A 246,222-nucleotide genomic window follows, 5' to 3' on the forward strand; every position below is an offset into this window, starting at 1 on the left:
CCTTATTGAGGTGTAGTTGACATACACTTATGTGACAAACTGCCCATCCTTAAAGTGTACCATTTGGTAAGTTTTGACATGTATATACTTGCAATCACTCTTGCGAATGTGTTCAGCATCTCCAAGAGTTGCCTCCTGACCCTGTGTAACTCCTTCAGCTTGTTGACGTTGTGAGTTGTAATGATTGATTTTAGAATATTAAGTAAGTACCTTGTCACACACGTGCCCTTCGGTGCACACTTGAGCTCAGCGAATTTCTCCTACTAGCAACCAAAGGTTTGGAACAAATTTCCTCTGGTTCTGGAGATCTGATTACAGCGTCTCTGCCTTGCTTTGCATTTCAAAGTTTAGTTAATCTTGTGGGAAAGTTCTGGGTGACATCTTTAAGAAAGGGGAGACATCCTTAAACTGTTGGTGATTTGGCTGTGTGTCCAGGAGTGCCCTGGGTGCTGGGTGTTGAGCCTCGATGACCAGCCACAGACTGTTGGGGAGATAGCCCAGTGGTATTCGAGTAACAGAGGTCTTTCTTATCATTTCCTTTTCTACCCAGTATGAGAAACTTTTTCACACGTGGGCCTTTGTGTTTTAAATCAAGCCTACATGGACCTGGTAAATTGAAATTATTCTAGGGAAGAAGGACCACGCATGAATCCAGAGAGGGAGACAGCTTGGATGCTTTGTAATCTCTGACCATCTACCGAATCTTAAGAGTCTTCAGAAATCTCTGATCTTATCCAGCTGTTTTCTTTCTTTAATAATTTATTCAATAAACATAATCCAGGACCTGCCATGAACCAAGGCTCTCCTAGGCCCCTGTTTCCATTTCCAAGGGTTGTCCAAATTGCTAGGCTAAAATCAAGTTCATGTTCGAAAGGGAGTTAACCTAGATTGGAACGGTTGAAAATCGTCTCCCAGTGTTTGCGTTATGATGCCTATGTCAACATGGTTCTCTGCAGGGACAAGCGCGTATTATAATCACGTTGCCTTCTCATGTAGCAATTCGGGTATTTTTTTTAGTGTTTCTGCTTACCTCCTGGGTCCTGGGATTCTGAGATTTGCTCTTATGGTGCCAAACACACACAGGCATGGGTCCAAGTATCCACACTCATGGCTCTCCAGGCGGCAGTCTCCTGCCTGAGCTGGGCCAAGTCTTAGCGGAGGGGCCACGTGCCGGGGCCAACCTGTTGTCTGGCTGTTTTGTGGCTGTTGTCACCAGATGTAGTCACCCTGATCAGCCTGCAGGTTGCTTCTGGGTGTACTGAGTTCCCAAAGGCCACCTCCCACACACCACTGTCAGCTGAACGTGTTCATATAACTCCTGGATCTATCTTGGAATTCATTTTAGCACGTGTTAAGAATCTGTGTTTGTTAGCTATTGATGCGTAACAATAACCCTAAATTTAGTGACTTCAAAGTAAATTATGATTTATATTCTCTTGGGTTTTGTGGCTCATGGCTTCAGCCAGGACACCGTGGGGATGGCCTGTCTCCGCTCAGGGTGGGTCGGGTGGACTCTAAGGTTGAAATCACCTGAAGGTTAGGTAGAGGCTGGGAGATCTGCTTCTAAAGTGGTTCACGCACCTGGCTCGTTAGCTGGTTCTGGTGTGTTGGTTTCTTTTTCAGGAGGGACACGTAGGCTTTTCCACAGGGCTGTGTAAGTATCCTTGTACTGTGGCTACTGGTTTCTACCAAAGTAGATGATGATGATGATGATGATGATGATGATGATGATGATGATGATGATGAGAGAGAGAGAGAGAGAGAGAGAGAGGGAGAGAGAAACTGTGTTCTTTTAATGTTTTAACTCCAGAAATCACAAAGCATCCATGCCGATACATCCTATTTATTAGAAGCAAGTCCGTGAGCGCAGCACACTTTCTAAGCAGGGAAATCAGGTTCTACTTATGGAAAGGGGGGAGGGTCATAATTAGCAAGTATGTTTTAAAAACCATCAAGTCTATAGACAGCTGTCTTAACACCACACACTGAATACTCTAGCCTTACTATGTCCGTTGGGGCCATCACCGTTTGCCTTTACCGAAATCAAATATAAATTTGGGTTGGTTCTCTGCTTCAGCCTGTTCTTGCATTCAGTTGTAGCCTAGTTTATAAGACCAGCTCCTTTCCCTGAGAGAAAAAAAAACAAGAACTGGGAGAGAAAGAGGGCTCTGGAGTACTGAAGGGCAATGCTGAGCTTGGAGAAACCTGGAAGAGAAGGGCAAGGTGTGTTGCAGAATGGCAGGAAATATATTTTCTTAATTGTCCTGAAGGGAGAGGTGTTGGTTGGTTGGGATGGAGCTTCGAGCTCATGCCTAGCACTCTGGGCCTTGTCCTGCTCGTTCAGAAGCATGGGAGCCGCAAGCGCCTCTTTGTCAGACAGACGGTGTCCCTAGCGCCCTGCAGAAGGGACAGGAAGATAGAGCTGTCTTCTCAACAACAGGGATTAGGAAAGCCATGGACTCTCGGCTCCAAGGCAGGCCAAGACCTCAGGGGGACACTCTTTAGGGAGGGGGTTGATTCAAGATGTTAGGGAAGACTAGGCTACCTGATAGAACAAGTACTAGGTTGACTCAAACCTCACTGCGCGGAGAGTTGTAACTTGGACTTGATCTGCGATTTCACCACACGGGCCTTATTGGGTGAGCAGGAATTTCCAGAGCGTGGCTATTCCCAGAGTCGGGCAGGAATGGCCTTGGAGGCTAGGGCACCCTTCACGGGGGGAGCAGACCCTGCCAGCACCCTGGAAGTGGAGAGCCGCCTGCAGACCCCACAGAAAGAGGTTGGTTGGCACAAGGGGATTCGGATGCTGGCTGAGCAGCTGCATTTCAGGCTGGGCTCCAGGCTCAACAGGGAAAGGGTGAAATAAAAATCACAAAAAGCAGGGCTTTGGAGCGCAGAGCGACGGCCGCTTGCATTTCACCGGCTCTGGTTCGGGACGGCAGGGCCGAGGTCGGACGCCCCCTGCTGGACGGCATGTGACAGGCCGTGCGCTGCCTCGGAGGACGGACGGGCGGCTCTGGAGCCAAGCGCAGGTAGTCCAGCGGGAGGGTGTCATGTGGAATCCCCCCTCCTACCCTCTCCCCTCTCCTCGCCAGCCTCCCCGGCAATGCCTAGTGATTTTTAGAGCATGGGGCCTTCTTCCACCTACAAGCGGATCAAGAGTGCGCACGGCTCTAGGCGCCGGCACCTGCCCATCACCAGCTCAAGGGGGCCCTGAGTCGGGGGATTGAAGAGGGTCACGTTTGGCCTGAGTGCCTGCAGTCCTCTTTATGCTGCCCAGTCTGTGCTGCTTTAGGGACTGCTTGCTTTCCATCACGACAGTAGCGATGGTCATGATGGTGGCCAGCAGCATCCCAGCATGACCGCCGGGCGCGAGGTATCCAACGGAGGCATGTAACCGACCTGCTGGGGTCAGTTCCGGCGACGCGGTGGGAAAGGTCACTGCCCACCAGATGGGAGCCGTTCACAAAAAGCGGGTAGACAAGGTGAAAAGTTGGGGAGCTATGTCAACCGTGAGCCCAAGAGATTGTCTGGATCCAGAGCCAACCAAGGTGAGCTGCCCTCACGTCGTATTCAGACCTGGCTGCCACCTAGGGCGTAGTAGGTCTGCTGGTTTGTGTGGTTTTTCATCCCCCACCCCCATCCACCGCCTGGAACCCTGACCCCTCCATCTGCGAAATGGGTTCGAGATCCGCCCTGCCAAAAAAAATTAAGAAAAGGCAATTTGTGCGTGCTGCCATAAAATGAGATGATAGGGCCCTGGCTGCTGTGGCTCAGGGGATTGAGCGCCGGCCTGCGAGCCAAGTGTTGCTGGTTCGATTCCCAGTCAGGGCACATGACTAGGTTGCAGGTCAGGTCCTCAGTTGGGGGCGCGTGAGAGGCAACCACACAGTGATGTTTCTCTCCCTCTCTTTCTCCTTTCCCCTCTCTTTAAAAATAAATAAATAAATAAATAAATAAATAAATAAATAAATAATAAAATTGTTTTAAAAATTTAAAAAGAAAGATGATAGCAAAGAGGGATTTCTTTTTAAAGCGCTTTTTATTGTGGGAAAACACAGATAACACAAAATGTGCCATTTTAACCACTTTTAAGTGCACAGTTCAATGGCATTAGGTAAACTCACATCTTTGTGCAGCGATCGCCACAATCTGTCTTCAGAACCATTTCGCCTTCCCAAACTGAAATTCTGTCCCCATGAAACACTCACTCCCCACCCCCTCCCCCAGCTTCTAGTAATCGCCCTTCTACCCTCTGTCTCTATGAATTTAACTTCTCCAGATACTTCATATAAGAGAAAGCGTTCAGTATTTGTCTTTTTGTGAGTGACTTATTTCACTTAGCATAGTGTCTTCAGATATATATCCGGAAGTGGGATTGCTGGATCAGGTGGTAGCTTCATGCTGTGTTGCCTAGTGGCTGTAGCATTTCACATATTCTCTGTAAGAGGGCACAAGGGTTCCATTTTCTCCTCCCCCTCGCCGACACTTGTTACTTCTTGTCTTTTTGATGCTTGCCATCCTAACAGGGGTGAGGTGGTTTCTCATTGTGCTTTTGATTTGCATTTCTGTGATGATTAGTGGTTGAGCACCTTTTCATGTACCTGTCAACCATTCATATACCTTCTTTAAAAAAAAGTCTATTCAGGTTCTTTGCCCCATTTTAAACTAGATGATTTGTGTGCATGTGTATGTGTGTGTGTTCTATTGAGTTATGGGAGTTCCTTATATGTCTTGGATATTCACCACTTATCGGATACATAGATTGAAAATATTTTCTCCCACTCAGTAGGTTGCCTTTTGATTTTGTTAACTGTTTCTTTTGCTGTGCAGAAGCTTTTACATTTGATGTCGTCCCACTTGTTCATGCTTCTTTGTGGCTTGTGCTTTTGGTGTTTTATCCAAAAAAATCATTGTCAAGGCCAATGTCAAGGGCTTTTTTTTGCCTGTTTTCTCTTCTAGGAGTTTTACAGTTTCAGGTCTCACGTTTGAGACTTGAATCCTTCTCGAGTTGATGTATTTTTTGAGAGTGGTGTAAGATAGGGGTCCGGTTTTATTATTTTGCATGTTGGACATCCAGTTTTCTCACGATCATTTCTGAAGCGACTATCTTTTCCCTTTGAGTATTTGTTGACTATCTTGTCAAATATTAGTTGACCATATAGGCTTATTTCTGGGCTCTCAATTCTGTTCCATTGGTCTGTGTCTATTTTCATGTCCCACCCTACTGTTCTGACCACTATAGCTTTGTAGTACAGTTTGAAATCAGAAAGTGTGATGCTTCCTTCTTTGTTTTTCTTTCTCAAGATTGCTTTGGCTATTTGGGTTTCTTTTGTGGGTCAATATGAATTTTAGGGTTTTTTTTTTTTATTTCTGTGAAAAAAACCCAATGAAACAGTGATAGGGATTGCATTGAATCAATAGACCTCTTTGAGAGGGAAGTTGAAACTTTTAATGGTGGCCAATGAATACAGTGGTGAGACTCCAAGAGAATTCAGACTCTTCTGGGCCAGATTAAGACTTCTACTTAGAGGGCCTGTTTCTTAGCCCCACATGCCCTCTTTTATGTTCTTCATTCTATTGTTGAAACTGAAAGTCTGCAACCTACATGCCCTGACTCCATTACTTTTTCTTAGACTTTCCATTAGGTCTTGTCAGGAGAACAGATGGCAAGGGATGGAGATAAGGGTCCAGGGCAGCAGGTGTTGGAAGTGGCTTGTGTGACAGAGGGCATGGGGTCCTGGTCAAGGCCACCTCTCTGATAGATCCAGACCAACTATATAATGGCTGCAGTAGTGCAGCGACAAGGCACAAGTTCCTGGGGCTAAAATGCACCACAGGGACAGGGGCGACATATAATCACTGAACTTACTCTTTCAGCCCTTCCCAGCCTTTATATTCAGTTGTCTATTCTCTGTGTTAAATTCCCTCTGCTGGAGGTCATTCCAAGGGTGGGCAAAAGGAGGTTAAATTACCAGCCATCATTACCTAAAAGATAAATCATAAGTAAGGATATGAAATAATGACCATAATAAGACAAATAATATACATAAATAATACAATAATAAATAAATAAATAATTATACAAGAATAAACTCTGTTTCTCGTGTTTACAGCTGTGAACCTACTCCCCTCCCCTCAGTAAAATGGTATCAGTTATCCTGGCTGGACCCTGATGCAGCAAGCATCCTTTCCTGCAATTTAATATAAAAAGAACATGACACCTTAAAAATGTTTGGTTTGTCTCTTTTCAGACTTCTCTCTATGATTTTTATCATAGAGATTACTTAATATTGTGTGCTCACCTAAGTATTATCACTTAATATTCATTATTTTGTAACTCGATTTTTAAAAACATTGACCACTAGACTTTGAGGTCTCCCCATGTTGTTATAAATATGAGATGACTACCTTCCCTTTTAATTGATGCCTGGTGTTCTGTTAGCTGTTTATCTAATGATGGACATTCCGGTCTTTGCGATTTTTTTGCTCTGAATAGTGTGCTGTGGTGACCATTCTTGTACATGCGCCAGTGGTAGCAAACCAGAGGGGGGATTACAGAGTTGCTGGGTGTGCGCATTTTAAATTTTACTACACTTCGCCCAATTGCTCTTCTGAGTGGCTGTGCCAACTTATACTCCTGCCCATGTACAGAGGAGTGTCCGCTCTAAGTTTTGATATTTCTGAGCTCTTTATTTGCACTGTCTAGGGGATGAAATGATATCTCGCTGTTGCTTTAGTTTGCATATCCCTGCGGGCTAATGCATCTGTTAGGCTGACTCCCACAGCAGGAGGAACCATTCTTGGGAGGCGGTGTGGCTGCTACTCCCCGGCTTTCGGTGGCAGGCCTTCCAGGCGGCTCTTTTGCCAGCAATTGTGCACCAAAAAGCTTATCATGATTTCTTGGGCCACCAGAAGGTGCTGCTGAGCCTTCAGTGGGCTGAGAGGCTGCCGTCTAGAGGGAGGAAGGAAGCCACGAGCCTGGCCATGAGCAGGAGGTGTGCTGAGGTTTCCAGGAGCCGCAGGTGCCCGAGTGGAGGGTAGAAAAGGCTTCCATCAGCCACAACGCAGGGACACACACAGCAGCTAGTCTGCAGTAGTGAGGGTGGTGGGCTTTAACGAGAACCAGTGACGTGGCCCACTCCCTGGGTTAATTAAACATCATGGCAGCTGGACAGTGTTCACCCCTTGATGCCTTCTGATATGTAATTCTGGGATGAATTCTGAGAGCCCACAAGCAGAGTTCGGTGGGAGTGGTGTGACTTCTCTGCTTTGAGAAAATGGAAAACAAGCAGGCCAGCGAAGGGAGGGGGAGAGATCCCAGAACAGTCACGCTTTGATTAATTTTTTTTTTTTACAAGATGGTCCTCAGGAAGCTAAAGGAATGAGCTTTCCTGAAGACCTCAGTAATAGTCCGCTGGGGGGAAAAACTGAACTCATTCTGATACTGGAAGACTTGGGTTCCAGTTCAGACTTTGCCACTTTGTACCCCCGCTCTGTAACCAGTAAAACTCGGCTAATATTCCTTCCCGCCTGCCTTCAACCTGGTGAGCAGCTCCGGGCTGGAAGTCAGGACCACAAACTCTAGCTCTTGCTCTAATGGTGACTTGCTGGGTGACGTAAGAAGCTCCTTATGCGCTCCCTCGGTTTCTCAGACTGTAGGACGGTGTGATCACGCCTGTTCCACCGGCTTCTGTGAGGATCAAGACTACAGGAGGTGTGAAGGGTTTGGATAAATACTGTCGCACTGGATGTCGCCATCAATCAGGTGCAAACACAGGTGCGCAGGGATGTCCGGCTCCAAACAACCAAAACTAGTTTTACTTTAGATGCAGAGAATATGCTTTTATGGGTGAAACGGCTGGCCAGGACGATTTCCGTCCTTCTTATGCAGCTAGGCAGCAGGGTCAGAGGATTTCCGAATTGAGGGGAAGCTCTGAAGATTGGGCCGCCCGCTGTTCTCCAAAGGTGTCCTCCCGGGTCCTCCGGGATCGCGCGCCACCTGGTGTTCAGTACCCGCCTCTGCCCAGAAACCACGTGTAAGAAAGTGCTTACAACCTAACTACGCACCCTGGTTTTGACCCGTCCTACCCAATAGGGGAGAGGAAGGCGGGGCAGGGGAAAGCAAGAGCCCAATCATCTCCTGAGCTTCGAGGAGAAGGCGGGGCTTGAGGTTTACCACGTTGGGTTTGTCCGCAGCGCTAATTACTTTTTCCAGAGGCAGGAGGGTTTCACTCCGGCTGGCGCCGCCGCCTCGCGCGCTCCTGCTCCGCCGCGACTGTCCGGGGGGCCGCTCCTCCCAAGTACCATGTGTGACGGCGCCCTGCTGCCTCCTCTCGTCCTGCCCTTGCTGCTGCTGCTGGTTTGGGGACTGGACCCAGGCACAGGTAGCGCTCCCTCTCCCGCCGTCCTTCGCCGGTGCCTCTCGCGACCACCTTGCTCCTGCCCTCCGGAGGCATCCTCAGCCTGCCCGCGCAGCCCGGCTCCGACGGCGGACGGCTGCCAGCGCCCGGGGCCGAGGAGGCGCAGGCCGCAGCCGCGGGACGGGGCTCCGAGCCGGGCGGCCGCCCGGGAGAGCTTCCCCGGGTGGTCCGGCCCGGGCGGAGGCGCTGGTGCGCTCTGAGGTGCCGGCGCGAGGGAAGGGACGAGAGCGCCCGCTCGGGGCCGCGTTGTCCCGGAGCTGGCGCGGCGTGCCCGGCGCTGGACCCGCGCGCGGCTGGCGGCCGGCGGCCGGCGGGAGGGCGGGCGGCCGGGCGGGCCCCGCTGCGCTGACGCGTCTCCTCTCTCCCCTCAGCTGTCGGCGACGCTGCGGCCGACGTGGAAGTGGTGCTCCCGCGGCGGGTGCGCCCCGACGCCCTGCACCTGCTGCAGCTGCCCGGCTTCCCCGGGCCCCGGAGGCGGCGGCGGCCCCGCGCGCCCCCCGAGCGCCCCCCGCCCGGCGAGCGCGCCCTGCTGCTGCACCTGCCGGCCTTCGGGCGCGACCTCTACCTGCAGCTGCGCCGCGACCTGCGCTTCCTGTCCCGCGGCTTCGAGGTGGAGGAGGCAGGCGCGTCCGGCCGCCGCGGACGGCCCGCTGAGCTGTGCTTCTACTCGGGCAGTGTGCTCGGCCACCCGGGCTCCCTGGTCTCCATCAGCACCTGCGGCGCCGCCGGCGGCCTGGTACTGCCCGCGCCCCCTCCGGGTCTGCCCGTCGGTCTGTCGCGGCGCGGGGGTGGTGCCCGCGGAGGGCTGGGGTGCGAGGGAGGGCACCTCGGTGGGAACTTCAGCCTTTAGTGGTGCTCCACCCACACCTGCCCCGGGCTGAGAGGCGCACGTCGCCCGGTTGTATCTGCGTCCGCACAGGGGTGTATGTGTGCATGCCTTGGGAGCACCTGTGTGTGTGCATCTCAGCTCTTCTTGGGTGTGGGGATGGGGTGGTGGGCATTCACCTTCCTTCATCCTTCTGAGCCCTTCTGTACCTCGAAAAGGATGTTTGAAGGGCTCCCCTGACCGGCCGCTAACCTACTCTAATTAGCGGAACGGTGAGAACCAGGAGGGGGGGGGTGTTCATGTCCTCGTTCCCTTACACTACATGTAGGCATTTGTGTGGCACCCAAGGAGTGCTTACTTTGGTGATAAGACTCTCCCTGTCCCCAGAAGCTCCCTTGCTGTGGCATAGCTCTTCCTCTGTCCCCAAGACCCTGCCTCGCTGCATTTGAGGCACGTGTGGCAGGTGCTCCAAGGGCCAGGGGAAGGTATTGTGCACCTCTGCCCTGCCTGTACTCACAGTGATCACTTGGATGCATTGATGCCCAGCCAAATGCTTCTCAACTGCCCCATGGTGCCCCGAGGAGCCCACATGGCTAGCAGATGGGCTGCCCCCAGCAAAGCCTCATATAGGCTCAGGGCATGAAACACACAGTTGCTGCTCTATCAGCTGTCAGGACCGGCTGCTGGGGAAGCAGTTTCTGGTATTCTTCTGTGCCTGTCCTTCCCAGGCCCAAGAATCTGCTTCCCCGACTCCACCTCATCTGGTTGCACCATCTAGAGTTCCCCAGCTCTTACCCAAATAGGCTGCAACTGGTCTCCTGGAATCTGCAACAAAGCCAGAAAGCCTGGGGGTGCAGGTGTTTATGGGAGACTCCCGCTTTCTTCTGAGCAATGTAGGGGACCCTGGGGGTAATGTCCTGGGACTGGCCTTCACCAGCGTCCCTTTCAGGACTTGTCTGCGTCCTGATCAGAATGTAGTCTACTTTTGCTCAGCTGGGAAGAATTGTTTTTCTTCGGTTAAACGAGGATAACGGACCGTGGAGGGGCAGAGCATGCGGGCTGTGGGCAAAGAGGTGTAAGTCGGAGTGTGGAAGGCTCAGTTCACTGTAGGACACGGGTCAAGGCTGTCTCATGTTCTGGGAGGGACTGGAAGGCCCACATCATTTCTGCTGTTTTTGCCAAAGTGTTTAAAGTCTAGGTCACATCACTGTACTGTACATGGAAACATCTGAATCCCATTTGCTGCGGTTTAGTGAGTTTCTGTAGAGGTCAGAGTTTATACTTCTTGGTGTAAAGTTTCCAGCGAGCAGCTATCTGTGAGGGAGCCGGAGGTGGAAATCTGGATAACATTGATTTAAATCCCCACAGAGCGAGTGCTGGGCCCACTCACAGATGGCATGTGAGCAGGGAGGGTTCACTTCAGTCCTCCAGGCTCTGGGGACCGTCCTTCCCTTTGGCGCCATGTGGGGGCGCTGTGCTTTAGATAAAGGAACGCGGCCAAGAGGCTGAGGTTCAGCGGTGCCAGCTGCGGGTGGACCTCTAAGACTGGAGATTCTAAATTCCTGCTGGAGCAGACACTTCTGTTGTTTAGTCTGCCTGGTTCATCCCGTTCGTGGGGGCTGGATGTTGGACCCTTCTTCCCGAGCACGCTGGCTGAAAGCAGGAGCGAGGAGACAGCCTGGTGACTCGGAGGAGGCCTCTTAGTTGCGAGGTGGTCCCGGAGCGCACAGAGAAAAGAAGGAACGGGAAAGTAGACCAACCAAGTTTGCGTCGCGGGTCACGCTGCTTTCGTTGCGGTCCTCAGATGTGCCTGAGACAGCTCAGGTGGGTGGGCGTCTGTCAGTCACTCTTGACCACGGTGGAAGCGTTGTGAGCCGGACATGGGGGGCGGGGGCGTGCATGTGTGTGGCGTGTGTCAGGACAGGCTTGGCTGCAAGGCATGAGAGACAGACCATGTCCTGTAGATCATTTCTGGTGGCCACAGACGGCGGCATCGCCAAGCCCCCTTGTAGCTAGAGAATCAAGCAGTGCAAACTGAGTCTGTAAAAGGCCAAGTAGTAACTATTTCAGGCTTTGCGGGCCGTATGATCTCTGTTGCCACTACTCAACACCTCCCTTTTAGGGAGACAGCCGCCACAGACGGTAAATAAACGGATGGACATGGCTGTGTTCAATAAAACTTTATTCCGATGTTGAGTACCTGTTAAATCCTGCCACATCGAACATCCCCACGATGACTCCGTGGAGAGTTTTGGGGGCAGGGGCAGGGGCACGCAGGCTCTGCTCCCTGTTGCAATGACTCTGCTGTGCTGTCTGGCTCCAGAGATGTTTTAAGGAGGTGCCTGATTAGAATACATCCTTACTTCATTGTTTAGGGGCTTGCAGAGTAAATCTCCTACCCCATTTGTCCACCACCCACCGCGTTTGCCCATGGGCACCGGCGTGGGCCCGTGGCGTTTCCTCTCTCTGTCTTATTTTGGAAATCTAGACAAGCTGCACTCTTTGGATCTACAGAGACCACAGGCTGACGTATTGTTTTCTGTTTATGCTGCTTCCTTTTATTTACATTTCAGGGAGTCCTCAGATCTCACGTAAGGTTTTGGAAGAGTGTTTGTAACTGTATAATTTCAAAGCAGTGACGTCTGGGCCTGCGAGGAAGGTATTTCCTGCCCCAAATAATTTACGTAAGTCTGGACCAGCCGCCTGCTGTGAATAGGACCCGATCGCGGAACGCCAGCAGAACTGGAATCAGGTTAAACTTCTCCCGAGTTGGCAGTGGAGATGGGACGCCAAGGAGCAGAATGAGTGGCAGTCTAACACGGCTGCGCTGCTTGTCTGAAGCGGTTGAATGAAGGGACTGTTTTCCACCGCAGAGGAGGGGAGGCCCTGCCAGCGGCTTTGGTCAGCTGAGCAGTGGCTATTCTGCCTTAGATGAATACCAACAAACTCTGGGGAGTTCACACATCTGGATTTGTCTGCCCCTTTTTGGCCAAGGCTGTGCCCACCAGGGTCATGCTGTTGGGACCAGACCAGACCCCTAGGAGCTCCAGGCTGCGGGAGGTTAAGAAGCTGTGCCCATTTTGCAGGCCACCCCCAGAGGGGCAGAGAGAAGGTCAGGGATGCTTCTAGCATGCCTTCCCAGGCGTCACAGCCACAGCCCATGGGATGCCTGCTTAGAGGCCCCTCATCCAGGTCGGCCACTGGGGTCGACCTGATGGCCCAGCCCACCCAGCTCTGGCCAGTCACTCCGACAGCAGCGCAGGCATTTGGGTAGCCTAGTGTTGCTCTTTCATTCATGGTTCTGATCGCGCTTCCTCCCGGGGCACTTGGAGCTTTTACAGATGCTCGCTCTGGTTCCACGGGGGAGCGTGGTCCAAATGAGAATAGCAGGGAGCTGAGGCCAGCCAGTGCGTGCGCAGGCAGCTCAGACTGGGAGAGTTGGGGGACCCCGTTCTCCAGAGGATAGCCTGCACTGACATGACTCCTGTGCTGAAGGGGCAGGTCTGGGATGCTGCCACCTGTCCTTTTAGAAGAGAGTTTCTAGACTCTTGATTGATTCTAAAATGGACTGCTTTTTAAATGCCACATCACTCGATCACATACAGCAGAGCAGGAATTAGTCTTGGCAAAAATTATGTGGTGTGAAGACTCCTTGGAAGGGAGCAAATAGACCAAACTACATGGTCCTACATCATCATATTGATACAGGGGTCGGGAAGGTGCCTAGTACGACTCATCAATGAATATTACTTATCAAGTGCAGCATAAATAAATGTATTTGGAAAATGCAAAGCGCAGTTGTAAAGCTTTGTAAGAAGAAACAATTGAGTGGAGTTCAGAGAAAGTAAGGAGGCGAAGGACATTGTGAACTTTGGCGGCGTGGAGGAGCACAGGGGAAGAACTTGGATCAGAGAAGTCTAAGGCGTCCAACCTTGTCTGGAAAGATGTTCACACGGCCTCACGGTGACATTCTGTCATGCTGCCCGTGACCGTCACCTAGGATACGTAATGAGATTTCCTCATTTGAACTTTTGCTTCTTTGGCAACATGTTTTTTTTTTGAAAAGAAGTTCAAGATGGGATGACGAACCGAAGACGTCTTAGACTGATTGCATTCTTGGAGCTTATTTCCTGCACTCGGAAAGGCTGCAGCTGCCTGACCTTGGATGTGCCCGACGGGAGACGTTTTTGCAGCCAGCGCGTTGGAGGGAACCGTTCAGAGCCACCGGTTAGCCGTTCCCTGTGCACGCGTCTGCACACAGATGCCGTCACGCTCTCCTTCTTTAGGAAATGAGACTGTACGGCTGTGCGGGGCTGCTTGGAACCTCCCCATCTGCAGCCATACAGGGGCGGGAAGGGGATGAATAACATCGGCCTTGCATGGCTGTTGATAGCACGAAACAGAGGAAGTCTGTGACATCAGGAAGTGAGAGCTGGCATGTTAAGGCATTGAAAACACATCTCTTGCCTCACAGGTCGTTCCTAGACTTGCCAGGTATAAATCAGCCAATCAGTCAGCACTGTTGACTGAATGACTAGATCGTTGTCACACACCTGCTGTGTGTAGGACACTCTGGCAGGCTCCCATCAAGCCTCAAAGAGAAATAAGTGCAGGCCCTGTCTCGGGGTGGTGGGGGAAGTCCAGATTTGCACAGGAATGACGGCACAGTGGAGCCTGCAGGGTGGCTGGGGGTGGGAGAAGGACTGGAGCTGAAGGGAGTGGGTCTTGGCTTCTAGGAGGGAGGGTGATGGCAAAGGCAGCATGACCGGGTCCTTCCTGAGAGAAGGGCCCATGCACTGGCTGTGGGCTAGCGGTAGGAGGTGATTTTGTTAGGACAGGGTGGGAGTGAACGGAATGGACAGGTGTGTGGATTAGGTGAGGTGGGGCCAGGGTGCCAGCCTCAGGCTTTGAGAATTTACCCTGGAGCCGTGGTTCTCAGCCTGGCACTGGCCTCAAGGGTCCCTGGAGGATTTGTTACGCAGTGGCTGGGCCTCACTGCGGTCTGAGAGCTAGAGTTTCTGGCAGGTTCCCAGGTGCTGCGTTGTGAGGGTCACTGGCCTAGAGGCAATGGAGAGCCTTTCTGGCTATTGACTGGGGAGTCTCTGGTGATAGCATTGGGGGGAGGTGTCTGGACAAGACCTTCTAAAGCAAAGCTCCCCCTAGGAGCTAGACCGTGTCGTGTGTTAGCAGGATTTCTCACCAAGGTGAGATTCTCCGTCTATTGCACTTCGTTAGGACTACCTGCTAACTGGCCTTGTACACGCAGCTTGTAAATGCAAACTCTAGGCTGCATGAATGACCACTGGCTTGAAAGTGCCAGCCCCGAGGGGGCCTTTGGCCTCCGCACTCTGCGCATTTCAGGAAGTCAGGCCCCCTTGTTAGAGCTGAGAACCTCCTGCAGGGCTCACGGGGCTCCTCCGGCTGAGCCCACTTCTTTAGTCTCTCCAAAGTATTGGGGTGAACACAGTCAAGTTGTAACTTCAGGGGAGAGGGTGAAGGCTGCGCTTGCCTGCAGGCCACACAGTGACACTTTACGAGTTTTATTTGGGCAGTAAAATCTCTGAGTTGTTGTTGGCAGACGTTCTAATGAATGGGAAACCTTGACATCTGCTTCAAGCAGTAAGCACGGTCTCACCCCGTGTCTGAGGACTGAAGGTTGTAGGCGATCTTTTTGGGTGATCTGATTTACTTTCACAGAGGCTTGGTATCGATGCATCCTTTTGGAAGGTGGGGGCGGGGTCTGTGTCATTTGGCTTGAGTGAGTTCTGTGCTCAAGGCTGGAGGAATCTCTCTGTGTTGTGCTGGACGGCAGCGTCACCATCCCATGGGGACCTGTGAGAGGGGCACGTGCTGGGTGGATCTCCCCCAGGACTTCCAGGTGGTTTTGATGCACACGGGGGTTTGAAGACCACTGGGTTAGTATGTTGTGGCTTTTAGGAGCTTGGTGGGAGAAAGAGAGAAGAAAGGATGTTTGTAACAGCCTAGGACTGATCCACCCGACCTACTGAATCTGCTAGCAAAAGCTGCCCTGACCATTGACCCGCAGTGGGGGCATTGACATGGAGCCAGTGTGCAAACATCGGCCCTCCCCCAGCCCTTCGGTTCCTTGTGGGGGGTGTACCTTGTCCTGTTCACCCCTAATCAGAAGGGGAAGCAGCAGCAGGGATGCTGGGGAAGGAGCATTGGCTCCAAGCGAGGGGAATAGTTCTCTGCATCGTGTGCACATATATATATTTTAGAATCAGTATTCATTCTATTAAAGAGGCCAATTAAAAATCCTAGTTCTTCAATTGTTCATCCAATGGACAAATCACATTCTAGCTGTCATTTAGCAACTTTTTGCAATCCTTTGTAAGGGGGATTTGGATAATATCTGGCCCCCATTTGCAAGTTTGGTGATTAACAACTTTTAACCCCTTCAAACTGTTTAGAAATTCAACATATTCAACTTCATTTTCAAGCTCTTTGTTTGATTATAGAACATACCCTTTGCAAGTACTTAAATGATTCTTATAAACCTATTAAGGTCATCTTATAAACATGGGGAACCTTTTTGTAAGTCCTCTGATACATTGTACTGCTGCTTATACACCTAGGAAGGGTTTAAAATCACTAGTCTAAATCAACGATGCCCTTTAAATTAGAATTACAGGTCTAACCCATTGGATACTTTGCCAGCTTCTCTAAAATGCTACCAGTTCTGGGAAAACATGCACACATCCCTTATCACAAAGCTAGTGATCATACAGGTCTGACTGGGTCCATCCTGTATGTAATTCTAAGTATTAGAATTATTATATAACTAATACCTCCCAGGGAGCTGTCCATTTGCTCATTAGGGATATAATTGCCATTTGATCCCAACATGTTTGGGGTTGCCTCTTCAGTCAGACTTCTAGGGGATGACTTTAAAATTATTGTAAAAATCAAGTGTGTTTTTATTAATAAATACATCTTTGAAAGCAAACCTGGGACATGGGTGCTGTTGCTTAGATCACTGTACCCCTCCATGCCTCGTGCCCCCCTCCCCAGCTTCAACTGCTGGTGGGATGCTTCAAGCCACACAGAAGCTCCTCCTTGGGCTCGGTACCTGCAAAGAAAAAGCCCAGATGTGGGAGCCAGGTGGCCTCGCTGCCCTTGGGCTGCTGGGGTTGTGGGCGTGTGTACGTGAAGGTGACCGGCAACCCATCTTCCTTTCTCTGGGCAGGTCGGCCTCATCCAGCTTGGGCAAGAGCAGGTGCTCATCCAGCCCCTCAACAGCTCCCAGGGCTCGCTCAGCGGACGCGAACACCTGGTCAGGCGCAAATGGTCCCTGACAGCCAGCCCCGCCGCCGAGGCCCAGGGACCTGGGCAGCTCTGCCAGGTGCTAACAGGTGAGTCTGGAGAACGGCACGGCCGACTCCCCGCGCACGCCCACTCGGCACGATGGCACGTCCCCAGACCACCCCCACTGGTATGTCCCCAAGTGCACCAGAGTCCCATGAGCACGAATTTCACCTCTCCCTGTGTTTTGAAAGCTGTTTCTTCATTCCTGTTGGGTCCCTTCTTCTTCCTACGTGGGTGAGTGTCAGCATTTCACATGTAGCAGACATTTGAAAAGAAGGCACTCCTGGAAGGAACCCAGGATCTCATTAATGCAGTGTCTCCATTTCATGGAACAAGAGCAAGTGGAGGCCCGAAAACCTCAATGGCTTATTGTTGTCAGGCCCCAGCTTGGGGCAGAGCTGGGGTGAGAATTCCTCCCCTCGGCACCCTGGCCAGAGCTCGGTTTTCTAAGACAGCGGTCCTTCGTCCTGGCTACGCGAATTAGTCTCCCTGGGGTCCCACGAAGCAGTGGTTCTCACAGTGTGGAGCCTAGAAACCTGTTCTCAGTACGCTGCCCCCACCCAACCATCAGAAACTATGGGGACAGGTGCAGCGCTCAGTCCCTTCCCAGGCTGTCCTGGCCAATTTGATCATGCTCATGTGTGAGAACCACGGCTTTGCCGTGCACTGACCTGTCCCCCGCTGTCCTGATCGGAGGGATCTGGGGTGGGACTTGGGTGTCAGTGTTTGTAAAGCTGATTCTAATTAATAGGCATCTTGGGGTAAGAACCCCAGTTCTTACATCCCGTGCCTGGAGGTGAGCAGGCTGTGGATTACCTGTTAGGTGTTTAGGAACATTTCACGGTGCTTTGTCACTCGCAGACTGCCTGTGTGTGTCCCCTGATGAAGAGGGACACCTTGCTGCTCGCAGGTGGTGTTTCCTGCCTGGAGACACGGCTGACCCTGGGGAGTGGCGCTTTTGTAGCTTCAGGATGTATCTTCGTATAAGAATAGAGCACGTCTGTGTCTCCGTGTAGTGTTGCAGAACTGTAGCCATAAATCATGGATGTGGCGCGCTTTTTGAACAGTTTTGCTATTTAAAAACTAGCCTTCGCAGCTCGGCTCAGCGATTTGGTGCAGTCCCGAACCTGTCCAGGTAGTCGCCCTCTGGAGCCTAGTCTGCATGCGTCAGGGAGGCGCGAGAGGAGGTTTTGCTGGATGGAGGCCTCTCTGCAACTCCTGGAGAGCTCCACGCGGTAACCGCAGAGGGCTTGCCACCGCCGCCTCGCCTGAGGGGCTTCCTCTGTCCCTTCCCGCACCCTGACAAAAACAGGGAGGATAGACCGTGGCATGAATTACCAGTAGCTAAAAAGTACCAGGAAACCCAAGGGCACGTATGTTTTAACCTCGTTCCCCCTCCAGTCCGGCCAGCGCCCATGAGCTGCTGGTCACTGGCCAGAAATCCCAGGATGCGCGCGGGCGATGTCATGGAGTGTCTGTCTGGTCGCCGGCTGCCCTCCTCATGAGGGCCGCGATGGCAGAGACTGCCGACATGTGCTTGTGTGTGCATTTCCGTCCCCGGGGTTCGCCTCAAGGCATCCTTTCCATTTAGATTATTTAGCCTGTAATGAAGGGAATGAAATTAGAACACAACACGGTGGGGTAGGGTGTGATGGAAACAGCACCAGAGATGAATTTCGGATGTTGCTCAGAAAGTGACCTCCCCTGCCCTGCCCCCAAGGGTCACCTCTCTGCGCGTTGCTGAGCGGGAGAAGCAGCGTTTTTAAGGTGGTGCCAGCTCTGCTCTGGATAGGAACAGAGACACGGGAGAACGGTGTGTATTTTGCTTCTTGTCCTTCTTATTGTACATAAGGAACTTCGTGAACTTGGTCGCTGTGTTGAGGACAGGGCATCTCCTAATAGGTTTAGCCAATAAGCATCAAACATTGGGAGTTTAGAAGGGGGGAAAACTAATTCACTGGGACACCAGCAAAAGACATTATTTTTTAAATTCCCACCCGAGGACCTTTTCTCATTACTTTTAGAGAGAGGAAGGGTGGGGGGAAGAGAGACAGACAGACAGACATTGATGGGTAAGAGAAACATCAATTAGTTACCTTCTTGTCCACGACCAGTGATCAAACCCACCTCCTGGGTCTGTGCCCTGACCAGGAATTGAACCCATGAGCTTTTGGTCTAAAGGGATGGAACTCCAAACAACTGAGCCACACCGGCCAGGACACAAAAGACATTTTGGAAGTTTCTTGGCAAGATGAATCAGAGTAATCCAAGCTTTCCCATGGGGACATGTTCTTTGTGGCTAAACATGGTGGCCATAGTTGTCACCGTACCTTGTCTTTAAGCTTGTGTTACCCCAACCTGGACATGGCTTGGGAGTAGCCAGCTGGCCCATGCCAGCGAGGGGGGGGCCTGAGAACTCTTCCTCCTCCATGAAGCACTCGATTAACCTGCGAGTTGGGCCAGGTAAGCCGCCATACTCTCTAGGGGTTAGAGGTACCAACACAGGAAAGGGCACCTGGGGGGAGCCGCTGCCGTCTCTTGGGTACAACTGAGCGCGCGTTTCTAGCAGCCTGTGGGGCAGCCGGACAGGGGACGGGCTGATCCTATTTCTGTTATAGCTCCTTATTTTTAGGGCCTTATAAACTGATTCATAAAATATCACTCCAGTTTGGAAGGTTGGAACTTGGCATGAAAATATGGAGTCTGTGTGAGTCTTTTTCTTTTTTTTTTTCTTTTTCTTTTGGTGAGAGCATGAGTTTTTGAAGGTTTTTTGGCCACTCTCAACAACTAAAATGGCACTTGGGGTATTTTGAAAGGTTTTTTGATGCTTAAGTGGTTATTTTTACTTTCAAACTTTTTGTCTGTCTTCTGTGGTGTTTTAAGTTTCTCCTTTTAGATTCCGTGTAGAACCTTCCCCTAGCATCTCTAGTAAGAGTTTGAATCTCTGTCTCCTCCTCCTCCACCGTGGCAGACGTGACAGGCGATGGTAGAGGTGGAGGGGAAGATAATAAAACGAATTTGCCATGAGGCACTTTCAAAACGGACTCCTCCACGTTCTGAGTGGCGGAGGTCTTGTTAGCATGCATCCCACAAAGGCACCCACGAAGCATCGTTGTCTACTTGGTCGTTCAAGTTCTGTTATGATTGGTTTTCAAAGTAATTGCAGTCATTCTGTAATATTGCCTGATTCTTTTGTAGCATTAAAAAAGTTCATTGTAGTCAGTTTTTAGCAGAAACCATGGCTCTTCAGAAATTGCATATAGCCAATTTATGCAAGAATTTGCCTATGAAATCATATATGTGTACATAGACATATGCTCTGTAGTAAGTAACTGGTTGCGGCTTGTGCTTTGCATCGGTGAAGATTCATTTGGTTGGAAATGACAGAAATGGGACTGGCTTGAACACTAATGACCTTACTGCTTTGGGATCACGGAACTGAGGCTGGGGCTCAGGTGAGGCTTGTCCAGGCTGGCTTCTCAGCAGCTCTTTCTCTTTGTGACACCTCTGTCCTCTGCTGGCTCCTCTCTGGTGGTGAGGAAGAGGCTGCCAGGCCACGGAGGTCAACTGTGTTTAATCAGGAGTTGAGGTGGCCTGAATGGCAGTTTTAATTTCTTTCTGCTCATCACTGCTTTGTCTCCGTGTCTGGAGGCAGGATCTGAAGGGCTCAGGTCTATGGAGCTCCCACCTGCTTTTTATTCTGGTCCCCACTTTCTGCAAGCTGGCACACACTTGGTAAAAACCTGGTGGAGTGGATTCAGAGGGCCTTTCATCCGGGTCTAACCCATCAGTACAGCCCACGTGGTTGATAAGACGTGGGCTGGCTCCTTCTAACTTCCATACAATTTCCCATCAGAGCCCAGGTGGCTTCTTACTCCCCTGCCCCCAGGGGTAAAACTGGCTGCTGCGTTTAGCTCACCGAGAAAAAGCTCCGTTCCTCTGGAATTTGGTTCCTCTAAACTTCTTGGAGATCTCAGCTTTCCAATGGATTAAACAAAAAAAAGATCTCGTGGTTTATTCAATTTGTCTTGTTTTGGTGGTAATGATGGTCTTTCATGAACTTCTACATCTTAACTGAGAGTGAAACCCTAAAACATTTGAGTCTCTCCATGTTAATATATTAAGTGTTTATTCACGTATATAAATCATTAACTTAAAAGTAGACACCAATATTTTAAGGATAATGATTCTAGGAGGAAGAAGGGTCACACTAGTGCTATTTCTTGTCTCCCTCTATTGCAACCCAGAAGAGCCCCCTGATATCTCAGCCTAGGTGGCTGGCACAACAGACATGCATTTCTTCACAGTTCTAGGGGCTGGAAGTCGAAGATCAAGGTGTTGGGAGTCTAAGATCAAGATGCTGGAAGTCTAAGATCAAGATGCTGGAAGTCTAAGATCAAGATATTGGAAGTCCAAGATCAAGATGTTGGTAGTCCAAGATCAAGATGTTGGAAGTCCAAGACCAAGGTGTTGGCAGGGTTGGCAGGATTGATTTCTTCCGATGCCTCTCTCCTTGGCTTGTAGAAGGCCACCTTCTCTTTATCTGTCTCATCTCGTTCTTGTGTGAACACCAGTCAGATTGGACTATGGCCCACTCTCATGACCTCATTGTCCTTTGATTAGCGCAGTAGATAGCTTCTCTCCAAACGCATCCCATTCAGAGGTTCTGCTGATGGAGTATACAGCTCAGCCCATAACAACCTCTGTCTTCTCATCAGTAGCATTGAGATGATGATGCTGGTCTTGTCTGCTCCTCATGGTTCCTGGTGAGGAACCCCCATATACGACTGATGTCGCCCCTTCCAGCTGCATTGGGTCAGGAGGACGTATTGATGAGAACACTCACAAATGCTGAAAAGGTAAAAAGAACAAACTTAGAAGAAATTAGAAGCAAGTCCTATAAAGGGACTCTTTCTAGAAGAACAGATGTCCTCGTTGGCTGGTCATGTATTTGGTTGTTGCTTGATCATGTCAAAGAAGCTGTACAACTTTAGACATGTAAGAAAGGACTGAGTCACCCTGAGTGTCTGTTCCATCATTGGCACCTGAGTAAACATCATCTCCCTCTTGGAGATTCTGCGGGTTTTAAATGAGAGAGTGCACACTTGTCACTGAGCAGCTAACAAATATTGGCTGCTGTTGCAGCTGCTGTGGTTATAATCATTGTTATTTGTACATCCGTTCTTCGTTATCAGGGGACCCCCTTTAGTGTCCTTGTTCTGTGTTAATTGGGAAAGAAAGAGGAACCCTAACTATAGAAGCCTGACCCGCGAGTTGAAGTCTCTCACTGCTATTCTTGAGTCCGTCATTCTTGCCTCTCGAGTAAATCCGTAATGAAATCAGGGAATCGGAGTGTTTCTAGACCACAGTTTACTCTTGAGGTCACGTGTTTACCTTTTCCCTCTCATTTCTGTTTATTTAGTCATCCAGTATTCACTGACTCTCTAGAGCAGTGGTTCTCAACCTCCCTAATGCCGTGACCCTTTAATACAGCTCCTCATGCTGTGGTGACCCCCAACCGTAAAATTATTTTCATTGCTACTTCGTAACTGTAATTTTGCTACTGTTATGAATCGTCATGTAAATATCTGATATGCAGGATGTATTTTCGTTGTTACAAATTGAACGTAATTAAAGCATAGTGATGAGTCACAAAAACAACATGTAATTATATATGTGTTTTCCGAGGGTCTTAGGTGACCCCTGTGAAAGGGTCGTTCAACCCCCAAAGGGGTCGCGACCCACAGGTTGAGAACCACTGCTCTGGACACTGGGCACGCTGGGGTGGGCAGGAAGCTCAAGGTTTGTGGGGGGCAGGAGATGGTGAAGAAGTAAACAACTTAGCAGGTATAAATTATTTTTACTTATGAAATATTTAAAACAGGCTCCCTCCCTCCAAAAAAAAAAAAAAAAAAAAAGAAAAAAAAATCACCCACCACATACAAAACAAAACGATCATTGGAAGTTACATACCCAACGTTCAGGCTTAACCCACGTTAAGATCTGCTTCAGGACGCTTTTCTTTTTCGAGAGACATGGACCTTTATGGGTAGGACTGAGTATCCTCCCACCCCATCCCCCCTCCTCCCTCCCCCTTACTCCCCAGAAGAAACCTCCATCCTGAGGTGGGCATGAATCCTTCCTACCCGTGATTTTAAACTATTACGACATTTGTGTTACATAGACGTAAACTGTATATCGTATAGGTTTTTATGTTTCAAAATTTACATAAGTGGTTCCGTACCGTGCAGCTTTTGCATTTATCACAATAATGTTTTCCAGGTTTATCCATGTTAATACATGCAAATCCAGCCCATTAATTTTCATTGTAGAGATCTGTTTGTTTTATTAATCTTTTCAAAGCACTCGCTTTGGTTTTATTGTTCTTTTCTACCATTTTTGATGTTTCATTTCTTCCTTTAATTTCCATTTTTATATTTCCTATTCCATTTTTTCTTTTTAATATTCTCTAGATTTGGTCGTATTGCTTTTTCCCTAACTTGTTCAGTACAATACTTAGCTCACTACACTCTACTTTTTCTTCATTTTAGTGTATCTCTTTAAGGTTATACAGTGGTCCCTCTCTATATTGCGGTTCACTTATTGCGGCCTCACTGTATGACGGGATTTTAAAAAATATTATATTTAATTATTGGTCGTGGATTTTTCACTATATCGCGGGATTTTGTGGTACTGTACACGTATGTTGTTAAAGTGACGTAGGTTTAAGAGTGCAGAATATGTTTAAGAACATAAGTAGTGCTTATAAAAGTGTGGAAAAGGTTAATAAGGGACTGGGAAAGATTAATAAGGGACTGGGAACGGTTTATAAGTGTGTGGGAAGGGTTTATAAAGCCTTAAAATGTATATAAATACTAAAATAAAGGTAAGGTTCCTACTTCGTGGATTTTCACCCATCGCAGGGCGTCTAGAACGTAATACCCGCGACACGTGAGGGAAGACTGTACATTTTTCTGTAAGCACGCCTCAAACTGCATTCAAACTTGGATGTGTGATATTTCCAGTATCCAGGTCTACATATTCCCCAATTTCCAAAATCGTTTTTCCTAGACAGGCCGCCGTACACCACAGTAGTGAAGAATTTACATACAGGCCTGCCTGTTGGGACCAAGCTCCTGACGTCACCGCCTTCTGCCCCGAGTGACCCTTTTGTGCCTTGGTTTCTTTATTTGTAAAAATAGCGATGATGGCATATGCTTGACAGAATTATTAAGATGCTTATATAAGTGAACACACGGAGAGCACTTACAACAGCGCGCGGCACCAAATATTGTACAGGGAGTCCTCACTTAACGTCGTCGATGGTTCTGCTACTTTAAGCAAAATGATGTATGACGCAACCCACGTCACCACACGCTACTGGACACTAAGTTTCTGCGGTATTTCATCAGCGTCATCACCAAAGGATCGTGTTGGATGACAGGGTGTTATTCAAGGATGTGCTCTGTATTGTTAACCTATTATTATTCTACTTAGAAACGATTTGGTTTGTATAAATTTTTATCACATGGGCTTCTTCCATCTTTCACAACTTTCTGGGTATAGGAATGCGGAGACTATGGCCTACGTGGGGTTCCCATCGGTTCGTTATGTTTGAATAGTTTCAGCATCTCTGCTGAGATTTCCTGTCGGTTTCGTTCATTGAACAGCCTGTGGCTCTTCAGTCTTCCTGTCGGAGGGAAAGCCTCCCTGACTAGGTCTGCCGCAGCCCCCTGTGCTGTTCTTTCCCTCCAAGCACTGACTCTCCCGCCCAGCCCCCCGAATCTTCCTGCGTGGGCTCACTGTGCGTAGGAACTGCCCGCTACAGCAGCGGCAGAAGTCGGGGTGACCGGGGATGCTCCAGGGAGGGCGCTGACAAAGAATCCTGGATTCTGCAGGCGAGGAGCCCCTGGGTGGGTTGATAGGGACCCCTGACCATCTAACGATGTTAACGATTTAAGAAAGCTTGTCACGATCTGAACAGTCCTGTATATTCAGTTGCCCCCAATTCTTCCTGCATCAACTATTAAATCTGTGCTGTATCCTTCCCTTCCCTCCTCTGTCCTTCCTTCCTTTCAAAAATGTAGTCATTCAGCAAACGTAGCCTGAGAACTCCACAGGAGGCTTGGTGAGGGCCATCGGGAAGGGACGCCGTCTTACCTGGGGGGACCCACCTGTGCTCTTGTGGTCCCCCCCCCTCACCCCCGTCTCTGTTGTCTGAGCTGATCACCGGAGACTCGGAAACAACGGATAAGCCAGGCTGTGGGCAGCGTTTGAATGAGTCTGCATGTAAATATTCATTATAGTTTGTATTATAGTTTGTGTGCCTTTAAGCTTTCAGAAACTTGGCATGGGTGCCTGTGTGTGTCTTCTTTAAATTGGCCTGAGTATATTTTAGTTTTAGGTCGCTATTTAAACCCGTAGTAGGTCCCTCTCAAAGGCAGTAATGTAGTTGCTGCTGACTGAGGCCCCTGGGCCTCCTGCTGTGAACCAGCAAGTAAGTCCCAACCAGAGAGTAAGCCCCAGCCCTCACGACGCTGACATTCCAGTGGGCTGTCGCTGACACTTGGATTGGAAGCTGATTGACAGTCTCGTTCAGGACGTGCCCTATGGAAGAACGTCCCCAGTGACCACGTCACCCTTCCTCCTCTGACAGTCTAGGGGACATGCAGGTTGGAATGTCTTTCGAATTCCCAGTGGTGCTTGTGAGGGAGGAGAGAAAGGTGGGTGAGGACCAGGCCACCTGATTGACAGCCAGGACTTTGCATCATGAAGGAGGGGTGTCCGCACACGGATGGGGTGTTCCGAGTGGCACGTTATTCCCGGAGTCGGGGCTCGGTGCCAGGGTGGGGGTCCTGCCTCCCACGCTGCCTGCGCACCTGCTGCTTTCCCTTCCCCTCTGGGACCGGATGCCTCAGTGGGATGGAGGCGTCCGCTCAGCTCCCGCCCGGCTCGTGCCTTCGGAGCATTTCCCAGGGGTGCCACCAGCAGGGACCCCGCTGTCTGTGCCCCGGCCGCAAACGCCAGCCCTTTCTCGGGTGCCGCTGTGGTCACCGCTGTTCCTTCTCCACCTCCCTGCCTTGGATCCTTCTGCGTCTCCACCCTGAAGCAGTCCCCCACTCGCTGTCTCAAGCCCCCCATCTTCCCCTGTGTGGAATCGTCACGTGCTCCCGTCCCTTCGTGTTTCTGAACCAGATCATTGTCTGACCCGATCTCCTCACCCAGTTCTGCCCAGTCCCCCAGACTCAAAATGGGCTATGTGCTCTCTCTTCCTGGTGCCCTTTACTTGTTTCCCCCCATATTTTTTGTTAGCTTCTTATTGCAAAGAGCTTTGGTTTGCTCATTACCCAAATTCATCAGTTGTTAACATTTCCCCCCACTTGCTCTTTGGTTGGCTTTCTCCCTCTCCCCGATCTTCTCCCTCCCACCTTCTTTTTTTTTTCTTTTAATAATTTATTTACTTGTTTGTTGTTTTGTTTATTTATTTAGCTTTAGAGAGAGGGGAAAGGAGGAGGAGAGGGAGAGAAACATCACTGTGTGGTTGCCTCTCACTCGAGCCCCCAACTGGGGACCTGGCGTGCAACCTCGTCACGTGCCCTGACTGGGAATCGAACCAGCGACACTTGGCTCGCAGGCTGACGCTCAATCCACTGAGCCACAGCAGCCAGGGCTTCCCTCTCACCTTCTTCATCCTCCCCCCACTGCTCCCCACCACTCGCGCTATTTTTTTCTGAACCCCCCGAGAGTCATTTGCAGACATTGTATTCCTTGACCTGACTACTTTTATTTATACTTCCTCAGGGCCCTTACGAACCTTTAGTTATTTATCAAACGCAGGACATGAACCATGGGCGCAGTACTGTTATCTGAGATGTCATTTGCACCCAAATTCTGTCTGTGGTCCCAGTGATGTCTTTCACAGTTTTGTCTGCTCGATGCAGAAGCCAGTCAGGAATCACACTGCAAAGCCCTGGCATGCCATTGCTCTCCTTAGACGTATTACCATGCTTTATGACGTAAATAGATTTCCTGATATTACCCCAACCTTGAACTCCTGGTGTAAATCTCATTTGATTGTAATGTAGTCTTTCCTTAAAGGGATATTACATGCTATTTGCTAATGTTTTAGGTAGGCTTTTTGTACTTGTAATCATACATCAGGTTGCTCTATAATTTTCTCTTTTTTGGGTGTGGGCTATCACTCTTAGTGCTCTGGAACAATTTATGAATTTTTGAGGTCGTCTGGTCTGTGAAGGTTTGGTAAATCCCCTTTGGGACCATCTCAGCCTGGTATTTTTTTGTAACCTATTTTTATAACTTTCTTTGTTCTTCTCTAAAAATTGGCCTGTTTGAGTTTTTTATTGCCAATGGGATCAATTTTGGTAAATTATATATTCCTAATAAATTCCATCTAGGTTTTCAAATTGAAGTACATAGTGTAGTGTTTCCCCCTTACTTGATATGCTAAATAATAATTACTTAATGTGGTTCAAACTAGATTGCAAATGCCTGGGCCGTTGGTATATTATAGGTATACCTTAGCTCATGGAACTATATTGAATGACCTTTTTGTGTCTTTTTACTGCTCTTGAAATCCGTCTTGTTTTGAGGGTCAACTTAGATGCCACCTCTTCCAGGAAGTCCACCCCGATCACCTCATTTAGTTTTCTAGATCCTCGAGGTGCTTTGTCTGCATTCTGAATATCACACATATCTCTATCTGCTATCTGTTGTCTTAGTCATATCTAATATACTCTGGCTGGAAGGCAAGACTCATCTATTATTTTTCTATGGCCGTTGTAAGAAATGACCACAAACTTAGTAGCTTTAAGCAACAAAAATGTATTCCCTTACAGTTCTGCAAGTGAGCAGTTTGTAATCAGTTGCACTGGGCTAATGTCAAGATATCAGCAGGCCTTCCTTCCTTCCAGAGGCTCCAGGGGAGAATCCACTTCCTTGACTATTCCAGCTTCTAGAGCCCACCTCTTGGTTCTTGACCTCTCCCTTCACCTCTCAGGCGAGGAAAGGGCCGTGGAGGCTGCATGCCTCACTACGACAGTTCCCTCTGTAGTCCGATCTTTCTCCCCCGCTCCCTCCCTCCCTCATATAAGAACATGTGTGACTATATTAGGCCCAACTGGATTATCCAGGATAATCCCCCCACTTTAGCATCCCGAACTTAATCACGTCTGCAAAAGCCCTTTTATTATGTAAGTTAACATAGTCACACGTTCAGGGGATTAGGACCTGGACGTCATTGGAGGGCCATTATTCAGCCTATCGCATTCATAAATCTACTTCTTGGGCATCGTATTTCATCAGTGTTTCTCCCATAACCCCGAGCATCACAGTCACAGTCACTGTATAATGATCCCGTGTTTTTCCCCTTTCCGTTGCCTTTTGGACGTACTCCCTGTGAGAACCCAGTAAAACTGGTCCAGGGCAAGCACAATGCTGCTCTAGTCATGTATTCCCAGTACTTGATTGAGAAAGAAAATCTAAAACTCACGCGTGGAGACGAGAAGGAAAAGGACACCGGGCTGTGTGTGTGTGTGTGTGTGTGTGTGTGTGTGTGTGTCTGAATGCCTTTTCCCACTGCCGTTCCCCCAAGCGGAGGAATTGCAAGACAAGTGTGCTGTCTTTTCCCAGTTCTCCTGGGCTCTTATGCAACACACACTCTCCCCACTTGAGTAACTCAAAGCAGAGCCGGCCTCCAGCTTAAATAGGAAAATCTGCCTCGCGCTGCAGACGGATCAAGAATGCACAGTTTATTATTTAAAGCGCACGCTGGCTTGGGACTGTCCAGGTGGCTCAAGGAAGCTCCTGGCAGCCGGTCTGTCCCCGAGGCCGGGGGAGGGGCTGTGGTCCCCAGAAGGCACGGGCGGGTGGCCGCGGTGCTGACTTGGTGCTCCAGGGGCGGCCGCGGCAGTGCTGGGGCGGCCCCTGCCAGTTCCCGCAGCAGTGTCTGATTTTTGAATCAGCAGCGTTGTGCTCCTGCACGGGGAGCGGGGGGGGGGGAGCTGGGGAGAATGTGTGACTGAGCTCGGGAGCACGCCCGGCTTCCCTCCCAGCAGGAGGACCCAGGCCAGAAAGTCGGACGCAGAGCAAGGGAAGGGGAACAGACACCCTGTTTGGAGGGACTGGTCCTCTACAGAAGTGACTTGAGGGTTGCATTTTGTTTCTTCCCTCTGCAGAAAGGTCTGGCTTTCTCAATCCACTCATTTCTCATGGAAAAGCCCAGCAAAAAAAAAAAAAAAAAAAAAAAGAGTCTCATCAGGACATCTGCTGCCCAGTTTTCTTGGGCGTTCTCCAGCGGCGAATGCAGTGGCTTCATTTTGCAGAGCCTCCTTCCAGAGCAGCGGGCAATTTCTTGTGCACGACCAGACAGGGAATTCGCTCGCTGGGACGGGTGTTGGGTTGCACACGCTGCCTCCGGGCTGAAGGGGTATGGACCTTTCTCAAGCCATTAGCAAGTCATAGATCAAATTCCCTGTCGCTGGGTTTGGGCAGAGCTGGACCCTGAACCGTAGGGAAAAAGCCCCGTCAAGCTGGGAGTGTGCCCGCCTAGCGGAGCAGGAAGTATCAGGCAGCACTGGTGGGTGGTCAGCTGTGACAGTGGCAGGGAGTGGAACCGGGGACCAGTTGTGAAAGGCCAGAGCCTCCAGGTGGGGGACATGAGAGACTGCCCACATCTGCCATGGGTGTTGGTGCTATCGCCGTGCTCGGGGGCGCTTGGGGACCCCCGGAGCGTGGGGGTGGGGGAAGGAACTTTTCTCCTCTCCAAGGAGACCGGCGTTACTTAGCGGCAGAGCTTACAAGCCAGGGCCCGTGCGTGGCCTTCTGGGCCCTCGCAAAGATAACAAGCACGCTTTATGTCAATATTTAAAAAAGTACAACTTTCTCCGGGAAGATCAACTGCAAGCCGTCCTTGCCCAGGCCTGCTGCTGCTCCTCTGACTCTTCTCTGGGGGATCGCTGGTTTCCCTCTGCCGTCTCTTCTCCTGTGTGGGGCCGGCCGTGGGCAGGGGGACAGCCGAGCTTTCGGGCATCACGCTGGCTCTGTACTGGAGGGCATCACCTCAGTCACGTCTGGAGGGTTGGTTTCCTTTTGTGAAGCAGTTAAATCATTTTTTTTTTTTTTTTTTGGTGGAGAGTGTTCGGGGCCGCTTTGGGGCTGAGGCCCTCCATTAATTTCTGTCAGGGGCCTCGTTGGCTTGCCTCTGTGTTTGCAAAACTGCCTCCTTGAGTATAAATATGCGTTTCTTGGCGGGGAGGCTGTCCCGGCTGTCCCAACACTGTGAGCGTCTGCCCCGAGATCTACCTTGCTCTCCCTGCCTGACGCCCTTCCCCAGGGCGGGTCTGTGGGTCCCTACACATCCCACAGGGAGACAGAGATTTTTTCATGTGGAAGTCTGCGAAGGAATAGCACAGTTATTTTTTTAACCTCACTGGAGGACATTCCTTCACTGCTTTTTTTTTTTTTTTTTTGGAGAGGAAGGGAGAGAGGAAAAGGGAGAGGAAGATCAATGTGAGGGAGAAACGTCGATTGGTTGCTTCCTGTATGCACCCGGACCAGGGCTCAACCTGCAGCCTGGGTGTGTGCCATGATTGGGAATCGAACCCGTGACCTTTTGGTGCATGGGACGATGCTCCAACCCACTGAGCCACGTGGTCAGGGCAACGCAGTTATTCTTTTCTCCAGCTTTAAATGACACAGACCACCTTATGAAGCATTCAGGAAGTCCATTGGAGAGCCTGTCTGAAGATGCTCCCAGTGCCTTTCCTGTCCCTCTGTGTCCAGGTCCCCCCGGGAGGCCAGGTCCTCCCAGGACAGCGCAGGGGGTCGGAGCCCATGGGGAAGAGTTCCCAGGAACGACCGACCCACACAGGCTCTGGGCTTGCTGACCCAGGGTGTGCTGGGCTGAGGCCGAGGGCTCTGGGCCTGAATGCTGTTGATCCTCAGGGGATTTGCAGGTTAGGCCATTGCAGAGGAAGGGACAGGCCGTGTTTGTTCCCGTGTGCACCGTCAGCATGCCTGGCACCTCCCAGGGCTGGAAGTCCCACCGCTGGAGGCGTGTGGCGAGGGCTGCATGGTGGCCAGCATAGGGGGTGCAGAGCCTGAGCTTGAGGCCTGGCCCCGAAGCACATGTCCTGTGTGACCCCGACTGGGCGTAGCGCCTCTGGACTGCTGTGTCCTCATGAGATTGTTGTGAAGGTTTCGTCCCGGGCTGACCACCAGCCTGGTCACTGGCCAAGGCCATGAGCAGCATTGGAAGGAGGGAAATGAATGGGAGTATGTAATCAGAAACACAGCTTTCTTTGGGACATCCATGTTACAATAAATCACAGTGTTCCCCAGCAAAATGCCCCACTGCTAGTCGGGGCTAGATTTGGGGACACAGTGACTTAGGGAGGAACAAGAACAAGGATTCATGGCCCTGGGCCCAGTGGGGCTTCCTGCCTTATCCGACCCGGCATCCAGTGTCTAAGGTGCAAGCCCACATAAATGACCCTTGTCCCTGTGTCCCCTGGGGTGGCCTTTCCTATCACCTGGTTAGGCTCCCCATGGATCGTCCAGCAGAGAAAGCACGTGGGAAGGGAAGCCCGAGCAAACTTGGCCGGCCAGCCAGGGAGTCTGTTTTCCTTTCCCATGGCTTTTATTTATTTTATTTTTTTCCACGACTCCAACGCTGACAGGACAGACTCCTTGTGGGATTCCAGGTTCAACTGTGTTCAAGAGGAGCTCCTTGGAGTTCTGATAGACCAGGAACTACCTAAAGAGGGAACGCATTTAGCAACAGCAAAGAAAGAAGGAAAACCGGTGAAGCTGCAGGGAGACTATAACTCTCATCACCGCCCGTGTGAGTGCCCTGGGCGTTGTCTTTAGGTGGCCGGTGACCGATCATGGCACTTGGCCACTCCCTGTGTCTTTGGGGTTCAGAGACACAGCACTGTCATTCTCTGCTTTCCCCTCCCACTGGTCTGTGACAAGCATCTCTGGCAGCCTAGGCTCCAGGCAACAGAACATCATTTCTGGATGCCAAAGAAAATAAAATGCTTCATAATAACGTTCTGACAAGGTTCTTCTCTAAAACGTTTTGTGGAGTGTGTGTGTGTGTGAGAGAGAGAGTTAGTTGTCTTTGTGTGTGTGCGTGTGTGTGTGTGGGGAAGCGGAGAATGTTCTCTTCCAGCGGTGTAATGTTTTCGGTAATAGGTGTCACTGAAAAGTTGTTTAAAAAGTGCGATTTCTGCCAAGCACACCAGATTTTAAATTAAGTACATGAGCTTACCATTTTAAGGAAATTTGGAGGGAATCCCGTAAAGGGGAGAAGTTTCTGGCAGGAGATGTACCAGCTTCTCAGAATGGACTTTTGGGTGGCTCCTTTTTTTTTTTTTTCATAAAAACGCATAATTGTTTGTCTACATCAGACCTCTGATTTTGGGGGCTCTCAGTGAGGCAGCACTTCTCTGGTGGGCACCACTGTTTCTCAGGTGAGGCCAGAGTACATGTGCACGGCTGGGGGCCAGGCTTCACCCGGAGCCTGGGAGGCAGCCCCGTGAGCAGAGGGTCCGTGAGAGCTCACACCGGTGTGCTGTCCACAGGACACGCGTGCTAGCCACCGGACACGGAGGGCGTCAGCCACACACCTGGCACCGCGCCAGGCACATCACACCCATTCAGTCATTTTATCCTTTCTGAAATGCTCAGCTGTTCCCGTTGACATGGGGCCCACATCAGCTGAATAAACACGAAAGAGCATTTAGGGACCAGAGGCAGGAGGGGGCCCTGCATTGATCTGGCCTCTCTCTATCTCAAACTAAGCCAAAAAAAAAAAAAAAAAAAAGAATTTATTGGTCCATGGGAGAAGTCTTTCAGGTAATGGAGCTTTAGTCACGGTGGGACCCGGCATCTTTGGTGGTGTGGTTAGACTTCCTGGCTTTCTCTTGCCATCTTTTGCCGCTGTTTCCCTCTGTGTTAACTTCATTCTCAGGCAGGACTTTTTTTGACAGAAGCAGAACTGACCCCTGGAAGCTGTAACATAGGGACTCAGGAACTCTGTGACATCAGACTTCTTAAAATGACTCGTATGGCCTTGCCTGGGTCACGGGCCCACCCACGGACCAGTCGTGCCATCTCAACAGTAGAGTTCTCCCACTGTTCTGTCCATGTAACATGGTCAGCATGCAGCGGGTAGGGTGGTCCCAGGTGGTGGGGTCCTTCTCTTGTTAGGATGGGGCAAAGCTACACTTGCTCCCTTAGGTGGCATAGGTCATCTCCGTCTCCACCCCACCCCTGGGTGGCCTTTGCCCAGGGGTGTCTATAAGATGCTGCTAAGTCTCTGACACTGTCCCCTCTTAGCCTTCTTCTCCATTCTGAGAGCGGTGGCAGAAGGAAGTCATGTGCAAGGTGGGGGCAGCACTTAGGTGAGATGCCTCTCCAAGAGGGATGCTTTGGACCTGTGTTCTTGTAGGATGCCCAGGTGTGTAAGTCCCGGCTGCCTCAGGTAATACAGGTAGGTGTTTTCATAGCACAGCAGGGCATATGAATTTTTACAATACTGAGCTCAGCGGGAAAGAAACTGAACAAATGATTGCGTTGTTGTCAGTATCCGTTACTATTGCTGTGTAACAAATACCCCCAAGCTTGGTGGCTTGAAACTGCCACGGATTCTGTGGGCCAGGAACTTAGACAGGGCCTGGAGGAATTAGCTTGTCTCTGCTCCAGACCCGTAAGAGTATATACTGTATACTACATGACTGCATACATATAAAACTTTTAAAAATGCACACCAATCAAGTGACAGAAAGCAGATCTGTGCTTCCAAAGGAAGGAAAATGCAGGGAGGGACAGAGGACAGGTTACCAAGAGGCACAAGGAAACTTGATGGATATGTTGAGTACAGTATTCAACTTCATTCATTTCTCAAAGCTATTTTGAGATTCATCCATGTTCTTGTATGTATCATTAGTGCATTCCTTCTTACTGCTGAGTAGTATCCCGTTGCCTAAATAATCCAGTCTGTTTATCTGTTTGCCTATTGGTTGACATTTGAGTTTCCAGTTTTTGGCTATAACAAGTAAAGCTACTATGAATATTTGTGTACAAGTCTTTTTATGGACCTTGTAAAACAAATTTGTGGATAAATGTTGACTGGCTGAAACATAAACTGTGTGTTTACCTTTTTAAGTGTGTTTACCTTTTTAAGAAAGTGCCGAACTGTGTTACAAAGTGCCTTTGTTTTCCTATTCTAGATCCCGTGAATTTCCCTATGAATTTTAGGATCTGCTTTTCAATTCCTGTAAAGAAACCAGGTGGCGTTTTGCTAGGGGTTGCAAAGAATCGGTAGATCAGTTTGGGTAGCTTTGCCCTCTTAGTGATTTTGGAGCTTCTGGTCCATGAACGTGGGTGCTTTTACATTGATCTAGGTTTTCTTTAGTTTCTTTCAACAGTGTTTGCAATTTTCAGAGTACAAGATTTTCACTTCTATTTCTGTAAGCATTTTATTCTTTCTGGTGCAGTTGTAAATGGAATTGCTTCTTTATCTCATTGGTGGCTTGTTCATTGTTACTCTAGAAACACAGTTGGTCTTGTTTATTGATCTTGCATCCTTCAATCATGCTGATCTCATTTATTAATTCAACTGGTTCATAGTGGATTCCCTAGGGGGGATTTATGTATTAAGTCATGCCATCTGTGAATAGATTTACTTCTTCCTTTCCAATTGGGATGCCTTTTATTTCTTTTTCTTGCCCAATGGCCCTGGCTGGATCACAGTGTTGAATAGCAATGGCAAGAGAGGACGTCCCTTTTTTGCTCCTGACCTTAGGAAGCAGGCATTCAGTCTTTAACCATGCAGGATGATGTTAGTTGTTTGTTTTTTGTAGAAACTGTTTTCAGGTTGAGGACATTTCATTTCATTATTCTTAGTTTGTCAAGTGTTTTTTTTTTTTTTTTAATCAAGAAGAACTGTTAGTTTTGTCAAATGTCTTGCTAATAGGAGTGGTTGACCGGTTTTTCTTTCAGCACGTTGAGTGTGTCATCCCACTGTCTCTGGCCTTTATTGTTTCTGATAAGAAGTCCGCTGTTTATCTTATTTGTTAGAGTTCTTTTATGTATGGAACCCAATAGTCTATAGTATGTACTCTTACCAGTCTGGCTCCTTTACATGTGATGAGTCATGTTCCTCTGGCTACTTTCAAGATTTTGTTTTTCTTCCACTTCCAGCGTTTGCCCTGTGATATGTCTGGGTGTGGCTCTCTTACTGTGTTTATTATACTTGGAGTTTGTTAAGCTGCTTAGATGTGCAGATTTATGATTTTCATTATACTTGGGACATTTTCAGCCATTATTTAAAAAAGAATTTTTAAAAAAATTCTTTCCCTCTTCTACTTCAGATATTCCCATTACATGTATGTTAGTATGTTTAGTGGTGCCCCACATTTCTCTGAGTCTATTAATTGTTCCCCTGTTCTTCAGATTGCATAGTCTCTGTCAATCTATTATTAAGTTCATTGATTCTTTCTTCTAGTTGAAATCTATTTTTTAGCCCTTGTAGTGAAGTTTTCTTTTTGGTTATTGTACTTTTCTAATCCTGAGTTTTAATTTGGTTCTTTTAAAATATTTTTATCTACTTATTGATCTTCTCTTTTTGATAAGACATTGTCATTGTAGCTTTGTTTACTTCTTTAAGCTTTGTTTCCTTAATTCTTTCAATTTTTTCTTTTTTTTGGCTACTTTGAAGTCTTTGCCTGTTAAATACGACATCTGGGCTTTCTCACAGGCAGTTTCTATTGCCTGCATTTTTTCCCTGGGCATGGACCACATTTTCTCATTTCTCTCCATGTCTCCTAATATTTTGTTGAAAACTGGACTTTTGAGTTAATACTTGTAGGAATCCCCATCTCCCATTCAAGGATTCTTTTTACTATTGTTTGCTTGTTTATTTCTTTAGTGACTCAGACAATTTTTTTAATCCTCGCCTAAAGATATGTTTATTGATTTTTAAGGGGGGAGGGTAGGAAGAAGGGAGAGAGAGAGAGAGAGAGAGAGAGAGAGAGAGAGAGAGAGACATCAGTTGGTTGTCTCTTGCATGTGCCTTGACTGGGGATCAAACCTGCAACCTTCGGTGTGTAGAACACCACTCCAACCAACTGAGCCACCCAGCCAGGGCTGGACTCTTTTAATGATGTCTTTTTCCTCCTTGCAGTGTGAAGCCTTTAGTGTTGCTCCTCAGAAGGAGCAGCACTGGGCATGTATACAGTCACCCTGGGGTGACGGTGGTTTAAGTAGAGCTGGCGTTAACTGTCTTTTCCCTTATCTCTCTGTTGAGCTGTCTGCCTCATTTGGTGTCACATCCAGCTGCGAGGCTCCCCTGCTTGCCGGGACATACATTGTTCCACAGTGTGACCCAACTAAATTCAATTAGCGTGGTTTTTGTGACATGCCTTTGAGATATGTTCTAACCGCACGGTGCCCTCCTTAGCTGTCTTTTTTCCTGATAGTCTAGGTGATCTGACTGGCTTACCGTTGAGCTTCTTGCTTTTAATTAAGAGGAGCTGCCAGCCTCCTATTTGTTTCCCCTAAATCCCCATTGTTTTCCGGAGTGGCCTTAGGCTTGAACTTTCCCGCACGTGTTCCACAGAAACCTAGTTCTTTGGCAGAGAGCATAAGAGCTCTTTGTTCCTATGGGCTGTGTCTGTGCCCCGGGGAAGTCCTCCCAGCCACAGTAGGGGGCAACAGGCAGGGTCATTAGTCTCTGGTCTTTATAGCGGGCCTCTCCTGGCCTGGATCATCTGCCCTGTGAGCAGGCCAACCTGAGGATAATTGGTGGCCCAGGGCTTTCCTGGGCTAGAGCCTCCTTCCTCTGAGTGAGGGCTGGGTGAAAGGAGGGGGCCTCAGGTTTTTGGGGGTCCTCATCAGGAGTTTACATTCCCCGACTTGAACTTGGAGAGGATGAGAAATGCTGGTGGCCCACCCCTCCTGGTGAAGCACACATTCTTTGATTGGCAGCCACAGGAGAGGGTAGACCTGTCTTCTTGGTCATATGCTGCTGGAGTGGGGCTTCATCAGGCTGAGCTGGGATGGGAGGGAGCCATGGCTCTTGCTCTTCCTACCATGCTTTAGTAGATTTTCTCGAATGACTGTTTCTTCATTTGCTATATGCCCTTAGGAAAATTTCCAGAGGCCTTCAATGGTTGTGATTTTTAGTCATTTTCACCACTGAGTTCCTCACATTCTCATCCAGAAGTAGAACTTAAATAGCTGTCTCTAGCAGCTGATAGACTGAAAGAGGAACGTGGGAAGGTTAGAAACCATAATTGTCAGAAAATTGACTCTTCTAGGCTGGGGCAGGAACTCTAAGTGTCAGAAATCCAAGATTAGCGGTGGTTTGGTCATGAGGCTGATGATCCAGTGCAGGCAGCATTGAAGCAAACTTTCTGGAAGTACAATCTGTGATCCAAGATTCCTTGAAGATTTCTCAAAGCAGGGAAAGCCAACTGTTGGCCATGAGAAGGAGTGCGGGCTTTTACTACTGATACCCTGAAACGGTGCATTGTAGGAGGAAAACTCACTGGTATTGTCCCCTGACCTCTAGATTTCCCCGGCTGGACTCTCCGCCTCTCTCAGGCAGCGCCCAGGCGAAGAGCGGGCTGACCAGTGGTGGGACCAGGGACACGCGTGGTGGGTTGCTGCAGCTGCTGGTGCCCTGCCCTAGGCTCCTGCTGGGGACGTGTAGGCAGGCATGATTGCAGATCAAAGGCATAGCAGCACCGATCCCAGACCTTTGTGCAGATTGGCGACTCTCTGTGGTCACCACAGGTCAGACTACCACTGGGAGTGATCAGGGCTCCATGGTGGCAGAATTTGTCCTGGAAGATTGGTTGCTGGGCCGGTCTGCTCTTAAAGGCTTCTAGAGCAGAAAATCAGTGTAGTGGGGGCGGGTTTCCAGGTGTGTATGTTATTCGAATCAAATCAGACAATGAAATTGACTGTGTACCTCATGCAGGGGTTGTCCTCTTGCAGCAGGACAGCTCCGGGGCCCCTTGGTGTGAGCCAGTCTTAAGCAGTGGGTAGTGCCAGGATCCTAGAGGGATGTGCAATAAATACATGTGTAAGGGACCTGGAGGCGGGGGAGGCGGGACATGATGGGCTACCCTGTCCCTAAAAGACAGGATGGAGCAGCACCGTAAAAAGAAAGCATGGGCTGCTGGAACTGCCCTGACGAGGCACTGGGGCATCTCAGCCCCCAGCACCTTGTCAGCATCTGGAACTGCCCTGCGGGAGTGTTCCCCTCCCAGGAGCTGATTGCTAAGGCCGGTGGGCACATGGCTCATTGGGCCTCTTGTAGAGGCTCTGCAGAGCCCAGGACTGTCCGAATGAGTCTGCTACAGGCGTCCGCGCAGTGACAGCAGGTTACAGTAAATCCCCCAGGAGGGGATGACACGTTGGATTCGGAGGCCGTGGCAACGCTCTCGTGTTCATCTCGGGAGGACGAGGGCGTGAAGGGCATGATGCAGCATGCCTGCAGCACAGCCTCGAGTTTAACCCTGTACCTGGCAAGCGTCCTTCCCGCTGAAACCCACGTGATGATGGCAAAAGACAAATGCATGTGTAGAAAAATCGAGGAACTAGGCAGTCTGTTGCCAGAACTGGTGAGGACATATAACTAACCATCGAGGACAGGGGGCCTGGAGTGATAAGGGCAGTCAGTGGCCTTTTGAGAGTGACCAAATTCTGCCCATCTTAAATAGGGCAAGAAGGAATATGTTCCCACCTCCACGTGCTTATCCTTGGCTCTGAGATTCAGAGCATTTATGATCCATAGGAAACTGGTCACCTGTCCCACTTGGTTTGGCAGCGGCCATTGTCTTATAGCCATTCCACAGCCAAGTCCGGGGCAGCCCCGTGGCAGCTGGTATTGCCCTGTGGACAGAAGGAGGCCCGGTGATCCAGATTCAAGGGTTTCATCAGCTTAGAATGTATTTGTGCCCGTCCCTGTGGAGGTAAGGTCCCAGCACAGCCTGGGAGAGCTGAGCACCTGCCCACTAGTGGTAGGTGTCAGACGGGATGGGCACTTGTGCCAGCAGGGGACACCCATTCACTCCAGGTCTTGGTGCTGCTTTAGGCAGACCGCTCCTCATTGGACCTGAGTACATAGAGAAAACCCCCCCCGAGGTCCAGAGGGAAAGAATGTGCCGAGAAAGAACATACCTTTGAAAAGGGTCTATTGCAGGAACCAGAGTAAAGTTTTAGGAACCTGCCCTCCTAAATGGGATGCAGGAGGATTGGGCTAAGGACTCCAGGGTAAGATATTAAACAGGAAGCTTAACATCAAAGGGGTCTGGTGAGGTAAGGAAAGCTCATAAAGCGAGCTGGCTTGAGTGGAACTGAAATCCAAACAGGACACAGTCCCCGGCCCAGGTGACATCACAGCTGGGTTCGTGATATGGAGAAGAACTGCGAGATGCCTCCTTAGGAGGCAACCGAAAGGAAGAAGAGAGTGGTGGAGAGTAAAATGATGGGAATGGGTTATAGAAAATAGAAATCTAATTTAAGAACCTCTGGAGAAGGAACCCTCCTCCCCGCCGCCCCTCGTTAGACTAGGGGCATTGATCAAAGATTTATAATGAATGAAGACTTTCCAGAACATTAAAAAAAAATTCTCAGTTTACACGATAAAAGGCTTACTGTGTTCTGGTCAAAATGAATACACAGAGACCCGCAGTTATTTATCCTGGCAAAATGTGTGACTTACAGGGGTAATGAAAAAAAAAAGTGATACTAGAATGCAAGCAGACAAAACAGGTTACTTAAAAGAAATGAAAACCTGGCAGGTCTCAGGGTTGTCTGCGATACTCAGGCCCAGAAGACAGTGGCCCCAGGCCGCAGCGTTGCGGTGAGAAAGGGTTGTGCTCTAAGACTCGGACACTGAGGCAGATTGTTCCAGTGTGATGGCAACAGAAAGGGGTTCTCAAACATGGAAGAGCTGGGAAACTGGACCCCTACTTGTCTTTCTTCCGGGTAGAATTTCTTTAAGACCTACTTACAGTGGGCTCTGAGCTGATGCACAATTGCGAAGTTAGATTTGGGGGCATTGTAATATAAAGAGTTGATCATTGAAGCTGGCCTAACATAGAGTTAATTTAAGCTCAACTGATGCAACTCTAGTGTCAGCCGTGGAATGCAGTCATTCAAAAATCAAGGGAAGGTCAAAGGCCTAAATGTAAGAGCTGAAACCATCACACTCTTAGAAGAAAATACAAGTATACGTCTTTGTGACCTTGGCTTCGGCAATGATTCTTCGCAGATGACACCAGAAATGCAAAAACCAAAACCATAAATAAAACCAAATAGATTGGGCTTCATCAAAATGCAGCCGTTCCGTGCATGTAGTTTTTGGGTTAAAGTAACAAAATAGAAAAGTTTGAGGTCCTAGTCCGCAGAACGGCCTGCCCTCCTCGCGCAGGTGAAGGAATTTCTGAGCCGTCTGAGGTTTCCCGTACTTCCTTGTTAGCGATGAAAGACCATCTGTCAAAAAGAAACAATACCCCGTGTCCCCACAGGGGATTCCAGGTGCAGGAGACAGTGGATTTCTTTTCAGGCTTTTGTTTGTCCTGTCTTGCTCTGGTTGAAACACCAGCACCAATTAATTTCTTCCCCCAAGCTGTGTGTGTGGGGAATGTCCCCCGCGCCCCCCTTCCATCAGTTTAGAGGCTCCAACTGTGACGCTCCAAGTAGGCTAGACTGATCATTCAGCAACAGACTTACCTGGGAAGGGGCGGTGAAAACTGACTGATAATTCCAAGCATTTGCATATATTATTTTTTCCTCTTTGTCAAATGCATCTTGATGCACCTCGGGAATGGTCCCCATTCGCCAGAACTACTAGAGTACTCACTTAACCAGGGTCCCCACTTCCATGCTAGGTCCTGGGATCTGTCCTGCCCACAGCAGCCAGGGTGACCCATTCAAAACACAAGCCCTAGGTGGCTTCCCACGGCCCCTGGGATAAAGAAGGAAACCCTCAACATATTCCACGTGACCCTCCAGGGTGACCCCTGCCTGTGGCTCAAAGCTCATTGTCAACCACACTCTCTCTTGCTCTTGCCTTCCTGCAGTTTCCAGACCAGGCCATGCTTCCTGCATCCCTGAGGCCTGTGCACATGTAGCTCCCACTGCTGCCCATCTCGGCCCTATGGGGCACTTCCTCACGGAACCCAGTCTTAATGGGAGCCCCGCCTTTCTATCCACACACGACATTACCAAGTCTTCCTTGCAAGTCTTTCTTCCCTTTATAAATCCGTCTGTTTGTTTGGTTCCTGTCTAGCGCTTCTAGATGGTCACCTGCCGTGTGGCAGTGCCTACAGCAGCAAGTAGTTCTCGGTCAGTCTTTGTGGACTCAGGGAATATCTTTCCACTTCACCCGCAGGCAGCGGTGTCTGGGGGCTTGGTTCCCACGTGGCTCTGACCATGGGAGGAGAGGTCAGGTGGGGCCGGCCTGGCTTTGCTGCCCCGGTCCTGCTGCGTCCAGAGCTCTCACCTCCTGCCTAGTGCAGGCGCGAATTTTGGGCTTCAAAGGGTTGATCAGTTCTTCATTTGGGATCTTAATCAGAAAAAAAAAGGAAGAAAGAAAGAAAGAAAAAGCCCTTATTTTTCACCTTTCTTTGTAAGGAATTTACATGCAAAAGATGCCATTTATAAAAATGACTTGGCCTTGGGGGAAGTTATTTAAAGAATTCATCCTTGGAGAGCAAAAGTCTTTTTTTTCCCCCCTTTTTCTGAAAAAATGAAATAGAAGGCCATTATTTTTCAAGGATGTTGGCTTGATGCAGCTGCCGAAAAGTTCACCTGGCTGGGAGCTCTTCTGTACATGTGGAACTGTCCTTTCCAGCTGAAAGGGTTGTTTTCCTGTAAACGGACCCTTTACTTTGGCTGAAGAAAAAACAGTAATCAGAAAATAATTTTGGAGGGCCTGAGAATTTTGCTGGAAAGCGTGGTGTTTGTAAGGCCTCGTGCGCGCGCGCAGACTTTAAAACCTGGAAACCCAGTGCTGGCTCACTGGTCATTCATGTTTCTTCCCCGGCACTGACTCAGGATCTGTGAGACACTGTCCCCAGGCTCTAGGCTGTGGCAGCAGCAGGCCGTTGAGGCATCTGTGGCATGCATCAATGCCTGCATTTCCTCCGTGGGGCTCCCTATTGATTGGTTTTTTTCAATGGGGACTTAGGACTCAGGCCAGCGTTCCAGTCTGTGGCATTGTTCTGCAGTGTGGAAGTGTATTGCCAATAGCTTAATATTTCCCTGGGGAAAAAGACACATCCTTAGTCCCAGAACTGGCAGAAATCTTTGAGGCTTGAAAGAAATACAGCGAGTAGTTGAAGGACTGATCCTCTCGTTTTAAGCTCAATCAGCTTGTGTCTAGCCAGAAGCCCTGAAACCATGCTAGGTGTTTTTAACAGAGGGGATTGGTTACATCATCATCAGAGTTGGCCTGAGCAAAAGGGGGAGCTGAGGTATCCCAGGACACAGCTGTCCCCCGAGGGGCTGGGTAGAATAAAGAAAGAGGCGCAATTCCAGGGCCAGGGAGCTTGGGGCAGAGGTCTGTGGGGCTGGGGCTTGGACCTTTGGGGGGGCATCAGACCTCCAAGGGTTGCAGCCAGGGTGGTGTCTCTGGGGATGAATCCCTGAGGGGGGGTGGAGTTGGGGAGGTTGGGCTAGGAGACCCTCAAGAGCCAGTGGCTGGAGCCATAGTTGTCCAGGTCGGCTGGAATAGTGCCACCCGGAGCTGAAAACACAAGGACCCCCTTTTCCCCATCTCCTGCTTTCCGATCTCTCTCTCTAGGGCTCCCTGTGGGCAGAGCTGAACAGGAAGCCTGCTGGTAAGGGAGTCTGGGAAATGTAGTTCATAGGCTCCCAGCCTCCAGAGCCCCGTGCAGAAGATGGGGCTGGGGGACAGAGGCCAATAACCAGTGCCCGGGAGATGGAGACCTTGGTGTTCAGTGGCACCTTGTGGGAAGAACATCAAGATCAGGCCCAGGTGACTATCTGGAGTTCCCAATTCCCAGCCTGAAGGTATTTTCATTACACCCAAGGCTGTTTTTTTATTTAAGGACAGTTAATGGCAAAAGAGTGGGGAACTTGGACATGCAGTTGAAACCACGCATTTACTGCTTTTCCTGCGGTGGCAGCGGTGGCTTTGGTGCCCTAAAGAAGGGTTTAATGTGGCTACAGGGGGTCTTCCCCCCAAGGAGATGGACTCACTGTCTGTAATGAAAAACATTTGATTTTCATTCCTGCACCTGATGTGAAAGATCAGTAATGTTGTGTGGTTTAAGTAGCTGATTTCATGTACAGTCATGTTTCCTGTTCTATCATGTCCCTGATGATTAAAATAGTCCCCCTCGGGAATGTTGGCCGGTCTGTTGGGATGTTGAGCAAGCATTACAGGCGACTCCCCCACGCCTCTTGAAAATGCTATTTTTATATAATTTGATGTTGCACGGTTGAGGATGGTCTTGGAGAAATTCTCTCATGCCCTCTGCCCAGTAAGAAAGGTCAAGAGCAACAGGCTGGATGGCAAGAGCCTAGGCAAGAGGTTCTGGGTAGGTGGGTAGCATGCCTTCTCAGGATTCTGTAGGATTTATACAAGCATCCAAGTTCACTATTTGGATCTGGGATCATGCAAAGTTTAAAAATTAGTATTTAGGCCCTCATAGTTAACAGCAATGATAGTAGTGTAATGACAAGGATGGATGACTAGTAGAATAATTGGGGTGTGTGGTTATGTACTTGACCCCGTGTTAGTATTGTCTCTTAGTTATTCGCCACGTCTCCACCTTACGTGAGTGGAATAATTATCGCCTTGTTCTATAGACAAAGAGACGCGCCACAGTCACCGTGGAAGTCCATGGGTGGATTCTAACCAAAGCCAAGCTTCTCCCAGCTAGCTTTGCTGCCTCCTTTGGTGGAGGAAGTGACTTGTGAGAATTTAAGGTCAGGACATTTATGTGAAATTCCCTAAAAATTAATCTAGTAAAGTTTTTTTTTTTTTTTTTTAATTCATTCAACAAAGGGTGATTCTTGAGTCCCTCCTAGACACCAGGCAGAGCTAGGCGCTGTGGTGGGTCCTGAGGCTGATGTCTGGGTTTCTAAGCTCCCAGACTATGAGCCCAGAGGGCAAGTATAGACCCGTGTTAGACTACAAAGCAGACAGTAGTATCTGTGGAGTTTGGGGAAGACCTGGGGAGCAGGGGATTTGGGGGATACTCCAAGCCCCCCGAGGTTGGCTGACTGGATCTCCCACCAGCAATGGTCCCCCCAGGGGGCGCGGGGGGTGTCCCAGGCACTTGGAGTGGACCCAGAGATCCAGTCTCGGCTAAGTGAACTCTGAGAGGCTTTGCCATTCCCACAGTGACTTCTGATTTGTAGGTTTCTAGGTTTGAGTTGGTGTTGAGGTGGCACGGGCAGAAAAGAGAAAACCCATCCACGTGTCCAGCAAGCCCAGAACAGTAGATCCACAGACCCTTGGTGCCTTTGGTTCCTATATACGTAAGCGGAATTCATGATCACATTTGCCATAAAATATTGAAAATGCTGCCTGGTGCATCACCGAGTGGGCCCTGTATGAAGTCTTAGTTGGCATTTTTATTGTGGAAGCTGGCGTTAAGAAACTACTGTCCCTCCCCAAGGAATGTTATTTTTCCTCCTGTGGGAGAAGAGGGACAAAATGACAGTTGAGCATGTTTACCTTTAAGGAAAAATTGTCCCCAACTTCAAAAAACTCAGAAGCAAATTCTAAGGGACACGGACAGGGTTAGACTGCTGGGGCTGGAACCCCAGTCCGCTGGGCCTGTGGACTTGAGCAAGGTGTTCACAAGTTTCTTTGTGTCTCAGTCTGTGCATCTGTGGGCGTGGATGACAATGGTCATGACTCCTGGGCCCCTAGGAGGGGCGATCAGCATGTGGGCAGCTCATCGTAAGGGCTCTGTGTGCCTGACTTGGGGTACGACCACAGTGATTTTTTTAAAAAGATTTTATTTCTATTTATTTATAGAGAGGAAAGGAGGGAGAAAGAGAGGGAGAGAAACATCACTGTGTGGTTGCCTCTCGCACGCCCCATCTAGGGCCCTGGTGCACAACCCAGGCATGTGCCCTGACTGGGAACCGAACCAGTGACCTTGCAGTTCTCAGGCTGGCGCTTAATCCACTGAGCCACACCAGCCAGGGCGACCACGGTGATTTTTACCACCAGAGCGGCTGTGCTGACATTCTGTTTTGTCTATTTGTGTTCTATTTTCTTTGTTTTTAAATTTCACCTTCTGTCTAGTTTTATTGCAATCCATGTATTTTGGGAGTAAGTCGCTTCACATCTTTTATGCTAAGAAGTAAACCAAGTTGGTGCTTAGCATCCTTCCTCGCTCTGAGTGAATGAATGAACGTATGAATGAATGAAGTAAATACATAACGTAGGAAGAACGTCACTAAAATGTGAATGGTAGGTGATGTGCCGCAGGGAGGCTGGGTCGACTGCATGGACATTGGGACAGATGGCGCTAAAAATGGACATAATAACTCTCCAATGAAAGAGCTGCCCTCCCCTTCCCACGTGGACCCCCAGATTGTGTGCCGTTCCCGTCAGCCTCTGCTGCTGGTTGAGTGGCTTCCATCTGCATCCCTGTGGTCGTCATGCAGCTGCCAGGAGAGCCTGAGGTGGGCTCAGATGAATAACGACAGCTGCCAATCGGAGTGAGAACTAACAGGGAATTGGTTTATCCAAAGAGCCAGCGCAGAGGGTTGTCCACACTTTTCCTTATAACCCTTTCCTGCGCTGAGGGAAGGACACCCGGCATCGTGGCCTGGATGTGTGTGGCATGCAACCTTTTTCTGCTTATATATATATTTTAAATAATGCTTTTGTGCCTGTGAACGTTTCTCAGTGTTTATTGATGACTCTTGGGATAGTGGCTGGAATGCCAGCCTCCCGGGGCCTGTCCTGTCTGTGTCCCCCACTTCTGCTTCCTGGGTCCCAGTTATCAGCAGAGGGGGTGGCCATTGCAGAAAGGCCTGCTGGTTCTGTGTCATTGACGAGAGGCACCTTCCGACCCCCAACCCCCGGCCACTGGGCCCGGCTTCCCCTCCCGCCACTGGCTGTGTGCTGTTCTCCTCGTTCCTGTGAAGGGACCCGCTTTCTCTCCTGGGATGTTCAGTCCCACCGGCCTCCTCCGCTGGGAGGGTGGGTGCCTTCTGGACGCCTGGCCTGCTGAGCGCTCCCACGTCCGCCCCTGGGATGGTAGTGCTCCAGCCACCTCCTGGTCCATGGAGACTGACCGTCCTCTGGGGCTGAGGCTCAGCAGAGGACTGTTCTCTGTCTGGTTTCGGAAATCACGATGCCAAGGCCGGCCCCCGTGTCCTTGTTTTCTAGAAAAGAAGAAGCCGAGGAAGGGGCGGCCCTCTCAGGACTGGCGCGAGCGGAGGAACGCCATCCGGCTCACCACCGAGCACACCGTGGAGACCCTGGTGGTGGCCGACGCTGACATGGTGCAGTACCACGGGGCGGAGGCCGCCCAGAGGTTCATCCTCACCGTCATGAACATGGTGAGTCCGCCCCGGGGGGCGCTGTCTCCTCTTGGCTGAGTGCTCGGGATGTGGCGCTGTCTTCTCCTCAGGGAAGAAGCAGGGTCGGGGGCTGGCGGCCGAGGCAGCCTGGTGCTTCCTGGGCTGTGGGACCGTTGGCAGGCTGATGGGCGTCCCCACAGCAGAGGCCTGCCCGCCGTCTGGCCGCGGTGTGGAGCGTCACTGCCGGGGTCGCTCCGCGAATGCGCCCTGCGGGCCTCTCCTTCCCAAAAGCCTTCCGAGCTCCTTGCTGTGCGCGGGGCCCCTCCTGCAGGGTTCAGACTGGACGGAGCCCTGTCTTTGCTTGAAGGGGCCCCGTCTGGGAGCAGGAATTGAGATCAAACTTGAATGTAAAGCTGGGCTTGCCGTGTGCAGTGAGGAGGCCCGGCAGGAAGTGGGAAGGAAACGGAGGCTTGCGGGGAGTGACAGGGCCAGGGTGCAGAACCAGTGAGTACATGGCAGTGTGACGGCCCACACCCAGGGCTGAAGACCCTGTCCCACCTTGTTCAAGGTGACAGGGGGGCCTGGGGTCTGTCATTTCTCTCCACCTCTACCCCGACTGACCACCGCTATTGCTGGCCTTGACAACTGCAGGAGCTGCCTCACTGACCTTCTCTCTTCGATCCCTCCCCTTGTTGCAAAATGGCCAGCAAGAGGGGCATTCAACAGATTAAGGACTTTGTCACCCGCTCTGTGGCTTCCATCGTGACTCGTGGGGAATCCATTCTTTTGATTGGCCCTCTGAGGCCACAGGACCGTGGTCCCCCTGCTTTTTCTGGGCCCCTTTTGCTTTTCCTCCTCAGTACTGGCTCCTTCTGTTCAAGCCACCGTTTCTCAGGCACATCAAGCTCCTCTTCGACTCATGGTCTCTCCAAGAATGCTCTTCTTCCCACTCCGCATGGAGCTAGCTGCTCTGGTTTTTGGGGTCCCTCAAGAGGGATGTTCTTGCTGACCCCTCAGGAAAACCCAGCTGGTTTCCTTGATCCGAGCAATCTGCTTTTTACTTGCTGGTCCTGATATTAATTTATAATTCCATATCTGTTTGCTTTGTAAAACCCAGCTGGTTGTAGAATTTTATGTGCTATTGAATTTTAAGCTGGCATAAATTGAAATTAGAGTGTAATAGCTTTAGGATGCTGAATGTGATCCCCATAGTAACCACAAAGAAAATGGCTATTTAATACACACAGAAGGAAATGGGAAGGGAATGAAAAAGTTTCATTATTTAAAAAAAATCAACTAAACACAAAAAAAATCAGTAATGCAGGAATGAGAGACAAAAAACAAAAAACAACAAACAATTTACAGAGTACATAGAAAACAAATAGCAAAATGCAGAATTAAGTTCCCTCCTATCAGTAATTGCCTTAAATGTAAGTGGATTAAACTCTCTCCTCAAAAGACAGATTGGCAGAATGGATTCCAAACCAACAAACAAGCAAATATGACCCACGGATACGCTGCCTAGAGAGACTCACTTCAGATCCGAAGACACAAATAACTCGGAAGCAAAAGGATGGAAAAATATAACCCGTGTAAGTAGTAACCATGAGAGAACAGGAGTGGCTTGACTAATACCAAACAAAATAGGCTTTAATAATAAAAAAGGTTATGAGACAAAGAAGAATATTGTAGAATAATGAAAGGTTCAATGCAGCGAAAGATGTAACAGTTATAAATATTTACACACCTAATAACAGACCATCAAAATATAGGAAGCAGAAGTTGATAGAACTGAAGGGACAAATATACTGTCACTATGATACTAGAGCCCTCACCGTCACCTCTGTAGTGGACAGGACAGCTGGACAGGAGGGAAGCCAGGAGCTGGAGGACTTGAAGGACACAGTAAGCCAACTAGATCTAACAGACATACAGAACACTCTGCCCAGCGACAACAAACTGTCCCTTCTTTTCTAGTGAACACGGTAGCAGGGTATATATATACCATGTTCGGCCACAAATTAACTTTCAGCAGATTTAAAAGATATGCAGAGTATCCTCTCTGACCACAGCAGGGTTAAGGGAGAAATCAGCAACAGAAAGAAAACCGGGAAATGCACAGATATGTGGCAATGAAGCCACGCACTCTGAAACAGCCAGCGGGTCAAGGGCTAAGTCACAGGGAAAATGGGGAAATGCATCGTGATGAATAAAAATGAAAACACAACACCCAGAAACAGATGGGACGGAGCAAAAGCAGCGCGCAGAGGGAAATGTGTAGCCATAAACGCTTCCATTAAAAAAGAGGAAAATACCTGGCTGCTATGGCTCAGTGGATTGAGCATCGACCTGCGAGCCAAGTGTCGCTGGTTCGATTCCCAGTCAGGGCACATGACTAGGGTGCACGTCAGGTCCCCTGTTGGGGGTGTGAGTGAGAGGCAACCACACAGTGATGTTTCTCTCCCTCTCTTTCTCCTTCCCCCTCTCTCTACAAATAAATAAACAAACAAATAAATAATTTTTAAAAAAGATAGCATAGTTATTTATAAAAAATAAAAATAAAAAAAGAGGAAAGACTTCAGATCAACAATCTAACTTTACAACTTAAGGACTTGGAAGAACAAACTGAACTCAGAGCTAGCAGAAGGAAGGAAATAAAGGTTACCGCTGAGATAAAAAGAAACAAAGAAGAGAAAAATAATAGCAAACCCCCAACCACATTTTTCTGTGCGGAAACAGAGAAATCCATCCTAGAATTTTCATGGGATCTCAAGGGACCCTGAATAGCCAAGAAAAATCTTGAGAAAGAACAAAATTGGAAGACTCACGGTTTTTTATTTCAAAATTTGCTACAAAGCTGTAGTAACCAAAACAGTGTGGTGCCGTCATTAAGACAAATATATAGATCAGTGGAATAGAACAGAGATCCCAGAAATAAACCCTGACATCCATGGTCAAGTGATTTTCTACAAGGGTGCCAAGACCACTCAATGGGGAAGTGACGGTCTTTTCAACAAATGGCGCTGGAAAAACTGAATCTCCGCATGCAGAAGAATGAAGTTGGACCCTTGCCCAACACCATATACAAAAATTAACTCAAAATAGATCAAAGGTCTAAACATAGGAGCTAAAACTATAAAACTCTTAGAAGAAAAAATAGGGTCCGCTTCATGACATCGGATTTGGCAATGGCTTCTTGGATATGACACACACAACAAAAATAGAAATAGACAAATGGGAATTGGTCAGATTGAAAAACTTCTGTGCATAAAAGGCCACAACCAGCAGAGTAAAGGGGGAGAAAAAATAGAGAACTCCTAAAACTCAAGAGCAAAAGAAAAACTGATTTAAAAATGGACTTGGATAGCCAACCCCCCCCCCAAGAAGATATACAAATGGCCAATAATGTTTAATGTTACTTATCATGGGGGAAGTGCAAATCAAAACCACAGCATGATATCACTTATGCCCATTAGGATACTAGTGTTTGAAAAAAAAATAAGTAAATAAAATAACAAGTGTGCAAATTTTATAAACTGCTACAAATATCCAGGTACATGCAAGTGACCGAAGCATTCAGGGGTACACCATCCACCAAGGAGCCAGCTTGTTGGGGGGGCATCTGGAGTTTGGGATGCTGAGAAAGAGGTGGTTCCTGGTGGGTGATGGGGAAAGTAGGGGTTGGGTGAGGGGTGCCCGGCATGGGGAGTCGGCTTCCCCGCAGGTGCATGGGGTAGTGGCTGCAGGCATTTACGCGGGACAGTGCCATGCACTGATATGTGTTTCAAAAGATTCCCCTGCCCGGCTCTTATCTAGGGAAGTGGAGCCCTGTTCTGGGCTCCATGCACCCAGCAAACCACTCACCTGCCCAGACCCGTGGAGAGGGAATAGCCTCCCAGTGGGCAGCGAGCCACAGAGGGGTGCTGTGGCCCCCGTCTTTCGATGATTTTCCAAATGTTCTGGAGTGTCTCTTTCCACACATAGCCTGATTTTCCTTTTGTTGGGGGTGGGGCGCAGTTGACACAGGAGCAGGGATAGTTTAAAGGACCAACTGTGGACGGGGACAGGTGGTGCTGACATGACAGGCCTGGGTCTGGGCAGCCCAGCTGGAAAATGGGGCCCCAGGACAGAGCTGTGGTTGTTTCTAGCTTCCTTAACAACCAGGGTGGAGCGAAACCCTGAGACGTTCCAGGCAAGTCCTGTGTGGAGGGAACATGACATCAGTTTTACTCAATTACCATGCAGAACAGACAGGCAGCCTCTCTCTGGTGACCAGAGAAGGCGGAGCGGTGTTGGAGCAGCCTGCACGGGAAGCCGCTGGGGGGCTTGTTAAATGCAGGTGGCCGGGCCCACCCCCAGGGTCTCCGATTGGATGGACCTGGCGTGGGCTCCAGGACGTGCATTTCTAAAGACCCAGGCGATGTTGGGGCTGCTGCTCCAGGGACCCGCTGAGAGCCACTGTGCTAGGGAACACCTCCCGTCCTGTGTGGGGGTCTGAATGGACTCCCTGTGTGGTTCCAGAGTGGCACTGCCATCTCTGTGTGCCCCTGGGGAGGCCCTGAGCCACACAGGGAGGCGGAGCTCTTGTGAAACCCCTCTGGGCCTGTGAACAGCCTCTCCCCTGGTGGTCTTGTCCCCTGCGCCTTCTCTGCTCCCTGTCTGCCCCTCCCTGGCCATGTCCCCAAGTCGCCCGGCCAGGAGAGCCGCAGTGTGCTGCTGGCAGCGGGTCTGCCCAGCTCGGCCCCCAGGCTGCCAAGGGAATGTGACAACTCCAGCCAGGGCTCTGAACACCTGCCAGGGCGCAGCCAGAGCTGGATGCCGGAGACCGAATTTCCAGACGATGGGCCCCGCTGCTGCTGCCCAGCCAGGTGTCTCCCTGCACATCAGGTGGCCGCTGCCTCCCATACTTCTCCTGAGTGTGAATTTCCATGGGAAACGTCAAGCGTCAGGGAGACTTAGGGACGTGGCTTTGTGTGCTGTGGCTCTGGGCCGATTCTCGCCTGGCTGACCTGGCTCGATGCTGGGCTGCCCGGGAGGTCCCGCTCGGCGTCGGCCCCGCGCTCTGCTGCGCTCTGTGGGAACGCGGTCCAGCTCCCATCAGGCAAGGAGGCGCCGGAGCTGCGGCCAGGCTCCCGCACCTGCTCTTCGGGACGTGGGCACCCCCATTACACGTCAGAGGGGAAATGCCTTGCCACAGGCTATGCACACCGCTGTTGAGAGCATGACATTTTATTCCCCCCAAATTGATTAAAACATTTAAATTTTGTAACACACACCTAAAATTTACCCTCTTACTCCCTTTGAAGCGTACAGTTCCATATTGTTACGTGTATTCTCATTGTTATGCCAGAAATCCATCTTTAGAACTCGGTCATCTTGCAAAACATACTGCACCCATTAAAGAGCAGCTCTCTGTCTTTCCTCCCTCCCAGCCCCTGGAGCATGAAGCTGATTCTCCCCATTCATCCCACTTTTAAAAAAAATTTTTATTTTCGGTGCATTTGCTCCAGGGGAACTACTGAGCCTTTCAGGGGGTGGGTGCATGGAGCATGCAGAACCGTTACCAGTCCAGCATGCAAGGGGCATCTGCTGCTATAGTTCGCCGTTCTGGGGACTTGCATCCTTCTACGTAGGTTCTTCATACTTCTTTTCTGAGGCATGTCAGAATGCCACTGAGAATTGCCCTTCTGCATTCTTTGCTGAAATCTGCCATATTCTTTAATGTCTCTGGCCCAGGTCGACGTGACACTCAGCGTTTAGAGGGCAGCGAAACCACATGCAACTCCAGTGCTCTCCCTCCTAAACTTCAGGGTTTCATTCTTCTTAATGTTCGTGTTTTGAATTGAGGTTTTCCAGTCTGGGCCCAGTCCTGATGCTGAATATTTCTGCAAAAATTTGAATTTCAGCCATTGGGTGGTTCTCCAAATATCAAAACAAGGGAAAAGTTCTGTAGGGATTTTTTTTTTTTTCCCCCTTCTTCACCCAGGTTTGGGGGTAGGTGATTAAGACATGACTTCAGAATTGGCCCAGTGTAAAAAAATGACTGCTATTTTGTTACGGAGGAAAGGAAATTTGGGGGAGAGAAAAGTAACAACAGAGTAACGGAATGTGTTCTATTTTTCCTTGTGGGAAAGAGTATTAGATTACACTTTTTTGGAAAAAAAAAATAGCTTCAAAGAGTAAAATCAAGCCGTGACACAGCTGATTCCTTTGTCACACAGACGCTCCCCTGCTGGTGCGCCTGCTTCCGACCTTTGTGCGCCAGACGCTGCGTCCGGTGTCACTTGGCCCGTCGGAGCTGTGGCCACCCTGTCTGCTGCGGTCATTATTTTCTGTTGCTGCAACGCGCTGACGAACATCAGCGCCGACTGGAAGAAGTTTTAATGCCCCTTCTGGAATATGTCCTCCCTCTAAGTTCCGTCGACCGGAAAAATAGAAGTAGACTATTCAAAACAAAGTGAAATAAGTCAGAGAAAAACAAATAGTGTATGATAGCACTTCTATGTGGAATCTAAAAACCCCGAAGTCAAAGTCATGGACACAGAGAACAGATGGGCAGTTCCCCGGGGCGGGGGTGGGTGGGGGGGCACGGGGAATTGGGCAACAAATTACAAACTTCAGCTATAAAGTAAGACCTGAGGATGTAACGTAGCGCACCGTGACTATAGTTAATGATACTGTAACACGTATTTGCAAGGGACTCACAGAGTCGATCTTAAAACCTCTCATCACACAGAAAAAGAATTTGTAACTGTGTGCGGTGCTGGGTGATAACTTATTGTGGGAAATGTCTCACAATCCATATATGGCAAGTCTTCGTGTTGGACACTTAGAACTAATACAGTGTTTTAAGTCACTTGTATCTCCTAAAACTGAAAAACAACCCCACAGGACATAATGCAACAAATAAATACATTTCTAAGGTTCCCAGTCCCATTCCTACTCTCCCTAATACCATCAGCTTCATCATTTCCCCCCGCTGACCCCCCATCCATGTCCCCGCCTCCCACACCTCCTGCTTTTTGCATATTATGGAAAAGAAACTCAGGAGGGTCATACCTCCCTGGGAACCCTCAACTTCAATATATTTTTCCCTAACCATTCAGTTATTTGAGATTTCCTCTCTCTCTTTCCTTTGAAACACTTTCCTTCGGCTTCTTGATATTGAAGTCCTTTTAATAAAGTTACACCAGCAAGAAGTGCAACATTAAGAGGGACGTACTTTTTCTGTTACTGTATCTTTATCTCAGTGATAAACTTTGGTTACAATGAGGACTTCAGGGAACGTGGTCTTTTTGGCTGGACCAGCCTGGATTTGAACTGGGGTCATCCCTGACTGGCTGTGGGGCCTGAGCAGGTGACTTTATCTCCATGAGACATGGTGCTGGAAGTCCTCACTGTGTTTTGGGCTGCAGGTGACTCAGGCTGGCACACGGCAGATGGTCCCTTCCCTTCGTGAGGGTCGCCTTCAACCTCCTTCATGAAAGCCTGGGGTCATCTAGCATCTCTTCTTTTTTTTCAAAGTAACCTGTTCTGTCCATTATGTTTAATGTCTGATTTCCAGCTTAGCTTTGTGTGTACACGTATGCATGCAAACATGTGTGATTCCAGAGCTTTCTATCATATGCATATTTCTTTGGGGGAATTCAAATTTACGGGAGGTTTTTGGTCTCAGAAGGCATTTTTAATAAAATCTGGATTATATTTTTCACATATATTATTTTTGCTTTAATAAGACTTTACCGATGAACGCTGAAACTTGAATTTCATGTAATTAGCCCTTTTTTAGATTTATTTATTTTTTACTGGAGGAGCACAACTATTTTTTAAACATTATTTTTTAATTAATAGAATTTTTAGTGAATAGAATTTATATTTTATGATTTATTTATACGTAAATGAATCACATTTACGTATAAATAAATCCCTGTTTTGTTCATTTGTATTTTATGTTTTAGATTTATAGAAAAATTGAACACATAGTGAGTTCTTATACAGTTTCACCTACTATTAAAATCTTCTGTTAGTATCTTTGTTATAACTAATGGATCTTATTGATACATTATTAATTAAAGTCCATAGTTTTTTCAGCTCCCCGTGGTTTTTACCTACAACCTCTTCTGTGTTCCAGGAATCCCATCTAGGATACTATCATATTTTTAAACGTTTTCATATTTACATCTTTATTTCTTTTCTTTTCTCTTGGTAGGTGTACAATATGTTTCAGCACCAGAGCCTCGGAATTAAAGTTAACGTTCAAGTCACCAAGCTTGTCCTGCTGCGGCAGCGTCCCGTAAGTCCCCACTGGCGCCCTGCCCACAGGGCTTAACTGGTCTTGAACTTCCTAGTCGCCATTGGCTGCTGAGGAGCAGCCCGGGGGGCGGTCTGTCTTACCCGCCTTCCCTGGCTGCACAGATGGCAACAGTGGGCCCTGGGCCGGGGACTGGGACGTCTGGTGACGGGAGGGCAGGTCCCATTACTGGAGTCATAGGGTGCACGCAGCCTGCTCAGAATCTCGAGGGGGCCCCAAGCAGTGGGCTACGGGCCTCCCTCCTTCACCGGCACGTCTCTTCTGGAGCTCCACCTGAGTTTCAGCACAAATTCGGGTTCACGGTAGCCTCGTTTTCTTGTCTTTGGATGGAGTGTATTCCCACGGGACAGTGTTACCTGCAGAGTCCAGCAATGAACTTGACAATGAAGGACCAATGCTCTTCTTGGGTCCATTATGTTCAGTTTGCTCAAAAGAAGAACACTTTTTTTCCCATAATATAGTTCCATTTGGACTTGTAAATAGACCCGATGGCCTCAGTCTGGGTCTCAGCATCTACCTACCGGCGTTAGGTTTGTGTCTGGGGAAGCGTGTCATTGAATGATGACACAGAGAGCAGCTGTCTGCTCTCCACACTGTAGTCTGAGCATAAAGCCTGCCTTCCCTTGGCCTTTGCTTCTCTAAGTGCCCCACCCCCCCCCCAATTTCTTTTAGGCCAAGTTGTCCATTGGGCACCATGGGGAGCGGTCCCTGGAGAGCTTCTGTCACTGGCAGAATGAGGAGTATGGGGGTGCACGGTACCTCGGCAACAATCAGGTCCCTGGAGGGAAGGATGACACGCCCCCCGTGGACGCCGCTGTGTTCGTGACCAGGTAAAGTCGGCCCCTGGAAACGCGTGAGAACACCGGTTCCCCTTGGACAGGAGGGAGGGCCGCTGGCTAGGCGTTCAGGCTTGGCAGTCAGACCCGTGCGGGCCCCGGTTTCCCCGTCAGTGCAAAGGGGAGAAATGATAGATAGTACCTGCCTCTGAGGTGTGAGGGTTCAGTGAGCAAGGACACAGGACGTGTTAGCCTGTGGCTATTATCATTCATTTCAAAGGACTGAAATCGCAGAGTGTAGGAACTTCCCAGAAAACCCAGGACTCATAATAGCTCAAATGTGGCCGCCACCCAAGTGTCCATCAGTGGACGAGTAGATAAACAAAATGTGGGCGTGCAGACCAGGAAATGTTACTCTGCCTTAAAAAGGAAGGAAAGCCCCGGCTGGTGTGGCTCAGTGGACTGAATGCCGGCCTGCAAACCAAAGGGTCACCGGTTCGGTCCCCAGTCAGGGCACGTGTCTGGGTTGTGGGTTGAGTCCCCAGTTGGGGGCGTGCGAGAGGCAACCACACATGTTTCTCCCCTCTCTGTCTTTCTCTTTTCTCCCTTTCTAAAAATAAATAAATAAAATCTTTTTTTTTTTTTTTTTTAAAAACGAAGATAGTACTGACACTTGCTCCACCATGGATGAACCTTGAGGACATGGTGCTGAGGGAAAGGAACCAGTCACAAAAGGTCATCCTGTGTGATTGCATTTATATGACAGGCCTGGAGTGGTCACACACATAGGGACAGAAAGTGCATTGCTGGTGGCCAGGGGCTGGGGGCAGGACGGGGTGCACAGCTGTGTTGTGGATAGAGGCTCAGTCCTGCAGGAAGAGAAGCATTCTGGGCACTGGGTGCACTGGACGCTGTGGAACCGCGCGCTTAAAAATGGTTAGCGTGGGCAGTGCTGCGTTACATGTGTTCTACCCCAATGGAAAAAAGCTTTACAATGACCTTTTCTAAGTAAGCATGTTGCTGCGAGTACTGCGGTGCCTGGCGGTCAGGAAAGCAGGGTCTCTCCAGCCGCAGGTGGGATCCGTTCGTGCCAAGGCCTCCTGGGCCGCTCTGTTACCGACAGCCAGCCCAGGAGCCTGCGTTTTCCTGCTCCGTGGAGCGCTGCCCCCTCATGAGCTACCTGAGCAAACCTGATTTCCCTTCCCTGCTTCTGAGGAGCCTCTGTACCGACCGGGCTAGTGCCCGTCCCAGCCTGGGCGTCCTCGCAGACGTTACACGGAAGACCTCCCACAGCATGGGGGAGGCAGCGTCGGAGCAGGGGCTGCAAGCCAACTTGGCCGAGAAGCATTGTTTAATAATTAGAGCTTGAGAGCTGCAATTCCCTGGGCTGGGATAATAATGGGCTGACGTTTTCACGCGGAAACTGGGTGTGAGGCAGCTGCCGGGCTGGAGAAGCCGGTCCTTCTTCCCAGAGCGATCCAAGCTGAGGGCCTCAGGGGCCGGCCTTCCTGTCCTGGGAGAGACACTGGCCCGTGCGAGGGTTTCTTTTTGTTTGCTTTCCTCCCCCGGCACCCTCCGGGCCATGTCTGGGCCTGAGCGCGTGTTCTGTATGCCCACCAGCCCCGCAGATGGCCAGTGCGGAGATGTGAACAGGACACCAGGTCCAGCCTGGGCTTCTGGGCCAGGAGGGGCAGAAGCAGGGTTTCCAACAGCTGCAGCCACGCCTGGGGCTGGAAAGGACTTCTGCGTGGACTGGGACCGCGGGGACTCCAACACCCCACCCGGCTCTGCCTTTGACTCTGTATCTCCCTCAGGAACCCAGGAAGTGGGACTTCCCCCAAACCCAGTTCTGTGCCCTTGGGAGACTCCAGGAGCAAACACACAGGGCCGGCCCGGGGCACAACCCGGGGGGTCGCCTCCAGCCCAGCTGCTTGCCAACCTTCCCCCTAACTCCACCCCGCGCCCCCTGAACAGCCTGCCTTAGGCCCTTCTGACCAAGGGGGCCTCTTGCAGGCTGCACTCATGATGAGGGCTCAGTGCCTACCTGTGGACCACGTTGTACTTCTTACCAGCTTTCCAGACATGAAGGAGAGACGAGGCCACCTCACCAGGGAGCATACAGGGTGCATTGAAAGTGGTCTGGAAACATATGTCAGCTATTCAATAAAGGGGCCAGTATTTGTTAAGACCCAGCTATATACCAGGCAATAGGCCATGCCCAGGACTGGCTCTGTATCTTGCGGGCCTCAGCGCAGAATGAAAGCGTGGGACCTCCACGTTCAAAAATGACTAAGAAGTTCAAGATGGCGGTGGCAGACCATTAAGCCAGGTTGGGGGAGGTCACAGCCATGAAGTCGGCCTGCCCGGTGGACCCACACCGTCATCTTTTTCTTGGGGAGCAAATGATGGCCTCTGAGTGGACCCAGAAACCGGAGACCTACGTCAAGACCTTCTTTTTAGGTGTCCATTCCCTAAATGAACGGCGCAGCCTACACGTGGGGGTCGTCATGCGTCTGCTCGAGGAGATGGAGGGGAAGCTGCCCTGCAGGCCAATGGCTTCCTTTTTACTTTCTGAGAAAGGACCCTGAACAGGATTGGGGGGGCGAAGATGCAAATGGTGGCCAACTCGTTCAAGCCAGGCCTCCCACCCAGCTTCCCAGGAGCCCATGCCCCTCCTCCCACTTCCTCCGGAGGAGCAGCAGGTGGCAGCGCAGCACCCGTCCCTCACCTGCGACCAGCTGCTCGCCTTCAGTGCGGCCAGGGCTGGGAGCGCAGGGCCCCGTCCGCCCGCAGGGTGGGTTTATAACACGGCATGGCGGGGGCGTTCTGTCTGTCGGACCTATGGCCGTGCTCCTTTTGTCCCCTGCCCGGGCGAGGCAGTGGGACACGGCTTTCAGCCCATCCAGTTGCTCACTCTGGGAGACAGTGAACAAGGTCCAAGGTCTCGGGCCAGCTTGGCCTGTGTGTGCGCGTGCGCACATGTGTGCATGTATGTGTGCGCACGTGTGCATGTGTGCACGCGTGTGTGTGCATGCGCGTTCGTGTGTGTGTGTTGGAGCTTGTGTGAGGCCTCTGAAACATTCAAATAGGGTGTCAAGTCAGGAATGTTGGGTTTGGGGTTAGATAACAGACCAGTGAATGCATTTTTCTCCCTAATTTTGTTTTGCTTTCTCTCTGTCTCTGCTTCTTCCTCGCCACCCCCTTCCCTGTTACTGGTCTTCTACAAGGTCATCCTGGCCAGAAAAATCAAGCCCCGAGGCTTCCTTTTCCATCTCCTTATGGCTATTCCTGTGGAGGTTCCTTTGGTTCTGAAGTGGGTTAGGAAGGAGTGCGGGTTCTCAAAGGCTTTCTTTTTCCCTCTGTTACAATAGTTTAAAAATTGACTACCAGAAATATATATTTGTCATGGAAAAGTGAGAAACTTGAAGTAAGCAAAACCTCTGGGAGCTGCTGATAGGCTCTGCCCTGACTCCTCCCCCGCCGTGTCCCCACCCAGTTTTCGGACGTCACCCTCTAAGCTGTCACACAGGGCCCGGCCGCTGGCTCTGCCCTCCCCTCCGCTTTGTAGGCCCCCCAGGAACCCCCATAGGACCACGTTGGCCTGAGGCGGTGGGCCCGGACCAGGGGGTCTGTCCATGAGAACCTCAGACGCAATCTGCCCAGCCTACAGAGGTGGCACCTGTGGGGGCTGAGTGGGCGGGAGGAACCCTCCACAGCCCTCAGGTGAGCCTGAAGCAAAGCCAGGGCCGGGAGCAGGCCGCCTCTGAGCCCCGCGCCGTGCTGGGATGGCCAGTGCAGGCTACCATTCGGGGTCAAATACAACAGAACGCGCTGCGGATTTGAGTGGGGGGAGGAGAGGCGCCTCTAAACACGTGAGTCACTGTGCCCCGTGTGAGCGGTGGCTCTGGGAACGGTCTCTGACAGAGAGAAGGCACTGGGGACGGGAATGAGTGACAGCGTGGCCCAGCCAGGACCTGCCACTCTCTCTTCCAAGTTTGCTCCGTGCCAGCCTTGCCAGGCTGGCCCTCTCTTCCATCCCAAAAGATTTTTAAGAAGAGAAATGAGAATATGTGGTTTCAGAGCACCGCTTGTTAAACCTGAAGCTGCGCTTGGGTGTGTTCAGAGAATTGCGGATGAGTAGAGGCTTCCTGCTGGGCCCCCACAGGCCCCCACGGGAAGGTGAGCCTGGGGCCCGCCCGGCCGCTGCTTGCCTCACCTGGTCCCTGGGGGGGTGCTGCCGTCTGGTCAGCTCCAGACTGTGGGAGCTTGTGGGAGGCATCGTGGGAAGGCTCTGGTTTGGGGAAAGAAGGGCCCGGAGCCCTCCCATCACCAGTGAGCGGCCAGAGGCCAGAATGAGTCCCTGGTACCTGCAGAATGGAGGCTGGACCGGGCTTTGACCATCTCTGCTCTTGTTTGTCCTCAGCCACATACCTGGGGGACCCTGGGGGAGCTTTAAAGAAAATAATGTTTAGAAATGACTTTCGCGTGTGTCTTCCCCTTCCAGAATCTAAAACCAGTCCATGGAGAGTAGCTGGAAGAGTCACTATAGGTTGATGATAGTGACTAGTAATTGTTTCTGATCCATGACTTGGCAGACGTCTTCTTCCAAAGCATTTTCAGCTGTTGGAAGGCGTCCCTCCAGCAACTGCGTGTTACGTGTGGAAGAGTTTAGCTATAAAAGGAGGGTCTTGTGTGGGGTAACGAGGCACTCCGTGGGGAAACGTGGATGGGTTTCCCTGGGCAGATGCTGCTGGTCGGTCGTCCTCATCGTAACCCGTTAAAACTAAAGCCACAGCGTTGCCACAAGCAGAACGACGCATCAAGATCAATTGGCAGCGTTTTCTTCTCCTGTTCTTGGGGATTCGGCATATACCTGACGATTTTTCTTTTTTCTTTTTAGGACAGATTTCTGCGTACACAAAGATGAACCATGTGACACCGTCGGTAAGTTTCGGGTTAGAATAATAATCTAAGGGGCTGATAGGTGCCTTTTAAGGATCTCTTCATTTTCTGTTGCCTCCTTTCTCGTCAATTGATTCTTTGACTTCATTCTGCTTATTTTTCCTGAGAAGTTATGAGGTTGTTTATGGCAGAAAACATCTAGACAAAGAGTTAATGAGGAGGCTGGGAAATGTGACACAAGGGGAGGACCCACCAAGCTACCCCGAGGCGACTGCAGGTGGGGGCACCTTTGGTTCTGAGCCTCTTGGCCGCCAGGGCAGGAGGGGGACCCCGCTGACTTTGTGATGGTCACGAGGCAGAAGCTCACTGGTGCATTCTCATGCGCATGGATGGTTTCTCCCCAGTGTCCCAGGAGAAGTGGGACTGGGACTGTGAGACCGGCCTCCAGCAGCCTGGGCACCAGGTTCCTTGCTTTCTGGTCCAATAGTAACACCGACTGCAGGAAAAGCACCTTTTTCTCCTTCCCCTTCTCTTCCTTCCCTCCCTCCTCCTTCTCCCGCTTCCCCTCCCCTTGCCACTGCCTCTCTGTCCCCTCCCCAGTTAGGTCCGGCTTGCTCTTGACTGCTCATAGGTTTCCAGTTGCAGCCTTTCTCTGAGCGTGACAATAGACTGCTTGGGTAACAGGGGACATGAAGAGGGTGTCTGGTTCTGTCTGCCATAGCCCAAACCTTTCTTCCCCAAGGGGTCAAAATACTGCGCCCCCAAGAGCGAAATTCTGAATCTGATGTGCTTAGTATTGTAGGAAAATGGAGGGAATACAACCTAGGACTGGAAAATGTATACGACTGTGGAATTCCAATGTTCACAGCCTGTGCCTCCCACAGAGTCCGAGCCTTCTCTCTGGCTCTGTCACGACAAGCTGGCAACTGCGGGTCCATCTTCCTGATCCCTAAAATGATCACTTTGGATGAGATGACTTATCAGGCCCTTCGGCATCTGGCATAGTGACGGCTAACAGCTATGTCACAGTTCAGAGTTCACAAAATGATGCTTTATATGTTGTACTTCCTCAATCCTCTAAACATATCTGAGAGCTGGGGGTCAGAAACCAGCCAACCAACATGGGCTTCCTCTTTGGGGGCTGCCTCTGTAACACAGGGACAAGACAAATGCTGTGTGACAGGGGCCTGGTCGGGGGTCCGCTGACACACGTCTCAGTCTGGCTGGGGCTGGGGATGACTAGTTTACTTTGAGCTCTGTCCACTGACAGAGCTGCCAAGGCAGGGGCCACCCAGAGGAGTCCTGCTTCTTCCCAGTGGCCACCAGGCTTCTGCTCAGGCGGGGCCTCTGCTCCACACAACCCCAGCTCACCCCCATCTGTCCCATGGAGGTACCGATCCCCCAGAGCCTTCAGAAGACTCTGCACTGCACAGAGCAGAGCTTGGCTTTACCCGTGTGTTGTGTCCTTTAGCTCCCGTCGCGGAACTTGAAAGGCTTAGTCGCCACTGTCAATTGAATGAATGAATGAGTGAATGAATGGTTGAGTGAATGAAGGAGTGAATGAATGAATGTGTGAATGAATGGTTAAGTGAATGAATGAGTGAAGGAGTGAGTGAGTGAGTGTGAATGAGCAAGTGAATGAGTAGATGAACGAGTGAACGAATGAAGTAGTGAATGAACGAGTGAGTGAGTGAATGAGTGAAGGAATGAATGAGTGAAGGAGTGAGTGAGTGAATGAGCAAGTGAATGAGTAGATGAACGAGTGAATGAATGAAGTAGTGAATGAACGAGCAAGAGAGTGAATGAGTGAAGGAATGAATGATTGAGTGAATGAGTGACTGAGTGAACAAGTTAATGAAGATGAAGGAACTCCGGTGTTTTGAACAACAGGCATCTGCTACCTTGTTTTTCTTCATGTGATTCAGAGCTGGCTTTTCTTTTATTTTCTTTTGAATATTATAACTTCCTTCTCTGCCCTTAGTTGCAACGATATAGTGTATTTCAGCTGACGGAAGAATCTCTCCCCGAGTCCCATGTCTCCCCCTGAGAATTTCCTGGAGTCCTGTTTCACCGTGTGGCTGTTTGCACCTTCCAGTTCTCAAACTGCCGCAGGTTCCTATTTGTACCACATGCGGCTCCTTTCCCTTTTCCCATGGTATTCCAGGGTTTGATGCCATGAAAATGATTAGTATGTTTTTTTTTAAATTTTTTTGGAAAAGCCAATTCCACTTCATGCTTCCTCGTTGCTGTTCCCCCTGCTCGTCTCTTGTTTGGTTTCATAACATTCCGATATGTTTCTCTATTGTCTTCTGTCTCCCGGACCCCATGGTTACAAAGTCAAACAAGACCAAACAGCTGCGCATGGGCAGTGGTGGGAGCGCCAGGGGAACGGCCGGCATGGCCCGCTCCTGTCCACCTTGGCTGAGCTGCTGAGGACATGGAAGGGTTCCCAGAGAGACAGGGCGAGGGGACCGGGGGGAGCCCCTTGGGCTGGCCTTATGAGCTGGTCGCAGCCTTGCTTTTGCCATAGAGCTCCGACTGCCAAGATAAACATACGTTTTGAGATCAAGTGCAAACCCCAAGGGGTGTTCGTCTTGGAAAAAGAAATCAAGACACGTTGGGCCAAGAAGTCCTTCTCTTCCACACCCAGATCTGCACAGCCTGCATGCGAATGTGAGAGGGGCTGGAGAACGCAGGGACCGTGGCGGGGCCACCGAGGAGGCAGGCCGTGGCGCAGACGCAAGGGCTCCAGAAGCCCCCAGCTCTGCTCCTCACCGCGTATGACCTTGGGCTTGTTACTGCTGCCTCCCGTCTGCGGCATTGTGGTAGGAGCTCCGCGTGCCCACGATGGTGTCAGGATTAAGTAGGCGGACAAATAAATGTAAAGCGTTTGGCACCGCGCCTGGCCGCCTTGGGAAATGGTGGCTGTGATTTTTATTAGCTCCTTCTAGAAGCTGGCCAGCTGCTGCGTGGTCCTAGTTTCAGAAGGGACCTGATGCTCCTAATCCACTGGCAATTCTTGCCCACTCTGCCTTCAAAATGCAGTTGACCCTTGAACAACACTGGGTGCGGTTAGGGTGCTGAACCCCGTCGCACCATTGAAAGTCGGAGTATAACTTTTGACCTTGGGTACCGGACTCCGAAGATGCTCAAGTCCCTTATCTAAAGTGGCATAAATCAGCACGCCCTCTGCATCTGTGGATTCCCAACTGCAGGTCGAAAATGCTAGGGCCAACTGTGTATTCATGGAAACAAATGCTCCTTAAAGTGGCCACGTAGCCCACCGGCGTGATGTTCAAAGGTCAGCTCTGTATTCTTAATCAGGCCCTTTTTACCCACACCTGCAATTCCCCTTATAGTCCAGCCTCTGGTACCCTCACCTGCTGGTCCCCTGGCCTCACAGGGGCCTTCGGGACAGCTCCTTCTTACATGGCTTTTAAAGCATCAGTACCTTTCCTGCTCAGATCTTCCAATGGCTTCGGAGATGATCCACAGAGCTGCAGGCCCCCAGAGTCTGTGCCCACGGCTCTCCTAGTGACCTCACCCCTTGGGGCTCACTCACCTGTCGTGGGCCTAGCACGCCCCGCCTGACATCTCTTTGTCTCCTCTCTCCGGTCCTTCAGGTCTCTGTTCAAATAGCATTTTCTCAGAGAGGCAGAGGTGGCCTCTCCACTCCCCTCCGAGTCATCAGTACCCAACACGACATGGCTGGACTGTCAGCCTCTGCCACGTGAAGGCACTTCTTGGTCTTCACCTCCCCCATTGGACTCCCAGCACTAGCGCGTGCCAGGTACTTGATGAATGCCTATTGTATGAATGAGTGAATGAATGAATGAAAACAGATCTTTGAACAAGACGTTTGTAGTGGTGTTTGGAGAGATTTATGGCCGAGGTCCCACCACTAGGGAGTTTTCAGTTCCATTTGTGACGCCAGCGTGCCCTCTTAAAAATAGATGACCTGGATGACTTTGCAATGTCTTCTGTACTTTTTAACACAATTTCATTTGTGCAGTGGGTAAGGGAGCTTCGATTCAACCTGCTTTGCTGAATATTTAGACACCCTGCTTTTAAGAAACAATATTAGGCAGTGGCTTTGAAGGTGACACCGGAAGTGGCCTTTCCACCTGCGCGACCTCAGGCAATTGAATGGCTATGCGCTGCCTCAAATGTAGATACTAACATGGGAATCAAACGGCGTCTGCGCATAGGACCGCTGTGAAGATGGAATGGGACAGAGCCAGGCATGCTGTCCTGCAGAGACTGGAAGCCTGTTCTGTGTCCCCTGTATCAGGTGACTTGCTCAGGAACAGAGCAAGAGGAAGGACCCAGGCCAGTGACTCTGAGCTCCGACATTACCCAGTGTTTCCCAGAACAAGGAGGGAGGGGTACAGGCTATGTGGCATCTGTGCTCACCAGCTGGTTGATTCAGAGAACAGTGGGCTTATTGGGAGACCATGTCAACTCTGCCCCTGACTTGATGTTGGTCTAAGAATACCAGAGTCTTTGTTTCAAGTCTGGCACCACTTCCGTCACCCCCAGGACTTGAACATCACCCCTGCCTTTGAGGGGAATGACCTGGGTTGGAGCTGGGGAGGGGGCTTCATAGCCAAGCCTCCCTCCCTGACTGCCCTGTTAACAGGGGTCCCACCTAGAGAGACTGGCCTTCTATGCTAGTTTGGGGGCTGTGCTGGCTCAGTCGGGAAAGTTTTGTCTTCTGAGATTTGTAACAAAATTTGGAACTGCCTTCTGGCCTGGTGGCTCCAGCCCAACCTGACTTTTCTGCCTATTTTATTCTGACCATAAATTTCTTCATTACTTCAGCTGAGGGAGAACAAGTCTTGACTCTTAAGACAATCCGGGTGGTGTGTGTGTGTGTGTGTCTATGAAGCTCTCCTTGATTCGTTTTTGTTAATCTCTTAAATTCTAGAGGAAGTAACATGTATAAGTAAAACAAAGGTTCAGGTATTAGACATGAAGACTGAGAAAGGAGAACAGCAGCAAACATTTTTTCTGTGTCTATGCTCAGCCCAATTTGGGCTCAAAAGAAAAAATAAAGAGGAATGACTACACACCCTTGAAGTCTCCGGGGGATTACTGTAAGATTACATAATACCGCCAGAGATGAATCGAAGGCCAGAAAATGTGCACTCAAAGGAAGGAGCACACAAAAGAAGTCCCTTTTGGATCATAAGATTCAGCAAGTTCAGGAAAACCCGGCGCCTGACCAGCCCAGCAAATGATCCAAACACCTGCTGCCCTGAGAAAGCCAAGGGCATGCTGGGAAATTACTCATGGTGTGACCTCTGCTCTGGGGAAGGCCACTTAATCCCAACTAAGAGATCAGCTGGTGAAACATGTAGAAAAATATAACCCGATTGCAGATGGTCCATGGAGGAGAAAGCAAGGTCTCCTGCCAGTAATTGCCAGGTCCACGTCCCCGGTCCCTTCCAGGCCAGGAGAGGAGGGGCGCCGGTCATTCCTAGGAGCAAGCGATCACCATCCGTGCAGTTCCAGTGGCTGGCCGATGAAGTCAGGAGCCACAGCACACTGGGAAACGTCTTTAATGCAATGGAAAGTACCAGAGAGTTAGAGGTAGGGGTCATTGCCAAGAGGCATTACACTGAAGCCTACATTAAACTTTTCATGGGATTGTCTGATGATAAGTAATTGCGCCTTTGGGATTTCACTGTCTTTGGTAAATGGCACGAGTTCAGAATTTAAAGCAACATGGGCCGTAACATAACACAGCTCTGGAAGTAATGAAGCATGCCATCGCTAGATACGGAGCAACTTCCCTGAGCCCGATGGAACTATTTATCTTGAAGGCTGCTTTGGATTCTGTCTCCCCCAGGATGTGTGGGCTCTGCATCTGAGCTCCGAAGGGAAGGGTTTCCAACTGCTAATTCCTCTTGGTGCCAACAGAGTTCTCGGCGCCAGGAGGGAAGGGAGGCTGCCTTCCAAGACTTACCTTGTGCATCCTGCCTCCTCCTCCCTGCAGACCATTCTTGTCCCCTGGCTGCTGGGCATCAAAGCGATGGCCTCCTGATTGGGTCCCCAGGCAGAGTTGGAACACCTGTGTCTGGTGGTGTTCAGTGAAAACAAGGGGCTTTACTTCTGCTAAAATCTTTTCCCGTGTCTACATGTGTGTGTGTGCATGTGTAGTTTTAAGATGTTTTGTAATTGCCTCTCTTCCAGGTGTTATTGTTACCCGTGAGATACCTTCACTTAAACTCCAGTACTTCCTAAGCTTCTACTGAATGGCCAAACAGGACAGAAATGTGACATATCAGAGTCTTCTGTGCTAACTTAGTGGCCAGAACTGATATAGACACTAACAAGGTGCCTCTAGCCCTGCCTGGTGTGACTCAGTTGGTAGGAGTGTCGTCCTGTAACTGAGAGGCTGTGGGTTCGATCCCTACTCCAACCTGTACCAGAGGCAACCAATTGGTGCTTCTCTCTCATATTGATGTTTTCCTCTCCCTTCCTCTGTCTCTAAAAGCAATTAAAAACAAAGTCCTTGGGTGAGGATTTAAAAAAGAAGCAGCAGAAGAAGGTGCCTCTGGACATGAGACCCCCTGTCTTTGGAGGCTTCTTGGCCAGGATGCTGTTACTGTGTTCAGACCGTTCTGACGCAACCAGGTTTCCTTCACATTCAGCCTCCTGCTCTGCCATTGTCGGCCCTCAAGTGCATCTTGCTGGTGGGTTTGGAATTGACCCCTGTGTGTGTCCCTGGCCCAGACTCCTTCTCCAGCTCTGTACCGATAGCTGGAGGGCATTACCAGAATCTGCTACGGCTTAGGGACCCTCAGCCCCGGCACTCGGCGGACAGGTCGTAAGAACGTAGGGACCACCGTGAGGGAATCAGTGAGAACACACGCTGCTGATGCGTTTCTGCTCCTCTTCAAACGCTCCTGAGGGCTTTTCTTAGTTAATGCTGCCCGGTTCTCCTTAAACGCCCAACTTTGGTTATGCTTGTGCTGGCTCAATCGGGAAGCTTCTAGAAAGAACTTGAGCGTGGGCTGGGCGGTTGGAGGCAGGCACAGGGTGAGTTGAAGGCCTTGGCATTGACTGACGCACCTGCCAGCCTGTCTGCCTTTGTCTGGTGAAGGAGGCCAACGTGGTCATGTTTTCTCTAAGTTGGTTACTTCTGGTGACTTTGTACTGTAGTCTCCCACTGGCTGGGTGGCCACCACGAGCCTCTCATCCCAGCCCTGTAGGCACCTGCGCACTGGAAGCCAGAACGTCCCCACGTCAAGTCAGTGTTCCTGACAGCTCTTCGGCGGAACACCTTTGCATTCGCTCAGGTGGAGGGAGCTTCGTGCCTGGCTCTCCAAAGGCGCTGCTGGTATGGGGACCCAGCACCATCAGTGGCCTGTGTGGCCTCTGAGTGGCTGCCTCTGGGACAGCTCTGTGTGGTCAACACAGAGTGGACTGTCTGGACAGCAGACCAGGAGGTCAGTGCTCGTTCACTTTAGCAGGGCCAGCCTCTCTGTGCGTCTCAATCCAGCAAGTGTTAGGTCACAAATACTAGGCTGCCTCATGTGACATTTTTATTTTTGTAGGTCAAGGCCATTGACTCTAGGCAATTTCAGATGGTTCAACCTCATACAGTTGACCCTTGACCAATGTGGGGTTCAGGAGTACCAACATCCCTTGCAGTTGCAAGTCTGCATAAAATTTTTGACTCCCTCAAAACTCAATACAGGGTGGGCAAAAGTAGGTTTACGATTATCCATGTGGAAACGAATATAATGATTAATAAGTAATAAGACGAGTAAACTGTGTTTCACGTACTCATGACTATAAACCTACTTTTGCCCAGCCCCTGGTGTGCTTAGAGGTTCGGTTTCAAATCGCCGTGCTGATACTCAAATCCCGACCCGACTCAATCCCTTATATAAAACGGTGTGGAGTCATGCGTACTGTGGACACCCCACCCCGCCTCTGGATTCCCAGCCATGAAAGAGTCCTGCTTTCAATCTGAGGTCGGTCGAATCTGTGGATGCAAAACCTTGTGATATGGAGGGTCGGCTGTGTAGTTCCTGGAAAAGATCTGTGTATAAGTGGGTCCATGCAGTTCAAACCCATGATGGGCAAAGGGCCAACTGTGTTTCTTGGTATCAGTCACTGTGTGAGGTCAGAGCAACCAATGTATCGCGGGTCACTCTCCATATTTACATGTCCTCAGGCTGCACCCCTGCATATACCTCCCCCTGCTTGCCTCATGCCTACAGGGAGAAACCCCAACTTGAATGCTCCCCAAGACCTTTTATCGGCTAATCCTCACCCATCTTCCCAGACTTGTCGTTTGCCGAAAGCCTTCTGCTCTTTCCTCTCCATGTTCTGAGTTTCTGGGGTTCAGCTCCCCCCTTTCTCTGACTGGTTCTGGCTTATCTTTGCAGATGTAGCTCCAAGGACTCTGTCCTCCTCTGTCTTGGCACCTTCCTGCTGGGCTGACAGCCTCTCCTGCCCTGAGGAGCCCCTGGGGCACAGCGGCCATTCGGCTTATTTCTGAACCTGCTATGAAGCTGTTAAAGTCCCTTCTGTCCCCATTTGGGTCCTCATGTGGGCCATGCCCTGGCCCCTGATTGTTTTAATGAGACCACATGCATTTCCTGCCATGACAGAGGAATAATTCTTTCCTTTTCTCCCCAACCATTAAAAAAGGGTTTTGTTTTAAAGGCCCCAGTGTAAAGTCTTTGCTCTGCCTCTCCGAAGGCTTTTGCTGAGATGGTTAACTGCGGCTCCAACAATGGAACCATAGTGACTGCCTGCTTTGAGGCAAAGGGAAGAACATTGATTTCTTGTGGAATTCAGGCTGTAAAGGACATTTTCCCCGTGGCCATGAAGTTGGTGTTAGGTTTTCCTTACGAGAGAGTAAAAGGAAGACTTGGTTCCAACAAGGCCACCTGGTAGCCCCATACCCCAGCTGGGGCCTGGAAATTCCAGGTACCCTGGATCCAAGCGGAGCTTTGGTGGTGACGTTTGCGGGATTCTTGAAGCCGCCTGCCCAGCTTCGCCGCCCCCTTCACTGTTCCCCCCAAACCTCGACAAAGAGCGGAAGTGTGGAGAGCCCTGGGGTTGTGCCCTGGGGCCCTCTTCTTGGAAAGTCTGTGCCCGAGGCAGCTGGCGCCAAAGAGCTTTCTGTGTCATTCTATGGCTGCTTCAAAAAAATGGGAGCCCAAGCGGAGGTGAAGGCAGATCAGAGGGGACCCCGGGGACACAGTGCCCTTTCCCAGCCTTTGCACTTGGGGTAAAGAGCGGGGACATTGGAAGGAAGGCCACGTTTTTTGCCTCTTCACAATGGCGAGTGTTTCCTCTCTCAGATCAGATCCCTTTGAGTCCCCACCTTGGACTTGGTGAGCACTGAGAAATTCGTGGCCCAGTAACCAGTTCTGCATCTCAACCAGCTCTTCTGCCCTTCTCACCCTCTGCGGCAGAGGGAGGAATTGCCACCCACGGGGACCTCCTGCATGGGGGCAGCCCCTCTCAGGTGGACACCCGCACGGTGGGCGTGTCTGCGCTCTGTCATTGCTGAGTAGAACCCGAGGGCTGTGGTCAGAGTAGACATCCTGCCTACGCGGGTGCTTGGGACAGAAGTCCCCGTCATCCTCATGGCTGTCCTCATTTGGGGCTGCTGCCTGCCCCCTTGGCCCTGTTTCTGAGCTGTTGGGAAGGCATGGTCCAACTGCTGGCCCCGTGAGAACACCTCAGGGCCAGCACAGGTGGCCAGCACCGGGAAATGTGGTCGCGGGCCCATGCAGAACCACAGACTGGTTACCTAGGGACTGCATCTGGCCTCACAGAGGTTCTGTTTAGTTTTTATTATTAGTTTTACAAAATTCACCAAAAAAAAAAAAAATCCCCAAAACAAACCAGTTTGCTTTCCCTTCCTTGACTCTTGCTTTGGCTTTTCTGGGTAGATCTGGCAACATCCCTGGATGGCAACAATCAGATGGCAGTGGTGCTGCCTCCTTTTGACATTACCTTATTTGTCACAGTCCCCACCATGCCCTATTGTCTTTCTTCCTTCTTGTGTATTTGAAAGGAAACTCAAATATTCCTTTAAGCCCATCTTTATTAAAAAGTGAGGAAATGAAAATAGCGTAAGAAGACTTGAGTGTTTCAAGGGGAAAATGTGGAAGAGTAGATTTCTTCATAGAAACCACAGAAAGCACCCCTTTATGATTAAAATGCCACCAAAGCATGTCTGCATTGAAAGAACTCAATTCAAAAGACCGTTAGATGGGAGCCTGTCTCACCTGTCAGATACCTGCCTGGTCTTCACTGGCGTGTGAGTGTGTGGCCATTTCTTAGTGGCAGCCACATGGGCACCGTGGACAGAATGGTTCTCATTGTGCAGGATTCTCTGGTGTGCTTCTGAGCCTTCGTCCTCCCTGGCCTCTGCCCAGGGGTGACCATCAGTCATTGTAGCCTAGTAATATTCCTGAATATTCCCTAGGTGGACAAACGCTGTCCTCCAGGACTTGCCCCCTAGAAGGGGCAGAACATGGATGCCTGTGCTCGAGGCTGGCCGTGGGCAGTAGCGGTGAGGCCCCAGCCATGTGCTTGGCGTGGGAGGGCTCGGAGGCTGCCCAGGTGCGCGCGTCGCCCGAGCCCCGTGCCCTCCTGGCTCGGCGCCGCAGCCCGCCCGGCCTGCCTCCCCCTGCGGCAGGGCTCCGGGCTTCTCAGGAGAGCCAGCAGAACAAAGCCACGCTTGTTCTTATCACACCTTTCTGTTCAGACGTGCCCCGATCCCTTTGATCTGAGGGAGCTGGCAGGAGCGCCTGGCCTGTCTGCCAGCGCGGCATTCAGAGCGACCCAAAGCCGGACGGATGCCCAGACTTCAGCAGAGAACTGTCTGCCCAGCGGGGCACCTCCTCAGGGGCTACCTGCCCTTTCCTTCCTTCCGGCGTCTCTGTTGGCACCGATGCCCCCGTTTACATGGTTCCATGGGGACGAAGCTGCAGTCGCTCCCAGGAAAAGGCTGCAGAGTACACTGTCGGGCTGGTTTAAGTGGTGAGATCCAACGGCCATCAAACACGGTGCAGGCTAATGTGCAAATCTGTTTGATAAGAGAGTTTGGGGCACGCACATCCCCGCTTGGCCACAGCCGGAGTAAAGGCGGCAATGGAGCCCATGTGGTGGGCCAAGCACGTCTCCGAGGCTCTCAGGCGGCGCCTGCACTATGCTTCTTTTGGACCCCGAGGCCCCGGCAAAGGTGCCGGCTCGAGGCTGAAGGGTCTGTGGGCCAGGCCAGCACCGAGCCCCCAAGTAAACAGTGGGGCCCGATTTCCGCCGCAGGAGCGGACCGAAGTCTGGACGGTGTCACACCGGCTTTCAGACCGTCCCGCAAACCTGCAGAGAGTCCTGCTTTGCAGCTCTTTTAGAATCAAATTCCTGAAGAACTTGGACGGCCTGAGAGCAAAAGGAGGTTTGAACCTGTACGGGGTCTTTAGCAAATAGTTCTGACTGACCCGGTATAGGACTGGCTTTAAAAAAGTGAGAATTGATATATTATATTAAAGGGGGAGAGGTAAGTGCGTTGGAACGTCTGTTTTCTGAGAACAGTCCTTCCCTTATCTCAGAAGGACAATAAGAAGCATAGGAGAGGAACATGGAATGGCTGATCATTCCAAAAGACTTGATTCATGAAGCGTTTGTACGAATAATTACAGACTACCATCTTATGTGACTATTTGTGCTGTTCATTGCAATAGCCAAATGTTTTTTATTTTCCCTCCTTTCAACACACACACACACACACACTCACATCAATGAGAGAGAGAAACATCAATCAGTCGCCTCCTGTATGTACCCTGACCAGGGGTCAAACCTGTGACCTTTTGGTGCATGGGGTGATGCTCCAACCCACTAAGCCACCCAGCCAGGGCCCTTTGCCCATATTTAAATCAGCTTATTTTCTTTTTATTATTGAGTTGTAAGAATTCTTTATATACTCTAAATAAAACTCTCTAATACGATAATAGTAATTCGCAAATATTTTCTGGAAGCGTGGGGTTGTCTTTCCACGTACTCGCGGTAACAGTTTTTAACTAACGTGAAGTCCAGCTGATCAATCCTCCCTTGTCGCTTGTACTTCTGGTGTCATACCTGAGAAATCATTGCCTAACCCAAGGCCACAAAGGTTGACTCCTCTTTTCTTCTACGCATTGAATCATTTTAGCTCATATATTTGGGTCTGTGATCCACTTTGAGTTAATTTTTATGTGTGGCATGAGGTAGGGTGTCTAAATTCATTTTCTTGCACATGGGTATCTAGTTGGTCCAGCATCATTTATTGAAAAAAATGACTATTTCCCCATTGAGGGGTCTTGGCCTCTGCAGGTGTTGGGAGGAGGCATCCAGGGGGTATCTTGGAGACAGCAGGAAGGTTTCTGGGCAGGTACCAGCATCCGAAAAGGGTGTTTCTTGCATCTGTCTTTGCAGTGAGTCAGTCCAGCGTCCAGGTTGAAGTGGGGTCCGGGGAGGGTGGCCAGAGCAGGAGTGAGGAAACACAGCATTGTCCCCAACACTGTTCAGGGCACACGATGGCTCTGGCTGCCCAGCTCCATCCTTGACCCCAGCACTTCCGAAGAGAGTGTCCCCTGCGACCACCAAAGATGTACCTTCCAAGCCCCCGTTGTGGTTACCCTTGCCTTCAGCTTCCCAAATGTCACGTTAATACAAGCACTCAGAGACTCGGCAGCTGAAGTTGCCACTTAATTGTGGAATCGTTATGTGACTCTTGGCAGAGTTTTTTTTGCTTGACAAATACTTTTTGTTAAACTTCTTAAACTTTGGACTTGGTTGAAATAACTGTAGTGATAGGTAATATTTGTCCAGGGTTTACTCTGTGAAAAGCACTTTACTGACATTGTTCATTTAATCCTCCACCCCGTGTGGTAGGCATTAGTCTCCTCTTACAAATGAGAGGTTCTGTCATTGCTGCAGTCACCCAGGTGGCAGGTGGCAGAGCAGGATTCAGACACAGACCTGAGTCCAGAGCCTGCCCTACTCCCCACCCCCAGGATCTGCTGGCCCAAGGAGAAATCCCCCCTGGTTTACACCCCGCAGAACGGCCAAGGCAGCCAAGTCTACATTGGAATCAGCGGCTTCTGAGTCAGCTCTGCTTGAAGAATTCCAATCCTGGTCCTCCTGGAGCGATTCAGGAAGCACCCTTGACTTACCCCATGTAACTCCAAACGTGAGCCCAATTCTCCGAGGAAGGGGTCTCTCGTGGAGATCACTGGCCATTGCGTCGGTGCTGCGTGTGCCTCTGGTGTCTGGGTCTTTGAGCAGGAGAATGGAGGGACACCAGACGCCCCTCTCAGGGAGCTCCATTTGTCCTCAGCTCTAGAGCAGCTCAGGAACCTTGTGGAACATCCTCCTTACGCCTGGGGAGAGACCTAGCCTCCTTGGTCACTCTCACCAAATCAGCCAAAAGTCTCTGGCTATGAGAAGTCTTTTTTTAAAAAAAAATCCTCACCCCAGGATATGTTTTTATTGAATTGAGAGAGAGAGAGAGAAACATGAATCTGTTGCCTCCTGTACACACCCTGACTGGGGATCGAACCCACATCTGTCTGGTGTACGGGCTGATGCTCCAACCAACTGCGCCTCCCGGCCAGGGCGAGAAGTCTTTTTGCAGCTGCTCAAGCAAAGTCAGTGATGACCAGTGTGGGTCCCCTAGAGTCCTTCCCGTTCTCGCTGGTTACGTAAAGACTCCAGGTGGAGTCATCTCTGCTGGAGGAGCTCAGAGGATGAAGGAGGAGAGCCACTCTTAACCCAAAGTTAAGGCTAGGAGTTAGAATCTCGCTCTCATAAAGAGGGACCGTCCCTGGGCTGGCGTTATCAAAGGAATGCCAGCTATTTGGGCCCGAATCCACTTGGTAGATGTGCCAGACGAGATCCAGACACGAAATCTAAAAAAAGAGTCCAGGAAAAGAGTCAGTTCCTCTCATGAGCAACTAACCCTCCCCGTCAACATCTTGCTTTGCTTTGGGAATTTGCCCCATGGCCTTCTTCGCGCACTTACCAGTCCATCTGCCTTATTATGGCCCCTGCGTTCCAAATACCACCGTGGGAGCTGTCTGCTCAGCACAGTGCAGGGGTCAGCAGACAGCAGTTGGCATTCTTGGGTCACTATGTTTTCGAATGGAAGATCTTATATTGAGAGGGTTGGAATTAATATTTATTTCATGATAGTGAATGGAGGTGCAAAGATCCATGGGACGATACAATGGCATGGGGTCATTCTCTCTGCCTAAGAGCCAGTTACGTTCGTGGGGCGGTAATGAACTTGTCATGAGACAGTGTTACCGCAGACCTTCACTTCTCCTTGTCCTTGTTCCAGCAGCGACAATCTAGGCCCATCTCAGAGCAAGGCCATAGTGGATTTGGAATTGGGGTGACGAGTTAATGGAGGTAATCCAGGTGCCATTAAGAAACAGTAGCCCTGGCCAGTGTGGCTCCATTGGCCGGAGCATTGCCCCATCACTGAAAGGTTGTGGGTTCTAATCCTGGTTGTGGCACATACCTGGGTTGCGGGTTTGGTCCCTGGTCTCAAGCGCACACAAGAGGCAACTGGTCAATGCTTCTCTTTCTCTTCTTCTTTCTCTAAAAGCAATGAAAAAAAATCTCGCTGGGTAAGGATTTTAAAAAGAAGAAAAAAGAAACAATTTTAGCATGCTATGTTGGTGGCGGGCTGGGCAGGTGCACCTAGAACATTCCGTGGTTTCTAGTTCTAGTTCAGGGCAGCAGTGTGGTTAAGAAATGGCTAAAAAAAAAAGTCTGTGTCATTTCATACTCTCTCAGAAGATAGTCTTTGCAGGCAGGTCCTGTTTAGAGGGACTCTCCCTGCCTTTTTTCTAGCTTTTGTCGGGTGGTTGACATCAGACCAAGAATGAGAACGATTTAGGGGAAAACTAAGGTCTGCTCTCTTCCCTTGCCGGCGGGCACTGGTGAGGGGCGTCCTCAGCGCGCGTGGGTTGTGGGCAGGGACAAAGTGGGAGGGCTCAGTGGGCCCTCGACTGGAAGCTGCCAAAAGGGATGTTGACATCAGTTGTCTGAACAGCAATGCCAAGCTGTCGATGTCCTTCACATGGAGAGCAAAACCAAACAAACGGCATTTCTATCCTGGCTTTACTCTGACGAACCCCGAACCAATCCGTTGTTTTAGAAATACTCATTTGCAGAAAACAAAGACAGCTTGCTACTGACACCAGGGCGTACTCTCCTGCATGACGTCCACCTTCATTCAATTTGCAGATCCCAATTAAAAAAAAAAACAAAAAAACAAAGCTCTAGGATACACTAAAGGTCCCACAGTCACTTGCAGCCCCAGGCGGTGGGGGACAGTGGGGGCCTTGTCAAATAGAGTGATTTCCTTTTAAAGGACATATGTGTGTGTGTGTGTGTGTGTGTGTGCATTAACACTCAGGAGTATATATTTGTAAATCACAACATGTGTATGTGCATATCCCTTAGCTGTTTTATTTTTCATTTATATATTCTTTACAGCAATGTCCAATATAATACTTGATGCAGTCCTTAATTCCGGGGGCTTTCTGGATCAAGTGCATGCATCCAACTGACAGACTCCACTGTCCCCCTATTTGCATCTCTGTGGCTGCTCTCTTCGAAGTCACGCTGTTGGCGGATGATGGCAGCGAGACCCTTCCTCGTTTATTCCCCGAGTCAGTTAGCTGAGATCTGGCACGTTCTATAAAATGTCATTGGTTATCACCTTCTGAGGAATGCGTGGCTGGTCCCAAGGGCTGGAGGATCATGTTCCCCGGATCTTCTGGTCTGACTCGGCCAGGCAGAAAGGATTTCTTCTCCCCGCGCCCCCCCCACCCCCCGCTGGGTAACGTCCTTGATTATATTCTGGGATTCCTGTGCTCGGTGTTTTTGGACTTGTCCATGGTTATGGAACTCCTTTGGAAATTTGATGAAAGCTGTAAACCTTTTATGCAAGAAGCACACACATAGAGGGCACATTTTGCACAGTTTCCAGGGTTAAAGACATCTGTGTTAGAGTCTTGTTAGTTTATATTTTAATAGAAAACTCCCCGGACAGTAGTTGGCAGACTTCTTGTACACTTGCTGGAACGCTGTTATGCTCAGATCCGGCGGTGCATCTGTCCCCTGCCCTGAGGACAGAGGTCCCCCTGCCTCAGCGGCGGTGAGGGGGGCCCGCAGGCACACCGCCTGCTTCCGCACGTTCTCCTTCCTGGTTGCAGCAGGAACCTGGGGCAGTGCCTTCACCCTCTTGGTATCTGTAAACGAAGGTGATAAAATAGCATCTATTCAGAGGGCAGTAGCTATGTGTGCAGGTGTGTGTGGACACTGGATGCATGCACACGCTTGTGCACACATGTGTGTTGGTGCACATCTGTGTGTGTCTCTGGCTGCAGATACTCCTGACAACAGGGCCAAGGGCAGGTACCGCATGGCTGTCCCCAGGGCATAACCACTCCTCAACGCCTGCACACCTTTCAGCTCCTCTAGACGAGCCAGATTTCCCCTAAAAGGGCTTTTATACCAGCTGATCCTCTCTTTAGCAGCTTCTAACGGTCTTTCATCCCAAGAGCCTTGCAAAGTTTCATCAGCATGAAGCGGGTGAACTGCTCCTTTCTAATGATTTTGTTTTCCACTTTTCTGATTACCCGCATGGTAAAGCGTCTTTTAAACCTTAGTTTTCTCAGAGGAATTGGAGCTAACTTTGTCACGTCTGTCATTTGTCTTTAACTTTGTTCCCGAAGGCTTTGGTTGTGCACACGTTTCCAGTGGGCAGTGAGCTACAGAGCTCAGTCTTTCCTGCTATGATTCCTGCTTCCTAGGTCTTGTTTAAAAAAATTTTTTTTTTACTATTCTAAAATTATAATGACATTCTTCTACTTTTTTTTTTTCTGAGAGATGCAAAGTTTTGTTTCCACACTTGTTCATTTAATCTAGTAAGAGTCTTTTTTTATGTGTATGGTTTGAGGTAGGGCATTTAATTCATTCATTTCTGGGAGGGTGCCCCATTGTCAGGGCCATTGATTGACTAGTCTATCATTTCCTACTTCCCAGATATTTTTTTAAAGACACAGGAAATGTGGATGTTATGTAAACTTCCAAATTTTTTTTTTAAGTTTTATGATTTTATTTATTTTTAGAGGGGGAAGGGAGGAAGAAAGAGAGGGAGAGAAACATCAATGGGTTGCCTCTCATATGTGCCCTGACCAGGGACCAAACCTACAGCCCAGGCATGTGGCCGGACTGGGAATTGAACCAGTGACCTTTCAGTTCGCAGGACGATGCCCAGCCCACTGAGCCACACCAGCCAGGGCATCCCTAATTTTTTACTGCTGGCGAGTGGTTAACATTTTTATTCACATACTGAGTGGTCCAAACAAAACACGTCTGCCGTCCACGTTCTTCTTGTGACAACCAGCTTGCAGCCTCTGGCCCAAGACCCAAGACCAAACCCCAGCTCTATCACTGGCTGTTTGACCTTGGGCCGGTTACTGGCTTCTTAGTGTCTTTGTTTCCTCATCAGGACCTGGGGAGAAGAGTATTTGACTCAGCAGGTGGTCATAAGTCGCAGATGAGAAAATGGACGGAACTCTTTATTTAGCCCAGGGCTTCGTGCTCCCGCGGTTTGGTAAATGCGCGTGTTCACCCTCATAGTTCACGCCTCCCTCTCTCACTCACCCTCTTACGCAGCAGAGGGTGGTGTTTTGTGATTAAGTCGGCAGCACTGGGGACCGTCACCGACACGGTGTGACGTGGAGATCTATGAAACTGTTTCACAGATGCAACGTGTTTGTTCTCCGCCTCCGACGTTTTAAAGACAAACACAGGCATTCCCATGTCTTCTGTCGTCTGGGACAAGGTCGCTGCTGTGATGTGAACATGTGTGTCCCCTCAGACTCGTATGTTGAAATCTGATCCCCAGTGTAATGTGCTTAATCACGAGGGGGGAGCCCTTTGGGTGGAATTAGTGCCCTTCTGAAGGCAACGCCAGAGAGTCCCCAGCCTCCTCTGCCCTATGAGGATGCAACAAGGAGACTGACACCCAGAGGAGGGCCTCACCCAGCCTCGCTGGCACCTTATCTCCGAATTCCAGCCTCTAGAACGGCAAGCGATACGTTTCTATTGCTGATAAGCACCCCCCGACCCAGCCCCCCGTCTGAGCTCACAGGGACGGAGACTCTCCCTAGGTAATGAACAGTGGAATGACTTCACCCCAAAGGCACACCACCCACTTCCTGTCGAGTCCCAGCAACAGCAACAGCTCAGAGGCCGGGCGCCGTCCCCAGCACCCGCCCCTCCTGCCCCAGGGTTGCCGGTGCCTTTCCCCAGGCTTGGTGCCCGCCTGACTCCACAGGGCTGTTCTCAACAACATTGCTCCCTAAGGGGCTAGCTTTTGTTGTGTCTGCGTTTACATGAGCTGGAATGTCCCTCCTCTTGCATCCTGTCAGCAGGGGCGGAGCCCCACCCAGGAGGGAGGACTTGTCCACAGGTTGACATTAGCTCAGGAATGCTGAGCCAACATGCCCACGGTTGGGATTGCTTCTCTAGCAGGGAGGCTGTTGTGTCCTGCCAGGGGACTCTTTATGGACTTTGACTCAGGAGCTGGTCCGTACCCAGAGCTGCCCCGGGGCCCAGTCCGACCTCCACGGACCCCTATGCACAGCCCCAGAGCCAGACCCATCCTAGGGGGCCCTAGAGCCAAGCACAGATAAAAAGGACCCCCCAGTCCTGCTCTTGACCCTCACCCTGGGTCTCCCTTACATTCTCCATCTCATCCCCAAGAGGATGGTTTTGCTCAGCTAAGCACTAAGCAAGAAATATGGTTTCTTAATTATTCTGATGTGAAAGCTTTTCTTTTGCTTTGCGAAGTTGGCAAATATTTCTGCGCGCGGCCTTGTATTTTATTCTTCCTGTAGAAACAGAGCTACTAGTACGAGAGGGAGTGAGGCTGTGACTCAAGGGTGTCTCAGGCAGCGTTCCAGAACATTCCATTGCCAGGGTCCTTGGAATACAGTGCAGGTGAATTATAGAAGCAGCTCCCGTGGTCCAAGAAGTGCAGGGGATGCAGGTCAAGTCTGATGCTGCAGGTAAATGGGCCATTGAGACCGCTCTGGCTAACCAATACTGCTCTGAATAATTGACTGACTAATACCACTAGGACTTCATGTCGGCATGACCCTGAATATTCTTACGACAAGCTCTTTATTTCTCTCCTGCTGTCCTGGCGCCATTTGTTGAAAAGATTCTTGTTTTATGCAAATACCACACTGCTTTGATTCCTCCAGCTTCGCGTCAGTCTCAAAATCGCACATGGGAGCCCTTCAGCGATCAGACTTGGGCGCTCTTGCCTTCCGACTCAGTCCGTTGACTGCTGTATTTAACCTTGAGTGAGCTGCCCCATTTGTCATTTCATCGGGGTACTGCCCGGTACATCGGCATGAGGCACCGGCGTTTTGGAATGGTAGCGGCAGCCTTGGCAACGCTCTCGTTCAAGGACGGCACGGAGGCTTCTCCCTGAGCCGTTGCCTGCACGCTCTGTCCGTGGTGTAGGGATGGAGGCCTTGGCTGATGCGTCTTCCTTCCACTGGGACTGATTACTCACTGGTGCTCCTGGGAGACGGTGGCCCTGAGCAGGGACAGAAAGCCAGGTCCAGATCAAGAAGACAGTGCTTCTAAGTCCCAAGTAGTGAGCCCCCGCCACTCTGGCCACCTCTCCTGCCAGAGCCTTGCAGTCAATGTTCTTTCCCGATTCGTTAGAAGCCGTGCCTGTCCGTCTGCCTATTTGGGGCTCTGTTTCCTCTGTGTAGAACCCTTAAGGGTCAGTGACCCAGGGTGCAGGTGATGGTCTCTGGGGACCACGGACCTCAGAGAGAGCCTATGGAGGCAGCAACTCTGCAGAGGAGAACGGACCTCCATTCGTCAAATAGTTAAGATTAATACAGAGTTAGGAAGTAGAAGCAGCACTGGAATGAAACGGGATTTCCCTATGGTAACTGATGGGGGCTTCAATGTGCCTGTGAACAGGACATGATTTTTTAGGGCACAGTTGTATTTCACCACTCATGGATTCTGCATGGGTGACCTTGCCCACGCGCGGAAATTTATTTCTAACTCCAAAATCGGTGCCCACGGTGCTTTCAGGATCATTTGCAGACACGGGCAGAGAGGACAGAGTCACCCGACAAGCATGTTCTCAGATGAGGTTGAACAAGGCAACACTCTGCCCGGTTTCAGCTCTCATGTTCTCTCTGGGACCCCGTTTTTGCTTTGTTTGACAATTTTGACGTTTAGAATGGCCTCCAAGGATGATGCTGAAGTGCTGTCTGGTATTCCAAAGCACAGAAAGGCTGCACAATGCCTTGTGGGAAAAGACGTGTGCTAGATAAGCTTCCTTCTGGCAGGAGCTGCAGTGTCGTTTGTCATGAGTTCAGTGTTAATCAGCGACATATCAAATGACATGTCTTTAAACAGAAACACACGTAACACAAGGTTGTGTGTCGATCAGTTGATAGTTGATGAGAACATGACTTGTAGGAACCTAACCCTGTATTTCTTTTAGGAGCCATGGTCCTGTATTTGTGAATTTAGGGTTCATGGTGGCTTTTAAAAATCTTAACTACCATGAATAATGAGACTTGACTGTAGTGATTTCTCATTTGTTACACCCTACGTGCGACCTAAGGCGTTTGCTTTTAAATGTGATTCACAAATTTAAATCCCACCTCCACCCACTTAGTGACATTTACAAGAGCGAAAGGACTTGCAAATGAGCCTGAAGTGGGACTTAACCTCAACATCTCAACCAGTGAATAGACGTACTTGACATTGCTTTCTTGACATTGGCACATGGTGCCCCAGTGATAACCGTGATGGTGTTGGTCCCTTAAGCAGTTGGTGGAAGAACCTTGAGCCTGAGAAGGTCCGAGAAACATGCAGCAAGGCCAACAGCTGCAAACTGTTTACACATGACTATTCGCTGGACAAACCAGAGTTTATCCTGTTGTGTGTTGTTTACTTCTTAAATCTAGACTCGTGTGGTCAAGTCTGAGTTGAAGAATTATGTGCTTACACCATGCCGTGTTCTATTGCAAAAGAAAATAATTAAACCTCCTTACCCGATCTCCTCACCAAAATCATGCTCCTCCCGTGAAACAGAAGAGAAAGGGGAAGGGAGAGTGTGCATAATGAGCTGACATGGCCGGAGGACAGGTCGCACGGCTCTGGGATACGTGACCTGCATCGGAAGAACTCCTTCCAGCCCTCATTTCTGTCCTCGGCATTTCAGATTTCAAAAAGGTGTTTTGCTTCCTGCATCCATGCCAGGCGTGTCGCAGAAATGGACGTAGCTTGAGCACACACTCAGTTGTGTTGACTGTGAACTTCCTCATACTGGAATCAACATCCAGAGGATTTGCTTTTTGTTTTTCTTTTTTCTTTTCTTTTTTTGTTTGGTCTCCCTCCTCTGCCTCTGCTCTATGTGTCCTAGGATGAATGAAACATAACCGATAACTCTACTTTTCATAGCCAGTACACACTCATTATGTTAGGTTTAAGCGAAACAAAAGAAAGAAGAAAAAGGAGAAAACTAAAAGGATCTATATATAATGACTTCACCACGGCTTAGAGGTAACTGCTGTTACTATTGCTGCGCCTTTCCCGTGAGTGTTTTTAGCTTCAGGGTTAAGGACATTTGGACTTAACCATGCGGAACCTGTATTCTATCCCACCCACATCTCTGTATAAACACACATTAAGATTTAGGGAAATCTTCTAAGTCCTCCAAGATGATTCATTGTTGTCGGTGATCAGCACTTTGGTGAGGGAGGCCCAGGGCTTGCCTGGAGGAGCACGGGGGAGGGAGCAGGAGAGCCCCATGTTTACATCGAGCCTGGGCCTGGTTACTGGGCCTCCACCTTCCTGTCTGTAAAACGGGGCCATGATACCTGCCAATAAGGGAGGGTCAAGCCTGAAGTCCATGCTTGTCTGTGGATAGGACCCTAATACACACCAGTTGTCTTCCTCCTTCCCGTGCATTCCAAGGACCTCTGCAAGCATGTGCAGTGGATGTTTTTAACATTTCAAAAAATGAGTTCTACTATGACTTCTTCCATGGAGGATTATCAGTCACGAGAGATGAAGACTAAGACATCCTCGCTGTCCGTGTGGGAAGTCCCACCACCTGGGTCCACAGGCTAAGCACCGATGGTCAGAGAACTTGAGTTTGCAGATTTCACTTTCTCATAAAAGAAATCAATGTAGAGAAAACTGACATTTTCTCTTTTCTTGACAAGCTCCGGAATGGAGGTTGCGTGGGCGTTTGCAGGTTAGTGCCTTTGCGGCCGGAGGTGATGGGGTCTCTCTGGGCCTCCAGCTCGCCGTCCCGTCCAGACGGCTGTTCCTTTCCAGGAAACGGGGAATAGTGGTGGCCTTTGTTTCCCGCCGAAGCTCCTGGTTTCATCGCCGTCTCTGCCCTGCAGCTTTTACTTTTACAACAACCTGGGATTTTCTCCAGACTTTGTTGTGGGAGTTCTACGCATTTCCACACCATCGCTCATAAATGCCCTGGGCTTCTGTGTGCTCCCGTGTCTGGGGCCCCTTCCTGTTTCTTTTCTTCACTTTGCCTGGCTTGGCTTTATAACCAGGTTGTTCACGATCGGAGTAAATCATTAAAAAAGCACTGGACCTTAATCCACCGTTGTGTGAGAGCATTTTTTGTAAATACACTGATCCTTTGTTTCTAGCTTTCAAAAAGTCATCTGTGCCTTGGAAAAATTAAAATGCAATTATTGGAAGGCTCTTTGCGTAGCTGTTTCCCGAGCATTGCCTGTTACCTAATCAGAGTGGAAACTCGGAACTGCCTGCCCTGGGCGCTGAGTGCGGCTGAGGCCGGGGACATGTTTGTGTGGCATTTAACGTCTGCTGGGTCAGCTGATGCGCTCGAGACGGCAGGCTCAGCACTGCTGGCCTCAGATGTCCCCTCTGCCCCCTCCCCAGACGACTTCTGGGCGTGCTCATCAAATTGTTTGCAATTGATTTGTTGGCGCAGGAGCCCTGGCCTGGGCTTGGGAGGGTGCTGCTGCTGTGTGTGTGCGTGTGTGTGCGTGTGTGTGTGTGTGCATGCATGTGTGCATGTGTGTGTGTGTGTGCACACTTGCCCACGCATACCAGCAGGGCTGTGTGGGAGCATTCCACTGACTGACTGCTGGACTTTTTGCAACAGCCCACAAAGCATTTTTTAAACAAAACCAGAAAGATGACCTTGAAGGCACCAAGAAGCCCAGTCGCGTCCTTTCGGGTTGTCGTATCTCTGCTCCCAGCTGTCTGCCTGGCTGGGTCGGGGTGTCCACATGCAAAATCGCCTCTCAAGGCCAAGAAAACATTGTTTTCCCTTTCTTCAGAGAAGTTCTTCACCCTTGGCGGAGTGCCTTGCTGGCTTCTAAATGAAAATAGACGCTGTGTGGTGCCCAGTGTGAGCGGGGTCCCCAAGTCGTGTCTTCACGGTGCACTTGCGAGCTCCGTCTGCGCCTGTGAGAGGGGACAAGGTGGAAGGAGTGCCTGTGAGTGGCTGAGGTCCAGCCCTGTTTGAAATTGATGTCAGCAAAGAGGATGTTGGTTTAGCTCTTCGGGAGCAGGGAGGAAGGTTCCTTTTAATTAATTCATCCCGCCGTCCATCCTGTGCTCCTCTGCCAATTCCTTCCCTCCACAACTCCCATGCCTGCGAGGTCACCTTCAGGTCCTAATACACCAGGTGCATGTTAGTGAAAGTGGCGCTCGGACCAGGGCCGCGTGCCGCTTGGCCCCTCCGCGGCACGGGGCTGGGCTGGTAGCGCCCGGCTAACCACGGGGCAGGAGAGCCCTGCCTGCTGCACATGCCCTGTGGCCTCACAGCGGGAGAAGCACTGAGTCTCCCCAGGTGTGTGACCTGCCACCCCCCTCTGCCACCACCGGCTCATTCCTTTCCCAGGCTGTATTGACAAGTCTGCTGCCACCACAGTGGGAGCACAGATGCTTCCCGTCCTCATGATTCCCAGCCCCGGGTGGGGTCGGGGTCCGTGGGCTCCTGCTCGGGTTGAGACAAGTCCCCGGGGTACCTGGGTGGTGAGGGGCGTCCATCCCGCGTGCAGAGATAACAGAAGCCGAGAGGAACGTGGAGCTCTGCCATGGGCGGTGTCAGTGGAGACGTGGCCGGCGCACGGCTGACTGCCCGGCATTCCTCAGACGTGTCCCACCGGGCCAAGGCCCCTGTGTCGCTGACACCCGTCCCTCTGCCAGACGAGCCTGTCTCCCCTGGAATAGTCCCATGTGTCCTGCAGAGGCGAGCAGCCTTCCAGCCTCTGTGCTCAGCCCTGGCTTTCACACCAACCCCCTGCGTCTGCGTTCCTCCTGCCTGCGCCGGTTCACTTTTCCTGTCTCAGGAGGGTCCCCAGGCCCAGTCACATGTGTGCTGAGATGGGTGAGTGGGGCCACAGGTCCATCCTCAGTAATGACTTCCAGGCCCTCGCTCGGCAGCCCGCTCTCCCTCCCTCTGGGTCCTGGTTTCGTTCCGTCTCTCCCAAAACAATTTTGGGAACTTTTTACACAGCCTTTCCCTGGCCTGCTCCCCGTCGTCAGCCCCAGCCTGGACCCAGGCTCGTACCCCAACGGCATTGACCATTCCAGGGCCAAGACGGGTGAGGGGAAGGACGTGCCCAGGGTACGGAATGTAAGGAGGCACGCCCTTCCTCTGGGGGACATGCAAGGTCAGGGTCAGCTCTGGAGAGGGAGCCCCTCCTTAAACTTGGCACGTGGCCGCGTGGCCTTGCTGACCTCCCCTGGTCCCAGCCCCAGACCTGAAGGTAGACAGCATCCCAGCAGCGGGTGCCAGTCCATGTGATTTTGAGACAAAGTTACCTTTCCTCTCTGAATCTCAGTTTCCCCTCTGTTACTGCCCACTGCAGGTGATGAGGACCAAATCAGATAATATGCGTAAACCGCTCAGCCTATTGCCTGACGCACGTTAAACGTCTGATAGATGTTTGTTGGGGTCATTATTACTACCGAGCTAATACAGAAGCACCACGCGCCAGGCGGTGTCTCTGTTGGCTCCAGAATGGCAGGTCCGGCCTGGGCTCTTTGGGCTCTCAGTTGGCCCCTCGCCGGACAGTGCCTGATGCGTGACCGTGTGCACCTTCCTGGCGAGGTCGGGGCCCCCGTGTTCTGAAGAGGATGTGTTTTGTGTCTCTGCTGCAGGAATTGCTTACTTAGGAGGCGTGTGCAGCGCTAAGAGGAAATGTGTGCTGGCCGAAGACAATGGTCTCAATTTGGCCTTTACCATCGCCCACGAGCTGGGCCACAAGTAAGTGTTGGACTCCGCGCTGCTGTGCCCGCTTCCCTGCCTTTCTGAGTACGTACGTTTGCGTTTTCTCAGCTCTAAATCGGCGCTGCGGTGGGCCTCTGCTTCTTCCCCGCGGGGACCCGGGGCCGGCGAGCCTGGGCCCCAGCCCTTCAGAGGACCCGAGAGGTCACTGGACAGACAGACTCCGAGAGCTGAAATGTGAACTTGCTCTTCAGGGCTGTCTGAAAGCTGATGCTAGAGGACACTGTCTTTTCGTTGCATTTCCTTTCCTGGATCAGCCTGGTCTTGGACGCGATCTCTGCACACCATTTGCATCATGAGATTTATAGACCGTCATACTGTTGACATCCTTTTTATTTCCCCCAGCCGGTACCCATGCCCACATTTGTGAAGGTAGAATGGCAGTGTCTTAGCTTTAAGGGACTAACAGCCGCTGCCTCTGCACATGGAAAGTCTTCCCTTCGGGAGCAGATAACCATAGACCCTCAGAGCCCAAAGGGGGAAGACTCCGAGGCAGCCTCCTGGCTTTTCAGATGAGGAAACACAGGGTCAGAGGGGTCGCGCGCCTGCCCAAGGCTGAGGTCCCCTGCAGGAAGTCTCAGGGGGCAGAAAGCCAGCTGATTCTAAAAGTGTGGCCCTTTCTGCTAGAGCAGGCCGTCTGTTTTACATTTCTCTGAAGGGAAAAATGGTGACCCGGCTGCTTACAAACTTAAAAAAGAATAGGTAAATAGCATGCAAAACAATGGGAAAATTTATTTTGACTTGACCAGAACAAAATTAAAAGTAAATATAGTTCTTGGGGGGAAATACACACACACACACACACACACACACATATATATGTGTGTATATATATATATATATATACACACACACACATATATATATGATAAAGTTTTTCTATTGACCTAATAGATCCCTCTGCAAGAGTAAAACCAGAGTGTATGGAAAACAAAGATTTCCTTCTGCAGTAGTCATATCTATGGCTTTACTTGTTTTGTTCTGGGGGCTTGCTTTGGTTATCGGGTCGCGTTTTAATTTTTCTCACTCCCGGAGGCATACAGGTAAATGACATCTCCGTACCTGCTGGTTATCATGAGATGGGTACAGTGAGTGACAATGACCTTACGTGTATGTCCTGGGACTAAGGAGGAAAAACAGGCCATTGACCAAAAAAAAGAAGATGAACTGTTGTCTCGCTACACAGCGATAGAATTTTTAAAAAATTGTTGCTAGCACTTTGCCCATACTCTCTTGCCTAGACTACCAGAAAATAATTTGAAAAGGAATTATAATCGAATTAGTATTCTTATCTCTGATTTGTTCAAACCACCCCTGTACCCAAGAGTGGGTGCTCAGAGGAAGGCATGTACCGATACGGCTTTGGCAAACATCGTCTCCCTGCCCAGTGGCGCACCCAGTGCATCATAGTTCCCCGGAATGGGCTTCCGAACGGCTGTGAATGTGCAGTTGTCAAAACCTTTCCCAGCATGCAGCTCGTCGGGGCCCTTTGAATCGGTGCATGAATGGCATTGTCCCCTGGCGGCATTCAGCCCCAGGGCGCAGGCGCAGGCAGGAGTGCTGTTTGCACCCGTGTGTGAGCTCACGCGTGCTGCACAGAGGCCTTTTCTCTGTGGACATTAGGAACACAGAGGGGCATTTTCTGCCCGATGACCTGTGCTATTGTGCGGGATCAAAGGCTGGCGTCCTAGACCAGGAGGGCTGCAAAGATGAATGGTTAGATTCAGTCAGACTGTAGCCGCCTTTAGCTACGGTCTGTTTAGGATTTCTTACAGGACCCTTTATAGCTTGCTGTTGAACTCTAATTACCTACAAAAACAAACACCTTATTGTTAATCAAAGCCAATAAATCCCCGCTAGCGGTCGGCCCTGCCCCTCGCTGGGCGATTACAGTTTTCCCAGGGAAGTCTGTCGGGTCTGATTATTCACAAGCCTCGGGAAGGAGATCTCCCAGGGATGAAGTCACGTTCTCTCCATCCCGGATCTCTCTGGGCCGCTGGGCTCAGGTCAGCAAGCGAGGCTGTGCAGAGGCTCGGGAGGGTCTATCTAGGCTGGCCTTCACTCCCAGGGAAACCGCTGGCCCGGCTGCTGCACAGACACGCACCTTGGGAGCTGTTCTGTATTTTGACACGGAGTGGAACCGTTTATGTCCACCTTCCTTAAGTATGTATGAATGAGGACAGGAAGAGATGGTGTTCTCAGTGGGCCTGAGACGCCGGTCCATGCTTGCCGAGAATATTTCTTGGTGAAAGTTTTAGAAAATGGAAACGAGTATCCTTCTGTGTACCCGTAGGAAGTCCCCAGGGGCCCACCCCTTGGTCCCTAACCTTTAACATGGATAAAGTGCCACATCGCTTTGAAAGCTGGGTGTGTGTGCCTTTGCACAGGGGCATGCGTAGGTGCGGCCCTTCGGTTGCTTATCCTGTGTTTCTCATACGAGGATCAGTGCTTGCTGTTACCTTAGATCCGCATGTCAGGAGAAAAGTTCCCTCTCCATGTGCAGGACACATTGCATTAATCAGGCAATGGGCGCTGCATAAATTAACAATATTTTCTTTCCACTCTGGCTGTCAGGAAACACAAAGCTCAGTTTCAGGTTCATGTGCAGCAGTTGACTCATCCGAGTCCTGGAATGGTATTTTTCTCCCTCTTTCTAGTGTCTTTCTTTGTATACATGGTTTTGTTTTAAATCTCGTCGTCTGAAAATAATTTATTTGGTTCTGTACACTGGCTCCAATCCAGTTTGCAATCAAATCGGTTCTGAATTGTAAATTAAATGACAAGTGCTTGCCTGGTAATGTCAATGATGCTGCGCAGGGTGTGAATTAGTCACGTCCTCATTTATTAAGTACCTGCTGTATTAGCTGCTGGGCCTCATGCTATTGAATCAGCCCTGTCAGTAGGTATTATTAACCTTTGCTTTATAGATTAGAAAACTAGTATTACTTTAAAACAATTTCTACTTTCTACCTAAAATGATTTGAAATCACTCATATGATAATAAACCCATCCAACAGGGCCATTAAAATCAGGATCCAAATGACATGAGATCGGTAATGAAGAAGAGGGCTTCTATCTATCCCCCAAACCGGGGGATTAACACTTGCAGTTTGTTGCCTGTGCAGGCAGAAAGGATGCTCAATGGCATGGCACAGCTGGCAGAAGAAAGCAAATGTGTCATCATGAGGGGTTTCTAGGGGACTTGAGTTCATGGGTGAGATTGACAGCCTTCTGATGATTGGCAGCCTTCTGATGATGATTGGCAGCCTTCTGATGATGATTGGCAGCCTTCTGATGATTGGCAGCCTTCTGGTGATGATTGGCAGCCTTCTGATGATGATTGACAGCCTTCTCATGATTGGCAGCCTTCTCATGATTGACAGCAGTCTGATAATTACCCTTCTTTAAAGTAGGGCAAAAACCATTCCAGCCCCAGCTTAAGACAGGGACTGAAGGATGTGCGGTTCCTGGTGGGGATCTTGGGTGGGCACCTGGGAGGGGTTGCTCTGTGTTTCTGCCTGTAGGAGGGGTTGGCTCCCAGCAGCATCCGTCTGGTAATGGCTTTGAGGTTTCCATGTCCTTGGTTGCTGTCTTGCCCATGAAAGCCTGGCAGATAGGCAGCCACGCATTGCCTGGGGCTTACCTACTGGGTAGAAGCGTGGTCGTGTGTGAGTCTGAGCAGGCAGCTGTCCCCCTGTCTTGTCACGATAGCCCAACTGCAAGGGCAGGTGTTTTCACCTGCACCCTCCTGTGCCTTTCTTCGCCCTCGGCGACCTTGACAACGGGGTAGCTCCTTAGCGTGAGAAGAAGGCTGTGATGTCCCTCATGCTTTTGAGACTCAACCGATTGGTCGTGGGAAGGACCATCTCTGGAGAAGGTGAAAAGCCCAGGTCCATGCCAGCTGCCCCCAAGAAAAGGCAAAAACCAAATCAAACTGTGCCCTCACTGATCAAGAAGAGGGTTGTAGTGACTTTGGTGAAATATTAAAATGACTGGGTACAATACATCTGTTGGAATTTTGGAATACATGGGTTGCTATGATTTGGAAGTTATGGTGTCAAAGAGAGGAAGTGAGTCGTTCTGTGACAGCTGATGAGGATGCCTTTTGTTTGGGGGCAGGGGCTAAGTCCAATAAGGAGTCCCTGGATTGGCAGGAGCCCCTGGTACAGTTGGGGGCCAGTGGGGCACAGGCCTGACTCTCAGCCGCGCGTTGGCAGCCCAGGGACACCCAGAGCGCCAAGCACGGCGTGTGCTTCTCAGTCCGGTGAGACAGGGAGCTCTCGGGAAATGTCAGAATCCTGGGCTTTCTAGGTGGGATGATGAGACAGGGGAGGCCACCCACTCAGAAAAAAATAAAAGAGGGCGTATTTCTATGTGTAGGAACAAAGAGCCTTCTCTGGCAGAAAATGACTCTCGGCTTCTGTTGGATTTAGGAGGCTCAGAGATAAGCCTGAGCCGGATCGATGCCTGTCTTGACAGTCAGTCCAAACCACAGGATCCCTGGGGCCCCAGTAAGTCTCCAAAAGGCCCCCCAGACAGGCCTGAAGAAGCCCTGCCCCGTATCTGGGCTCTTGCCACCTGTACTTGGGGTGCACATTTTCCCCATCTGCTCTTCCTGGGGTTTTCCCTGACTTCCATCGGCCCTTTCTTGGGCCTTGCCATTCTGGAACTACCTCTCCTTGGGTCGGCCGGCTCTGGCTGCAGCCTCTGAAAAATTGCTCTTTCCCAGGAAGCTTTGTAGCCTGATATAACTTGGGGTGCATGGCAGCCAGGCAGTGCTGTCCAAGGGGAGCACCTGAGGCATTTAAAAGTGCCGGGGGCCAAGCCTCACCCTCACTCAATCAGATCATGCCCTTGGGGGGTGGGTGAGCTTAGAAAGGCTCTCCTGGGGAGGCCGCTACTGCCAGGTGGCAGACCCACTGACCTGTGACATCTCCGGGGCTTCCGTGTTGATTTCTGGCCTCATCCGCCTTCTTGCTTCCATTTCTTGCCCATCATCCCGTCCCTCTAGGCCTCTCGCAGGGTTGAGCCCCAACAGGGCTGGATATGGTCTGGCTCTCCTGGCTCTCACTCACCTCTTTCCCTTGGTCACCCTGAATTCCAGCCCTTGCCACCTACCTAAGGCCGTGTCCCACTCACAGCCTGCAAAGCAAGGGAAGAAATGTGAAACCATCCTGGAAGTCGTCCCCTCAGGCAGGCCTAGTCCTGTCACCTCTTGTCTGATGTCTCCCAGGAGTCTTCCCTGAGGGCACAGAACAAAGCTAAAGTGGCCTGTGATGGGATGGATGTGACAGGTGGCAGGGGCAGGACAGAGGCAGCGCACAGCTGGGTTCTCAGACCTGCACAAATGGTCACAGCCCCTCAAACTGTGTCCCCCAGTTTGGAAGCACTGTCCTGGCTGGCGTTACTGGGCAGAGGTCAGATGCACGAGCGGAGCAGGGACTTTATCCTGCGGGGACAGAGGGCATGGGGATGCCGCCACCTGCCCTGAAGTTACAAGCAGCATCCACAGTCCCCGGCAGGTCCAGTAAGGATGCGATCAAAAGCTGGCTCCTGGCACCTTGGATGTTTCCGCCTAGAATGCGACACTGCAGATAGGAGTTCAGGGCAGGGGCCGTCGGGAGGGTGTCCCATGGATGCGTGCCTGGGGACCCGCTCTCCTGGTGTGCAGCGCGGAACATGGACCCCGTCGTGGCTGACGGGCAGAGGGTGGATGAGTGTCTGGGAAGCCGAGGGAGAGAGGGAGGGGAAAAGCCATTCTGGGGGAAATGTTCTCATCACTGCAGTCGACACAATTCAAACGGAAAGGGATTGTCTCGATCCCAGGACGGGAAGCAAGGAAAGCCATTATCCAGATGTGTGAAGGGGGGAAATGCTTGTCTGTGATGTGGGTGAAGACTGAGCCGGGGGAGATGCGTCCGGAACGCAGGCCAGATGTGCGCAGGAAGCCGCCGCTCCGGCCTGCGCCCTTTGCCCGGTGCTCAGCCCGGGAGGCGCAGCACGCGCCTCCCATGGGCTGGCGTTATAAGGAAGGCTCAGCGGAGAGAGGGTTTCTGGAAACGCGACTGTTTGGAAGTCCTGGGAGGAGGGTGTGTTCTGGCTGGAACCAGGGCAGTTGTTGGGTCACAGATGTCAGTCTTTCTGGAGGACCAGAAAGAGGGGGCACCTTCCTCCAGGAGGTCTGCAGGGGCTGGTTCTGGAGCCGCAAGTCCCGTGCTGGGTTCCCAGGTGGGCTCCTCCCTGGCTCCCTGGGTCTTGTCTTTTTTGTTACTCAGCTCCCCCAGCCTTCAGGCAGCCAGGCTGCAGGGCGCTCTGGTCTCGCGCTGAGGTGCTCAGAGCGATTCCTGAGTGGGCGTCTGGCCCCGGGACCCAAGCCTGCGTGTGAGCGTCCTCGGAGCGCGGCTGTCTTACCCAGACTCCAGAACCGCACCAAACCTTCAGGCCTCATTTCCTGTTATCATCGTTCTTTAAAATGTGTTGCTGAAAATTGCAGGGTCTCTCACGCTGCTTTACAAGTCCGGTCCCGTCTGCCCCACCTTCGGCCCCTGCCACATCGCTCCTCCTCACGTCTTGGCTGAGTTGCACAGACTCTGGCGGCAGCAGATGAGGCACCTGGGGATCTGCCAGGCCAGCCTGTACCCGGCGTGGCTCTCAGCCCCACGCTCTCCCCTGACCACGGGCTTCACAGCAGCCCCTCCTTTCCCTCCCCTTCTCCCCGGCCCCACACGCAAGCAAAAGCAGAACTTCCTCTGCCCCTCCCAGACCGGTGATTTTTGAATGGGAAGTGCGGTGTCCACAACATCGGTCACCTTGTAACCGATGGCCCTACTTCAGTGGCCTTTCTGCCCTAAGCAGGAATTTCTCACTGCCCGGAATGAACAGGAATTACAGGGAAATGACCATGATTTCCTCTGGAGTGTTATCCCGGACATGGAGTCAGAGGTGAGGCGAGAACACTTCTTGTCGCCTGGCAAGCCCAGAGTCGCTGTCCTGAAAAGAACCTTGACCACCGCCTGTCCAGCTCTGCCCAGGCCCGGCGAACACCAGCAGAAGGAAGACCATTCAAAGCTCTTCAGCAGGCAGGCGGCTGTGGTCCCGTCTGCATTCTGGTTAGTCCGGCGGCCAAGCTGCTAGTGGGTGGACATTATCTCCGTGATGGGAAACCCAGCCAGATCTAGGGTGTCCACCGCCTCCGGAGCATTTACAAAGCTGAGCTTGTGTTTTATTTGCATCAAATCGTCAGGTGACTTGTCTTACCTAAAACAAAATGGGCCTCGGTGGTATTGGAAGAGACAGGCCGCAAGTTGACTTTGGCTGAAGAACCAAATTCTGAAACCCCCTTAGAACCTCCTTCCTTTATAGACTGTTCCAAGAAGGAGGTGAGAGCCAGGGTTCTCATGAGCTTGCTGGGGGTTCTGGAGCTTTACCTCAGGGATTTACTCCTGGTTCTCAGATCTGGAAGGGACGTCAAAGTCAGCTTAGCCTCATCTTGCAGATGGCGAGTCAGCCTCTTAAGTGGCTGAGTGGAGACGCAGACCAGAGCCACGGGCCGGGGTGCAGGGTCCTTTACGCAAGTGAGCCAAGCTTGTGCCTGGGCCGATCCCTCCCCAGACGCTCTCCTGGTAATTGGATTTGCTCACCTTTACTTGGAAAGACACCTGCTGCTTACCTGGTATTCTGTTATGGACTGAATGTGTGTGTCCCCTCAAAATTCATAGGTTGGAATCTTGCCCCCATCTGGGATAGTATTTGAAGGTGGGTCAGAGGGAGGCAATTCGCTGATGAGGGTGGAGCCCTTGTGAATGGGATTAGTGCCCTTACAAGAAGAGATGGTAGAACCAGCGCTCTTTACACCGTGTGAGGATACAGTCTTTCGGCATCCCAGAAAGGGGCCCTCACAAGACCCGACCGTTCTGGCACCCTGCTCTTGAACTTCTGATTTCTAGCACTGTGAGAAATACGTTTCCGTTGTTGATAAGCCAGCCTGTTTATGGTGTTTTATAATAGCAGCCTGAGCTGGCTAAGACACATCCCCATTCTTCTCTCAAGGTATTTGGTTTCCTGCCCGAAATCCTTGTTCATCTCCTGCCCGCTGCTGATGGGGAATTTTAAACCAAAAGCCGGAGGCCCTGCACATCCCCTGAGACCCTGGGAAGTCTGCCACCAGCCGTCAGTGGCACGTTCTAGGGAGGAGCCCTCCTCGTCGCTGTCCGTGCTCAGGCCCAGAGAGCATGCTCTGACATTGCATGAAGGGGGGTTTTGCCAATCGGCAGCGGCAGGCAGCACCAGCAGGATGGCTGGACAGGTCTGGAGGAGCCACAAAATCAGACACTCTTCCTGACTTCAGAACAGGCTGCGTCATGGCCAGGGGCCCGAGTGAGGATCTGGCTCTTAGAAAAAAATATACGTAATAGATGAATACAGACCAAGGGAGGTTGTAAGTCTCTTAGCAAGTCACCGGACGTGTTACAAAGGCATTATCTTACTAATCAGAACCACGCTTCTGTGGCCATGCGAAGAGGCCGGCGTTCAGTAAGCCGGGTGATTCGCCAGGGCTCGCGTGTGATGATGATCAGGAGCAGAGAGAGGAGCAGGAGGCGGGCTGGTGTGCTTCGCGCTGAGCCAGGGAAAAACGTGGTGTCACCGTGGTCCTGGGAAGTGCTGGCGCCGTGTGGCAGGGTGGGCAGCCAGTGGGAGCCACGCGGCCCTGTGACGCTGGGGTGTGTTACTGCAGGGGCTGAACCCACGCCATGGCCCTGGCTTCCTCAGCTCATAGCTGGGTAGATTGTTCAAGAGAAGGAGCAGACGGAGTCTTTGCAAACGCAGCTTGGTCGCTGTCTCCCACACTGAGGCTGTGGTGCGGGGGCCCCTAGGACCGCTGATGTGCGGCAGCTTTAAGACCCACTGAGGACCCACTGACAGGACCCCTGCCCGTGACCGAGAGGCATGTGTAGGTGGGTTTCTGGTCAAAGAAGCCTTCCAGGCGGGAGCACCAGCTCACTGGGTCCGTGGGTAGCACTTACTGGTCTTGTGGGCGCTGCCTGGGCTCTGCGTGTGGCAGGTGCTCTGTGGTCCCCGAGGGCTGGTGCAGTCTGTGCTCCCATAGCAGGAGGGAGCTGCTCCCAGGGAAAAGGCGGCCGGCTGGCCTGGTGCCTCCGCGTGGGGCTTGGCTCGCTCAGCAGAACAGACTTCTGGACCTCCCTGCCCTGCCCCCATCCCAGCCTGCCCTGCCCTACCTGACGTGGCAATTATCACCTGGAGCTCCTCTGTCAGAGCCCAGCAGAGAAGAGTGTGACAAAGGGACGGGATGGAGGGACACAGGGAAACTACATCTGGCGCCTCACTCCTCAGACGGGGCTCTGTGGGCCGGCGCGTCGTCCGGGAGCCTGTTAGACATGCAGGGTCGGAGCCCAGCCAGGGGACCCCTGCACACGTAAGACCGGGAGAAGCACGGCCGAAGCACGTGCAGGCGGGAGCCCCCTCGGCCGGCCTCATCTCAGGGCAGCGTGGGCAGCTCTGGGTACCCTGCGCCTGGGAATATGTCTGTGTGCGAACACACATGTGAGTGTGTATTTGTGTGTGGGTATGTATATGTATGTACAGGCAAACCACAGAGATGCTGCAAATTCCATTCCAGACCCCTGCAGTAAAGCAAGTGGTAATCTTTTTGCCAGTGGAGGGTTTTGCTTTCAATTTGCAAAACATGCAACATAAGCACAATTCACGGAGGTGTGCCTGTGTATGTGTGTGTGTGTGTGTGTGCGTGTGTGTAAAACTTGGTAGGGGTGGAGGGAAAACTTGTGTTTCATTTTCCAGTTTTTTTCCACGGGAGTCTTTAGAATAGCTTTCGTGCCCTGATTTTGGAAATTTTTTAAAATTGATTTTGGGAGAGAGAGAGAGATTTGTTGTTCCACTTATTTATGCATTCATAGATTGATTCTTGTCTGTGCCCTGGTTGGGATCGAACCTGCAACCTTGGCATGTTGGGACCACGCTCTAACCAGCTGAGCTCTCGGCAGGGCCCTGACTTTGGAATCTCCTCTGTGGTCCCTTGCTGGTGGCCCATGCTTTCTTTACCGCCAGCAGGCTCCCAGGGGTCTTCGGCCGGCTTACAGAGTGATGCTACATTTCACTCAGCTTCCTCTGTAGCTTGGAGACTAGATTCCTGTGTAGATGTGGTTGGCACAGCCGCCTCCCATCCTTCCTGTTAAAAGAGGTCTGTCTGTTCTAACCCTGACCTGTGTGGCTCAGTGGGTTGGGCGTCATCCTGCAAAGCAAAAGGTCGCCGGTTCGATCCCCAGTCAGGGCTTGTGTCAGGGTAGCGGGTTTGGTCCCTGGTCAGGGCGCATGCGAGAGGCAACCAATCAATGTATCTCTCTCACATGGATGTTATCTCTCCCTCTCTTTCTCCCTCCCTTCCCCATTCTCTACAAATAAACAAATACAATCTGTAAAAAGAGAGAGACCCCAGTCTAAGACTGGACATTTAACTTGGCGCATCATACAACCTGGTGCACCATAAACTCCAGAATGTTGCCTTGCGGCTACTGGCAAACCTATTAGAGAACACGCTGGTCGTCCAGAATGCCGTTTGGCTGTGAAATGGGGCTCTTCTGGGTAGGACCTGGAGGGAAGCAGCAGGAAACCAAAACACGGCACAAAAACGGGACATGCTCCTTAAAGCCCCAGGAGCAGAGGTCGTCGCCATCCCAGAAGGGCCGGCTGAGCTCCTTGGCAAAAGCCCTGAAATGCTGGTGTTCCTGCCTTGCGCCTCTTCACCCCCCATTCAGGCTTGCTTTTCAGTTTGAGGCAGACGCCGATGTGCAAGGGACTGTGCTCTCCCTAAGCGTGGCTTGTCCCCGTCCTCCCTCCCAGCGCCTACCTGTCTGTGTACAGTCATCCCACGGCTGCCCCATTGGTGGCACCACGGCGTCAGCAGGTCAGCCTCTCAGTTGACTTTGGCTCTGAATGATAGGAACCCTGTTCTCTTTCCCTATGGGATGTAATGTTGCCCCCAGCCTAGAAGACCAAGGCCGCCCCCACGCGCTGTGTGGACACTGCTGGAATCTGAGGGGGCGGAAGGACCCTGGTCACTTCCCGCTGCCACGTGCATTGGCCCCTATGTCCTGAGAAGCTGCTCCACCCATGGGGCTTGAGCCCGGAGACCACCCGGCCTCGGTCTCCAGTGGTTCTTGATCTCTGGTCCCTGTCATGCGTGGTGCAGCTCCTGCAAAGGGAGGACAACATTTATTTCCTTCTACCGCCCTTAAAAAGAAAAGCGTTGTCTGCGAAAAGCATTCAGACGCCTGTGGCATTGACAAGAACGAATCCGTGTCTGGGCTGGAGGGCGAGGAAGGCAAGGAAGATGTACGGAAGCTTGCAAAGCAGCAGGCGGGGGCAGCGTTTACAGAGACAGTGGTGTCGCCCCCAGAGCTAGGATCAATGCTGATATGACATGAGGAAGGCTGAGACCCAGGTGACAAAAGATGACGGGAGTGTGGAGGTGACCAGGCCTCGGGTGAGGGCAAGTCTGAGGTGTGTTTTCTCCCTGCCCTGCACACACTTCGCTCCCTCCCCTGCAGGGCAGCCTCCCGGTCTCCTTTTATGCACAAGAACCGGAGCGATCCTCCTTTCCCCTAAAGAATGAGGGTCTTGCCAAGGAAAAGCCTACGGTGTGTGCAATGCGTGAGCCGTCTGCTGCCTTCCGTGCAGCGAAGTCACCCTGGCATCCTACCTGGAGGAACCACCGTTGGTCCTGCGAGTGGCCGAAGTTGAGGAGGGTCAGCCACGCCTTTGGCAACTCACGGTTCAGACCAGCTAGTCTCTGCCCTGCCACGGTTGCCAGTTTTGACACTCACCTCTTCTGCAAACACCAGTGGGAAGCAGACATTGAAATCAAAGCCAATATCAAAATGATTTAAAAAAAAAAACAGGGATAGCGAGGCACTTGGTACTGTTGGTATTTCTAGCTTCTTTTTTTCTGCAAATATTCACCAGGTGTCCCACTGAGCTGGGTCGCATGTGGCTAGAATTGGGGGAGGGGAGGGCTAGTGGGCAGCCCCCGCCCTTGGCTTTGGCCTTGGAGACACCGCCACAAGGGAGTTCTCTTCTTGGCTGGAACCACGACACTGAGAGGCTTTCTGTCTGGAGTGACTTTTCCTTTCACATCTCAGATGGGATTCGGCAGGGGAGGACCTCTTTTCCTGTTTTAATAACCTGTTATCAACTACAAAGTTGCTGCTAGTAAAAATATCAATTATCGCTTAGGCAATACTTTTGGCATCTCTTGAAACCGCATTCCGCCTTCCCAGCACGATCTCTGCTCTGAGCCAGAATTCGGAGAGGGTTTGAGGATGCGTTGCGAACACAGTCATTAAGGCGGCCAAAAGAATATATTTTTATCCTGTAAATTGAATGCCAGTTAAGCAGTAGTGATTACTGCAAGAAGCCTATAATTTATACTAGGGGAAGTGAAGATTTCTTTTAAAGATAAAAAAAGTATTGCTCAAGAAGAGCCTGAAAAAAATTTTAAAAAGGGAAAAAAGAAATAGCAGTAACAAAGCCACCCAATGTTGTGATTATGTGGAAATTTCAAAACCAAATCCTTGGTGTCTGAGAAACGGTGAGTCTGTATATACAATACTTCATAAAATGTCACATAAACTAGCATTTAATAATTTAGCAGTAGGGTGGTTACTGTTTCTGAAATTTGTCCGTTCCTTAGACTATTCACCAGGGTAGAATTTGTACATGAAGCATGTGGCCTTGAACTTGGTGTATGTCCAGAACCTACCCACAGTAGGGCCTTCCCTGGACTCGCCCCAGAATTGAGAACCTGGGTACAAATAAACAACCGTCAGAACTTTGACTTTGACCGAGAAGTGATTGCCCTGGATCTGTGCTGGCTGGCTCCGGAGCTTGATGAGAATTCCTGGCATTTGTCATCAAATTGAACCTCTTGAAATATGTGGACAGAGGAGAGGAGAGAAAAAGGGGGACAAGCGAGTGATGTCAAATATTTGAACTCAGTCGCATCATAGAAGCCACGGGAAGGGCCATCTCAGCTCAGAACAGGAATGAGCTCCAGTGTTGGTTTCTGTCCGAGGCATTATGGACACGCATAGCCCTGGAGGTTCAGTAGACTCCCCTGGGAGCCCCTGCAAAAGCCGGGTGCGCAGCCCCTCCCTGAGACGTTCTGATATGCATGGTCTGAGGTGGGCCCAGTTTCCCAGGTGTTTTTTACCTGCCATCAAGGTGGGAGGCTTACTGGTGTTAAACGCGAACCTTAAAGACCGGAAGTTGTCCTGGAAGCAAGGGTTTACGGAGCCACGTGCCAGCCAGAAAAGGACCAGGTCCCGGCGGGGCTCGATGGGGAAGACAGCTGTGTCTGCTGTGCTGGTGTCGATGGACAGGACCCTTTCATACACGTTTCCAGAAGAAAGACATTATGTTGAGAAAATTGACATTAGGCTACAGGCAAAGCGTGGAGCAGAGGAAAAGGGGAAGCGGAGGCAGTTCTGGGGTCCTCACGCAGTCCATAAGCGAAAAGGGCTGGCTAACATTTGCGAGCAACGGTCTGGAAAGCTCACACGTCAGCAGGAGGCGGTAGCATCTGGCGGTTGATCAGCTGCTCCGTACAGGTAATCCTGGAAAGAGCCACCTGGAAGTTCATTCAAAGTTTCAACATCCTGTCAAGCTGTTGGTTTCTGCTTGCAGCTCTTAACCTAGTGACCTCCTCTCTCTTTCTCTCTCCCTGCCGCCCTCCGGCCTACTGTCATTCGATTTAGGACATCTCAGAATGTTTCCTTGGCACCAGTGAAAACCATCAGCGTGACTCTGGATGGGGCCCCGGGGCTGGGGGGCACTCCCTGGACCAGCAGAGGCAGCGTCCCTTGGGAACTTGATAGAAGTGCAGATTTTCACCCCCACCCCTCCTCCCCTCGACCCCTCCATCCCTCAGACCTGTTGCCTGGGAAATGCTGGGTAGGACCCCGGCAGCCTGAGTTCTAAGAGGCCCGCAGGAACGCAGGGCCGTGGGGAGGGGGCTTCTTGGGTGACTTTAGATTTCCCTGGGAGCTTTCAAGAATCCAGATTCATCTTATAGGCATTTTGTTTGTTGGGGTGAGGTCTAGATATTTTGACAGTTGATTATTTATTTCTTTTATGTTTAAAGTATGTTACGGAAGACTTTTCATTCCCAGAGTGCAGGAAGCACTGGGCTTCATTGGAAGCCTCACATTAAACACTCTGGTAGTATCTAGCTTTGCCATTAGCTCATCCCCAGTGCCATTTTGGAAAGTCTTTCTGTCTTTGCCTCTGCAGGGAATTAGAGACCAGCGTCCCTGCTTCTCTGTTGTGTTGCTATTGTTGTTCTTTGTTTTTTGTGTTCAAGATTTATTTTCTGTTGCATTTGTTTTGCTGTAGGATAAGTTCATTGAGTTTTTTCATAACTTTATAATTTTAATATTGCCTTGAAAATAAAATTAGAATAGTGTGTACCTTTATCTGTCATTAAAAAGAAAAAAGAGAATCTAGATGCTCCAGTCACACCTCATGCAAAGGAAATCAGAACCTCTGGTGGCAAGAGCCAGGCCCCAGAATTTTCTAGAACTCTCCAGGAGATTGCACTGTGGGGTCCTGTGTGAACACCAGCGCTTTAGAGAAATTGAACTTCATCCATTTAAGACTCTAGAGTTTGCCTTTGCAATTCTGTCATATCTTCCTCGTGTCGGGTTTCGTTAGGCAGGACTTAACCTGCCAGGGGGCCAGGGAGGGATGACAGAGTCCACATTGTTCCTGGCGGAAGGTGTGGCCGCTTGCTTCCGAGCCAGTGTGTACTCGGGAGAAAGGACTCACAGGGTGCCCTCAAAGCCCCCCACCTGCCTCCTAAATAACAGGCGAAGAGACCCTAGACCCAAGGGGGTAAAATCTCATTAGAGAAATTCTCAGGTGCAGTCGTGTATGAGCGCTTATGAGCAAGCCTGCAAACTTAGCGCTGGGTGCGGCTGAGGCCTCCAGGGAACGACCCTGGTGGTCCGGCGTTCCAGCCGCAGGGAGCCCCCTCTCAGCCAAAGAGGGTCAAGGCTGCTGCCAGCGAGTATGCCAATCTGAGGATTTCAGGAGGCAGAGTCCAGGTTGGGGCTGGCAAAGGGCAGGAGCAAAGGCCCCGGGCGTAGCGAGGTCTTGTGGGAATCGTCATGCAGGTGGCTGCTGTGGGGCAGGGGCTGACGTTCTTGTGGGCACCCCTCTTGGGCCTGGTCAGTGGCTTGCATTTCACAAGGCTAGGAGGTAGGATGGAGCACAAATGCTGCACCTCTACCCCCAGCTCAGCCCCCTGGCCAAGGTGGAAGAGGCAGAGCCTAGATAATGAGGCCTTGAAGCCCTCCTGATGCCTGGTTTTTAAGGAGAGGAAGGAGTGCTGGTCATTAGGAGCAGGAAGTAGCCGGCCCTTGGGTTTCGGCTGCTGGGGGCTTCCCGTGCCTTTGATATCCCTGAGGGGTCTTTGAACTTTGGGAGCGGCAGGTTCTCTCTTTGCCTCAGCTCCTTCCTGCAGGCCAGCTCCTGCCCCCTCTGCAGGCCTTTGAAGGGGATGGGAGGGGCTGGGGGCTGCTTTCCAAAGCCCATTAAATCAGCAGTTCCCGGAAGAATTGGCAGCCAGATTGCCCCTGATGGGGGCAGCAGGGACTTCGGAAACTACCCTGTGTTCTCCCCGCACGCACGAATCCACTTACTTAGTGCCGTCCCACACGCAAAGACCTTTTGCTGGAACCTGACAGGTCAACCTCATCCAGAAGAAGCCAAGCTCTCAAAATACCTGAGTGTTGGACCCACCACCACCACCACCACCACCACCCCAGTAGAAGACTGGGGAGAGGGAGGGAGGCTTATTCCTTCCCTGAATTCTATCTACCTTGTCTGTAGCAATCAGCGAGGTCCCCTCTGAAGCATCACTCGCCTTGGGGGGCTGTGGCCGGACGCCATTGGGGCAACCATCATTAAATTTCTTTGGGACTTCTGCCTGGAATGAGCTTCAGATGCCCCCTCATCCCATAGAATGTTTTCCCAGGTCAGAGATCAACATAGCTTTGTGGATTTTTTTTTTTTTTTTTTGGTAGCAATTTTATATACCGTTTGACTCCAAGTCTACCCAAGGAACGCAACGACCCACACACTTGCACGCAGGGGTTCTGGACAGACGCACCGGATGCATCAAGCAGTGAGGGGCTTGTCGGAAGGAGGCCAGGAGTCTCGAGAGCAGGTGCCTCTTGTTTGTTCTTGTGTGCATGGGGGGGAACCTTCCCATCATGGCGTCACTCATGCTAACGAGACAGGGGCAGGAAGGCCCGCCCAGGCAGCCTCTCTCCTGTGCACTAGTGGGCTGTCGTATGGACCCGGACGTTCGCTCGTGGGCTGCTTTCATTCTACACCATTAGCGGAGCCCTGCCCCATGCCCAGCCCTGCTACGGGGGGCAGCGAAGAGTGAGGCCACCTCACCTAGGTCCGTCTTCATCACGTGCGCGCAGGGCCAGGGCCAGGCATGGGTGAGCCCGCGGGCGCCGTCAGGGCCAGGAAACCGCTTTTCATGGAGATGCCACAGCTTAGGCGTTCTAGGCTTCTGTCCCTCAAGCCTTGACCAACCCCAGGCTGCTGGGTGGTCAGAAGGAACGGGAGGCTGTGTGGGGCAGCATCGTTCTTTTCTTCCCATGGAGGGCAGCCCATGCCGCAGAGCGGCGGCCATTTCTGCCTTCACGGGCATCCTGCTGGTGTCTCCTGGGGCTTCCATGCCGTATCTCTTTGGGGGGGCCTCACACGCGCAGTCCCCAGGCTGCCTCTGCCACACAGGCACCATCTGTTCAGGTAGCTCGTCGTGGATGAAAAAGGAATGTGAAGACATTTAAGAGTCATGGCAGCTCTTCAGTTCACCACGAGCCCACATGCCCTTTTGGGGGACATCTCCCCACTCCCCTCATTAGCTCTACAGCCCGCTGAGGACCACAGCTTTTGCAGCTCGGGGGCTGTAGCATTCCTTCACTCGGGCATGAGCTTGGCAACAGCGAGGCCGTCATTCCTCCCTGGCCCGCTACCTGCCAGGCGCTCAGGTGTCTGCTACCCCTCCCTCCGTTCCTTTAGCATGTAAACTCCATGAAAGCAGGGGTCTGGCCTGAGCCAGCACCTGGGAGAGGGTCTGGCCACAGAAGGCATTTGATGGACACTCATTGAATGAATGAATGAATGAATGAATGAATGATGTTAAGTACAGCCAACCCTTTAACAACACAGGCTTGAACCGCCCGGATCCACTTAAACACTCAGACTTTTTTCAGTGTGTGTCTTGGAAAAGTTTGGGGGGATCTGTGACAATTTGAAAAACTCACAGATGAACCTTGGGATTTTCTTTTCTTCAGCTGGCTTTACGGTAAGAGTACAGGACAGAATACATCTAACGTCCAGAATGTGTGTTAATCGACGGTTGGTGTTATCGGTCAGGCTTCTGCTCAATGGGAGGCTGTTAGCAGTTAAATTGGAGGGGAGTTAACACGATATGTGGATTTTCGATTGCAGAGGGGTTCCGTGCCCTCGTGCCTGCATCGTCCAAGGGCCAGCTGCAGTAGCGTCCCTGTCTCGTCACAGAGGAGGGAATGGAGGCCCAGAGGAATGGCGTTGCCCTCCCAAGAGGCGAGGCTGGGCTTCTCAGCCAGGTCGACCTGACTGCAAGGCCAGGGCGCTCAAACGTAGCGCTCCGCTTCTGCATGAGACGGGGCATTTCATAGTATCTTCTTTGTTTACCTATTTTCATCTAAATGGCAGAAAATCGGAAATGGCTGGGACTTGGAGCTGGCTGCTGTGTGTGCAGGTGTCCAAGGAGGGTGGTGGCTGGTGGGGACAGGGGCTAGAAGGGAGCATCCTCCTCAGTGCGCGGTGCGCTGTCCACCATGGTCAGCGTGGCTGGGAAATGCGTTTCAGAGACAGAAGGCAGGCTGGGAGTGAGGAGGCTTACCTGGGGGGGGCGGGGGGGACCTTAAGCAAATCAGTTCAGTTTTTGAGATCACATTAACTCAGGCCCTGAAGTTATTATTGCGTCTGATGATTCTGGGCCTCATGTGACATGAGGCTTGTCTGTGTCCTTAATGCCACAGTCGCTTAAAGCTAAAATTACTGTGTGCTTAACACCGCTCATTTTTGTTAAATATCACGTTGCCAGACGTAATAGATGCCCTGGGACATAAACCTACAATAACATGAGTTTTTCAGTCAACTAGTCCTTAATTTAAACTAAAAATAGCCCAACAGTCATTCATGGGACCCTCCCAATATCAAGGCTCCCTGCCCCAGTGGCAGTAGTTCGTCAGACTGCACATTGATGAGGCATTGGTGAGCATTTGAACCCTTCACACCAGACCAAGTGTGATCTGTAGCAGACAAGCTCCAGAAAGCCACGAACCCCGCTTTTGGCTGAGCTTGCTGACCGCAGCGTTCTGTAGGAAGACGTCAGAGTGAAATGCTAACACAACACTCATGCCGCCCCGCAGTGGCTGGGGGTGCGGTCAGCTTTTCCGAGCTGTGTCTGAAACAGAGTCTCGTCTCCTGAGAGATGAGGCCGCCTGGCCAGCAGAGCCTGGCTGTGTGGGCGAAGGAGCCCCTTTTGTTACAGGACCGGCTTGGCCGCGGCAGAAAGCTTGGAGGCAGTCATTGTGCTGGGGCTCAGGTTGTCCCCCATTGTGGTGTTCCAAACGACATCCTTGTTTGGGGGACCCATCTGGTGAGATCCCAACCCAGGGCAACTGACTGGAGGTGGTGGTAAGAGCGTAAGCCAGCAGAACGATGGGTTCCTTTGCTGCTTCTCGTAGGATTGGATTCTCCAAGGCTGTCCACAGAGCAGCCGGACTGATCCCCAGGCTGTGCCGACTCCTTGTTGCCAGAGGTGCAAGAGAGCCGCTTTTTTCAGGAGGCATTTTATTTATGTAACCTCAACACACATAATTCACGGAAACACATCAAGAGTTTCAGAGCTACCCATTTGAGAACTCTTATCACTTGTTTTATCTAGGGATATCAAATCATACTGCTCGGTGCTGGTGATGGGAGTGGCCTGGACAGTGTGCAGGGCAGGAACGCAGCGCGGGCCTCTCTCTAGGGGACCCCAGGGCTGACCAGTGAGCCGGGGAATTGATGAAGGATGGTCAGAGACGTTCGGGGAAAACCAGAAAAGCCGTGACAGTGGAGAAGCACTCAATAGCCTCATTTTATAAAGACCAGCATCTGTGTCACCCCCTGTCTCCCGGTGGCTGTGACCTGGGGCCTGGGGTGGCATGTTGTGCACCGCTCTGTCTTCTAGCGCATTCATTACCTGGCTCGGGGGAAACTTCTAATCAATCCTGTTGAATGAATGAAAGCGTATTTCTCCTCCACTGGGCTGTTGACCAAGAATGAGCACCCTTGTGCCCATTCAGTCTCTCCCCTTAGAATCACAGGCCCTCTGACCCCATGCATCCTGTGTCTGAGTTGACCCAGTGACAGTGTGTGTACCAAGTCACATCATTGGTCAGTGTATGGTGCCTCTGGACAGGCATCTGGTGTGCATTAGGTAGCTCTGGGCAGGGGAGGTGACAGGCATGATCTTGGTGGACCCAGGTGTAATGTGAAAAACTGGAAAGCCTCATCTTTCATTCATTTATTTAATGTTTTACACCACGATATTCTATAAGCCAGAGTCCTGGGTGGTTCCTACTAGCCCTTCACATAGTGACCTCTCTTTAAGGCTACAAAATGCTTAGATCATTAACAACGGGGTATGTTAGTGCCAGAAAGCAAGTCTAATCACCAGAAACTTTCAGGTCCTTAACAGTGGGGCAATTCAGGGTTGAAAAGCGAGTGTAATCATCAAAAACAGTTGAATCCCAAAGAATATAATTTGTTCGTTCCTTTATTATTTAGCGAATGACCTTAGTGCTTGTCGACTCTACATTCATTTACTAAGTAAGCGAACCATCACCTTCTTTACCTCCCTGCAAGCTTGTGAGTCTTGGTCATCACTGGGTGAGCAGCAGGTGTCCCCCGGTGTCACCTTCTGCATTTAGGACGTAAGTTCAGAAGCCTGTAGCCTGAGTGTTGCTCTCTCCTTTTCCTTCCCTCGGGCAGCCTGGGGATGAACCATGACGATGACCACTCGGCGTGCGCCGGCAGGTCCCACATCATGTCCGGAGAGTGGGTGAAAGGCCGGAACCCCAGCGATCTCTCTTGGTCCTCTTGCAGTCGAGATGACCTCGAAAACTTCCTCAAGTAAGTCCTCAGATCATTCGATCCTTTCCACGGAATAGAACGTGTAATACTTCCAGGAAACACCCCTGTGGGGGCTCGGTAAGCGTGCGGAGGGGAGGTGGCTCTGAGAATTCTCAGCTGGCCTCACGCAGTGGCCGGCACAGAATCTCCAGTTTCTGCCAAACTTCCTCCCATGTGCACACCTGGGATGACGTGGGGCGCGTGGCTGGTACTCATCGATGCTTGTCAGGTGATCGCATGATCAACACGGTGAGCATGTCCTGCACCTGGTTTCATTGCTCTGCAGTGTTTTGACTGTGAGTGGACATCTTAGCAGTACCACTGACTGCTATAGGACAGACGTGTCCAGTGATCAGGGATGTGCACTTGCCGGGGAGAAGGGATGGGTTCGTCTCCCTGACACTTACTCCCAGAACGTGTCTGTGCATTCTCAGATGTCTGTGGAAGAACTGACCATCTGACTTCAGACCTTTGTCAAACAAAGTCTGGACCATGTACAATGTGGGTCCCTTCATATCAGGACCTCAGGGCTGCTCTTACAGTTGACGGCAGACCCCGATTGCTTCCCCACTTCGCTGTGTTCGTCTGTACACCCCATGGAGGTGGAAGGGCCTCGGTGGGTCTCATCGGCTGTGGAGCTTAACAGTCCAATGGCCCATTCAAGTACACAGTGAATTCGGGGGGACCAGCAATGGCAACACCCGCCTCTGTCCTCATCCAGGGTCTTCTTTCATGGCATTCCCTGTAGCTGGGGAAACTCAGTGCTACACAAGGCTTAAAAATGGCTCGTTCATTTTAACGGAGTCTGTTTCCTACTGAGTCCTTGATGCCACAGAATCTGAATGAAATGTTGTAGCCCCTTGACGTGATTCCATTTTAGCCCGCGGGTCCATGAAACAAGGCGGGTGTATTCATTGGTTCACACACACAGGGCTGGTCCCCTGCCTTTAAGTGCTGTGTGTGTGTGTGTGTGTGGAAGTCCAGGAGAGGTGGCCCCATGTGCACATATGTGTATGTAATGCTTATCTTCCAGAATCTGAGCAAGAGGCTGGCTTTTGTTTCTTCTACCATCAGCCTTGTTTTAGAAATTAAAAGACAAAAGCATTCATGTCTTTCACCTCCTAGTGTAGCTACAGCCTCACAGCCTCCGTTCAGCTTTTCAGAGATGTTCTCAGCATCTCCTAACACCCTCACCCTGCTTGAAATCCAGAAGTCCTTTGCAGGGTGTGCCCCTGGCCGCCTCAGAGGGATGGCAGAGGTGTCCTCAGGTGGGACACCTGGTCCGGCCAGTTGCCACAGCCTGACAAGCCCTCCAAGAGAATCTGCAGGGTTGGAAATAAGCACTTTGATTTTATTTAAAATAAAGCACATCCCTAACTCCTAATAAAGGAAATATTTTTTCTTCATTCCTAGTAATTTTTGCTCAAAGCCATATTCTAAGAAAGTATCAGAGGAATCTATTACAAAAGCACTTTCATCCAAGCAAACACTCAGACCCCCTAAGAAAGGTATATGGCTGTTAGTCCCAGGCCCCTTCCTAGTTGTCAAGCTCCCGTTGCCTTGGGAGGCAGGATGGGTATCCAGCCACGTGGAACAAGAGCAAAAACTGGAAAAAGTGGAGCCTCTGTTTTTAGTGCCTGGGCCATTTTCCCATCCTCCTCAGTGACTGAAAATCAAAGTAAAAACCTGGGCAGTGCGTTTGCAAGTCGACTGGCCCATTGGCTGTTTCAGGTCGAAAGTCAGCACCTGCCTGCTGGTCACGGACCCCAGGAGCCAGCACGCGGTGCGCCTCCCTCACAAGCTGCCCGGCATGCACTACAGCGCCAACGAGCAGTGCCAGATCCTGTTCGGCACCAACGCCACCTTCTGCAGGAACATGGAGGTAAGTGGCCCCGGGACGCGGGGCTCAGGAAGGAGCGTCTGGCTTCTGCAGGAGGACACGGGTATTCCCACTAGACACACACGCGCGCGCACACGCACACACACGTGTGTTCATGTGCGCACACACTGACATATACGGACATGCGTATCATCTACTCTCGTGTGCATTTGCCCAGGTGCACACTTAGAGATCCGTGCGCACACTGACACACACACGCAGCCAGAAAGGGCTAGGCCAGAGACCAAGCCCAGCTGTCTTCCAAAGAGAAACCCCGAAGGGGAGAAGGTGACCAGATATTTTCTTTTCTTTCATTAGCATCCTTTTGTTTGATGGGGACAATGAAAAGTCAACAAGTAATGATCAGCTCAGTGATCAAATATAAAAGCTCAAAATACCAATGTATATAAACTGGCATCTTCCTGTATATAAACTGGACATTTATTTCTACAGCTCAGCAGAAACCATAAAATGTTTTCCTGCCTGGCTTTTCCTTGAGTTTCCCCAGTACTAACGTAAAATTGGCATTTTCCTCCTCTTTCTTTTTTATTTTTATTTTCAAGATTTTATTTATTTTTAGAGAGAAGGGAAGGAAGGGAAAAAGAGAGGGAGAGAAGCATCAATGTGGGAGAGATGTGATAGGTTGCCTCAACCTGGGACTTGGCCCAAAATCCAGGCACGTACCCTGACTGGGAATCAAACCAGTGACCTTCCGGTTCACAGGCTGGCGCTCCATTCACTGAGCCATACCAGCCAGGGTCCTCCTCTTAATTTTACGTTAAGATGGTTAAGTGGATAATAACTGTAAATCAACCAATAAATAACACACCAGAGTTACGGCTAGTAAGTCAACAAAGGGAAGACATTGCTTACCCCATGATCCCTTAAGCACACGTAAGAGCGGGTCATAAATGCTTATTAGTCATTTGTAATCCAGTTCACTAAGAAACGGATATCACTTATATTCATTAGGGTTCGTGACATACTCTATTTAGATACTTGTCTCCTTGAGACCCCATGACCGTGTCCCATGTGTCCAAATGGACAACATAGTCCCATTCCTTATACTAGTAATAACACCAATGACATCTCATGGCATCTCCAGTTGTCTCAGAGGGAACAGAGATGCCAGCTTTTCAACAACATGCTCCAAACCCCTTGTGGTCCCCTTTAATAGGAAAAAAAATAAAATACTGCTTACTAGGCACCATGAAAAAGAAAGGAAAAACACTTCCAGCCAGGCGGTTTAGGGGAAGGGATATCGTGAAGGCATTACAACTCCAACAATCTGGAGGAATTTCTTAAAAACCACACTCAGGCCTGGCAATTAGGAACGCTGTTCATGTTCCCAAGTCCTGGGTTCCCCCAAAGACCGTTGCTGATGAGAAGGTCACTGGCCGGGTGCTCAGCGAGCCTTCCTCTGCAGAGAGCCGTCAGGGGGTAGCTTGGAAAAACACCTCAGCCTTAACGAGGCAGCTGGGGCATGTGCGAAGCTTTTGTCTTAAAAATTTCTAGAACATTAAGCCTATTACAGACAAGAAAATAATAATGAGCTATAACAGAGGTTGGACACCGTCAAAGAAAGAAAACCGCAAAACACACATGTACTGACGAGTGGAAGCATTTCTTTTTCTGGAATACAAATCATAAAAGCTAAGAAGAAAAGAAACTGGACAGATCATGTTTTGAGGAAAAATTCGTGGGCAGCGTTTTCATTTTGCTGCTGCCTTTTGTCAGGGACCAAACCTTATTCCTGGGAGAAGGTAAGGGGTCCATTGTCTCAGGGATGCATCTTCGTTATTGTACAAAATAACTCGGGTCCGTGGGTCAATTTCAGAGGAGTTGTGAACAGGGACAGGAAAGATGTTACATCTTTATTTTTCTCTAACCTATAACTGAAGTGACTATTTCCTTCAATTATGAACACAGGCATTAAGCCACAGCTGTATTCATGGCATCCGTGAGTGTCACATGACTAGGCATCCCTGTTTTTTTTAATACTGCATGATAATTGTAGCTGATATCTTAAAATATCATTTACACTCCACACTACTTCAGAATTGCTTAGAGTCTGGCCCGGTGGCTTGGTTGGTTGGCACATTGTCCTGTAGACCAGAAGATTATTGGTTCAATTCCCAGTCAGGGCACGTACAAGAGGCAACCAATCAATGTTTCTCTCTCATGTTGATGTTTCTCTTCCTCTCTCTCTCTCCTTACCTTTGCCTCTCTCTAAGATCAATAAGCAGGTCCTCAGGTCAGGATCAAAAAAAAAAAAGCAAAATTCCAGTCCTGAGTAGACCCAGGGCCAGATCTTGACAAAGAAACACATATTATTATCACTGTATTCTTCATTTGTAGGTATGTTTGTATGTTGAATTATATTTGAATGTAATTGTTTTCTTGGTAATCTTATGTACTTTATCATTATACATTGGCAAATATTATGCTGAGAAGGAGGTCTCCTAGCCCGAGGTCAGGTGCTGGCTGCCTGGTAGTGGCAGGCCAGCATCTGCCCACCGCAGGAAGGGCTGGCTTGGGTGGGTTATTACTCTTCTGTAGGTGGAATTACGAACCCAGAACCTCCTTCTCCCGGACTTTCATGTACGTTCTTTTTTGGTGTTCATCTCTTGGAGCCATTTGAAGACCAATCCAATAGGAAAAGCCATTTCCTCGCTCGAAGGTGTAGGGTAAACACGTTTGGGAAAATGTTACTGCAGTTGATGTAGGAACTATCTGGCTTCAGATATTAACCAGGTTCCTGCTTTCCCAAACATCTGCCTACCGGCGAACCAAGAAAAGCTAGAATACAGTCTATGATCATTCCCAGGGCCCTGGAGACCCCCATGCCATCACCACCGCGTCGTTCATGTCTGCAGAATGCTGGTATTGTAAGGCTCAAAGCTGTCCATGGAAATAAGATCTACCAAAAAAAAAAAAATTGGCATCGGCTAGCTGGCATTTGTTGCAGGAGTTATTGGCAAATAGAGCTGTCTCCTCTTTTAGCCAATGGTAATGTGATGTTTTTAATTCAATAAAGCGTTTCAAGAAAGTCCAAACCTAAACGTTATAAACAGCGGGTAGTAAATATTTATTAGAAAGGGAAAACGAACTTTACGCAATTAGCCCAATCCATCTTTTTTATGACTACAAGTTCCTCCTGTCCTTGTCAGCAGTCCCTGCAAAGCAGAGTCACCCCTCCACGAGACTTTAAATCCATTGAAGCGCAGACGTTCTGCCAGGTGATAGGGTGGGAAGGCCAAGGGTAGGTAGTGTCAGCTAAAAGCAAGAGTCTGGCATTGCTCCTGGAGACAGAAGCAAGAAGTGAGGAGTCGGGCAGCACCCCAGCGATGATCACAGCACCACAGAGCACTCACCCCTTCTCACCGTGACAGTGATATTTATCGTCCCCTCCCCTGCAGTTTCTCCGTGGCAAGGTGCTAGTGATGAGCCCTCCCCCTTTTACCTTCCCTGCTTCTGGGCCACACGTTCCACCCCCATTGCTCCGAGCCCACGCGTGTGGTGAGGAAGGCTGTGCTGGGACGTGATGGGCGCCGGCCTCGTGGGTTGCCTTGAACGTGCCTACGATCACGGCATTCACAGTGGACTGAGATGTGCATGTTATGCGGTTTTCTTGAGGACAGAAGCTGGAAGCCAGTGTTTCAGGAGGGCGAGAGCAACTAGGATGGTAACAGGCCTTCGAGGGTCTAATGCCTCTTTTCTGCCTACAGTTCCCTCCGTGGTGAAGAAGGCGGGCTCTTGAGTCAGGCTGCCCAGCGGGGGCGTGTCCTGCCTCCTGAGCACGGTACACAGTCTCTCTGTGCCTCAGTCTACTAATCTGCCAAACGGGAAAAGTCATTCTCCTTATCTGTGCGGAGGGCTAAGGAACAAATGAATGAGCGCACTTAGCACGTAGTAGGCACCCAGGGAAGGTTAGGGAGTATCGTTTTCCCCACTGTCTCATTTCCTGGAGCCCGTGGAAGAGGAGACACTGTTGAGCCCACAGTCCCCTTGGCGGGTCCTTCTTTGCTTCATCTTTCTCTGTGCTTCCCCTTCTATTCCTCCTGGTATTCTGGGCACCTAGAAGCCCCAGGAATTGCATTCCCACATCCAACATCCCTTCTGACACACGCCCAGTCCCCAGGATGGGAAGGCTCTTCTTGTCCTTCCCCGAGTCCCATGGGCATCTTTGTATTTTTCAATGACAGTGAACATTCAATATAATTTTGTATTACTTTCAGGGGCACAGCATAGTGGTTAGCCCACCACATACTTTACAGCGTGTTCCCCCCAATATTTCCAGTGCCCACCCGGCACCATATGTGTTTATTACAGTCTTATGGGCTCTCTTCCCGGTGCTATACTGTACATCCCCAGGACTATATTGTGACTGCCCATTTGTACCTCTTCATGTCCTCATGCCTGTGGGCATCTGGATCTATGAAGATCCCGGGGTATTCAGGACGCTCAGAGTGTCAATTCCTCTTGGAACAGCAATGTTCTTTTCTCTGATGTTGGTGGTTTCTCAACGTGGGGCACCGTCGGAGCCTCCTCCAGGGACCGTCAGAAGTTTCTGCGCCCCGGCCCACGTGTTCTCTGTTAAGTCTCATGGGTTTCGGGTATTTCTCTTCACCCAGCTTCCCCAGGGCGGCTCCACCCCGCCCCCCAGACAGACAGGCTGTGCTGCGGGACGCCAGGCTGACAGCCGCCCTGCCCACCTCAGCCTCAGCTTCCTGCCCGGCAGCTGCAGCCTCTCTCAAGACTGTTGGACTTTGGCAGCAGATGGCCCCAATTTTCCAGAAGTGTTTGGACGTTTACAGTAGACTGCGTCCTCAGAGGGCTCTCCAGCTCTCTGCGAGTTGTGTGTGAGCCTTGGGTTCTTGCTCCCCTCGGTCAGCTGAAAGCCCGGGCACCCCGACTCTGCCCGCCTTCAGGAGCATCCACCCCCGGGGGCCCCGGCCAGGTACTGGTCTCTGCAGCCTTCAGAAACGTGGAAGGAGTGGCCAGACCCAGGACTCACAGAACCTTCCAGAAGTGGGGCTGGCCGGCTGGCCTGGGGAAAGGCTTCAAACTGCAGCAGTCTGTGTGGAAAATTTGGATTAGTCCCTTTTCATCCAGCTCTTAGCATTTTATTTTATCTTCCTCTTGGCTTGTGTTATCAGCAACACATTTCTGAGGGTTTTTACATAACTGTTCCCTTCAGCATAGTTTGGAGTCAGAGTGCCTCTCCAGGCACTCAGCGGGTGCGCCGTGAGGAAGAGGATCAGAGTAACCCTGAGAGGACTTAAAGGGGATACGACCAGTTAAAGAAGAAAAACAGGATAATGCCTTGAACGCATGGACAGTGGCGTCTTTCTTCCGAGGAACTCAACCCTTCCCCATAGTGTCCCAGGGAAAGCAGCTTGGCACGGGCTTGTTTGTTATGCAGCAGCTTCAGGGACTTTGCAGCCACATACACTTGACGGGACTTTCACTTGCCAGGTAGTAAATGTGGCCAATGTGGTAGCCGATGCTAGAACTGGGGAGCTGCTTCATGTTCCCTGCTCTTTGCACTGGGTCGATGGCTCTCTATTGCTACGTCAGGGCTTCTCCTACGTCAGGAGTTGGGGCACTCTGGGCACCCCTACCCCTGATTTGGCTTGAGTAACTGCACCTTTATCTGTTCCCACACTGTCTCAATGTGCTTTGTATTTAAGCCAAAGGCTATGCTGCCCAGTGATGCTTGCCAATAAGTCACAGCAGGCAGAGGGCACGGGGCATTCGAGTCCTCTGCAGCTGTGAGGCCTCATGCCCAGCTGGTTGCAAGATCGTCAGAGGAGGAGGTAGAAAGGGAGCTGGGAACCAACGGAGGAAAAATGACCAGTGGGTAAGAGTGTGCTGTCTGGGGTCAGAGGTCTCTGTTCTACAGCTCCGGCAGGTGACATGACAGTGTTTCCTCATCTGCGGGATGTTGGTGGTGATAGTTTCTCTCTCACAAGCCTGGTGTGAGTAGTAACAAGACAATTCCAATCAAGCGCTCAGCCTGCCTGATGCCGGGCTCGGTCAGTGCTGAGGGTGGGTCAGCTTTTCTCTCACTCTGTTGAAGTCATGCATTGCTTTCCTCGTGAATGTATTCATCCATCCATCCATCCATCCATCCATCCATCCATCCATGCATCCACTTAGCGAGTCTCTTTGGGGCATGTACAATGTGCTGCCAGATGTGTGCTCACGAGAGGAGGAGGTGACACACAGCTGCTGCCCCCAGGAATTCAGGATTGAGGGGGCAGGGGGGCAGGACATGAGACACCCAGGACTGTCTCTGTCACCAGGAGGACTACTTAGATGAGCATGCGCTTAGAATGCCACTAGGCCCTTCCTGGTGGGAAGGGAAAGGAGGAAAGACTTCACAAGGGCAGGGCTTTTAGATTTATTTGGCCTTGAAGACTATGGCGATGATTTCCTGTCTCTCTATTATGATTCTTAATTTCAGGTCAGGTTCCTCCTCGAATTGAGCTCTCTGAAGACGGGCAGTGGGTCATGCTCGCTGTCCACGTTGTATGTCCAGTAGCACCCTCAGGGAGGCGGGCCTGGTGTGGGGGCAGGCAGGGCCTTGGGGCAGAAGCAGCGGCCCCCATGGGGTGCAGAGGAACCCTGGGGGTGGGTGGTCAGGTGAACTGAAGATAAGCGTGCTGGGAAGCGGCAGGGAGAGGAGAGGGGCAGGAGCTGAGGGAAGAGTGGGGCCGTGTCGTAGTGGTTTTAGCTAGGTCGTGAGGGAGGGAAGGATGGGTTAAGCCAAGATCTGCGTTTTCAAAAGATTGTGCCAACATGTTGAACATGGAAAATATTATTGTTCATAGCATACATTTAAATTCAGCTAACCAATACTTCCCAAGTGTGCCTTGTGGGTACTGAGTAATTATAGCAAAGACCAGCCCTGTCATGGATGCTTGGTTATCAGTGTGATTTTTCAGGATTAACTTTGGTTTTCTGAATAAGCCATCTATGCACAAGGCATAAAACCCACATTAAGCCACTTATATATTTCCTTTTGTCATGCAGATATTAGCATACTGCTATATTGTTGTGCATCTTGATTTCTTTTCTCTTAACAGTGTGTCTTATTGTTCGGTACCCATGTACACAGTGTCGTCTGTCCTTTTTTTTTTTTTTTTTTTTTTTTTTACTGCAGATAGCCATTTTTTAGACTTTTTTAGATTTAATGTAGAATGTACACACCTTTCCGACAGCTTTTCCCTGTGTTAACACCTTAGAGACTCATAGGCCGTTCTCAAAGCCAGGAATTAACATGGTCTTCTGTGTGTGCTTCTTACCTGATCTTTATCTGTGTTTTCCTGCTCCTAGTTTCTCCAGCTGCGTGCTCTGTGATTGCTTCAGATCTGCTTTTTAGTCACACAGCTTTTCTTTTAGCAGTGTCAAAATCCATTGTTTTTAACAATTATATATTTAATCTTTAAAAGCTCTTCCTAGTTTCCTTTTCAAATTCACTTGACCATATTTAATAGTATCTTGTTGCTAGCTTGTTCACTGAACCTCCTCTTCCAGTTCTCTAAACCTTTTATAGGTAGTTACTATATATTCTGAAACTGATCATTGTTTTCTCTAAGCACCTTAGGAATTGAAATCTGTTTGGTTGTTGTTTTTGCCAATTGTTACTCGTGGTTTTGTGTTTAATAGTGAGTTCACTTTTTTTTTAAAGAAAAAAAGAGAGAGAGGGGAAAGGAGGGAGAAAGTGAGGGAGAGAAACATCCATGTGTGGTTGCCTCTCACATGCCCCCAACTGGGGACCTGGCCCACAACCCAGGCACGTGCCCTGACTGGGAATCGAACTGGCGACCCTCTGGTTGCAGGGCAACACTCAGGCCACTGAGCCACACCAGCCAGGGCCTGTTAGTTCATGTTTTATTGAACATAACCATGGAATTCTGAGAGCCTGGAGAGTGAGAATTTATATTTGGATTCCGCCAATTCTTCTAGAATGGGGAGGCCCCTTTGCAGGTTCCCTGGGTGTCTCAAGGTGTCTATGCTCTTGCTGCCAGTCCAAGGGGAGACTTAGCTTCTTAATAGCAGTGTCGTGGTCAGCTCCGGCTCTCAGGACGGCTCACTCCCCACAGATCGGAACATGTCTGTCTGTATGGATACATACACTTGACCCTTGAACAAGGATGGGGTCTGGCGCCAACCACCCACACAGTCAAAAAGGCACACATAACTTAAGTCAGCCCCACGCATATGCAGATTCCCAGCCACTGATGGAAAATACAGTTGACCCTCGAACAACATTGGGGTGAATGGCGTGGGTCCATTGCACGTGGGTTTTTTAATCCATATATAACCAGACATGTGCATTTCAAACCCACATAGTTTAAGGCTCAACTTTATAGATTCCATATTTATTGCCTTTTCTTCTGGTGAGCTCAGCAATAAGAATGGTGTTTTAGCTGTTTTTGTATCAGAAGATCAGCCCTGCCTCCCCCAGAATATCTAGTTTGCCGTTTGCTGGAAGCAAAAGGTGCCTTAGGTGCACGTCTATGCAGTTCCTCCTGTGTCCTGACCCATGTGCGTGACGGCGTGAGTGCATTTCCACTCCCAGCACACTCCTGCTAATTTTATTCTTTTCTTAGCGATCAATACGTTCCCTTTCCAAGTTCTTCTCTCCTAGTCTGTGTCACGAACTGGCTGTGTTTTGCTCCCCCAACCCCAGCTAGAAAAGATAAAGAACTTGGGGTATCTACAGACATGCTGCTGACTGCTCCCACCCCAGGCTCTTGTGACCTGTGTCATTTCTGCCTTATCTGAGTTTATAGTATAATTTATTCTGCCCTCCCGCTTCAGGCCCCATTGATTTCAATCTGTGCTCACTCTGGTCCTTTCGCCATGAGCTTTTCCTTTATTTCTTAGTTGACTGAAGTCTTTTCTCTCTCTAAAAAAAGGGGGGGAGGTCAACCCTTTGTATGTACAGAATGTTTTCCTGTTACCTAAATATGTGAGCAACAGTGTTTAGAGGACATAAGCATCTCGGGTCCCATTTTCTTTCCTATATCTTTCTGAGCATGGCCCCGCCAGCTCTGGCAGCAGACGCCACCGTGGAGAAACCTGCTGTACAGCCTGATGCCTTTTCCCGTTACCAGGGACACGACCTTTGGCTGGCTGTCTCAGATGCTGTTTGCTTTCCCTAGGAAATCCCGTCCCCATATCAGGACTTGCCTCTGCCTTCAGCATTCTTTGCCAGTTTTCCTTGACCATTACAGACATCTGCCTCCTCACTGGAAAAGTGGAAAACATTAAAAAACAAAACAAAACAAAACCCCATCCTGTCTGCCCCCTACTTAGGCTTAGGTCCAATCTCCTTTGTGTGTCTTCCATATCTGTCATTTCCTCTTCATTGTTTTTGGAATTCTTTCTTTCCCTCCCCCTACTTTCTTTGAGTAAATAGTTTCCAAACATTGAAGTATAATATGCATACAAAAATTGTGCTCAGATAAATGGAGAGCTTGCTTCATTTTTATAAAGTGAACACACCAGAGTAACCACCCCATGGGGCAAGAACTGGGATATGAACCTCAGCAAGCGGACTCCCCAGTCCTGTGCATCTGACCTAGATCAGGGCCCTTGACCTCCGCAAACATCTGCCTCCTCACTGGAAAAGTGGAAAGAGGGGACAAAGCTCACTCTCCCTGCCTCCCATGGCTGAGGTGAGCCTCAGGACGACAGATGTCAGAGCACTTTGTCATTTGCAAAGCATGACATGAATGCCAACGACCCATCTCAAAGGTACCGGAGGAGCAAGCATTAGCAGTCCACCCCGCTTGTCCGGCAGTGAGAAGGGAACGCAGAAGGGTGAGCGCTGGGCTTGGCACACACAGCGATGCTGGTGGCCGAGCCTGGGTCACAGGCTGTGGCTGACCTTGTCTGCTCATGCCCCTTGTCTCTGTTTTCATACTGAACAAAGAGGCAGCCGCTATCCTCACTCCCTCCACTATAGTCCTTCCTTACTTGTTCTTGAACTTCATATAAATAGAATCACATAGTATTCTATTATTCTAAGAGACCACGGTTTATCTGTTCTGCTATTGATGGGCCTTTGGGTGGTCTCCAACATTGGGACTAATACAAATACTCTATGTCTGTGAACATTCTTGACGGTGTTTTTGGTGAACGTACAGACACATTTCTATTGGACACATACCTAGGAGCAGAATCGCTGGGTATTAGACTGTGCATGTCCTCAGCTTTAGTAAGTACTGCCCAAGCGTTTTCCAAAGTTTCTGAACCAAGTTAGAATCTCATCATTGGTTTGAAGTCTTTTTTCACATCACACCCTGGCCAACACTTGGTGTTCTCCATCTCTCGTTCCAGCCAGTCTTCCCGGTGGGTGTGTAGTGGTATCTGGTGGTGATTTTAATTTGCATTTCCAGGATGACGGATGTAACTGGTCACTATGGTTACTGACCCTCTTCTATGCTTAGATATCCTCTTTTGTGAAATGTCTGTTAAAGTCTCTTACCCATTTTTCTACTAGATCTTTTTCTTAATTGATCTGTAGGAGTGATTCAAAAAAGATACTGTGCGTACACATTTTTTGTTGGTTCTGTGCATTACAGATATTTCTCCCATGTATTGTAAATATCTTCTCTCACTTTCTTACAATTATCATCTGGGAAACAGAAGTTCTTCATTTTGATACAGCATAATTCATTAATGCATCTCTTTATAGTTAGTACTTTCTGTGTTCTGTTTAAGAAATCTTTGCCTGACCTCATCCGCCCCCCCCCTTTTTTTTTTTTGATGAAGAGAACAGTTTTATGGGCAAGCGCTGTCTATAAAATGCATAATAAACAGTGTACGCCACCTTCTTCCTCTCTGTCCTGAAGGGCCAGTTATTTCTCCTAATCCCGAGCACTCCTACCCCATAAATTCCCCTCCTGGGTCAGCCCTGTCCCGGGAGCACATGCCCACACACTGATACCACACCCTCCAAGAGCTCTTGGGTCAAAGGGCGTGGAATCAAACACTTAACGAGGTGCGCGGCCCGTCTTTATGGGACCAGCTGGTGTTGTGCTCCAGGCTCTTATCTTTTTATCGTCCTAATGGAGATGAGGGGCTCCTCTGAACCCGAACGCACAAGGTTCCCCTCAAACCATCTGCTGCTTTCAGGGCGGAGAGCGGCTCCCACACGTTTGAAAAATGAGAAGGAGCCGTGGGCTTTTCTTACCCTCCAGCTCTGCTTTCCTGCCCTTTTTGGCCTTTATTTTTGTCCCTGCCTCTTCTAGACGTTTTTTGACATGAGACAGCGGAGTTGACAGCCCATATCTTCCACGCAGATGTTTGAGACGACTTGGAACAGCAGACCTCAGAGCTGAGCAGGGTACGCCCTTGGCAAGCCCCGCCGCGACTGCCGGGGCTGTACATAGGGACCCTTGACCCCCATGCTACCCAAAGGGCACCCCCAGACCCCCTGCCATGCCCGGGAAGGTGACGTTCTCCCGCTCCAGCTCAGGTTTTTCACCATGGATTGGGTTTGGCATCGTGGAAAACTGTGTCTTTAAAAGCGCCTTAAGTACATCTGGTCTCAATTTTCAGACCACGAGGCGAGGATTTGGGTGCAAGTCGTTTATCTGGGAGGGGATCCCAGGAAGCACTGTGAGGGGGCCAGGGACGTGGAGGGGAGAGGAGAGTCAAAGGAGGTGCACAGATGGGCAGGCGACCACGCGGACCACGGGGCCACCCCACTGGGACACGTGTAGGGCCCGCCTCAGAGCCTCCCCACTCCCGCTCCCGTCCCTCGTGCTCCAGGGTTGCTGCGTGGCCCAGGTGGCCTCCAGCAGGGGCACTCGGGAAGAGCACGCCATGTGTGCCGACGCTGCCTGCCCTGAGTCCTGCAAGGGAGACTGAGGCAGACGGGGAAGACGGTGGCTGTGTCTGCTCCAATCATTTTCATAAACAGCCTCCTTCTGAACCGTTCGTGCATGTCTGCATTTCCTCTTAATACAAACGGGAGTCTGTATTTTTAAATGCCTATTTTTGCTTCAGGAGAATTATTTTGATTGTATATGTGTGCGCGTTAAGGAATTCTCTAGGTGAGCCCTGGCCAGTGTGGCTCAGTGGGTTGGAGCGGTGTGTCGTAAACTGAAAGGTCGCAGGTTCGATTCCCAGTCAGAGTACTTGCCTGGGTTGTGGGTTCAGTCTCCCCTTCCTGTGTCCAAACCAGTCCCTGGGCCCCCTGGTGACCCCAGCATGGCCTGACCATGGTTGTCCTCGGCAGTCACGTTCCTTCCTTCGTCAGCAGCATCTGATGTGTGCCGGACTGTGGTGCCTGGTAGAAGGGGATGCTTCCTGCAAGACCAAGCTGGACCCCCCGCTGGACGGTACCGAGTGCGGAGCAGACAAGGTAACCCCCACCTCCCACTGCTCCCAGCGGGCTGCCCCTCCCACCCCCCGTCTCCCAAGAGGCCGTCCAGACTGTTCTCAGGAGCCCCTGAAGAGACGCCCATGGGGCCCACTCTGGGTAGTGGGCTACTTGCATTATCTCCTCATTTTCTAATAAAACACAAGAATCACCTAGTTACTATTTTTGTTATATTAACTCCTTTTGTCACATCAGTGGATTTCTGTGAAAACTTCTACGTCCATAGACCGGACATGGAAAAACAGGATCTGACATCATGAAATGGATTTAATGAGAAACAGTTCCCCCGTTCTAGCTAGAGGTTCAGAGAGCGAGCCTGCGGCCTGACCTTCATTAGCGGGAGAGATGGTATAAGAGTTAGCGAAGAGAGGTACCTGGGGCCAGCCATTTCCTTGGGATTGAAGGAGATGCCGTGATTGGGAACCACTCAGTCACCCACCTCTGAAGTTCAAAACCACAGAGCTAGGAAACACGCTGCCCTCCCGAGAGGCACCCACATTCAGTCAAGGTTGCAGAAGCTCGGGTCTCTTCACGAGCTGTGTGGATTAACCCTTTTTTGTGGAATTTAGGAACCCCCAGCTCTGCACATTGCATGCAGGAGTTTAGGGCAAAACCCAAACCCCAGAGGGTTATTGGTGTCAGGTCGAGTGAGGAAGGAATGCCTCCAGAGTTAGTACGCAGGCACCCCCCGAAATCGTCTCCTTTGGCGTGAGTTGCACAGAGCGATCTGGGGGTGGCCTGGCGACCTTTCACATGGAAGGACTTACTGTGTTTCAGTGGTGCCGAGCGGGCGAGTGTGTGAGCAAGACGCCCATCCCGGAGCACGTGGACGGAGACTGGAGCCCCTGGAGTGCCTGGAGCATGTGCAGCCGCACCTGCGGGACGGGAGCCCGCTTCCGTCAGCGGAAATGCGACCACCCCCCGTAAGTGCCCCTGACCTGGCCTCTCTGGGCACCTGGACCAGGCTCTGCCCGGCAGCTCTCACTGCCTTACACAGAACCCAGCTTCCCGGGAGACGTTGAGTATAAGGAACACGAAAGGCACCCAAGGGCCCAGGTGCCGGGGCGTCGTGTCTGTCCAGCACAGCGTCTCTCTCTGTGAGCAAGGGCGCAGTCCTTGCTGTGAGGGGGTGGCTCTTGCTTCCTGGCCCGAGCCTCCCTGGAAGGGTTCCCGGACACAGCTGGACAGCAGACCCTCCTGGCCAGCTTCGTGGACTTCCTCAGTCGGGGGTCATTCCAGGGAAGCCCGTGGACACTCAGGAGAAGGGGCCAGCCTTCCAGCTGGCGGGTAGCTGATTTGGGAGCAGGCTGTCTGCTGATGACTCACAAAGCATCTGTGGGGTCAGCTGTTGGGTGCATCCAGGCTTAAGCTGTCCTCTTAGAACTATTGGACTAGAAATAGGTTTTTTTTTGGTAGGTTTCTCTCCCCACAGGCTTCCTTCGATCTAGGGGAGCGACACTGTGACCCTCCTGCTCACCTTTCCACGCTGGTTTCAGAAAGCTCAGGGCTAGTCAGCTACAGTTCCTTCATCTTCCTGGTTTTTCTCTTCTCCTGAAATTTCCCGGTTTTACTATTTCTTTCAACGGCCTGTTTTATGTTTCCTGTGCCTTCAGCTGCATCACATTAATTTTGTAAATGAGCACATTATAAATGATGACTAAATAGAAATGCTTGATATTCACAATTAAGTCATGTTGATGAATAATTAGCCAGTCCCTCATGTGTTTAAAAAACTCCGATGCCCTGGCTGGATCCCAGACCAGATAAATCACGATCTCGGGGGCAGGGCCCAGGAATCGGATGTTTTATGTCTCTCTGGGTCATTCTAGGGGCCAATGTTGAGAACCTCCGGAGTAAAGAGAGTTTTATGCTCGCTATTTAGTCAATGCCAGGAACGTCATTTTTTTTTTTTTTCTGGTAGTGTTATCAGAATGGGTATCATGTATTTTGTCTTATTCAGACTTTTTCCTCCGACACCCAACAGAGTGCCTGGCACATAGGAGGTATTCAATCATTTAGGAATGACTTCTGCATTAAAAGCGTTGATGATATATTAGGATTCTCCAGAGAACAGGACCAATAGGAGATAGATTGATGGCTAGAGGGACAGATAGATAAATAGGTGTGTTTATTATGAGGAATTGGCTCACATGGTTATGGAGGCTGAGAAGTCCCGTGACCTGCTGTCTGCAAGCTGTAGACTCAGGACAGCGGCTGGTCTCCTTCTGTCCGAGCCTAAGGGCTGAGAACCGGGGGTGGAGAAGAAGAGAGATGTCCCAGCCCAAGGCGGGTGGGGGACAAATTCCTCTGCCCCTTGTTCTAGTCAGGCCCTTGACGGATTGGATGACACCCACAGCATCGGGGAGGACCCTCTGCCTCACCATGTCTGCTTTACCATTCAAATGTTAATTCATCCAGAAATGCTCTCCCAGGCACACCCAGAAATAATGTTTAATCTGGGCACCTGGTGGCCAGCCAAGCTGACCCAAAATTAACCGTCCCAGTTCAGTAAATGATTAGATACCCTGTGTAGCTCCATGGTGGGAAGTTGAGTGTGGTTTCTATTTTTACGTTGCTCTGTGTTGAAGTTCTGGGAAGAGAGCTCTGGGTTTGGAATCATGGCACTGAGATTAGGGCTTGGCATGCTTGGTTGTTAGAGGCCATGCGACCTCAAGGAAGACCCTTCTCTTCTCTGGGCCTCATTTTCCCCCATGAGAGGGAGCTATTGTGGCATAGTGGGAAGAGCCAGGCGTTGAAGACAGAACAGACAAGCCTTCAAGTCCCAGCGCTTCTCCTTATGGCCAGTGGCAGCCTTAATCTGTCTCTACATGGACCTCGTTCATGAGGTTGCCTAAAAAGTGCATGGGCTGTATTTAACATGCCCCCCTCCGGGCCCCCATTAGCACTAATACAAGAACGGGGAAGAGACCACCAGCCCTGCCCCCTGACAGTGTTCAGAGGAGGCTGATTTAGGTGGAGAGGCTTTGCTAAGCGTAGAGCAACATACACAGAGGTTATGGCTGTCTCCGGTGCTCTGTGCCTTCTATGGCAGCTAGCGTGCCCTGGCTGAGGGCTGCTCCCCTTTGGCCTGTTGCACACGTCACCCCATGTCATGTGACACCCAGAAGTCCTCAGAGTAGGGCCTCTTTGGACACTGTTGAGATGGTTGACAGTTGGATTGCATCTGCCTGAGAGCAACTCTTACAAAAGTGAGAGGTCATCAGTGCTGAGCAAGGGTGCAGGGCACAGCTTCTGAGGGAGCCAATTGTCTTTTCTCCTGGTGTGATGTTGGCCTAGGTGTCCCCTGTGCCTTGGCTGCCCCACTGTCCCCGTAGTCCCTGGACCGGCCTCCCATGGGAGTCCCAGTGCTGTGTTCTCACCCCCTTCCGGACTCCAGGCCCAGTGGCCCCAGGAGAGACGAGAGGGGAGGCTGTGCTGGGAATCCCGAGGTTGCTGTGAAAATCTTCCGTTCCTTTTATTTATTAAGTGCCCCGCCCCACTGGTGGTCATGAGCTTGCTCCTTGCCCCTCTCCCTGGGTCTGCTCAGTGAGGAATGGGTGGGTTTGTACGCAGCTGGGGGAGTAGGGGGTCTCTGCACAGTGGGTGGTCCTGGGAGAGATAGGAGACTCCCCCAAGGTCGCCGAACAGCAGGGCCTATTGCCCTGTCAGACCCTCAGCACCGTCCTCCCTGCCGGCCCCCACTCCCTCCCCCGAGACGTTCTCCACGCAAAGGCGGAGAGGTCCACGTCAGCATTAAACCCGATTCTCTCTCTTCCCGCTTCCCCCAGCCCATCACTTCTCACTGTGCTTAGAATAAAGTCCACGCTCGTGACCATGGCCTCTTGTGTCAGTTTCCCCGCGGCCACCATAATCAGTGACCACAACGCGGTGTCTTAAAACAACCGACATTTACCCTCTCATCGTGTTGGAAATAGGGAGTCTGAAGTCAAAGTGTCGCCGGCATTGATTCCTTCTCGGACCTCTGAAGGAGAATGGATGCCCTGTGTCCCCGTCCCCCCCACCCCCGGCTTCTGGTGGCTGCCGGCATTCTTTGGCATCTGTGCCTTACAGACTGATCACTCCTCTGTCCCTGTGTGTCTTCTCTTCTTTGCTAAGGACACATGCCATTGGACATGGGGCCCACCCTGATTCAGGATGATCACATCCTATAATTAAGAGTTCCTTAATTACATCAACCAAGACCCTTTTCCAATTAGGGTCCCCCTGATAGGCTCTGGGTGAGCTTCTCCTTGGGTGGAAGGGCCACCGTTTGACCCGCTCCAGCCCGGAAGCCTCCTTTCTAGTCTCAGATCCATGCTGCACCCTCCTCTCCCTCCCGCTGGCCCAGCTTGGCCCCAGCGAGGGCCGCAAGTTCATGTCTCCTCCGCAGACTGTCCCCTGCTGCCCACCACCATTAGTGTTATAACGTGTTAGAGCAGTTTGCGATTGCGATGTATTCGTTCCCTTGTTTTTACTCTGTCCCCCCGCACTGGCTTTTGAGCCCCATGAAGGCCACGCCTGTTTGGGCTCGGTCCCACCTCCCGTGCGTCCCACAGAGCAGCCCTTCGTAACGCAGGCCGAGCTCCGTGCTGCCTGCCGGCACGCTTGCGGAGAACACGCGTTTCCAGTGTCCCAACCCACACGCCTAATATCGCTTTCCCCCGGAAACGCTAAGGTTACTGCAAGTTATTCTGCCAAGACGGTGGGTCAGGGAGGCCTTGTACCATCTTGCTTCATGGAGGCCCAAAGGCTGTGAACAGCCGGGGCGTGGGGGCCAGGCCCCATTGCACATGAGGGTCACCTTTGTCGGAGCCCGCCCTGCACCAGTGAGACCGTAGCTCATGGCTGGGGTGCTCAGTGCCCTCGCAAGGTGAGCTCTGAGCTCTAGCCCGTTGGTGTATCCTGAGTGAGAGGAGCGATATGGTTTGCTCCCGTAATATTTCCATGTGGGTAGCCTGTCTGATCTTTTGCAATAACAGTGTTCGGAAGAGCAGTGGCAGGTTCTTTTTCCCTTGTAGTATTCTGCCAGGTTTCTCACCTTCACGGGACCCCCTCCCAGGAGCAGGGGAAGAGTTGGACCGGCCTTTGTCGGGGGCAGAGGTTCAGCCACAATCCCGGCGAGCTGCAGGGTACAGGCAGTGTCCTAGGAAGTCCAGGCAGCTGCCGGCAGCTGCTTTTGCAGAATGACCTGATGGGGTGATTGTTACAAACCACAGCTGATCGAGGCCCCAGAGCCAAGCTCTGACCAAACAGCATTCTCTCCCCAGCTCAGTCCTTAAATCACCAGGCTCGCTGCCTTGAGATTTCCCAAGGATGTCCAAATCGCGCTGCTATGTACATCACGGGCTTGGAACGCTCCCACCAGCCGGCTCCCCTCCCCCTTCGGTTCATTCCTGGCCCCTCTCCCGCCTTCTGCAGCTGGTTTATTCACTGTCCAAAAATACTGGCAAGAGAGTCCCCCGCCCCCTCTTTTTTTTTTTTTTTCTCTAGTCTTAGTCTTTACAGCTCTTGGAATTTTCATTTCTTGCCAGCTGACATCAAGGCCTTGGGGACCATCCGGGTTTGGAATCCAGCTTCCTAGGCTCGCTCGTGTTTTCCTGCCATAATCCCCGTCGCTGTTGGTGGGAGTTTCTGCCTAAAGGCCGCAAGGTGGAAAGGTCATCTCTCATTCGGATGCTGCTACCCCATCGGGTTGTCGGGAGAGCTAGGTGGAGGGATGGAAAGGTTCAGATGGTCACGTGCGACAAGCCAGCCCTGTTGGAGCCCAAGAAGGAAGGGAAGGGGAATGTGGCCTGGAGCCAGGACTGCATTGGGGTCACCTGGTTGCATCACCTCATGAGCAGCCTGCTTCCTAGGACCTGGTGGGAGGACTGGGGAGTGAAGTTATATGCCTGTAATTGCCTTTGCTCACACGGTGAAACCCCTGTAGGTGTGAGTTCCACATGCCAGGGAGCCGGTCTTCACCTGGGTGGGTTTTAAATACCCCTGTCCTCTGCATGGGACCTGAGTTCCTTGAATACCCCACAGAGGAGGCCTTACAAATAGGATGTTTGCTGCCCTGAAGGGGCGACAGCAGCCCAGGACCACTCCTGAGTTCCCGAGACCATGCCCTGCTCCCTCCTCGGAGCTCCTGATTCAAGGGCAGGCGGCGGAGCAGCAGGCTCTCTGCTGAGCTCCCAGGTGTCTGGAGGATGAGCCAGCTGTGGCTTCTCCTCTGATCTGTCCTCACCAAACAGAGCAGAGCAAAGCACCAAAACGTGCCACTCGGCCGGCATTTTCTCTTCTCCCACCGCCATTCCACACGGCCACCCTCCCTGAGATCTGCTGCCCCATGACCCTGGTCAGCTCTGCCAGCCTTCGCTGCCTCCCCGCTCCCAAGCTGGGGTTGGCCCCAAACGTGGGGGACCTGCCCTGATGGGGATAGCCCTGCCCTGCGGGGGCTTGGGGAGGAACTCAACTTTCTCTCCATGCCTCTGGTTTCTCACCAAAGCCCTCCTGCCTTATTTTATTTTTTATTTTATTCCTTTTTTTATTGTCCTATTACAGTTGTCCCAATTTCCACCCCCCTATTGCTCTCCCCTGCCCCTCCCTGCTCCCATAGTCAATCCATATCAATGGGTCATTTATACTAGTCACACTCCTTGCCTTGTTCTCAAACATCTCCATTGCAATATAACATACAGAAAAGGGCCCCCGTCCCAGAGTATGGCTCCCTGCGCAGGGCTGCCTGCCAGACTGTGAGTGCGTGTGGGCACCTGTGCAGGTGCGCGTCAGCTCAGTGGGAGGGGGTGGCCCCTAGCATGCGCGTGTGTGACCAGGTAAGGACTGGCTTTTGCAGAGTGGCCGTACCATGGCCCCGGCCCTGAACCACGTGAGCGTCCGCTTTGCTCCCCATCCTCCCAGCGCTCAGCGTTGTCCGTCTTCTCTGTTGGGGCTATTCTTGTGGACGCGGAGTCACATCTCGCCGAGGTTCTTACTTGCATTTCTCTGAAAAGCCACGAGGCTGGGCATCTGTGTGTCTATTTGCCTTTGGACAGTCTTTCGTGGGAAGTGCCTGTTCACGTCATTGGGTTTTATACCTAAGTTTCTACTTTGTTCGTGTTTTGGGAGTCCTAGTAGGGGTTGATATTGGAGAAGCACCTTGGACCATCCATCACACCCCGGGGGACAGTGCCAGTGGGCCGGCCTCAAGAGCCGCGGGCAGCCCCCGTCCCTGCCTGCTCCTGCTGCGTCTGGGAGCGCTTATGAGCCACACTTCTTATCTCCACCTTTCCCCCGCTGAGCTCATCTTCAGGATGCAGTTCTGGTCCTCTGTGCCCACGTGAGGAGGTCATGGCTACAAAGAGTAGGCCAAGTGCATGCCCTGTGGGCACATTAGCTCAGGGTCACTGTTTATTTATGGGACAGTGCCTCAGTCCCCATGGCTTCTCACCCATGTCCCCCTAGGGACTGTACCTCACTTCAGGATGAGATTTCAACTTGCTGGCACCTCCCCTTCCAGGGCTTTGGAAGATAAGGCCCCTGTTGTCTGCCCTGCCGGCCACGGGGCCGAGGCGTGGGAAACAGATGGCCCCTCCTGCAGTGGAAACCGGGATTGGCCAGAGTGACCCTCAGCTCACCCACCAAGCCATCTCCCGGAGGCTGCAACCTTTCAAACAGACTTCACATTTTAAAATTGTTACTTCAGGCAGTTGTTGTACCGGCGGATGTCTTCCCTGACTTCATGCTCTCTTTTTGGTCGTTTTAAGATTAATTGTAGTAATATAATTCAATTCATTCTAACTACTGCCCATTAGGGATCAGCCCGTGGGAGGTTCGCTGGTGGGGGCTGCAGAGGGAAAGGAAAAGATAGGAAGCCAGGCCTGCACTTCACAAGGTTGGTGGTAAGCTGCATAGCAGAGACCCAGGCAGGGTCCAGAGAGGTCCCAGGTAGGGAGGAGAGCTAGGCTTCCAGGGGAGGTGGCCTTTAGGATAGGCAGAGAGCTGGGGTGGGGGTGGGGGGAGGGGGCAGAGAGCTAGAGCGGGGCTGAAAAGAGACTTCCTACGAGAGAAGGTTGGGCAGGAAAAGAAATGGGGTAAACAGAGTCAGGAGGGAAGCACCGCAGGGCACACGCAGAATTCCATCGGCTCACTTTCTCCCAACCCGGGACTCTTGTCCTGTCCAATCTCCCCCAGCCCCACCTCACCCCACCCCGCTGTGAGGCTCAGTGGTACTTGGTATAGGAGGGTCAGTCACACGTAAATCTGGAAAAACCCGGCATTGGGGATGGATGCAACAGAAGCTAAAATCAACCTCGGTGAGAACAGGAACACTTAATTACGTGATCAGCACAAATCTCAATGCCTCCCCAAGGTGTGTAGGGGACACAGCTTCCTTTATTTTTCTAGAGACCAACTTCATGTATATTGTTGAGCTCCAGGCTGGTCCACACGGGATTCCTAACCACTTCAGGACTATTTGCCCCTGTTTCCCTGGGTCTGCATCGAAGTTGAGCGGGGACGTGCCTGGCGCTGGTGACATCGGGTGTATTCATCTCCCAGAGCAGCCATAACAAGCCGCCTCTGGCCGGGTGGCATAAACAACAGAAACTTATTCTCTCCGAGTTGTGGGAGCCGGAAGCCCAGGATGAAGATGTTGGAAGGGTGATGGGTTCCTTCAGCGGCTGTGAGGGAGGACCCATTCCATGGCTGCCTGCCTGCTGCGGGTGGGTTGCTGGCCGTCCTGGCTGATCCAGAGGGCTTTGCTGTGTCCCAACTTGGAGATCAAGCCCGGAATCCCTCCCCGGGACCTCCGGTGTATATTCTCTCTCAAGACTGCTTTCACTCTCAAGCGAGGGAGGAGGTGGGGATGAGGTGGACAGAGAGGGGTGAGGGAAGCCTTTCCTCCCATTCCAGGTCTTTCTGCCAATAAAACTTTATTCACAAAGCAAAGTAGTGGGCCAGATTTGGCCCATGAGCTGCGGTTTGCCAGATGCAGTAAATACGTTGAAGAAAAGATCTGTTTACTAGATCTGGCAAACTGCAGCTCATGGGCCAAATCTGGCCCACTACTTTGCTTTGTGAATAAAGTCTTATTGGCACACCCTTTTGTTGACATACTGTCATAGCTGCTTTTGCACTACAGCCGTAGTGTTAAGTAGCTGCAACAGATACTGTGGTGGCCTACAAAACCTGAAACAGTCACTCTCTGGCCTTTTGCAGAAGTGTGTGGACCTGTTGTAGGCTCTTGTGACACAAAACCCTCAACCTCTCTGCCACCCTCTTCCATCATATCTCTCCCTGAAACCAACCACCTCGGGCTGGCTTCACTATCTGACAATGAGAAATGGCAAAGGAAGAAAGAGAAAGAGTCGATCCTTAAACACCATGGGTTTGAACTGTGTGATTTAACTTACACACGGATATGTTTTCAATAAGTAGATAGTTGGCCCTCCGTATCCCTGAGTTACACATCCGTGGATTCAACCAACCGTGTATTTTCGATATATGGTTAGCAGTCTGCAGATGCGGAGGGTCCGCTTAAATTAAACATGGGTTTCTGACTGTGCAGGACATTGGTGTTCCTAAGCCTCCATGTTGTACAAAGGTCTGCGGTACTTAAAATGGTTAATGTGTCAAAAATGTCATCCTGCCAACAGGTGGGTGCAATCTGTGAAAAGTCTTGGGGCAGAACAGCTGTGATGTGCTCTTTTGTCTCGTATGCTGAATTTCAATAAAAAGGGCACATGGGAAGCTGTCTTATTGCTTCATGATGGTCTTAACATCATGGAAATGAAGGGAACCATTAAGGTTGCCCATGTCAAGGTCCTACAGGGACACCTGGGGCCTCATGGGAGATATGGGTAGAGAGAGGCATGCATCGATCAGCCAGTCAGGCCCATATCCTGTCTCTCTGCTTTGCCCCTCACACGTGGACTTGGCCAGAGAGCATAGCTGGGTCTCCAGAACAGCTTAGAAACCCCAACTAGGCAGAGAGCGTCCAGGACCCAGGACTGCCTCGTTGACCCTACGTGGTCTCACACCTGCCCAGGTAAAGGTTTCAGAGCAGAGGCCTCACTGGTCTTTCCCCAAAGCCTGTGAACACATGAATGAATCCTGATTCTTTTCATTACAAAGTAGATGGGAGCTATTTATTTACTCCTCCTGAAACTCAGCTCCCTCAGGAGTGTACCTAGGAGCCCTTTAAAGGTCGTCATTTTATAGACCAAAGAAAACAAAAACCACACTCACCAAAGATTTCCCTTGGGGTTTTCTTGTTACAGATGGCCAAGTTTTCAGTTGGGATGAAAGACCCGGTTTGTGGAGCTTGCTGAACTGATACTCACCATATTGCATTTCCAGATGACCTTGATTTACAGCCTTTGGATGCATTTTCCTGACGGCTCACTTAAACATGCCGTCAGTGTGGGGCTGGGGTTGCTGAGCTGTGATGCGTAAGAACCCAGCCCCTCCCCCTCCTGGCAAGGAGGCAAACACTGAACACGCCGCTGTTTCCCCTGCTCTGTCTGGTTAACACGCACCCTTCCCTTCCCTTCCCTCTAGCCCTGGGCCCGGAGGCGCACATTGCCTGGGCGCCAGCGTGGAACATGCCGTCTGCGAGAACCTGCCCTGCCCCAAGGGTCTGCCCAGTTTCCGGGACCAGCAATGCCAGACGCACGACCGGCTGAGCAGCAAGAAGAAGGGCCTGCTGACGGCGGTGGTGGTGGATGGTAAAGGAGTATGGCGCGTCCTTTTCCTCCGTCCTTTCCCAGGAACATAAACACCTCTTAGGGAAACCCAGAGGGCACCTCCCAGCCCGCAATCCACCCAACAGGATGCTCCCGTCCTCCCGCCCAAGTCAGCCTTGGACTCATTGCTTGAGCAGTGAGGTTGAACTTGGATGACCCGGCTCTGGGAGATTTCTCAAAAGCAGCTGTGAGGCAGGCAGCGACCCAGATTCCTCCGGCACCCCCATTTGCAGCAGGGCGGGGGTGCTGGCAGCCTGCGGCTTGCTGCCCGGTGCTGAGGGGCGCTGGGCCAGCTTTGAGGAGAAGAAGGCCCTGCGGGGGCGGGACTATGGGCCTGTGTGTCTGCTGTTTCCCTTCCCAGGGCCAGTGCTTCCCTGCGTTTCTTTCCTTGGTTCCTTTGGGGTTGGCTCTTACTCTTTGAGGTGTTTGGGGAAGAGTTCTGAGGACAGTTTACAGCTTGGTGAAGGTGATAGTAAGCAAGGGTCACGTTTCCTTTTGGAGAGCTTTTTCCCAAATTAAGGGACTCTGACCACTGGGCTGTTGCAAGCCTTTCAAGTGGCTGCAAACAGTCTAGGAGGTATACCCTGTCTGGAGGATTTGTGATGTCTGTTTATGACCCCGCAGGACCTAGTTCAGGGTTTTTTACACTTAAAATTGTGTTCCTCTTCAGGAAACCAGACCGTGGTCTGATGATGACAATATGGTCCCATTTACCGAGCACATATATGCCAGGCATAGATTAGCTCTGTATCCATCACCTCATTTAATATGCAAAAACGAGCCATGCAGGAGACAGAGGTTATAGGTTACGTGACACGTCTGAGCCCCTGGAGCTGATGGAAAGCAGAGAAGGAAGCCGACCCCGGTTCCAGAGGAGCTGACTCCGAAAATAACCAGCTATCATCTGGCTTCCAGTCCTCAAGGAAGACAGAAGGTGTGACTTCATCGTGCCGGATCAGGGAACTTTAATACAAACTAAAGCAACAGGGCCCGATTTTGACATAGCCTCTAAAGTCTTCTGCAGGAAAATGAGGTTCCCGTGCCAGGTCTTAAGTTTCTTCCCCGTGATCCTGAGGCCCTCTGAAACCGACACTGTCCCGTCGGTCGTGACAAGCTCAAACGTGCATAGCTGTGCGGGGACACAGCCCAGACATTGCAGGGAATCATGGCCTCAGACCTGCAGCTTTTAACCCAATGCCGGACCCATCCGCTTAGAGCTGACCTGTAAAGTGACGCGGGACGTTCTCAGTCCCGGCAGATGATACCAGCCTGCTCAGCCATGGCCTCGTTTTAAAACATCAGGGTGCTCCCTGGACAGTTTTCTTTTCCAAGACCACCACCACCTTTGGGAGCTGAGTGATTGTCGCTGCATCATCCCCGACCCCGCAGACTTCAAAAGTGTAGCCTTTGTGCCCACGGCTTTCCCTGCAAATGAGGGAGAAAGAAGCACATGCAGCTGGAGGCCAGGGTCCTCACGCGACCCTCCCTGCTGTCTGCCTGACCATTCATCGGGTGCAAGGAGACACAGAAAGCTTCCAGAAGTCTCGGGCCCACTTGGAGCCTGAATGTGATGACCTGGCAGCAGCTGCCGTGTTTCCAAACTATCAGCTGTACCCTGGCTGACCCAGAAAGACCCTGAGGTCCTCTCTCCGGTTCTCTCCCCCTTCTCAGGAGTAGGAGGTGGTCAGGGCTGAGACAGACTCGCCCCATTCCCATTCCCACTCAGCTGTGTGCATGGAGGTTTTGTTATTCTTTCCTTCGCCTCTCGCTCCAGTTCTCAGTTCTCCTACCTAGTTTATTCAGCGCAGAAATCCCACTTCAATGTCTGTTTTTCCACCAATTTCTCCAAGTCCAGATTAAACTTCTATTTTGCTTCTAACCACTGTTGGATGGCTGACCTCCTCAGTTCCCTTATCATCACAGTGGCTGGGACGGATGTCTGCCCAGATCCCCCCTCCATGAGGCCTCACAGCGCGGCCATTCAGGGAAGCTCATTGCATTCGGAATGTGTCCACCCACTCATTTTTGGGTTTTTTTTTTCTTCCAAAGCAAGAAATAAGGATAGCCAGAGTGCCACTGCCTTTGATCTGAAAAGGCAACTTATGTTTGATAAGGACAGCCAACAAACAGTAAGCATTTTGCCTTTGAAGGAGAGACCCCTAAGTTCAGGGCGTTGCAAGGGACACATGCCCTTCTGGCGTGGAATGGTCAGGACTTCTTGCATATCCGGTTTCATTTCCTTCTCAAATATCAACAGAAGCCAGCGCTTTGCAAAGGAGCATTTCACAGGATAAAGACCAAATAATAAATGGCCAGTTCAGAGGGCCGGGGGAGAATACAGATTACAAGTGCTCCTCTCCAAACTCGCTGTATAAAAGGCCTAATTCTTGCTCAGCCGCGATAGGAACGATTCCTGCGGTCAGGCCCCAGGCTCTCCCGAAACCCATTACGCCTGCCCTATTCATAGCATTGCTATCGCTGCGGAATTCTTTGGCGGGTGACGCACATTTCAAGAAAGGAGAAGCAATGTTTTTTTCTTTTTTCTCTTATTGAAAAAAAGAAAAGAAAAAAGAAAAAGGAAATTCTTGCAGAGGTAGATTTTCCAAGGGAGGACTCGGGACCACAAATCCACACCACCTCCAACAGAGGACAAAGACTCTCCTTACAAAATATTTCTACGTGGAAAAGCCTTTAGACAGAAACCCATTGGGATGGCCCATTGCCAAACCCACCCCGTTTCTGCTTTCCCCGTGGAAGCTCATTTAAGTGGAAACCTGCATGAGTTCAGGCCTCCCTGGCCAGGCCAGCAGGCCACGTGCCCACTGAAGTGTCAGAGGGCTTGGCAAAGGCCACGTCTGGACATGGAAGTACATTCCCAGCTCCTTCTCCCCAGCACGGCTGAACCCCCTCTGGGTCTGAGCCTCCCAGGGGACAGGGAGGGTACCATGGCAAGCGCTCTCTGACTGCAGCTCAGCCAAGCTGGCTGGAGTCGCTTAACTGAAAAGAGGGAAGTCGTTGCAAAGATCCAGGGCGTCTCACGGGTCCCAGGGGCCGGGGCGAGGGTCTGAGGCCAGGGCCTGTGGGGCTGTCGGGAGCTGCCTTCCACGTCCCCACAGCTCGCGCGTGAGTCATTTCTTCCTGCCCTCGCTGCGGAATGGCTTTCTCACGGCTCGTCCACACATAAGCTGGTGAACAGCTCACAGTGCCTTCCATGCAAGTCCTCGTCCCTTATCCGAACCCTTCGGGTCCCGATGTGGTTCAGAATGCAGAGCCTTCCGTGTCAGACGGGGAGCGACCGTGCAGCAACCCCCTGTTACTTCACACCCTGCGCGGGGTCCCAGGAAGCGCCCACAGTCAGACGTGTGGGCATCCCTACTGGGAAGCCCGCAAACAGCAGTCTGCAAGGGGGATGCTGAGCACCGCCACCAGCCTCGTGTCAGCCAAGGCCGGCTCTGCTGGCAAATGTGTTTCCCACATTTTCAGTGCTTTGGCGATTCCCGAATTGTGGATAAGGTTGTCTTTCGGATCCTCCAGCTATGAGTCGACACATCCTCTTTATCAGAATTTCAATGCTGATTTTTCAGGAGAGAGACTCTGGTGCAAGATACGCTCGGGTGGCTACTGCTGCTCCAGGCAACTGAGACCTGACTCTGAGGTCATGGTGGGGAAAGAGACTCTGATTGGTGTAGCCATAGTCAGGTGACCACTGCTGGTCCAGTCAACTGTGACCTGACTAGCAAGTCATGATGAGGAAGGAGACTGATTGGCCCAGCTATGGTCAGGCAGCCTCTGTGGGTCCAATCAACTGAGACCTGACTAGATGTCATGGTGGGGGAAGAGACTCTGATTGGTGTAGCCATAGTCAGGTGACCACTGCTGGTCCAGTCAACTGCGACCTGACTAGCAAGTCATGATGAGGAAGGAGACTCTGATTGGCCCAGCTATGGTCAGGCAGCCTCTGTGGGTCCAATCAACTGAGACCTGACTAGATGTCATGGTGGGGGAAGAGACTCTGATTGGTGTAGCCATAGTCAGGTGACCACTGCTGGTCCAGTCAACTGCGACCTGACTAGCAAGTCATGATGAGGAAGGAGACTGATTGGCCCAGCTATGGTCAGGCAGCCTCTGTGGGTCCAATCAACTGAGACCTGACTAGATGTCATGGTGGGGAAAGAGACTCTGATTGGTGTAGCTATAGTCAGGTGGCCACTGCTGTTCCAATCAGCTGAGGCCTGGCTATCAGGTCATGCTGAGCAGCTTTGGGGATGGGGCTGAGACCCCTCTTCAGCATGTGTCCCCCACAGAAGGCCGGGTAGGCTTGGTACGCCCTGGGATGGCCTCAGAATTCAATGGCGCCTCCACCTCAGTAAGACTTTGTAACTCCTCCAGGCGTCTGCCAAGCAGACTGATTGTGTGGCCCTCACAACCCCGAGTGTGTCTCCCCTTCTGTGCCTGTGCTGCCCCATCCAAGCGTCAGTCCTGCCAACAGGTGGGCCAGTGGGAAGCGGGGACCCAGCCCAGAGAGTCCAGCCTCGACTTCATCTGCGCAGGAGCAGTGCTGCCGACTTCTGTCCTTGGCGTGTGTGGTTGTGTTCCTGAGTCCGTAAGAGCATCGACACTGCCTGAAGCTGAACCCCAGGATGTCGTGTTATTTACCAGGGTCTTTTATCCTGGAGATTAAGTGCCCACCCAGGCACCCTGGAGGGATATAGAGGATTATGAGGGGCTCTGAGCCTCTTCCTATTTTATAAAGGTTATCCTGAGTCCTTTCGGAAGATGGTGCTGTTCCTTCCTGGAGATGGGAGGATTCTGAGCAGAGCACTCAGAAAAGGAGTTGGTCAAACAGAGGGAGTTCCAGCTGAGCAGAGGGAAGAAGTGCCACCTCTGGACTCTGTCCTGGGCCCCGGGTGTCCCCAGACTGCCCGAACCTTGGAGGACAGTGTCTGCAGGTGGGAGAGTTGAGTGTACCTTCCTGTCTGAAGTCATGACCACATCCCTCCATCAAGGCTGGGCCCCCAGATTTGGAGAGCCCGCGAATCTCTGATGCCCACACTAAAAAGCACAGATACGCCATCTTGATCCTTCCCAAGTCTGCTCTTTCTAACTTAGCTCAAAAGAGCCTTTCGTTTTTCTACCTCAATCCCATTTCTGCTTAAATCAGAGTCTGCACCCGGAAGTCGAAAAGTCTGTGAAACTGGCAGTTTGCTTTCAGCAACACCATTTTTCCCCTTTGGTGTTTTTGGCCCCCGGAGTTCTCCCTTCAGAGAGAAAGCAGGGATGATGGAAACAAAATCGGGATGGAGTGACAAAGCCGGGATCCGGCCCTGCCTGGCAGGGACTCATGTGCGTGCCTGTAAGGCCGAACAATGACAGCATTTACCAGAAATGCATAGACACCGCTTAGCACGCTGCCTGGCACGTGGTGGATAGTAATTGTTATTTACGATTTTGTCATCATCACCATCACCAGCGTTATTCCTGCTGTTCCGTGAATCACCTCAAAGCTCAGCTACTCCCGAGTATCGAGGCAACACTTCAGTTTAAAGGTTATTAAAATCCAGTTTTCAAACCACTTCGGCCAAAGGACCCTTCCTTATAACCTTCGAACGCTTCTCTCTTGCGTTCTAAGACGAGATTCCCCACTGAGTGCGTTGGTCAGAGCTCCATGGGAGATGAGTCGTGGAAAGCTGCTGGGCACAGTGGCATTTCGTAAATGTCACTCTTTCGCAAGTGCCCAGACGCTGCGTGAGGTGGCGGGTCTGCTCTAGCAAAGAACCTTTATCTGGCATGTCCAGGTCCTCTAAGGTCACGTCGGCTCCAGGAGGCTCTCTCCGCCCCTGCCCCTGCTCACCCAGCACCACTGGGAGGACCCGCTCAGGAGCCTCGTGGGGGAGACAAAGGTCCCAGCAGAGGCAGCACCCAGGCTTTGGGGTCTCTCCCTCTCCGGAGGCCCCTTTGCAAAATAGTCACCCATGTCCTGCATGGCCCATATGGCCCTACTCACATCAGCGTTCACCCCCTTTTTCTCCTCAGATAAGCCCTGTGAACTCTACTGCTCGCCCCTGGGGAAGGAGTCCCCGCTGCTAGTGGCCGACAGGGTCCTGGATGGCACGCCCTGCGGGCCCTACGAGACCGATCTCTGCGTGCACGGCAGGTGCCAGGTGACGTGTTTTTTTTTTGTGTGTGTTCTGGATGGAGCTTTGAAGAGGAGGCTCCCTCTCCTCAGAGGGGCTCGGCGTGGGGTGTGGAGGCCATGGGAGACCTGGGACCCTTCCTGCAGGTTTATCTGCAGGCCACTCGGGAGCTGGGGTGGCTGAAAGAAGAGCGGCCACCTGGTGTCCAAAAATGCTTAAATAACTTTAGACGTCATGGCAAAGGGGAGAGCGGGGTGAATGCTGAGGGGAGTTTGGAGGATGTACGTGAATATACATTTTCGGACAAACTCTGCTCTGGTTCTCTACAAAAGATCTAGTAGATTCCTTCACAAATATACCCAGGGAGATAAATATGCCTAGTTTTGGGGAACTGCTCCACCCACGGGAATGCACTCCCCAAACCCATTCCAATGTTGGATGTCTGTGACTCATCAGACCGATGATAAATGTCATCTAAGAAGACAAAAAGAGGAAGAAGGGAGGCCGGGAGGGAAGATGGAAGCTCACCTTGCACCTGCATGCAGTGTGCCGGAGCTGGGGGCGCACCTGTCCCCAGGTCCTCCTGGCCTGATGTCACAGAGGTGACTCTGCTCCTGTCTGTCCATCAGCATGGGTACCTTTCAACAGCTGGGTTGGGGAGGAGCTGGAGGGGGCGGTGCATCAGGAGGCTGCATATCACCAGCGCCTAGAGGGACGTGGCTTAGGTGACGCCACCTGGATCGGGCCGCACGTGCCTTATTTCCTGATGACTCGGTGCAGTGTGAGCCGGCCAGGTGAGAGCCCCCGAAAGCCCCCTCTCCTCCACCTCAGACACATGCTGTCATTGTCCTTGAGGCCCAGCTCCCTCAGCTGTGTCCTCAGCGGGTGAGCCACCCACAGCTGGAGGACAGAGTGGCCCCCGATACCTGAGCAGGCAGGTGGGTATTAGGATTGACGTACACTTGGCGTAGAAAGGAGAGCCAAGTCTTCCTGCTGGTTTGTGCGTTTCCTTGTGTGGCCTCCGTTGACCTGTGTGAGACTAAGCGAGGGGTCCGCTCACCAAGGGCCGTGGAGGGGTCTTCGGATTTCACCCGTAAAAGAGATGCTGCTGTCTAGGAGTCATGTGGCTACAGGGGTGTCCAGGCCCCCACACCTCCTGAACTTGACATCCATCGCTAATGCTGTTTCAGCGAAATATTAAAAACACATCAACAATAGTAAATTCCAGGGGTCAGGGGGTAGAGATGCCTCAATCCTGTCCCCAAGCCAGGAGCCCCCTCGCCCCCTGAAGGCAACAGGCCTGCTTCATTCTGTCTGCATCCCTCTGCCTGGCCAAGGGCATAGGCGGCAAGATTTTGGTGAGTGAGTAAAACGGAGAGAGACAGGAAGACACGGCCCAAAGACAACTTCTGGGATGACCCCTGTGGCCCACCATCGCAAACCTCGTGGATTTTTTACCCCCTGCAAAGTCCAGACTCATTCCAAACTGGGATTTTCCAGGAAACCTTGACAATAACCAGACTCAGTTGGCATTGCCTGGCTTTGTTATCAAATGTGGATGTATGAAGGTGATAGCTGCTCCGTGCCTGTGGGTCTTGGCTGGGCACCCTCCCAGGGAAGGAGGCAGTGATGGGGGTGACGACTCTGACCCTTGGAGCTGCCACCCCGTGTGAACGGCAGTCTTATCATTAATAACTGAAATGAGGAATTGCTGACAGTCATCTGCAAAGCTGCTTGCAAGCCTAGCGCAGGATTCGTTTCTTTCCTTCAATGACACACCTGCGTGGACCCTCCTGCAGCCCAGTGACAGGCGTCCCTTGAGTGACAATTTCCCAAGTAAAGGTGCTTATACCCTCCAGAGCAGCACCCACTGACCACTGCCAGCCCCTTGCCAACATCTGCAGTGTTCTTGCCAACATGGAGGGATTTCTAAGAATCCTGAAATTTTCTGGCCAGTGGGGCCATGTTGAATGGCCAGGCCTGATTTTAGCTCCTAGTGATCCCGTGCCAGTGGGTGCCTTCTGTGACCCTGGTTATCATTGCAGCCTTTTCAGCTGGGTATCTTCCCTGTAGCATGACAATAGTACTCCAGGCCTTTGGTCATATAACGGGGATGAGATGCCACTGAAGGCATTTTAATGGCCTTAAGTCTGTGTTCACAGGGCACCATGGAGCCAGCACCTGACCTGAACTGAGATGTGACAGGAATGATCTGGGCACACTTGCCTGCCCAGGTGTCATGCCATCTGCACCCTCTAGTCTGTCATGAATGCCCCCATTGTTGACATCATCATTGTACCTACCAGCTGACCCCTTCACTGAATACAGCTCTAGCCAAGCTCAGCCCCTCCAGGCAGGGGCACTAGAGCACAGAGGTGACAGTGGCACCTTTCTCATTGCTCTGTGGTGGGTGGAAGGGCTCCCTTGGAGCCATCCTGCTGATGGGGAGACCCCCACCTCCCAATTCTCAAAAGTACCATCTGCATTGCATGCAGGGACCACCCCCCTTCAGACTGCTGCCTCCAGGCAGCCCACCAGTACTAGCAGGAGCACCACCATCCTGGTAGACGGTGGCAGCACCTACTTGGAAGCACTTCATGACATTAAAATGTCAGTAAACAACTCACTTTCTGATGGAAGTTAAAAATATTATCTGTGATTTTCCTAACAGTACTCATTCATCAGAAATAATAAAGGTTAACTTTAGCCCCATTGTTACGTCAGTTCTCCCAAAAAGCCAGATTAGTAAAGTCATAGTTAATAGTTTTTATAATAAAAGTGAGCATATTTAAATAAGATTATAGGAAATTAAATACAAATGCAATATTTATCCTAGGATATTCTGTAGTAGCTGTGAATGAATAAGGCAAGGAAAATTGGTTAAAGAGAAGTGTAATTTTAAAAAAAAGTCTCGGGTTTATGAGCAGAGGATCTGTACTTATTTATTGATATAATTAATTATAATGGATAAAAAGTAGAAATTATCCACAGTTTATGTTAGGCAGCACTTACAGAAATATTTCCCTGGTTTACTTACTAGCTTCTCCTTGTGTTCCCTCAGCTATAAATTTTGCTATTTTGGGGTAGCAGAAGGAGTTCTGGGAGATTTTGGGAACACAACGACAGGCTAGTTCCCAAATGGAGGGGACAAGAGGCCCCAAACAGCAGACTGATTCAAACCATAACACAAAACATGGAAACACCATTTTATTCTGTTTTTATGAGGCCCGAGTTAAGTTTCTTTTCAGTGAGTCACAAATTACCGAACATGCCGGAATGAAACTTAACAGCGCTCGTAAAAGTGAGAGCGAGCGAGGGAAAGAAGCACAAACATTGTCTCTTTTTCAGCAAGTCCCTATAAATCAGGAGCCCCATCAGGAATGATCCCTACTGTTGGCCTCCAGAAGCAGAGGAATCACATTAACACGCCTCTGAGGTCCGACTCGCCTCCGAGCTACTGACCTTCCATGGGCACATCAAACCGACGGACAGGCCTGCGTCTACCTGGAGCCAGACACGCTCGGCTTTCCTGTAAGGCCCGAGCAGCTGAGTGGATACCATGTGTCCTTGGGACCCTAACTTGGGTGCGTATCCCGTGCTTGATGGACGCGGAACCAAAATGAAACACCTTCAGGGTCTGTAACGTTCTTCGGTGCAGGGATTGCATCTGATTATCTGTGTTCTCCCAGGAGCTGGCTTGGAGGAGAGTTTTGGATTGCAGATGGAAAAGAGAAACAAAATGAGTGGAGGCGTGGGAGGCGGGGTCACCTGCTCTTAAGCCTAAAGTGCTTTGGCATCTGAAGCCCATCTCAGCGGACCATTTCCATTGCCCAGAATTTCCTGGCCTCCCCGTTGGTCTTCTGTGGTCTCTTTGGCCAGTAGGATAATTACTGGTGGGATTTGGGAGCATTCTAAGAGGCTTTGGCCTCAGAGTCCCCTGTGTAACAAAGGGATGACAAGGCCGCAGGCCAGTGTACCGGGTGTTTAATGCTTGGTTGGGCCTGTATTTCAACAACGCCCTCCCGGTGGCTGCTTTTCTGCACATCATGACCCCGCCGCCAGCATCTCTGAAGTGTGTGGCTCTGGGTGCCAGAGCTTTATTGTTAGCAGGCCTCAGAGTCTGAAGTCATTCCCTGCACCCTTTTATCGAATTAACCTCCCACACCAGCTCTGGACAAAGCCAGCCGACTCAGCCCTGCGTTCGTGCCTCTTCTATCCCTGGACATGTAGCAGAGACACGCGGCGAAGAGAAGCTGCAGTCACCCTTGGACCAAAGCAAGACACCTCTGTTTGGACGACGGGAGAGGACAGATGTTTTCGTGAAAGGAACGGAGCGGCAGAGGCCAGAACTGGAACCCATGGGGAGCTGCAACCAAAAAGGAAGCAACGTGCTTGAAGGAGTCCGGGGTCTGAGGATGGAGGCTGGGTGTGAGGAGTTGGCTGAACATAATGAGCTAAATCAGGGGTTCGTGCAACATGGCTGACCATGCTAAATGGAAGCCCACCGCGCAACGCCCCCTCTCTCCAATCTAGCTCCCTCGTTTGGTCTCTCAGTGCGCCTCCTGCTCCAATAGGAGTGGTCAATGCGAGATGATCCGCTATTTGAAGAAAACCAGAGCAGGAATGAGAAAGACCAAGAAAAACAAACAGAAAAGCTCACCCTGGCAGAAAATTGCGATAATTACAGAATTCTGCAGAATTACTGAATTCGGCAGCCAAATCATCAACCAAGCATGTGAAGGAAATAAAGTAATTGTGAGATACGGAAGGCCTCAGAAATGTTATTTTCCAGGCACCATGCTGGAGAAATCACGTGTAGTTGAACAAAACAAGGGGGAAGGCGAGGGCTGCCGGAATGGGCAGAGGCAACCAGGAGCCCGGGAGATGCCGAGGTGAGTGCGGTGCTGCCAGCCTGCAAGCCTTGGTCCAAACGACGGCAAGAAGTCGACGGCAAGAAGTCAGCAGCCTCCCTCCAGCAGGAGAGGGAGAATGACCCCGTCGTCGTTGGGAGATAGCTGCCAAGTTGAATAAAACATGTGCATTCCTTCCCAGCCAGGAAAAATAAAAACAAAAACAAAAAACCAAAGCCCAGACCATCAAAACCTATATGAAAAAAATCCCAGTTCAAATAATGAGAGAATTGAACTGCACCATTGGGGAGAGGCGTTGGGGGGAGCGGTTACTGTCAGGCGGGGGCACAACGGAGGGACACACAAAAATAAATAAAATGTCAAAAAAAAAAAAAAAACTCCAAACAGAAACAAAGTCCCCTATTCCCAGTTTCACCCAGGGCCCAGCTGGAGAAGAGCTCGTTCTTTGTATGCATTCCCTGAACAGATATTATGGAGTCGTGTGAAGTTGTGGGCACACTGGATGGTGTGTGGCAGCAGCTATTCCTTATCCATGACCTCTGCCTCAGGTGCCCCTAGAAGGGGCTGGGGTGTCAGACCTCAGCCTGACTTCTAAGGGCCCTTTTGCCTTCTGGGGCTCCCCTTTTCTATAGCAAGTACTGAAGAATATATTTGACAACTATGTGGGTATAATGGCAAGCATCATATTAATACGAGCTGGGGTCTATTCCCTTTTTTTGTCTTCTGGTTTTAAGTGCATTCCTATATTTTATCGGGCCACTGAAAGGGTTGGGGGCCCCCAGCACCAGGCCTGCTGGGCCCCGTGGAGAAGCGGGACCTGCAGGATAGCCTCGTTCAAAACCCCTCTGAGTCTGAAACACAAAGTAACCCGGCTCTCTGGTCATTTAGAAAATCGGCTGCGATGGCATCATCGGGTCAGCAGCCAAAGAGGACCGGTGCGGGGTCTGCAGCGGGGACGGCAAGACCTGCCGCGTGGTGAAGGGCGACTTCAGCCACTCTCGGGGGACAGGTGAGTGCGAGGCCCAAGGGGCTGCTGGCCACAGCCACAGAACGACCAACGCATGCCCTACATTTTATTCCTTTTGCCCCAAACACCGCTGATCGTGGGCCTCCCCTGCACTTCTCATTCGAGGGCTAGTTGGTCACAGATAAGGTGATCTGGGCCCTCGGTCTCATGATTGCTGAAAGCAGAGAAGGGCATTTGATCCACAGTGATGTAGGAGCTTATGGGAGAATTTGGGTCTGCCCAGCGTCTCCTGACGTCAACTGAGGTGAGGCTGGAGCAGCCCCGTCTAGCCTAGTAGCCCCCGGCCACTGAGTCCCTTCAAATTTTCATTATAATGAATTAAAGTTAAACAGACTTAAAAACTGGGCCCGCAGTCCCCCACGCCACATTGCATACGCTCTGTGCATTGGAGAGCCCAGGGAGGACATCGCTGCTCTGGAGCGCAGGTGGCGTCGGCTGTCTGTTCTGGCCCGTCTGATGCCGTGCGCCCCCTTTGGGCCCCGGGGTGAGACTCTGAGCTTGCCCCCCACAGCCGCGCCAGCAGGGGTGGTGAGGAAAAGAACCTCTGCAGTGGGCCAGGGCTTCCTGATGACCTAACAAAGGCATTTTGAAAAGGAGGCATCGGGACCCTTCCCCGACGCTGGATACCGACCTGAGCTCCGATGCACAACACTGACTCCAGAGGCCCCGTTCCGTGGAAGGCAAGCTGAGTGCAGCCGGGCCCACGCCGGCTCCCTGGGCACCCGGTGGTTTCGCCACGCACCTTTGAACACCTCCGCTGTTTGCAACAAGCAGCTCCCTGGGGAGAGAACCCAGATCGGTGCTGGAGCGTGGTCCGTTTTTCCAGCCTCTCATCTGTTCCGCGGTCTCTGGTCTTGGCCCGGGAAGACCCATCCCTCCAGGTTTCCTGGGGGTAGCCGTCCCTGCCCTGGCTTGTGGCCTCGCACGCTTTTTTCTGGCTTCTGGGGCCCCAAAGCCTTAGCAGACTTTCAGGGAACCATAAGCCCTCGTTGGCTCCCCTCTCCTGTAAAAGTTCTGCTGCCCCCAGCCCTTGCCAAATGTCACACCATTTTAAAGTCAAAAGTTGTTGTTTTCCAAATGCTCACATTTGGGGTCTGTGAGCATAAGCTCACATATCAGAGGTGATTCTGTTTCTTGAAGATGAGAGAGGGGTTCCCTCCCACGTGAATGAACCCCGGGCGGCCCATCTTGTAGAGTTTCCCCAGAAGCAAACCTGCCCTCACGACGTGGCCGTCTTCAGCGCGCTGTGCCCAGAGATTCGCAAACGGTCAACCATGGGTCTCTTCCCCCCCCCGGAACCAGCAGAACTAGATTAGAAACACCAGGGATACAGAATTAAAAGTGAACTGTCACCATGTTGGTCACGGTCTAGTTAGGGGACCCTCATGCACAGCTTGAGTCCATGTGTGAGGCAGGGGCAGCTCAGTGGTGGTGCTGTGGGGCCCCAGATTTGGGGGGACACCTCCCCCCAGGCTGCAGGCATGAAAGTGGCCCCTGAGCGCTAACACGTACAGATGAGCCGTTAGTAGGGGTATGGGTAGGGTATTTTAGGCTGAAGGAGAATCCCAACGCAGAAATGGCTTCCAGCCCCCATGGGTTCGCTCCCTCTATCAGCCTAGATAGGAAGGTAGCTTTCATCTCTGCCCAGCTCCGAAGGAGGAATGTCTTATCACCCCTAAGGGTGAATATCAAAGAGAAATACCATACCAGAAAGATAAAAAGCAATCAGACACAGGCTTTTTGCCCAATTCTTTGAAATCCTGACCCTTGTCTGAACTCTTCTGGGTCCTTTTACCTAAATGCTTGAGCTGAGAATCTGGAGTGGACCCACACGGGCATAGTGTCCACGCCTCCAGGATGTCATCCTCTAGTGTCCTTGAGAGGTCCCAGAGCAGCGACTGGGGACATGTGTCCTGAGTGTGGGTTATTTATTAGCCTCTGGCCTGTGGCCTCCCAACTTTGAACAGATAAGCTCCTTGGCACCTTGTCTATGGGAAGAATGGACCCAAACCGGCTGTTATACTGCTTAAGCCTTTGGTTGAGTGGAAACAGCTTACTGTTTTGAATTGAGGAGTTTGTTCTTGACATGATGCTTTCACGTCATTCATTAACTTGCCATTTTCACATTAGTATCTCTAGCACTAGAAAGGTGACCAGTGTCCATAGACACCCAGGACAGACCTGGATTGAGGTCCCCACTGGGAACCCCCGACGGTGACCCAAGACTTCTGCATCCCTTTGCATTTTATTCTTGAAGAGCACCTTCTTTGACAGTCTGTTCTTGGAAGGGAGGTGGCAGGACCTATCCCATTTGAATGTGGATAGATCAGCATGTCATGAATTTATTCTAGCTGCCTTTGGAACCCCTACAGGGTGGCAGGTGTGACGTTTCCGTGGGGAGATTGACCACTATGTGACGCTGACCTGAAATGACACTTTACTTCACGGTGATTAAGAACTTAAATACCAGCTCCTGAAATGCGCGTGTAAACCAATTGCAATGTTGTTTCTTTTCCTCAGTCAAGAACGATCTTTGTACCAAGGTGTCCATGTGTGTGATGGCAAAGGCTGTTCCCAAGTGTTTCTCATGTAAGACGCGTGGGCGCTGCGTGCGGTCCCAGCAGCGGGGTGCCTGGTGTGGGGTCCTTGCCTTGCTCCCGTGCCTGAACGTTTTCTGGGCAGATCGGTGGGAAAGAGCTGTGCTGCATGAAGCCACGTGTGCACACAAGGGCCATTATTGCCCACGTATAACTGATGTTGAAGACTGATTGCCAGAAAGAAAAGCTGTAGACTACAACCATTTTTAAAGCTGCGAAAGAGGCCGGACAGAAACATGACGCTGTGCAGGGGTACACCTTTGTTCCCCTTTGTTCTTCTCAGCCACACCCGGCACTTCACCAGAAAATGCTAGGATGCGCAAGAGAATGTAGCCACAGATGGCACTTTCCTGCGTGGGGCAGTTCCCAGATCACAGGCCTGGGCTTTCCGAAGGGAGAGGGCGCTTGGTTACACCCTCCTGGCTTTCATCCTGAAGCTCAAGGTCATGGCCTTGCTTTGGCCCATCTGCACTGACCTCACATTCTGATGGGGTAGGCTTCCCAAGCAATGAGTTCTTTTTAATTAGACTCAGACAACCTTTAGGGAGAACAAAGACAGTGATATTCTCTCTCATAAGCAACTTTTATAAAAGGGCAAAAATGAAAACTTATACAAAAACCTCTCCAAATATTTTTTGAGTTAATTATGAAAAAAAACTTTGATTTTTATATATACATATATATGTATATATATATATGCGCGCACACACACACACACATACGTATATACACACACACACACATATACACATACACACATATATATATATATACATACATACATATATATGTATGTATATATGAATGATACAACCTGGGGGAGAAGTCCAGTCCCACGTCACACAGCCAGGGTCTTTCCTGTGTTCTGTCATGGTACCTTACCAGCAAAATGGTTTTCTTCCAAAGAAAGTCAAGGCTACTGGAAACACCAGGAAAAAAATGTGCCTCTCCCAAATCATCTAAAAGCCAGCCCACCTGGGAAATTCAAACAAAAATTCTTTCCCAGGAAAACGTGCTTCCTAGCTTGGTAATATCAATATTCAGAGGAGCTGGGACCTGTTTAAGGTCAACGTCACTTTGAAGTTTGTTCTGTCTACTTGTCCTTCAGGCAGAGATGGCATGTTCCGCACAAACGGGGGCAAAGGCATTGGCTGTACCCATGCTTCCTCATGAAACCACATTGTATCCCTCTAACTGGATTTCTGCTGCTCAGCGGCAGAGACTAGAATGCAAAGTTATTCTAAAGATCAAGTCTCACTACTTTACCAAAAACTTGCCTCTCTCTCGTGAATTCTTAGCGTAATTCTTCCCTTTAATTATAGTTCATGCCCAGTCAACATGATGGTGTCTGGTTTCTGCCCTGGGGACATCTGGCAAGGTGCTTTTGGACTTGGTGATGGGGCTCTTTCCCTTCCTGGTTGCTCTTTGCACCAGCCTTGGGGTGGCCTTTGGGCTCCAGGTCAGAAGAGGGGCTGTTGGAAAGAGGGCAGGGAGGGAGTTAAGAGATGGTGACATCAGGGGTTTCCTCCATTATTGGTTCCCTGCATACCATGATGGGAGAAGTTCACATTAGAAAGGTTGGCAGAGCCCACACACAGCAATGGGGCCCCTGGCCTGCTACTCCAAGGTCAAATGAACCTGAGTCAAACCTGAGCTGTGCATCTGCCCCGGGCTCTGCCCGGCTTGTCAGCCTCTGCACCTGAGAAACCAGTGGCTTTTCAGTGTTGCTCCTCATACCAAAGTTAAGCTTAAAAAGAGAAGTGGCAACCTCACATAGGTTGCAAAAGCACCCAGAGGAGGAATGTGGAAAATTAACTAATCTGGGCCTCGGCGGATGCGTCTCTTGGCTTGGATTCTGCAGCCTGGTGATGCAAAAGTGTACTTGGCGACAGTGGCGAGAATGCCCAAGGAGCCGTGGAGGCAGGAAATGGGACAAACGCGGGGTCTACGCAGCCGTTTTGTCCGAAGGCTGGTCACTGAGCTGCTGTCATCCCATGGGGACTTGGGGATAGTTCACACCGCCGTGAACAGCAAAGGAACCTCCAATAGATGGTGTGTCCAGAGGCGCCACTGAACTCCGTATCCCTGGGGGGTGTTGTCTGTGCGGACTTGAGGCCGTCTGGGTCAGTGTGCCAGGGCTGCAGTACCCAAGCACCGCGCCCTGGGCGAGCCACAGACACTTGCTGTCTCTCGGGTAAGACGAGGTCAGGGTCTCACTCAGCAGGGCTGGTTCCTTCTGAAGGACCTGCCCCAGGCCTCTCTCCCAGCTTCTGGTGCTTCGCTGGCCACCTGTGGCGCTCCTCGGCTTGGAGCTGTGTCATCCTGATCTCTGCTTCTTGTTGCGGTGCCGTTCTCCCCTGTATGCTGTCTGTGTCCCGATTACCCCGTTTTATAAGGACACCTGTCATATTGGATGACGGGCCCACCCTACTCCAATATGATGGCATCCTTACTAATGACATCTGCAGTGACCCTATTCCAAAGAAGGTCACATTCTGAGTACTGGGGGTTAGATCTTCAACAAATGAATTGGTGCAGGGCATACAGTTCAATCCATAAATCATATAAACAGAGCTCTCTGGAATTTCGGCAGCCAGGAGGGTCTGGCCATACAAGAATGCTCCTGTGAGTTGACGCTTGACTTGTCACAGCCATGCCAGTGTGCAGTCTCTGAAATCACTACGGGGGTGGGGGTGGCAGAGGGGACTTTGGTGGGAGACGGGGCAGATGTGGCTCACCTATGCTTTTTGTTCCCCCAGGTTACATCGAAGCTGCTATCATTCCCGCCGGAGCTCGGAGGATCCGCGTGGTGGAGGACAAACCTGCCCACAGTTTTCTGGGTAACACAGAAATGACTTGACTCAACACATAATGTCCCGAGCATCCATGTGGGCAGTCACGGCTGGTCATTTGGTTTGGCATCATTCTCCCGGGTGGGAATCCGAGCAGACCAAAGTGTGCTTTCCTAGTTGGATGAGGCGCAGTCAGTCACCCCCGAGGTGGGGGCGGAAGGGTGGAGAGGGATGTCAGGAGGAACTACCAGCTTTGGATGGGAAGGAAGCTGTGAGGACTTGGGGCGGCAGACAGCCCAAAAGTAACACCAGAAGAGAGCTCAGAGCATTCCTAGCCTGGGTGGCACGGGTGCCTGTCCCCGGCTGCAGGGAGCACTTGGAGGCTCTCCGTGGCTCTGGGAATGACTCCTTAGCTGGAAAGAGAATAACAGTCCTAAATCTAATGGAAACCCAGAGAACACTGATTTTCATAAGTACTGTGGACCCCAAGTTCCTAACGGTCAACTCCATTAACTTCTGCCACCAAAGTCTCTCTATAGAAGAGTTGGCTTCCATTCCAGCACCATGCTTAAAGCCTAAGAGGAATTGTTCATCTGAACCCCTTCTTAGCCACAGAGAGCCTCTGGGTGTGTCCTCAGATCAACTCCCAGCCTCCACGTCAGCCCCTGAAAAGGTCATCCTGGCACGGGAGCTCCAGGGTAGTCAGAGTGCCGGGTGGACGTGTGTGTTCTTGATGCTAATGTGGGTGCGCGGGGGCTGCCTCTGCTCTTAGCTCACTGGGATGGGACATGCTGTGACTTGTATCCTCCCGGCAGCCATACTCCCATGTTCCTGTCTTGGGTTAGATTTCAAACTGCTGGTGGCCAGCAGCTTACCCAGGCAACCCTCTCCTGAGCTTCCTCATTGTTTGTATAAGCTTCATTCCAAGGTGCTATCTGAGCTTTTTAAATATAGGTAAGGCATGCTCTCTCTCTGGCTTTAAACTTAAGAATGAAATTATTTGGGCCACAATGGAGTTACTCATGAAATGCTTTTATCACTGATTTTTAAAAAGTTGTGTCTCTGCCCACATCCCTACCTTCATAGACTCCACAAAACAGATGATCTGAGTCCTTCTCCGAAACGGTCTCTACTTGAGAAGCCCACAGTCTAATGAGACAGACACGAATCAGTCCTCTGCTAGGCAGGTCTACAGTGACAACCAGCATCCAATGTTTTAAGAGTGAGGGGCCACTTGCAGACACTAAGATAGTAATCTTCTCACACCTGCCGTGGGGAAAGGCCGGAGTGGGGACAGGAGCTGCTGTTTCTAGGCGACCACACCAGGGCCCACCAGCACACAGTCCCCTGAGCATCCCCACTAAGTCCCAGACAGCCCAGCCCCCGCCCCATGCAGCCCTCTCCGCTGCCGTCCGCCCCACCCCCTTGAGACCATCACATCCATGCTGGTGTTCGTCAGCCCCATGGCTTTGCCCACCTCCCTGGTGTGGACATTGTCCCTGTCTAGCCCACGTCCTCGGCAGCTGTCCCAGCTGTCACTCTACAAATAGAACAATGCCTATAAATGCTTTCTAAAATGAGTGATGGCCCTTGTGCTGAATTCTCAGAGAGCCCGCCCCTTCTCTGTCTGCCCTCCCAAGGAATTTGGGTTCACTCTATCAGCATTGGCTTCGGAAGCGCCATCATCTAGTGTTACCCCTGAAAGTTACCTTTTCCAACTGCTTCATTGGTCCTCCCTGACCTGCAAATGATGCTTCTGCTCCCCGGAGACAGTGGGCCTCCAAGGGAGGCTGACATTGCCTCTGACCCTTATCTTATGCAAAAAAAAAAAAAAAAAAATCGCAATCCTAGTATCCCAGGAGCTACTGGCTCAACCCCAAGGTTGGCTCATTGGTTCTTCCATAGAAGCACCAGCATGTGCCCCTGGAAGTCAGTCCCGTGGCTTCTGAGACTGTCCAGCACATTCCTCACCTGGCCCCAGCCCCAGGTGTCTAGCAAAATGGGAACATTATCTCTCCTTCTCTGTGGCACTGTAAAAAGCACAGATGGATGTCAGAGCCCTTTTGATTGCTCAACTCATAATTTCAGCATGAAACGAACTTTTCAGTTGAAACCCATGTTAGGGCCAACAAGTGACAAGAGAGTCGCCACTGCTCAGGGGAGCTGTCTCTCCCGATGGTCCCTCTTGGCTCCTGAAGCATGAGGGCCACACACGCACTAACACTGGTGGCCGTGGTTTCCAGTCATTGAGCCCTGCCTGCTCTGCTTTGCCCACCTGAGCCCAACCCCATAAATGTACTGCTGTGCCTATTTTTCCAAGGGGGAAACTATGATTCCAGGGGTTCAGTAGCACGTCCAAGCTCCTCATTTCATCTGGATCTGCCGTAGTTCCTGGAACCTCCTAGGATTGCCCTGACATGCTCAATCGTAGCCAGAGATGGACAGATGGGGACAGTTTTTTCATTTGTGCACACGCGTTAGACCTGCCCGTTGCTACTACACCCTGTGTGGACTTTGGAGGAGAAAACCCCTACCCTGAGGAGATCAGTTCAATGTCTCAGGACGACTTCTCAGCTTCCCAGAAGCACAGGACCTCCATGGGAGGCGGGCGCCTGCCTTGCGCCCTTATCTTACCCGCCCATCATAGACCCAGTATGGCAGGGCCGGGTGTACACATGAGAGCAAACCCGGAGGTGGTCCGTTCTCATTATGTGTCTCAAGTCAGTTAAAACAGGCCTCGTTTCCCCGCGGGACTGGGTGCCTTGGAAGTCAAGCCTGTGTGACTCTGAGTTCCTCTCACATTTGCTGGGAGCATTTCCCGAAGAATTTCGCCCCACCTCCCCCCAGCCCACGCTGCCTGGCTTTCTGCTCGAAACCACCTGGAACAGGAAATGCCTCTGCAGTTTGCCTCCACAGCTAAGAACAGAGCTGGCAGGGCTCCGAGTGGAAATAAAAGGAGCTGACTCGGTGCCAGGATTAGAAGTAGGTTGACTGTGGGTCAAGTCTTCCAGCGGAATCCAAGAGGGAGAGAGACAGAAAGAACCCACTTCCACGCAGCTCCGTGCCGGGGGAGGCTCTGTGGACGGGATCAGACGCCTTGCGCGGGATTCCAGCCAGCTCTAACGCGGAGCCGTGACCCCCGTGGCGCGGGCCCCCTTCCTCGCTCCCCAGCATGGCTCACGATCTCCCCCCACAGTGCCCGGAAGTCCAGGGACAACGTGTAATGTCCACAGGGAGAAAGAAGAGCCGGGATGGAAACAGATGTTGGTCACGTGCCCTCAGGTTCCAGCCCATTGAGGAGGTTTTGTTTGCCGTAGGAGCAAGGGACAGCAGGTACCCACCCTCATCCCAGGGGGAATCTCTCACTATTGAGAGCCTTCCCGGAAAAATGCACAAAAGCAAGCACTGTTATATTTCAGACAGTAGCCGAACACATCCAACCTCCCACCCAGGCAGAGCCAGAAAGTGAGATTGTCGTCCCCAGCCAGTCAGAACTTCAGACACCACAGATGGAATCAAGTCCCTCCGGAATCCCCTTTGTTCTTGACTCCACGGCCGGCCTGTGAAATCAAAGCATTTGTGATTCTCTTCGGAATCCCAGCTGCGTTCCTAGGTCTAAAAATCGTAACTTCGCGTACAAACGCATCTCAAAATGCTTGCAGAGGGCCATTGCGTATTCCCATTGGCGCCCTGATTGAGAGGGGTGGGAACTTGTGGGGCCCAAACCTATTTAATTTGGGGGCCTTAGTCTTTAGAAAAAGAGCACAGCATCGTGGGCAGGGCCTTGGAAAGGCAGGACCTTGGAAAGGACTCGTGTCCGCGGTGCGCCGGGAGCCCGCTTCTCACCAGGGTGAGCTGCCCCAGAAGGACCAGGAGGTGATGCGTATGCTCACTCTCTGGGGCTCCCATGGCTCCCCCTTGATCCTTTGCATTCACTGCCAAGCTTGATCCTGATGTATCCACAGGATCTCTGAGGCTGGAGGCTCGCTCTTCTGAAGGAACGTCAGGCATTGGTTCTGATTTCAGCAGGGAGTTCCGATTTCTCGGCACGGACCCCAGCAGCCTGTGAAGTTTGAATCTTGCTGACTCAACACTCACACCGAAGTCATCGGCTTGAAACAATCTCCATGCTTCTTAGAACTGCCAACCTCTGACTTTTAACTGATTCTGGGTTTTCCTCCCCCTTCAAAATGTATGAAGGATTATCATTGCGACCAAACTACGCCGAGAAAGGGTCACCGGCTCTCAGATTGGTGGCGGTGGTCAGGGGACAGTTGAAAAACTGCATTTGCGGAGCCTGGAAACTCACAGCCTCTGCGGAGGTGGCCAGAAGCAGAGCCTGGACAGGCAAAGTTTATTCCTTCTGAGGCCACGAGAGCTCCCCCCACCATACACCTTCCCCCCAATGCTGCGATAGTGAAAGATTTCACCAGCTGAGCAGCTCCAGACCAGGACCTCAAAGCAAAGCCAGGCACCATCAGAACTCTGGGACTGTCACGGCGGCAGGTGTGGCTTGAGAGAGGGGTGTGTTCCCATCTCTTCCCAGCTCTGTGTCACAGAGGGCACGTGGATTACGTGAGACTCGCCACGGTGGGGGCATTCGCACCTTGAGTGACAGCAGCGCTATGAATCTAGGCTTCTGTCCCCAGAGAGCCTATCACCAGCGCTCCGCTGCCTGGCCCTGTCCTGGAATAGCCAGCTAGCGACCGCTGGCCTGTCACGCTTCCCTCACCTTCTTCCCGGACCACGGTCACTCCGCCATGGCTCCCCGGCCCACCCTGCAGAGCCCCTCCTGCCATGTGTCCTCCACCCACCCTGACTGACCAGCAAGGCGCTGCTCTGGTCATCAGAGGGTGGCCTGCCCCAAGCCCCGGCCGGCTCTGCAGTGCTCCTCTGCGTGCCCCGCATGGTGGTGCCTCTGCCAACAGGGGCGCAGCCCCCGCCTGGCCCCAGCCCTGCATGGCGTTCCTGTGGATGGTTTTATAATCGCCTCCAGGTGTCCCTCCAGCATCCCTTCAGCCCTTCCCACTCCTGACCTCCCAGACAGTTGACTTTTGGCATGGAGGCAGGTCGTTTGCAGCTTATAATTCAATAAGCCCGTTTAAAGTGCTTTTCAGAAAGGGCCCGGGAAACGCACAGGTGAGGTGAGAAGGAGTGTTAGGGCCTGGACAGCGGCAGAGCCTGAGAGAGTGGAGGGCGGGACGGGGTGTGACAGGCCTTCCGTCTCAGGGGTACCAAGGTCTTGTCCGGGGTGCCCGCCTTCACCTAGAATCCCCAAGCATTGACATAACAACTCTATTGTAGTTACTTCGTTCACTGGAAGCTTTGGAAATCTGTCACGTTAGCTAGTTTTAAACGGGTACATAGAACGTGAGACCCTGTAGCGATTAGAGCCTGGAATTTGATCTCTGCAGCATGGGTATGACATTTGCACATTTCAACACTTGTAAAAATTTAAACTGATGCTATAACCCAAAGAACGTGGGAATTAAACATTGCCGGAGTGATAAGAGCCCCGAGCTTGGTCTTTAGGTTAAGGTCTTGACTTGACATCTTAATGGCTGTGTGATTTTAGACAGGTTACTTAACCTCTCTGGGCCCCCATCTCCTCATCTGTGAGAAGAGGAAAATATGGTCACCCCTCAGTATCTGCAGGGCATTGGTTCCCAGACCCCCAGGATACCAAAACCCACGAATGCATAAGAGCCCCGTATACAAAATGCGTCCGGCCCGCCCTCCACATCTTCAGATTTGTAACTGGATCAAGAACGCTGTTTTTGAACCACACTTGGTTGAATCTGCGATTGCAAAACCCGCGGGTACAGAGGACTGACTGTAAATCCTTTACTCAGAGAGTTTTGGGAAGACGAACTAGGTGAAAACGCAGCAGGGAAGGTGCCCCTTAAATGGCGGCTTGCAGGTGATCGTGGAGGACGCACAAAAGGAACAGCAACGGGAGTTTCCCAACATTCTCTCCTCCTTTTTGTAACCCAGAAACTTCAATAATGGGTAGAATTTCTTCAAGGGAAACCTTCGATCCCACGTGGCAGAGCTTGCTTTCTTCTGAGCCTCCCCAGAGCCCTTCAGTCCTCGGCCGCTCATGTCCCACCTGGTTCCTCTGGGCAGCTCCCCTAAGCAAGGAGGCCTGGATGGGCATCTCCTGGGTGCGGCCGCAGAGCCTGGCTGGGCAGGAGGGAGAGCCAGGCCCACAGCGTGCGAGACCAGGGAGCGAGGCCCCGCGTCCCCCAGCTGTTTGTGCCCTGACCAGGCCTGGCCCATGGGTCCCAACTCTGCCCGCAGCTCATGAATTCAGGGTTATCCCGAACCCCTTATGGGTTTCAACTCTCAGTATCCAAAATTGGTATTAAATGCGGGCATTTTATCCCTGGCCTCAGTGAGCAGCAAACAGTGAACACACTAGAACCTGATTTCACTGATTCTGGACTGAGCGGGGTCCCAAAGTCACGGCGAGCATTTGGGGCACCCAGATGCACTTGCGCTGGCCTGGGCTGCACTGGGAGTTTCCTTTTCTGGAGTGACATAAAGACTTGCTGTCCCCTCTTGTCCTGCGGCCTTCTCCTCGGTGCCAGGGTAGGTTCTAGTGCGCCTTTTTTTTTTTTTTCCTAAATAGCACAGCAAGACAAATGAAAAAACAAACAAAATAGCACAGGGCTGGCCTCCTAAGAACAACGTGACTTCAAATCTAAGCGAGGAGACAAAAAAAAAAACCAAAAAAACAAAAATAAAACAAAACAAACAAACAAAAAACACGAGCCCTCAGATAAAGAGAACCGTGGCTTGTATGGAAAACCCGATTTTTGCTGGTGGTCCGTCAGCATGAAGTTGATTCTCTGTCTCTTCTGACACATTTTGTCCAGAATAGAGTAAGTGGACAAAGTGCACACCTGAGGCCCACGGAGCTGGGGTGTGGGAGCCCCCACCACACAGGGCACCCCCTCCCCAACCTGTGGGCAGCTCGGCTTCCCAGATGCTAATATTTAATGGAATAAAGCATCTTTCTTTTTTAAAAACTAATGTATTCTCTGAGTACAGTTGACGTTCTGCATTATATCAGTTTCCATGTACAACACAGGGATTAGATATTTACATACCTTACACAGCGATCCCCCCGATAAGTCTAGTACCCACCTGGCTCCATACGTACTTATTACAATATCAGTGACTGTATTGCCTGTGCTGTGCTTCATATCCCTGTGACTTTTTTTATACCTGGCAATTTGAACTTCTTAAGGATAAGGCTTATTTCTTGAAGGAACGTCCACTTCATTAATGTAGGCGTTTTGAATCCTTAAGAGATGTTGGATTGAGGCCGCCCTCCTTAAGTAGAAGCCCTGGGGAGGTAACTGTAAAATGAATCCATGAGCTTTTCTAAAGTAGCAAAGCCTGTTTTGTAGCCTTGGACCCATTAAAATAGAATCCGTTCACTGGGGAAAGCACTCTTTAGTTTCGCGACACGACACGGGACTGGACTCTTCTGCTCCGCCGACCCCCACTGTGAGTTGGTGCTGCGCCCGGCAGCTCATGCCGCAGCCGGTGCATGGCCACTCTGTCTTGGTCCTTTGGGTCTGAGTCATCTGCTCCCTGCAAATGAGGCTTCTACTCTCAGAGCACAGAAAGCTCACTGTCTCACCCTTCCTGTCCCCCTGGGAGGGCGAGGCCTCTGACCATCACTCAGCACACCCGGATTCCCGGTAGGGAGGACCGAGTCCCCTTATTCCCCGGTGTTGCGTTTTCTCCCCAGCCCTCAAAGACTCCAGCAAGAGGTCCATCAACAGTGACTGGAAGATAGAGCTGCCCGGGGAGTTCCAGATCGCAGGCACGACCGTCCGCTACGTCCGCAGGGGCCTGTGGGAGAAGATTTCTGCCAAGGGACCAACCAAAATACCACTGCACTTGATGGTAACTTGCTGTGCTTTTGCGTTTGTCTTGAGACGGAGGCTTTGAGGGGTCCCCCTATTGACTCCTTCCCTGGGGCCTCGGGGGCTGGGAAGGTGCTCCTGGTTCCGGGTGGTTTCACTGGCCGCCTGCCGCTCAAGCCTCTCCCTTGATCTTTCCTTCTCCCATCCCTTTGCTTCAGAACTCGCCCCTCTCAGAACCTCGCCCCGACTCCCCCCTGGCAGAGCTCCAGGCTGATTCCAAAAGGAACTGCCTCCAGGAAGGAACTGCTTGGCCACGTGGCTGCCAGGGAGGGAGACGTGGCCTCATGAAGCAGACAGCCCCGCTCAGAGTCTGTTTTTCTATCATCAGATGGCACAGATCCGCCCCTCTCCCCCCACCCATTTGTATATCCACGTTGGGAATTGCCTTTTGGAAATGAGCTGTTGACTCCATTTCCTCCCCCACCAACATCACCGAGATTTTCCAAACTCAGCTTGCAACAGGCATTCGGGGGCCAGGAGGGACCCTGAATCTTTATGCCCCAGGTGGTCTCGAGAAACCTGTGCAGTCAGGTGAGGCCCGAGCACCGTGTCTTACTGCCAGGGAGGACCCCATGCAGACCACTGAAGCATCTTCTGGTGCATCATTTTAAGAAGAGCGAAGCTCTCCTGGGAAAGGATGCCACCGTGTCCTTTCCGGGTCCGGGAGTCCTCACGGCTAGCTTCTGAGAGCTCACAGTGCTGGAGCCCCGGGCCTCCCCCCAAAGAACCGGCTTTGTGGCAGCTTGTGCAGCTCTGATCAAAGCACAGTTTGTCCCCAGTGCTTGGAGGTCCTTTCCCCCACTGATCTGTGGTTCCTGGCAACCTGCAGCCATTGGAGGTTAGGTGACACCCAAAGGATTCCCCTGCCACCTCCCAGGGAATCTCCTGAGGAGCCCTGGCACCCAATGCAATGTCACCCACCATGGGTGCAGAGTAAGCGGGCTTCCATGCACTACATAAACTGGGAATCTGCCATGGCAACCCTCAGCCCCCCAAGTCTGCAGGTGTAGCCTTGCAAGGTGGTTTCCAGGACCCAAGCCTCTGTACCCAAGCCATTTCTCTGTGACAAGATTGTTTCCTAGTCTATCATTAGAGCAAATCCTCCTCTCCTGACTTAAAAGCAGTTCTCTGCAGAGGGGCTAGAAGAGGAAGCAAAGGACAAGATGAAGCCCATACCGAAATGTCACCTGTTAGCCCCTGCATTTGCTCTCTCTAGCAAGCGCCAAGCTGGGTCTGTTGCCCGTCTTTTCTAAAAGCTTCCATGCACTGAGTGAATCGTTAGCCTTTGGCAGCAGGTGCGGAGCCTGCACGCATTCAGACCATGGTAAACAAGAACTCTGCCGCTGCGGCAGCCCAAGTCCCAGCCCTCTTTATTATTAATTGCTTTTCTGTCTTGAAACGTGATTGTAACTTCAACTTTTTACACCTAGAAATGAGAGGGACCCCTTTGGTTGTAAATAGAAGTCATCGTCCCCAAGCCAGGATGCCCACATTGCTTTGCAGGGCCAGGAGCGCCCGCAGAGCCACGGTTACTTGCGTTTCAAACCAGTCATGCATGTGCACACAAAATTATACGTGGCTGCAAAATTGCATGAACTTGGTTTCATACAGATTCTCCATTCACCAGTCTTCTTTCCATACTGAGATAATAAAGATTTCTTTTAAAGAGTTTACAGAAAACCCCAAAAACTAGAGGCATATTTATTTCCAAATGCATTACTGCGAGTCTGTTTCTTGACGTGGAAGGTTGTGCACTTTGGGCGGGTCTTAGCGCCACCTCTCCATTCCCCCGGCCCCCTTGCTGTGGGCGGGCTCCCGCATCCTTGGGCTCCCACGCAGACATTCGTGAGGCCCTGGGCGGTGCTGTGCCTCACACAGCAGGATGTCCATTGGTTCATTTTCAAAGACACAGCATAACCCTACTTGCTCAGATACCCCTTTAGGTCAAGGCAGCCTATTTGTGTCTTTCCTGCCGGCAGGGGCGGCTTCACGAGTGAGTCTGTGGGAATGGGCACTTGTCTCTCCGTGTCGTGTGCGGTGGGAACCCATAGGCTTGCTCATCCTGCATCCTCGTCTGCCTCTGTCCTCTCTGCAGTGGGAAAGGGCAGCGCTCCCTGCTGATGGCTTGCATGCGCTCCGCCCTGGGTTGAGTACCTCTGGGACCCCCGGCTGCAATAGAGGAGCACCCCAAGGCTGGGCCTATTTGGAACCCAGTGGCCGCGGCAGGGAGACAGTGTGGCGTGGCTCCCTCACGTGTTCAGCCACCCTGGGCCATTGCAGGATTTCAAAACTGCCTTTTCTTTTGCTGCCCCATCCAGGTGTTGTTATTTCATGACCAGAACTATGGAATTCATTACGAATACACCATCCCCGTCAACTACACTGCTGAGAATCAGAGTGAACCAGAGAAACCCCAGGACTCTCTCTTCATCTGGACGCACAGCGGCTGGGAAGGGTGCAGCGTGCAGTGCGGAGGAGGTGAGTGCCAGGAGTGCGAGCTCACACGCGTGGGGCTTGGCTGGGGGATGGAGGCGGGAATCCAGGGCACAGAGCATGGGCCAAGCTGGCCACGTCACCAGTGTTTGCGTGGGAACTGACCCACGTCCCACCACAGATCTCTATGCGAAACACTGGGAACAGACTGTCCCGCACGCGGCAGCTGTGCCCGCGTGGCTGCTCTGCCCTCCGACCCTGATCTGTGAGCTGGGTTTTGACCCGTGTCTGGCTCACATCACAGGATGACAAGTGACCCTGTTGTCCTTTCCTCTTTGCCACGGTGACCCCATTCCAGGATGCAATAGGAAAGAAAAAGCCCTGCAAGTCCAGGAACCCATTCAGGGCATGAGTCCTGGCTTCATGATTTGCTGCCTTATTTTAGCAGATGGCTTAGCTTCCCTCCAACTGCGTTTCCTGGATGGTCAGCCCCCTGCTGCCCCTTAGTACAATGTACTTTGTCACCCTCACAGACAGGACACACAGAGGGGTCATGGGAGGTGGGACACAGGATTTTGATGGACACAGAGTTCTGACGGGAGGTTAGCCTGGACTCAGGAATGCCGACCCAGAGAGTAGAGAGTGGCACAGGGCTGCAGTCGGGGCAGAGGCTCTGGCTGTGTAGTTCGGGACTCTGTCATATTGCACCATCCCTACATGACAAAGGCCCCGGGAGACAGACCCAGCAAGGAGTCTGGGATGAACAGCCTATTAATCTTTTATTGCCACACATCCCAAATAATAATAATAACAACAGCAGTCGCAGGAATATAGCTAACATGAAGCGTTAACCCCTGCAGGCTCTGCTCTGAGCATATTGTATGTATCAGTTCATTTTAACCATCCCTGACGTCCCCAAAGGCACAGGGAGGTCAAGTGCACTGGCCCCATAGAGGAAACTTTGGCACAAGTGGCTTACTGTTGACACTACGATCTCTGTTGGTGGTCGAGCCAAGTTCGCACCCAGACAGCCTGGCTCTCCACGGGCCTCCCTCCCAGCTCCCAGTCATTGGCTTCCCTGAGAAAGTCAGTGCTTTGGGGACACCCGAGAGAAGGACCGCATGCTGCTGGGGTAACGGGTTAGTGCAGCTTTCCAAGAGCAGGTGATGCTTAGGTGCCAGCAGCAGTTGGCTGGCTAGACAGGTTCTCAGATCTGCTGCAGCGTGCCTGCCTGGGGACGCAGGTGTCTGTGTCCCTCAGACCAGCCTCCCCGTTTCTCACCCTGGTCCAGCAAGCGGGAGTTCTGTAATAGGAAGCCGTGACCTCTGGTGAGGACTGGCGTACAGGTAGTTAATACGAGACCAGCCCTCTGTAGACTTCAAACATCAAATGAACAGATAAAGAGACTGGCCATCGTCAGTAGAAACCGAAGACCCAGATCAGAACTTGGACCTCTGTGAGTCCCTAGCTATCCAAGGACAGAGCTGACCTGAAGGGTGGCCTCTTCCTGATCCTGGTCTAGAACATTTTTCCTGCCCCGCACTGGCCTTACTCTGTCATCACTAAGGGTATAGCTCTCCTTTCCTGGAAACTGTCAACTAAAAGACTAACTGATCAAAAGATGCGCCCGGATGTTCCTTCGTAAGCGTGAGCTAATGCCGTGCAAGGCGTGGGCAGCCCGGCGCGGCCTCTCAGTGTCCCGGGGTTTGGTTTCCAGGGGAACGCAGAACCATCGTGTCCTGCACACGGATTGTGAACAAGACCACAGCTCTGGTGAATGACAGTGACTGTCCTCAAGCAAGCCGGCCAGAGCCCCAGGTCCGGAGGTGCAACTCCCACCCATGCCAGGCACGGTAAGGAGCTGCGTGCGCCCTCTGACTGGCACTGTCCAGAGTGGGGGCAGCAACGCCCACGCATGGGGGGTGGGACACACAGCCACGGCCGCACTACCGCCCCGCGCCACATTCCCGCATGGTTACCAAGGGATTTGTGCTTGCTCAGAATACTGGGTTTCTGGCTGCCGAGCCAGAGTTCTCAGGGAAATGTGCTGTCCTACCTGGAGGTATCTTCTAGGAGGCCATCGCTGTCCGCTGGCAGCTGGTACACGTCAGCTCCTTGTGGTAAAAGGAAATCAACGTGAGCGTGAGGGAGTGCCCGTGCGTGAGTGCGCCCAGGCTCGTGTGTGTGGTTCGCCTGTTTCAGTAGCTGAAGTGAAAGCCATGAGTGCAGACGCTGGCTTTGGTGGTTCGGAATCCATCAGGTCTCTTGCGCTGTCAGCAGAGCGGAATTGGGTGAAACGCGGCCATCGGAGGGGATTCCTTCATTCCTGTCCTATGGTAGCAGGACTTCACTTGGAATCAATACTCTATCATGCCAGGGAGTGTCACCCTGGCCTCCCGTTCTGCTCTGGGTTCAGGTGCTTGGTTTGGGCTTTGTACTTCTGTGAGTCAGGAGGAAGTATGCTTGCCTTTTGTAAAGAGGGCAGGACTTTTGACATGGTAGCAGTGGGTTCGTTTTTTCCAGCTCAACTGGTGCCTGGTACCAAAATTTCACAAAGCATTTGATTTTTGCACCGACCTTCTTTGCTTTGTCCAACTGGTAAAAGTACCAGATAAACTCAAAGCTGTGTCATGAAGCCCTCTGATGCCAATGTGTCACCTTTATGATGTTGCCACATTCACATCCCCTAGGAGGGGACTTTGTCGCACAAGGAAACTCTAACTAGAAAATCATGTAGGAAACACCTACAAAAGAAGTCACAGAAGTAAGCCTGGAAATCAGTGCTGCGGGGCTGCTCGGAGCTTGGATGAGGGGTGTGCTTGGCTCCAGAGTGCTCACAGGGTGTTCTCACAGACCCCAGGCTGGCAGTCGCGGTGTATCTGAACACAAGTTCCAGCCAAACGCACTTGATACTAAAGGTAACCGCAGAAGCACATTCTTAGGATCTCCTTAGAACAAGGATCAGCAAACTTTATAAAGGGCTAAATGGTACGTACATCTTTTGACTTAGCAGGCCACGTGTGGTCTCTGATGTCTAGTTTTTCGTGTTTTTAAAAAGAAATAATTTATTTATTTGTTTGTTTATTTTTAGAGAGAGGGGAAAGGAGAAAGAGAGGGAGGGAAACATCACTATGTGGTTGCCTCTCACTCGTGCCCCCAACTGGGGACCTGACGGGCAACCTAGTCATGTGCCCTGACTGGGAATCGAACCAGCGACACTTGGCTCGCAGGCTGATGCTCAATCGTGTTGTTTTGTTTTATAACCCCTTTAAAAAAAGTGTAAAAACCATTCTTAGCCCCTGGCCTGCACAAAAACAATCTCCAGGCCAGCTGGGTTATTACTTGCTCTTGTTCTGCGCGCTGAGATGTTGGGACCACAGTTCTGAAGGTACTCCCTCCCGGAACGTGTTCTTATTATACACGTAACATGGAAGTACTTTTTATGGCCTTGTACTGTTTTTAAAAGCATCCAGCACGCCCCTGAGCACACAGTCCAGCATCAGCAAGCCCGCTCATTGCACATGGGTTCACTGAGTGCATTCCCCAGGCCCTGGGCTAGATACCCCAGTATTTAGAGGTGAGAAAGACAAGGTCTTTACTCTGATTTAACTTCATAAATATTCAGTCTCTCCCTCCCCACCATTCTCCTCTGGGCCCCAGTGCTTCCCTGACTCTGTAAGATCATGTGGGTCAGACGTCAAGAACAAGTGGAGTTGGCCAGAGCAGAGGAGAAGATAAAATGGATGAAAGAGGAGACAGTACCTGAAAGTGGCCTTGGAGTCTCGAATAGAAATGCCAGGGTTCCTACTCCAGGCTGGTTTTGCTGGTCGGTGTGTTTCTCTTGGACGATCTGACCTTGTCCTGTTTCTCTTTCTCCTTTGCTTTCACTTTTTAATATACTTTTTTTAATTACAGTTGACATTCTGAATTTGTGGCTGGCATCTAGCACAGTGGTTAGACACGTACATAACTAACAAGGGGTCCCCCTGAAGTGGCAGAGGAAAATGAAGGCCCATCAGAGAGCAGAGATTGTGTGGCCAAGGACATGTGGGAACTGTTAGATTTTAAAACTCTGACAGATCCTAATTTTATTTATTTACACACACACATACACACACACATGCATACATGTACAATATGCATGACCCCGATGGTGCAAACTTGACTAACGAAGCCAAAATGCAGCATCCTTCTGCATCTGACAAGGTGAAGGAGCCTGTTATTGTGCCTCTCTGATCTTTAAAACAAGAGACGGCTGCCTCTCTCCCTTATATTTTCCTTTATCTCCCCGGATCTCCCTTTAATTTTCTTCAGCCCTCTCCCCTTCCTGCAAGGCAGTTCCCTTTCCCTCCCCAATTGCACCCCGTTTGCACCTCTTTATCCTAATCCTGCCCCAGGCTCTGCAGATACTTCTCCGGCACCCTGCCCCTGCCTAACCATATGGAATCTGCAATCTGACACACAGAGCAGATGGCCCCTGGCCAGCATCTCCCACCCCAACGCAAACACATCGGCAAACCTGGCTCCGACATTGGCAGGAGAGGCAGAAATCACAGATCGGCTCAGCTGTTATGACTGCGGCCAGCAGCACTCACCTTGCTGGCCACAGTCTGCGAGGAATAGCAGCCCCACCCCCACCCCCATCATCTGGCATCCAAAGCGTAACCCTGTGCGCCAGCCCCTAAGTCCCAGCCCCAGGTAGTCCTGGCGCAAGGCGCTAGGGAGGGACAGGGACACGGGCTTGTGCTGGGCCACGGAGCTCAGCCTCGGCAGAGTTAATAGTTATGCAATCTTTTAGAGCTTATTGGCCACTTGAAAAGTTAATTCCAAGCTATTAGATATTTCCCTGTAGTATTTATGACTTGAACTTCTTCCAGGAAGTACATACTGTACTGTATATTGAATTAGGGTGATTCAGAAAAGAATATTAAATATCGCCCTGGCAATTGAATTGAATAGTCATCTGTAAGGAAGTGTATTTGGATTTTAAATTTGTCCTCTTTGCTCAAATATCTTAACCAGGTTTGCCTTGTTTGGGGTTAACATTGATCGGAATCCCTTTTGTTTTTATGAAAGCATGTTCGTGTGTGTGTGTGTATGATCATGACTTCAGAATGAAGCCTAGAACATGTCAGTCTTTACCAAAATCTGAAAAGATAGCATTTAATCCATTTCTAGGTAGTCTGAAACTTAAGGCTTTTCTTTCCTGCTCTCCTCTAAAATAGAATAGGAAAAGTTCATTGTTACTCCTCTGTTTACCATGCCCTGGGTGGGGGAGGCTGTAGGAGGCTGCCTTTGGTTCCCCCTAACCCCCCCCCCGCCTACAATGCAGATCAGGAGCCTGAGACTCAGGACCACTCACAGGTGGAAAGGGCAAAGCCGGCAGCTGTGCATCCCTGCGGGCCAGCGGTGCTAGTCTGGTGATCCTCAGGGCGGCTCCCCTCTCTCAGGCTTGGCCTCTCTCCCGACATCTAGACATGTGGCCGCAGGTCTGGGATGAGGGGTACCCCACAAGCCATGTGAAATACAGAAATAGTGCCCGAGGGGGGAAAAAAACAGTGAATTGCAGCCTTGGTCTATTACATACGTCATTGATGGAATGTGAATGGTGAGGAGAAATTTAGCCGCGTTCCAGGACTTTTTTTCTGACACTACTCACATCCCAGAGCCTCACTTGTATTTAAATAGAGTTTTGAAGCCTTTACTTATTGGTCTAAATTAGGGAGCATTCCAGACGGAGCAAGAAAAAGCATTTCAGTGTGGTCTTGAATTTTAAATTCCTGTTTTCTTCTTTTCTTAACCCTTTGAGCACATGGACATCTCTCTCTTGGATCATTATAGAATACAAGAGAATTCCCGGATACCATTGGTCACGGGTAACATTTTTCACAGGTAACAAAATTCTCCTGCTGAGCAATGCTTTGCATGCAGACCCTGAGATGCATTAAGAGGTCCTGCTCTCTTCCTGAATCTTCTGAGTCATAAAACATAAAGAGCATTGAGCGCGCGGGATGGTTGCACTTGGTTTTTGCATCACCATCGCAGAAAAGGACACGTGAACGGACAGGTTGAAGCTCAGTCTATCAGAAATGAAGGGGAAATGCACATGCTCTTGGTTCTGGGGCAAACACACCAAACCTGGAGGGGATGGCTCTGCAGTGAGGGTGGACAAGGAAGGATTCCTAACCTGTAGAATTTCTAGGGATATTTCAGAAGTGAGCTTGGGGTGTGCTTGGCAGAAGCCTCCCCAAACAGTCCCTTCTCCTTGGAGGCGAAGGAAGTCCACTGCTGGCAGAGCTTTATGCTGGCGAGCTCTCTTACAGAAATGACTAGGCTGCAGACAGGACCAGTTTGTCCTAGGGAAGGATTTTTTTTTCCTTATAGGTGCATATTTATATGTAAAGACGCTGAAAGTAAAAGGATGGAAAAGATAGCCCATCCAAATAGGAAAGCAAAAATGCCCATGCAAATATCAAACAAAATGGGTTTTAAAACAAAAAAGGAGTTGTCAGAGATTAAAAGGAACATTTTATAATGAGACAAGGGCAATCCATCAAAGATACAACAATTGTAAACATATATGGACCTCATAACAGAGCCCTAAAATACATAGAGCAAAATCTGACAGAATAAAAAGAAAAATAACAACGACCTTAATACTCAACATTGAATAATGGGTTTTTTAGACCAGAAAGAAGAACAGCAAGGAAATACAAGACTTGAACAACACTGTAAACTTACCAGACCTGACTGATTTCTAGAAAACATTCTGCCCACCAACAGGAGAATATTCATTCTTTTCCTGTGCATGTGAAACACTGTCCGGGATAGACCGTATTCGAGGCCATTAAATAAACCTCAGCAAATGTTAAAGGACTCACATAATGCAAAGTATGTTCTCTGATAATAATGGAATAAAGTTAGAAGTCAACTGTGGAAATTCGGGCAGGTTCCCACCCGGAGCCCAGGTATCTCAGGACATGGAGGAAGCTCAGGACAGTCAGGAGGTCTGGCTGGGATATTTGAAGGGTCCCTTCTCAAACCAGCGTCATTGGGTCTCATTTTTAATGGCCACCCTGATGTCCTCTGTTCTCCCACTACAAAATGCCAGCTCTCTCCCTGAGCTTCTGATTGCATTTCTTAGGTCAGAGAATTTGATGGGCCGTTGGCCCTGTCTGCACTGACCTTGGCCTCCTCGCATTCTCCATGCCTTTCCTCTGGAGGGCTCACTCGTAGTAACCTATGTACCCAGCATATTTGCTGTTCCCCCAAATGCACTGGTGAAAGATGCTGAACGTCCTTCTCCCCAGGTCATTCTGTGGCCTCACAAAAAAGCCACCTGCTGGAATCAAATTGTTGGGGCCATCACCCCGCAAGGTGAACTGCTCAGGTGCCTCCACTGGAAAGATCCACTCAGTCAACCTCTTCTTCCCATTGGAGAGACAGTTAAGTGTGGTGGGAGGCAGGAGACCACCCAGATAGCGCGTGACGTGGCTGCGAACGGGACTCCTGCCCCACCAGCCTGCCACACGCTCGGGAGCCTTGGCGATCGCATAGAAACGCAAAGAAGGTGACCAGGGACCACCGACTTTTAACATTCCTTGTGCCTTGTCTTTATTTGAAATGAAATGCTAGATTCAAGAAACATGGGCATCGAGATTCTTTGATCCCAAACAATAGGAACTGAATCTGAAAATGCACCAAAGAGAGAGAAAGGATGTGGAGTCACTCCTCGAACTGAAGAGATCCTGGAAAGCAAATCTGGGGGAAGTCTTGCTGGCAGCCCCAGTGGACAGACTTTGCAGGTTCCCAGAGAAGGTCTGATCGGCCTGGCGTAGTTCACACATGCGGCAGAAAAGCCACAGTATTTTTCCCAGAAGGAAGCCAACCCCGGGCCGGCGAAAACAGCAGACACCTCCGACCCAGAGAGACGCGCTGATGTCATGAGCAAACTGCGACCAAGAAAGACCATCCATGGACACTGTCCAGCTAGGATGAGAGCCGGCCAGTCTATTAGCAGGAGGGCTACTGTCCTGGAAAATTCCTGCATCCTGGTAAGGAAGGCAGCTCAGCGGGAATGTTACTCTTGGACGTGAACTTCCAGCATCAGCAGCTGTGTGCTTCTCAAGGCATGAGACTTCTCTTTCCCCAAACTCTTCGTGCCTGGGCGTGGTACAGCCTGTCACTGAACCCAGGCTTCTCCTGCTTCTTTGTACCCCCATGTTGTCCCGACACAAGTACACGAGTTCTGCTTCCCGGGGTCTAACCTGGTCAGGTGTCCTGGCGGAAAGGAAATGTCACTGGGTCCGGGGATGCCATTAGCTGCAGGTTAAGCTCTAGTTGCTTGTCCCACTTCCCTACTAAGAATTCCTATAAATCCCAGGGAAATTTTTATTTTCTCTCTCAGAGAAATATTTGAAAACGAATGTTATAAAAGCAGAAGATCTTAAAACTAAGAACTTGTGTTCTTGATAAGATATAAATTATGTGAGTAGCAGGAATTGTAAAGGGGTTGGGGGTGGGCCAGTCCATTCCTGCCTGTCAGCAGTAATGAGAGAAGGGAGGGGTCTGGGGTGATGGTGCAGTCCCTGCTTTTTATGGAGACATTGAGTCAGTTCTTAAGCACCTTACCCAAGCTCAAGCCTGTAGTAAGTAGAACTCAAACCAAGGTTTTCCTGCTTTAAAAATGACATCCTGCCTGCTACACCATTCTCACATTAAAAATAGTACAACCTGCTTCTACCGCAGCACGAAAAAGGACACTTTTTTACAATGGCACCTAAATAGATAGATATGCAGAGGCAGGACCAGGGGAGTCATCAGATGGCATTGGCAATGGACTTCAGCTCGGGAACTGAGGGGAAACTGTGGCAGCCCCCCCATCTGTGGAGGTGAAACACACAGCCAGGGGCTTGAAGTTTTAAAAGTCAACATTAGACCCATTGCACTAAAGGCTGGAGTTGGCCGGTTTTCTGGCTGAGGCCTTAGAGGACCCATGCTAGAAAAGAAATTAGAGTTCAGCCATCTCAGACAAAGAGGTTCAAATATGAAAGTAGTTCCCCAGGAGGCACATGTGTGTGCAGAGGATTGGGGCACAGGGACAGGTGCTGGCAGGGACACGGAGCCCCAGCCAGCTGATGTCGGGCTCAGAGAGGCTGGGAGAGATGCCTGCTCTCTTAGGCCGTTGTGAGCAGGGGCACAAATGGCAGCGACAGGACAGGTGTCAGGTTGTCTGTGGCACAGGTCAAAGATGCCCTGGGTAAGAAGCTACATCTGCCCATGTAGGGACCAAACCCGTAACCTCTGACACCTCCAGGGTGTCCTTTGTGGCCAAGCAGTGAATTCACCCGAGCCAAACACCAGGTATCGGAAGGGCACCTGTCGCTCTTTTTACTCCTCTGTTTGTTGTTCCCCTTCTTTTTCTTGTTCATTCTCTTCCCAAGGATAAGGACCCTATCGTTCAGCAGATATTTGTAGAGCCCCTACTATGTGCCAAGTGGGTTCTCTGTCCAGTTCCTAACAGCACCCAGAGCTTGGGAGGGCTAGTAAGTCATGTGAACCGGTGGATGGATTATGTGGCCCTGATGGAGAGAAAGGGCCGCAGCCATCCCAGAATTCCTCATCTCCATGGTCCGTGGCACACTGGGGGGCAAATGTCTGGCCCTGACAGATGCCCAGTTACAAAAGGGTGGAAGTCAGAGGCTGGGTTCGGACCCTGGTATGTGTTCAGTTGTCTTCTGTTAAACCATTCACCTTCCCTCCCTTCAGTCTGGTGGACTTTATCTTTGCCACATCCTGCCCATAGCCCACCTTGACTTGACCTTGACCTGACTCTGACTTTGACTCAGCCCTGGCCCCTCCCAGTTGCTCTTTTCTTCCTACTCCCTCAGCATCAGTTCCCTCGGAAATCTCTTCCTTCACTTAGCCATGCTTTTTACCATGGCCTTGATTTAAATAGATTTCTCTTAAAGTTGGGAACGAAAGATCATTATATCCTTATTACGTAAAGGCACTGAGGCACACAATGTGTTAGGCTTGGTGGCTAATCAGAAAAAGAGCGAAGCGCTTTCCACGGTCCCCAGGGCTGTACTGGGGGTTATTGATCATGGACTTGGTCCAGGCAGTCACAGGTCAAGTCCCAGCACCACCCCTAGCTAGAGGCAAACTCAACGGGCAAGTTACCCAACCTCGCCGTCTATAAATTGGGAAGTTAGAACCTCTCCCGTAGAAATCTTGAGAAGATTAGGTGAAGTAATGCCTATAAATTCCTCCATCCCGAGTAAGCACTCGATGAATGTGAGCCAAAGCCGTCATCACTGCTCGGCTATAAAACTATATTAATGATAAACATCAGCCAGCATTGGACCCCAGCATTTTATGGGTTATCCATCATTTCTTAAGACACTAGACACACTCATTTTTATTTCAGAGTATAGCTATGTAATTTAAATAACCTAGGCTGCTATTTTCCAGGTAATAAAAGATTGGGGAGCAGTCCCGGTGTATGCTAACTGTCCCTTTCTCATCAGAACAAGTTTATACGCTTTATATGTATCCCAGAGTAGATTGAAACAGCAGCAAAGTCTCTGTGGTTCATGTCTAACTTCATGAATGTTTCTGAGCTCTGTATTTGTGAACTTCAGATAATGTTATCAGCAGGATGGGGTAGGACTTGAGGATGAAAAAGGATCATGAAAGGATCACGGTGTCATTCAAACCCCAAGATTGGGTTACAGGCTGGGTGTGTCTCATTGAGTGACACACAGACCCCTGGTCCCACTTGTCACGAGGCTGCGAGTGGTGTCATCATGGAACAGCAGACCAGGAAGGAGATTGTGAAATTGAGAATTTTATACCTAGCAAAACTGTTCTTTAAGCACCAAGGCTTTAGAAAAATACAGTATTCCCTCGCTTATCACAGGTATTACGTTCTAGACGCCTCCCCCCTGCAAAGTGGGAACCTTACATTTATTCTACACTCTTAAACCTACGTAACTTTAACAACATGTGTATACAGTACCGCAAAATCCTGTGATATAGTGAAAAATCTGCAATAAATAATTAAATATAATATTTTTAAAAATCCCATGATACAGTGAGGCAGTGATAAATGAACAGCGATATAGAGAGGGACTACTGTATTTTTAAGTATGCAAGAGTTTAGGAAGCTGTGCCCAGGAGCGCTTCTTGAATATTCTAGACCAGAACTCAGCAAACTTTTCTACAAAGGGAAGATATTAAATATTGTAGCTCTGTAAACCCTATGATCTCCATCATAATCACTTTATCATTGTAGCACAAAGCAGCCATAGACAGCATATAAGCGGATGGGCAAGGCTATGTTCTGATTAAACTTTATTTACAAACACTAGTATCAGGAGGGATTTGGCCTTCCTGCCATAGTTTTCTAGCTCTTTATGATAGAATGCTCTTTGTCTAACCAAGAGATGACCCGAGGACACGTTAGTCAGAGGGCTGATGGTGAACATTTTAATAGGTTTAATTGTAGAGCTGAAACTAAAGCAGCAGCGGGGATAGGAATCTGTACCAATGAAGACATAATAGCTGTAAGTATTGATGCCCCAAGTAACACAGCAACTACCTGATGTAAATCCAAAACCACAGGAGATGCAACGAGGTGTAGATAGAAATGTATTGGGTTTAGGGGACATTCACACACCACTCTATATAAGACAGATCAAGTGGCAAGTAGATAGGAAATAAGGAAGGATCTTGCAGACTTAGGCAGCATAATAAGTGAGGTCATATATATTAAACACTATGCCCCAATAAAAGATAATGCACCTTTGTCTCAAGTGCACACAGAACATTCACAAAATCTGATTATGTGTTTGGTCACAAAGAAAAAAACATCAGTAGGTTCCATGAAGTAGAAATAGTACAAGCAATCCCCTCTGATCACAAAGTGATAAAGTTAGAACCGAATAACAAAATTTGTTAAAGTACAAAATGTCCCCTCTACCTGGTCATAGAAATATACAGGATATGGCACCCACCTCTGGCAGGAACTCAAAAGTGGGAGACCCGAGGGTTTCTACTGACATTAAACTGAGCATTTAAAGCTGCACCTTCATTCACTCATGTAACAAGATTTAACTGAGCACCTACTGTGTGCGGATGTGGTGTCCAGTTGAGGCTAACCTCAGATGAAGAGATTCCTCTGTTTTTCAGAGATTCCTTTGGGTGGGAAAGACTGACAGGGAAACAAGACTCCAGCCCTTTGGGAAAAGCCTGTGTCTGGGGACAGGGGACAAATGCGTTAGAATTTGTATGCAAAATTTGTCACAGTACCGGGAAGCAGTGTTTGGCCTGGGTTGAGTATGCAGGGAGAGCCCCCCTCGCCTCTCACTGACTGTGTGATCCTAAGCAGGTCCCTTCACAGGAGCCCCGAAAACCAAAAGAAGATTAAGGCACATAATATCTGCCCATAGAAGGGTCCAGTTAGTGGTGTTCTTATTGCTTATTGACTTGAAACTGATCAGGTTGTAATTGGAGCACATATTGGTGAAGGCCAGATGCTGACAAAACGTTGGCCAGCTGGGTGTGTCCAAAGCAGGAGGTGAGGGTCAAGGGTGAGTGGCTGGACGCTGCTGCCACATGAAGAAGAGTTGATAGGCTGTGTCCATTGGGAGACTAAAGAGAGCCCTACAGGGTTTCCGAGACCCTCTTGCCCCAGTGCCCTGACATCCTTATCCACCATCGCCTAGGGAGCAAGCATCCAACAGGTGGGTGGAGCAGACAGCACAGGTCGTGGGGTAATGAGCTCCCATCATGCACAGATCCAAGCAACCCCTTCTGGTCTTCTGAATACATCTCATCACTGTGGATCCAGGGCTTCAGTTCCTTCCCTTTGGAAATCCTCCAAAACATGGCCAAAATTGGCAACTGCCCAAATGTCCAACAACTAAGTGCTCATCAAGTCATTTGGCTCTATCTGTATGATGGAGTATCATGCAAGCTTTAAAAAATGAGCCCCAAGAAAAGAGTTTTGATCACGTAGGAATCGCTTCTGCTACAAGAGTGAAATAAGCAAAATGTGGAATGATTTATATAAAGCATGACATCAAGGTTAAAGAAAATATGTTTGGGGAAAAAAAACCAGGATCATGTGTGTTCTTTGGTTCTCTTGTTTTATATTTTATGTACCTCCCATATTTTCTACAACATATGTGAATTATATGTATATGTTCTACCAAGGAAACAAAAGAATATGGCTGTAGAAGAAATTGCTAAAATGACTGAATGTACAGACAGAAATCTCCCTGGAGACCAGCACAAGATTATACTAGGAAGCTTCAGATCGCTTCTCAATCTTCTTCATTGACAACCATGGAATGCAATTCAATTCAAAAAAGATTTCTTGGGTTCCCAACAAGCACCAGGCTCTTTCCAGAAACTGTTCTTCACAAGCTAGGAATAAGTACTTAGACAGGAATCCTCCACAGCGAAATGTGACCAGGCCTTTGGGGACAAAGAGCGAGAAGTCTGGACTCTGAGTAAGCCCCAAGTATTTCCCCTGAGAGTGGGAGAGTGTCTACCATTCTTTAAATAAAACATTGTTTTGCCCGGGCTGGTGTGGCTCAGTAGATTGAGCGCTGGCCTGCAAACCAAAGGGTCGCAGGTTCGATTCCCAGTCAGGGCACATGCCTGGGCTACGGACCAGGTCCCCAGGTCGGGGCATGTGAGAGACAACCACACAGTGATGTTTCTCTCCTTCTCTTCCCCCCTCCCTTCCCCTCTCTCTATAAATAAATAAATAAAATCTAAATTAAAAAAACATTCTTTTGTTCATCTAAAAGTAAAAATCGACAACATGCAGCACTTGGAGGAAGTGGGGAAAGATGTCACAAAACTCAACGCAGCAAGATATAGGAAGAAGTCTCTTTTCTCAGGTTCTCAAGGGCGGGGGCGGAGCTGCAGCTCAGATCATGTGTCCTTCCTGCTGGGAAGTCCTTCGAGCCCAGTTAGAAGAAAAAACCTTCGCTCGGCAGACACGCAGGAAACTTATTAAAATCAAAGAGAAGAAGCGGTGTTCTAGTGAGAATCGATCGTCCTGACACAATAGTTGTTGAATCAAAATCTGAAAAGCAAACGGGGCAGTTCAATGCTGCGTCCTTAGGAAAGCCAGAAGTAAGACGGAGCTCTTTCCTGTCTGCTTGGAGGACGCCTGGACATCGTTTCTGTAGCTCATTAGCTATTAAAATGATTAACAAATTATTACTTTCAATGGGAAGTGGTTATGCTATTCATTATTCCCCCTCACGCCAAGACTGCATGCGATTTACTCCGAACGTGAATTAACCAAAGCAATCCAAAGTTTCTGAATAGGTTTGGACCAGGTTCACTGACTTTGGCCCAGCAAGCCACTCAGGGCTGAGTGGCCAAGGTCCCCACTGCATAATTTATTGGGAACTTAACTGAGACTAATTACTGTCTCTCGTTTGCTGGCCTGAGGAACATCTGCCCAGCATCTGCCATGACACCATGTGGTTGGGATGTTGGAATCGTTCTGGGAAGAGAACTAAAGGGCATGAATATTTTATTGTGGATGTATCCCACTGTAACTTTTTATAGGAATCTCCTGGTGGTTTTATTAGCCAGCAGTGTTAATACGCAGCGTCTCTCCAACGTGCCGGAGCCGAGGTTTAGGATGTACTCAGAACATGCTGCCTGGGAGAGACCCACCCGCGAGGCGGAGGTGGACGGTCTGGGGCAGATGCGGTGACGTTGAGGTTATTGGAGGGTGAGGGGGTGGGGCACAGAGCCTGGACTGTTCTGTGATGTGTCCGCTACAAAGGCCTCAGCTCATCCAGAAGGGGATGCCCGGTGATAGCAGGCTGGCCCTCTGTCATCGATCGCTGACATATCCCGTGAGGAACAAATGAAAAGAAGCCGTGTGTCCATCTCACAGATGGGAAATCGGAACCTGGAGGATGTTTAGTGAGCCAGGTCACCAAAGACTTAACCTGTGAGCCCAGAAGAGAACCAAAACTTGCCTCCTGGGAGGCTCTTAGCCGTAGCAAGATGAAGACAGTCCTGGGGAACAGTACCCCTCAGACGACTTGGGGAGTCTTAAAGCGCCAGCAGCGGGTGCACATCTGGGACTTACAGATGCGGGGCAGGCACTTGAGATCGAGGAAGAGAAATGAGGAAGGTATGCCCAGCAGAGGGAACAGTTGCGTCTTGTCTCTGGGTCTGGGGATGGAGGAGCTCCCTTACCTCCACTGACCCTAATTTTCACTTTAGCCCGGAGTCTTATTTTTATTTGCTTGCGTGTATTCCCAAAAACATCTGCAATCCTTGGTGGAATGATTAAGGCACGTGGGCTGAAGGAATGACTAAATTACCAGACTGGGCCGTGAGGGCCAGGCCCAGGATGAGAAAGACATGAAGCACTAGGGAGCCATGGAAGTTTTTAGAGTAAGGAAGTCGCGTGGCTGAACCTGTGGCAGGAGCACACAGACTACTTAGAAGGGAAAAGAAGTCCCATGTGGGGAGCCCATTAGGGGGCTGGTACAATACCCCCAGCAAGGGTGGCCATGGAGATGGGGAAGGGAGGCGGATTTGAAATCCCTTGTTGGGTTGGCTTGGTGGCACTTAGCAACTGCTTGGAGGTAGGTCGGGGAGCAGTTAGAACTTCCCTGCAGATCCGAGTCTGCATGGCTGGTCTCTGGAAACAGAGGGACTGCTGGACTTCAGTGATGGGGAAAAGCAAATGATTCGTGACTACAGCCCACTCAGAACCAGAGGTGAGGGGGGCTCCCTGCCATCCGTTAGGCTGTTCATCACACAGAGTGAAGAGTCAGGGGTCCCCTGCATCAAAGTACCTGTGGAAGATCTGCCCATAAAATGTAATTGAAAAAGAGAGCTCTGGGGGCAAAAGTGAAAAGCACCAAGACTGATCCAAGGGGCAGGCTGAGAAACACTTAGAGAATAAGGGAGGAGACCGTGGACAGGCGAGAAGGCGGGAGGTGAGTGCTCCCAGCATCTGCAAAGCCAGGAGGAAGCGGGCCAACGTCAGGCACAGTGGCTGTCGATAACAAGGCCATTGTGTGAACTGAGGGCTGTTACGGCCAGGGATGCTCACCAAGTGCCCGCAGTCATTTCTGTTCGGCAGGAAGGCACACCCTGTAGGGCACCAGCCACTGAGCAGGATTCGGGGCCTGTGTCCCTGGCTACCCCCCGGCCTGGACGTCCATCACCCCTGGAGAATTTCTTCTCACATTCCCAGGGTGCACGCCCTTCCCAAGCCACCGTCAGCGGGGCCACCCCTTGTAAAGCAGCAGCGTATGATTCAGCACCAGGGAATTCCGGACAGACAGACAGAGAGCCACTTGGGTGGTGGTTTTCAGGGGCCTTGCTGGCTCCTGTCTGCTCTGGGGGTGGGACTCTGGCGCCTTCAGCAGGAAGGGGACAGGGGCGAATGGGAGGCTTGCCATTGACGGGCCAGGTGGGGGACCGGGGAGAACAGGGAACTCCCCTGCTCGGAAGGCTGTGTGCTAGAAGCTCCGCAGGGCGGGCAAGCTGCGATCACAGTCAGCCGGCTCTTCCAGCCGACCACCTCAGGGCCCTTCCTGGCAGCCGGGTCTAGCCCGTCCCCCCCGCACCTCTTCCAGAAGGTGCAAGCTGGCTCGTCCCAGCTCTTGAGAACTCCCCCAGGAACATTTCTGGAGAGTCTTGTGAAGTTCTGAGCATTTCCAGAGCCAAAGCGGGGCAGCGGCGCGGGTGGAGTGTCAGGGAGGTCCGCTGGCACGTTTTCACCTTGAATAATTGGGGCTGGGCAGCTGGGACAGCGGGCGGGACACCTGCTGGCGTTAATTAGGCCTCTGGGTGTTTTCTGCAGACCTCTTGGTGCAGGACTTTGGGGTTCGTTTCGGACCAGTACCACTCACACTGGCGTCTCGGGAGAACCGTTCCACGTTATAAATCTGGAGGAGTCTTTGTTTTTCTAATCATTTCAGGACGAAATGCTTGGAACTAACCTGTTAATGCAACCAAAAGACGTGTGTAGAAGGAGCTGGGGGACCCAAGTGAAGGGGAAAACAGTGACCGAGGTGCCTGTGTAGCAAGGAGTTGTGCAGAGGGGCCCCTTCAGGTGAGGGAAACATGCCTGTGGCCGGTGGATTTAAGTTCAGAACTTCCACAGCTGCCTCCTCAGAATGTTCAAGCGTGAAGCCCCAGACTGGAGGCCGTGGGCCTGAATTCCACCGCAGACCGGGCTTGGCCCACAGAGGTATCTGAAGATTGTAGAGTCCATTTCCAACGCTGTAAAATCGGGGGATCACAGTAAGACTCCAGATTTTCAGCTTTACGTTTAAAAAGGAAAGGCATGGACATAACCCTTGACCCACGTGGCAGCCGTAGGCCGGAACCGGCGGCTGTGCCTGAGCCTGGGCACCGCACTCCCAGCCGACCACGGTGAAGGTCGCGCTGCAGTCCGGAGCCCCTGGCTCGGTACTGGCCTGCCTCTGATTTGTGTAAGGACTTCCCTTGTAAATTTTTCATGTGCACGGAAAAGTACCGACATTAACTAATACACCCTCAAGTCTATACCTCCCCATTTTAACAAATGTTCGTAGTTGCCGTATTGACTTCTCATCCTTTAAGTGATCGCATAGCTCAGACATGGCAAAAGCCCGCTGGGACCCTCCCAGTCCCCCGCCAGTGTATAAGTTCCCATTTCACACCCACTAGGGCGGCTGTAACCGAAGGGACAAGTGGTAGCAGAAATTTATGAGGACGGAGAATTTAGACCTCCGTACAGTACTGTAGGCATGCAACACCGTGCGGCGACTTGGAAAGCAGTCTGCCATTCCTGAAATTGTTAAACATGGAGTTAACCTATGACCCAGCAGCTTTACTCCTTGGTATATGTACCCAAGAGAAACGACAACATGTATCCACACAAAAATTGTGCACCAGTGTTTATTGCAGCATTACTCGGAATAGCCAAAATTTGAAAGCAACGCAAGAGTCCATCAACTGATGACCTGATAACTAAAATGTGATCTATCCACCCAATCAAACATTCTTCCATAATCAAAGAAGTGTGGTACTGCCACATGCCACAACACAGATGAACCTTGACAACATTATGCTGAGTGACCTCCAGTCAAGATGGCAGAGCAGGTCACCAGTGTGCTCGCCTTCTCCCACAACCACATGAAAATTACACCTGAATTATGGAACAACTGTCATTAAGAACCACCTGACAGCCCTGGATGGTATGGCGCTGGTTCGATTCCCAGTCAGGGCACGTGTCTGGGTTGCAGGCCAGGTCCCCAATTGGGGGCTCATGAGAGGCAACCACGCATTGACATTTCCCTCTCTTTCTCCCTCCTTTCCCCTCTCTCTAAAAATAAATAGATGAAATCTTTAAAAAAGAAAAAAGAACTGCCTGAAGACTAGCTGAACAAGTCATTCATCTATGACAAGACTGTCTCGTACTCTACAAATAGAAATCAGCCTTGACAAGACTGTTTCCTACTCTACAAACAGAAAGAAAAAAAAAACACATTATATGATTTCCTTTATAGGGAACATCCACAAGAGGCAAATCTATAGAGAGAGAAAGTATATTAGTGTTTATCTAAGGCTGAGAGGGGTGGGGGTAGCGGGCAACTGGGAGAGGACAGATAGGGGTGTGGGGTTTTTCTCAGGGGTAACGAAAATGGTCTAAAATTGATTGTCATGGTGGTTGCCCAACTCTGTGAATATATTGAATTGTACTCTTTACAGGTAGGGTACATGAATTATATCTCAATGGAACTGTTCAAATGATTCTTCCACTTAGTGCTGTGTGACCGTGGGCAAGCCACTTACCCTCTCTGTGCCTCACTTTCCTCAAACCTGAATGGCTCTACTATGCTTATTGCAAGGATCAAACAAGCTGAACCATGTCAAGGACTGAGCACATAGCCTGGCACACGGGAAGCTCTCAAAAAGGGTTCGCTGATATAAGATCTAGAGAGACCATTTCAGAAACATTTTTCCTTAAACCGTAATCTAGGAGAGTGTGGAAGTCTTCCCTTCCTCCCTCCTTGGCTCCTTTCCTCCCTCACTCCCTTCCTCCCTTCCTTCCTTTCTTCCCTCCTTCCTTCCTCTTCCTTTCCCCAGCAAATGAGAGCTAATTATAATAACCCAAGAACCTTTTCAGGAAAATGTGGAAAGGTCTTAGATTCCAGCCAACCTCCAATCTCAATTTTCAGGGCTGGTCTAATAATATATTGAAGCTTAGAAATAAGTGCGTTTATCAGTCTTCAAGGCTGGAAGCTGCCTTAATTCTTAACCCTACAAAACACAAACAGAACTTCATGTGCATTGCTGGACGCCTGTTCAGGCCAAAATTACTGCTCCCAGAAAAGCTCACATTCACAGACCGGCATGTTCACGCCTCTTCAGGTTTTCATTTCCTCCTGTAAGAAAAACAAATAAGTGAATAATATTACTTTTGGGGAAATGGATGTGAGAACTCGTAACTCTCCAGGTCTAAATGGAGTTCGCTGAGTCAACACTTCACGGGCAGCTGGGAAGCGTCGCTCCCGTCCCCCAGGAGACCGTCACAGCGCGCCTGTTCAGTCCCGGCCGCACCTCCTGCCCCGGCTCCTCTGTTCGTTCACAGACAGCCACTCAACAAAAGCAGCCACGTATCTTCAGAGGTGATAAACGGCTCATGTTAAAGCCGTGTTTGGGTCGCGCTCCTGACAGAGCTGCTCGCTGCAATGTGCCCTGAGCTGGAGGGCGGCCAGGGCAGCCAGGCAAGGCTGAAGCTGCCCGGAGTCCTCCTTGGTATTTTGGGAAAGGACCTGGGAGGTGTACTGCGGCCACCCGCCTCTGTCACGGGTCCTCACACTCTGGTCCCCAGTGCTCACGGTAGCTGAAGCTGCAGGTGCCCTCGGGCAGGCTTTGCCACTCACAGGGAAACGGAGCTAAGGGCTTGCATCCTGTTGTCTGGATGTTCACCGCCCCATGCACAGTGGCCTTGCACCAGGGGAAAAGGGAAGGGACTCACGTCCCCAGGGACCTTCGTGCACCAGCCACCCCGCACAGGGCACCCCTACCATAAATGCGTCATTGGGTCCCCACAGGGGCGGTGCATAACCCACAGCAAGTGACACCCAAGCAGAGGCGCTACCCTGTTTTTCATGTTTCTCTGATCCAAGTCATTCCAATGTTTTGTAGCCTTTTTTAAAAACGTAAGATTAATTGTTTTCATCCCTGTTCTGGTTCATAATGTCCAGATAGACTGCCCACACCAGAAGGCTTTGGGGGAACAGTAACTCCTCTGAACAAAACAGGTGCCTAGATTAAGGAGGATAGTTACAGCCGTCTTAAGAGCCGGCAGTGACCAGGCCCAGGGCATGCCAGGCCTGGGCTGACTTCTTGGCAGAGGTCACCTCCACCCGTCCTCCAGCACAGCCTGGAAGACTAGAGAGCTAGTACCAGCGTTTCCCACAGCAGGGAGCTGGGCTTCGTGTGCCGACATGCCCAAGGTCGCACAGCTGGCCAGGGGGAGCGAGTCCTCAAGTCCGGGCCCGTCTGACCCCAAGGCCCCCAAACATGGGCTGCTGAGCATTGAGAGTGCCTGCCTTCCATATGTGGTGACCTTGAACTTTTAAACCATCACAATGAGGTTGGCCAGGTGTACCCTAACTAGACCCATGATTGTACTAAAAGAAAAGGGGGGGCCCTGTCAACACCACCCTTTCATAGTCTTACATCAGTGCCTTGGGGAAAGCCATCATCTTGCCCAAGACACGTGATTATTGAAGACACACAAGGCTACCTCTCTCCCACCCGTCCTCATGGACCAAGGGCTGGCCCTGCCAGATTCCGCAGTCACACCCCCACTGTCTCTCCTGGGTGTTTCATGGGCATGGAGCTCTGCACCTTTGGTTGGCCAACTTCACTTTGACCTTCAGGACCCAATTCAAGCTTCATTTCCTCCATGGCACGCATCAGATGGTAAAGATGTCATTTTCAGAATGTGTTTCTTGCTCTACCAAGGGCCACACATTTGTCTGAGCTTCACAAAGGTGGGGACACCGGGCCGAGAGCTCCAGCCCTTGGCTCAGGGCTTGATGTGGAGTTGGTCCGTGTGGGGGTAGGGGGGCATGTAAGCTGAGGTGGAACGAAGTAGCCATGACAGTAGGTGTTCTCTCTTGAATCTGGAGCTTTGGGGGCTATTTCCCACCCTTCTTTCATGCTGTGACATTTTACATGTGGCCTACTTCATGCCATGCCCTGAATTTGCAGATGCTCAGAAAATCACATATGGGCATCCTATTTCCTTTGATTAATTGAGCACAGAGCTAGGCACAGATGACGTGCTCAGCCAACTCCAGATTCTTCCTACTGATGCGTTTTGGAGATGAGTCAAGTTGACACTGAAGCCCATGGACAGGCCAGTTGTTAGGTTGAACATTGTTGGGTTGAAATACGTCTCACACTGTTCTTTACAATTGGAAGTTGTTGAAAATAGATGACCTACCCCTGTCCTCTTCTTAGTTATCTAGACATGAAGTTCCCTTTCTACCCCACATAAAATAACTGTTAGAAGAATGTGGTCCCAAAGATATCACTGTTTCTTTGTGACAGCTCCGTCACATTTTAGCATATTTCACACAATCTTTGCCTGGTGTAACCTCAGCCAAATGGAGATTGGAATAGAGACTGAGTTTTGAATAGTAGTTGGAATTTATCAGAACAGTCATGGATATGTGGTTGGCAAAATAATGGCCCCCAAAGATGTGTGTGTCACTCACTAGCAGTTGTGACTGTCTTCGGTTACATGTCCAAGGGAGGTTGGGGTTGAAGATGGAATTAAGGTGGTGTTGCAGGTTGAATTAAGTTCTCCCTAAAAGATATTGGAGGCCTAACCCTCAGTATCTCAAAATGTGACCTTACTTGGAAATAGGGTCATCACAAATGGAATTAGTTCAGACGAGATCATGCTGAAGCCCCTTATCCAATTGGGCTGGCATCCTTATAAGAAGATGCCCACGGAGGGACACAGAAATGCTGGGAGAAAGCCATGTGAAGACAGAGGCAGAGACTGGAGCTGGGCACCTATAAGCCAAGGAGCACCAGCAACTGCTGCCTGTCCCTAGAACCGAGGACAGATCATGGGAGAGACACCTCAGAGCCCTCAGAAGGAAGCGACCCCACGACACTTGGACTTTCGACTTCAAGCCTCCAGAGATGGGAGCGAATCAATTTCTGGGGTTTTAGGACACCCAGGCTGTGGTACTTTTCCCACAACTGTTGGTAAAAGTACTTTTCATATCAGTTGTTGACCATCTGGCCTTAAAACAGATTATCCTGTGGGTGCCGTGGTCCGTCCAAGTGGAAGAGGAAGGCAGAAGGGAGTGTGAGTGATTCCACGTGACCAGGACTCAGCTGGCATGCTGGCTGTGAAAACGGAAGAAGGAGGAACAAGCCAGTTCATATGGCAGCATCTAAAAGCTGGACAAGGCACCCTGGCCAGGTGGCTCAGTTGGTTGGAGCATCCTCCTGATACACCAAGGTTGTAGGTTTGATCCCACAATAAATCAGTAATAATAAATCAATGTCTATCTGCCTGTCTGTCTATCTCTCTTTCCCCCTCTTCCTCTCTCTTAAAAAAAAAAATCAATAAAAGCTGGAAAAGGCAACAAAACAGAGCTCCCTGGAGTCTCCCGAAGGAACCAGCCTTGCCAACACCTTGCTTTTAGCCCCACCAGACCCATGTCAGGCTTGCAATCTCAGAAATGTAAGATAATTATGTGTGGGGGTTTCTTATGGCAAAACACAGGGTCTTGGGTATTGACTGAGCTGCCCAAGGGAACTGGTCAGAATGGTTGAACTTGAAGTATGTGCGGAGGAGTTGAGTCTGTGCTAGACAGGAGACAAATAGAGTCCGTCCTGACTCCATAGGAACAGGGTGGCCTGAAATAGGGAAGTGTTAATGGTGGCTTCCTGGAGAATTAGTTTTATTGCTTTGAAGAAGAGCTGCTGAATCATACTTGGCTAATAAGTGTTTCTCCTGAGGTTTTTAAGGGACACAGTGAAAAAAAAAATCACCCTGAGTCTAGTGAGGACTTAGAAGTAGGACCATTGAAATATTAGGCAGGTGGGTGACATTTTATTTGATCATTTTCAAACCAACGGCTCGCAGCTCAAGCTGCGTTTTCAGGAGCGACAGCCCCACCCAGGAGGGCTCTCCGTCCTGGTCCTGGAGTGTTCACGCTGGCGCTGTGGCGTCCTTTGTCAAGGGCTGCGTCAGTCAGCATTTCCTGCAGTGACAAACAGCCCTTTGATCTCCATGCTCACGGACAGAGCAGCCCCTGCATTGGGACGTGATGTCCTCACAGCAGAGGGCAGGGACAGGGGAGGCAGGGCGAGGCCACATAATCACACGCAGAGCTGTGGGGCCGTGGCAAGCTTCTGGTCCGCTCAGACTGTACCAAACAACAGGTGGGATAGGTAACCCCTCCGCAAGGGGAGGGACCCACGGGAGACAATAACGTCATCGGCTCTGGTGCTGTTAGGTGCACCGAGATTTCTACACTCAGTAGGTGACTGAGCCACTCAACCTAGCCTGCTCCCTCTGCTCTGACACGCACAGATGCCTCCGGCAGTCCCCGCACGGCGCAGGGTCCCGCGGAGAAGCGGCCGCTCAGTGAGGCTCTCCTCTCACAGTCGTTCCTCTTCCACGCAGGTGGGTGGCAAGCCCGTGGAGCCCCTGCTCAGCAACCTGTGAGAAGGGCATACAGCATCGGGAGGTGACCTGCGTGTACCAGCTGCAGAACGGCACACACGTCGCCACCCGGCCCCTCTACTGCCAGGGCCCCCGGCCAGCACCGGCGCAGAGCTGTGAAGGCCAGGACTGCCTGTCCATCTGGGAAGCATCAGAGTGGTCACAGGTGGGTGCCTGGGCGACGCTGGACATGAAATATGTTGTCAGGTTCCGATGGTCTGTGCTGTGACTAGGCCCACAGCAGCCCTTACCTTAGTACCAGCGTGTCTTCCCCTACAGATTTGGTAACAGAAGTGTTAGGGACCTCACCTCCACTGATCCCTGAGCATCACATAATGTGGCCTGTGGTAGACCCACTTTGTAACCTACCCGGTCATGTAGTTTCCCTCGACGACCATTGTTAAGTCTTGTGATCCTGACAAGATTCTGAAGAAGCTCTAGAGGCAAATGTCATTAAGCTCACAACTTGTCCTACTGCAACTTTTGTTGACCATTCTTTCACTGCAACCAAACGTACTCCCATTGGATACTTACATTGAAGAGTGTCCACACTTTGAAGGAGACAGTTGATCTCTTATCTGCACACCTGATAAAACTTGATGCTTAGGACTAGTGAGCAAACTCCATGAAAATTAGCGGGCACAAGATATAATCCCAGCACTCAACATTAAACTCTATGCTCTAAATTTTAAAATTAACACGTGCATCTGAATTTCGGCAACAGTAATTGTGGGGTACACCAACATTGCTCACCTCCATAGATCAGGATCCGATGGTCTGTGCTGTGACTAGGCCCATAGCAGCCCTTACCTTAGTACCAGCATGTGCCCCGCTTCAAATTTGGTAACAAAAGTGTTAGGGACATCATCTCCACTGACCCCTGAGCATCACATAATGTGGCCTGTGGTAGACCCACTTTGGAACCTACCTGGTCAAGTAGTTTCCCTCGACGACCATTGTTAAGTCTTGTGATCTTGACAAGATTCTGAGGAAAAGCTAGAATGATATCTCATTAAGTTTACTACTTGTTTCACCACAGATTTCCGATTATTATTTCCCCGCAACATAACATAGTCCCCTTGGATACTTACGTTGAATAATATCCATACCTTCTAGGAGAGAAATCATTTGTTATCTATACACTGAGCAAGTGATATGCTTAACACCAACGTGCAAAGTTCTTGAAAAGTTCCTGGTATATATTATAACCTCCACACCCAGCATTAAACCTCCTGCCTCTAAAATTTAAAATTAATTGTCCAGATTGTTACATAAAAATATGCAACTGAATTTTCACACCAGTAAATATGAGGTTGACCATCATTGCTCACCTCCAGAGATCAGGATCCGATGGTCTGTGCTGTGACTAGGCCCACAGCAGCCCTTACCTTAGTACCAGCGTGTCCTCCGCTACAAATTTGGTAACAGAAGTATTAGGGACATCACCTCCACTGATCCCTGAGCATCACATAATGTGCCCTGTGGTAGACCCACTTTGTAACCTGCCTGGTCATGTTGATGTTCCCTCGACGACCATTGTTAAGTCTTGTGATCTTGACAAGATTCTGAAGAAGCTCAAGAGGCAAATGTCATTAAGGTCACAACTTGCTCTACCGCAATATTTGTGGACCATCCTTTTTGCCACAAATGAACGTACTCCCATTGGATACTTACATTGAAGAATGTCCACACTTTCAGGGAGACAGTTCATCTCTTATCTGTACTCCTAATAAAATGTGATGCTTAGGACCAATAGGCAAAATCCATGAAAATTAGCGGATACACAACATAGACTCAATATTCAGCATTAGACATCAGGCCCCTCAAATTTAAAGGAACACTCAAAAGTTTTACAGGAACACATACAACTAAATTTCGACAACAGAAATTGTAGGGTCCACCTTCACTGCTCACCTCCATACATCGGGATCCGTTGGGTTGTGCCGTGATTAGGCCCACGGCAGCCCTTACCTTAGTACCAGCGTGTCCTCCGCTACAAATTTGGTAACAGAAGTATTAGGAACATCACCTCCACTGATCCCTGAGCATCACATAATGTGGCCTGTGGTAGACCCACTTTGGAACCTACCTGGTCATGTAGTTTCCCTCGACGACCATTGTTAAGTCTTGTGATCTTGACTAGATTCTGAGGAAAAGCTAGAATGATATCTCATTAAGTTTACTACTTGTTTCACCACAGACTTCCGATTATTATTTCCCCGCAACATAACATACTCCCCTTGGATACTTACGTTGAATAATATCCATACCTTCTAGGAGAGAAATCATTTGTTATCTATACACTGAGCAAGTGATATGCTTAACACCAACGTGCAAAGTTCTTGAAAAGTTCCTGGTATATATTATAACCTCCACACCCAGCATTAAACCTCCTGCCTCTAAAATTTAAAATTAATTGTCCAGATTGTTACATAAAAATATGCAACTGAATTTTCACACCAGTAAATATGAGGTTGACCTTCATTGCTCACCTCCAGAGATCAGGATCCGATGGTCTGTGCTGTGATTAGGCCCACAGCAGCCCTTACCTTAGTACCAGCGTGTCCTCCGCTACAAATTTGGTAACAGAAGTATTAGGGACATCACCTCCACTGATCCCTGAGCATCACATAGTGTGGCCTGTGGTAGACCCACTTTGGAACCTACCCGGTCATGTAGTTTCCCTCGACGACCATTGTTAAGTCTTGTGATCCTGACAAGATTCTGAAGAAGCTCTAGAGGCAAATGTCATTAAGCTCACAACTTGTCCTACTGCAACTTTTGTTGACCATTCTTTTCACTGCAACCAAACGTACTCCCATTGGATACTTACACTGAAGAATGTCCACACTTTGAAGGAGACAGTTCATCTGTTATGTGCACACCTGAGAAAACTTGATGCTTAGGACTAGTGAGCAAACTCCATGAAAATTAGCGGGCACAAGATATAATCCCAACACTCAACATTAAACTCTATGCTCTAAATTTTAAAATTAACACGTGCATCTGAATTTCGGCAACAGTAATTGTGGGATACACCAACATTGCTCACCTCCATAGATCAGCATCCAATGGTCTGTGCTGTGACTAGGCCCACAGCAGCCCTTACCTTAGTACCAGCATGTGCCCCGCTTCAAATTTGGTAACAGAAGTGTTAGGGACATCATCTCCACTGACCCCTGAGCATCACATAATGTGCCCTGTGGTAGACCCACTTTGTAACCTGCCTGGTCATGTTGATGTTCCCTCGACGACCATTGTTAAGTCTTGTGATCTTGACAAGATTCTGAAGAAGCTCAAGAGGCAAATGTCATTAAGGTCACAACTTGCTCTACCGCAATATTTGTGGACCATCCTTTTCGCCGCAAATGAACGTACTCCCGTTGGATACTTACATTGAAGAATGTCCACACTTTCAGGGAGACAGTTCATCTCTTATCTGTACTCCTAATAAAATGTGATGCTTAGGACCAGTAGGCAAACTCCATGAAAATTAGCGGATACACAACATAGACTCAACATTCAGCATTAGACATCAGGCCCCTCAAATTTAAAGGAACACTCAAAAGTTTTACAGGAACACATACAACTACATTTCGACAACAGAAATTGTAGGGTCCACCTTCACTGCTCACCTCCATACATCGGGATCCGTTGGGTTGTGCCGTGATTAGGCCCACGGCAGCCCTTACCTTAGTAGTAGCGTGTCCTCCCCTACAAATTTGGTAACAGAAGTATTAGGGACATCACCTCCACTGATCCCTGAGCATCACATAATGTGGCCTGTGGTAGACCCACTTTGGAACCTACCTGGTCATGTAGTTTCCCTCGACGACCATTGTTAAGTCTTGTGATCTTGACAAGATTCTGAGGAAAAGCTAGAATGATATCTCATTAAGTTTACTACTTGTTTCACCACAGACTTCCGATTATTATTTCCCCGCAACATAACATACTCCCCTTGGATACTTACGTTGAATAATATCCATACCTTCTAGGAGAGAAATCATTTGTTATCTATACACTGAGCAAGTGATATGCTTAACACCAACGTGCAAAGTTCTTGAAAAGTTCCTGGTATATATTATAACCTCCACACCCAGCATTAAACCTCCTGCCTCTAAAATTTAAAATTAATTGTCCAGATTGTTACATAAAAATATGCAACTGAATTTTCACACCAGTAAATATGAGGTTGACCATCATTGCTCACCTCCAGAGATCAGGATCCGATGGTCTGTGCTGTGATTAGGCCCACAGCAGCCCTTACCTTAGTACCAGCGTGTCCTCCGCTACAAATTTGGTAACAGAAGTATTAGGGACATCACCTCCACTGATCCCTGAGCATCACATAGTGTGGCCTGTGGTAGACCCACTTTGGAACCTACCCGGTCATGTAGTTTCCCTCGACGACCATTGTTAAGTCTTGTGATCCTGACAAGATTCTGAAGAAGCTCTAGAGGCAAATATCATTAAGCTCACAACTTGTCCTACTGCAACTTTTGTTGACCATTCTTTTCACTGCAACCAAACGTACTCCCATTGGATACTTACACTGAAGAATGTCCACACTTTGAAGGAGACAGTTCATCTGTTATGTGCACACCTGAGAAAACTTGATGCTTAGGACTAGTGAGCAAACTCCATGAAAATTAGCGGGCACAAGATATAATCCCAACACTCAACATTAAACTCTATGCTCTAAATTTTAAAATTAACACGTGCATCTGAGTTTCGGCAACAGTAATTGTGGGATACACCAACATTGCTCACCTCCATAGATCAGCATCCGATGGTCTGTGCTGTGACTAGGCCCACAGCAGCCCTTACCTTAGTACCAGCATGTGCCCCGCTTCAAATTTGGTAACAGAAGTGTTAGGGACATCATCTCCACTGACCCCTGAGCATCACATAATGTGCCCTGTGGTAGACCCACTTTGTAACCTGCCTGGTCATGTTGATGTTCCCTCGACGACCATTGTTAAGTCTTGTGATCTTGACAAGATTCTGAAGAAGCTCAAGAGGCAAATGTCATTAAGGTCACAACTTGCTCTACCGCAATATTTGTGGACCATCCTTTTCGCCGCAAATGAACGTACTCCCGTTGGATACTTACATTGAAGAATGTCCACACTTTCAGGGAGACAGTTCATCTCTTATCTGTACTCCTAATAAAATGTGATGCTTAGGACCAGTAGGCAAACTCCATGAAAATTAGCGGATACACAACATAGACTCAACATTCAGCATTAGACATCAGGCCCCTCAAATTTAAAGGAACACTCAAAAGTTTTACAGGAACACATACAACTACATTTCGACAACAGAAATTGTAGGGTCCACCTTCACTGCTCACCTCCATACATCGGGATCCGTTGGGTTGTGCCGTGATTAGGCCCACGGCAGCCCTTACCTTAGTAGTAGCGTGTCCTCCCCTACAAATTTGGTAACAGAAGTATTAGGGACATCACCTCCACTGATCACTGAGCATCACATAATGTGGCCTGTGGTAGACCCACTTTGGAACCTACCTGGTCATGTAGTTTCCCTCGACGACCATTGTTAAGTCTTGTGATCTTGACAAGATTCTGAGGAAAAGCTAGAATGATATCTCATTAAGTTTACTACTTGTTTCACCACAGACTTCCGATTATTATTTCCCCGCAACATAACATACTCCCCTTGGATACTTACGTTGAATAATATCCATACCTTCTAGGAGAGAAATCATTTGTTATCTATACACTGAGCAAGTGATATGCTTAACACCAACGTGCAAAGTTCTTGAAAAGTTCCTGGTATATATTATAACCTCCACACCCAGCATTAAACCTCCTGCCTCTAAAATTTAAAATTAATTGTCCAGATTGTTACATAAAAATATGCAACTGAATTTTCACACCAGTAAATATGAGGTTGACCATCATTGCTCACCTCCAGAGATCAGGATCCGATGGTCTGTGCTGTGATTAGGCCCACAGCAGCCCTTACCTTAGTACCAGCGTGTCCTCCGCTACAAATTTGGTAACAGAAGTATTAGGGACATCACCTCCACTGATCCCTGAGCATCACATAGTGTGGCCTGTGGTAGACCCACTTTGGAACCTACCCGGTCATGTAGTTTCCCTCGACGACCATTGTTAAGTCTTGTGATCCTGACAAGATTCTGAAGAAGCTCTAGAGGCAAATATCATTAAGCTCACAACTTGTCCTACTGCAACTTTTGTTGACCATTCTTTTCACTGCAACCAAACGTACTCCCATTGGATACTTACACTGAAGAATGTCCACACTTTGAAGGAGACAGTTCATCTGTTATGTGCACACCTGAGAAAACTTGATGCTTAGGACTAGTGAGCAAACTCCATGAAAATTAGCGGGCACAAGATATAATCCCAACACTCAACATTAAACTCTATGCTCTAAATTTTAAAATTAACACGTGCATCTGAATTTCGGCAACAGTAATTGTGGGATACACCAACATTGCTCACCTCCATAGATCAGCATCCGATGGTCTGTGCTGTGACTAGGCCCACAGCATCCCTTACCTTAGTACCAGCATGTGCCCCGCTTCAAATTTGGTAACAGAAGTGTTAGGGACATCATCTCCACTGACCCCTGAGCATCACATAATGTGCCCTGTGGTAGACCCACTTTGTAACCTGCCTGGTCATGTTGATGTTCCCTCGATGACCATTGTTAAGTCTTGTGATCTTGACAAGATTCTGAAGAAGCTCAAGAGGCAAATGTCATTAAGGTCACAACTTGCTCTACCGCAATATTTGTGGACCATCCTTTTCGCCGCAAATGAACATACTCCCGTTGGATACTTACATTGAAGAATGTCCACACTTTCAGGGAGACAGTTCATCTCTTATCTGTACTCCTAATAAAATGTGATGCTTAGGACCAGTAGGCAAACTCCATGAAAATTAGCGGATACACAACATAGACTCAACATTCAGCATTAGACATCAGGCCCCTCAAATTTAAAGGAACACTCAAAAGTTTTACAGGAACACATACAACTACATTTCGACAACAGAAATTGTAGGGTCCACCTTCACTGCTCACCTCCATACATCGGGATCCGTTGGGTTGTGCCGTGATTAGGCCCACGGCAGCCCTTACCTTAGTAGTAGCGTGTCCTCCCCTACAAATTTGGTAACAGAAGTATTAGGGACATCACCTCCACTGATCCCTGAGCATCACATAATGTGGCCTGTGGTAGACCCACTTTGGAACCTACCTGGTCATGTAGTTTCCCTCGACGACCATTGTTAAGTCTTGTGATCTTGACAAGATTCTGAGGAAAAGCTAGAATGATATCTCATTAAGTTTACTACTTGTTTCACCACAGACTTCCGATTATTATTTCCCCGCAACATAACATACTCCCCTTGGATACTTACGTTGAATAATATACATACCTTCTAGGAGAGAAATCATTTGTTATCTATACACTGAGCAAGTGATATGCTTAACACCAACGTGCAAAGTTCAAAAAAGTTCCTGGTATATATTATAACCTCCACACCCAGCATTAAACCTCCTGCCTCTAAAATTTAAAATTAATTGTCCAGATTGTTACATAAAAATATGCAACTGAATTTTCACACCAGTAAATATGAGGTTGACCATCATTGCTCACCTCCAGAGATCAGGATCCGATGGTCTGTGCTGTGACTAGGCCCACAGCAGCCCTTACCTTAGTACCAGCGTGTCCTCCGCTACAAATTTGGTAACAGAAGTATTAGGGACATCACCTCCACTGATCCCTGAGCATCACAAAATGTGCCCTGTGGTAGACCCACTTTGTAACCTGCCTGGTCATGTTGATGTTCCCTCGACGACCATTGTTAAGTCTTGTGATCTTGACAAGATTCTGAAGAAGCTCAAGAGGCAAATGTCATTAAGGTCACAACTTGCTCTACTGCAATATTTGTGGACCATCCTTTTTGCCACAAATGAACGTACTCCCATTGGATACTTACATTGAAGAATGTCCACACTTTCAGGGAGACAGTTCATCTCTTATCTGTACTCCTAATAAAATGTGATGCTTAGGACCAATAGGCAAACTCCATGAAAATTAGCGGATACACAACATAGACTCAACATTCAGCATTAGACATCAGGCCCCTCAAATTTAAAGGAACACTCAAAAGTTTTACAGGAACACATACAACTACATTTCGACAACAGAAATTGTAGGGTCCACCTTCACTGCTCACCTCCATACATCGGGATCCGTTGGGTTGTGCCGTGATTAGGCCCACGGCAGCCCTTACCTTAGTAGTAGCGTGTCCTCCCCTACAAATTTGGTAACAGAAGTATTAGGGACATCACCTCCACTGATCCCTGAGCATCACATAATGTGGCCTGTGGTAGACCCACTTTGGAACCTACCTGGTCATGTAGTTTCCCTCGACGACCATTGTTAAGTCTTGTGATCTTGACTAGATTCTGAGGAAAAGCTAGAATGATATCTCATTAAGTTTACTACTTGTTTCACCACAGACTTCCGATTATTATTTCCCCGCAACATAACATACTCCCCTTGGATACTTACGTTGAATAATATCCATACCTTCTAGGAGAGAAATCATTTGTTATCTATACACTGAGCAAGTGATATGCTTAACACCAACGTGCAAAGTTCTTGAAAAGTTCCTGGTATATATTATAACCTCCACACCCAGCATTAAACCTCCTGCCTCTAAAATTTAAAATTAATTGTCCAGATTGTTACATAAAAATATGCAACTGAATTTTCACACCAGTAAATATGAGGTTGACCTTCATTGCTCACCTCCAGAGATCAGGATCCGATGGTCTGTGCTGTGATTAGGCCCACAGCAGCCCTTACCTTAGTACCAGCGTGTCCTCCGCTACAAATTTGGTAACAGAAGTATTAGGGACATCACCTCCACTGATCCCTGAGCATCACATAGTGTGGCCTGTGGTAGACCCACTTTGGAACCTACCCGGTCATGTAGTTTCCCTCGACGACCATTGTTAAGTCTTGTGATCCTGACAAGATTCTGAAGAAGCTCTAGAGGCAAATATCATTAAGCTCACAACTTGTCCTACTGCAACTTTTGTTGACCATTCTTTTCACTGCAACCAAACGTACTCCCATTGGATACTTACACTGAAGAATGTCCACACTTTGAAGGAGACAGTTCATCTGTTATGTGCACACCTGAGAAAACTTGATGCTTAGGACTAGTGAGCAAACTCCATGAAAATTAGCGGGCACAAGATATAATCCCAACACTCAACATTAAACTCTATGCTCTAAATTTTAAAATTAACACGTGCATCTGAATTTCGGCAACAGTAATTGTGGGATACACCAACATTGCTCACCTCCATAGATCAGCATCCGATGGTCTGTGCTGTGACTAGGCCCACAGCAGCCCTTACCTTAGTACCAGCATGTGCCCCGCTTCAAATTTGGTAACAGAAGTGTTAGGGACATCATCTCCACTGACCCCTGAGCATCACATAATGTGCCCTGTGGTAGACCCACTTTGTAACCTGCCTGGTCATGTTGATGTTCCCTCGACGACCATTGTTAAGTCTTGTGATCTTGACAAGATTCTGAAGAAGCTCAAGAGGCAAATGTCATTAAGGTCACAACTTGCTCTACCGCAATATTTGTGGACCATCCTTTTCGCCGCAAATGAACATACTCCCGTTGGATACTTACATTGAAGAATGTCCACACTTTCAGGGAGACAGTTCATCTCTTATCTGTACTCCTAATAAAATGTGATGCTTAGGACCAGTAGGCAAACTCCATGAAAATTAGCGGATACACAACATAGACTCAACATTCAGCATTAGACATCAGGCCCCTCAAATTTAAAGGAACACTCAAAAGTTTTACAGGAACACATACAACTACATTTCGACAACAGAAATTGTAGGGTCCACCTTCACTGCTCACCTCCATACATCGGGATCCGTTGGGTTGTGCCGTGATTAGGCCCACGGCAGCCCTTACCTTAGTAGTAGCGTGTCCTCCCCTACAAATTTGGTAACAGAAGTATTAGGGACATCACCTCCACTGATCCCTGAGCATCACATAATGTGGCCTGTGGTAGACCCACTTTGTAACCTGCCTGGTCATGTTGATGTTCCCTCGACGACCATTGTTAAGTCTTGTGATCTTGACAAGATTCTGAAGAAGCTCAAGAGGCAAATGTCATTAAGGTCACAACTTGCTCTACCGCAATATTTGTGGACCATCCTTTTCGCCGCAAATGAACGTACTCCCGTTGGATACTTACATTGAAGAATGTCCACACTTTCAGGGAGACAGTTCATCTCTTATCTGTACTCCTAATAAAATGTGATGCTTAGGACCAATAAGCAAACTCCATGAAAATTAGCGGATACACAACGTGGACTCAACATTCAGCATTAGACATCAGGCCCCTCAAATTTAAAGGAACACTCAAAAGTTTTACAGGAACACATACAACTAAATTTCGACAACAGAAATTGTAGGGTCCACCTTCACTGCTCACCTCCATACATCAGGATCCATTGGGTTGTGCTGTGATTAGGCCCACGGCAGCCCTTACCTTAGTACCAGCGTGTCCTCCGCTACAAATTTGGTAACAGAAGTATTAGGAACATCACCTCCACTGATCCCTGAGCATCACATAATGTGGCCTGTGGTAGACCCACTTTGGAATCTACCTGGTCATGTAGTTTCCCTCGACGACCATTGTTAAGTCTTGTGATCTTGACAAGATTCTGAGGAAAAGCTAGAATGATATCTCATTAAGTTTACTACTTGTTTCACCACAGACTTCCGATTATTATTTCCCCGCAACATAACATACTCCCCTTGGATACTTACGTTGAATAATATACATACCTTCTAGGAGAGAAATCATTTGTTATCTATACACTGAGCAAGTGATATGCTTAACACCAACGTGCAAAGTTCAAAAAAGTTCCTGGTATATATTATAACCTCCACACCCAGCATTAAACCTCCTGCCTCTAAAATTTAAAATTAATTGTCCAGATTGTTACATAAAAATATGCAACTGAATTTTCACACCAGTAAATATGAGGTTGACCATCATTGCTCACCTCCAGAGATCAGGATCCGATGGTCTGTGCTGTGACTAGGCCCACAGCAGCCCTTACCTTAGTACCAGCGTGTCCTCCGCTACAAATTTGGTAACAGAAGTATTAGGGACATCCCCTCCACTGATCCCTGAGCATCACAAAATGTGCCCTGTGGTAGACCCACTTTGTAACCTACCTGGTCATGTTGATGTTCCCTCGACGACCATTGTTAAGTCTTGTGATCTTGACAAGATTCTGAAGAAGCTCAAGAGGCAAATGTCATTAAGGTCACAACTTGCTCTACTGCAATATTTGTGGACCATCCTTTTTGCCACAAATGAACGTACTCCCATTGGATACTTACATTGAAGAATGTCCACACTTTCAGGGAGACAGTTCATCTCTTATCTGTACTCCTAATAAAATGTGATGCTTAGGACCAATAGGCAAACTCCATGAAAATTAGCGGATACACAACATAGACTCAACATTCAGCATTAGACATCAGGCCCCTCAAATTTAAAGGAACACTCAAAAGTTTTACAGGAACACATACAACTACATTTCGACAACAGAAATTGTAGGGTCCACCTTCACTGCTCACCTCCATACATCGGGATCCGTTGGGTTGTGCCGTGATTAGGCCCACGGCAGCCCTTACCTTAGTAGTAGCGTGTCCTCCCCTACAAATTTGGTAACAGAAGTATTAGGGACATCACCTCCACTGATCCCTGAGCATCACATAATGTGGCCTGTGGTAGACCCACTTTGGAACCTACCTGGTCATGTAGTTTCCCTCGACGACCATTGTTAAGTCTTGTGATCTTGACAAGATTCTGAGGAAAAGCTAGAATGATATCTCATTAAGTTTACTACTTGTTTCACCACAGACTTCCGATTATTATTTCCCCGCAACATAACATACTCCCCTTGGATACTTACGTTGAATAATATCCATACCTTCTAGGAGAGAAATCATTTGTTATCTATACACTGAGCAAGTGATATGCTTAACACCAACGTGCAAAGTTCTTGAAAAGTTCCTGGTATATATTATAACCTCCACACCCAGCATTAAACCTCCTGCCTCTAAAATTTAAAATTAATTGTCCAGATTGTTACATAAAAATATGCAACTGAATTTTCACACCAGTAAATATGAGGTTGACCTTCATTGCTCACCTCCAGAGATCAGGATCCGATGGTCTGTGCTGTGATTAGGCCCACAGCAGCCCTTACCTTAGTACCAGCGTGTCCTCCGCTACAAATTTGGTAACAGAAGTATTAGGGACATCACCTCCACTGATCCCTGAGCATCACATAGTGTGGCCTGTGGTAGACCCACTTTGGAACCTACCCGGTCATGTAGTTTCCCTCGACGACCATTGTTAAGTCTTGTGATCCTGACAAGATTCTGAAGAAGCTCTAGAGGCAAATATCATTAAGCTCACAACTTGTCCTACTGCAACTTTTGTTGACCATTCTTTTCACTGCAACCAAACGTACTCCCATTGGATACTTACACTGAAGAATGTCCACACTTTGAAGGAGACAGTTCATCTGTTATGTGCACACCTGAGAAAACTTGATGCTTAGGACTAGTGAGCAAACTCCATGAAAATTAGCGGGCACAAGATATAATCCCAACACTCAACATTAAACTCTATGCTCTAAATTTTAAAATTAACACGTGCATCTGAATTTCGGCAACAGTAATTGTGGGATACACCAACATTGCTCACCTCCATAGATCAGCATCCGATGGTCTGTGCTGTGACTAGGCCCACAGCAGCCCTTACCTTAGTACCAGCATGTGCCCCGCTTCAAATTTGGTAACAGAAGTGTTAGGGACATCATCTCCACTGACCCCTGAGCATCACATAATGTGCCCTGTGGTAGACCCACTTTGTAACCTGCCTGGTCATGTTGATGTTCCCTCGACGACCATTGTTAAGTCTTGTGATCTTGACAAGATTCTGAAGAAGCTCAAGAGGCAAATGTCATTAAGGTCACAACTTGCTCTACCGCAATATTTGTGGACCATCCTTTTCGCCGCAAATGAACATACTCCCATTGGATACTTACATTGAAGAATGTCCACACTTTCAGGGAGACAGTTCATCTCTTATCTGTACTCCTAATAAAATGTGATGCTTAGGACCAGTAGGCAAACTCCATGAAAATTAGCGGATACACAACATAGACTCAACATTCAGCATTAGACATCAGGCCCCTCAAATTTAAAGGAACACTCAAAAGTTTTACAGGAACACATACAACTACATTTCGACAACAGAAATTGTAGGGTTCACCTTCACTGCTCACCTCCATACATCGGGATCCGTTGGGTTGTGCTGTGATTAGGCCCACGGCAGCCCTTACCTTAGTACCAGCGTGTCCTCCGCTACAAATTTGGTAACAGAAGTATTAGGAACATCACCTCCACTCATCCCTGAGCATCACATAATGTGGCCTGTGGTAGACCCACTTTGGAACCTACCTGGTCATGTAGTTTCCCTCGACGACCATTGTTAAGTCTTGTGATCTTGACTAGATTCTGAGGAAAAGCTAGAATGATATCTCATTAAGTTTACTACTTGTTTCACCACAGACTTCCGATTATTATTTCCCCGCAACATAACATACTCCCCTTGGATACTTACGTTGAATAATATCCATACCTTCTAGGAGAGAAATCATTTGTTATCTATACACTGAGCAAGTGATATGCTTAACACCAACGTGCAAAGTTCTTGAAAAGTTCCTGGTATATATTATGACCTCCACACCCAGCATTAAATCTCCTGCCTCTAAAATTTAAAATTAATTGTCCAGATTGTTACATAAAAATATGCAACTGAATTTTCACACCAGTAAATATGAGGTTGACCATCATTGCTCACCTCCAGAGATCAGGATCCGATGGTCTGTGCTGTGACTAGGCCCACAGCAGCCCTTACCTTAGTACCAGCGTGTCCTCCGCTACAAATTTGGTAACAGAAGTATTAGGGACATCACCTCCACTGATCCCTGAGCATCACATAATGTGCCCTGTGGTAGACCCACTTTGTAACCTGCCTGGTCATGTTGATGTTCCCTCGACGACCATTGTTAAGTCTTGTGATCTTGACAAGATTCTGAAGAAGCTCAAGAGGCAAATGTCATTAAGGTCACAACTTGCTCTACCGCAATATTTGTGGACCATCCTTTTTGCCACAAATGAACGTACTCCCATTGGATACTTACATTGAAGAATGTCCACACTTTCAGGGAGACAGTTCATCTCTTATCTGTACTCCTAATAAAATGTGATGCTTAGGACCAATAGGCAAACTCCATGAAAATTAGCGGATACACAACATAGACTCAACATTCAGCATTAGACATCAGGCCCCTCAAATTTAAAGGAACACTCAAAAGTTTTACAGGAACACATACAACTACATTTCGACAACAGAAATTGTAGGGTTCACCTTCACTGCTCACCTCCATACATCGGGATCCGTTGGGTTGTGCCGTGATTAGGCCCACGGCAGCCCTTACCTTAGTACCAGCGTGTCCTCCGCTACAAATTTGGTAACAGAAGTATTAGGAACATCACCTCCACTGATCCCTGAGCATCACATAATGTGGCCTGTGGTAGACCCACTTTGGAACCTACCTGGTCATGTAGTTTCCCTCGACGACCATTGTTAAGTCTTGTGATCTTGACTAGATTCTGAGGAAAAGCTAGAATGATATCTCATTAAGTTTACTACTTGTTTCACCACAGACTTCCGATTATTATTTCCCCGCAACATAACATACTCCCCTTGGATACTTACGTTGAATAATATCCATACCTTCTAGGAGAGAAATCATTTGTTATCTATACACTGAGCAAGTGATATGCTTAACACCAATGTGCAAAGTTCTTGAAAAGTTCCTGGTATATATTATAACCTCCACACCCAGCATTAAATCTCCTGCCTCCAAAATTTAAAATTAATTGTCCAGATTGTTACATAAAAATATGCAACTGAATTTTCACACCAGTAAATATGAGGTTGACCATCATTGCTCACCTCCAGAGATCAGGATCCGATGGTCTGTGCTGTGATTAGGCCCACAGCAGCCCTTACCTTAGTACCAGCGTGTCCTCCGCTACAAATTTCGTAACAGAAGTATTAGGGACATCACCTCCACTGATCCCTGAGCATCACATAGTGTGGCCTGTGGTAGACCCACTTTGGAACCTACCCGGTCATGTAGTTTCCCTCGACGACCATTGTGATGGTCTTGTGATCCTGACAAGATTCTGAAGAAGCTCTAGAGGCAAATGTCATTAAGCTCACAACTTGTCCTACTGCAACTTTTGTTGACCATTCTTTTCACTGCAACCAAACGTACTCCCATTGGATACTTACACTGAAGAATGTCCACACTTTGAAGGAGACAGTTCATCTGTTATGTGCACACCTGAGAAAACTTGATGCTTAGGACTAGTGAGCAAACTCCATGAAAATTAGCGGGCACAAGATATAATCCCAACACTCAACATTAAACTCTATGCTCTACATTTTAAAATTAACACGTGCATCTGAATTTCGGCAACAGTAATTGTGGGATACACCAACATTGCTCACCTCCATAGATCAGGATCCGATGGTCGGTGCTGTGACTAGGCCCACAGCAGCCCTTACCTTAGTACCAGCATGTGCCCCGCTTCAAATTTGGTAACAGAAGTGCTAAGGACATCATCTCCACTGACCCCTGAGCATCACATAATGTGCCCTGTTGTAGACCCACTTTGTAACCTGCCTGGTCATGTTGATGCTCCCTCGACAACCATTGTTAAGTCTTGTGATCTTGACAAGATTCTGAAGAAGCTCAAGAGGCAAATGTCATTAAGGTCACAACTTGCTCTACCGCAATATTTGTGGACCATCCTTTTCGCTGCAAATGAACATACTCCCATTGGATACTTACATTGAAGAATGTCCACACTTTCAGGGAGACAGTTCATCTCTTATCTGTACTCCTAATAAAATGTGATGCTTAGGACCAATAGGCAAACTCCATGAAAATTAGCGGATACACAACACAGACTCAACATTCAGCATTAGACATCAGGCCCCTCAAATTTAAAGGAACACTCAAAAGTTTTACAGGAACACATACAACTACATTTTGACAACAGAAATTGTAGGGTCCACCTTCACTGCTCACCTCCATACATCGGGATCCATTGGGTTGTGCCGTGATTAGGCCCACGGCAGCCCTTACCTTAGTACCAGCGTGTCCTCCGCTACAAATTTGGTAACAGAAGTATTAGGGACATCACCTCCACTGATCCCTGAGCATCACATAATGTGGCCTGTGGTAGACCCACTTTGGAACCTACTTGGTCATGTTAGGTTTCCTTGACGACAACAGTTAAGGCATGTGACATCAGAAGATTCTGAAGAAAGCTAGAGTGCAATCTGATTAAGGTCACCCCTTGTTCTACCACAATAGTGGCTGGTCATCGTTCTCACCGCAAACACCCTTTCCTTTTATACTTACGTTGAATAATATCCACACTTTCTAGGAGAGAATTCATCTGTTATCTTTACACCTGAGCAGCTGATATGCTTAGTACCAATGTGCAAAGTTCCTAAAAGTTTCCTGGTACATAATATAACTTCAACACTCAGCATTCAGCATCACGCCTCTAAAATTTTAAATTAACATTCAAGATTATTACATGAACACATGCAACTAAATTTTGGCAGCAGAAATTGTGAGGTCCACCTTCATTGCTCCCCTCCATACATCAGGATCCGTTGGGTTGTGCTGTGACTAGGCCCACAGCAGCCGTTACCGTAGTCACAGCGTGTCCCGCCCTACAAATTTGGTAACAGAAGTGTTAGGGACATCACCTCCACTGAACCTTGAGGATCACCTAACATGCCCTGTGGCAGACCCACTTCATAACCTCTTGGTCATGTTTAGCTTCCCTTGATGGCCACTGTTCAGTGTTGTGATCTGGACAAGATTCTGAAGAAGCAGTAGTACAAATGCGTTTAAGTCACAGCTTGTGCTACCAGAACACCTGCTATTCATTCTATTCACTACAATCAACACTCAACCTTAGGTTTTACAGGGAATCAAATCAAACTCTTTGTTAGGGGAAACATCATTTCCTGTCTGTACTCCTGAGAAAATAGCAAACTTAATACCAATATGCAAACTTTATGACAATTAATATCTGATAACCCCCCAATAATCTGCATTAAATGTCTTGTGTCTAAGACATTATAGTGTCACCTAAGGTCATTACCTGTACACTTTGTTTCCAAGGCTCCCAGCTGTACCTTCCTAGCATGGTCCCTGCTTCTGCATCATGTTTATGAAGCATCTTCACATATCCGTGCCCTCTCAAGCCCCCGTATCCACTCATGGCTGTATTCTAGCTCACATACTTTTAAATTTCATCTGGGATAACAACATGGCCAAAACATTGATAATGTGTATTAATAATGTGTATATTTTTGATAATATATACCATAGTACTTTTAGATTATATTTCCTATGATAATCATCATGTAAATATAGAGGGATGGATAAGTGGATACAGAGATATATGTATATGATATACACATACATACATACATGCATGCATAGATTAGATACATGGGCTATAGAGCCCTGTCTTTAACATCCATCCTTTGGGTGTATTTGAACTCCACTGTGGTCAGCTTGGGAGGGAGGTTTCAGAGCCTTCCTTTCACCTCCGAGGCCGGCTTTGTGGAGCGTCGCAGATGCTGGGAGGGGCCGCTTTCCCGGTGCGAGTCCGAGTTCCAAATCTCATGCCATAACTATTTGGGAAGGAGGTCACTGAAGCCTCCAGCTTTGACATTTGAATTCTGATCGTACAAATATCATTTTATCTTTGGTCATAACCTCCTTTGAGGGTTTGCATTGACTCTGCATTCATGATTTTGCTTGTTCGGCTGTAAAACAAGAAGAGAAAAAGGTCTGAATCCAGGATCAGCTTCCCCCAGCTCCTCCCGCAGACGTGTTCACGGGAAGGCGGAGAGTCTAAGTCCAAGACGCTCTTCAGTGTGGAAAATATTTTCGGAGTTCCTTTTTATTGCCAAACAGTTGGAATTATTTTGAATAAAAAAGCATTCAGCCCGTTCTTAATGAATGAAAAGTCTGCCCTTGGCCGTTCTGAAACTCAGTTGACTTGTCAGCTCTTGACATTTACCCGTTTACAGGCCTGCCTGTTTACTCTGTGATATTTGAAGTAAAGGAGACAGTTTAAAATTTTTGTTTGATAAAAAAAAGAAAATGTTTATATATACTTAGGTGTGTAAGGTTAGCATTCCAGGGACCTACTCTGGGGAAGGGGATACTTGTTGGAGGGGAGGGGCAGTTCAGCAGTCTCTCCCCTCCCCCACCTCCCCCATGCGCCTGCGGGCCTTAATCACCTGCCTCTTGATCCAAACAAGATTTATGCTTTAATCCTATCAAAACCATAAATTTTCTATTCAGAGTCGTTTTTATGGGGGGAAAAAAAATGCCTCTTTACCAAAATAACCAAGCCTGATATTATCAACTATCATCGTAAGATTAAAGAACTGCATATTGGAAAGTGTGAGCCCATTGGAACAAGATTGATAGAAGTATCTCCATCCCTGTCGCTCTATGTGCCCGGTCATGCCTGGCCCCGTTCCTGAAATAGCATCCACACCAAGCAGCCTAACCTGGGCTCAGCCCGGGCTTGCGCAGAATGCTTCTTCCCAAACGTTTCACTTGGAATCAAAACCCCCTGCCCCATGACATGCTCCAAAACTGATCTTTCCACCACTTTGCCACGTGCCGAAGCCCCTCTCACATTTCCTCTCCTGGAGACACTAGGGTCTTCATGTCTCCCGGGGGCTGATGACGCCCACTAGCGACTCTCCCGTATTGCGATAATGAGGCCCAGATATCCAGAGGGACGGTAAAGGGAGTGACTCTCTCCTGTCCTCAGCTCTCAGGCCCCATCCTCGGATCAGAAGCCAAGAGAGAAACTAAACCTTGTTCCCCTCGGTCCCTTCCGCAGGCGTCCAGCCAATGCGCTGCGGGTCCAAAGGGCCGCCCCAGCATTCTCAGGAAAGGGATGAGGACCGCAGACGAGAGTCAGGCCATGCAGAAACTCAGGCAGAAATGGAGAGGGGCTGAAGGAGGAGCGAGCCGCGGGTGCTGGAGTCATGGCGGAGCTGACAGCAGCGTCAGGGAGCATCTCCACTCAGAAAGCGGGGTGACCCTCCAGCCTAGTAACCCAGGGAGCCCAGCCGCAGCCTTCCTGGCCCCCAGCCATCCTGCCAGGCAGCCCTGGGGGACGGGAGAGCCTTCCTCAGACTGACCCCTCCTGTCCCTTGAAACCAGCCCCACGCCCCACATGCAGGACCACACACCTGTGGTCTCATTGCTCCCCCGGGGGCCCCACAGCCGGCTCGGAAGCATGTGTGTTTCTGCTAAAACAGGCCAGTCTAAATTAGAAAAATATCCCCCATGGGACCTTCAGACGGAGAGCTAAAATGAAAGCCTAGGAAAAGCACAGCTCGGTAACATTGGGGGGGGGGGGGCGATATTAATAACAGGGATAGAAAGAATCGCATGTGTCCTTCACCTGCATTTTTGCGGAAGTCAGCTTTGCTGTGGCTGGAACACCTCAGCGCTGTAGTCTGCCCTAGTTCAGGTACATCAAACAAGTACAGAAAAGAGAGATGGAGTTTTGGGGGCTCCATGTTGTGCCACTATGACTTGTGAGCGCTCCCCACGATGGCTCTGGGCCCCAGGCAGTGGGGAGGAAATCGCCCTCTGCCTCCCGAGGACTTGGGTCTCACAGCGTCCGCAGGGTCTCGGGGAGCTACAGGCGGAGGGGAGTGCACCAGGCACCAGCTCCAGGCCTGCCCTGCAGGGCCCCTGTGTTTGTGCCCCATTGCCCCTCCGACCTCATCACTCCTGTGTGGATCGTGCTGCCCAGGGGCATGGGGACGTCTTGTCCCCTCCCCAGGCTGCCTCTCGCTCTGTCTCCCAGGAAGTCAATTACCGCAGGGAGCATCGCTCTGTGTCTGTAGCAGACCTGTCCCTGAAGCCCCCCCGCAAGGCCTTGCAGGTGTCCTCTGTAAACAGCATGCATGGCTTTGCGTCTGTCTCTTCCTTTTGCACCCTGACCTGGCGGCTTTGCCCCAGGCTGCGCCAGGCAGAGTCCGTGCCCTGGAGGCCAGGTGGGAAGCCAGGGCCTCTCGGCTTCAGTTTCCTTACCTGGCTCCAGCTGGCTCCTGTTCCCCGTCCCCTCGAGGGTCCATCAGCGTTTGTCCTTCGACCTCACCCACTGCACTGGTCTTCGGACCCACTTCCGCTCCCCTAGTTGGACCTTCTGGCCCGGCTGAGTTCTTCCCATGCCTGACTCCTGTGACCGTCCCCCATCACCTGCCCCGTGGCTGGAGTCCCAGCTGCAACCCGGTGCCACAGACTCGAGAAGGCCAGGAGGTGTGGGGACAGCAACGTGGCACGCTAGTCCTTGCGTCCCCAGCACGGGGTCTGGCACGCGGTAGGGACCCACTAGGTGGCGAGGGGCATGAACTGACCCGGAACTATTGGACACCCATGTGGTGCTTTGCAGTGCTCTGCCAGCTGTGGGAAAGGGACGCAGAGGCGGACGGTGACCTGCACCAACTCGCAGGGGAAATGCGACGCGTCCACCCGACCGAAAGCCGAGGAGGCGTGCGAGGACTACTCCGGCTGCTACGAGTGGAGAACCGGGGACTGGTCCAAGGTGAGTCCTGCGCCCGCACACCCACTCCGCCCTGCCTGCCCCAGCCAAGCAGGGGACACGAGGCCGGGTCTCAGCTGTCCCCAAGGGCTTCGTTTCAAGGAGGTGGTCCCCGTGTAACCAGGTAGATTCACTGTCTTTCTGGCTCAGCACCTGCTGGCCACCCCACACGAGGTGCCATTTGAAAGGGACCGTATGTCCCCCAGAGCAGAGAGCGGGGTGCTCGGATGCCAGCCTGCTGTCCCATGAAGCATGCTGGCCGTGCCCCAGCGTCCCGCAGGGTTTGGCCACCTGGTTGTCACCAAAGCCTTGGAAATGGGTGGGAGCCTTGGCCCAGGTACTCTCCCCACACCCAGGTCTTGTGAGCAAATGGCACTTCTAGGGTTGCTGAGTGCTTGGGTGGGGGCCCCTGGGCTGGGAGAAAGGACAGCCGTTTTCCAGAGCCAGCCCTCGCCCCTGGGGACACGGGGGGTTAGCCCACATGGAATAAATGAACAGGATCTTTGGCGTTTAGCCTGTCATTGGCTCGTTCGCCGGGAACTGAGGTGAGCACTGTTCTCACATGTGAGAACCAAACAGCGGGTCCTCTTGAAAGCCTCTTCCCCCCAAACAGTAAAAAGCTGTGTGAAATTTTCTCATGTCTGATTTCCCACGAGAGCCGAGAGCACCATGTCCAATCGTGTTCACGTAGGGACTCGGCACCTGGAAATGTCCTGCTTGCATCTCTCAATGCCTCTTCCCGCCGGTGGCCTGAGAGTCTCTCATATATGGGTGGCTTGCACCATCTCCTAAACGTTTTGGGATGAGTCACTCACATTGCAAAATGGGAAAATGTCACCTGAATGTTTGGATTGTGGCTTCTCCATGCAAATCTGCCTTGTGTCCTTGCATACCGCTGGGATCTGGGACCCAGCAGGGGCCGGCACCCCGCCCCAGGCCGCGTCCCCAACCCTCCCCCCCAGGCCCCCCTCTGCGCAGACCCTGGAGCTGTGTTCCCCTGCCTGGCTCAGGCAGGCCGCTCGCCTTGTGCCATTTCTTTGTGGAGGAAGGAGTGGTCTCCCTGTTAGAAAGCAAAACTTATCGGGATCTTGTCTTTGCAGAAATGCCACCCCCCCCCCAAACCCACCCCTACACAAGTCAGAATTCATACGCCCCCAAAGCCCAATTTCTCAGGTTCCATGGGCTGGCAGGGCTACGGGGCAGCATCTGGATGACAGTGAGTTCACACAAGACCAAAAACAGCTTCTTCTTGACTCCCAGATCCAGAGACGCAACCAAAGCAATAGAACCGAGGCCAATCATCCAGGTTCTCCAAAGATCAGACCTGGAAATGTAACAAAGCTTAGTGCGGAGCTGCCAGGGTGAACCTCCCCTTGGGGGAGAGACTTCACGTGAAGGCTCTTGCAAAAGAATTAAGCTGTTAGAACCAGGAGTCCTGGGACAGAGGCCCAAAGGCCGACTGACAGCTCCGGTTCCCCTTTACGGGGGCTTAGCCTCTCTGGCCCTCTGTCTCTTCATCGTGATGCACCGGCCCTTGACTGGTTCTCAGAGATGCTCAGAGCTTTCAGCGTCCCAGGGCGTGTGACTGAGCACTCAGACAGCTAAGCCTCCAGTCTGTCACCCGGCGGCCACACTGTTGGGACGTGCCCGTTCTGATCGAGCTCCCCCTTCCCAGGAGGGCTGCCCAGCCTTTCCTAGAATCACGCTGAGGAAGGTTGTCTCATGTCCGAGCATATCCAGACCCAGCCTGAGAAAGGGCCCCACCGTGTCCCCGAGGCCCAGAGAGATGGAGTTCAGGCTCCAATCAGAACACCTCCGTGCAGGTTCTGTGACAATAGCATCTAAAGGGTTGATGGGTCCGTGGTGCCTGACAGGTCACTGAGGACGTGGAGGGGGAAACTATGCAGTGCGGTGACAGGCAGAATGACATTGTCCAGACTGCAGACATCCAGGTGGGGACTAGAATGAGGCTGTTTGTCATAGTGAGGGAATTAGAGGTCCCAGGCTAAAACGCAGCCTGCGCTATTGAAGGGTGATTCCCGTGGGCCCAGGTGGCCCCAGGCAGGAAGCAGAAGTGAGGTGTGGTGGGTTCAGATGTCCCCTTGTCTCTACCCCTGCACCTCCTGGCAAGAGGCCCCTCTGGCCAGCATCATTTTCCCTGAAAATAGAAGCTCAGAGAGGATCTGAGAGGGGAGGAGGGTTTTTGAAACTGTCCCGAGGGGAGAGTTAAGTGACCACACTGGAGAGACAGCGGGGAGGCCCCCGGAGTCTCCCGTCCTCAGGCTCGCCAGCCAGAACCCAGGGCTCTTGGGATGACCAGCGCCGGTCATCGGGGGTCACCTCAGCTTTCTGCTTCCCCGGCCAGCGTCCCGAACGGAATGTGCCAAGTCAGCGGCTGCACATCAGAGTTGAAGGGAAACGCAAAACTCTGAGGCAGGAGGGAGCAGCAGCTTGAGTGGGAGAATGAGCTGCAGGGGAGGGTGTGGGGGTGTGTGGGGGTGGGGGTGGGGGGGTGCATGTGCGCGTGTGTGTGGTGTGTCTAAGATGGCATTTCCAGTTTCAGGGCTGGAGCAGAGACCGTGGGGATTTTCATTATTGCTTAAACCTGCTATTTCAGGTTTCAACAGCTTCCAAGGTCTGCGTGGCTCATGCCAAGTAGGGGAGAAATCTGTCAAAAATGCTTTTGACGTTTCACCAGCCAAGTGCCTTGCAGGCCCAAACAGAAAATAGTTACTGTAGGGGTATTCTTTCCCCCATGTCTATTCCTCTCTGGCTCCTCCTCTGCCACGGGCCCCACTCCGCAGGAACCAGAGCTCATGCACGTCTGTGAGAGTCCTGTAGCATTTTCTTCTTCCTGAGACTTTTACAACCTCCGTTAGCTAATTCTCAAAACATCCCTTTGGGATCTGGCGTTATTTATAGTCGTGATTTTACAGGCGGGAGAGGGGAGGAGAAGGCAGTTCTCGCCCTGGTGGAGCCTGTCATTAGGGCCAGGCCTCCGTGCCATGACAGAGACCCGGTCCCTCCCCGCTGGGGCGGTGTGGCCGTGGTGGGTGGGGGGCCCGTCTCTGGGGAAGAGTCACACAGACGCTCTGAGCTGCACGTTGTGCCTCTCCGAGACGCCGTCCGTGCGGGCAGCGCCTGTTTACGGGGCGCCTGCTGTGTTCAGAGCACGCTGGGCCACCACGGCTGTTAGCCTGAGGGTAAAGAGGACGGGGCCCCGCCGCCCAGCTCACGGTTCGGTTGACGTGTACACATGGGGCCCGGTGGCCATTAGCGTGATTTTATCATGGCAATTATTCCAAAGAAGCCAGGCCACGAACGCTTGCAAACTCTCTCGCTGTCACCTGGGTCAGAGGACAAGAGGGTCTCTCCCCCTTTCTGCAGGGAACTTGCCCGCCGAGAAGCTTGTCCATCTCTTTAGCTGTCACTTCGTCATTTGTATCGCAAGCCTCTGAGTCGGTCCAGACCAAACATTTCTCTTTCCTTTGTTGCCAGGGACCCTCTGCTCTCTGTGCACGAGTTACTGCTTTTCCTGTGGACCTTCCACCCCCGGGGTCTTTGACGCCCACTCCGAGCAGGGGGAAGGGTCCCCGGGCTGGCTGCGGGTCCCCAGGCCTTGTTTGTGCTGCACAGCTGCAGACCACGCAGGGCGGGGGGCACGAGGGGGCTGCACTTCCTCTGGGTCCTCGGGCAAGTAGCTTTTGGAGTGGATTCATGGCCCGCTCCATGTCTGTCTCCATTTCCTGTGTCTCCTCAATCCCCATTCAATGTCACTGTAATGAGCAACTAGAAAAAGCCACCCAGGAAGGAAAGAGTGCTTCAAACAAGACCAGATACTTCTTTTTCTTACTTACAATGGGTCTGTTTGCTTGGATTTTAAAAGCCTGAGAAAGTGCTTCACTGAGGTGCTTGGGGGCCCTTGGGGCCAATCCGATACTAGATGCTGTCGGGAGACTCAGGCAGGTGGTCTCCTCGCTGTTTAATTCAAGCTGAGGCTGGGCGGGGTGGGGGGTGGACAGGGATGGAATTTGTCGTCTGTGTCTGTCACCCTTCACGTGGCTCACTCAGGTGCGGGTGGGGGCCGTTTGGGAAAGGACCCCTGTCTGGAATCATGTTTGTCTTCAGGGTCACACCAGCCTGTGACTGTGCTCCCGAGCTCACCCAGCTGAGCTGCCAGGTCAATGCCAGGAGCCAGGCAAAGATGGCGTCCACACCTGCCTGCAGAGGCCTGGTGACAGGCTGGCTACCTGGGAGCACTTGGCAACAGGCCAGGTGACTTGGTGCACCTTCCCAGACGCCAGGGACTCCCTGGTCAGCCCTCTCTGCTCTTGGCCCAGTGAGCAAACACCCAAGGTTCTCCAAAGTCGTTTCATGTGAGTGCAAAGCAGCCCCTGGGACTGCAGCTGACATTCAGCAAAATCAACCGAGTCTCAAACCCTTAGGCAGGCAGAGCCTGCAGGGTCCGGCGTGCCCCCACAGCAGCTGAGGGGTGACCCACAGCTCTCACCTGGCCTGGCCCTGCCTCCCTGAGGTTCTGCAGACATGAGAACAGACACTTGCATGTGTCTCCATGGAAGAACTTCAGAGACCCTTTCCGTGATCTCACGGAGCAGTTAAAGGCCAGTGACCCATGCTAGGAAAGACAACAAATAAATAAACGGTGGAGCTGGGCAATGACTTAGTTTTTGGATTTCTGGCTTTTAGTAAAAGCACCATCCAGTGCCATCTCTTAATTTATACAGGAAGATAGGACAGACAGTTGAGGTCCTGCCCCTCCTCTGCCACTCACTAATTCTGTGACCTTGGACAGGCACTGACCTCTGCTCAGCTTGGTGGCCAGCCATCAGCCTCAGGATGCTTGTGGGATGTTCCACACGATTGTGGAGCCTTACCAGCGAGCCCACAGGAGCAGCGAACACGCCTCCTGCGTGTGAATGCTATCACCTCCCACCCCCCGCCCCAGCCCAAAGCATGTGCCACAGGACAGAGGGCTTCCAGAAGGGAAATGAGTCCTCTAGGCCACTTCAACCAAACACCTGAGTTTTACGATGGTCATCGATCATTTCCGGGCAGAGACCTTGTCAATTTTGCACTTGGTTTTAACAGACCCACAGGATCGAGGCCTTGCCTGAATTTTTTTTTTCTTTTTTTCTTTTTTAACATACATAATGACGACACCAGCAAAAGACATCGAAACCCTTGCTGGCGTTGCCGGCCAGGAAGTGACTCAGCCAGGCTGACTGCCCAGCTGGCAAGGCCCGGGGACCGTGTGGCGGGGGGGCACCATGGGTGTGAGACAGGCATACTGCAGGCGTCTTCTTTGTCAGCCTGTGCGGTCTCCTAGGCACCTAGAAACCCAGCCGCCACCTGGCACGTGTCCCGCCAAGAAGGGCTGTGTAGATACCTCGCTCTTCTCCCCGCGGTCAGTGGTACCCGGGCCAACGGTCCAAGTTAAGATCCGATGAGTAAAGGGGTGTTGGGGTTGCCTCTGTGTGTCCCTTGCTTTCCTCAGTGGGTCTCGTTAGTGCCAGATGGTCACCGAATAAGGCTCTGAGTACCTAGTAATCCCGTTTCCTCAGGCAGGAGGGGTCTTTTTAAATTTTATGACCAATTGAGATATAAAAGTCTTTAATAGCATAGGTGGACTAGTCAAACGCCTACTTAAAATATGTAACTTATTCATTTAGTTATACATTCGTAATTAAAGTTATAAACTTATATTAGAAATACTACTGTGTTCGGCCTCGAGCACATTATAAAGGTGAGCCGGATAAAATGGCTGCCTGTGCAAGGTCAGAAGCGGTGCAACATCAGCACTCCTGTGAGGTGCCACCCAAGCGCTGTCTGCCAGTGTCATGGTCACTCCACTTCCTGAGTACTTGTTCAGTTTGCCAGGGCGCGCCCGGTCACTGCCAGCTGAGTTCACTGAGGGCCGCCTTCTTTTGAATACGTCTGTGCTGTTTGGCTATTTGCTCATGGGCTGTGGCATAACATTGCACTGTGTTGGCATAACTGCACTGCATTGGCATAAATTTGTACTGCGTTGGCATAACATTGCACTGTCTTGGCATAACTGCACTGCATTGGCATAACTTTGTACTGCCTTGGCATAACTTTGCGCTGCGTTGGCATAACTTCGCACCATGCTGGTGTAACACTGCATTGTGCTGGCCTAACTGCTCCATGTTGGCATAACTTTGTACCTCATTGGCATAATATTGCACTGTGCTGCTATAACTTCGCACTGTGTTGGCATAACTGCTCCATGTTGGCATGACTTTTCGTTGGCATAACTTTGCACCGCGTTGGCCTGGCTTTGCTCTCTGTTCCCAGGACTTTGCACTGCACTGGGGCCCTCAGCCACTTCTTTCACTCACCCTGTTGGCCTGGTCTCCCCGTCTCCAGGTGTATCCCTCAACCAGATCGCTTTTATGAGTGATCTTAAACGTTTCTTATCAAGTCGTCCCTCACTTGTGATTCTGAAGCCCTGCCTCCAGGAAACGACAGTTTAATTGTTTTGCCTCCTTTTCCCCCCACCCTTGGTGATCTTGCTACAAAATAACTCAGGGCACCCCTTACTCCCGCCCCTGAACTGTCTCTTTCCCCAGAATCATTGTGAGTGAAAACCTTAGCCAGCCCCCCTTATATGTGAGCACACCTGTCACCTGTATAGGAACTCAGCCATTAAGACTGCAGCCAGATGCTCATTCTTAGTTAATTGCACACATTTGCATATAAACACTCAACTCCGTAGGCAGCCGTCTGTCTCGACTGCTTCATTATAAAAGGGAGCTCCTCCCTGGGCAGAAGTGGAGGGAAGGTCAGTGATCCTCAGCTCTGGCTGCGCCTTGCAATCATCTGCAGAGCTTTTCAGACCACAGATGCCCCTCCAGAGGTACTGGTTGATGGGTCTGGGACACCAAGGCCTGTAAAGGCTTGCCAGGTGATTCCACACACCAGATTCCAACCTGCAGCCAGCTTCCCCCACAACCCCAGTCCCCAGGCAGGGATCATCTTGCTGTGGCCCCTGTCCCACGTTCAAGGTCTCCCATTGGTGGGAGCTTAGTCCTGTGACCTCACCCCGCCACCTCAGCAGCCCCCAGACTTCCGTGTGCTCCAGTACCAACTCCCCAGGACTCTGCCTCTGGGATTCAGATGAATTCTCAAGGCCATGAGCAGCCCTTGATAGGTTTACCCAGGAGGTAGCATGTGGAGCAGGGTACAAAGCTGAGGCCTCGTCTGTCCAGGAGAGAGCCCCTGCTGGTCTGAACAGTCCGGGGTCCACAGAGAGGCCCCTGGTGGCTCTCCCACCTCTTCTGTGACTTGAAAACCCCTTCAGAGCACCATGATCTCTGAGTCCCTTTATCCTTCTAAAGTGAAAAAATAAATGATCCCACTTGTGTGACCGGAAAGCAGAGGCATTCACCCGACACTCAAAGGCTTCTTTGGGAGCAGATTGTGCCCACTGGACACCGATGGTAACAGCTCAGCCTCCTGCTGAGCTTGTGCCTGGTGCCTGCTTGTGGATGCCCGAGGAAGGCCCTTCCTCCAGCACAGCCACGGTCAGGCCCATGTGTGGCACTCCCAGGACAGGCCCGTCCTCCTCTCTCCACGCCAAGCTGCCCCTATTAACTCCAGCTGAGCCGCTGCATCCGTGGCCTTTGCTTTATTAACGTTCTGCAGAGTGTGCTCAGAACCCCCTCAATCAGGGTTGGGTGGGCGCCCGGGGATGCCAGATGGAGCAAGTGTTCACAGGGACCTGGCTGCGTAGCTGGAAGGAGGCCAACTTAATGGAGTGGTGGTTCCCAGGGCTCCAAATAGAGCAAGCAAGGGCCAAGGAGCCTGGAGAATGGCATCAGGGTGTCGTATAGCTGGAGACACGTTAGAAGTGCACAGGCGCAGGGGAAGAACAGGAGAAGGCCAGATCTGCAGGTCTTACCGAGTCCGCTCACGGGGAACATGGGATGTCTGCTGGACTCCACTGGCCTGGTTTGAGCACACCTGGGTCTGCAGGTGCCGGAGATGCTGGTAGCTGAGGATGCGGTGTCTGAGTTACAGTTGTTAGCCGGAGTAGGAGCCCGTGAATCTGTAATGCAGGAAAGGCTGCGCTTCTTCGTTGTCTGTAACTTGACTTCATTCTGAGCCCCCACCCTCCAGCCTCATGGGAGACTTAAATCCCTGTCATCTTTGGGCTTCTCCTTGCAGCACAAAGTGCTAAGGAGACCGCTGTGGTCACCAGGCCCTGTCCCTCCACTGCACCAACAAGCCACCCTGCCCAATATCTCTCAAGAATTTCAAAGCCCAGATCTCTGCTTAAAACAGGGGTGAGAGGTGGGAGGTGAAATGCTACCAGCATACATTAACATTTCAGCAATTAATCTTGTCTTAGACAGCTTGAGCTTCTGTAACAAAATACCATAGACTTGGGGGAGGGCAGTGGTGTTCTTAAACAACAGACATTTATTTCTCACAGTTCTGGAGGCTGAGAAGTTCAAGATCAAGGTTCTTGGTGAGGGCTCTCTTCCCAGCTTGCAGACAGCCCCCTTCTCCTTGTGTCCTCACATGGTGGGAAGGGAGAGTTCTAATCTCGCTGCCTTTTCTTACAAGGGCACTAATCTCCTCATGGGAGCCCCACCCTCATGACCTCATCTAAACCTAATTACCTCCCAAAGGCCCCGCCTCCACAGACCATCCCATGGAGGGTCAGGGCTTCTGTCGGGGGGACACAAACATCTTCCTTCGGCAGCAGGTGCACCGCCGAGACCTCTCATTCTGCCGTCATTTCGAGCACCTGCAGCAGGATTCAGGGGCCAGGCCCAGGGGCGGTAGCACCGGGAGCCTTGCCCCAGCCCCAAGCCTTGGCGAGGCCCCAGCTCAGGCTGTCCCTGTCTCTGGCAGTGCTCGTCCACCTGCGGGAAGGGGCTGCAGTCCCGCGTGGTGCAGTGCATGCACAAGGTCACTGGGCGGCACGGCAGCGAGTGCCCCGCGCTTGCGAAGCCAGCAGCCTATAGACAGTGCCACCAGGAGGTCTGCAACGAGAAGATCAATGTGAACACCATCACCTCCCCCCGCCTCGGTGAGTGCCTCTGCCAGCCCCAGCCTCCGAACGGGGCTGTGTCCCCCAGCCGGCACGTCCCCACGGGCGGGGTGCATCTCTAAGCCAGAAACCCCCCTCCTGGGGTCTCCTGTGAGCCCTGGCGAGGCCGACACTTGTCAGTTCTGCAGAAGAGCCAGAGTTTCAGAGATGGAGTTCCATTCCTTGTCACGGAAAAAAAGATGTCTGCTAACCGCAGTCCCCCGCACAGCACCTAGAGTTAGCCCCTCTGTGAATAAATGGGGGACACGGGAGAATGTTCTGTAGATGTTTTAGGATGCCTGTGCATGGGGCAGGGGGCAAAGGGAGGTGCTTTCTTCTGGAAACGAAGGATCTGGGAGTGTCGTTCATGAGTCCCTGGTGACATACGCGTGGCATGTTCCTTAAGTTAAGCTTGAGAAGCAAGCAGATGTATGGGCAGGTCCCGTCTGTCACTCAGCAGGGAGCTTTTGTAGGAGCCGCTTAGCCACAAGGGCTCCAAACCTGGCCTTTAGCAGGCCACGCGTTTAACCGGTTCTGATGATCAGAAGCAGAAACTCTTTCTGCTTCTCCAAAAAGAAATGCCTGGGGAATATTCCCCCCACCCTGTCCCTGCCCCAAGCCCTTTTCCCTAATGTTGGAATGCCACCAGAACAAAGGGCATGTCTCAGTGGCTTCGCTGGGGGGAGGGGTCTTCGAGCTTGCTGAGGTGCACCCCAGGCTGTTGCATGCACAAGCCTCCCTTGGGCAGGACCTTCTCTCTGCAGAACCAAGACCCTGAAGGCCGCCCGGGCCACTTGCTTGCGCTGGGACCTGGTCCTTCGGTGGGCCCTTTGACCTTCAGCTCCCCGTGCCCTTGTGTTTCACAAATGCCAACAGCGATGACATCTGCTGCCAAAAGAGGACGCGCCACTTAGCTCAGAAGCGGGGTGGGCAGCGCCTTCTTGCCCCTGCAAGAGAAAGCAGAATCTGCAGCGGCCCTGGCAGGGGACGTACTTCCCCAGTCCGTGCCCGGCTTGGGTCAGGCCACAGGCCCCCTCTGTGCATGCGTTATGATGTCCCCATGCCATCTGTAACCCCTGGGCTTTCTGTCTCCACTGTCCCCTTAGCTGCTCTGACCTACAAGTGCACGCGGGACCAGTGGACCGTGTACTGTCGGGTCATCCGGGAAAAGAACCTCTGCCAGGACATGCGGTGGTACCAGCGCTGCTGCCAGACATGCAGGGACTTCTACGCCAACAAGATGCGCCGGCCACCACCACCACCGTCCCCAAGCTCATGACACGCGCTTCCGCGGTTCCGGGACGCTCCTGTGCGAGCTCTGAGTCCTGACGGCAGGGCTCGTTAAAAGCCCACCCACCCGAGAGCACACCTGTCCTGCAGCCGGGCCCCCGCAAAGCACAGCGCCGCTCCCCCACAAGGCTGTCCCGAGAATCCAATCCCCGCAGAACTGGAGTGTGGACTTGACGTTTGCCCTTCATGCTTTTATACTTAATATATTGTTAACAGCCACTGGATGGCTTTCTACAGGAAGGAAAAAAATAGGCACGAGTCACAGAATAATCATAGCGTCTAAGGTTCCGTGTACCTCAAAGGGATCACCTCTGACAGCTGTCACCAAAGACGACGCTGGGTGCCTCTGTCTCGGCTCTCGTCTGACGTTTGAATTCCCAGTGTCTGGTGGACCATGGTCAGGATTATTGGAAACGAGACATGTGACATTAAAACGGGCTTTATTCTGAAAGCCAGCAACTCCCCGGGCGGAAGGACAGATGTCAGCAAGCCTCTGAGGATGGCTTCTCCAGCCCTCATGACAACACAGGAACTGCCTGTTTGCCCGTCGCTGAGACGTGCTCTCTGGATCCCGGGGCTCACCTTGGAAGTCTTTCTCTGAGAGTCCGGATCTGCGTCAGCCCACAAGGAGACCAGGGCCGATATTCCAGGGAGAATATTCCAGAAGGGCTTGCATTTGAGGAGGCCTCTGATCTTTAGATCTCTGCTGTCCACTACATAGGGAAACAGAAGAACCTTTTTATTTTTATTTTTTGAAGGTGCTGTGAAATAGGACATGTGCTAATTTTGGCTATGGGATTGCTTCCTGGCATACAGAAGCTTGAGACCACTTTGCCTGGCTGTCCTCTAGCCAGTACTTCATAAAGCTTTGCACCTTGTAGATGGCTTCCCATCGACCTTGGCCATCTACCCGAAGTTGACTGTCTTTAGAACCTGTGAGGGTGCAAGCTCAGGCCAGGCTGCGTCACCCCTTCGGGGCGGGGTTCCTCTAGAGGCTGCTCAGCCTGGCGCGCCGGGACTGGGGGACGAGTTCCCCGGGCTGGGATCACGGCATGACCGTCAAGCCTTCTGGGAGCTCTGGCCTTGTCATGCTGTCGCGATTGACCCATCTTCCCAGTGGGGCAAGAAGAACACTCAAAAAGCGTGGAGAAGGTCCGTCCCTCCGTCAGTCCCTTCGTCCCTCCAAATGGAGCTGTGCCCTCTCTGGAGCCAGGAGAATGACAAGTGTGGCCTCTTTGAGAGCACGGGAGATGACAGGGCCCTGCCCGCTCTGGGAGCCAGGAGGTCTGTTTTGCTGAGCAGCCTGGGGCGTGTTTGATGGGTGCTAATGTTCAAGGACTTTGCCAGGAGAAACCCACCTTCTCCATTATTGCAGAAGGATCACCTCCATCTGCTTCTTCATTCATTGGTGCTACGTGTATGTCTCTGTGTTTGTTTCCGACGTCACAGCGTTAGGGTCAGCTTAAATCAACACCACAAAAGCAAAACCGTGTGCGGTCTCGGGTCTGCGCCACGGGCTCCGTGTTGGTTTTGGAGTTTGCCCTCCCCAGAGGCTGAGAACGGTAGGGATGGCGGGGACTTGCCTCGGCGAGGGGTGTGGAGAGACCCTCTCTGGTGTTCTGGGGAGGAACGCGAGAAAGCCAGGGAGGAGCCGCCCACCCCGCCACCCGCCAGCTGTGGTCCCGGGGCCCATGCAAAGGGCTGAGCTCCCCAGCTCAGGCTCAGCCACCAGCAGACACCCCAAAGCCCCGTTCCCACAAAACCCCATAAATCTTGGGAGCCAGAGCTTAGTTTTTCCTTGGCCCCAGACATTCTGTACTTTATCACAGAAGGACAGCGCCGGGGAAGCCTCGTCTGCGCGGGTCGCCAGGCCCACGGGAGCTGCGTAGCCACGTGCCTGGGCCCCTAGGTGAACACTTCCCCGGGTGCCTCTGAATGTGCTCCTTGCTCACCGTGACTGACGTGTCCACTGGACACCCCTGGCAAGGGACTCACACCCTCCGGATGCAAATGATTGGTTCAATTATTATTAGACGCCCCGTTGGTTCCTGGCTCCCCTGGCTCACGCTGGCGCTCTGAAACTCACCGGCCCGCCTTCCGGTCATGGCGTTCTTGTTCCACGTTGTTCAGGAGACATCCAAACCCAGTGACGGTGACAGCAGTGTCCTTATTGTTAACGATGCCCTGTCCTGTCACTCAAGTACTGTACCTTTCCAATGGCACAGACGCGTGGCTGACTAGTCTTATGATGGTGCTGTTTTCATTGGTGCAAATGACACCCGCTCGGTTGACCGGGGCTTGTCTTGTCAGAACACAGGGAGAGGCCTCAGTGGCAATCCCATCATTTCTTTGTTCTCTTCAGAGTCCGATGTATATAGTTTCCATTAGTTAGCATCCATTACGTACTGTACCCATGGTATTTTTGTTTGACTTTTTGGTGCTGGTTTCGCAAGAAAGGAAAAAAAATAAAAAGAACAGAAGACAAACATTGGACACCCCCTGTAAATGAAAAATTAATCATTTCATTGGAAGCGAGCTGAACGCGTTTAATAAAATGTTTGTCCTTAATGATCATAAGCTCTCTGTGAAGTGAAAGACAAAAGCCAGTCCTGGAGGGCCGAGCAAGGGAGGCCGAGTCCCTTTCTCTGCGGAGGTCACAGAGCCTGTCTGGGCCGTGGCTGCCCGGAGCTGGAGGCCTCGGACCACAGTCATAGATGAGGTCAGAGGTCGCTGGTAAATGCAGTTCAGGCGGGTGTCTGCGTCCCCTCAAGCAAGCGCTAACCCGTCATTCGGGCCTGGGGCTCCTGCCTGTGTGGTTACACACCCTGGGCGGGGACGTGAAGGCACAGCCCGTGTGCGTGATGCTGAGCTGCGGAGCCACCTCGTTGGTAGAGCTGCCCATGCTCCATCAGGGTGCAGGGTCACCTGGGCCAGGGGGCTCCCCAGACGGAGCTCAGGCCTCTATCGCGCCAGAGTGGGCAGGGGCTGCCTACAACCTTGTCTCGCTAACCTTTAGCCCCCATGCAACTGTGCTGACAGCCCGGGCTGGGGACCGGGAATGGGCACCACACCATCATAGCAGGAGCCCATTGGACCCTGTCTGGGCCTGGCTGGGAGCAGGGAAGTTGGAAGTCCTGCTCCCGGGGGCTGGGAGCTTCCCCTCCTCCTGGTGTCAAGGCGAAAACGTTCCCCACCCAGGAACTTGGAGCTCCATTAGGTGAGGACCTCTTTTTCACATTGGAGCAGCACCTAGAAATTTCATGAAAGATCATTTGTTTAACAGCCATGGGATTACTTACAGCCCCCCAGTTACCAGGCAACCTGTCACTTGTGTTCACATTGAAGAGCCATCAGCCCCCTGCCTCAGGGAACTGTGAGAACCTTCTCCCCATTTCTTCCAGCGTAGTTCTGACCTCTGGTGGGGTCACACCTTCCGCCCCTGACACTGTGTTGTTTCTCTCTGAGCTTCTCGGGTTCCTGGGTGGCCCTCCGTGACTTCCGTTTGTGAGATGACATTGCCAAGTTGTCCGTCAGCCAGTGTTGAGTGGGCTTCTCGGAACCAACCCCTTCCTGGCGACCCATTACAGCCGCACGGGACAGAAAAGCCCGGCTTCCTGGTGGGTTTGTCAACTGAGCTTCTAGACGCAGGCTGGAAGGTGAGGGTCAGAACCGTGTGTAGTGGGGCTCTCTACTCTGCAGGGGCATTTTGGCCAAAGCCTTCACGTTTCTACCTGTGGACACAGGTCCGCGTGCCTCGGTGTCCTCCTCATCTGCCCGACGGAGGAAGGAGTGGTCCAGCCCTCACACCTGCAGTTCATCCCCCGTCCCTTCCCTATGAGCTGCCTCCTCCTGCAACTCCCACAGCCCCTCGGGCCACTCCACACGCTTTTGCCCCCTGGGCGGCATGAACACTATTCTTGATGGGTCACCAGTGACCATCAGGGTGTCAAACTGTATAGACACATGAGTGTCCTGTCTTCCAGCTCTCAGCAGCCTTCTGCTTTGGGACATCCGCTTCTGGCATCTCCTCCTCCTCTTTCTTAGGCCCCTTTCTCTGCGAGCCTTCTACGTGACGGGTGCCCCATAGCTCAGCCCTGCACCGCCTTCTCTCTCTCTCTGCTTTCTTCCTGGCTCATGCCCCCCAGACTCAAGACTTTAAACCATGTGCATTCTGCTGTCTCCCAAATTAACATTTTGGTCCTTGACCTCCCTGTTCATACGTGACCTCTCCACGTGCACAGTCAACGCCACAGGAAGCTCTGGGACGGGGATGGTCCTTCGGAATTGCCCCAGATCTGAGATGTGGTTGGGAAAGCTTGCCTCTGCTCCAGTGGCATCAGCTGGGGTGGCTTTAAGGACAAGTAAAGGCAACATCAGCCGTAGCAATCTCAGCTGGGACTGTCGGCCAGAACACCTACAAGGCCCCTCTCCAATGGGCTGTTTGACTTCCCCAAAGCCTGCTGGCAGGGTTTCAAGGGCAAGCACCCCGAAAGACAGTCAGGGACCCTCATGGGAGCTGTGTCACTCATGCGACAGATGGCTCAAAATTTACACAGCAGCACATCTACCGTCCTCTCATCGTTGAGGCAGTCACGAAAAAGTCCACTCAAGTTCAAGGGGAGGGGGCGAAAAGTCCCCCTCTTGCTCTGGGTGTGGCAAGGCTCTGGAAAAGCAGTGAGCTGAGCAGTATTGTGGTCACGTGGTAGAGGATTTGCACGCCTTCACGTGCAAAATTCACTCCCCCTTCCCCTCTGAAAACCTCCTGCCATTTCAGTGTCATGTTCGGGCTCCGTCCGGGGTTGTGCCGTGTAAGCAGGACGGCTTCCTTCTTACGTGGTTCCCCAGGGACAGCCTCTCGCGCACTTTCTCTCGATCAGACCATTGAACTCAAGAGGCATCATCTCCTCCCAAACCCCAAGAGCAGAGCAGACACTTTGCATTTCCAAAGGCAGCCGCACGTCGCGGTTGCTTCCACTGCAGCCTGGAAATGGCTTTTATGGTGACGTTTCCACTTGCACGTTGTCTGTTTTACCGTCTGGAAAGTCAGTGCCATGGGGTTGCCGCGCCAAGCGGCCGCACTTCCCCTTTGCTAGTTACAACTTAGAGTGTTTAGATTCTTTTCAGGTAAGTTCAGGATCGCACCAGAAAGTGTTTATGCTGAGTAATAAAAGTATGCTCTAAATGCAAGGACTTCTTTTTTTTTTTTTTTTTTTGCATAGACTTCAGATGATACAAATATTTGGACACCCAGCTGTAAGGCCGTGAAAACCCCAGGTCTGCAGTTTTTCAATCTCTTCCCCTTGTCAGCCACTCCTTGCCAACAGAGACAGGTGTTTGTTTCCAGGTGGTTTCCATGGCGACCTAGACACAGTTGGCTCTCCTTTGCGTGTTATCTTTGGAACGGGAGATTGACAGATTCAGGAGGCAGAGAAAATCTGGTTCAGTGAGGAGCTTGGTGAAGGTTGGTCGGGCGCCGCCGTCCGGAGTTTCTGTAGCAAAAATTTAACCACGAAGCTTAAAGGGAGTTTTTCAGGACAAGTCCGGGCACCTGGCTGGTTTCCAGCATGACACAGGCGCCCTCTGCAGGGCTTCTCTGACCAAGGTCCACGCGCTGTACCCCCCCAGGCTCTGTACCCCCCCAGGCTCCGTGGACTTGTCACCCCCTCGGCTTAGAGGCCCCGCTCAGAAAAACTCCCTGAGCAGCTTCTGCGTTGCAAGGGATGGCCTTCAAAAATGACCAAGAAATTCCAAGGTTTTCCTCCTGGAATGTCTTAGGGGAACCCTGGGATTGCCCTCGGAAAAGACCGGGTCCTCAAGTCTGGGGGCGGGGGGTGCTGTTCCAGTGTAGGGAAAATGTCGATGACCCATTGGGTCAGAGGGTCCCGTGGGAGAGAGGGCCCAGTGGAGCCAAGGCCGAACCGCTTGCTAGCAGATCCATGAGGGTGAGCACCGGCTGCCTCCCGCGGGTGCCTCGGGATGTGGCTGGCTTCTGAGGGTTCCCGTGGTGGCCCGATGCACAGAGGCCGTGACCTCAGTAGGCCTGGGGACATGGCGCTGTCCCTGCAGCTTCCAACGGGCCCTTTCCTAGTTCCTTCCTGTTCTCTCCTTTTCTCCTCCTGCTCTGCATCTTTCTGGCTCCCTTTCTGTCTCCATCTTGTGTCTGTATTTCTTTATCCCCTTCCTCCTTCTCTGAAGCCCTCCTTCCGTCCCTCTTCCCTCTCTTTCTGCTTTCTGCATTTTTTTTTTCTCTCTCTGTGCAATTTGAGATGATTTTCCACTTCTGACCTTGGTTCCCTTGTTGGGGTAGAAACTTCCACTGAGAGCCCACTCCTGGGTCTCCTCGGGGGGGGCTGTTTACCACTGAGCCTGCAGGGGACTGAGCGCCCTTTGAAACTCCACTCCCTGGGGGCCTTGAAAATGAACTGTTTTTTAGAAGTTGTAGTGGTTTCCGGGCGCCCCCTTCCAGCTGAACCCCGTGGGTGCCAGTCACGCATTCAACAGTCCTTCTGCCAACGACATTTTCTGTCCGGCCGCTGGCTTTCTCGCCACCAAAAGGTGAGCTTGAACATGGCCGTTGATAGTTGTGAAACAGCCCCTCTGGACGGCTCGTCCGAGGATTGCTGCACAGAAACGTCTCATTAGAAGAGCATGTTGCAAAGTCAACATGCGGTTATGATTCTTGACCTGTCAAACGCTGAAAGACTGGGAAGACTTAGTGGAAGCCAAATGCCATTTTCTTACATTGGGACACAGTAAAGGGGAGAGGACGGATGTGGGTTCACAGATGTTGCGCCTCGGTTGGTTTGATGTGTTAATGATTTTTGCCAGTATTGCTTTTTTACAAAGCCAGTATATAATATATCCACATGTTATGTTGTGTTTCATTTTTCCATCTATTTCTAACATGCACGGCATATGCAATACATGCGGTGAAGTGCGGCCATAGCATTCCCTCTGAGCACTCTGCTGTGGCTTATATAATGTCCCCGGAGCAATTACAGCAGGGTCCCTGCGTTCCTGACGCATGGCCACGTCACTCCATTAGGACAGAGGTTCCCAAGGCAGCCCCAACACCCATTTGAATGTGTAAGTTACGGCATCTGTCACTTACTCGTATCACGACGCATAGCAAACAACCATTTTACATACAAGTCAGTAACGGGGGCAGAGGGAAGGATCAACGAGGCCCGGTCCCCGTCCTCAGAGAATCATAACAGCTGGAGGCGGTGCCCTTCTAGCAAACAGTGGCTCTGCCCAAATGTGGAAAAAATATTTCAGTCAGCTCAGAACTAATAGGGCTGTTGGCTCTGAAATCAGGATAAACAAACCTCTGCCCGGGGGGAAATCAGATCCACTGCCTTTCCGATGGCTCTCACTCGGCAAAGCCAAGCTCGGCATTTGAGTCCCTCCCGTGTACCCAGCCTCGGATGAATTCTGGGCCTCCGCCATTGCACTGATCACAAGTGCTACTTCATAATGGTGTCCCGTGTGCTTTCCAAGCGTATCAGTGGGTCTGGTCACCCTGAACAGTCCTGTGTGGTTTTCTCTGTCCTGACCCAGCTGCCTGGCCACGTGGATGGCCGTATGCGTATCTGTGTGCACACAGCCAGGGGCGGATATAAGCTGGTCTCTGATACAGCTCTTTGGGGGTATTGAAAGAGATAAGTCTAGGAGTGACATATATTGGTAAAGAAACTGAAAATCTTGAAACAAAGTCAAGTAAATAGGAAAAGGAGCCAAGAAGAAAACTCCAAATTGATAAAGTCATTAAGATGAAAACCTCAAATGCTGGACACACTCCAGAGATAAAGGAATCAAAGCGAAGATTCATGAATTGGAAAATAGGATTGGAAAATTTTACCCAGAGGCAGTACGGAGAAGCAAAGAAATTTTTTTTAAAAAATGTAGTTAAGGAAGAGTGAGGTTTGTTCGAAAGCTATCAACTTTTGTCAGATAGGAGCTCCAGCAGAAATAGTGGGCATGGTGGAGGAGCCATATTTAAAGAGAGGAGGGCTGAGAATGTCCAAGAATTAAAGAAGAACATGAGTCCTTATATCAGAAGTCACTGCAAATAGTGAACAGAATGAGTCAAAATAAACCCACCGCTCACGCATCATAGAGAAGGACGTCAGGATGGACAGGGAATCCTAGAAGCAACCGGAGGAATAACCATGAACCGGCAGAGGTGTTTGGCCCAATGATGGGTGTCCCAGGGAACATGCAGGTCATCCTTGCTTGCTTAGTCCCACATGTGACAGGGTCAGTTCTCAGGCTCCCGGCCCCTCCCCGGGCTTACCCATCATGATGAGGAGTCCCGCCATCCTCCCGTTCTTACAAAAGCTGGAAACCTGAGGCTCGGCCCGTAGACACCCCCAAGCCCACCTCGGCCGTCACACCAACACCACAGCGACCCTTTAAAGGCCCCTTTCCGCTTCCCTGCTCAAAGCCCACCCCGGGCTCACCCCCCAGCCTTGTCTCTCCATGCCCTGCCGTGCACGCCTGGGGACCCCCAGCTCCTAAGCCGGGAGTCTGCAAACTGCAGCCCACCAGCCAACTCCTTCCTGCTGTTCTTGTTATAAATAGCATTTTATTGGAACAAGCAATGGCTGGCTGTTTGTGTGCCATCTATGGCTGCCTGAGTAGTTGGCCTGAACCCCTCACCCCCACCCCAGGGCTATAGCCAATTCCCAGACTGGCCTGAGAGCAAGCTTGTCACCCACAAACCTGCCAACCCAGGGCCCAGACCCCCGGCTCCCCCCGCCCTACGTCCCAAAGCCCACTGGAGCTATTCAGACTAGCCAGTCCTAGCCCTGCGTACCCTGCCTCGCCCGCTCCTTCCCACGCAAACACAGTAAAGGCTTTGCCCACGTCCACACCACCCCCTCCAGCTCCCTCTGCCTCCCACCCCATGTGGCCCTGCCCCCTCCTCTGGGGATGTGAGTCATACACTGTCTTCTCGTTGGCGATCATCCCTTGATCTATCAGCCTCGCTCTAGGCGGTTATTACACTCTGTTTTATACCAGGACGTGAAGAGGGAGGTGGTCCTGACCCTCGGGAGGATTTAGGCCCCACAAGTGGACACTCTGGGGCCTGTGTGCCGGGTCAGGCAGGTTCCGAGGGAGGGCAGCACAGGAAGCAATGGGTTGTGTCTAAGTGGGAGGGCAGCTGCGACTGCCCCCCTGCCAGGCTCAGCCCACCCACTAGCCCATGATCTGCATTTACTTCCTTCACAAGTCGGGAAGTGAGCCCTGAGGCTTCCTGGCTCTCCTTTGAATGAGAAAACAACAAACATAAAACCGTTGGTTCCTGTCTTATTGTCATGCAAGCGTCCTGGGGTCTTTCAGACCTTCAGCCCACCCACCCTGGACCCCAACCTTATGTAAGGCTACAATGCACATGACCTTGTCAGAGCTAAAAGCTGTCCCCCGGAGCCTGATGGCAGGCTGGCTGCACGGTCTGGGTCCTGAGGCAGATTTATGGGTGAAACCACCTCAGAATGAGGTCCTGTTTGGTGTTGAGTCATTCAGAGCAATCCGGAGCCATCCATCAGTCTCCACAGAGTTGGGCACAGCTTTGCTCAGCAACATGAAGTCTGAAGCCAGGAGCACTCCCGTCTGTAGATCTGCCTAATGGAGCCCATGCAGACCCCACGGAGAGGATGCGTGCGGGGGCTGTGAGGGTTTGGCAGGCAGCGGAGGGCGAGGGGCATTCTGGGCAGAAGAGGCAGACTGGGCAAGGGAACAGGGATGGATGGAGCACAGGGTGCAGCCTGGTGGGAGAGATGGGGGCTGGCCCCAACACGCAAAGGCCAGTCTGTTTCCAGTTTTGCACCCCCTGAGGGCTCAGCCCTGGGCCTGGTGCAGATGAAGAGCTCAGTCAAGATTGCCGGTGGCCGGTGGCCGTGGTCAGACCCATGTGACCTTGAATGCCAGGCCAATAGCATTTTGCCTTTGATCGGAGCAGGCTAGCTGGGCCCCAGGCAGACAAGGACAGCTGATGAGATTCTGTTGCCTCTGAGAGGCCATGTCAGGGTAGCCAGGGGGCGTTTCTGGGCTAAGCTGGTGAAGCCATGCTCCTAAAATAAATAGCTCATGCTATTTGTCCCTCAAGGACAAAATATGCTTCATGGAGCCTGTCTCGTTATTCCTGGCAACATACATGTGCAAAGCATTAGCCAGCAGACTTCCCCACCCGGCTGGTTGGAGGAGTAAGAAGTTTTGCCAAGGTCACACAGCACACATCAGGTGAACGTGAAGCAGCAGTGACCCTTGGCCCCTGTCCTAACCATACTCTTACTTTTTTTTCTCTGCCTAGGCTAAGAGCCAGGCTTGATCCATCAAAGCACGGGCTGAGGCCATGTCTGACGTCTGGGCCCTGGGCAGGGATCCTCTCCTCCAGAGTGGCTCAGATATTGGCTGCCTCCAATGACTGCAGCCTGCTCCCAGCGCTCTGTTGTGGTTTTGTCTTCCAGTGGTTATCAATTATCTCCCTTATCGGCCAGGTGGGATTATAGCCCCTGAGGGGAGAGAAGATGACTCTTGTGTATTGGGGGGGAAAAAACGAACAAGCAGTGGAAGCTGGACCTGAATGGAAATGGGCCTGGGAAATATGCAGATGGTAACATTTCCTGACTGTGTCCCTTGGAGGCTCCCTTTACCCAGCTGACCTCCTTGGCGCCTCCAGGAGACCCCCACATCTTTATGACATCCCTCACCCCTTATTCTGGCACTGGAAAGCTGGTGTCCTGGTTCCGTTCAACAATGTTCACAAATATTTATTAATCCCTTGGTGGGTGCCAGGCATGATACTCGCTGACATCCATGCAGCAATAGCTACCTGCACGAGAGTGTAGGCTCTCTGTGTCAGCTCATGAGAACTCAAGGGACACAGTAGCAAATATGGCCGGCACAGCCCTGCCCTCGTGAGCTTACGGTCAGAAATCCTATCATCTCAGAGGATTGGTGCAACGTGGTTGTGGAAAGAATGACAAATCTTAAAGAGGCTTGGAGTAAGAGGTGGGTCTAGCCTCTTACCTGCCACCTTATTAAATGGTGTTCAAGTGGAAGTTTGGTTTGACATCAAGATAATAGATACCATGTGTCTAAGACAACACCCGACCAAAACGGTCAAATCATATGGCAAAACCAGTTCCATGTCTCTTAAACCTGTCCCCTACTTTCTGGATCTAAAGGGATCGGTGACTAACGGATTTCTTGGGGGAGAGCTGTTGGTGTGCCACTGGCCTCACTCCAGCCCTGCTGATGGGGACAGGGGCACAGTGCCTCCCACTATCTTGTCCTATATGAACACTAATCCTGTTGGATCAGGGCCCCACCCCTATAACTTCATTTAACCTTATTTACCTCCTATAGGTCCTGTCTCCAAATATAGTCTCATTGTGGCTTAGGACTTAAACAGGTGGATGAGAGGGGCCCAATTCAGTCCATAGTTGCATGGATGATTTTATAGCAGAGCAAAGTAGAGATAGGGACACCAGCATCAGCCTGCATTTCCAGAGTGTGTTCAAATGTGTGATCCTGTCTGAGAAGACTGGTGTGAGGGGACCACCACAAGGGTACCACTGTGATCTGCCAGGATCCCAGGAGCCGAAGAAGGAGCCTCAGCCACAATGAAGGAAAGCAAGTCCCCCACTTCCACCTTACAGGTGAGCAATCCCAGCAGATGACGGGGTGATGGGTGTGTATTTCCAAACAACCTACAGAAGTGCTATAGGAGCAAAGTCAGCCCTAAGTGCCCACAAGGAAGACCCAACGGATGCATGTACTCAATAGCTACATCAGTACCTGGCAGGTAGAATCTTTCTTGCTCCCCTTTTCCTCCCCATGCTCCCCAAGCCCACAGAAGAAGAAGGCAATGGTGGGGACAACCCAAACAGTCTCATCATGGACCCCCTTCCCCAAGCAGGTTTCCAGTCCAGCCAAAGAAGGGGGAAGAGTCTCAACTTGAAATAAGTTCAGAGTTCGGATCATTTAATGGAACTAGGTATTGCTGAATTGCAATCATGTTTTGCAACTGAAAATGACCAGAGAAAATGACCAGTGAATTGCTTTTATTACCTAGGAAAGACCAGAAAATTCATGGGCCAAATTTTTCATCCAGGGCCAGGAGAAGACTTGATTCCACATAGTAGACTTACAAGGACCATGAAGAGGACAGTAAGATGACTTATGAGTCCCCGCAGCCCGGAGTTTTTGTGTGCTCAACCCTGCAGGTACATGGTCTTCTCACCTTAAAATATGTAACTATTAATGATAATGTCTACACATTTGGTCCAAAGAGATGGTAGCCAGTGTGAATCCTGCTCAGAGGAATAATAGTAGCTGGACCAATAGCATTATAAAACACCTTAGCGGTATGCACCTCCAAATTTGCTTCGTGTCTTGCTCCTCCAAAGTTGACTCTCATGTTGAAGTCAGTTTCCAGTCCTCTGGGGCTCGGAGGGACTCAGTCCCCGACTGCAAGGTAATCTGGCCCCTCTCCTGCCTAATACAACTTTTGAATTTTATGTGGAAATCGTAAATCTCCCCTTCTTGTTTGGTCTCCATTTAGAGCTTTGAAAACACAAGATGGGCCATATATGATTTCTCCCCAGACACATGCTGAATACTAATCACTCTAGTCCAGAAAGCTCAGCAGCTGGGCAGCTCTCTGGCTCCTGGGATTACTAATGGAATTGGATTAATACCAAGGGCTGGTTACCCCAATACGTCACCCTTTCATGAATATCATTGAATGAGCTTTGTTTCCAGAAACCTTAAACCTTCAACTTTTAGCCCACTTCAGTCTTTCCTCAGCACTCTGGGACATGATTAATGGCGACACCATGCCACAAATAAGTTATACGTGGCTCCAACTCTAATTTACGATTGATTAGTTCTTGCACAATGGCCCTGAATAATGTGGTGTTAATGGCCAGCCCTGGTGGTCTCCTCCTACCAGAAACCCATTACTAAGTCTACCCTGTGTTTTACAGCATCCTTACTGGAGCCCAGTATCTGCTCAGGGGGACAACTTCTTTATTTAATGGTTGCTAACCCTGTGCAGTTGGCCAGGGCAGGACAGACAATGCTGCGGTCACTGCCCCAGTCTCCTAGAAACAAATAAGAACATACGATGTATTTGGAAAGTCCCTTTCCCCTCAAGTGGATTATGTTCCCGTAGCTCAGGACATCAGTGCCTGGACGATGCACTTGGGATGAGGGCTGGGAGAGAAGGCGGCCTGTGAACCGTGACCTTGGGAGGCAGCAGAGGTCGATGGTTGCATGGATAGGGAGTGAAACTCTTCCAGGCCCAGGGGGTGAGATGGAAGGATGCCTAGTGCTGTGGGGAAGGAAGATGTGTTGGGGAAGAGGAAGGAACGGGAAGGCAGGAGAGGCCAGCAGCAAAGGAACAGGGAATCCTCATGAAGACATTGAGCCTCGGCAAAGGTAACTCCATGGGTGGCTATAAAACGCAGTTGCTACGGAATGAAAGCTTGTAACTGTCCAGAATTCACATGTTGAAGCCCTAATCACCCCAGTGGGGCTTCTGGAGGTAATTAGGGGTGGTCACGAGGAGGGCAAGGTGAGATTAATGTGTGTGTCACACACATACACAGATGTATACACACACACACACGCACACACAAATATATATGTGTATCATTTACCATGTGAGAACCCAGCAAGAAGGTGGCCATTGGCAAGTCAGAAAGAGGGACCCCCTCCAAACTCAGCCATCCCTGCACCTCAATCTTGGACCATAGACAATAGGAAAACCACAAGCTTTGACATCACAGAGACACGACTTGACATCCAAGCCCTGCCACTCCCCACTTCTGTGATTTTTGAAAGACAGCCCCAGGCGAGGAGCACTCAGCCAGGCTGGACCCACGGTGACATCACAGCGCCCCCTGCCGGCCGGGCGCCCTCACTCTCTGCCTCTGGTCCAGCTGCTTGCGGAGAAAGTAATCCCCCTAAAATGTAGGTACAGTCATCCAGAGCCTCAAATTACATTTTAAGTTTTTTTTTTTAACCTGTGATGTCATGCATTCAATCCAAAATATCCAGCAATGACACTCAACATCTTTACATGTGCTTATTGGTCACTTCTATGTCTTTTTTGGAGACTTGCCTATTCAAATTCTTTGTCAGTTTTTAAGTGGGCTGTCTTTTTATTACTGAACTGTGTGAATTCTTTATATATTTTGGATATTAGACACATCAGATATATGATTTCCAAATATTTTCTTCTACCATATGGGCTGTTCTTTTACTTTTGTGATAATGTTATTTCACGTACAGTGTTCTTACTTTTGATGAAATCGAGTTTGTCTTTTTTTTCTTTAATTGCTTGCGCTTTTCCTTTCATATCCAAGATTTTGCCTCGTCTAAGGTCACAAATTTTCAGACCTCTGTTTTTTTCCAAGAATTTTATAGTTTTAGCTCTTAGATTTAGTTTGGTATCCATTTAATGTTTTAATATGACATGCAATAGGGATGCAAATTTATTGTTATAATATGGATATTCAGTTGTCCCAGCACCATTTGTAGAAGAAAAAAAAAAACTATTTTTATGGCCCTTGAATGGTCTTGACAACCTTGTCAAAAAAACAGTTGCCCTTTAATGTGAGGATTTTTCTGGGCTGTCAGTTCTATTCCATTGTTCTGTGTATGTATTCTTAAGGCAATTTTGATTAGCTTTGTAGGGAGTTTTGAAATTGGAAATTGTGAGTTCTCCAATCTTGTCCTTAACTTTTCAAAATTGTTTTGGTTCTTCTGGGTCCCTTGAATTTCTATATGAATGATAAGATCAGCTTGTCCATATCTACAATAAGAACACAGTCGGAATTTTGAGAGGTGTTAGATTGAATCTATAAATCAGCTTGGGGACAATTGCCATCCATCTTAACATCAATTTATCATGAACATGAGGTATCTTTCCATTTATTTAGATCCTTTTAAATTCTGTAGATTTTAGTGTACAAATCTGGCACTTCTTTTGTTAAATTTCTTCCTAAGTGTTTTATTCTTTTTGCTATTATTGTAAGTGTAATTGTTTCTTAATTTTGTTTTCAGAATTATTATTGCTATATATGAAATATCCATTTAAAATATGTGCGGTTTATATATTGATCTTGTTTTATACAACCTTGCTTAACTCATGTGTTAACTCTAATAGTTTCTGATAGATTTTCTGCATATGAGATTATGTCATCTGCAAATAGAGATAGTTTTACTTCTTTGTTTCCAATCTGACTTTTATTTTATTTTTTTGCCTAAATGCCCCAGTCAGAACCTCCACTGCAGGGCTGACTAGAAGCGGCAAGAGCAGATATTCTTGTCTTGTTCCAGAGTGTAAGAGGTAAGCTTTTAGTCTTTCCTCATTAAGTGTGACGTTCGATATGGAGTTTCCACCGATGTCATTTGTCGGGTTGAGAAAGCTCCCTTTTATCCCTAGTCTGCTGAATGCGTTTATCATGAAAGGGCGTTGGATTTTGTCAGGTGCTTTTTCTGTGTTTATTGAGATGATCGTGTTGTTTTTCCCTTCATTCCATGAATATAGTTTGTTACATTGATTGATTTCCCTATGTTGATTCAACCTTCCGTAGGCTGATTTCTGAGACAACCTCAGTGTAACATGATGTATATAATCCCTTCTGGGAGCTTCTGGATTCAGTTTGCTAATGTTTTGCTGAGAATTTCCGCATCTATAGTCACAAGTGTCATTGATTTGTAGTTTTCTTGTTTTATGTTTTGTCTGGTTTTGGTATCAGGGTAATACTGACCTCATAGGATGAGGTGAGAAGGGCTCCCTCCTCTATTTCTCTGGTAGAGTCTGGGACAGATCTACATTCTTAATTCTTTAAACATTCACTGTACTTTGCCAGTGAAGCCGCGTGGCTGTGGGTTTTGTGGTTGCTTTGAGGTGGTGGTCACTACCACTGCTGGGTGTGGGTGGGGTGGGCAAGACCCAACATCTACCCTCCAACAATGGGGCCCAGGGGTGGCTCTTGGAGCACATTGCAAGGAAGCGAGAGTATGAGTCACTTGAAAATATGAACCACCCATTCATCAATGGGCCATTCATCACCCAAACTGATGCTGGGCTCTTTGCAAAACCGTCCATGACATGGGCCAAGGACTTGAATCAGGTTATGCAAAAAGGAAAGTGTGGCTGACGTGGGAAGATGACCAGATGCCTCACATCTGACCTTCTCCAGAACATTACCAGTCATACAGCAGCCACCCTTTGAAGTGGCAGAGACAGAGGGTGCGAAACTCAGTCAAGTTAAGTTTAAAAGTTGACATTTCCCCAAAAGTCCCCAAATAGATCCCATTGTGAGTATGACTTTAATGTTTATCGAAGATGTCATTTCAACTGAGCAGGAAAAGGAGGAGCTACTTAATAAATGGTTCTGGCAGTTGGCCGTCCAGCTGGAAGATTATCAAGCTGGACCTGATTTCACACCATATGCAAAAATATATATATTCCAAAATATTGAAAGATTTAGTTTTTTTATTTCTATTTATTTATTTTTAAAGTATATTTTATTGAATATGCTGTTACAGTTGTCCCAATTTTTTTCCCATTTGCCCCCTCTGCCCAGGACCCGCCTTCCCTCCAGCAGTCCCACCCCCCTTAGTTCATGTTCATGGGTCATGCATATAAGTTCTTTGGCTTCACCCTTTCCTATATTATTCTTAACTTCCCCCTATTTTGTACCTACCAATGATGCTTCTTAGTCCCTGCACCATTTCCCCATTTCTCCCCCTCCCCCTCCCAGCTGATAACCCTCCAAATGGTCCCCATACCTATGATTCTGTTCCTATTCTGGTTTGCTTAGTTGGATTTTGTTGTTATTTTTTAGATTCAGTTGTTGATAGTTGTGAGTTTGTTGTCATTTTAATGTTGGTAGTTTTGATCTTCTTTTTCTTAAGTAAGTCCCTTTGACATTTCGTATAATAATAGCTTGGTGATGATGAGCTCCTTTAGCTTCACCTTATCTGGGAAGCACTTCATCTGCCCTTCCATTCTAAATGATAGCTTTGCTGGATAGAGTAGTCTTGATTGTAAATCCTTGCTTTTCATGACCTTGAGTGCTTCTTGCCAGTCCCTTCTTGCCTGCAAAGTTTCTTCTGAGAAATCAGCAGATACTCTTATAGGATCCCCTTTGTAGGTAACTCTCTACTTTTCTCTTGCTGCGTTTAAGGTTCACGCTTTATCTTGAACCTTTGGCATTTTAATTATGATGTGTCTTGTGTGATCCTCTTTGGGTCTAGCTTGTTTGGGACTCTCTGTGCTTCCTGGACTTGTATGTCTATTTCCATTGCCAAATTTGGGGAATTTTCCTTCATTATTTTCTCACATAAGTTTTCAATTTCTTGCTCTTCCTCTTCTTCATCTGGCACCCCTATGGTTCAGATGTTGGCACATTTAAAATTGTCCAAGAGGTTCCTAAGCCTCTCCTCATGTTTTTCAATTCTTGTTTCCTCATTCTGTACTGGTTGACTGCTTTTTCTTCCTTATGTTCCAAATCATTGATTTGAACCTTGGTTTCCTTCCCTTCACCATTGGTTTTCTGTAGATTTTCCTTCATTAGCATAGCCTTCACTTCTTCCCTTATGTGTTTGCCATACTCAAGCATGTCTGTCAAGCCTGTGAGCATCTTTATCACCAGTGTTTGGAATTCTGCATCTGTTAGTTTGGCTATCTCCTTGTCACTTAGTTCTCCCACTGGAACCCTGATCTGTTTCCCCCTCTTGGGCCATACTTCTCTGTCTCCTCATGTTGACAGGCTCCTGTGTTTTTTTGCCTCTGTGTCTTATGTAGAGATGTCGCTCCTGGTATGTCGTAAGGGGTGGAGCCTTAGGGATTCGTCAGTACTGGGCGACCCGTTTCACCACGTGGTGGCGCTGTATCTGGGGTGGGGGGTTTGAGAGACAACAACGCCACTTGCTCAGCGCTTGCCCTTTTCCAGGCACCTCTCCCACTTCCACATGGGACTGGCGCCCCTCTAGCTGCTGCCCTGGCCATCGTTCCCAGAGTGGGTGGCTCTGCGGACCTTCTAGGACTGTGGGGGCCCTTTAAATAAGGGGACTGTTGAGAGACTGGCAGTTTCTTCCTCTGCCCCAACCCCCACAGGTCTGCACAGTCAGAAGCAATGAGGCTTGATTTTCCCCGGCGCTGGGACCATGAGCTGCGCGGTCTGGTGAGGAACTGGGAAAGCTCCCCAGGTGTCCCTCTTGACTTTTATAAACACGTGACTGCGCTTTCCCCCAGCCTGCCACTGCTGCCACCACATCAGGACCTCTCTGCCCCGGCTCCACCCCTCCTGCCTATTTGGATGAGTCTTCTTTATATCTTTGTTTGCTGGACTGGACTTCCATGCAGCTCAATTTTCTGGAACTTCTGGTTGTCTCTAGTTTTGAGGTAGTTGTGTTCCTTCTTAGTTGTGGAGGGAGACACAGCGTGTCTGTCTACACCTCCATCCTGGCTGGACTTAAATGGTTTTTAAAAAGTCGTGCAATTCAAATCTTAGGAGGAAATATAGGAGATTACATCTCCATGAAAAATTCTCTGCCAAAACAGGCAACCCCAAAAGCTAATAAAAGAAAACACCTCTGACTATATAAAAACTTGAAATTTTTGAACGGCAAAGGGACAACAAATTTAAGTATCAATTTTGGAAAAAGATTTGCCACGCTGGTGAGAGAAAAAGGCAAAGGGTCCATATCAACTGGGTTGCATCATATGAAATTGCTGTTTTTGTTAGTCAAAACAGTAAAATACCAATAATTTTATACAGTGCAACATAATACACTATTGAAAGGGAAAAAAAAGGGAAATAAGCAAATTTTAAAAAATTGGTGAAAAAGAAGGCAGCTGTTTACTCCAATTAAATTTACATATACTCTTCAACCTAGCAATCCCATTCCTGGGAATCTAACTCAGAGTAATAAGAGAATCCATATGTGAAATTGATTTTAATAATATTTCCTGTAACCTAACATATCTAAAATGGTACCATTTTAGCATGTAATTCATATAAACATTATAAATAAGGTCTGTCCCCACCTGACCCAGGGGACTGGGGAGGTGATGGGGACTGTGGAGGTGTTGAGTTGGGCCCTTTGAACCTGGCATAATTCCCAGGCACGCCCAAGGAAGCCAGAGCTGAGCTTAAATGTTGGCATAGGAGAGAAAGCAAGGTGATTGGAAAGTGGGGGGTGGGGGAACACTGAGGATTTGCTCCTAAGAGGGACAGAGGGAAGGTGTTAGGATGTGCCTGTGAACCCTTTGAACACCCTGCTGGATACACCAAGCTCTTTGGGGAAATCCAAACTGTGGAGACTGAGTTCCCACCAAGGCGGAGATGACCGGGCAGCCGCAGGCTCCAAGCAGGAAGCAGAGGGCCGGGCCAGGCAGAAGTCAGCCTGCAATGTGGTGGGAGCTCAGGCCAGGAGCTGAGCTTCCCGTGTGGGCGCTCACCTGGTCTGTAGGGTGGTGGCTCTGCTGACATTACCTAGGACAGTTTGCCCAGTTCATCAGGCTCCTGTTGACACCTCCCCACACCCTGGCCCGGGGGACAATCCAAAGCTGCTGACGAACTGGCTGAAAAGTCACCTGAGAAACCTGTCCCTAGATCAAACCAGATCTGCACCCCAAAAGAGCCCCCACAAAGCACCTCCAGCAACCTAAATTAGGGCTGGAATGTACTTTTAACTCAAATAGAATTTTCTGTGTTGATGGTTCCCCACTTGGTAATCATGTTAGCCCACCTTCCTGGAATGCTCCCTGAATGCCCAGCGCTGGACAGCTAGCAGCACCCCGTTTAATCCTCGCAATAGTAGCGCCCATATCGGGTCCCATTTTATAGAGGAGAAAGCTGAGGCCACAGAATTTTCCCATAGGTCCCACAAGATGGCGCTAGACTCAAAGTCGGACGTCTGAATTCAGCACCTGCGGCTTTCACTGCATCCCCTTCTCAAACGAGACTAAACGTGAGCCGCAGAGACAATGTTAAAAGTGCAAATACACATAAATAGAGCGGTTAACCACTAGAATATTCTTTATAACCCTCGGATGTGGGGTGATGCAGTAGGGTATTTGCCCTTTACCTTGTTTTCTAGAGGTTTTCAAAACAGCCCCTTTTGTTCATAAACGCCCTTCTACAAGGTGATGGGAAATGGGTGCGCTGCGTTCTATTCCATACATGCGTTCAGTGAATCCAACCGAATCCCCCGCGGCTGGACCCTCCGTTACTTCTTTCCGTTCCTCACCATTAACAGCAGTCTTGCAGCAAATCTTTTCACATGTCCGAACTATTTCCTTGGTTAATTTTTTTTTAATTATTTGTTTATTTTATTTTTAGAGAGATGGGAAAGGAGAAAGAGAGGGAAACATCACTGTGTGGTTGCCTTTCACTGACGCCCCCAATTGGGGACCTGACGTGCAACCGAGTCATGTGCCCTGACTGGGAATCGAACCGGCGACACTTGGTTCGCGGGCTGACGCCCAATCCACTGCATCACAGCAGCCAGGGCTTCTTGGTTAATTTCTAAACATGGGAGACCGAATCAAAGAACATGCGCATTTCAAAAGTTTCTGCTGTATAAAGCTACAACCATCGCACGTGACACTCCACCGGCGGGACCGCTTTCCCCACCTGCCACCTCGGGCTGCGTTTCTTCTGTCCTGGCCTCCGTGCCTTTCTTAGTAAGCCGACGAGGTCCCGCGCAAATGAGGACTTTAATCATTTGTGATATCTGTTGCGTTTATGTTGCTCAAAGTACAGTTTTGCTTTCTAATTTTGATTTCCTGTTTTGGATTGAAGTTTTAAGCGTTTGGGCTTTAGTGTGTGAGTCCACCCATCGTTTTTAATGTATCAGATGTCATCCCATATTTGATAACTTAAAGTCGTTTGGTCCGTGTTGTGGTTCAGGGCTTGCGTTGGGGGGCGTTTTTATCCTCGTGGGCGGGACGGAGCAAACCCCACGGGCGGACCCCGCGGCTGCCTGAGCGAAGGCACCCTTCTCCGCCAGGTGTCTCAGCCCGTGACACCCTCTCTACGGGAATCCGGGCCCTCGTTGCAGGGTATCGGCACACAAAGCCGGGCCACAGGCTCAGCTGAAAGCTCGGAGCGAGGCGCTCAAATAAATTGCAGCTGGTGGCAGCGGGAGGCCGCAGAGCTGGGGGGCCCCGCCCCGCTCCCGCCCCAAGCCCCGCCCCTAGGCCCGAGTCTCGCCGGCCCGCCTCGGTCCGGGGCCTGTGCTGACCTATCAAGACAAGCAGGCTTGCGCCGGTGCCCGCCCACCGCAGATTTCATTGGCTGCCTCGAGGTCCACGCCCCCCGGGGTCTGCTGATAGGCACAGCCAATGGGCATGGGGAGCAGTGTCTGCGGCGCCGGCGGCGCGTCGCGGCGAATCCTGGGAGCTGAGGTACCGGGGTTGGCTCGGGTGTTGGGGTGTCTCGTTCGTGTTTGCGGGAGGGGTACGGGGCGGCCCGCGGGCCCCTTGCGACGCGGTGGCTTTGCCCCGCTGGTAGGCTCGGGGGACAGACCACCCTCCTACAGCTGGAGGGGCGGCGACCGCGACTGTCGGGCGCCGGCCCGAGGTTGTCGGGGTTGGAGGTCAGAGGTCGTCCTTGTAGTAAGTTGGGGCCCCGCCTGTCTAAGCGCAGAGGTGCGCCGCTCCCCGTTTTTGTTGTCGCGGAAGAAACATTGCGGGACCCGGGCCCGGTGCAGGCTCGGAGCCCGGACGGGTCGGCGCAGCCCCAGCCCGTGCCGCCGCAGGTGAGTTTCGGGGGTCCGCGGGCGGGGCGGGGTGCGGGGCGGCCGCGCTGGGGCCCCGGGCTGTCCCTGAACGAGCCGCGCCTCTGTGGGTCCCAAGGGCCCGCCTGGCCCGTCTCCGTGTGTGAGAGGCCGTTTCTGGACGCACTGGAACGGCGGGGCGCGGGGAGAGGGGGGTCGTGGCCTTCGCACGCGGCCGGACGTGAAGATAAAAACCAGACGGGGGGCGACATGCAGGCAGGGGCGCTCGTGAGACGGCGGGCGCGCTTCCGAGGCGCCAGGACCGTCCCTGCCTTGCCTTCCGCGGGGCACAGCGTCAGCCGGTTCGGAGCCGGGGGTTCCGTGCTGAGCGCCGACCCGGTGCGCCGACAGGTGTCAGGCGGTCCCGGCCCTGAATTAAAATCCCAGGAAATCTCGGGGCCCGGTCCTGCCCCGCGGCCGCACCGATAAGCCGGTTTTCCCTGTCCTTGTGGTCTTGAGGAGCCACGGCTGTGGGGGAGGCCTCAGGGGAGAAGAAGAGGGGTTCTTGTGTTTTCTGTACAAAATACGCAAATAGAAAAACGTGGTTTTTACTCGCCTGGCTCTCACCCCCCGTTTCCGCGTAAACACGTGGTTTTGTGCTGCTGGCGTTGGCTGACTGTTTCCCCCGCTCCGGGAAGGGAGGCATCGCCAACAAGATGCTTCCCTTGAGTGGAGTCGAAGGAATGACTGTGCCTTGTTTGGAATTAACCGTGGCCTTTGGTTTTCAGTTCAGAAAATGAGGCAGAAAGGAGTGTTAACCAAGACTTTCCAAGGCCCAGCCGCGGTCTGTAGGACTCCGAGCAGCCAAGTTTACGTGTTCGAAAGTGGCGGTGAGGACTCGGGGGACTCCTCTGAGGACGAGTCCCGTCGTGTGGCTCTGCGGCCGCGGGGCAAGGAGCGCCCAAAGAAGGGTGCCCGCCACCCTCCGCAGCCAGGAGGGGGGCACGTCGTGCTGCTGCAGCGGGAGCTGGCCCGGGAGGACAGCCTCAACAAGCTCGCTCTTCAGTACGGCTGCAAAGTAAGACACCCCGCCGGGGACGGGGCCGCCTGCCCTCGACTGCATGGAGGGTCTCACTGCTGAGTGGGAGCCCTGGCTGCCCCTTCAGGACCCCCGCAGAGGGCTGGGAGCGGCCCTTGAAGCAGCGAAGCGCTCCCCGGTTGAGCCAGAGGTGGGAGGCAGGTGGCAGCGCTTTCAGCTCTGAAGCCTGGGGTCAGAGCGAGTGGGCGTTAGGGCTTTCCCCTTTCTGCAGAGCATTTCTCCTCTTCCCTGTGCCTCCAAACCTTATTTAAGACCTAGTGGGGCCAGCCCTGGCTGGTGTGGCTCAGTGGATTGAGTGACGACCTGTGAACCCAAAGGTCACTGGTTCGATTCCCAGTCAGGGCACGTGCCTGGGTTGTGGGTCAGGTCCCCCGTTGGGGGCGTGCGAGAGGCAACCACTTACTGATGTTTCTCTACCTCCCTTCCCTTCTCTCTAAAAATAAATAAATAAAATCTTTTTTTAGAAAAAAGACCTAGTAGGGCCCGAGATGGTAGGCAGAGTTTATCCAAGATTTCTCTGGCATGCTTGCTTTTTTGGCTGCGTCTCGTTTTCTGACCCTTTCTTGCTGGTTGTAACTTACTTAATTGGTAAAGTTTAGTCTTCTCTCCTTTGGAACTGCATGATCTCGCTTTTCTATGCTGCGTATCTCTGTAACCCTGTTTCTCTAATTATGTTTTTAGCATTCAGAGTGATTAACAGTGGCAAAGTAAGTAGGACAGTATTTACAGAATGGCTGCATTTTCTCCTGGTCTGAAACTGTTTATTTCGCTTTGTCGACACTGTGCTGCAACTTCCTGTGGCTTTCTCTAAGGCTCCCTGAGCAGCTTATTGATATTTTGAAAATCATTTGCTCCTTATACTGTCTCTCACAGGTTCAAATGGTTAAACTCTCGTGTGGGGTGCTGTGGTGTTTCCCAGGGAAATAGGCTGCTTTCCAGGAACACACATAGTGGTAGATTTGGACCGAAATTGGGCATTTGACTCTTCTGATCGGCTCCTGTGGGCGCACTGTGTGGTTTACAGAACGTGAGCTGAGAAATGAATCCTGCCCTACCGAGAGCTGGATAGCTGGGCACCGAGTTTCTGGAATGGTGACGTCTAATGAGTCCTTGAAAACTGTATAATGTCACCCATGAGTGATGAGTTTCCCTGTTGAAAATAAGTAAATTTGATGTTAGTTTGTGAGAGACAAATAAAATGGTCTCAAGCACCTTATGCTTCCATTTCTGGACATAAATTTAAAATGTCCCTCAACCCAGTTTACTGACATGATTTAAGAAGTGGCTAAACAATGAAGACGGTGGGGTGATCTGGATAAGGTGCTGTCTGAAGGTCCGTTCGCTGTATTTACACCACGTGGGCTTGGACGCGAGAGCCATGGGGTCTACCTCTGAGGCTTTCAGACGTTGGCCTGAGGAGCGATTTATCTTTGACTTGCACCACCACGCCCTTCTTAAACCCCAAGGTTTGGTTATGGGAGGTGTGTGTCACGGACACTGTCGCTTTATAAGACTCAGAGTGGCCGACATCTCAGAGTGGCGCTCCTGCCTGCTCGGGTGCTAATACGTATCGGCACAGAGTGTTTCGGTCCCCAGTTTCCAGCTTGATTCGCGGTTCCCCACGGGCTTCTCATTATCCTAAGCGTTGTGAAGCCCTCGGAGTGAAGGAACTCTGGGTCACTTTTATTTAAAAAATAAGTGTGTACGCGGTGCAGTACTAGGGCAGAAGAAAGCGGGATAGAGTCAGGAAGGCACGCCTCTTCCAAGCGTGATGACTGGTAAGCGCGGTTCTGAGCGGCTGTCCCGCTGGCCGGGGCTCTGCCTGCCGCACGCTCAAGTTCACGTTCACGGCCGCACTGCGGGGTCCAGCGGAGGAAGCGGGGGGCAGCCAGGTGGGGGTGCTGTGCCCCAGCAGTTAGCAGCCGCCGCAGGCGGGGCACGGCTTGCTTCTTCCACTGGGGCTGTGCTTCACCTAAAAGCACCTTGTTGCCGGCACATTTTAAACAAACACAGAAGTCCTTTTCCAAATCCAATCTGAAGTTGATCAGAGTTGTAATTCTAGAGGCAATTTTGATGAATCAGCTATACAGTTAAAGCCAAAACACGACGTTCCTAAGCCAGAACTAACTTTATGTGTAGGCGCCGCTTCGCAGGGTCTGCCACGTTCTAGAGCGGGGTGGGCTGCCCCGTCCCCCGTCCGCGAAGGCCCACAGCCGCCTTTTGCGTGTCGGTTCTCAGGGGCCGTGTGTATTTTGTGATGTCTGTCTTCATGGTTCCCTAGGTTGCAGATATCAAGAAAGCCAACAACTTTATCAGAGAACAAGACTTATATGCTTTGAAATCTATTAAGATTCCAGTGAAAAACCATGGGATCCTAACAGAGACCAACAAAGAACTCAGACCCCTCCTGAGCCCGTCCTCAGAGACCAGGGTGACCTTTGAGGAACAGCCAGACCCAGACGGAACGGCCGTGAGTGCCGGTGCCCGATCCAGCCCACTGACGGATTTCTTCAAGGGCATTGACCAGAATATCGAACATGTGGTGCAGTCAGAAATCTTTATAAAAGAAAGTGACTGCGTGGAGCCCCCCGATCAGCCACTGCTTCCGGCTCCTCTGAAGACGCCGCCCGACGGAGCAGACTGGGGAATTCCGTGGTGGAACGCTGTTTTTATCATGCTTCTCGTTGGCATTGTCTTACCAGTGTTTTATTTGGTCTATTTTAAAATACAAGCTACTGGAGAGGTTCCCAGTAGCTTGAACACAACTGCTGTCCCCAACAGCTCGATGGCAGTGAGCACAGCTCCAGGGCAAGCCCCCAAATCATCAGTTCCAGTGCCGGCCGCCCCCTCGCTGGACAGCCAGCTCAGGCCGCCCGCCGGGGTAGGAAACTAGCTGCTGCTTTAGCCACAGGCCCAGGCCAGCCGCGGCGACGGGCTCCCGATGCGTACCGGCTGGCTTCGGCCGCGTCCCGGGTGCTGCATTTACTTTTCCGTGGGACGTGGACACGTTTCGGAAGCCACCAGTGTGTTCTCCCTTCACACCCTCATTGTGTGCGGGTGCCCCGTCTTCACCTGATCCAAGGCTGTGGAGCCAAAACACCGACACCCTCCGCCTCCAGTGTCCTGAAAGGTGTAGCGAGAGAAACATTCACATGTGACGTGCCCCCGTTTTTTGAAGGCATTACCTGGACTGGCCACGAGTGCCTTTGCGGCAGCACTGCGTGAGCCCCCAAATGGGACATGCTAGGAAGGAGGTCGTGACCAGCAGACCGCGGGGTGGGGGCCTGGGGCTCAGCTTTGGCCACATGATTGTTTGCAGTGGCCCCTGCTTGCCGAGGAGGGTGACCGGCTCTGACCGATGGTGTTCTCTGTCCCCCTGGCTAAAGGTGCTATCCAGTCGTGGTGAATGTCACCCTGCTTCATAGCTGCCTCTTTGAGGCAGTGTCACTTCTAAAATAATAATTAAAAAACCCTAAACCCTAATTGCTGCGATGTTGAGTAAATGGCAGTGCTGTTCATTGCACGTTGAGAGCTACTTGGCCCGACGCACAGGTGGGATTGAAGCTGCGGCCCATGGGCCAGCGCTCCCTGGGAGAGCATTTGGGGACTGGTGCCCAGTGCCACCTGCTAAGCACCCCCCAACCCCAGCATTCACTGACCAGATTCCCCAAGTCGGCTGTCTGGGAGAGCTTTCTTGCTGGCCAGTGCCTGGAGCAGAGTAGGGAGAATGGGTGCCAGTCACTGAGGTCCCACGTGTGACTCCGGAGGCCGCCCCTGTGCACACCTGTAAGTGAGGTGCAGGGACAACAGGTGGGCTTCCTGTTGCTTCCCTGACGCCACTTGGGGGAACAATACACTGCGTACTGCGTGACTCACAATGTTAAAAGACCACACGCGTAAGGGAAGGCATAGAGGTGACCCTTGCTGTGGAAAGTCCCAGAAAGGGGGGCTGAGGCCCATCTTCTCCCAGTCAGGGCACCAGCCGTGCCCAGTGCAGAGGCTCCAGGGGGAGCCGGGGCGGACGGGGTGGCGGCCTGCATTGGCAGGAGCCCGCCTCGGTCCCGCCAAGGAGTGGAAGTGGGCTGAGGCGGCCGGTGGCTGAGCCTTGGGCATGGTTGGTGGCCGCTGACACGGGAGGGCCTAGTGACAGATGGGGACAGTCTCGTCCTGAAGAGGAGGCGAGAGTGGCGGAAGGGTGCTTGAGGTGGGCGTCCTCTTTCTTTCTCCTCATCTTTATGAAAAGTGAGTCACCCTGGGTTCCATGAGTAAATTTAAAGTTTCTTCAAAATGAAGTGTGCTCTTCAAAGCCAAAATGGGCTTCAGGGTAACATGAACTTGGGAAACTTTGCTACCAAAAGTGTGTGGATCTTGGGGTTGCTTTTCCAGCCAGGTGTTTGCTCACTGATCCCCTGAGGGCCACAGGGTTCCTTTTGTCACCATTGAATTCTCCAGGTGGGGCCCAGAGTCCTATGGGAAAATGACTTGCCAGGCAAAGAATAAATAACTGTATCCTTGACTTTCTTCCAATGGAATAAAATAACTTCTTCTGTGAAGGAAAATTGATTCCTCTTTTTTTCCCCCCTAATGTGAGGGCTGGTAATTCAGAACTAAGAGTGCGGGACAATGTTGGGGAAGATGGAGGTGCCGGTGACCTGGGCTTGTGCCCAAGGTTACCCCAGCAGGGGAAGGCCATGCCCAGGCTCATGGATTGGTCTGCATAAGGCGCTCTAAGCTGTCTTATTAGGTATGCACACCGGAGGCCACGGAGCTCCTTTCCTCTGCATTTTACTACATTTTTAGTGTCATCTTTATCACCAGTGTTTTGAATTCTGCGTCTGTTAGGTTGGCTGTGTCCTCGTCACTTAGTTCTCCCACTGGGACCTTGATCTGCTCTCTCCCTTTTGGGCCACACTTCTCTGTCTCCTCATCTTGGCAGGCTCCTGTGTGTGTTTGCCTCTGTGTCATAAGTAGAGCTGCCGCACCTGTTACGTTGTAAGGGGCGGAGCCTTAGGGATTCGTCAGTAACGGGCGACCCGTTTCACCACGTTGTGGTGCTGTGTGTGGGGGAGGGGCCCGAGAGGGAACAATGCCGCCTGCCCAGCTCTCGCCCCTTTTCCAGGCACCTCTCCCACTTCCACACTGACTGCTGCCCCTCTAGCTGCTGCCCTGGCCATCGTTCCCAGAGTGGGTGGGTCTGCGGACGTTCTAGAACCGTGGGGGCCCTTTAAACAAGCGGACTCAGCTGAGAGACCGGCAGTCTCTGCCTCCGCCCCCGCCCCCACTGGTCTGCACAGTCAGAAGCAATGAGGCTTGATTGTCCCCGGCGCTGGCACCGTCAGCTGCGGGGTCTGGTCTGGTGCTGGGAGCGCGCCCCAGGTGTCCCTCTCTGCTTTTCAAAACGTGTGACTGCGCTTTCCACTGCCTGTGGCTGCTGCCGCTGCTCCTGCCACCACCACACCGCGTCCTCTCTGCCCCGGCTCTACCCCTCCTGCCTGTCTGGGTGAGTATTTCTTCTTTATATCTTTGTTTGCTGGGCTTCCATGCAGGTTTGATTCTCTGGAACTTCAGGTCATCTCTAGCTCTGAGGCAGTTGTGTTCCTTCTCAGTTGTGGAGGGAGATGCAGCGTGTCTGTCTAGGCCTCCATCCTGGCCAGAAGTCCCAAAATGCAACTGTTTTTCTGTATTTGATTTTGTATCCTACAATTTTACTGAATTATTTGATTAATTCTAGCAGTTTTTTCGTGATAGCTTTAGGATTTATATAAAAGACCATGGCATCTGCCAGCAGAGACCATTTTACTTCTTGGTTTCCTATTCAGATGCCTTTTACTGTCTTTTTTTTTTTAATCAGGAAAAGATGTATTTTGTCAAGTGCCTTTTGTGCATCTACTGAGATGATCCTGAGGGTTTTAGGCTGCATTCCGCTAAGGCGGAGTATCATGGTGTATGTCTGACCAGCCTTGTTTCCAGGGGTAGATCCCACCTGATGCCAATGAATGAGCCTTTCTGATGTGCTGTTGAATTCTGTTTGCTAATACTTTACTGAGAATGTTTGCAGGTGTGCTCACCAGGATACTGGTCTGTAATTTTCTTCTTACCTTGTCCGTATCTGGCTTTGGTATCAGGGGAAGGCTGGCCTCAAAACGAGTTAAGGAGTGTTCCCTGCTCTCTGACTTTTCAGAACGGTTTAAGGATTTGTTGTTAATTATTCTTTAAATATTTGTTAGAATTCACCAGTGAAGCTGTCTGGCCCTGGGTTTTCTGCGCTGGAAGGTTTGGGATCACTGACTGAATCTCCTTCCTCTGTTCAGGCTGTGTGTTTCCAGAAACGATTCCCTTTCTTCTCCGTCCTCCGGTTGCCGGAGTCCAGTTGTTCCTAAGTAGTCGCCCATGTGCGTTGTTTTTCTGGGTGCTTGGTTGTCATGGCTGCTTTTCATTCCTGACGCTGAGTCCGCTGCTTCTCTGAGTTACTGCAGCTAAAGGGTTGTCAGTCTTATTTCAAAACATGGGCTCCTAGATCCACGGATCTATGCTAGTGTCTGGTCTCCATTTCATTACTTCCCCTTCGTTCTTTCTGTTTCCTTCCTTCTACCTAATTTGGGCTTTTCTTTTCCCTGTGCCTTGTGGGGTCAAGTGAGGTGGTTTCCTCGAGTTCTTTCTTGTTTCTTGCGTGGGCGTCTGCCACATGAGCTCCCCCCCCCCCCCCCCCCGGTATTGGCCAGCTGTGGTCAGCTGCAGGTCCCCAGGTCGTGGTCCCGGTCCCTTGCAGACAGTTGTGGCGATGGGGTCAGGGCAGGTGGCCAGGCCGCCTCTGGGCTCTGGCGTATGTGCAGGAGCTGGACGTGCGCATGGTCCCCGTGGTGGCAGCCCTGCAGTGCGGGCGGGGAGCGGGGGGCTGCGCAGACCCTGAGCTGGAGGGGAGCGGCAGGAGGGCGCGGTGGCGCTGCCCGGTGACGGGAGGCAGGACCTGCTCTCTCGGGACAAGCATCCGCTGGGGGCCCTGGCGTGGCCTGTTCGCCGTGGCCGTGCACTGTCCCGTGTGGGGGCAGCGGCGCCAGACTGGCTTCCGGCCGGTGGCACGCACGTGCCCGCGCTCTGAGCCACGGGTGGGGTCAGCCCCAGCGCCGAGGCGGGTGTCCCGCGTGTGCAGAGCAGTAGGCGCTCCGGGGAGCAGGTGGGGCTCGGGTGTCTGGTGGCTGATACTTAAACAGCCAGGGAGACTCGGTGGCCGAGGTGTGGGTCCGTGTCCCCGCAGGGGCAGGGGGTGGGCGGGAAGCAGGGAGGGGCCATGTCCAGGCCGGCGTCTGGGGACGTGGAGACCTGTGGTCGGGCCTGAGAAGTCTGCGGGGGGGGGGGGGCGTGGGGGGCGCTGGTGAGCGTGTCTGCAGGGCTGGGGCCACGCAGGCAGAGCCGTCGCCTCCCTCCCGCTGCGCTGGGTCCCGGTCGGGCTGGAGCTTCCCGAGTGGGTTCCAGAGGGCTCCTGGCCTGCTTTTGAGTGGGTAGCTGTCTAATCGTTGATCTTGGGTGGGGGCCGGGACAGGGGAAGCTGGGGGCTCCTTCATCACCTCCCCCGCCCTCCCCAAACCCTCCTTCTCTCTCTTGATGCCGCCTGACTGCCCCGGCTAGGACTTCCAGAGCGTGTTCTCCCTGGTCTTAGAGCGCGATGCCAGCTGGGGCGTACAGCCGCGATTGCGTTGGGGTGCGTTCCTTTGATACACAGCTTGCTGAGCACCTTTGGCAGGAAGGGGTGCTGTATTTTGTCAGATGCTCCCTCTGCATTTATGGGATGATCGTGATTTCTGTCTTTCCCTCTATAAAGTGGTACATGTATCACAATGACTGTGGGAACGTCCCTGGTGTCCCCAGGATAGAGCTCACTTGCTCGTGGGGAATGATTTTACTGTGCCTTTGTGTTTGCCGTGCTGGTATTTTGAGAACGTTTGTATCCGTGTTCATTAGGGACATTGGCCTGCAATTATCGTGCATTGCCCTCGCCTGGCTTTGGTGCCAGCGCAGGTGAGGGGAAGGCTGGTCGTACCTTTGAGTGTTCGATGGAAGGCACCTGTGAGACCCCCGGCCCGGGGCTTTTCTGTGTTGGGCGGCTGTGGATTAGTTACTCAGTCTCTGGACTCAGTATTGTCTGCTCGGCTTTTCTGTTTCTTCACGGTTCAGTCTTGGTAGGTTTTATGTTTCTAGGAATTTACCCATTTAACCCAGGTTATCCCAGGGGTTGGCATGTATTTCATAGCAAAGCCTTGTGACCCCACGTATGTCTGTGGTCTCAGCTGTAATGTCTTTTATTTCAATTCTGTTTTCTCGTGTAGTTTAAGATTTCTCAATTTAATTCTTTTTAAACCAGTGCTTGGTCTCATTGATCTATTGTTTTTCTGATCTCTCACTCGTTTCTGCTCTGTACTGTCCTTTCTTTCCTTCTGCTAAGCTTGGGCTTATTTTGTTTTGTTTCTTAGTTCCTTGGAGTGTAAATTTAGGTTTGAGATCTTTGCTGCTCTCTGTGTATCCATTTATTACTATAAGCTAACTTCCCCTTTAAGAACGACTTTTGTAGCATGCCATAGGTTTCTGTACACTTGTTGCCATTTTCATTTATTTCAAGATATTTCTTGATTTCCCTTTTGATTTCTTCCTTGGAAAAGTGGTTGACGCAGCACTGGCTCAGAGAAAACAAGAGTGGGAGCGTATTGCCAGAGTAAGGGATGCCTCGGTGTGGAGGGGCTTCTCCAAGGAACGTGGGAATCTAGCAGAAGCTGAAGTAGTTTAAGGAACAAAATGGTGATAGTGCTAGAGCATAGCCCATAGAATAAAGTGAGTATCCGAGTCCATAATGATGTCGGCAACTAAGTGGGGAGCATGGGCAGCCTTCCTTACAGCGGGAGGAAGGACAGGGAAATACCACGGCAGTGAACTGTTGCAAACACGGTGCTGAGTCCGTGGGTGGAAGTTTGCAGAGAAACCTGCCTAGTCTTCAGGTATCTCCCTGAGATCCTCGCCAGTTACAGAAGGAAAGGTAATTAATTCACGTCACAGTGGAGAAACCCTGGAGAAGCCACTCACCCAGGTGGTCACGGTCAGCATCAGCTGTGCAAGACCTCAGGACCATGTCATTTCTGTGGTGGTCTTGCCAAAATGCACAGACTCGTTCCAGTCAAGACAAGGCACCAGACAAATCCACATTGGGGGACACTATTGAACGTAACTGTTCAGTATTCCACAAAAGTGTCTTTTCTTTTCAAAGGCAAGACCGAGGACCCCTTACAGAGAAAGGGCTGAACGCCACGTGGGGTCCTGCACCAGGCACAGACGTGCGTGGAGAAGGAGGGAATTCACATAGCGTGTTTAGTGCCAGTGCTGTTACCAGTGTTAATTTCTTGATTCTGAGTAGCACTGTGGTAATGGGAATGTTCACGTCAGGGGAAGCTGGGTGATGGATAGGTGGCAACTACATTATTTTTCCTGCTTCTTAAAACGTTATTTTAAAGTCAAAAGGGGCGGGCAGTTATACAGTGAAACCAGTTAGTACAACTGCGCCGTTTTCTTCCCAGCGACGTCCAGCTGCTGTGGCCGAGAGAGCAGGCAGGTGACGTGTGTGTCGGGGGGACTCCGTGCAGGATGTGTTCAGAGCTGCAGGAGCGGCTGGTGGGGCAGTGGTCTGCAGCTCCCGGGGAGGGGGACGGCACCAGGCCACGCAGCCGCCCAGCCCCCCCCACCGCGTGTGTCAGGGAAAGGAATGCTCTCCCCGCAGTTCCACGCTGAG

At 50.6% G+C, this 246,222-nt stretch overlaps 2 protein-coding genes across 3 annotated transcripts; both read left to right on the forward strand.

Annotated features, from left to right (window-relative positions):
• The first annotated feature begins 8,227 nt into the window (after positions 1-8,227).
• ADAMTS17 (ADAM metallopeptidase with thrombospondin type 1 motif 17) lies at positions 8,228-214,000 on the forward strand. The gene is made up of 23 exons (XM_090263585.1): positions 8,228-8,387; positions 8,795-9,159; positions 16,457-16,622; positions 45,998-46,170; positions 54,341-54,424; positions 55,115-55,272; positions 60,119-60,162; positions 85,372-85,477; positions 105,638-105,778; positions 107,510-107,660; positions 119,944-120,045; positions 120,841-120,986; positions 130,606-130,772; positions 136,824-136,951; positions 142,684-142,804; positions 148,179-148,259; positions 155,974-156,131; positions 158,470-158,629; positions 160,302-160,437; positions 182,304-182,508; positions 203,080-203,232; positions 212,131-212,308; positions 213,415-214,000. Exons 1-23 carry the CDS (start codon positions 8,309-8,311, stop codon positions 213,585-213,587), a joined length of 3,375 nt encoding a protein of 1,124 aa, XP_090119711.1. The 5' UTR covers positions 8,228-8,308; the 3' UTR covers positions 213,588-214,000.
• A 20,985-nt stretch (positions 214,001-234,985) lies between these two features.
• Positions 234,986-239,343, forward strand: LYSMD4 (LysM domain containing 4). 2 transcript variants are annotated; one of them, XM_090263584.1, is made up of 3 exons: positions 234,986-235,040; positions 236,140-236,429; positions 238,732-239,343. In XM_090263584.1, the coding sequence occupies exons 2-3, from the start codon at positions 236,148-236,150 to the stop codon at positions 239,341-239,343; spliced, it is 894 nt and encodes a 297-aa protein (XP_090119710.1). In that variant the 5' UTR covers positions 234,986-235,040; positions 236,140-236,147. The 2 variants fall into 2 exon arrangements, with proteins under 2 accessions (XP_090119710.1, XP_090119709.1); XM_090263583.1 differs by lacking the exon at positions 234,986-235,040 and adding an exon at positions 235,070-235,393.
• The last annotated feature ends 6,879 nt before the right edge of the window (positions 239,344-246,222 follow it).

This window comes from Furipterus horrens, unplaced genomic scaffold, assembly GCF_987537825.1.
Source record: "Furipterus horrens unplaced genomic scaffold, mFurHor1.1.pri manual_scaffold_16, whole genome shotgun sequence".
Taxonomy (NCBI): Eukaryota; Metazoa; Chordata; class Mammalia; order Chiroptera; family Furipteridae; genus Furipterus; species Furipterus horrens.

Bases quoted from the DNA above. Each gene is read 5' to 3' on its own strand.
- ADAMTS17 (XM_090263585.1), top strand. From the start codon at position 8,309: ATGTGTGACGGCGCCCTGCTGCCTCCTCTCGTCCTGCCCTTGCTGCTG. The intron at 107,661-119,943 runs GTAAGTGGCCCC...CTTCGTCAGCAG, and splicing joins CCTTCTGCAGGAACATGGAG to CATCTGATGTGTGCCGGACT. The intron at 136,952-142,683 runs GTGACGTGTTTT...CTGGTCATTTAG, and splicing joins GCGTGCACGGCAGGTGCCAG to AAAATCGGCTGCGATGGCAT.
- LYSMD4 (XM_090263584.1), top strand. From the start codon at position 236,148: ATGAGGCAGAAAGGAGTGTTAACCAAGACTTTCCAAGGCCCAGCCGCG. The intron at 236,430-238,731 runs GTAAGACACCCC...ATGGTTCCCTAG, and splicing joins CTCTTCAGTACGGCTGCAAA to GTTGCAGATATCAAGAAAGC.